The following is a 275,284-nucleotide window of genomic DNA, read 5'->3' on the forward strand; positions in this document are numbered from 1 at the left end:
TTCTGGCAAAACAGAGAGGAAGAGGTATTTCTAGTTAATATCGCAGGAATAAAAAAAAGGTTTGTTGATAATCTAGGGCGGGAAAAAGCAAAGTGGGGATAGAAGACAAAAGGGGAAAAAGTGTTTCTACCCCTTGAAGAATTTCAGGAGGTTAACACTTAGGTTGGGTAACACAGAGGTCTTCTATCCCGCCGTATTTGAGCACGCCGAAGACGTTTTAACAAAGTGCGCTTAAAGCGCCGGCTTGACCAGGGCTTTGGCTCAGCTGGCCAGGAGCTTTCCCAATCACACGTTTTACACTAAATCTACTTTTAATAAATAAATGGAACCATCTTCATACTATGTAAAATCAAAACAAAATATACAAACTATTTATAAGATTTACTGGAGGCCAAAAGAGGTCTTGCCACTTAAATGGTTCGGTTTACTAATTTGGTATCAAAACCGAACTCGTTACAGATTCCCAATTTGGTAGAGAATGAGACAAATAAAAGTGATTTCGGATCGTTGTGTCGGTGGATGGTGACTGTCCGCACCAATTTATAGAACCGTTCGGTTTTGAAATTGTGGCGATTGGGTTCCAACCACCTTATGCCAAGTAGTCAAGGACCGGCCATATGTCTTGGTTTCGTATCAATATGGGAAATTCCGAAGATAATTCTTTATTGCCGATATACAAGGCCAGGTATTTAAAGTTTAATTTATGTAGCTTCTCTGAACATAAGACTTTAGAATCCACAGGGGTGCTAGAAACAGGGCCAGCCTTAGTCTGGTGCCCCGGGGAAACGTTTTGAATCTGGCCCCTCTAATTCCAAGAAAAACCGCTGATCCGGACTGTCGCCCAACCTCCCCTCTGCAGCCTCCTCGCCCGCGAGAGCGGTACTGCTCAGAAAAAATAGTTGATTGTTTTCATTTAACGGGATGTTAAAATAATCACTTCGATTTTGTTTGATTGGGAACGAACCTCACAGTATTTGATTTGTAGACGTGAAGCTGACCGCGTGTAGGGCGTGACCCGACCGATAGCACGAATTTTCCTTAACTAACACGAAAAAGGAGCAGAAACTTGGGCATAAGCCAGAGGCGTCCCGGGTCCCGGTCCAAACAACGAAAAGCGAAACTAGCTACAATCGTCGAGATGGGCGAGTTCAGTTTGCCCGTGAGAAAAAATTAACTGCAAGAAATAAAAGGAAAAATAATTTAAAAGTCGAAGAAGTGGGATACGTGTATCGGCGAAATGAAGATTAACAATGGGGAAAAGGCGGCCAGGCACTTAGGCTAAAATTGATGTAAAATCAGTAAGAGTAGTACGCAGAGCACCGATGAGGGGCAGCAAAAAGCTCCTTTCGAGGAGGATCACGCAAGGGAGCGAATTATTAAAAAGAAAAGTGAACAGTGCCTCGATTAATAAAAAATCGGCAAAAATTCACTTGACTTGAGGTCGCACCATTTTCTCATAATCTTCCGGCTACCGACGAATTAGGGCAAATTTGAGTGTTTTGGATTTCCAGCAATTTCTTTAAGGTTAAAAATGGAGTGATCTGATTTGCTTAGTAGCTCCACTTCAGAGTAAAAAAAGAAAAAAATCACCTTCTCTCAAAAGGAACCGCACTCCAACCATCGAGGAGTAGGTACACGTATCCGGAAGATAAATGACCCAATTTTTAACGATCTCCCTGTTAAGCTGCGAAGAGCCATATTAAGTCAGCCCGAGATGTCGTCAAAAAAATGCCCCTGCGTGTGTTTTAAAACGATCCCGCTGATTTCAATGAAATCACAAATTGCTTTTATATAAACATTTAATGGATTAAAACCCGTATCGGTTTAACGTATAGACGTCAATTTCCATAATATTAAATTCAATCAAACATACATACCCGATTCACATCCGAAGAAAATAGGCCTCTATCGAATCATTATTCAAATTAAATTTTTTATTACGACCTTTATGCCTTTGGTCTAATTGGCGCGCAGATTTAAAAGGTATAATCTCGGACCAGATCGGGCAAATCAAGATAAACAGTTTTTTTATAATGAGCGAAGGGTTTCCATAAATTAATTTAGACCTTAATCATCTTAAACCAGCTTTAGAACAAATATAATGTCAGTTACTTTTCTGACTTTATTAAGATCGTCATAAATCTTGATTGCGACGTTAAACGAGATCGATATGCAGAAGTGTTGTTTCATGCAGTAGTCCTATGTTTAATCAGCTTACAACTGCCATTATCAACGATTAAAAAATATATCATACTTTGGTATGCATCTTCCATACCCTTTGCTTTATTACCACGATCTTGTGTAACCATAGAGCGACTCTGCCCATCTATAAATTATCACAACCTGTAGGCAAGCTCAATATGCTAGAACATTACTAAAGTCTAAAAGTCATGATTAGACGCTTACTTAATGCATGTACGCAGCTGTCTAATAGCTCAATATATTCATCTTTTTGCCTTCGAGAAATTATGATTTGATGGTACCTCTACTGGAGTACTTAGGCCACTGCAAATAAATGATTTTCGCGGTCGTTTGTTACGTTACTCACGGACTGACGATTAAATAAATTAGTATCTTTACACCTGCCTCCGCGAAAATTAAGATTTCTCTCATCATTAGGTGCAGATATAACGTTGTCCAAAGTACCACTCCGTACCTAGACTGCATACTAAGTGTTCTAGTACCCAATTCGTCGAGGACGGTGAGATAGTCCAGTTCTTTATTAAAAGTACTTACCCGCCGATGGGCCATTGGCCCCTATAAAACGGGCCAAGGCTTCTTGGTTTTTACTGGTACCACCTAAACCTATCCCGAGTATACGGGAATCTCGTTTCGGTACCACTATAAAAATTAACAATTAACGCCTTCGCGGTACATATTATTTATACAGAGTGAACTTCGGAAAAAGAGGCAAAGAGAAAGAAGAGCTGGAATGGTTCTGGGAAAAGATGTTAATTCCAAGAGGGCATTTTCGTATCTTCGATGTTTGGCTGCGGGAAGTGCAAGAAGCGTTTTTGTCCATCAAAGGAAGCCACTCACAATAAGTCACGAAGTCGAGAAATAAATTTGAAATATTAAAAAAAAAATACATATTTGACAAATGTTCAGAAATGTCCCTGTGTATTGAGTGTTGAGGGTTGAGACACGCTTCGCAGATGAACAAACTGTCCGGGCAGGACCTCATTCTGTCATGGATGTTTTCCTGTTCTCTAGCATTGAGCTGAGTTGTCGTCAAGTGGGAAGATTCCAGTTTCAGTGTCTTAAAGGTTTGCACCAAACAGCATACCGGGTGTCCCAACAATGTCTCAGTCCCCGTCCCACCTCCCGGCGTTTTTAACGTTTTGCCAAAATTTTATAACAAAACTTGCCAATCCAACTCCATCCTGGATCCTTTCGTAGCCAGTCAATTTCCTTTCAGATAGGATGCCATAATGAAAAACGTTTTATTCGCAGATTTTTCTGTTACCCCACAAGCATTATTACCCTTTCTAGTGGATCCCCACAATAGGCCTGATCTCCTCCTAAGATTTCCCTTTTTAAATCTCCACTTTATCCTTGCGATTAAAGAAGCCACAACGTTGATGAGCTTCATTAACAATAAATTTCGGCTAGAGACAAATTTGAATAATAATTTTCAATTAAAAAACAAAAAAAAAACAACTGAGGCAGCTCTCGAGGTGCAGCCTCATTTTTAGTCTCAATGCCGAGAGTTGAATTTCCGATTTCCTTTAGGCCGATGTGCCCCCGAATTTCAAATTGCAGAGCACCTGGTCATTAGAAGGCAAAAGACCACGTCTGACCACTATACAAACAAAATCTAAACTCGTCACCGAACGTAACATTTGCCCAATTAGCTTCTAACTAACCAGTTTAATTTACTATTTAATTGAGAACCCGGTGCAAGTCTTCAGGGTTTTAAATTGAAACTCCGTAAACGGTTCCGTGCGGTAATGTAATTTATACCTACACATATTGTGGGTTTTTGCAGCACATTTTGCTGTTTTTGAGCCGCCACAAATCCATTCCTGAACGTGTGCAATAATAAAGTATTTAAGTTGCGACTTATATACACGTTCATAATTCTCGATGATGATTGCCCGTTTGCATTGTATATGCGACAACATTGTTTTGACTGGAAGTAATTAAACATGGAAACAAAACATGATAAAAAGCCTACTAAACGTATGTTATGTACGTTTTATGGGCGGTTATTAATGGAGATAAAGCGTACGCTAAAAAAAAATGTTGACAAGTGATGAGGCTAAGGTGATTATTGTGAAAATTGGCCGAAAATGCCTCTAAGGACTACGGGGTCTCAGGAAAATCCGCGGAAGCTGTGTTTTTGACTATGATCTCACGCAAGCGCGGAAAGCTGTTGGTTACGGAAGCAGCGAAGCTACACTTGGATCTATAAGACTTTATCACACGACTCAGGGAAAACGGACAATTATCTGATAAGTAGGTCAGAAGAAACATGGAAAAAACCTTATCGCCAATTTTGGGTGTATGCGCTAATTTCTCTCCAGGTATTTTTTCAAGAAATAGCCCAATTTTTCTTTACAATCGGTAGAAAGGCTCATTATAGATCTCAGGGAGGTTTTTGATAATGCGTCAGCAAACCGTACACACCTGAACATCTCGCAATGAAGAAGAAAACCCTGTGCAAAATTAACAAAAAAAAAATAAAAAAATCAAAAATCCTTTGTAGAACGCAAGAACTCTCTTTAAAACAAATTTAATGAAGCTGCGTTGAAAATCGAAAGCAAGAGGATCGGGGAGGCATAATGTAAAAATAACGACCAGGTGCAACTCAGGAACAGTTTTGCTAGAAAATCTGCAAAAAAACTGTTATGAAAATGTTAGAATTAGGTCGTTTTCATGAACCCACTTTACTGCCAATTAAATTTTATCGCTGAAAGGCGTAATCAAGAACATAACATATTTCGTCGAGAAATACGTACAACTCTGGATGGTGCCGGGTGATTAACCGATGATTAATCGTGAAATTCGAAAACATACAATATGTTACCAAATCATTTGATATGGGGCGCGTCCTCATTGGACAGCCTTTGGACGCTGCGACGGCTGCACCAGCGGCATACCGCCGTAGCACGTGGATCCGAAAGAACAAAAAACTATATGGAATTTAATCCGATAAAATGTTTAATTCATAGATTCTTTGCCAAAACTTTGTGTATATGGGCACGTGCTCGTGTTTTTCTGAGACGTGAGTGAGTATTCTGCTGCCTTTTTCGGTTGAGACTGCCTTTTGTTGAAAAATTCTAAAGTCGCATTTGGCTTGATAGCCACCGAATGTTCATCACTTTTTGCGGAGGTCGGCCAGTAAATTAGGCAAAAATGCCAACTGCCGAGATCTGTTTGTTTTATTTACTTAAAAAGTCCTGCAACTGCAAAATTGTCGGTTCGGCCATCGCTAGATGGACGACCATCGCCAACATCAGAACCTGCCAATATTTCCTGAGAACCGCAATTAAATAGCTCCACGCCCGTATGAAAAATGAAGAAACACGTTATTGATGTTTGATACAAATAGTCAAGTTCCCTTTAAGACGACTTTTTGTGCGCGAAATAGGGAAAATGAAGATACGGGATCGAAAAACCTGCGGTTTTGTCTTCACACAGTTTTTGCCCAGAGCCGTCGGGTAATTATGCCCGACCAGATGGTTCTACTGGGAAGGCCAGAAAACAAAGAAGGAAAGCATTTTTCTTAAACAGCTTTATTAAAATATTCTTTTCGGGTTCGTTGCGGCAGAGTTTTCCTTTTTCGGAGAGTGGTCTAAAAAAAACTCCAACACTCTTGTTTTCAACTGCGCCAGATGCGGACGAAGTTACTCAATAACGCCTTAATAAAATATACCACTGTGAGAAAAAAAAGGACAATTTTTCATTTAAATGTCCCGCGCGCTGTAAGATTTTTTTTTTTTTTTAGGTTGGTAGCAATATCTGTGACGTCTGAATAAAGTTTCTGTCAATATTATCAACTGTTTTTGCGCACTTGTTTTCGTAAACATACAAAAACGGGCTTATCGACTTTCGCTATGCCCAATTTTGTCGAGCAAAAACTTTATTTATTTTTAAAAGTTTTTATTTATTAAATGCTGTTTGCGGAATGAATATTGCGCCGCTGAAACGTTGAGGACGTTACCGAGGACCTTTGGTGGCATAGCTGGGCGGCAATCAAGTGTTTCCGAAACGGTACAAAGGCTTTAAAGAAGGCCGAGAAGGAGTTCAGGACGAACAGCGGCCCCGACGGCCATCGAAGCCGCATCAAGGAAATCAAAGATTTGGCACTTCAAAATCATCAATTAAAAGGGCGAACGAAATTAGAAATAAAAGCGGAACTTCTTTCAGCGCGAGGCAAAATTTTGGTTTAAGACTTCTGGATAAAATTTGGCTTAAGATTTCTAAGGAAGTAACGAGGTTGAGTTAGGTAAGTTTCTCTTTAATTTAAATTAATTAAGTTGAAAAATGACAAAAAAGTGAAACAACAAATGCACAAATTATACTTCTCCAACGAGTATTTCACGTATCATAAAATACGGTTTTTCCATAGTATTTTAAGGACTGAACTGAACTGAGAATGTTGCCAGCGCACTCATGGCACATGCGCCGGAGTTTTACAAAAATATCTCGAGAACCATTAGAAATACTCACTTTCCTCAACTGTACCTTTTCTTTGCCAAATGGTCTAAACTTTCTAAATATATGCATTACTTTTCAACGCTCTTTCACCCCATACCAATCTGCACCAACGTTTGTGAGACACCCGTAGAGCTGATGCAGTGGATTATTCCTGATTTATTGCCATACATGATCAAGAATGTACAACGACATTGTGAAGAAAATTAGCCCACATACATACTCCTGGTAGCCGACAAGAAGAATATATAACACGACAAAATCGCGATCGGAATTCAAAACGCGTTAGAGGTTCGTGAAGAACCAAATTTGGATGTCAGCATCTCAAAAACGGCCTTAGTTAAAGATGGACAAAAAGCATAAGAGAATCCGATCGACTGTCCGAGATTTTAACGGGGCGTTCTCAAAAATAATGGGCAAATTTTATTGCCGCGGTGATGGGTTTGGGCGCAGTAAAAAGTCACAATCCGCTGCAAATTTTTTTAATATGAGTTCCGAAAAGTTATGGGAGAAGTTAACTGCGGCCATAAATGAAATTCGCCATGAGCATGTTGCGATGAATATGACTAAATCAGCTCATTATCGTGGCATCATAACTTTATTGGAGTTTTATAAAATGTAGCTGCTTTATTTACAAAGTGTCATTGAAGAAAAAGCGATAAAATTGTGTTGTTCTCTAAAAATGTATCCAAAGTAAGATCGTAAATTCAGCAGGAGCTTTCGTGATTTTTATGCCGGTTTTTGCGAGATTAAAACGCCGTTGACGCTTATTGTCAGTTCAAAAAATAAATACTCGGGGACGCAAAAGAAAAGAGTTTTCAGTGCCCACTGAGTTACCTTTATATTTCATTGGCCATTCATATCATTGTCCCATACATTTACGATTACAGGTTGATCATAGATGGGTATTTGCGCTTCTTAAGGACCTACCTTAGGGATTGCATCGATAATATCATTTGCCTCGAGCGCTTGAATAACCTTTGGTTCCAACAAGATTCACATTCCTCCATATAACGCTGTGAAAGTGGCTGATTATTTGTCTGAAATATTTCCTGGTAGAGTCATTTCGAACAATCGAAATATACATTGACCGGCACGCTCACCAGATCTTTCCCCATTAGATTATTATTTATGGGGAACTATAAAGCTGCGAAAGAACATCATCATAACTTTAAGGACCAAAATAAGAAGAAGGGACGCTTGAAGATCAGCGCAGAATTTAAGGAGATGTGTAGAACGGTGCTTGGAAATGAAGGGTGCAGCCTTCGAGCACTTCTTATCTTTTTTTATTTATTTGATTCTTCTTTTATTATTTTCGAGGTACTCCTGGCGAAAACAGCATATTCGATATTTCAACTTACGTTTAGTCGAATTTAGGTTGTTAGTGGCCTCTTAAAAATAAAATCACAAGCCTTCAAACATCCTCTATAACAGAGTGTCACGGCAAGGAAAATCAATTCAGGAATACAGCAGGAGCACCCGATTTGTTTTTAGCGTATGCTCCGTATGTAACTTCCTGTTTCCCGATACTCCCTCCGCTTTGCCCTTCAGCGCCAGGACGGATGTCCTACGTTTTCGTCAGTAAACCTCGCAAGGGTGAAGGGCGAAGCAAGGATCTCGAATACCTTTCCACGTCAGAAACACATTCAATGTACAAAACGCGATTTTTAATCGTCGATAATTAAAGAGTAAATATGCTGATTTATTCTTTGTCGTCTAAGGAAATGGTTATCCCAATATTGTCTTTATTGATATTAAATTGTAAGTCTCTAAACAATTTCTCCACTCGTTTGCATTTAATAAAATTGATATTTTGTGTAACAATTTTTAAGGCATTATTGTCACAGCTGCTTCGGACCGCTTGTCTTGCTACCAGTGCAAAAGATACGACGACGAAGAATGCGAAGCCAGGGACCTTAAACCTTGCGGAGAACCTTACGATAGATGCGCAATTCACATCACCAAACAGGGTATTATTAAATAATATTTTACAGGGAAACATTTCAAAAATTTTTAATGGGTATATCTGAGTAACAAAAAAATTCTCAAATAAAGGAACTATTGGTCGAAATCTGGAAGATCTGCAAAAGTTCAATGAAGACCATCCGATTGGCACTGGTAAATTTGTTCGGGTCATCTCGTAAATAAAAGATTTTTGGGCGTTGCATATCAATTTCTTTTTGGAACACCCTGTATATCAAAATTTGCTGAAAACCGTTTCTGTAATATGGAGGGGGAACCCAAATGACGAATAAACTAAATTTATTATCTGCTCACCCCCAGTCACTTCTTACTTAAAAACCTCAAATTACAACTCCCTACTGGTGATATCTACAGTTAAAGAATTTAAAAATCCTTTTTAGAAGTATCCTACAAATGCTATAGCGTTAATAATACAATCGGATTCCCTTGTTAAGGAAGAAAGTTTTTGAAATTGTCGCCCTGTAGGTTTAAACCATTTCCAAGGTTAGAACAAGGATATTTGTAGCCAAAGAGCTGGTCGTGAAACGCGAATGCGGGCTGGCTCCCTGCAATTTCGAAGACGAGAATATGGCCAAAGGACTCGGTATGAACTGTGACAAGACCAAGGACTCGTATTCGTGCACGTCCTGTTGCAAAATTAGCGGCTGCAACAGGAATAGCGCTGGTGCCAAAGTCGTTTTAAAAAGTCTTTTAATCGTTGCAGTAGTGATTGCTTGTGTATTGAATATGTTTAGGGACTTTATACCCCCTTATGTGCAACAAGAAAATTTCTCAAGAAATAAAATATAAGTATATAATTTTATGCATTTTATTGCCAGTTTTTGGCCACATCGATTCAGGAACACTAAACATTGCTGTTGGAACTCAATGAAACACCGCTTCATTTCACTAATACTGTATTTTTTACTTTAAATATCATTTAACATATTCCGATATAAAGTTTCCGAAATTGCACGAGATCCATAATGATACGCAGGTAGTGAAAAATACATTTAGACTATAATAAAAACGAAAACACGTCAACTACCATAAAACTAAATATTGATGCGAACAACAAAGAAAAATCAACATTTAACAATTATTTCTTTTCAAATTAAACTAAAATTTAAAACAACGTCATGCAATTCTGTAAAGGCGGTGGGTATTCTGCTGCTTGTCCCGAGGCCTGGATTTGCTGCGAGGATTGAACAGCTGCCATTGCCATTGAAACTGGAGTAGTGGAAGGATGGTATGGAACCTAAAAGCCGAGGAATACGTGCAGAAATAAGAGTTTAAAGTAATACTTCACTACGTGGGCAAATCCCTTCGTAACCGGCATTACAAGAATTTTCGCATTCTATAAATTATAACTTCAAAATTCAACTTACTGTAGTATTGTGATGGAACCTTGGATCTAACATCATGGCCGCAGCAACTGCAGCCGCAGTCGATGTAGCTGTTGAATGGTTCGATCTAGCCAACATGACGTGACTGCCATTATGACTTCCACCAGCAGAAGCGGATCTCTGGGTGTGGCTAGCTGCGGCCGCAGCTGCCGTAGTTGCCAATAGTTGATTATGGATGTTGTGGGCGTGAGTGTGGGCATGATGGAACTCCGAGGCATGTTCTGAGAAATGGTGGGGGTAGGTTGCCGCGTTAATAACTGGAATCAAATGATTTGTTCCTAGGCACTCCTCTGGAGAAAATTGACAAAATGCCGTGTTTGTTCCAACTAAACAGGTTAAGTTATTCATTACATTGGAATTTTCAGTCGTATACATTCGACCAGGAATAAAAATCAAATAGTGGTCTTGTCCGTTGGAACAAACCGAACTGATGTATGGTGAATGCACCTGTGGTTGGAGTTGTATGGTTCTGATGATGCATTATCAATTCTTGGATTTCAGGACCGGCAATCGATTGGCTAACATTGGTCGAGTTAGAGCTGGTGCTAGTCGATTGCGTGAAGTTTACGGTTGCGTTACTTATGTTGCTACCGCTCGATGTTACCGCAGGGGAACTATCTTGCGCATTCTAAAATCAGTTTATTTTGGCGCACCTAGTTGCCTGGAACAGTTGCAGTTTGCTAACTGCTCCATTTTCAAAATACAGAAGTTACAATAAGTTAACAATTATTACCCCTGAATGAGAGCAGGAAAAGCGGTTTTTTTCCAAAGAATTAAATATTTAATAAATCAAATACCTGACTTTTACTTCTAGAAGAAGACGTAGAAGTTGAAGTTGAACCATTTCTTAAAGGCCTTGCTTTATATGGAACCTGTAAAACCTGCTAATTGTAACCATATGGTTTTTGAACGATTGTAGGACACTAACACGTTTACATCATTTATCCCTAAACAACAAATATCAGAAAAGAACCTACCTTTGCCGACGCATTCTCCCCATGATGTCTCGTAAAATGCTCCTTCAGCTTATCTCTGCGTGAACTGGCGTAATCACAGCTAGAACACTTAAATGGCTTCTCTTCTAAATGAATCCTAGAAAATTTTGGGATCACCACCATATCTGGTTCACACAGTTCGAAAATACCTCTCATGCCTAACGAGGTGAGATTTCTCCATAAACCCTCTGCCACATACTGAGCAGGCATGTGGTCTTGCACCCCCAGCACTACTGGCACTGTTATGGGTTTTTGAATGAATTGCAAGCTGACTTTTTTTAGACGTTGTGTATTTACAATGCGGGTAAGAGCAACGAAAAATTTCACCTAGAAGTATTAACTATTAAGGAGAAATACTAGAGTGTCTAATAAGCTTGTTAAATGGCATTGATAAATTCCACAAGTCACAATCTAAATTCAGCTGAGAGACCACTTTAAGATGTTGAATCAACTCACCTGTGTGGATCCTTTTATGCGCCACCAAGTGACTAAGAAATTTCGTGTGATACCCACAAGAATCGCAAGTCAAATTTTTCTCGCTGGAATGGGTCAAAATGTGTGCCTCTAGATTCTGCTTGAATCTAAAAGCCTTAAAACAGTGCTCACATTTGTGAGTTTTCTCCGGAGTATGGATTTTCATATGAGAAATGTAGTTGTGTTTTTGACGACACTAAAACCAAGCAATCGGACACGAATTAGAATTAGAAATTTCAAGTTCAATACCAATACACAATATACCAATACCAGTACAAATAATTCAAATTTCAGTTCATACCTTAAAAGAACAAAATGTACACTGGTAAATCGATTCGTCCAAATGTTGGGCTCTATGCGTGATAAGTTTTGAAATTTGTTCAGTGTTAAATTCGCCTAAAAGAAACACCATTTGTACAGTTTAATTGAACTCTCGAGACTGTTGTATACTAACAATAATCACACTTAAACGGAGGGCCATTGAAATGCGTTTTCATATGGTTTAAGTAGTCTCCATGATACTGACACACAAAAGAACATATTCCGCATTTATAAGTGACATCTTTCGCGTGGCTTAGGGCTAAGTGTTGTTCTAGTAATAAACTATCGTTGATAGTGGCAAAACAAATAGGACATTTAATTCCTATTCTCTCATCACTGTCATCGTTGCTGCCTGAAAATGATTTCTATTACGCGTTGACCTTGTAATATTTGCATGTGAACCACCACCCTACATGCTCACTGTTGTTGCCAACATATTAATTTGAATGTCACCTTACACATAGAAACACGGCGTAAACTGATATTTTCTTGCCAAAATGGTGATAGGTAGAATGTGTCTACTTATTATTGCGTTTTAATTACCAAACTACGAAACAAGAGACTCTGGGTGCTATCAAGGATACCCAACCTGACTAACGTTTTATGGCAAAACTCTCCTCAGCAGCTCTACTGCTAAGGCACTACTATCAAGGCAATCTGAGCACTCCACCACAGGTTACAATTTAATGTCAGGCCTAGACACTTAGCCTCCGTCATATTCACCCAGGTGATGCATAGAAAATTTCACCCTAACAACCTAGATCTCGTTCAATCGAAAGTTATTGCGTCGAAAGCGCTCATCTCGTCACCGTCTCGTCCTACTTATCCCGAACGAGATAGGTGGGTCGTCGACGAACAGTGTAAATTTATGGATACTCACCTTCGGCATCTTCTTTCTCAGCTTCACTAAGTGAAATATGCTGCTTTTTACAAGTTAACATCTTCAAAGCTGCCATTCTCAAGTTTGGTTTCAACCCAAACAACATCAGCTTTTTTAAAATCAGTCTCTTTTGATCTCTCAGTCGAGCTTTAACTTTCACAGAACTCAACACATTTTGCGATCCATTATTTTCAGTTTTTTCTGTTATTACTATTTTTTCTGCTCTAACTGCTTCTTGCTCTTGACTCTTTGAATCAGTAAGAACCATCTAATACAAAAATGTAAACAAAAATATAAATTTCCAACTTAATTGGATTTGGATTGAAAATGACAATATTTACCTGCCCATACTTTGCCTGTAAAACTTCATACCGAGTTTTAAAACTTGATAGTGTCCAACTATTTTGGGCTAGATAATCTAAAAATTTGAATAAACAAATTTCACTTTTGGAATATAATATGCTGGTGTCAAGATGTTTAAACACTTCTGCTGGTTCTAAGTTGTTAGTATAGAAGCACCTAACAAGTTTTTCAAAGTATTTTTCCCTTCTTTCTAAGTCAGCCACAACCCACTTGGAAAGAACTGCTAGTGCTTTTTGAGTGGTTAGTATGAAATTCTACAATAATTATTAATACCTGTTACAACCCACTTAACAAAAGATAATTTATACATATACTTACTTTATTTCTAAAAAAATCCTGAAGCTCCTTGGAACTAAGCCTTCCAATCTCCTCACCATCACAAACATTATCAATATGACTAGCTATCCAATTCTCTACAATATTCCCTAAATGCTTTAACTTAAAGCGTTGAGTTAAAAAGTAAGTGAAAAGACAATTATCTAAGTTTAATTTGGTTCCTAAGAATTCTATGCAATATTCTATTATTTTGGTTAATATAAAGTGGTCTGCGAGTTTAAGAAGTTCCTCTACATTGGAATGCCTTACAGTGATTTCTCCTGTATACATGAAGCTTAAAACACTATTAAATATTTCACTATCTAAGCAGTTCACAGTAAGTTGTTCTTTAACTACTTTATGATGCTTCAATATTGAATCAAAATAGGGCGAACTACAGGCTAGGACATTGCGATGGGCTTTTAGTATCTTGTTATTTACATAAAGGGTAACATCGCAAAATCTGTTTGTCCTTTTCTGCTCATAGAGTTTATGAAACATTGAGGAAGACAATTCCGAACAGTGGAATGTCATGGATCTATTATCTTCCATAATAATCATCTGAAAATTAAGATTTTAGAAAATAATTTTAGGGTTTGGGGGTCGTGTTTGAAAGAAGAATTAAAAATTAGAAGGTGGGAGTGATTGAACTTACCCTTGTGTTTGTTTTAAGTCACTTCTACTGACCAAAATATTCCCGCGCTGCAGTGACGGGTGTGAAATTCAGGATGCAGTTGTGTATTATAAAGAAACATGTTTAATTATGGAAAGTTTTATTTCATTTTTGTACCAAATTTTAATTTTTTAAGTTATTTTAATAAATAATAAATAAACAATTTCCCAAAGACGTCAATGTCTCTACAAATGACAAAGACAACTGATATTTGCAATGTCAATCACTACTTAGGAATTTTCAAAGGGGTCAATGTACTCTAAGTAATTTTCCGAACAGTTCAGAACAACTGGGCTTTTTTAGTTTATCTTATTTAACTCACAAAGTAAAGCAGGGTTCCGTAAATTTTATTTTCAACTATAAATTATGCAAATTGTGTAGAGAAAATAAGTTTTGTGGTTCAACACTATAAAATATATGGATGTAACCTGGTAAACCTATTTGCCATATACTTTAACTACATCCCATTCTCCATAAAAATGTTTACATTACTATGGAATATCTATGAATAGAAAGAAAATCTGAACTTGTGCAACAGTCACAAATCGATTGTCCCTATTTTCCCTAAATGTTATTTGTTGTACATATGTCAGATGTCCATGTCAAATTTGATCTGACTTGTTATTGTTTGTTTACATCTTTCTGTTATTTATTAATTTGAAAACGGTTATTAATTTAATTTTAAGTAGTTAGAAATTATTGTATGAAACTCCAACTCTAATTTAGTAGAAATAAAATCATTCTTTCATTATGCATGGATGGTATAGTTTAGTAATATTGCTTATAAGTTTTCTCGTGAATTACTGTAAGTATTATCAACCTGCATTCATTGTGTTTTAGTAATAAAACATTAATATTCCATTATTTAATATATAGACATTACGTTTTGAGACAATGTTACACAACTCACAAGAATTGAACTATTATAATAGATACTTATTAAAATTTTACCTCTTTGTTTAACATCTAAGTAATTGGGGAAGTTTTCATATCGAGAATCTCTTTCTAACAGGTCTAAAGTACATTTCGTATGGTCTAGGAAATAAGCATTGATTATGATTTGACAGATCTACATCTCTATTAATCTATTCAATAAAATGGACATCAAGTGAATTAAACTTTTACATTCAATCCTTATTTCCTAAGATGTGCTTGGTATCCTTAAGCATGGGTGCATTTATACTTTAAACCGATAATAATTCTAAATTTGCTTTCCAAAAAGGTGCTTCTTTAGAATGCTATGTATGTGATAACCAAGAAGATAACAAAGGAAAATGCGTCACCACCATTCTGACCTGTGATCCAGGAGAAGATGTCTGCTTGTCTGAGATTAAATGGGGGTCTACGCCTTATTGGCAACAAGGTGAAAATCACTGTTTGAGTCAAAATTAAATAGTTAGATAGTATAGTTTTTTATTGATTTGTAATTAAGAAAAGTTATGCCTTCTCAATACATCCAATATTCCTATATTTTGGTTCAATTGAGATGGAGTAATTGGCTCACTATAATTATTTTATCCATTCATTAGGTGCTCTCAAGCAATACTACATTTCAAAGAGATGTGCAAGCAAAGATAAATGTGAAAAATATAGAAGTAGCAATATGGCTAGTTGCACACACATTTGGTATGAGGATTGGAAGTGTTCAGAATGTTGCAAAGGAGACAGATGTAATTATTATATCATTGTAAGGAATTTATATAGGCCAAAAATGGCTATGAAAGGTTTAATGTTTTGTTTATTTTAGTCGGTAGGATCCTTCGTCCACAAGTCTTCAGTTGGTGTATTGGCAGGATGTTTAATTGTTTATAAATTTCTGATATAAACACATGTAAGTATTGTGTATGTGTTATATATTCCGTCCAGTTGATATTAGATTAGATATATTTGCTTTTTTTTTAATTGTGACATTACTTTGAGGTTTTTTCTATTCTGTATAGTTTTAAGTAATTTTATATATTTGAACTGAATAGATCTGAGCTATTTTGAAAGATTGTTAAAATAAGTGTTTTAACATATACTAAAAAAAAATAATATCACAAAAATATAACAAGAATTAAAAACATTTACATTTTCTCAACACCTCCCAACCATTTCTAAAATTATTACATGTTTAAATTTTTATTAACAACAAAATTTATTATTCACATATAATGAGAAAAATAAAGAATGAAATGTAATAAATGTTAGTTCTTAAGATATAATGTCCGCTTAATTGGAGGTTCTTCCAGTAATATCATCACATAAGGCAGCTAAGGCTTGACATTCTTCTTTTTTTTGATTAAGCTCAAGCTCCAGAGATGAGGCTTTAATTTCTAACCGTTTTACTTGTGCCTGTAGTTTTGCCATTTCTTGTTTATACTTGTTTTTTTCATATTTAACTTGCTCTTGTGCTCTAAAGGAATTTTTTAGATTATTAATTTTTATTAAGAAACACCATAATTTACCCACCTTCTGATTTGCTCCATAGATTGTTCCTTCATTACTGCACATTTATTCTCTAGTGCTATAACTTGTTCCTCAGCCATTTCTATATTTTCCAGCAATACCTCTTCGTTTCGACGATATGCTGATATAACCACCTTAGCTTTTTCATATTTTCTGTTAAAAAAATTAAATTAAAACCTCCTTAATCGCAACTTATAAAAGTTTCTTACTCAAAAACATCAGAGAAAGCCATTTCAGTATTAGTAAAATGCCTCATATTTTTTTCCGACTCTTGTTTAAGCTTGTCTAATTCATAAGCTTGCAACGCGATTTGCTGCTCATATTCAGCAAGTAGTTTTCTGGAAGATTAAAATGGAAACACTCCAGGGATACTTAACAAAAGTTGTTATTTACCTGTATTTCAGTATATCACCGGATAGATTAGCTTCAGATGACAATGAGAGTAGATTATTATCTGCTTTAGGATTTTTAAGGGATTCTAATTCCTGTTGCAAAGAAATTACTTTCTTTTTTAGTTCCTCATTTTCATCAATTTCAGAACTATTTGATTCTAAAGCGATTTGGCTATTTTGTTTATTACGAAAAGTAGGGCGAACTTCAACTTTATTTTTCACCGATTTCTTAGGGGACACACTTAAGGGTTTTGCCAATTTATTTGTTATTTTTGTCGCCTCCTTAACAAGATTTTCTTGTTTTACTCCACTGGTTGAAGCTTCAGGAAGAATAGAAATATTTGATTGAGAACTTGTGCTATTTTTATCAAGAAACCTGCAGTTGTCAGAACCACTTCTCACCTGTTCATCTTCAGGATTAATTTTTGTCGATTCGGGGATTAATTCGGACATTGTATCTTCATTCAAAATGGTATTCGCAGTCTCTATCTCATTTTGACTAATATGAATCATTGTTTTAAGACTACTATCAACCTTTTTCTTATCTAATTCACAACCATCCTTTAAAGGCTGTGTTTCCTCTACTTTCACGTCCACATCAAGTAACTCTTCTGATTGATATTTGTCTTGCACAAAGTTCTTTTCAGCTGCTTCAGATCCATTAGTTTCTTTTCTGAAAATTTTCTCATTGGCCCCTATTGGTCTACTATTTATAGCTGCTTCTACTTCAGTAGATTTATGTTCCTGTTTTGTGAGAGTCTCAGATGATAAATCAGTGAGATTACCCTGTGATGCAGCGATGTTCTGGTTTGGTGTAACTTTAACTAAGTCAGTCAAATTGTTAGGGTTTTCAAGGTTTTTGGCGGCATTATTTATTGATTCTTCTACTAATTGTTCTAAAATGTCCTCTATTTGCCGGTTATTTGATTTAGATCTCTCTGTAAATTGTTTTTCTAGCCGTTCAAATTCCCGAGTGTCTTGCCTCATATAACTTAAATCATTACTTCTATTCAGTTCTTCATCTAAGATTTTATCAAGGTCGTCCAGTAACAGCTCTTCATTTTCTTCGATTATATATGAACCTGCCACCCCTTGGTCTGTCTTATGAATCTCTACTTCCTCTTTCTGGAATTGTTTTTCAATTTTTTCAAATTCTTTGGTGTCTTGTCTTTCTAGATATCTTTTATTGCTATCTATATCAGCGCAAGTTTCGACAGAATCAAGTTTAGATACCTTCACAATGTCTTCCATGCAGATGTAATTTTGTGCTTCTTCACGGTCTGCGATCTCGATCACGTTTTGCTTATTGTGTTTTTCAAAGTGATTTTTCTGCGTTTTGAACTGGTCAGTGACAGTGTTTGGCTCACTATTAGTTATACCACATTCTATAGTTGCCCCTTCTTCAACTTTCAACGTGCCTCCTATAAGAATTTGATTTTCATCAATTTTATCTTTACTTGAATCTTCTCCTTTGTCCGTTATTTTCTCAGGTTTCACCTGTATCATAGGATCTGATAAGTCTTGACCTTCTACTGTAATTCCCGGAGTTTTGAGTTCTAATCCCTCATTTTGCCGCACAGCATCTTGCTGAATTAATACTTTCTCAATATTTTCGACAGTTGCTCCTGTCTGTATAGGTTTGTCTTGCGACCCATTGATCATTGGAGTATGAGCATCAAGCTTGAGATGGTCTTTGAATGGCGCCTGATCTAAAGTCTGATGCGATTTACAGTGAATTTCGCTTAAAGGCCCAGGCTGGGCGTTATTTTTAATATCATTATCAGTGTCCTTGAAAGTTTCTGATTCTTGAATCAGTTGGCTGGACAACCCCTTCAAACTATCAACCATAATGTTTGGATCTGTAGGATTGGACTGAGGGATTTTCGATTTATGAACATCGTCTGCCTCATTAATTCCGTCAATGAAAACTGCGTCTTTGTCCGTTTGTGCATGATCAGAATTTGAGTTGTCCAGCATTGGAGTATCTACAACATAGAATATGGGACTCACTATAGTAACAGTAACTTACTAACGGGTGTGGTAACTGGTTCTTTGCCGCACGCTGATTGTGCTAGAACGACCTTCGGTAACGTGTTACTTTCAGCTCACAAGTGCGTGAGATAAAGCCAGTTTACCGCACGTTGGTAGGGAAAATTATGTTGGGGCCACCATAAAATTTACCTTTATTGCTTAAAGTAGGACCCATTTCTGAAGCATCTTCAAATGCTTCTTCGTCTTCGCTTTTGCCACCTCTGAAAGATAATGAAGTAAAATGATTTTACAAGTGTTTTATATTATCAGTTTTCACCGCTCTGTAAGTGGACACTCTATAGGGGTTGGGGGGATGATTTCTATTTTAGGTGGAGGTTCCATGGTGCGACTTGGATTCGACTGAGTGGCGTCATTCTGAAAATATGTCTGATAAAAGAGATGTCGGCGTGAAATGCAAATTGGCGTTGTGTTAGGCGTAAAGTAGTGAATTGCTTTACCTTGTTCATATACTTTTTAAAAACGTTAGTAACGAAATTCATGCTTAATCAAGTTATTTACACGGGTCAGTAAGAGAAAATGACGCAAAGCAACCAGCTAAAAATATTTTAGTTTTGAAGTATCGACACCACCAAAGATCGCGTCACCGATTGATCAAGAATCCAACTTTTGTACTGTAATAATCGGAAGTACGCGCGACTTTCACAAAGAAACTTCTGAGGCAATGTACCCACGTACGACGTAAAAACCTTCGCGGCCTTAACTGAAATTTAAAATTCAATAAGGAAAAAATATAATTTGGAAATGATCCGCGGGCTATTTATAGCGATATCGTTGATGCCCCGCATAAAATATGTGATGGGAGCAGCACTGGCGTTCTCATTAAATTCAAATGGGTTTTAAGTTCATTTGCGGTGACATGACTTAAATAGTTTCCATCTAGCTGAATTTTTGGTCATTTAATTCCAGAGATGAGCCTATCAATTATTAAATTAATGTATTCTAAAGGAAAATATTTTATTTTTATAATGCTAAGCACTGCGCATTGACCTTTTAAATGCGAGCAGTTAAACTTGGATATGAGCAATTCATATGGTTAATATAATTAATGAGGTTTGTTACTGCTACTGCTATCTAATCAAACCATTTAATGTTTTGGGATTATAATATCAATCTTGGTTATTAATCTGAAATAACTTTCAAAACCTGGATTCGTATGTCTAGATAATTTTGACGTTATAAGTGCTCCTTTGCTGTTCCACGGTGTTATGCGCGCCTGACCATTAGCATTTTGTTCTTTACGGGCGTTATATTAGGAACAAGGATGCAACGAAAAACCAATATGCATTGGTAATTATTTACTTACGCTATGATCTTTGACGTTTAATTTTGAAATTTATTTTTATTTTTTAATTTAAAAATAATTTGTCAACAAATAAACAAATTAACATTATTTTGTATTGTTTTCTTCATTATTACAAGAGTTCGTGGTCAATAAAAGCAGTAAAAGTTTCGTGAAATTGAATAGTTTTTTTATATTTAGCTGAAAAGCCGTCGTTTACGCACTTACAAGAAAAGAGTACATTATTGTTTAAATATTTAAAAGGGACTTTCCCGTATTTTTTCCTTTATGGAAGGTGTTCTCTGGAAGTGGACTAATTATTGGAATGGTAAGTCTTTGGAGAATGTTACTTTTATATAAAATATTATTTCACTTCCCTAAAAACCTCTTCTCTCCCATTGCCGAAAAGCTATCAAATTCACAACCAGAAGACTGTCATACTTCTTCACTTCATATTAAAAAAAAAAAAAGTTATTGCTACTGTGTTCTATTAAATATGGGAAAGGATTATCAGTAACACAAGAAGAAAAACTGAATCATATGCCTTCATTTGTTACATCTAAATACTATACTGAAGTTCAACCAGAAAGGTTTGTGGTTGTATTTTTATATATCTGTTGCATAATTAATTTTGGCACTGTTCTTATCATTGTCAAAAGTTAGCATTGTCATCTATATAATACCTACCAAGTATATCCATATCCAAGAATTATCCAGCGGTTTGTTGGATGTGAAATACATATTTCTCCATATTTAGGTTGGCAAACTAGATGGTTTATACTGGAGAATGGAGTGCTAAGTTATTACAAGTCTCAAGAAGAGGTTGGACAAGGATGTAAAGGATCCATGAAGGTTCAAGCCTGTGAAATTAATGGTTGGATTGGGAATATTGTTTTAGTTTTTTTATAATTTTCGGTTGATGATTTCAGTAAGTCCAATTGATCACACACGGATGGATTTAGTGATACCAGGTGAACAACATATGTATTTGAAAGCTGCAACACCTCAAGAAAGGCAACAGTGGTTAGTTGCCTTAGGAACAGCCAAGGCTTGTGTTTCTAACAGGAAACGCAAAGAAAATAGTGAGTCTATTGAGACCGAAACTAGTATGTTTTTATTTTATTTATTTATATATTTTTTTAAATAAGCTGCCTACAAAAATAGTCAAAAACATATTATCAATCATATTGAAGTCTTTTGTTTATGAAAATCAGCCATGAAATACCTGAAATGCGAGCTCTCAAAAATTATTTTAAAACGCGCTGTTTCGACTATTTTTTTTAGCAGTTTCATTGTTTGATTTAGTTATTTGCAAACATTTTTAGCAAAGGGCCCTGATACTCTTAAAACCAAGAAATCCGAATTAAAACTGTACTGTGATCTATTAATGCAGCAAGTCCACGTCATTAAAAAGTCTGCACAAGCGACAGACGGCCCCCAAATTGAGGTGTATAATTATATTTTTATGACCTATTTTCAATACTAACGTAACTCTTCTCTTAGGAAATGGACGAAGCTACCAGGCTTTTAGGAGTCACTTGTGACACTTTCATAAAAACATTAGATGAGTGCATGAAGCTGTCTGCGGTGGGAGCGTATGAGCTGCCAATAAGTAATGAAGTCATTTTGCCTGCAACTACAAAGAAGGTAATGGCGAATTTTAATATATGTTATTTAGGATTTCTTATTACTTCTTTGTAGGCTTTGAATAGGTCAAACTCAGGAAGGACTTGAAATGGTTTAAATTGTGGATAATTGTGTATATTTTAACGACGTATTTAATTACGCAAATTTTAAGACGCTCTTGTTCATCTACCAACTGTTTACTTAAGTGCGAGTATGTGTTGCGAAGTTGTGTACAGCGTCTAATGAGAAGAATTAATACTCCATAATGGCCTAGCCAAGTTGATTATTATTATTACCATAGTTGTATAGTTTTTTAGTCGTTTTGACAATATTTTCTAAACCAGCAGCTGATATGCGCTGCTGGAAATTAATTAGAGTGTAACATAGCATCATGGAGACATTTGAGGGGACAATAGTACTCTGTAAAATAATTAAAAAATGTAAATAGGCTCATGGTCAAAAACGCACCATTTTGGAATAACTTGTATGAATTCTGATGCCAAATTTAAATTGCTTTGAGCACCGACACTCCCGGAAATATACCCATGATGATATGATGCATCCTATATGTATATTAAAATCCAAATATAGAAGTATTTATTTAAAATGTGTTAATCTTATTATTTTATAATTAATAATAAATATGAAAGAACTGTTATATGAACTCCTAAAAATAATAGTACTTGAAATAGCGTTTGGTTTAACTTTCAGTTATTGGTATTGTTCCGTCCATTTACGTTAAATCTCGATAAAAAGACTTTTAAAATTGAAATGAGTACAGAGTAATCCAAACTGTTTAATTTTTAATTCATGTAATACAATTGTAACGAATTATACGTGTAAGACAAGCCAAAAACTATGTATTTGCAATTATTTGATAATTGCGGTAACCTGAAATAAACATTTGAATACAAATCACAATTCGTATTATTTCGTAGAGCGAATAAAGATGCAAACAGAGCCTCGCTATAGCAACCACGATATTGATTATTTTTCTATTTACTTTGTCGGATTTCGTGGCTTATTTGCAATATTTCATGTTTCAAACCCCAATTTCGTCTATCGCAATTTATTTTTTAATCCTTTTCTTCTCAAAGAAACTGCGAAATATGTCTTTATTTAAAACGCGACTATTTTGGAGCACGAATAGCGAAGATGATGAATATTTCGATCATAATTCGTTAATTGTGAGCAAACTGAATTCGGAACATGACTACATCATCACCGGAAGTCAGAGCGGTGTCTTGCGAATTTTCAGTCCCAATTCCGAAACCAATGAAGATGGCACTTTGGGTGGGTTCCACCCCAACGACGTTATTGTGGAGAAAATATTTGACACTCCAATTCTGCAAGTTGGTACCGGTAGATTACTTTCGTAAGTACCCAGGAACGCACCTAATTTATATTCGCTTTTAATTTTGACGCTTTTAGCGGAAATCAGTTAATTCAGTTGGTGCTCTTGCACCCAAGGGTATTGAGCGTGTACTCATTAGTCTTCAAGGCAGGTAAAACAGATCATGGTAAGGTTTTTACTTACACTCGTATCTTCCATTACTAGTTCGAAGGCACTAAAATAAATAATGGGCACAGAGCATATCAACCAAAACGGTTGTTTGTTATACTTGATCCGGTTTAGTTTTAATAAATTAAAGGCTCCAATTTTTTTTATTAATAGGCCGCAGACTATAGAGTCGGCAGCATTCGGTACGTAAATAAAGCACTAAAAATACATTTAAAAAGCTGCAACAGTTTAACTGTAACATCTACATACAGATATGAGATGTTTGAAGTGTAAGTGCAGCGTAAGTAGGAGATAAATAAGTACATATGAGGGTAGTCGCTTTTATAGATGCAATTTACATATACCACTATCGCTGAGTGCCGAAATGCACCCAGCTGTCGAGCGTATAATGAGGTCATGTTTAATTACTAATTTAAGAGTTTCATGGAATCGAAACATGCCTCGTTATCATTTATGTTTTGCAAATTTGAGGAATTTCGGAAGTTTCCAGGAAAATTTAGAGATTTTCGAGGTGCCATTTGTGGTTTAACGGAGCGATAATGATTGATTCTAAATACCCCAATTGAAGTCCTGGAGCCTTAGAGAATCGCAAAAAATAACTACTACTATTGGCGTTTAAGGGGTCTAAAATGGCTAGTTCCCCCCTCCCTCGGAAAATTTTCAAGAAAATTTGGCAGTTTTGATCCGCCGATTTTATTTTGATTTATTTATACTGATCCCGAATGCCTTAATTGAGGGGTCTCATATGACCCTCATGTAGGATCATAGAGTGCCACCAGACGATATTCCGCAGAATCAAATAGTTTTCCGAGAGGTTTACCTCCCCACATAAACGTCGAATTGCTCTATAAAATGGTTCGAGATTTGTGTGTGATCTCTATTCGGTCATTCTTATACTTCCGCGGGAACCCCTTCATTCGTCAGATCGTAAATTTCAGGAAATCAAACCTTTCTCCAACTCCTCTATGAACACAAACTGCGGGGATCCGCATACAATTTCGCCGTCGGCCCGTTCGGGGGTTCCCAACAACGAGATTTTATATGTGTGCAATCCCTGGATGGGGTTTTGAGCTTCTTTGAGCAGGAAAGCCAGGTTGCATATGTAGCTTTGCCAGATTTTTTATTACCTGGACCACTGTGTTATGTAACGAGGACTGATAGTTTCGTGGTTGTAAATTGCGATTGGAGTGTCGCGACTTACAGGTTTGTGGATAGTCACAAAATTTGCGTATATTCGGCTGAATGCCCCATTTGCAGGTATAAAATTCTGTCTGAAGCAGCGGATGAGTCCATAGACCCTATTTATGCGAAGCCTAAAATATTCTGTGAATGGGAGTTCAATCTAGGAGAATCGGTCTTAGACATAAAAGTGATCAATGATATAATTAATAAAGAAGCTCGCATTGTGGTGTTAGGGGAGAAGAACGTATTTTGCATTACCGAGAATGGAAGGCTGAAGTTCATGAACCGGCTGGGCTACAGCCCCATTTGCATCGATGCTTACATTTTGGGTAACCAAAAACTCTCCTCAAATAAACGTCGTTTCAAAACTACCCCACCCAGATCCGGGCCTGTTTACGTTGGTAGTGGCTGAAACTGGAATGCTGCTTGTATACGAAAACACCACCCTGAAGTGGTCAGCTCACATGGATTTCCTTCCAGTAGCCATCAGCAGATGCTTTTTAAAACTCATTAAGGGAGCTTTGGTGGCACTAAGCGACGAAGGCCGCCTGGAATGTTGCTACTTAGGAACTGAACCCAGCTTCTTCGTAGCCCCACCACTAAACATTCAGGAAATAGATTTCGCTAAGGCAGAGCAAGAATTGGCCTCACTGGAGAAGGTTTTGACCAGTTCCAGTAACATCGGTAGATATGTACCTTGAACTTTGCTGAAAAGTACGTTTTTTTGGTTTTCCTAGATCTATCGCAGAACAATATCGAGAAGGAGCTGGAGGTGCAGGTTCAAATTAACCGCGAGATTGAAGTTTGTACTTTGGAGCACAACATTAAAAATGCAACTAATAATTATATGAGTCAAATTAAGATCGAATTAGCGCCTCATGTGACGTTCCAGGAGGTCCAGGTAACCATTGCAGTCCAACGACCCTTGAAGGCCGTGCCGACCATCCATTTCTTTAGGTCAGTTGTGTTGTCAAAACCCTCTTACTTATTCGCTCATATCAATGACCTTCTAGTAACTTATGGGACTGCAAGACTGTATTTAGTTACGTCTTCTTAGATGAAGCTCAAGATATTCCGTCTTTGGAGATCGAGGTGAAGATATGTGTGATCAACAATTTTGGAGTGCCTCGCACAATCACTAGATTTGCGAGGCTCCCCGCTTCTTTGATTCTAGAGCCTTGCGAGCCTGAGAAAGAAAATAAGTTTAAAATTACCTTGGCGACTGACCAGCGTCCTGTAGGATTGAAGAATTTATTTCCAGGTGAAGGGGGGTTTAATGAAAGATAATTTCTGGTTTAATGAAGGGATGGAAGCTTGTTAGCACGCTTGGTGAAGGACCAAGTACATGATGTATCGTTGCAGTCCTTTGGGCTGCTGCTATCAAGGCAATTTCCGTCGCTTTCGTGTTGATTTTTCCGACCCTTAAAAAGTGATCAACGAAGAAACGCATTTACCCTTTGGTCTTTTGCTTTGGGCTTTAATCGCGCTAAGTCTTGGTCAAGGCAGTTCCACCCCCGTTACGCGTTACAATTTCCATTTCGCAGAGATTATTTTGCGAATCGGCTCATCGTGAGTAAAAATGAGTTCACATAGACCTGGGCTCCGGAGCTTCTCTGTACAAACATGCAAAGTAATGAAAGACGCTCATAGGTCCAAGGCCGCAAACGCACCGTTTTCGGTTTACAGAGTGGCAAAGCTTAATTTTAATTTTTTTTTTCATAATTTTTCAACAGTTTCTGTAATTTTTCTTTCTCTTAGAATCATTTTTGCTTCAAGAAATTTGATTAAGTATTACGAAGAGCTTCAGTTAGTTGATGACCAAGCCGAATGATTTTTTTGCCTACTTCCTTTACGTTCTTAATTTGCATCGATAGGTATTTTTGCAAATTTTCCGAAAACGGTGAAAGAGGAGAAAATACGGCGACGAGGAAAGAGGTGGCGAAGCGAAGGAGGAATTCAAATTCAGTGCTAGAATTCGCGTGCGGCGTTCCAAAAGAAGGTCCATGACATAAAATAGCACGCGGTTCCGAAAAAGCATAACGCCCAGTGTAGTTGATCACTTTGACATTTTGCGGTGGAGGGTCTTGGCGAAAACAGGTGTGCGAAATTTCAAACGTTTAACTCGAGGCTGCTCGTGGAAACCCCCAAGTATCGGACAAAACGTGAAACTTCGCCACCCTGTATATCGAAAATGATGCGTTTTTAATCGTGGGTGTGTTAAGATTTTTTGATTATTTCGGACACTATCGCTCTTCGAAATACCACCATGATGACGTGTTACGTCTTACGTAATAGAGGATTTCGGCATCAGCGAACTTGTATGGTCACCCGTGTCGTATGGGAATTCGACTAAGGAATTGGGAAGTTTTGAATAAACTGCCCTTTACTGACTTTCGCTTCTTGGCCCTAAATATGAAAAATGAAGTAAGAGAAAAAATGCACCTTACTCGTTTTTAATAATGGAAAACTTGCAAGTCGCTTTTACGTGTCCCTTCGTGATATCATAAAAATTTCAGAGGTTGTAAGGCAAACACAGACATGCCCTGAGACATGAGATGTGACGTCTGAAATTCGTATGTGCGAAATACGAGACAAAGGTACCGAGAACCGACGAAAGTTTGAAAATTTCTCTCCTACATTCATGAATGTGGAGTTCCGAGTTTTGTCGTTCAAAGCACCATTCTTTCGAAAAATGAGTTTCAGTTCCCGGTTGAATATTTATTTTTTATTTATATTTATTCATTTATTCAAATCTTTCCTTTTACAAGCAGGAGCGGTCCATCGACCTCTGCATTTTCCATTCCCTTGAAAGTTTCACGAGTGCATTCATATACGCTGAATTGGATTATTTGGCTCATTGATGAAAAAAAAGATTTATTTTCCGTGAAAAACAATTTTCAATTTTTAGCTTTTGTGCAAATTTGGACACAACGAACGCGAGAGAAATAATAAAATTACGATATGGAAATTTGCGAGCGAATCTGATTTGCGTCTATTCCATTGATTGCAATTTATTATATAGATAGATAAAGCGCGAAACTGAGCGCAAATGATCATGGAACAAAGCAGATGCGACATATTAAATAAATCTGATAAAAAGTTGCCGATTTTCTGATGAGGCGATTGCAAGACGATTCTCTGCAGACTCGTATCTCGTTGGCCTCTCCGATTGTCTGCTATACTTTACGCCTATTTACGGCCAATTTCATTCTTTATCTCTCCAAAATGATCACGTGCAACTGATGGACTAACCGCAAAGCAATTTTGCTCGCGAACTTTCATTTTACAATTTTGTTGATCACTCAATACTCATTACGTCGACTTTTGCGTATCTACTAAAAATTCCTTACTCAGACCGTTCGTTTCCATTGAAATTCCGCCGAAGGATCATTAGGCTCCTCCATTGACAGAGGCGGAGTGGATCGCATGTCCGCCGAGTCGACCCTCGCGCGTGCGTGCCCGGGAAGAACTCGCCACCACCGCTTGGCCACTACCAGGTGGCCGAACGGTTTTTTTTTTTTTTAATCATACATTCGAGTTTGTCTGTCGGAAAACACGCGTTTCTTTAACTATTCCAGAATACTCCGAGGCGGATTCAGCATCGCCACACAATGCTCTTGGCTTCAAAGGCGCATCCGGAAACTCCGGCACAGTTCTTTTAGCCAAATCGACCGAAAAATTCCGACTGCAGTCTGATTCATTAACAATATTGAGCGTTCTAGTAGAACTTCTAGCGTGTCGCTTAAGATCGTCAGCAATCGATTGCAAGATCTCCCTCGCATCCCAACTGCCCACTACCGAGATATTTAATTACGCAAATGACCATTTCGCCACTAAGCAAAAAGTGAAGGACCTGCAGGTGATGCCCACGTCGTAAATATTTCCTGAATGCGCACTTAATTCCCCATTTTCAGAGTCATTTATCCCAGCTCAATGCCCAATTTAGACTGATTCAAAAGCGGCTTATAGCGAAATATAGAGCTAAAAATCCCATTTCTTTAAAGTCTCTGGAGCTGTTGCTCAATGACACTTATGCGGATATACTTGATGTAGCCGATAAGCTCGAAAATGAAATCGAGAATTTATCTAAAGCCCAGACCAATTTGTCTTGCTCTTTGCATTTGGTAAGACAGCTTATCCACTTCTTAGATGTGGATCAGGAAGTTGTTTCGCTGGCAGACTCGACGTTTTCTTCCAAAGTTTACGATTTAGACGTTCAGGTAAGGAGAAAAACGACTTAACTTCCCGCCTACGGTTTCCCGGTTTTTCAGTCTTGGGAGGACGTCATGGACGCGTCTCTGTGCTATCTTCTGAGGGCGGTGATCCCCAAGACTGAGAAGGACAGGCTCAGAGCTCCGCATACAAGTTTCGACGAAATTAGAGATTTGTCCAAGTTTGAAAAACATTTGTCGCAAGTGCTGGAGAGAGTTCCCAAGCACGGACACCTGAAGGACTCGCCAGAGGTCGCTCTCGTGGAGAAGGGTAAGGGCGCACCCTTCCAAGAGGCGCGATTTATTAAATTTTTGGCAAATCGGGCGCGTGCAGTAATAAGGCAATTTTTAACAAATTTTAAAATTTACTCTTCGCCAACGATTTCATTGCCGGCATACGCTCATGAATTTCCATTGGACGAATGCGTATGAACGTGAGCGATAAATCGTTTACTGTTACACTGGCGTTCCCAACGTGAAAGTGTGGTTGCAACAAAATAAAAACATGAAATCAGTGTGCGCTAAGGTCTGTTAATTAACAAAAATACATGAAATAATTCACGAAGGTTCTTATACTCGTATCGCCTCATACGATAAAATGCACTTCCGAGCGTAAAATTAGGGTCACCTTGCAATTTACATTCAATTCAAGAGGTCACAGTTTATTCAAACTTTTTTCTCACCTGTAACATGATTTACCAAGTTAATGCGGTGATTTGGGCGCGGTCGCTCGAACGAAAAGTAACTTTTGGTCTTGCGATAAAATAGATTAAAAATAATTAAATTAAATCAGACGCTTTTAACCCGAACGTGGAAGTTCTCGCAAACTCCAGTACCGAGCAATTCCCCCTTCAGCAGCGATAACGGCTGGCAGTCAACGATAAATGTTCCCAATCGGGTTTTAGTTCACATTCTATGGAAGATCGTCCCACTCTTGCAACAGCATTTTGCGACACCCTGTGGAAGATTTTGGAGCCCCCACATGTCTCCGCAAGCGTCTCTATTTAATTCCAAACATTCTCGATTGGGTTCAGATCCGGCCTCTGTGCAGGCCTGACAAGTCGCGTGGTTCGAATCTCGACCAGAAGAGTGCAGGGCCGTGCATTATCACGCACGAAGGTCGTGTTCTCTCCAAGAATAACAATGAACGGTGCGACATGGTCTTTTGAAACCACCGTCGGGTAGCGGGGCGCATTCAGGTTCCTATTACGGACGAAGCCCAACTCCGTACGAACTTCAAAATAAATTCCTCCTGTCACAACCTAGCCTCCACCAAACGGTAGCAGTGCACGCTTGGGCGTATCTCTCGCTTGGTCGTCGCCAAGCCCTCACACGTCCGTCCGATCTCGAAGGACGGTTTTGTCCTACGGACTCTGCCGTGCGAGCTGAGTGTTCTCGTGCAAAATTCAACCTCCCAATCCGGAGTTTACGAGAAAGCCGATGCTCTGTAGCTCTACAGATCCGGAGCTTGGAGCGCCTAGCTCAGACTCTTCATATTGCTGAAGCGCAGGAAAAGGGACGAAATGGCAATGACAATGCGTCGTAGAATTTGCAGTGCAAGATACAGGATGAAGGGCGCTGATGACGCATTTCAGGAATTTGGTACGAGATTTTTGTTGGATCGAGACAGTTTGTGGTTTCGAAGAAACGCCACCTTGAGCTGGAAAAGTGCCCCCTGAGCTCGTCTGTGGGACTTTTGAAGAGTTTGTCGAGCGACCCCAATTTTATGCTCTCATGTGTGTGCCTTGTTTCGCGGTTCCCCAAATTTGGCTAAAAGACGCTCAGTAGGTTAAAATTTCCCCAGTTTATCCAAATATGCGACATTCCACTATAGCTATGATTCTTTATCAATTAACAATTAGAATGCGATGCCATTGAAGAAGAAGCATCGACCTCGAGCATCGAGAAGCCAATAGGCAGTCGGTACGGCGAGTTCAGCTCGAGGCTGCTTTCAGCAAGGAAAAGTCTAATAAGGAGACATCAAATTAACGAGCATCAAGAGGAAGATGGAAATTTGAAGTGATGAATTAACAGTTGATGAATTATGTAATTAATATGTTAAAATGTCTCATTAAAGAGTTTGTTGACATTGTTGAAAATAAACATAATTTTGTATCGTTTTATAAGGCAATTCACAGATTATGAAATAAAAAACCTGATGAACAAAGGATTTATGTTAGCATTCGTTTCTCCTATGGCGACTATATTGCTTTTCTCAAAGGTCAATATTGATTCATCACCATCAGCCTGAAGAGTGTTATTTTAAATAATCTTCGCCGTAAGCGTCACCTAATGCGTTCTCTTCGATTGGAATTGTGTTATGCACTTTCTTATCCTCAAAACCAGCATCTTTCATATAACTCATTATCCCAGACAACACGAACCTTTCCCAATAATATGGGGTTATCATAGGGATGATCTAGAGCAATTGGACAGGTCACCAGGCTGCCCTTTCATCTGTACGTGAGCGATTAACTGCGACCAAAGTCCCAAATTCCCGGGTGTCTGCCCTTAGCAGTGCAATTTCGATGAGTAGTCCTACGCATATATAAGTAGTTTTCAGCCCCAAAATGAACGACTATGATTTTTTCTTCAGACAGGGTGCGTGGTGCTAGAAGCTCTTAAATTCCTTCATATAGTCCAGAGTAGATGTATGGAACCTTAGTAATAAAATGAAAAGTTGTTAGTGAGCTGCCTCAATCCTGACAAATCTGCATGGTGGTGTCGACCACGTATGGAATACCGGCCGGTGTCACAACAGTTGTCAGCTTTTGTTTAGTCAAATTTCATCAGATATTAATGATGGAAGATGACTCTACTGTATTTTGCTTTCACTCGTCAAATTTTAGACTTGGTGTGAAGATATCCGAACAAGGAAGTGCAGCTGACAGAAACTGTTTGAACAAAATTACGATGTTCAAGCCCCAGTAGAAGAACGGCAACAGCAGCAACAGCGGGCAGTTTTTGTATTACACCTGTTGGGGGCTTTTAAGTTATTGGTTTTTTGTTAGTTGTTAGTTATTTGTATTTTACCCCTTAAGCTACGCCCGTGTACTGCGAAACTCGTTCTAAGAATACCATCCGGGTGCCAGGCCACATGGCCCGTCGGGCCACAACCAAGGGTGCTTTTTGGCTGGGGAATGTTCTACTAGTCGAAGGAAGTTTCTGCAGTTGTTGCAGTTCGGTGGGCCTGCAACGTTCCCAAAAAAAGCATTCGCGATATGGCCGCGTGAGGGCTCTTGGTGGTGGTGCGCCCCTGGTTGGAATTCCTCGGGTTTAGTACTTAAGGGACAATCGAAGTAATTTTTCCCTCTTGTTTATTCTCTTCGTGTTGGAGCGGCGTCGGATGTGTGATCACAATCACACCGTGTAACCCGCCCAATTAAGCACTCTCCCTCTTCGCGCTTAGACCAGTGAACTCTGTCATTGTTCAAAATAAGTGCGATTGAATACAGTCCACCTTTTGTAAATCAAATTGTCGTTTTCGTGGTTTCGTTTATCGAGGGGACCCCGTGACAACACCCAGAGTGTTAATGTTCAGCGAAATGTCCAATATTTGCTCCTCTTTTAGATCTCTTCGAACATCGAGAAATTTTTTTAAAACAGTTTTCAGCATCGATTTTTTCTGCCTGCGAACAGCCCACGGACAGTTAACGTCCAGGGCCCTTGAAGATCACAGAAACACCCAGCAGATCAACCGAAGGGATTAATTCTTATTTCCATAGCGACTGATCAGCGATTACCAGTGACTTGTCCGACCCCGGAGGTTGGAGGGAGCTTTGTTGTCGCGTAGCTAACCTTCAGTTAAACTCAGCCAAAGAAATCTCCGTATGTTATTCTATTTTGGTCACATACAGGCGAAATCTAAATTATTTGTGGTATGTGACCTAACGAACCGATAAAGTTCCTCCCGTTTTTGCACATCTTGAGCATATCTAAGCAGGTAGTATTGGAAATTCGTGTTATCGAAAAAGTTTCCATTTAATTCACATAGGTTTTTCGTTTTCAGGAAATTTCAAGTTTCATAACTAGAACATTTGCTCTGGAACAAAATCGATTTGAGATCGTGATCAGCTTGCTTAGAGTCGCACACGATTCTGAATTACATCAATTACTGATCCGGTCAGTATTGCGAAATTGCATGGATCTGGTTTTCAGATGGACTGGTCGACGTATACTTTTTCAATTAACAGGAGAAATGCCATTCTCGTTAAACGAAATCTTGTCTTTTCTCTTCTATTCCGCCTAGAGCTTCAGTTAGTAATAGCTGAAGGGAATTTGCAATAAACTAGGACACGAGCAAATCAGCATTTGCGGTGACAATAACACCGCTATCTTCGGCATTGAAAAACTGCGGTCAGCAGTTTTACCATGCTCAATCAGAGCTAAATTAGTAGTCCCTCGTTAACTGTTTTAAACAGGTTCCATGGGAGTAAAAGATGTGAGGTACTGAGGGTCCGACCACCCAGCTGCGATACGGGCACTGGGCGGACGCGAGTCATGTGATCGGTTCTGATCCGTACGTCTTCAGATCTCGATAACGCTCAACTTTTGAGGCTACTAACAGGTATACTTTTTTCTTTATCTAGAACGTTAAACATAATAATATTTTTTACTGGTAGCGCTACTGGAATTGTGTGGAAAAAATTAAAGCCCTTTTAACTAACCACGGCGGTTTCAAGTGCCGCCCCCTATTAGCTGCAAGAAAACCGACTTGCTTCGCGCGTCCGAAAACCCCCCGTATACTAAATTTCAGTGCCGTAAGTCAAAACACTGTTAAGATATGGAATGAAATAAAAAATCAAATTAAAACTTTGAGACCCTGAATTTCTACTGATATTGAGTTTCCGGATACAATTGCGCAGGATCTTAGTACTTTGATGGCATGAATCTCTCGTTGCTCTTTGTCCCGTTACTTATGGGATATCCTGTATACTGTGTGAGGAGCAAACGTAACCAGAGGACAAACGGACGGAAAATTTTTGAATTTTTGGAATGACGTTTAAGGAGCTGAGTCCTATCTTAAAATTATGGTATACGAAAACGAGTCGATTCCGTGTTATACAGGGCGTCTTATAAGTAAATTTGTAAAAGTCGTCACCGATAAAGCGTCATTATTTTTCAGGATAGCAAAAAATTCGATAAAAAAAGTCGTTTAAAATGCGTTCCTGCATCTCCGCACCAAATTCCAGGCATGTAAAATCATTTTTCGAAAATTTTTGATAAATTCGAATCGTACAACACCGCGCAAACGTTACAACAAATGGTACGTATCACGTAACTTAACACATCGGATTCATAAACAAACTAATTAGCAACAGGTTTACCAATCTTTGCTGCAATATTACTGCAACATTAAGAAGTAGTTTCGCATAAGTGAATTATTCGATTTGACCCCCTGAAAAGAAGTCCAGCATTGAAAGGGCCGGGGATGTCAGCGGCAGATTGGCTGGCCCATTTCCAGCATTCCGATTTTCCCCAAAGCTAAAATTGTTTTTTTCGAAAAATACTTTTATATTCCTGAAATTAGGCGCGAAGAGACATTCTAAAGAACCTTTTTTAGTCGGCTTTTCGGTACCTTGAAAAATAAAGACCCTTCGTTAGCCACGGTTTTTACAAATTTGTTTATGAAGCACCCTGTATAACACGTATCCAGCGTGGATACGTTTACTATTGGCACACCATAGTTTGATAACAACCAGGACTCAACTTTCAAACGTCGTCCAGAAAGTCAAACGTTTTTGGCCCGTTTGTCCTTTTCTTGCGTCTATCTTGGGACACACTGTGCGCAGAGTGCTGTCGAGACGGGTGTCCTCATATTTCAATGATATTAATTTTGCGATTGTGGCAATGGTGTGCGAAGGTTAGAAAAGGACGAAAAGAGATTGAAGAGCAAATGAGGAAATATAGGTGTGATGCATGGAGAAATAGAACGATTGGAGCATAATTTACTACATTACTCCTTCCTGCGTTATTACTCAGATCGTGAAGAGCAGGATAAAACCGTATTTGTTCAGTAAGTTTCTTAACACCCATTTTCCCAGGAAAAAGAAGGAAAATCAGTGCTGACTACATATTAAGAAAATTAAGTAATAATTAAATGTTGATATTGCATGATTAAGTATTATGGAGGAAAATCACTGATTTTCCTCCATAATTTTTGGTAGAAATTTTAAAGAAACCTAGGCAGCGCCCCCCTCCTTCGGGGGCACGGGGAAAACCAAATAAATGTCAACGACGGGACACCGGCGCGTCTCGTGTCCGGAACGGACCCGTCCCGGTGATGCGAGGCCAAAACCATCCAAACCTATATTCTTCTTTGAAAGGGCGCCGTGCCCGAGTCGCAGATGTGGGGCCGGACCTTAAGGCTTAATTTCGACGTTTCTGTGGGGGGTAACTCACAATTAAAGTCGACGATACATCAATAAATCCGTTCTCAGAGAGCGAGAGCTCTCAGTTAACATCTAATTGCCAAATGAAACGTATTCCAAACTGAAGTTCAACTTTAATAAACAGTTGTGGTGGGAATAGCTGGCTGAAACGCTTCTACAATTAAATATGTATTGTCAGTTTTAATTAGAAATTAAATTCCATGGAAATGTTGCAAGGAAGCCCGAGTGTTAATAATACTCTGGGTTTCTGTGGAAAACGTAATTGGACTGTACAATTAATAAGCCTTAAGGGCCGGTTATTTAAGCTCCTGACAACTTTGCCGACCACACGAGTCCTACTTGAAATCGGAGTGGAGCATTGGACGGTGTTTTTATCTGTCCGGAAGTTATGCCGGTGGGAAAGTTAGCGGGAGTTTGAAAAATCGGGCGTTACACAGAGATTTTGATCCTTGATCGTAAAGCGATGTTTGCTTAGTTTCGCACGCGGTTACCAAGGAGAAAGGACTTAAGTCGCTTCGCGCGTAGCTTCCCTAAGATTCCTAAATGGCACCGATGGGAGCTTGTTTTGCGAACGTTTCCAAGCGTTCTGGCAGAATCCTCGTGAAATCGCATTCAAATACATAAGGGTGGACCGTAAGCTCATTAGTCGGTTGTCTAATGAGCTTACGGAGAGGGTTCTCCGTTCTCTGTCCAGCCGGAATATTCGAAGTCTAAGCACCTTACTGATCTAAAACTTACGGCGTTAAAACTGCACATGCTCGGTGCCTTAACGGACTTTTCGCTTTCATTGGACAAAGAACATGCTTAAAGCTAAATACTGCGTGACTTTAAAGAGGGTTTTGAGGGCAAAAAATCGGAACTGCTATTAGGAGTGCGCTACATGAAACAGGTACCATTTAGGTACACGCTTCAAATCATAATTACGGCGTGAGCGATGATTATGTTATTCTGATTGATGGTAAATATACGTGTACATCTTCACGATGGACTGAGAATACGAAGTTGATATGTAGTTTCTATTAGTATAATGTGGAACGAGGCGCGATGATCGTGCCTTTTCAATATTAGAGATTTTCAAGGGTCATTTTGCGCTTTCGAGGTCGGACATTGTAAATAAGCCCACACGGTGAGAATGTGCTGAAATGTGAGGTGACAAGACACCTCTCGACGTAGAGTGCGCCCGTGAACACGTAAAGTTCGGTTCAAGTGTTAACTCTCAGACGGAAAAGCGCAGCGTCCTGCATTTTTATTTCGTTCAATACCAATACCATACGACCATACCAGAACGGGTATCTTAAAAATCCACTTTCCCTTTTGCCGTACATGGATCATACTTTTCTGTGTTACATAACCATTTCCGAGATACGAGGGGACATCGGTTTCCAACAGGCGATTTCGACACTTACACCGACGAAAGGTATCCGTTTGTGCACCTATTACTTAAGACTTTCTTTTGCTCGTTTCGCAGTTTATCATTTTTGGGGCGAAAGTAAAAAAAGTGTTTTCTTTGTTAAATCGAAGCGAACAAGATAATAGTTTCGCATCTACATGGTTTTAAACGGGTCTAGATTGCACCGCTCTAAAGGAAGGTGTCACACCTCGGACGGGGATTAGTAGTTAATTTACACCTCCTCGATGTCGAGTGCCGATTTGAATGCCGGAAACTTTGAAAAACCCGAAAAAGAGAACCCCGACGGATTTAGATCGGGCCTTCGCGGGGGCCGCAGATGTTCCCCACCTCGGCAAGTGCACCGAGACCATCCCCATTTCGCAACTTAGACCCGATTGCAATCCCAAAACGACCCAAACGAACCTTTGTGTTCTTGAACTTACCATTCAAAATCTACCATTACCAACTCGTTCCACTTAACCGCGTACCCCGGTATTCCGAACACGCCAACAATCTTGTCCCTTCTGTTCCTCCTACCATTTTTCTTCTGTCGTAATAGTACCACGCTGTAGTTGTTGCACTATTATCGCGGTGGGGTACAACGCAAGTCTGGTTCTGCCTCGCGCTGAAGAAGAGCCGAAATTAATCAGTGCCATGATTTTATCATAACGTCGGTTGCGATTGACACTATGTAGTGATAGTTCATCGAGGAGTGTTTTTAGTGTCCGAATCTGGAAGTTTTTGGTGATGGTGGAGAAGGAAGACAGTAACAATAACCATTCGATTAAGATGTCGGTGACGTCAACTAGTCAAAATGTCTTTATTAGACTGTCGATAGTGTTGGGGATGGCAGCGGCAGTCTTGACGGTGATATATCTCACACCAATGCCAGGTAATGTTGTTAATCTGAGCCGCCACGTTTCTGGTAAACCATATATTATACACAACCCAGAAGTAATTAGTGGAGCGTGATTTATGTTTGCTGGCGGACGCATGTGAGTGGCCCACTGGTCAAATCCTTTGTTCGTCCAGATGCGTTCGTCGGAAAATAAACAGGAAATTGTTTTGGTGAAGACACTGCCAGGTTTATTCAGCGACATAACCAATACGCGGTACATCAACTGGAAGAGTGTCAACGACAAACCGAAAATGAGAGGACCAGTCTAAGTCGCACTTATCGACATGCGAAGAGAATCGCCCTGACTTTTCTTTCAGCGCCCATGACTCTCTTACAAATTCTCCTTCTCCGATCTCTTCTGCATCAAAAATATGTTCCGTAAAAAAGTCCAATCTCTAACCGTTCTCCACGTATTAAAATGGAGAAACAGCCATTCTTAAAGCGCAAGAAATCCCTGTTTGCGGTGTGCGTGATGTGGAATTTTAGGAAATGTACTTTGAGGACCACGCGGGCTTCCTGCGTGCCTAAACGAAGAACGGCGGTACCCGGGGTTGTCAAGAAATCATATATCTCTTGTCTTGGAGGATGTTCGTTTAGTGGCTTCAGGGTTTATGTCGGGGTTGGGGGGGGGGGGGGGGTTCCTCTCGCTTTTCAATGACGCAAGTACAGCTGACCCGCCGATTTCCTCCCGTCCGGTGTTCACCTCCACCATCCGTGAGCACGTGTGCGTTAATTATCGGAAGATGGACTCTGCCAATTGGAACCGCTCTCACACGCTTTGACTTAAAAAAACTAATCGGCATACGAAAAACATGAACTTGATTTGATGATGCGGGTACTGTTTCTCGCGCCCAAGCGACTCTCTTACTTGAGCGGAAAATATTAGAAACTCCAGGTATGTGGCTGAGACGACCCTAATTAAATGATTAACGAACATCTAGAAATAGCTCGTTTTAATGCAATTTCTAAATTATCATTTCACATTTTAGTTCTAATTGCAGCAGAAGACGAGCAGCACTGGCATACATTTCGTCCACTTCATTACTTTCCGGATGTTAATTACTTCAAATCACGGTGGGAACGAATGAATTATGACCAAATTGGAACCGGATTTGTCTGACGTTGAAATAATACGCGATATCTCTTGAAACATACTGAGTCGATATATGGTCAGATCACTGCAGTCGACTCGACTCAACTGACGATGGGTAAAAATCGATACATCAGCCGCAAGCACGTTGGGCCTGCAGGAGAGTATCTTGGCAGCGCCATCTGCCGAGTTCTGCTTCTGAAACGTAGCGCACAGGACCGATCTATCGCTCAGAACAATGAAACTAGTCGCAAGCACGATCTGAGAAGGTTTAATTCTGTTGCGACTCTACGGCCCATTCCAGTCGTGCTTTGGGCGGCTTGCCGAGGGTGGATATGTTCGAAAAACATTTTTAATATAAACACTCCCGACGTAAGAGGTTTGCCGATCTGAGACGAAATTTGGGGCTTCGCAGAGTCTTTCGCTTAGTCATCGCTTCTAAACGTTACCCCCAATCGGGGAACTCTCCTTGGCGTCGCTGCCACCACGGCCAACAGCTATAGACGCGAAAGGGCGATTGAAATCTTATTCTCAATACGTCAGATTTCAGATTATGTTTTACGCCACGGTGAAATAATCTGGCCAGATTATCAATCTTCAGGTCTCGCAATCCGCAGATCAAGTTTCATTTACCGGTAGCTCCGAGTAGACCTGTTAATCATTCTAACCAGTGAAATCCGTATAAGCAAAAATGCATAAATCATGCCGATTACAGCGTTAAAATAATGGATAATGTTAGGATGTTTACGTGGTGTGCTCATTCCTGGCAGGGTAATCATTCCTGATGGGTAAATTACTGTGGGTTTGATGGGACAGACTTTCCAACCGAACTTCCACGCGTGGTCGCCGCGATGTTGCACGGGGAGGGAAATTTTAAAAAACTGCGCGTTCGGCCCTGGCGGTGTTGCAAAATTTCAAAATTCCCCTACTTCGTCTACACGCGTAGGCTCTGAGCCTGCGCATGTGCATTGCCGCCCGTAAATAGCGTGGAATCTTTCATGGTACGCCTCGATACTTGAAAATCTATTTTTTTTTTTAAGTTTCCAATCTACTTGTGACTTACACCGTAGAATGAATTTCTCCGCAAGTTGCTTCGCAGTGCCCTCGGTGCACTCACCGCGCCGACGCGCCAACGACGTAATGGAAAAATTTTCTCTCCACGCAGCAAAACAAAACAATCAAGCTTATGAAATTTTTCAATGAGCATTTGCATTTTTAACCGCATAACTACAGTTAAATTAATTTTATTGCTTCCCTAGAGAAAGTTCACGCAAGAGAAACGGCAGCGGCACTTGCTACATGTTACCAAGCGAAGATCATTCTGGTACATTAATAATATCGGACTTTTACCGAAAGGGAAACTGATCACGGGTTCGTTCGTGAGAAATACGAGAAAAGAGGTTAAATGTCACGATTTTTAAAAACTTCGAGAGAAACTTTTACGAGCAGTTGTCACGCCAATTAATGCTCACAATTGTCGCATTGTTTGTTAAACATGTGTAATTGCATCTTTGAGATCTTACACTTTACTTTCTCTCACGCAAAGATTTTCCTTCGCCAGATTGTTGGGTATTCAAACATGAAGATCTGCCCATAAACGCCTTTAAAGAGCCAGACAACGCAATAATAGCGTCTTTACAAAATGGCGCAATCGATTTTCTGCCTTAGCAGGAAGTGTGCTGAATTACTTAACATTTTATTGCCCATGTATAGTATCATTACCGTTTTCACTGTTTACAGAACAATACTTCAAATCCTGTGATAGACCTTGCCATGAACTAGACTGGCCCATGATATGCCGGATAAAACTCAATATCGAAATGTACCACACAGACAACCAGTAAGTTCTTGATTGTTCAATGCACCATTAAAGGCGGCTTATTAAACCCGTGGAATTAACATTCGCCATGTAAACTGCTTTTACCAACATATCGTAATTGTCCGGAAGTGAGTTTCTGGTAATTTACTTCTAGCATTTGCCAAGGATGCCGTAAGAACTCCACCCATCCACTGTCTTCGTGCAACAACATTTTTTGCCAAATGACCGAAGATAGCAATTCCAGGACCATTGTAACGGCAAACAGACAAATTCCCGGCCCTCCCATCCAAGTCTGTCAAAACGACATTTTAATCGTGGACGTGATCAACCGAATCCCTGGGAAAAGTGTCACTTTGCATTGGAGAGGGCAACCGAATCATGAGGCTCCCTTCATGGACGGGGTACCGATGGTACGTTATGTAACTGAACGATATTTGCCTTTTTTCTTTTTAATCAAAATTTGCTAATAAGGGAACTGTAAGGGATGCTACGTCTAGTCGGGTTTACTTCGGGATCAAATGGGGTTCTGTTTCTTATCATAGCGATTCCGCGCATTGAGTAACGGTAATAACTGTTCAAGTCATTTTTCCATTAAAAAATATTTCAAGTGAAAGGCAACAAGACCGACTCGTTGCGGCTTTTTGATGAGCTTGAACTCCTTTTCTTCGCCCCCTCACGGTCCGACGAAGTCCAACTTTTGTTTGGCTTTCCATTTCTGACTCGTTCCACGGGATCTACCCTTATTTACGCATACGCCCATAGCAAATTTTATCGGAGTTAGATGAGGAAAGCTGCGAAAAAAAATATTTTCCTTATTTCATTAAAAGAACTAAATTAAATCAGAGAGACAAAATAACTGAAACACCCCGTGCGTGTTTTAAACTTCAACTAATTGGCATTCAGTAAATTCGAATTTTTAATTTGGAAAAAAAGCAGCATTTTTGTTTGGTGAAACTGGGTGACCAGCCCGGCCACCTCATCTAAACCCCTGCGACTTTTTCCTTTGGGGGCACTTAAAACGTCAAGTTTGTAAGGATCCGCTGTAATAACGTAGATGGCTCGAGGGCTCGCATTGTCGGTAGCATGTAATCGATCGGACAAGACATGTGTGTTCAGGTGCGAAGATTATTCATGCAAAGACTCACGGTGTGTTTGGATAAGGACGGAAGACGTTTTGCGGAAATTATTTGAATATTAAACATAAATTAATTCCTGCAAGTAGTAATTTGTCGTTTTCCTTTTCTAATTGAATTGTGCTTTTTTCATGAAATAAGGAAAATTATTTTTTTGTCCGCATTTTTTTTTAATTTGACCTCAATAAAATTAAGTACGTTTGCGTGCGCAGATAAGCGTAAATTCCGTGAAAAAATTCAGAAATAGACGGTTGCGCTTGAAAAACAAAAATTGGACGTCGTTGGACTCTTACGGGTCAAGAAAAACAATTTAAGGTCATCAAAAAATGACAACAAATTAGCCTTGCAACCGTTACTCGACCGTTTTTCCTTTGAGAAAAAATGATTTGAAAATTTATCGTTGCTATTGTACGTGCGGACCCTGTATTGGCTCGAGCGAAGCTAATATCGAGGAACGTCATCATCGCCCAATCTTCAGCCCCACGAAACCCACAACGTCCTCAACGCTGAGAACGGCCCTTCTGTTTTGAAATTTCGAGGGAGCTTGGAGAATGTGAACTTTAAGGCCTTTTCCGTTTTAGCAAAAAAAAAAAAATACTGAAGAAGAGTACACGTCACCAACACCGCCTTTCTGCTCGTTACAGGTAACACAATGCCCGATACCCAGTCACACAACTTTCCAGTATAAATTCCGAGCTTCCCAAGCTGGCACTCACTTCTACCATGCCTACATGGATGCCGATAGGTCCAACGGACTGTTTGGGGCCCTTATAGTCAGAAAGTCTGATCGTACTGACCCCAGCAGAAAGCTTTATGACGTTGACTCCAAAGAGCACGTGATTCTCATCTCCGAATGGTCGGGTAAGAAATATTTCTCCAAATCTATCGGTCAACGCGATGTGACTTCTCGTCATGTGATTTGCATTATTCCGTCTTAAGTAATTGAATCCGATGCATTGCTGTGTCGCTTTTCATTATTAGACTCTGAAAACGTCATTTATCATACGCGCGGAAATGGGTTTTGCCGTGTGAGGCGAAGCCGAACACGGGAATTTGTCACACGCGCATGGAAAAATGCTATTTTCCGAGCCACCGGTGAAATATTGGTACCATTCAACGACAGATTCTGTATGTAAAAGAGAGTTAAAGGATTATTTTCTAAAACACGCAAAGTTTGTGGTTTTCGTTGGTGGGAAAGAATCAGAAAGACGCAAATGCCCTGCGGGGGATAAAGGGATTTTTGGTCGGTCGATGTTATAATTTGGATGACGATACGTGTTTTCAACAATGACATCTTTCTAGGAGACTTCAACCACCCCTCGCCCAGGGACAAAGACCTCTCCAAAGCTTTGCTCGTAAACGGAAAAGCTCCAAGTGAAAAAGGGTCGAGTTTAACGATGTTTAATGTCCAGCCTGGAAAGAGACACAGGTTTAGGGCGGCCTACACCAGCGGTTTATCTGGATGTCCCGTCGACCTTATGGTGGACAATCATTTATTGAAAGTAATCGAGTTGGATGGAAGTCCCACTAAGCCACACGAAGTCAGTTTAATCAGATTATCGAAGGGAGAAAGAGTGGATTTCGTCTTGAAGGCTAATCGCGCGAAAGGGGCTTATTACTTAAGCGTCAGGTAAGTGCACTAATTTACCATTTGCGTCAGTACCCGGTATAAATGTGACATTTGCGTCGGGGTCAGGTAAACGCCCCAATTCAACATTTATGGGCGTTTGGGGGCGCGTATCTTTCTTTAAGACTGATTTTTTATCTGATTCAATTAAACCCCGGATTTCCTAGATCGAGCTGCGAGGATCGCGATTTGCACGGATTAGCGGTGATTAATTACGAAGGTCCCCTAAAAGAAACGGAGAAGAAGGGGAGAAAAATGGCAAACGATCAGGATAAAAAGGATAACAGATTGAAGCGACATTTTGATACATCCCTTTGCCGGCCAGAATCGGATAAAGTTTGTTTGGCCGATGTTAAATCGTTGAACAAAATGCCCGGAGAACTGCGAAAGGAGCATGTTGATCGAAAAATCGTTTTGGAGATTGATTATAAGTATGGCGAGAAGGAAACGGATTACGGTAAGTTTCCTCGAATAGTGAAAAGAGATTTTTTTTTGTTCACTGCTTTATTTCGTCCTCCCCCTTCCCCCCCGCATAGGATTCCCCGTCTTGAGTAATCGAAGTTTTCAGCCTCCGTTTTGTAGAATTACATATACGAAACTTCGTGCCCCCGACCTGACCAGTCGACAAGCTTGGCTGAGAAACCAAAGCACAAAAACCATGTTTTAAAAACATGCACATTTCCATTATCATGGATGAATCCTTATCTTGTACATTCCGCGCGACAATTCTTTTCAGCGAGAGTTCGTCAAGCCTCGTGATACGCTCACGCGTTAATCACGCCATTTTTCAGGCGAACTTCTGGATCTTCGCAAGAAAATCTATAGAATAAACAACATCACTTTCAACTATCCCTCGTCACCACTACTGACTCAGCCCATGGACGTATCGTCTTCCGCCATCTGCAACGAGCAATCTGTACCAGAAAAATGCGAGGACAAGAACATTTGCGAATGCATCCACTTGGAGCCCATCGCCTTGGGCCAATCCGTGGAAATGGTTTTGCTGGAAAAAGGTTTGATTTCCTACCTAGTTCGTTAACATTACGATATAGGAAAGTTGCTCTCCTCGCAGCTGGCGATGTTGAACACATCTTTCACTTCCACGGCAATTACTTTTACGTGGTGGGATCTCGGCAGTTCGACAGGCCCGTGACGAAGAAAGAGGTGCTGGAATTGGACGCCAAGGGCGAGCTCGTAAAGAGAAACTTGAGGAATCCGGTTTCGAAGGACACGATTCGAGTGCCCAGATACGGGGTGGTGGTGCTGAGGTTCCTGGCCGACAATCCCGGTAAGAAGGAAAATATTTTTTGCAAAAATTAGCCGTTTTTCCCTTTTCCGATTTTTTTAGGCATCTGGATGTTGCGAGACGAAAACTCTAACGGATGGAGCAGAGGTCTGGACATGGTCCTGGAGGTGGGCGAAAGGCACGAAATGGTGGCCACGCCCTCAAACTTTCCAACATGCGGAAACTTCATCGGTCCTGATTTTTTCCTTTTGTGAGCGGGTACTTCTCGTCTGCTCTAGTGAGGAAATAAATAATGTTTTCGGCTCACATCTCGCATGTGCCCAAATTGAGACAAAGGGCAATATAATGTAACTAACCTGAACATGTTCAGACACGAGACGCAACGTCAAGTCAAAGTTTAAAAGGATTTTCGTGTTATTGAAATAGTGAGTTGGGTAATCTGGCTTGACATTCCGTGCGATACCGATCCATATCAATAATATAATAGATTTCAAAGTTTCCTCTGAGGTAATCGTCCAGTTACCCGCTCAGGAAGAGCACACGGTATTAAATGAAAACTTTGGAAAATAAGTTATTACAAGTTGGAAATGTTCAATACGGACGCAGGGAGACACCATGAAACTCTTCTACTTGGGAGTTGCGTTAAGTGTTTAGGGCCTTGAACCTCGATCGGTTGTTAATAGTAATTTTTGTGATATCTGACTGATTTGGTAACCTCTGTTTTACCTGCAAGTTCTGCCGAGTGCTTATAGGTAATTTTGCATTCCGTGCGGTGCTCAGACCCCGCCTCCGGTTAACTCGTTAATAATTTTTTTTACTCGAAACAGAAAAATACCATCTTCTAACGTTCTTTCTTCATGTTGCTTACGTCACCAATAGCGCAAAATGGCCGATTTTCGAAAATTGGAACGCGAGCGGAGTCGCATCTCGAATGAACGATCTTTCAAATCGACGTTCATTGGTACATATCGATTCAGAATCTATCGATTAATTTCTGGAGAAGAACAGCTATAAATTTGGTGAAAGGTGCAATACACGCTCAGTTAAATAACACGTAAACAATGATAAAACCTGTTTGTTAATAGAAATTTGGTTTGTTTTCAATTTTGAGCTCACAAACGGTCTTTAGTTATTTTTATTTATTTATTCTTTCGTTTTTACCAAAGACTGTGAGCACAAAATCGAAAACAAACCAATTTCCCATCAGTAAACAAGTTTATTCATTGTTTGCGTACTATTTAACTCAGTTTGTGCTGCATTTTTACCAAATTCATAGCTATTGTCCTCAAAAACGAATCGATAGATTTCGAATCGCGATACACCATTGAACCCAGCATTCAAAGACCTTTAATCCGAGACATCACTTGAGCCGCGTTCGTATTTTTTTTAATCGGCCGTTTTTCACCACCGACGGTGCAAATCACACTTAAAAAAACTGATCGAATGTCGAAAGATGGTGTTTTTTGCCCCTTTGAATGCAGTTTTTGAATTTGCAAAAAATACTGATTTGTCCGCAAGCCAACAGGGGGAGGTAATTTGGAGTCGCACGGTGCAGCCACAAGTGCAATATGGATTGCGAACCTTCTTTTAAAATGTTGTTAAATGTGTATTGTTATAGAATTTTTTTTTATAAAACGTTTGAATACTTTTTCATTGTTTTAATTTCTCCTAATTCGCCCCTCGCCAACCTCAGGCACCTTAAGGTCCTCGCGCATCTCCAAGAAACTTCTCCACGACGTTACGTAACGAGGCAGTTGGACAATATTTAATTCTGTCTCGTAAAAAAGCTACGTGGCTAATCCAAAGTAAATATATATTTAGTATCCAGCTGAGGAGATAAGTAAATGCTAAAACCACGTGTATGTGTACTTACGCCTGTCGACGTGTTTATTATTTTTTATTTTTAACCTTTCGATACGATTGTAAAATGACTAACACTCGCCTTTGCAGACATTAAGCAAATGGTTTTGTCACGGACAATGAAGAATTTATGTCGAATAAATATTAATAAAAATTTGATAATGCATCAATATATATTACGTACCTAGCTATGGGCGTTTTATTAGCGGTTTAACGCACGAGTTTTTCGCAGCGGGGCGCTGATAGCGAAGTTCTGGTCAGTAAACGAAGTATTAAGAATTCAAAAACGCGCGTATTACTTCACGACCAAAGAGAATTCCAGCCGGCGACGGCGAGGCCCCGCCGAAAGCTTGAAAATCTGAAGGCTGCAAGTCTGCCACGGCTTGCCCGGAAATTTCTAAATCCAATACAGCGCCCGAAAAAGCCATTACGCGGCCCCCTTTCCCAAAGGGAGATTTGAGGACCGCGTCCATCCCCTCAATTTGACCTAAAGTGAAAATTTAAGCATCCGTGTCGTTCGGTCAACTGCCAGCAGTTCGGTGCGGCAATGACACATTAAGTCACGAGTATCGTAAGTTTTCAAAGCGAGGGGCGGAGCCGCAACTCGGCGGCTTCACTCGCGGTTCTTCTCAATTCTAGTCGGATCCGGTCGACATGCTCTCTGCTTGGCCCTCCTTGACGTTTGCAGATCGACCTGCACCTGGTCGTTTAAGCATAAAGCCAACCGAAACTCCCTGTTCAAATCGTTTGCACTGGAACCGTTATACCCGGAGCAATAAGCGAAAAGCATGAAACATGCCCCACGAAATTGGGTGCCCCATTGGGCGGACGATAAGAATCGATGGTTGTAAGTTATTATTACTTATTCAACGGCTGGATAAGTGAGTGAGCGAGTAATGAGGCTAAACGTGACGTTGAGGTCGCAAAAGTGTTTGCCGGGCGGATGTAAGGACGAAAATTCTATACCAAATTAAAAGTAAAAATTCCACGTCGAAGAAGTCGGCCGAAAAAGTCACGTTTTCTATTGGCTAAATCCTGCTTTGATTGACGGGTAGCAAAAACTTGAACTGTTTCAGTCCAATTAGTAAACAGATGGCGCGTAAATTACTTGTAAGCGAATTGTTATTTGGAGATTCAGTTTGCGTTCAGAACTTAAGGAGAGAAAACCGCATTTGACATCTCTGGTTGCCCTCGACTCGCAACTCTTAACTCCATGTTGTGATTCATTCGTGCGAACTTCTTTAATCGAACTTACCGAAGAAGTTCCAGTTGGGATTTTGACCCGGCCGATTGGTCTGCCAGCAAGGTGAGAGCGTTTTACCAGTTCAATTACGATTTAGCTTAAATCTAAAAAAACCGCATCGTGCACGTGTGTTATCCACCTAACTTGCTTCTATTGTTCCCTGGCGCAAGGCTAGCGAGACAACTTTCCATCACCACTAATAAAAATTTCATCCAACGTTAGGAACGTGCAAAAACAAGGCCAAGGGCCGGCACATATCGATACCCTGGAAATATTGCGGAGAAGCCAATTTCCATGGAAATGGAAAAATTGGCCGACGCTCTGCTTTGATTCCACCAATTCTGCTCAAATTATTCCGTTGATAGACCCAGCAGGAGCGTGACGTGTTGGCACTGAAAAAATTATTATCAGTATGATGCAACCTGCACGGGCGAGAGAGACGTGTGTTTCTATTGGGAAACGTGCAGTTTGAATCCGATCACCAGGGACAGTCCTGCTGTTCTGCAGTGTCTAGACAGCCAAAAACACTACGTGCACCGGCATACTCTAGAAGATCGGAAAGGGAGAGGTCCAAGTGGCGCATGTGTGTGCGTGTGTGTGTCTGTGTGCGGTTTCCCCAATGAGCATTTATTGGAATTAAATTGAAGAAATCGCTTTTAATCGTTGCGAAGAAGCTAAGGTCAGTGACTCTACACGTTGCCACTCTAACCGCTTTTGCTTGGGAACTGATTGCGAATCCGCTCCCAACTTTTCTGAACTTCGAAGAATACGAATTTGGCATTAAGTCACCCCCCCGCAAACGCCCCCGCCCCCGGCCCCCCGGGGGTCCACGAACTCGGTTTAAAAATAAATCTCCAGATACATGTAAAATACCTGAGCCACGCGGCTCGGAATCTCACAAATACAGGCGGAAGAATTTGAAACCGCACGAAGGAGTTCCGTAATGAGTTTGCCCGCGGAGGGTTCTCATTTTTTTTTTTTTTTTTTCGTTTAAATCAATTATTAATTAAAATTCGTTCGAAACCTTGAGGCTATTGAACCGTCGCAAGTCCGTCTGAAGGATTTTGTTCTCTTAATTTCCCGTTGGGGTTCATCCTTCCATTTCGATACAGTTACGAATCGAGAATGACTCAATTGGCTGAGACTCCAGTTTAATTCGCATCTGATTATTGCGATTTAATAAAAATCGAAATAGAGGTCGAACTCGTTTTTGTTTTAACTTTTTTAAATTATTGTGTTCTTCAACGTTCGATCGGTCATTGCCGGACACATTTCTAAGTGCGATCGAGTTTGAACCAGTGCCTGGCGAAAATGTGCACGATCGATCTGACATCGTTGATCTTTCTCCTTATTACGCAACTCGGCTCCCGGTGGTACCTGCACTGCGCTCGGGTCAAACTGCACGATCTGTAATTTTTCAGCGCTATCATCCTGCAATGTCGGGATTACAAGACAGATAGTGAATGTGCTCACAGTACTCCACATAAAACATTTTTGCATACAATAAACATTCTATTCATGAAGCTGATGCAAGCTCTCAGCGTGATTAGGTAGGAGTGTGCTAATTTTAAGGCACCTCGTGCGAAATTTCTATTTCGTAAATCAACGATCATTTTTTTTTTTCTACATTGGGAACGCCGCTAGAACTTCAAGTTCAAGGCTTCGAGAACTCGAAGGCCCCTGCGTTGTATGATTTTCCAATGAAAAATTTGAAATATGATTATTATCGCTGAATTTGCGATTTATTTTCACGTCGGGCGAAGGTTTTTATTTTTCGCGTCCATTCGGATGTGAAAAATAGTCCCGTCGAATGCCAGAAGTTTTTCCAAGATCGAATTTAAAAATAAAAAATTCGAGCCGCAACGTTTCCATTGCACGATATGTATTTGTCAAGCGAGCCCCTGCCCAGCGAGGCTCCACGTCGGACGTAAAGGTGGTGTGCCATCGTCACTCCTTGCACAGCGTCGCTTTCCCGTTGCCCCCTTGTTCTCTGCGCAGCTGAATATTTTACCGTACGTCATTGACCACTCTTTGAAAACGTGCCAACGAAACCTGGCTCAGCCCGTATACTGGGTGCTCCGTTTAAAGGTCATTTCAAGGGCAACTTTTTTTTTTTAATGGCAACACCGTATTTTTCTACGGATCCTCGTAGATTTTCAAAAAATGAAGATATTCTACTTGAACGATTTTTTTATCAGACGTTTTGCTGCAGAGCTATCCTCGATTTTTGTCCAATTTTCGTGATAGTCAAAATCATCGCCTTTTTCCCCCTAGAAAAGTTCTGTGATGCACATTTCGTTTAAAACTCATAGAAATCCTTTTATCCAATAATAAAAAAATTTTTTCAATATTTTTTTTTAATTCGAAAAATTAATTTAAAATCCTGATTTGGGGAACTTCTTGCTGCTCGAAACACGTCTTGACTCTCACTCGAAAAGAAACGTTTGCTCCGCGCAACATCTCCCAATTCATCAACTGACACACATTTGCAATCCCCCCTTTCGTCTGTTCTGCAGTTGTCGGTACTTCTGCATAAACTTCGTTGAAAAACCCGATAAAAAAATCTGACGAGGTCAGATCAGGCGACCTAGGAGGCCAGTTCACTGGACAGTCCCGTCGATCCATCGACCTGGATACATTTCATCTAGAATCTCACGAGACGATAAAAAAAATGGGCTGGACGGTCGTCATACTGATACCACATCACTCCACCAAATCGCAAGTGGAACGTTTTTCAACAATTCCGAAATATTATTGCCCAAGAAACTGCGGTACATTTCTCCATTCAAGTTTCCTTCAATGAAAAAAGTTTCGGTTAAGTATTCTTTAATAATACCGCATCATACATTCACTGACTGTGATCTTTGATGTTCAACTTCTCCAAGCCGATGTGGGTTTACAGTACTCCAAAAATGGAGATGATCGCGATTCACTGCACCCTGATTTGTGAACGTGGGTTCGCTCAAAGACACAATGTTGGAGAAGAAATTTGCATTTTGATTTAATTGCTGCCTTAGTTGCTCATTTACAAGAATCGACTCGGCTTTCAAAATCGGTTCCATGGAGTCCCTGATGTGAAAAAGTGTGGTAAAGATGGTATTCATTCCCCTTTAAAATTCTTCGGACACTTGTCTTTGATGTTCCTGAGTCGGCAGCAATTTGACGGCAACTAACGTGGGGATCGAAGGCAACAGCTGTAAGAATTGCTGTTTGATTGCCTTCGTGTGTTGCACCTCGGGAGCGATTGCGCCTTCTTTGCTTCGAACGTTTTCGTTTCTTTGAAATTTTTAACGACACTGTGGAAAGTCGTCCAACGCGGAACCCCCATCCGGAAATCTTTCGGCATAAAGTTCCATTGCCCGACCAACACTTCTTCCAGCTTCTCCATAAATAAAAATCATTTATAATTTTTCGTCCAAGGTGTAACGATCCATTTCGATTATTGAATTTTGAAACGAAAAGAATGATTTTTGAATAATTTCACACGAAACAATTAGATTGATTGTAGAAAAGAGAATGTCGATTTTCTGTAGACCTTGTTGAACGGTAAACGTTAGCAAGAGGAAATTTAAGAAATTATTTTTTTTCATAATTTTTTTTTTAATTAGAAAGATTGTTATGAATTTTAATCAGAATTTGCATTGCAAAATTTTTTTAGGAAAAACACGCAATAATTTTTAGTGTATCGAACACTAGACAATAATCAAGGATAACTCTGCAGCGACGTGTTTAACAAAAAATTATTCAAATCTAAAGATATTCACTTTTCGAATCTCTACAGGGATCTGTAAAAAATATACAGGGTTGCCGTTTGGAAAGAAAAGTTGCCCTTGAGATGACCTTGAAGTGGCGCTTTCGCTAAAAGCCACCATCGTCACCACATGTCCCTCTCTTTGGCGGACAACTCTTATTTGAAACTCCTTTTCATGCAACTTACAATTTTCGAGCGATCTTTAATCGCAGCTTTAAATGGTACACCCCGTATAATTTAATAATACAGAAGCCAGGCGTCAGTTGATGCATGTATCAATTTCGGCAATAACCCACTCGGCATTCCAACACTCTTTAGCCCATCAGATCTTATTATAGGTCCGAAATTCCGATTGGTCAAGCAATCATGTTGAAATTTGAACTCGATATTAGCTACGCCAATATGGAACATACCGAGTGCGGCAAAAATCAAACGCACCAACATACCTACCGGTCAAAATAGGTCTACAGTGTGACCATTGGCAAAGACTTTCCCTTTTGCCTCGTGCCCAAAATTGACAGAGTGGTAAAAGCGGTTCAAAGCGCTGGTAAATTTATTTGGAAGATGATTTCCATTGAAACAATATTCTCGGCTCCTGTCGAATCGAGTTAATGGAAACGAAGATGAGGCTATGCAAGGTGTAACGTATCGTCATGGAGATGTTCCAGAGGTCGCTAGCACTCCGCAAAATGAGTCAGAGCCGCGGTGAAAAACTCACCATTGTCGGTGTACAGGGTGGCCAAAAAAATAATCAACGTCCTCCTATCTTGTGGACTGAATTAAATTGCATTCGTTCGGTATTTTAATATCTGCTAGGAAAAGCGTGCGGATGAGGTTGGAAATGTACTGGACGAAGGTATAAATGAGTTCTAATATTTATTGCTTGAAAATCCACGATCTGCGGCAAAGAAAAACTGACATGCGCCCTGATTCTAAATTTCAAGTTTAGAGGGAACCTGAAGACACGTGTTAGGCCGAGGCCACAGGGGCGATTGATAAATTGGGCCACGGAGTATCTGTTCCAAGTAGTCGGAGAATTTAAGAAAACGTTTCTCTCTAAATTAGACGGATCCTTTTTAGTTAAGAGCCAGATGTGATCACCTAAATGCAATTCGATCTTTTGTTTGAAAGGATACTCAAGTAAACTTATCATCCAGTATCATCGTGTCTGTTAGTTGCTGGTCTGAAGAGGGCCCGGCAATACGTTCTTCTATTCTTAACGTGAGTTGTTAACTGATAGCTGAGATTGAGTGCATAGAAGGAAATTAGTTGGCGACCAGCGACGCATCTCCAGGTTCGTATTGTTCACTTTTAGTGTTGCGTTCATTAACGTGTGACAAAAAAATTTTTTCAAAGTCCAGGTCCGCATTAAAAAAAATTGAAATATTCACTTGAAGAGGCCAATGAATTCGAGTGTTTTAATGATTTTTTCATCATCGAAATTCTACCGCTTAATATCGCCGTAATAGCTTGAAATTTAACAACCCGTCGTCGGCATTACGACTATTAACAATACATGTAAACGTACCCATTAATTTCTTTGCATAATAGCGGTATCGCATGGCCAAATAGCTGGTCTGGCATCGGGCACCTTTAATACGATTTGAAAGTGCAATTGTAGTGGCGAACACTAAAACGATTGCGGAAACTTTAGCGAGTCTCACTTCGATATTTTTAAATAATCATTAGCGGTCACTGAAACGTGGCCGAAACCAACGCAGCCACTTTGAATTAATTGTTAAGTTTTAAATTAAACGTCAGTGATGGAGGTTCTTCTCGTTCCGCTACTCGCATTAAGCACACCATGAGCCGGTTTCGTCGACCGTGGCGTTACCTTCATGAATTCACTAGAAAGTACAATTACGTGACAGTAAAAAGACAATTACGTGACAGTAGGAAGATAATTACGTGACAGTAGAAAGACAATTACGTGACAGTAAAAAGACAATTATGTGACAGTAGAATGACAATTACGTGACAGTAAAAAGACAATTACGTGACAGTAAAAAGACAATTATGTGACAGTAGAAAGACAATTACGTGACAGTAAAAAGACAATTACGTGGCTGTCACCAAGGCAACAAACACGCGGTTTTCTTCCATGTCACAGTCGCAAGCGGCTCTGTTGCAATGGCCAGAGGGCTGTGTACAAGGCAATTTTTGATCAATAGGTATGAACTTGGGGAATTAAGGTTGACGACGAGTGACGATTAATAGTGAAGAAAAGCAGTAGCAACTTTTAGTTTCGGAGATACCAATTTATTTGAAATTAAAATGAACGAATCTGAATTTCGTAAAATTTAATATGTAAAGTGCCTTAAGTTACGCCCGTGGCTTTATTCCTCTTATATTATTTTCCATTACCTGCTTATGGAAACCTTGTGGTAGTGCCGGAATACAATTGGAGTATTTGTTCATTTAGTCTTTGCCTGATATGGCGAAGTATAGTTAACTGCAACCAAAGTCCGAAATCTGTTTAAAGTATAAATTACCCTTAATAGTATTTTTTCAATAAATTCGTGTTATCAGTTGCAGGCCTACGATTTCTCTGTAGTATAAATAGTCTCAAGACCCCAGTGAACCAACTGAGAGTTCAGATTCATTAAAAAAATTTCTCGTCTCTCACGCAGAAGACTCTGTATCACATTTAAACTCTAATTCCTCCTCTCGTACTTTTGAAAATTGAATAAAAGTTTTGTATTGTTACTGGCATATAATTATTCGATATCGACACGATACAAAATAGCATTTCATTCATCACGTTAACTGTTCGAATTTTTTTCCGTTACGTTCAATATACAGTTCAGTTCGCTGAAATGAAATGTATCTTCAATTTTATGAAATTCAGGTTATTTCCATTTGAAACGAATTAATATTTGCGAAACTAAAACATTTTACCACGTTATTTTGCGCTATTTATTATTTTTTGTTCTCAGCTCTCATTTTCCAAGTTGATACGAGTACCGCCCCGTGCGAGTAACGCACACAGTGCTTCTGTAACGCGCCACGTGGGGTGAGAGCAATGTAATAAAGTTGCGTTGTCGTTTCGATCTCCGTTAAGTTTCTTCCACACCATTCTCTTTCATGTATTTAGACCTTTTTCTTCTATTGTCCAGGGTTTTATTCCTGAATGGTTGCGATTAGGGGCTCACTTTGTAACTTAACTAAGGGGACACTCGCGTTCCTCGACCGACACTTCGCCGCTCCGTCGCCTCGGATCCAAAGAGAGCGATCCCAGTCTCTAGAATGTCTTAAGTGCCGATTTCGGGGGCGACGAAACAGCGGCGTACTCTGACCAGAGACCTATTACCGATCCGTCATGTGGCCAGCCACATCTGGACATCATGAAGCATCCTTTGTCAGAACCGCTGTCCTTCGACCCTCTTTCCTAGTTCTAACAAAGAGAGGCTCAATTTTCTTTTACTTCATGCGGCTCTCGACCGGGGAAAGTTCCAGTAACGCTGCGGACCACATGAACTCAGCGACCACACACATGGGCGCACCATCAGGGCACCTCACTCTTTATCCCCCTCCATTCCTGTAATCTAGCCTGAATTATAGCTACTTTACAATTGACGTCCTCCCGTTTGCAGCTCGATTTGGTCGGACGGTAACAATGATACCTATTAATTTACACAGGGTGTTTGGTTTACCGATACACATCCGAAAGAGGGTGGTAACGCATTTGACCATCGCTCTCTCGAATGGTGTACTGAAAGGCGCAGACTTAATGCTCCATAAGGTATTTAATTAAAAAGGGGAAAAATTCAGAAAAAGTGCAAAGGGCAATTCAACAAATTGAACAAAAATGAGTAATTGTTATTTATGTAAATTGTACTATTTACTTACAACTAGTTATTATTGTCAAAATGGTAACCACCGTTTCTGCTCCAACACCGACATCTTCGTCTCTCTCTGCAGTGGTTGCTCCCAGCCTCGTTTCAGCCTTCGCTAATTTTGCTGCCCCATTAATTCTTTGGATGATATGGTCTCGATCGTGAATTTCCTCATCGTACACCAGTTCTTTCGCTCGTCCCCAGATGTGATAGTCAACCGGGGCGAGGTCTGGAGATCTGGCAGGCCATAGCATCGGTCCGTCTCGTCCTATTCACCTTTCAGGAAATTGATTGTTTGAAAACTTTTTTATTGCTCTCTGATAACGGGCCGGACGTCCGTCGCTTTGAAATGCGATTTGCGACGGTCAAAGAAGTTTTCGAAGGTATTTGACCGGCTCTTCCGTTTGCGTCTTTCTCTTCATTTGCTGACAAAGTCGAGGTTTGACATTAGAGAAATTCATTTTTGGAATTTTAAAGCATCACGCTTTGTCTTTCATATGCAGACACCACCGCAAGTTTGACGTCGATGAAATACATGTTCGAGTTTATGCGAAAACCGACAGAGTCGCGGCGAATGTTCCATTAAATTTTTATCGTTACTTACACGGAGGTAAACGGCGATTTTGGCAAAATTCGGAAAAATGGCGATATCCGGGAATGCGTGACGCTTGATGGAACAGTATACATGGTCGAATGCGTTCACATTCGTCCCACCTACCGCCCTCTTTCGGACGTGCCTCGGTGGACCAAACACCCTGTATATACAAAATATTGCGGCGAACCGACGAACGGACCCTACATATATTCCTTGAATCTCAATGTTCCTGCCTTTGTCAGCTACGATGCTATTAAGCTGCCGAAGGGGACACAACAAATGTCCTATGGGAACCGCTCTTCGGATAGCTCCAGGCCTCGCACCGTGGAATTTACATCGTTGCGAAGGAGTTTCGTTCGGACCTCGTTGCTCTTGAAAAACCTATTTTTAACAGGTCCACAGTGGTAAACAATCGCATTTTCTATACCATCCGATTACTAACCAAGGGTAACTAAAATTGGCTTACGCCTCGGCACGGTCAGCACAAGTTTTTTGCCAAACTTAAAAATAAACCGATTTAATTATATCGCCAGTAAGTGATCTATAAAGTAGTGTTTAGATGTTCATTAAGCCGATCAGAGTTCAATAGAAGTATGTGCAGAAACGGCAGAGGTCAATGCTAAATGCGGTAAGAACTTCTGCTAAACTCAATCATTGTGCATGGGCATTATTAAAGGACACGTCGCCAGGACTAGTTTCATTAGGGACATTTAAATAGTCCCCAGGGAATTTACAGAGGTAAATTAAGGACATTAATCATACTCAGGACAAACCAACCTTGTCACATTTATCTAAATTAAAGATCTTTTACCAGAGTTTTCCATTCTCACTAGTTGTATACCACCACGTGTTGAGCTGAATACAGGGCTGCAAAGACAATTAAAGACATTCATGGAATGAAGCAACAAAGCAGAATTTCTTTTTAGAACTTTTATCTTCTTTAGTAATAAAAGAAAACGCCACCTCAGCTTTGAGTTACCGGCTATTACGTTTAATATACCGTGACGTCAAAAGGTCTAGGATAACAGTGTAAAATTTCATTGTCGGAATACCTATCTTGTGGCGCAGTTTTCTGCATTACAGGTTCTTTGTCGTGGATTTCAGATAAAATGTCGAATAAACTAATATGGGTCGACGGTCGAGACACGGAGAAAAATGATGAAAAATCAATCGCAGACGAGGAAAAGTTCACCGAAGGCCAGAAGGTTGAAAACAGGAAATCGGTCACATATCGAATACCTGACGATCCGGAAGACCGCGGGGGATGGGGAAATAAACTGGACTTTCTCATGTCTTGCATTAGTCTATCCGTAGGGTTAGGAAACGTGTGGAGATTTCCATATTTGTGCTACAAAAATGGAGGAGGTAAGCCAGCTCCCGCCGACAATCCAATCCTGCCTCCCGCAGATTTTTTTTAATTAATTTATTTTTTTTTAATAATTTTTTTTCTAACGAAGGCTCCTTCCTGGTAACCTACTCGATAGCCATGATAGTTTGTGGGATTCCACTGTTTTTCCAAGAAGTAGCCATCGGTCAGTACTTGGGCTCGGGCGGGATGACCTTCGTCGGTCACTTGTGCCCGATCTTGAAGGGTGTGGGATTCGCCACGATGACGATAGTGTTCCTGCTGGACGTCTACTACTGCGTGATCATCGCGTGGACTTTGTTTTACATAATTAGCACTTTTGCAACAATGCCGGAGCTCCCTTGGCAGGACTGCGGTGAGTACACGCTTGCGGCTCACGAAACAAACTTGTGAGTCGTGGGAGCGCATCGGAAATATTAATTATGGTCCGTCAGTGCGCGACTACGGGCTCGTTTGCCAATTTGAAACCATAAATTATCGCTTTCGTGAGGTCGATCTGAGTGAGATTAACGACGAAATTAAACGCGTTCTCTTCGACTAAGGTCTGTACATCAAAGGCGGCATTTTTTTGGACAGATGCGTTTCTGAGAACGAACTGCGTAACGATGCGAAAAAGGCCATGAAACGTCGTTAAAGCTAAAGCGTGTCGGGGATCAAAAGAGACTTCACGTCGACGACTTGCTGCGTGTGGTCGTGGTTAAGTTGTTAGGTGCGAGACAAGCCGCATCGTGAGATTGAGGGCTTTTGGAGCCGACGTCCTCACGCGCGGAGCCTCGATTTCGCAACGAATCACCTCAAAATTCACTTGCTTCTGTGCAATCTTCGATTCGTGAATACACGCGTTTGTTAGCGTCCAGAGGGGGAAGTTTAAAAATACATTTATTAACGGAATTCCATCACGCAGCGTCACGTTGCTGGAACCAAAAGGAATAAGCTAAAAGCGCGCTTTAATTCCATCATTCATGCAGAAACTCACCTCTTGACAAAGTTATCAAGACGTCGGTTTTTCGACACTTAGTGTAGTTATTAAGTGCTTAGTATTCCATGCTCAGCTTCCCAGACACTTCCCATGAACATAAATCGGAATATCTGGTTTTTCTCGCCAGCTTCCGGGGTGTTCTAAATTTGCGAGCTTTAACGGCGTTCCAACTTGGCATTCAAGCACGCACGTTCGCCCCCATGTGGTTAAATCTTTTACCGTTTTACATACGAGTTATACGTATAGACGATGAAGTGTGTTTTTTCATTTCCTTTCAAACAATGAATAGTAATATTTATGAACTCACATCGAGCGAGTGGCCCCAGACCGAGCCCCCACGAACGTTTAACGCACATTTCGGTGACTAAATCGAAATAACGTCATCCCATTTCAGATAACTGGTGGAACACCAAAGACTGCTTCACCTCGAAAACGAACATTTCTTCGTTCAATGGCACGAAAAAGTCATCTTCGGTCGAGGAATTCTTCGAGTGAGTGAAACTAACCCGTGGGGAAACAATTGAGCTTAACGGCAAACCGATTTTCAGCCACAAAGTGCTGGGCATTTCCGGAGGCTTAGAAGAGGTGGGAGGTTTGCAATGGAACCTCTTCGTATGTTTGTGCGTAGGCTGGCTTACGGTTTACTTTATTTTAAGGAAAGGGTTGCACCAAAGCGGTAAGGTAAATTTCCCTTTCGTGATATGTTTTTTTCTCACATCCTAACACTAACAGAAAGGCCCGGTTGAATGATTCGAGCGTGAGCTCGGCCCTCATATCTAATGTCACGTTCTTCAACTGCGCCTTAACGTTCTCTATTTCGCAATCAGAATTACCGTCTCCTTAGATTATATGGTTTGCGGCTCTTTTCCCTTATGTAATCCTGCTCATAATGCTCGTAAGGGCCATTACACTCGATGGTGCATCTGATGGGCTGTATTATTACGTCACTCCCCGATGGGAAACTCTCCTCACCCCAGGACCCTGGATCGATTCGGCCTCTCAAATATTCTTCGCCTACAGTATCGGTTGTGGCGCATTACCGGCCTTGGGATCCTATAACAAATTCCATCATAACTCTTACAAGTAAGTGCAAAAAAGTCTTTTCTTTACCGTTCGTGCCCGGAGATTTGTTTTTCCAAGAAAAAGTTACGGTTAAAGCGGTAGAAACCGGGGAAATAATTCACTTATAAGTACCCGCGCCGCGCGCCCACCAGCAAACAAAGGGTTAAGGGTACATTAGATCTTTAATAGGTCTGCAGGGCTTATAAAAGATCCCCCTTTACCATCAACTATTAAAAGAGTTAAAGGAGTTTTTGATTAAAGCTATTAACTCTGAGGAAGTGTTTTCTCGGCGGAAATGCAACGAGCCCGGAAGATTTTTCCGTCTAAATTTAGGCGAAGCTGCGCAGTGCCTCAAGCTCTGTTAGCTACGTAGTGAGTTATCAGTAATAGTCGATCCGCTATTGGTTTATTGCGGGTCCAGAAGTAAGGCATAATTGTAGTCTGTCCAATCGTTAAGTGTCCCTAATTATTTTTCAAGTGACGCCATGATAACCTGCATCGTCAACACGTTCACTTCCGTACTGGCTGGCTTGGTGACCTTTTCCATACTCGGCCATCTGGCACGTGAACAAAATGTGGACGTTGGGGATGTGGTTAAAAGCGGACCCGGATTAGTGTTCCTAACTTATCCCGAAGTTGTTTTAAAGCTACCAGGGGCTCCTTTTTGGGCGGTCACATTTTTCTTCATGTTACTGGTGAGCATGCCTTTCGAAGACCATTTACTCACAGATTTTAGAGAGGTATTTTTCGGTTAATTGAATGGGAAAAATCGTAAAGTACAACTGAAAAATACTCTTGTCTTTAGGGAGAGTTCTGGGGCAAAGGCTCAGTGAGAGAAAATTTTGACAATGTTAAGTCAGTAGTTCGATTGAGGCTTTGACCATCATTCTTAAACGAACGACTTTTACGGCCTTAAACGCAAACACTTCTTTTCAGCTTTTAGGTGTGGATAGTGCCTTTTGCCTAGTGGAGTCCTTTATTACAGGGCTAGTCGATAACTGGTCCACCATTTTAAGGCCACATAGACAGACTTTTACGGCCTTTATTTGCCTGATGATGTTTCTGCTGGGAATGCCAATGGTCACTCATGTAAGTATCATGATGCCGAATGAACCGAGATACTTTCCGAGAGCTTTTACTTTAAATATTTACGCTTTTAAATTTATCGCCCCGAACACGTCGAATCTGTCGCGTCGAAGAAAAGCATGGTAAAACGCTTTAACCCATGTAATATTAACAACTTTTGCAACTTATTGTTTAACGGGACTTTCAAGGTATTATCTTCGTCCAAAAGGTTATTAACTCACTTTTCGAACGTCTCTTCCAGGGAGGAATGTACGTATTCCAATTAATGGACTACTACTCGGCGAGCGGTATGTCCCTTCTCTGGGTGTGTTTCTTCCAAACCGTGGCTATATCCTGGACCTTTGGGGTGGAAAAATTGTGCGACTGCATTGAGCAAATGATGGGTTACCGACCCAGCTGGTTTTGGAGGTGTTGTTGGAAGTATTGTGCTCCGACTGTGATCGCTGTAAGTAGGCTCAATAGCCATTCGGATTTTCATCCGAAGAGCTCTGCCTTCTGCAGATCGATAGGAAATCAATGGCTATTCGACCGTTCTAAAGACATTCGGAATGTTACGTGTGAAATTCGGGGTGTTTTAAATCCAACGATCCCTGTACGCGTGTACATGGGGCTCCCGGAAACCGCCAGAGAAACGAAGTACTTTCAGAGGGGCGCTAAGTGTCGTCTTATCAAGGTTATTTAACTTCCGATTCGTAAAAAACCTAAATTGAGGGGCACCGTAAGTCCTCTCCAAATCCTTATTCGTTTCGGAGGTGTCCATTTCAAGCGACATCCCATCTCTGACTTTTTCCGAATTCTCAATAGTGCACGTCAAACTCGAAGCACTCTGTACTTAAAATCTACATTAACCTATTACCCTTAGGTGATATTTGTGGAGCAATGCATGGAATACACGCAACTACGCTATGGGGATTACAACTACCCTTTATGGGCCAACATCCTGGGATTAGGCATCAGTTTCTCGTCCATGTTATGGATCCCCGTATACGCTATTTATTATGTGTTTACCGAACCGAATTCCGTGATTGAGGTAAATTTTTCAAACTCCTCTCCAGGTTCGAGGCGAAACTTCATAATTATTTTGTTTCCAGAATTTTAAGACTGGAATTATCCCAATAATCAAACAAAGGAAAATTTCCATTTGTGATAAAACTACGGGCCAAATGATAACTCAAAGTAAAGTTGGGTTGATAACTCCCTCTGTTTCGTTGGTTCAGACCGAGAAGATGGAAGTATAGCGTGGAGTAGAGCTTTGATAAAAAGCTACATGTTAAGGACAAAATCGTTCCTAATTGTTACTGAATCGTTTACGTTTGAGCTTGAACGTAATTTCACTCACAGTATTGATTATAATTTGCCAAAAGTTTTTGTGATAGGTACTTATTAATGCTAAATAGCAATTATGGAAATCAGTATTTTTTGCTACGAGTATGTCATGTTGTCATGTTAGCGTAGATCTGTTCGTCTGTAGGTACACACTATATATAATGTATAGTATACAGGGCGTTTCCTAAGCACGGCACATAACTTCGGGAGCGCATTCTGCGGCTAAAATGAAGGTAATTTTGTTGTACGAACTATATCCCAAAAACGCTTCGTTGCGGACATACAGGGTGCGAGAATTTCCTTAAAGAAACTACGATCTTTCGAATATTTGCCAAAGTACTTGAGACATTTTAATGGAATTTCGCAGGGTTTGAGAGTCAGCATCGGTGCAAAACAGCAAAAAAATTCATATTTTCACACAATTATTTCGTCTCTTAAGAATAATAAAAAAGAATGATAAAATTCAGCTGCAGTGTTTTTTACTGGTTTACTCGAAAACGGTGCGTCCCACGAAAAAAGTCAAGAGACCTTTTTTCTTTCAAATCGAGCACACAATTAAAAAAGGAACAAAATATTGGAAAAGAACTCTGGCGTGCCTTAAAAATATACAGCAATTATCCCGCCCGCACGCCACTGGTTACACAACAGCCACAGTTTTCAGCGTAAAATACGCACCGTTGCGAACTCTCGAACCCTGCGAATTTTCACTTTCAAAAATTGTAATTTTTTAAAACACTTTTTCGCACCCTGTACGTCCGCAACGGAGCATTTTTGAAATATAGTTCATGTAACGAAATTACCTTTATTCTAGCTGTGGAATACGCCACCGAAGCCATGTGCCGTACTTAGGAAACACCCTGTGTATGCCACTATTCGCCTACAGCTATATACTAGTTTGCTGTAGCTACGTGGATTATCTTTAAAGTAAAGTAGAAATGATAACGTTGAACACCTAAGTTTTCTTAGGAACTACATTGTTTCGACTGAATTCAACTCGAAATCATCTTAAATTGCTGTGAGCATCACTCCGATTTGGCCAATTTCGCCTCACCTCACACACTTTTAGAGTCCCTCCAGAGGCGTTCGCGTGTCACCATCGCTCATTTCTCAAAACAATGATTTGGAACTCCTTCCACGAGCAGATCGCGTTTATTCAGTTATCAAGCCGAATAACAGAAAAACGCATAAAATTGGGGCGCGGTCTCCTAAAAGTGGTAAACCCGGTATTATTTCGGGGCGTAAGCGAAATTAAAAGTAATGAGTTTTAGAGCCCGTTCATAAATGATTCAGACGAGATATAAATCCAGAGTCATTAAGTTTCCTATGTTTATTCTGGACACGATGCCGTAAATCCAGCAATAAAGGCTAAAGTCTGATGCAATAAAGGGCCTAGATAGTGATTAAAGTTACGAATTGAAATTCGGATAATGGGAGATGGTAAATGATTATTACATTCCGCCTCAGTTTCGAACCTCCTTTTTTTTAACCAAGAGCTCCGCCTTGGTGAACATATTACATAATCCAATGACGTACTGCAACAGCTTCGGCGAAAATTGAGGCCATCTAGGGATTTCTACTGGATTGCTTCTAGGAAGGTCATAAGCGCAATAAAGAATCGTTTGCTCCATAACGATTTTATCTTCAGGAGACCTTTAACGTTTCACTTTGCACTTGATTCTGTTGTGTAAAGTACAAGTGAATTATTCATATATGTGTTCGAAGGCAATTTATTCTTTATAAATTATTGATTGCTTATTGCTCAGAAGCAAGATTTCGTTCGCTAATTCTAGGATTAGGACCGTTTCGCCGCGCTTCCAGGACTGCGAGTTTGACAGGGCAGCAGGAATTTTCCGAAAAAATTTATTAAAAAAAATGGCACAAACGTCAGCCCATATCTTCGCTGTCGAGGTTGGCAATGTGGAGCTGGCTGGAACGAAATCAAAAGGTGTTTCACACAGAGATATCGGCCTAATATACCTGATAAAAATGACGTGCGAATTATAGAAGGGAAAGGGCACTTAAAGCCTAGTGCGCTCTTAAAAAAGGTTTTCTTTTCCCGTTAATAAATAAAGCCGAGGGAAGGCATAAATCTTAATTTTCCTTTTCCTATGTGCTTTCGTTGCCTCCGTTTTCTTGGGAAATAAAAGTGTGTAGGACAACGTCTGTCGCTCTGTTTTGAATTCTGTCCACTTAGCGTACGCTTTTCTCTTTCAGAAATTAAAAAAAAAAAAAAAGAAAAAAAAACAAGTCATATATTTCTCTTTGCGGGCTCGAGCAATATCATAATTTATTATTTTCCACAGGACCACAGGACTTTCAAATTTAACACATAATGAAAACCTAACCGTTAAACGCATCGAATAAACGTTACATTAAACTGCAATTAGGAGTTAATTGACTATATAACGAACTTCCGTGAGTAAACGCAACAAAACTCCTTTGTAGATTAAATAGTTAATGTAAAATGGCTTGTCAGCAATTAAATATTTTATGAACTCAATCAAAGTTTCATTATTGACATGGTAAGATATGTCGAATTGATTTCACGCAATGGAAATCGTTTTTGTAGCCATTTGGCGCGGGGCGAAGGCCGAGGTAATCGAGTGAAGACACTGGAAAGTTATAGGAAAAATACCGACTCGCTGTCGGGCAGAGCGACCAGAGGCACCTTCTGCGGGTGCGGAGGTGCCCCTGCTCCATCGGCGCCCCTTCTCGGACCAAGCATCAATAGCGAAGCCCCATTGTCTGTAATGATCAATAGTAATCGCGATCGATTATTACTTCGTATTCGTTGCACCTATTTCCGCACGAACGCTGAAAATTCCGAATTTAAGCTAGTTTCCGCGGAAAATAAACATTCGATTCGCGATTGTGCACGTCACGATCCACACGTGATGGGGAGATTTGTGCAGGGCACAAAAAGCGATTTTACTTTCACGGTTCGACAGCGGACAAGAAAAACTGGTGCAAAATTCCTGGACGCAAGTTTTCTTGAGGGGAACATTTCCGCAGCTTCGCAATGAAAGCTCAGCTTTGCGGCGTTGACGCCGCAAAGCTGCGGTTTCGTTATCGGAAGGGAGCTCGTTGTCGTAAAAATCCAGGATGGAACACCACAACGGACCGCCAATTTCGGGTCCAAACGAAAGTACCTCCAAAACTGTCTGGATGTTCGGCCTAACTGGCCGCTTCGCGTTTCAACGAACAACGCAATCTCCGCCGAGTGGCGAAACCGCGATGACCCCATTACGTAATAGACTTTGTTACGCCACTTGTGCGTCACGTATCAACAAATAACGAGTTGGTAAGTTGTACGGGCACGGTGTGCGGCCTATCATATCAAAGCGAATTGTGAAAACTTTCTGCGCCGCTTTTCAAGTCCTTCAGCCAGACACGTCGGGGCGCTTTTTGGCAAACGCGGAAACTGGCTAGAGAAGCAACAGCTGCCGCAAATATTTTACAAGACTGCGAAGGAAAAGGATGAAATCTCCGGAAAATTAGATCTGAGTTGTTGGAAAATTGCTCAAAACCGTTTCTAGACATTGTCCTCGCGAATCAGAATTCCCTGGCGTAAGCACGAAGCGCCACCATCTATGTGCACAGGTGAGTCAGTATCGACCGATTGTCATTTGTTAACATCCCCGCAACAGAATCGGGCGCTGGCGTCGCACGGCGTCTCGACGCTGTGCCTCAGTCAGCGCCCGCCGTGAGTGGAGGCTATGTCTTTGTCTCTCAGTGCTGCAGCTTACGTGATATTTAATTGGTAAGTCGATAGTTATTCGATTAGTTTGTCCAACTTCGTTGTCCTTAGAATTACTTCCTGAAACGATAAAACTTCCTTCAAAATTTACTTGAAAACTTGGCAGACTTCACGGAATAAAGCCAAAAGACTTTCGCGCGCTTTTCGAGCGCATTTGCATAAGATTACACGCCGAATCGCTTCAGTATGCGAGAAGGAGGTTCCGGGGAGTAAAGGGCTCTATCAGGACATCAGCGATCAAGAGAAATCACTTTGGCCCCGTATGTTGTTCGTTTAAGCTGAAAACGATACGAAAACCAACAGGTTTCAGGACTGCCTTGCGACAAAAACCCGAGTAAATTGGGAAATTATACAGCATTACATTTACGAGTAATTACGAGAAAAATGGGGGTTTTAAAAGGGCAGTCCTGCGACGAAATTACACCCTTAAAACCAAAGTCATTCATTAAGGGTTTAAGTAGCATCAGTTCTTTTACTAAAACATTTCGTTGCGACTAAACCGTTTGTTAAGCAAATACACATGCACGCGTGACAAAAGTAACATTACTATGACATGACATGACACGACATGCGTCCGACATGCAGGGAGGCATCTGACATCTTCGGTAACCATTTAAATATTGATATTCAATTAGCTTCAAGGCAATGAAGGGAAATGCCAATTTGAATGGGAGGGCTGAATAATTAGCGATTAAAGGTCACTTGGGAAATTTTTTTTTCCGTCGATGGATCATTAACAGACTTCTTGACCATACCAACCGTACATACTCGGGTATCGTGATACACTCAGTACATCATAGAAAATTTACTAATTACTTCTATCGAGTTATAATATTATATTTCGTCGATGAGCGATTCTGAGCACATCGTAATTGTTTGGATGCGTGCAATTGCACCCACAACAACTTGCATCTAACCAATCGTAGCACTTACGTTTAACACGTGATCGGTCTCTGTCACTTACGAAGAATTTAATTTCAAACATTGAGGCTTTCAATTACGTGGCGAAGTGCAAAATTGAGTTAGAGCAAGTGGAGTGAATTTTGAATTAAAAAAAAAGGTTTTTCTGCCGCTATATGGCAATATTTCATCTCAGTTAATAAAACTAACATGGGGCCACCATCAACCTGACCCAGACAAAAGTGATATTTAGCTTACAGAACGCTCTTGTCTTTCATCCCTCTGAAGTCCACTTAGTGAATTTGGGAAATTCCGTTAGATGCTCTGACTCGATTGGGTTTGTAGCAATGCACAAATTAAGATCTACTGGGGGAAAAGGGAGAAAGAACCGATTTGATTTCTTGAGTTATTTGCCTTCTTCAAATATCTGATTTTACGATATTGTCGACTTACATAAATTACATTGACATCGGAAAAGTTAAGTGAAGAGGCCGACGGGGCCTTTTTAAGAGAATGTGTAATGGCATATGCACTGAATGGCTTCACTGTGCAGGAAGGAGGCAACAGGGAGTAAAAGGCTTTTTCAGGACACCAGCGATCAGAGCCAATAACTTTATTCTCGCCATTGCGCGTTAAAGCTTTTCTAAGTTCGTTTAAGTTTTCAGTGCTATCCTGTGAGAAAGAGCCGTGGAAATTGGGAAATTATACAGTTTAATATTTACAAGCAATTACGATAAAATGCGGGTTTTGAGGGGAACTCTTGCGATTAAATTATACCTTTAAAGGGAGGCTGCTCGTTAAAAATTCAAGTTCCATTAATTCTTCAGGTAGTTTTTCTCTGACGATTAGACAAACAAAATTTCGGCTCGGTCCGGCTTTGTCGCTTGACCATCGTGCGAAATTGAAAACCCGAACGAACACAACGCGGAACCCACAAGTCGAAGGGACTTCTAGAAGCGCGATTTTCACCGGTTTTCCATCGGGTACAATTTGGTACGAGTACTGATCACGTTTTCATCACTTTAATTTTGACGACCGAACGAACATTTTCAAAATTTTCACGCAAAATTTCATATTCTCGCATGCGAAACGGGAAATAAATCGGGGTGGTCATCAACGCTGACCGCGGAAACGTTAGTGTATTGTTTCCAAAGTCTTCTTGACAAAAAAAAGTCACTTCCGCGCGACCGCATTTTTGTAAAAGCACGTGATGATCCGTTGGTACTGAACCGAAAATTGAGCCCGGACACGACCGTGGGACGACCACGGTACGACGTGCCTCCAAGATGGAAGGAGGCATTGGACGAGTCTAAGTGACAATATCGATGTTTAATGACGTTCAAAAGAAGGCTCGATTTAAGGCCTTCCGACATCGTCCCGTTTCGTAATGCCGAAAAACTCGTGACTTACATCCGCGTGAGGAACGAGACAGTTCGAATACTCATATGTTGGTTAGTTCAGGTTTCCGGCCATCAATAATTTTTGGGTTGGGGCTCCTCACGCTTCTTAAAAACCTCACGCCATTCGGTTATGTATCAAATTTAGATATCTTGAGGCAATTCGTACCAAAAATGGCCTGCCATCCTCTGTTTTGCGTTTTAACCGATATTGGAATGTTAGAGAACTCGCGTCCCTTTTCGCTCTAAACTAGACCCAGTGAACTCGCAGACTTGCATTAAATATTCTGACTTGATTAAATTTGCTCTAAGCTTCGCCACGAGACAGATTGAGATATGTTGATCCAACTCGAAAGAACAAAGAAACCTGAACTGATTTGATTTCCTGAAATGTTTGCCCTCTCCAAATATCCCTTTTTATATTCATCGTTTTACGAAATGAACTGATTCAAGTTTTCACACTCTAAGCGACTGAAAATAAGTGAGTTTGACCTACATTTTTAAAATTTTGCCCCGCCCCAAATTTTCGAAAATTTAAGTTTCATCAGCGCAAAGAACTAAGTCTTGCGTTAGCGTTCACAGAGGGAATAATGAACGATGTGCGAGACGTAAAGTCTTTAATCCCGCTGCCGTGACAACCTGATCCCTTATTAGAGCGCACAACATAGCAATATCGGTTAATATTAGCTGCTGATTATGTTGTTTGAATTAAATCGGAGCCTTTATATAATCATCAATTCAACTTCAAAACAAAGTACTTTTCAATAGTATTTATGTTCCAATAGACGCTATCGTTGGTAATGGATAATGGCCGCGAACAAATGACATTATATTGGCTTTTTGTGGCCATTATTCCCTTGGTAGATTTGAGCTCTTCGCTTATGAGTCGGAACATAAAAATCTCCCTTAGAGAATAGCGATTACCTTAAAAAGTTCATTTAATAACATTTGAAGCGTTCGTTGGTAGAAGTAAAATGACATAACTTTCCAAAGCAGGTAGTTTGGTGACCAGTGACTTCGTATGACCTCACAGAATGTAATCGGTGTTTGGTCATTGAAAGTTCCCTGGAATGAATTACGCCATGCGGCGAGGGAACGAAGAACTCAGTAAATGTGGATCGATAGTGCTCCGTAGTGCTTGTAACGTAAGAATTTACGTTACAATCAACGTCACTCGATAAAGAATTGCAAAGTCGAATGAGAATGTTTTGAAAAAAAACACACTTTAATATTCGTGGTGTGTAACTTTGCACCCACAAGATTTTCTTATAATTTTTCCTTCGTAATTTTTTCGAAAAGCCATTTTTAGGGCCTTTAGCATCGTTAGCGTTCGTGTCTGAGTCTAATCAAGCAGGTTATCTCTGCGATATTTAATAAAAGATTCTGCTACATTCGCTTATTAACTACTGCCATTAACTGAAAGAGGTGATTTTCAGTTTACACCTCAAGTCAAGTTGATGTCATTTTCAGGAGGTGTTTTTCCCCAGGGCAGGACCGGATTCCGCAACACAAGGCCAGATTCTCGAACGTGCGAAACGGCGTATTTCCCAGTAATGATGTGCAAATGATACGTATTTGTAGACATTCCAGATGACCGGCCAGATACAGGAGAAAATCTATTCCCAGACCTCTACGTGAAAAAAAATAGCCAATCCGGCAGTATCGTAATACTGGCAAGGGATAATTCGTCCTCGTGAAGTGCGGATTAACTGTTCCTGTTAGTTTAGGCCTTCAATTTATTTCGCCTGCTTATGAAGCACTCAAAGGATTCATAAGAAACACTTAGGCAAAGTGCAGTTTCGTGCTCTAAAAAGCACACCTATTAATGACCCTCTTAAAATGTCCATTAAGAATGTCGGGAAAGTTTTTTGCATAAATATATAGTAAAATAATGGCATGAGTGCCAACATGTTGCGGCAATTTGGTTGAAATTTACTATATTTCTTCACGGAATCCATTGCGGCGCTGTGGGAACCTGAACGAACGTCTTCATCCGCAAGGAAAAGCTAAACGAAGAGTATTGCGAGAGACTCTACGTTTAGCGATAAAGGGCACATAATGCTCTCGAAAATCACTTTTTAAGTTGATTTAATCATACTCAGTCTCATCTTAATCAGTTTAGTGTTGTGATATTTCGTGATAATCTGAAAATCCATCGGAAGAAGTACCTTTCGATTGGTCACCGAAGGGGCTAATTTGATGTTAGTGACGGCGTTCTCTAAGTGTCCCCGGTTAGTTTGGTTGATTCTAAACGACCGAAATAAAGTTTCCTTTAATATTTTATTATCGCTACGCTGAAAGCTCATCGAGGATTCTTCATTTGAGTCCTATTTTAAAACTTTCTGATTTCTCATCGTTTAAAGAATCCGTCACGATACTTAACTACCTCAACTCTTGCCGTAAAGTTATTTGGAGCTGACCTAATTCGTTAACTCGAAACAGTTATTCTCAAGTCTGCTCGAGATGTGAACTCAATTATTTCATACGGGGGTTTCCGAATTTTCTGTTTTATTCCGCGAAATTTTCTAACAACTGACAGCTACTTATGATTATAAAAAGAAGTCCAATGGGTCTACTTTCAGCATAACATTGATCCGTCTCCTTCGCCCATTCAGCTATATGTAGCTACGAATAGGACGACGATCAATCAAGTTATAAAAACACATATTAGAATTCTAGACTCTGCTTAAAATAGTTCTTTACGTGCAGAGAGCTGAAGGAGCGATATTGTGTCCGAGGGCGAAGGTCGTGGCCCGATATGAGACAGAGGCTCTATCGGCTACATCCAACAGCCTTCGACGCATAAATGATTTTTTAAATTTGTCTGCACGCGAAGGGAATGATACTCTACCTGGCCATTTGGTTAGAAACGGTTAACAAATTAACGGGCCCTATTTTTACCTTAGGGACTGTTGCCAAGAGCGACGCGCATTATCGTAATTTTGCGGTCCGTTGCAGTGAGCGTAGAACGACCTGCAATCGTAAACTCCCTGTATCCGCCACGGAAACTAAGATGTAGAAAAACAGTTTTAACCATTTGTGTGTAATAAAACTTTGAGCTTTTTCCATAAACAATCAAATAACGAATTTAGCGGGGATATTTCTCAAAGGCTCCGTAGAAAATCGATTTTACCGACGTAAGGTAGTTTCCCGTGCGCAATTTCCCTAAAAAAATGCACTTAATGTTGTACGTTAAAGTGCCTTTGAAAAATAATCTGTATATGGAGAGTATCGTGTCTCTTCCAGAACCAAATAAAATTCGCGTAAAGTGTGGGGATCCAGAAGCACGTCGCTCTAGTAAATTATTAGCTTTCCCTCTATCTCTAATTTTCTCCAGATACTAAACCGTGTACACACACAATAACTTACATAGCACGAAAGCTCGTCCTTATCCTTTAACAGGGTCCTATGATAAACATACACAATAACGCAATAACTGGTCTGGAATGAGCGGAAATTTGAATTGCAAACAAGGTATAAACTGATCTTTCTTTGTACTCTTGTGAATAATTATAATAGCTTCATGCCATATTTAAAAAGCATTAAGCCACATTTTTTTATTCGAACGCTTTCCTTTCTGGCTCAAATACTCATTAGATTCACATTAGTCACGTGAAAATGGAAACGGGGTCAATTTAGTAATGAAATGTCCACTTGCTAAAGGAGGTGAACCCTGAAATCCCAGAAAATGGAAAATATTCTTGTGGATTACGCTGAATTATTTTTAGACTTGGCTCGTCTAAACAATGCAAAGAGAAAAATTTTTATTTTCGAACAAATTTTCTGGTCACAATGGCGATTCTCATTAGCAATAACTTCGAACAAACAAAATGTGCCCGTTACAAATGCTAAATGGCGAACCCACCTGAGTTTTATCGATTTCCCCCAACCCTAAAATATTACATGATGGTAATGCGTATGGCGTAACTAAATGTGGCCCCATCACTGACGACGGAAGTAATGCGAAATGAAAAGTGATGAGCAAACTAAGAATCGAGGACCCCAATTTCACCCCATTTGGGTTAGAAATAATGTTTCAACCCTGTGTTGGAAATTCGGTACTGGGGGTGCGGTTCAGTGTGACTTATTTATATGCGAATTTGACTTTGAATATTCAGTCGTGGCGGCGATGATGAAAACCGAATGGCTGTTCGTGTGGAAATGGTAGTTTAATGGAAAACGTAGGCTCCTGCCGTTGTTATGTCCTTTATTGGTATGTTATATGGATTTATTGTACCTCTTTGCGTAGCTTCAAGCGTGAAATTCCTAGTCGTTTATACGAATATTCGTTTGTAACTGACGCACGTAGGTACAATTTTTATTATTTTGATATTGCCCTTTAATGTTAGGGATATTTCAAAAAGTCCTGCCTAGATTTGGCTCCCTCGGGAAATAATTTACGTGGCGTGTAACTCGTATTTTCGACCCTCCCCATCAGTCGACTGGAATATTCCTACTTTAGATTCGAGATATATGAACCGGAACGGCGGCACAAAATAAAGGAGGATGTTTCTGCTTTTTTTTTTCTCTCATTTATCGTCGAAAACGAAAGTGTGTTTTTCATGTGAAAGCATAAATTACTTGCAATTTGATAACGCAACATAACACATCGACTGTCCACCACAAGCTGGACTGCTCGGGAGGTGCAGTTTCGAAACGAAAATTTCCTCAACCCCCTATGCAGATCGGAACGAATGCGTGATGATGAACGGATAAGGTCCTTAGTGGGTATTCGCCGTTATCGGCACATAGCTTCAAGTTAGGTTTTCTTCGTGTTAATTTAAGTCAACACGTCGATCTGCTGCAAATTTCAAAGGAGCTTCGCATTCAGAGACCCCTAAAAATCGAAGAGCAAGATGGGTTGATTAATGCGGGCCGGTTTGTCTGAAATGGGGAAGAAGTTGGGTTTACAGTTTCGTTTATCTAACTTAGTAACATCACCTGCATTGCATGAATAGCAATTATAATTTAAATTCCATTTCCAGGAATATTCCAACCTTGGAAAGTTGATGTGATTGGCCCGAGGCTTCAGAAAATATCCAATGCAGAATAGTGTATTATACAACGAGCACGAAATGCTGCTGGTAGGGAATGGTCATTTTGCGGAAATCGTGTACGCTATTTTTTATTCAACCACGACAGCAACAAAAATCGATAGGCTATCGGTAAAATTTTTCCTCCCTACGCTATTATAAAAATCAAATCAACAAGGGTTTTTAAATTCTCTTTTTGCGACCAATTTATCCACTCCTTGATAATTTATCAACAGCACCCTCATTGATTGATTACAGGAAAAACTCTTGGAAATTCCTCGATTTGGCTGTATCGGTTCCAAAAAAGGGAAATTGGGCATTGTACGGCTTTCAAAGGCGCGTTTCTCAAATCTCACATTCATTATCATTCCATTACAAATGATCTGACAAACGTAAACAATTATCTAACAGCTTGAAAAAAAGCCGATCTACCGTCGAACCTACAGCCCCACGTTCTCGTACGTTACCATCTCCCCCGCTTTCGTGCCCCAATCGTCATTAATTTTATCAAACAATCGGCCCTTATCCAACTATAGCTTTCCATTAGTTGAAAAACCGAGCTGACTCACGCTAAATTATAATTACAGAATTGTCTAGTGTAATTGAAAATGTTACTAAATTGATGGAAAGCTGGATAAATAAACGACAGTGGTAGAAATTGGAAAAGTGTAAATGCCTGTGAGGGTTTTTATTTCTTCGAAGCTTAGAGGAAAACGGATTATTGGTGTTTACAATGTTAATGGATAATGAGCGGCACCACGTCAGCCAGGATTTTTAAGGCTTTATTTAACATTTTTTAGCGTTCCGCAGAGAAACACCCGCAGAAAATAACCGCAGATGTCAAACGTCTCACACAGTAAACCATTAGTACAAAGTAACGCCTGCGCATTAGCTTACCTTACTAATTCATACGGGGAGGCAGTGTTGCCCATTTTTCACACGTCAATTTTTAACAAGTCTAAACCATTTTTGCGTGTATATTTATTTATATTGTGATATTTTTATTAGTTTTTGAAAACACACGAATGAATAATGTGTGAAGCCGCTCCGAAAACCTCATTGTACACTCATCAAACGTAATACAACTTATTCGTCCCTCGTGACATCGAATAGTCTTACCCGTGTGAATATGGAAACTCTCGGCGTTAGCTGTATAATATGTATAATTAATTCATTGAATTAACAGGCTGTGTGTATGGATACTCTGTATTATTTAAAAGTTCTCTGGTTTTTGTTTAATTTGCTATTTTTTAGGTGTGAATTTAATTAAAACATTCATTAAGCAGCTCCTGAATGAACAGGCAACGGCAACGCAGTCACGTTTGGGCTGTAATATTAACCAGTTGCTTTTAACAAGCCGAGTGGAATTTATTTCTACCACGTCTTCATCTTTTTGTCGCACAAAGTCCCCTATTTGTCTCCTCAGCCCGATTCTTGTTCCAAAAAGGCGATGAAACAGGAATCACGGATATAGACCTGTTTGACCCCATCGTCGCGGAGAATGGGCTTATTCAGGAAGTACTTCGAAATTAGTACTCTTTTTCTAATCATTCTAATTTCCCTGAATGATACGAACCCACTTTTAATTTGAAATTTCTGCTATCAGCTCTGGAATGATAAAATTTCTCCTCTTGCTGAAATTTCAAAATGTTTTCTTTCAACTTAGCTACAAAGTCCTTTTGAGATCTATTGAAAGAAATAATATTCAACTCTCATAGAACCATTTCCCATAAATAACGAAGCATAATAGCAAAGTAGAGGTGACGTTATTGAAGATAGCAATACCGTGTTTACCTTTCGGTTATTTACGAAACTCGCAAATATATCAGACCGTTACGAGCTGGCCCGAAAAGCTAAGTAGCTATAAAGCTGTCTCTAGGTTATTTAATTTGGAAAATTTCGGTTTCGATACGACTTGTATGAGCCAAACCATTATTGCCTGGCTCTATTTCGAGCTGTCCTTTGTCGGACCGGGTTTGAATGGCAAATAGGTATTTTGCCATTTTCATTTCCTGAAAAGTCGAAAAGAGTTATTTGTTATAACTTGTAGGTAACAGTGATAATACTCGAATACAGCCTTTATTATTATACCTGCAGCCAATAAATCATTATGAAAGCTTTAGTGCACCTACACCAATACGCTTAACCTCCCCAGGATAATTAATGTTGGCATTACAGGACTTAATGTGTTATAATTTATGTAGGCGCTTGGTAAGGTAATATCGCCTATAAATCCACTATTTCGTTAAGTACATAATAAACGTAACCGACAATGGCAAAACTTTCAAGTCAATCATAATGACCCAATCATCGCCTTAATGAAGTTTCAATGCCCCCAATATAGCCTTTAAGGCATAAACCCCTTCAAGCAGGGTCTTGCATAGGTTATAACCGGGAATATGCCTTGCGGCATTATCTTGCATTCAGCGTGGAACCCCAATGTAGTGTTAACTTTAGTTCAAGTTCAGAACTTCGGTGAGGCGAAGGAAAATAGAACTTCCAGTATAGAGTTTGAGCTATAAGTAATTTCATTGATAATACCGTGTTGTGTGAAATTGTCTAATAATTCGTTTTATTGCAGATGGCACAGAGCTGGATTTCTTTTTCTGGTAAGTAGTGAAAATTTCATATTTTATTAAACACGGATTTTTCGACTATGATTTTGTTGTTATGTAATCGTAGCGATCATTATTAACTTAAAAACAAATAAGATATCGTTCTTATGTAGATTTTCAAGCGTGATTCGCTGGATAATCGCGATTTTCCCTACAATTCCCTAATGCTGATGTAGAAATTCAATTTCAATTTCAAGTAATGGAATACGTGAATTTTGCGTGCTCATCATCTAGATTTCTTTATCCCGATTCCAACAATATAAGGTTTTACATATCTATTTCTTTTAGATCTTTTTAAAATCCCAAATCGTTTTTAATTGACCTTCAAATTTGCTGAAGGTCACGTCTTGTTATTCTAATTCCTAGGAAAGAGATTTCCTAGAAGCGATGTGTCAGTCGCTCGCACACTTACCCACATTCCTTCCGCAAAACTGGTTATATTCGGTTTTCCGAAACCGGTACACATTCCAGACATTCCATTGTTTAATATTCTCCCTAAAAAAGTAATTTCTAGGAAGCAATATGTGTGAGTCGGTCGTTGCAGGTAAGACAGAGTCCGAAAATGTCGAGATGACAGCTAAACAAGGACGTCAACATGTTGAGGTACCACGAATCTTTGGAGCCAAAGTGCTAAATTCTATATCTGTCCTTGTCTCGCATTCCCAAGTCGAACCAGTCAGTGAGAGACAGGATGATAATATCGCAGCTTGCTGAGATGTCTGTTTCGTTGGTTTCATTATAACCTAAAAAAAGAGGTTGTGTTTTTCGATAAAAGTTTGTTGTTATTGCGTTATTTATAATAAAGTGTGATTAAATTAGTGGGAATTTGTGTTTGGGGGATAGTGTTTGGCTATGTTGTCTCTATTACTACATGGGGTAATGCCAGATTAATTTTATTAAAGTAAACCTGGGTTTGTGCAATTTTATACCTCTTGCTGCTTTTCCCTCGCTTTTCAAGTATTGAAATTGAACCTGAGGATTTGCCAACTGCCTTTTTTCTCAAAGCTCTCGCTATTTCCAAACACCAGCCTAAATTCCTAAAAACTTATTTCAATACCAATCTCTTTAATATCTAATTAAATACCGTTAAAAATTTTAAATAAATTTTAAAGGTGCCTTACACGTGCTGAAACTCCAAATTAAACCGGCTTTGATCCTCAGCAATTTCATGGCAATTAACTTTCAGCTAATTTACTAATTTATAACCTAAAGAGGAACCTCTAGGAAGGTGAAACGAATGAATTATAGAGCAAGAGCATTGTTCTTGTTCGATAGTTTGTAAATTGAACCTTCCTTGATTCATTTCTACGAATATCTCTTCACTCCAACTTTGCGAGTCTTCTATATCTTTAATGCTGAGTGGTGAACAAGGTTTGGAGTTAATGGAAAAATAATAATCCCCTAAGTGGCCTGTTGGAACATTACGAGACAAAGCTAGAATTAGGAATTTAACAGGACTCATGGACAGATTGTTGATAAAACAAATTGCTTTTTCATTTTGTTCTAATAACATGTCACTTATTCATAAGAAAAATGTATTTAAGCTTTCAATTAAAGAAGTGGTTTTTTTGTTGTCGATGAAGATGTGTATATAATTAGAGTCAAACCAAAGCTAGCGTTAATAATCTAAATCCTTTTTGACAATGAAACAACATTTTAATTTATAAATACATATTTTAAACAACCTAATTCCCTAAGGATGTTTAAAACCAAGTTCATTTGCTTAGGAGGATATTGAACTGTTATACATCTAATAATAATCAAAATTATTTCATTTCCATTCTGTTAAGGGGAAACACGGAATGAAAGCAAATAAATGGTTACTTTTGTCAATCTTGTATAGCTTTTAGTCTTCTTTTTAATATTTTGCACACTGAAAAACTATTTAATTTCTTTTAAATGGAAATGTTGTTCTGCAAACTTAAATTTGCTTAATTTTATTCTTTGAACCGAGTAATATTTTATTTCAAGTTTTCAAAATTCATATAAAATTTCCTGTTTACTTTTAGAGGTGGCACATTATGGAACTTGCGTTTTTTAAAAATGACTTTCAATGCGGAATAGTCTTCTGCACTAATGTACCAGACTTCAATAATTTGTCCAATCCAAAACATCATTAAGAACCTCTTCGATATTAGTCACCATCTCATGCTTACAACTAACTCCTTTATGCTGAATAATAAAACTAAATGACTTCTCTAGCCATCTCCATTATTTCAATCGCCCGTTTTACCTAAATGGTCTACATTATTGACTTTGGTGCCACAAATAATTAGATAATTTAACGTCATTTCTTTAATGTTTACTTCCCTTAATTATTCAAGTTAAACTCCCTGTGAGAATGATATTTCAAGCGACCCCATCGAAAATATTATTTCTCAATTTGGGAAAATCAGTCAACCACGTGAAGGTTTGCGGCCCAATTTGAATGTTTAAATTACCTCGAATTAAGCTATTTTTAGCTTAAACAACAATGTTGTGATGTTCTGACTGAGTACAAGTGGCAGGTATAATCGTGTTTATTTGAATGAGGTTCGGGGATAATTTTCTCTGGATGAATCTGAGGCTTTCACAAATTTATTCTATTTTATACTAACCCGGGAAGTAATTACGGCGCCATTATAATATTATGAGTATAAGCTTCGAAGAGCTGCAGGTGATTAAACACACCTGGCAGCGTTAACACTTAAAAGTGTTTGGAGTGGATGATGTTAATACCTCAAAGTGCCCAAGAGCTTGCGCAGCAGGTATTTATTTGCCTGCATTTCCATTCCAAATGAATATATCACGAAGCACCCGAGTAATAATTAGACAGCTCATTCAAATTTATAACAATTACCTTGGTAATTATTTAAACCTCGCTCTTCGTGGGCATTGTTACCCGCTACTAAGGGAGCATTTATTTTATATTAGATGGCGGCATTTTCCATGGAGAAAGGAAATAAAAGTGCTGCACTAGGCGCTTTTATGATCCCCCATGGCCTTCATTTATTCTCTGTCAAAACGTAAAGAAGGGAAGACGGGATGTGTATAGTGATAATGGATGAAAGTCTAAGATGAACTTAAGGTAGCGCTTCTATCAGTTTAGTGGTTGGAAGTAAATTGCACTTAGGTTTGTGGCTGATTTAGTGAAACTTCCTTGGAATTTACAGTAAAGTATTCATTCTTCAAAGCTTAGAGAGTTGGTTGGTATTTCACAGGTATAATTTATGTTGTCGCTCGGTTTGGTTAGGCAAGCAAAACGTATTTAGTACGACGGCCGTACCATCTCCAAAAACGAGTTTGGGCACATACGTTACCCATCGAAATCTGCAGGACACCCAAAACTGAATCCAACTTACCGAACTCAGTTTGAAGTTCGTTCCTTGAAATGTTGACGGATATCATGTGTGGAAGCTCCATTTGAATTATTAGTTTTGCGGTTAAAAAAGCTCAAACAAAACGGTGAACGAAGAGATTTTTACCAATTCCCAAGAGACACACATAAAATTCGAAATTCAGCGGTCAGCCATGCAAAGACTCTCTAAATTCAAATTTCCTGCCTTGCGGCATCCAGGGCAGACACGTGGCTACAATTATTATTCCAGCAATTTATTGTAATTTTAAACAGAATGGAACGTCAATAAAATTAATCTAGCACTGCAATTAAAAATCGTTGATACAGCAGTTGTTACCTACGAAAAAGTGCTATTCATAATTAAATCGGTTGTGGGTTGATTGGGTTTACGAGTTGCGAAGGCCCCGGCATACAGAGAACAACTACATATTAGGCCTGTAACACATAACACGTATCCCGGCTTAAGGAAGCCCCCCTTAATTCTTCTGATAATAAATATAATATCGACCCTTTTCATAGCAGAAGCCGTTTAATATCAAAAGAAAATTCGGAGTCGAAAGGCGAATCCATGTCAAAAGCAACATGAATTAGAGCAAGCGGAAAATTGGTTTAGTGAAAAAATAAATAAAAGTGAAAATTGACGTTGAGGGTTTTAACAAAAGGCTGAAAATCTATTAAACTAATAGTACAGAGGGTAGGTGTTGAATATCAAAACCTACGTCAGTCAATAATCTCTAAAGGAACTATGAATACTAATGGACATGAACTTTTGCGGAATAAATCGATTGGATTTCCACATATTCCCCTATATACCACATTGTGTTGGGGATGTCTTAACCTCCGAAAGTATTTAATATATTGCCTTGAATTCTCGCCGGTTACTCAAATTTTTGTCACGCCGAACGCATTCAAATTCAAATCAGACCCTCCCTTCAAAGAGAGCCCCAAATCGCCGCTTTGTTGGATATTCCAATATATCCATGTCTGTTATTTTTATTAAAATGAATTTGTTTTTTCCAAAGAGGCGACCCCCATTTATTGCTAATGGAGTCCAAATCCGTTCGTACATATAAATATTACATTCAGAGGATTTGATCCATCTGACGTTTACGCTGAGAAAATACGCTTAACAAAATTGTGCCGACGACCAAGTGGAAAATTGTATTAATTAATGAACGTGGGGGAAAACGTAACTTGGTAATTAATCTTGAGTTTAACTCTGGGTCTCAATAGAAACTCCCGTGTAGAATTTCTTGAGATGGGGCGAGAACGTGTAAAATTGAAGAATACGATTATACGACTTTCCGGGATGTACTCAATTTTCGGTTCAGCACACGTCTGCTCTAATATTGAGTTCCCAGTTAATCCACAATATTTTATGTAAATTAAAGTTTAATTTATAATCCAATTTTCAATACGTTCTATAGGAAGATTCCCTATTCTGTAGAGATTACAAAACGGGGTAAGCATTGCATGGTGGGGCTCGAATACGACGCTGTACGTATAATTTATATACAGAGAGATTTCAGTTTCGCCCTGTTTTTTTTTTAAAACACTAACACCATGTGTAATTCGCTCATTTCTCCATCTCGTATCCATAGCAATACGTCTCTTTTAATTTTGACAGAGCGGCAATTTTCGAACGGAAACTGATGGTTAAATGGGTTTCGTTACGTAACTAGTGACAGAATAAAAGCCGTTACCTTCATTTCACAAATCGGTTAACTAATGGGGCCAGCAGCAACACAGCAATTTTACACAACTTATGTCATTTACGTTATCTCTCGCCCCTCGTCGCTCAGATTTTCCTTACCTCACTGGTTCCAGCCTCTATCTAATCTAATCTTTATAGCTTAACACACTTCCCGATTAAACGGCGTTTTAGCCATGCACTTACTGCAACTTGTAAACTATAAACTTCATTTTTATCTTTGAAATTTAAAGCTACCATGCCAGGGACGTAAAGAAACGTAATTAACTTGGGTTTACATCAAAATGGGAGACTCTAGCGGAGTTTACATGTTTGGGGAGAAGCACTCTCTTATTTTCCAAAAAGGAAATTTGATATGTTTGGCATTAAGAGGAGTATTCTCGGATTCACCAAGAGACATTATTTAACTCGATACTGTGAGAGCTAGAAAAATTCACTACGATTTCCAATGTTCGTCCTACTGCAGCGTGTACACATTCGCCTGTTAACTCATCAGTAACTTTCATGGGAAAGGTAACTTCAATCGATTAGTTTAGGAATACCTCTTTCGGGCTTTCTGGCATTTAATTTCGTAGGCAGTTATACACTTGCGAACATAAAATCGACACGATATAGAGGATAATTAATAATTAATTCACTTCACGAAAGTCCTTCTCGTTCCCCGGTTTGTCGGCAGAGCTTTCTCTAGGTTGTTATCTTCACGCATTAGCTCTATTCTTTCCGCTCTTGTCTAATTTATCCAGCATTGTTCTGGGTTTTGGTGCATCGACCATTCGGTGTTTTTTTGGGGTTTTCAACCTCTCGCGTTTCAGCGGTGCCGCAGCAAAAAAAATTTTATATGATATAATGATGGCTCGTGGAAATTGATCAGAAATATTGGAAATGTCAAGTAAATTCGTAATTTTAATGATGTTACGATTTGTACGGAGAGATGGTGAGCATTCTTCGTAGGCTCTACGGTTTTAACCCCGGTTTGGCTCTGTGCTGATAGAGGCACCGTTGCGACTCCAGCTTTCTAAGTGATGCAAACGCCCTCGAGACGAAAGGGGAAATTGGGCGATTTTCAATAAATGATTGAGTCCGTATCTTGCTTGACGCTCCTACTTTGGATACTTCAAATACTGACCACGCTCAAGCATTCAAAACACTTAATATTCACATAGTCGCCGTGACTTTCGCTCTTCGGCCAATACCGTTTTTCGTGAAAATGCAGTCGCTGCTCACTAAACTACAAAATGTTTCCCTTTTTTAGTAAACATTTACATTAATTTTTCCCGCTTTCGATGAAAATCTGTGTGGTCATCGCAATAAATTATTCAACGGAACAATGTGAAAACTGAGACAAATGTTTGCAGTATCCGTTGCCGCTTTTCGATCTGAATGTGGCAATAAAAGGTTTCAATAGTGCAGTTAATGTCAATGTATATCTTTTTATGCTTCGACTTGTGCAAGGCATAAATCAATTGCAGATCTGCCCCATAAAATCCAAATTGGAACTCCGGCTCCATCAATGATACATAAATCCAAGAGCCCATATAGCGTACCCATTAAATTACCATAAACCAAGACCTCGTCGTCGAGCTTGTCCAGAGTTAAGTGAACACTTTCAATGTACCTGCGCTCCAGGAGTAAATGCATATCCATGATGATAAATTTTTTAGTATAATGGACCCGCATAGATAAATGCGGCCTGTTTTGAGACTGCTCGTTCCGTATTTTGCACAGGGGATGTGGCAAATGTATTCACAGTATGGGTACATTTTGAATTGTTGTGAGATGCATGTGGTGTAAGCCGTGAGGAATGACATAAATTCATATCTGTGTTGCTATTCAGGTCGCAGTTTTCAAGAGATAGCACAAAACTCAATGCCTGTTTTAGAATGTACATACTCGTTGCATATTTCAATGAAGAGCTTCTATGCACTGTTCTTAAAATGAGAAAATGAATCTGTGTAATTTGGATTCAGGTTTTGAATAGAAATTTTCAATTTCCTGCAGAGTTGAATATTTTTAGTTCAAGTAATATATTCAGAGCTTATGTAGAAACACCTGCATATGGTAGTAACGATGGAAGCACAGCAAATAAACAAATGGGATTTTCCGGATTTATGTTAATTGCGCGTAGCTGGAATTATAAAAAGAGTTTTGGTTCGATGCTGGATGTCGCGGAATGCAAATAAGGCCTGTTCCAGTTTTTCCTTTATCACCTCAATGCGCTACGAAGGGCGTCCCGAGGGAGGTGCGATATGTGAAATATTTATCGACGATATCACTTCACTAAGTTTCAACTCGACATCAATCAAATTGTTATGCTGAGACACGCAGAGCCAGTTTTCAGTGTAAATTTCCATACGGATTTCATTAATTTTATTTCAGGACTGCATAGCGAGATTGACAAAATGTGTGCTTTTAAGTGGACATGGTGGAAAAAAAATAATTCTACAGAATTTTTCCGAGTGGCGCATAACCTGATTATGAATCGCAGCATGAGCCGGCGCCACACGGAGAGAAATTAATTTCGGCAAGAAAAAGCAACGTGCACAGACGCATTTCACGTTAGATGCTGCCGCACAGCTACAATAATTTTAAATAGAGTTGCAGTCTTTTATCTCAAAGGAATGCATGCAGCCATATTTGTTTTTAATTTACTTTGATGAAGGAATAAATGATTGCGTTCCCAGAGACAACTAGGGGGCAAATTAGCTCATACACGGAATAATATACGGCGTAAGTTAGAACGGATGTAGGAAACGGCAAAAATTCGAATTACCCGTGGTTCGAATGACGTAACTTTTTGTTAACGTCACACAACGTAACAACTGAAAGTCGCGTTACGTAAAATGACAAGTCATACAAGTTTAATGCGATAAAAAAGAATGAAGATACATTCGAATGTCCGAACATACCTCTGTCTCTTTCGCACGGTCGCCTCTTGATTTCTTGACGTTTTGGTTTAATTTGACGTTTTAAACCGTTGTGTTCTTTGTCCATCTCCGGCAATACCAGTAGGCTCCTTTGAGAGCTACAATGGTGCTCGTGGTTATTTATTATCGGTGTTGTCATTATCATTGTTCACATAACAATGCCCAAGATCCAAAAGTAGTCTGTAGTGTCCCTTTTCAACCGTTTTATAAGAGAGTTGGAAAATAATGAGCCCTTGTTATCATGGAATTCAGTCGCAGAGGAAAATTGAATTTTAATATTTTCAAATTGAGTATTATAAACTCTTGCTTTATTTGGCGTGTGTCTAATGCATCGAACTTGAGTTTGTCTACTGTAAGCGGGGTATCAGCTGCGATGGAAGGCAACGCGAGGCTAAATTGCCCTAAGAAAAATTGAAGGAGAAAGAAACGAGTGATCGACATAACACGGTTCGATGTTATTTGTTATACTGGAATATTGTTAAATATACAAAAAAAATCGTAAGTAATTAATGGCCGTTTGCCCTTACGAACGAGCACAGGGAATTTATTCAGAACATTTTCTTCCTATTTGTTAATTTGTTGGTAACAAAGGTCATTCTTATTTTGACTTTTTTGTTAACCGGCACGACAATTATTTGCTCCGAATCTAATGTTAAATACCGATAACGTCGCACCGATGCCTGACAAATTCCTGCAACATAGTAATTTTGAAGAGATGCGACAGCACTGCCGATACGAAGCCCGTGACGTGCATATAAAGTTACGTCATTTGAACCGTACTGTTTGAGCCACATTAGAGTCCTTTAGGAAAAGATCGGAACCAGAATTTCCCTTCGTACACACTTCATCCCACTTTTGTAATTAATGGAGATTTGCGGTCTCAAATGTAAGCGAAGGAAAGCCTCTTAAGCTTCGCATACATTGAGCTTTATGGAAACTAATGGCATTCTGGCTGCTCCTGTCAACATAAGATCGCTCCTAACGGAGAATCGACGACAGTCCTTAATTGATAATGAAGAGGAATGTAATCTCTCAGAGATCACTTATTTAAAATGTAATGGAATCGGGCTGACAGCTGATAAGTGGATGAGGAATTCAGGGCTCTCCCGCGGTAACCCCGTATCTCCTCGGTAAAAAGCGTTCGAATTCAAAAACTTATTGCCAAGGAAAAAGAGAAAATATTTCCTAACGGAGAGGTTATTTGGAAATTAAATTTGCAGAGATGACTTGTCGACCAAGTCCACCTGTCTCAATATCAGGTGAATTTAGAAAGGTCCGAGATGTAAAATGCACGATGTTCCATGGACGAAATTGAGTAGATATGTCTATAATTGTGAATATTTAAAGAGGCAACAGAAACGCGCCAATTTTCGATTCGTGAATGGCACTGTACAACATAAAAATTTCATGCCTAATTCCAAGCCTCTTCCGGCTACAGATACAATTTATAAATTTTTAAATTGGAAGCAAGATTTGTGTCCCCTTCTTAGAGAGGTCGATTCATATTCTGTTAAAAACCAAAAGTTTCATTTGAAATACATTTTAAAACGAGAATAATGGATCCAATTAAAAAATTCTTCATTCGCGGGGATTCTAAGCTCGCATAATGCTTTGCGCGTAAGGCACACAGTCCCCGAGAGAAATTAGATTGCTCGTACTCTTCTAGTTTCCGAATTTATTTGCAAAAAACCTGGACCGTGTTTCTTGGACGTTTTGGATCGAGGTAATTTCCTACGCCCGAATCTCCCCGTACTTGAAGTTCTCAAGACGAACGAGGCAAAAACCTCAATTATTGTTATATGGAAATTAGTAAAAAAAACTCGATTCGGGGCATTTAACTTAAAAAAAAAAACTGGTGGTTGGTAATGTAAAAACAGCAAAGCGGAGCCTTCTAAAAATACACGTTAAGAACACAAAGCGTCAGTGTAATCAATATTCGTTATGTCTACCCCCAGAACTCTGTTTATCTATAGATATTATCATTCGCCTTTTAATTCGGCGTCTTTAAATATTATCTACTTGGCGTTCCAAATAATAATAAACGCTACAGGAGTCTACTAAACCATGAGAGATAGAAAATTCATTAAGCATCTTCAACAAATATAATATGGCGTCGCGGATCACAAAGCGCTCTGTAGGGATCGCGTAAATCATAAGAGACAGGAAAAGTGTTAAATTAGAAGAAAGGTGCGGTCTCTGGAACGTCACGTTTTCCCCCCAAAAAGGAATTCCGATTATTTCTGAAGATATTTGGCAAAACCCGAATTTTCGCGAATTTGTTTTATGAGTTTCCCGGCTTCGTTTGAGGAGATAAAGTGAAAATAATTTTACATTGTCGTTGCCACTTTTCCTCTTCTATTCGGCCACGCATCTAGTTGAATCTTTTATCCGACGTTTCAGCGCTTCTCGGCCATCATCAACTTTTATTCTGAATTCATTAACGTATCGAACTTCAAATTCCATAAAATTATTGGATTTACTAATTTATTATGAATTTTTTCTACATTTCAAAATGGTCAATATAAGGTAATTATTACATTATTATCTAGTTGTGTTATAATATATATAACTGGAAATTGTAAAGCCTTTGTTGGATAAATCGATAGTCAGTTTTGGACATTTTTGAATGATGTTTCCTGCAGTAGGAGGATATCTACATTTGAATTATACATCGGATTCTTCTTCGCTGAATCCTAAACAAACAAATTTTGCTTACTTATTTAATATTTATTTCTCCACACTGCATATACAGCAAAGGGGAGGGCTTTAGAGGTCATCACAACTCATACATTTCGAAATATTATTTATGGTCTTCAATGGAGTTATTGAACAGAAAGAATCTTCTTCGAGTGCCATCTCGTTTAGAACTAAAATCGTTTGGAACTCGAAGGAAAAATGTCTAGACGAAAAACTCTGTGCGGTCCACATTTTGACAAAAAGGCGAACTCGAGCAGTATATTTCGGAAACGTGTATTTTGAACTCTCGGCAAATTGCACAACCAAATTAAAACTATACGCCTTGTTTTTGATGTTCCTATGCAAACATAGTAAATTTCTGGTAAATTATGCAAATTTCAGAACTTCCTATTTCATTTTATGCATTTGCATTCTTACCAGCAGGAGAGAAATGCCTTCCTTACATGTGTGTACGTAATGAGTAATAAATTAGTAGTGCTAGCTTGTGATTGCCTAGTATTATTATGATATTTACACTGGTAAGGCCATCATATATGGCACTACTTTGTTTAGATTATGCAATATATACGTGTCGAGTATATATACGCAGGTACATGAAAATGAAGTTATATGTAATCGTTTATATTGATTTGTGCCTTTTTAGGCAACTTTTCAGCGAAACTACGTATATATTTTCCTAAAATTCGCATTTCTTTCCGTCCTCGGAACCCCACAAATATTTCTTTAAAAGGAAAAATATATTCGTTTCTCGAGGCATTAAAGAAGTACTCTTAGCTTTTCCCTCCAGGCCAGAGTTTGGGACCTATAGATTTGAGGAACGCATTAAACTCAGGAACAGATAGAGATCTAGGAGGGCGTTATTTCAAAGAGGGAGGAAGTTTTTATGCCGGCTAACTTCCTTTTTATATTATTTCTATAAAAATATTTGCAACCTTCAGTGCCGGATTTGCATTTTAGGAACCACGCTGTGGATCTTAATCGCATACTTACACGAACCTTTGTGGAAATTTTCTATTTTAATTACGGTTATAAATAACTATTGCAGCTAATATTTTTATTTTAACTAGTGTGTATTAATTCACATATGGTAAGTCGCAATAAAAAATATCCTTAAAAGCAGGCTAATGGATATTGTTCATAAGTTATTCAAAAATGTTTTCCTGCATGATACAAGGTTAAGGAAGCAAGGTGAATGATCGGTTTTATTTGGGAAATTCCCCAGACCACAAGTAGGGGAACAAAGTTTCCGAGTGTGCAAAAATGTTTCGTGAAATTGCTGGGAACTATTTTGAAGTTTCCAGCAATTTTAACATGATTCTCAAAGTGAATTCACATATTTCTCATTCCGTTTGTAGGTACCCGAACTGCACCGAAAATAGAACATTAATTCGGCACGTCATGTGCGAGCACTCTGCTTCAGAGGAGAATCACCTGCATCTGCAAGTTTTAGAAAGAAAATCTACTATCCGGCCATTTCCTTTCAAAATTCTGCAGCTTTTTGATTTACAATCGAGCCGCACGTTCATTCAATCGCGCTCTTACCTATCGTCCGGGAAACCAACCAGTACCAGACATGACCAGTGGTCAAATCACTTTTTGGCGACCTCAGTAACTTCTGGACGTACGAGCTCGTTGAGCAGACTTGAATTAATGTCGATATAAAGTGAGACATTATATTTTTGAAAAAACTTTCAAGTCGAGTTTTACTATAAAAATGTCAAGTCAAGCGTTTATGCATATGAAGTCACGTATTTCATAAAACTGCCGAACTATTTGATGAGTCTCTAGAAGGGGAGTTCAATAGGAAAACTTTCAGAGAACTATGCTGGCAAGTTAGCGCACTACGTGAAGAAGGGGTTTTACACTTTATAACTCTTTTTTGCGTTCGTTCGCTCAAACAGAAATCTGTTCATTCCCTATAAACCCGCATTCTTCTGAATCACACACATCAACATGATTACCACTCCCTGAACGGTCCAGGAAAGTTCCATCGACCAACCTTAATCTAAAATGTTAGGTGTCCTACGATCATGTAACTCAATTTAGATACAATCTGTCCGGACAGTCGTCAAAAAACCGTCGTCCTGTCCCGACTATCGGCCCCGTTTCAATAGCGATAAAACTTATCGGTTGTTGCAGAAGAACAGAGAAACTTTTAAATTGGCATGAACAGCAGGGAAATTCTGTTTAGCGAAAAATAAGTTTTAGTTATAACGAGTTAAGCTTCAAATTGCTATAGAACGAGCATTATTTTATTAAGGCCGTTGCGCAGCTCACAGAACTGTTAATAACAGATTTTCAATTACTTTCTAGAAAAAGCTTAGTTTTGGTACATGCCTGGTCACGTGTACCGCGCTCCTTAGTTAATTTTGGTATCTACGCGTATGGAGAAACTCCATTACAATTATGGACCACTTGTGGCCGTCGCAACCTCCGGCAAAGAAAGGCCGCATAAGCTGAGCCCTCGGGAGCACTATGTCAAACCTGTAAAAACTTGGGGGACGTAACTTGTGTCATATCTTGCCTTAAATACTCATCCAATAGTGCCCATAAAAATATAACGGATACCTCCCTGCTATTGGCAATTTTTTTAATAATTCCGAGAGAGAGGGAGGGAGAGAGAGAGAGAGAGAGAAAAAAGAGAAAGAGAGATGTTTTACCAAAAAAGTTGCCGATCTCGGGCATAAATTTTAATATTCGAACTCATTTTAAAAACATAAATTTGGGAAAGAAAAAACACGTTTTTTCGATGCTCGACAGAAAGTTCCTCCTCTTCTATTTGACAGCGAAGAAAACATAATACCAAAATCGCATTATTCGGGACATAACGAGGCCAGAACAACACCAAAGGAGAAACCGATACGCTAAGGAGAAATTCGGGAGTTGTAGTCGAACAAAGAAAATGGGTGGAAACTTCCGACTTTCCAGCCTTTTTGCGGGACGTGACTGGAAAGCGGAATACTTTTCAACCTCTGCCCCATAGCTATTTGATTTGATTAGCGCGTAGCCATTAATTTCAGTAATCAGGCGAGATGGCTGAATGCGTAATGTGAAATCGATTGAACGGGGCTGTATTGTGTCAAATTTATTGCCAGGGCTGCTGGACATTCGATTACTGGAACAGTGGTAGTGGGTTATGCTTGACTTTAAGGTTGACTTCCACTCTGGTAGTTTTTGCAATAGTTTCCGACGTGGTGGTGGCTATCGCAAAAAATCTCACCCCACGGCGTGGTGGTCGTTATGGCGCTCTCATACCATCTCGTTCTCCGAGATAGACGAGAGCACCATCGCGATAGGTATGAAACCTTTATCTGCATCCACATATTATTTCCCGCCACCCTTAAGTGAACGACAGTTTTAGGTTTCCGAATTTGATATCGCGGTTTTCCAATATTGCGACCTCGACAGCGGACAGGCAGGACATCTGCCTTTGGGACCGTTCCTGTACGTGCCGATTCCGAAATTCAGGTAAGCCTCGAGCAAATTACTTCATGGTTCTGTGTTCGCTGTCTTCCCTGATTTCGCTCCTTAGGTAATCTGTCTCCGTCCTCTAGGACAGCTTTGGGACGATAAAAAAAACTAAGAGATCTTAGATCTTGACCGTTATTTTACCCGCGCCCATTAACCTTAATTGCGAATAGTTCAATTTGCTATTAAATCGGGCCGAACAGCAGTTCATGGGTAGTCCCATTTTGCGAAGGATTTACTCAGCAACCCTCAAAACAAACTTGTCATATTTATCCACCCTCAGAGAGCTTTGTTAAACCAATTGCCCCGAGTCCTTTCGATTGCCGACATTTTAACCCAAAGCAAAACAAGTTTGAAAGCAAATATTTTTCCCTCAAAGAAACGTTTTCAATGTCAGACCTTAATCCCGGCAAAGTATTGTGATATTAATGAAGGTTAACTTTGATTCCCTTTGAAACCTTTGTCACACAAGCGTGGCTTGTAGGGGATTTTAGGAGAGGAATCTGAATTTGTTTGGTGAATTATTGAATGCTCTCTGCATTTTATCAAAAGGAAATAAATATGTGCACGTTAGACGTTCTGTATGATCAGCTGAAAACAAAATGTCTCGACGCAGGGTTAAGTGGGGATAAATTCTTCGGCAATTTCAAGTTCAGGGCTAAAGTGACGAGTAATGGGTGGAAATGGGTAAAATGACACGTGAAAATTCAGCTTTACTTCCCAAGCCGAGTTGGGTATTAGTTCCTGAAATAACATTTCCAAAGCAGAGTTTCGAACTAATTTCGATTCGAGGTAGACATAATCGAAACCCGAAACGCAAAAACATTTAATATTACATAATTCCCGGGAAAAAAATCGACAAAGATTCCCGAGGAAAACTCAATGTTACGAAGATCGGTTCGGTAATCGTTACAGTGCTGACCACAAATGCTTCGTTAACCCCAACGTAAGGTCAATTTTTCCGGCATAATCCGAATCCCTCCCTTCACCGCAATGATTTTTGTGCACCCTTGTTTGCTACCCGCCTAATTTGCCCGGGGCAAGCATATTGGGGGTAATAGAGCCAAATTTATGAAGATGGCTTTGTAATAGAAAAATCAATGACCGTTCCGCTATCGGAAATTTTCACCGAACATATCGTAGAGGTAATGTAAAATGACGCCATTATTGTAAGTGTTCCATCAACGTGAAGTGCGTTTACTGGCAGTTGAAGCAACGATTAAATAGTAGGTTAATAATGACGCATCATACACGGCCCATTATTTACCTAGCGAGCTAATCTGCCACAATGTAGTTATCATCACCCTTGTTTTATTTATGTTTGCCATGAAGATGAATTTCGAATAAAACGGCACGATTAACGTCATGATTCGGACCGCACTGTCTTTTCTGTTTTCGCTTTGGTTTATGCTTAAGTTTTCGGTGTTTCTACTGTAATTAAAAAATAATAATAATAAAAAAGTACATGGTTCTAGCAGGGGAGAAAATCGCGTATGCACCGGGAATGTGAAATACTTATGAGCCTCGCGTCGTAGATCCCTTAGCGGTGCGTGCTTCAGCACTGAAACTTGACGTTAATCTCATAATAATCGACTTTACAACCTTGGTGTATAATGTGCCGATAAGCTTTTAAACCGATTGTACAGGGTGTCCGTGGATCAACGCTTGATCGAAAATTAATCGACCGAAAAGTAAGGCGTTCTAGGTTGACTTATCTCCATCCAGTGTTGTTTCGTTTAGCTGCAGCTACAGGTCGTCCGAATTCTCAAAGAAATATCGTTTTATCGCAATACATAATGGCTAAACGCTGCTATTGATTTTCACTAATTTTAGAACTAAGACTCTCTACACGAAAATAGTCTCTTCTGACGTAGCCAGGATGTTTTTTTAATGTGTGCAAATATTACAAAAGGGGCGTGGTCCGTAAACGAAAGTCTCTATTTTTGTCATCCCCTGTACGAAGGACTTTAATTTTTCCTGTGCCGCGACCTGATTTCGTTCCGATACTTTCTTGTATCTCGTAACACTTTCGTCAGGCATACAGTTCCTCTACAAGAAAATTATTTACGATGCGTCGCAGGTCATCATTGCTTTTTACTCAGAAGGAAAACACGAAAAAAGCTCGAATTCTAAATAACTACCAACTTAGTTTAATTGTCATAACGAATGTTCAAAGTGTTGACCGTTTTTCTTAACACACGAATAAATTCGTTTTCATCGGTATACACAGGTTCGTTATGCATGTTTGCACTTGTCGATCTCGTCAATTCAGCTTCGCCCGTAAATAAAATTTTCTTGGGAAAGGTTTTATGCAGTATTCTGATTGTTTCAGCCAAACGGCAAAACGATGAAATTCCTCGTAAAATATCGTTAACGACATTTTTGGAAACGACCAATTCAAACCCCAAGCATCTGCAGCTCCATTTGGTATAATCTTCAATTCTGTTTAAAACTGCCTCCTCGCCCTCCGCAGTCCTAATTGTACGTTGGCGTCCTCGATTAATATTATTTGGATTGAAACTACCCATTTCCTTAGGGTGCCTTTAAATATTCACGAAAGTTTGGTAATTTGGAATTCAGAGACACACACAAAAATTCAATATTAGTTCCAGATAATGCTTGAATATTAATTCTCGAAAATAATTCAATATTAATTCTTACGGAAAATCAGAGTTATTTGCTAAAAAAAAATCGATATTGATTCCCGAAAACAAATCTCAAAACAATTGGAGCTTCGAATTGAATCCGAGTTGAAGCAGGGGCGTACACAGTTAAGAGCAGAAAAACGGAAAAAATTCAATTTTAATTACTCGAAAAAATCTCCAAAACAGCTAAAGCTTCGAATTGATTTCGACTCTGAGCACAGTCGAGATCTGAAACAGAAAAAAATTAATACTAATTCCTGAAAAGGAATCAGTACTCGTTCTCGAGGCAAAATTCTCAAAACAGTTAGAGTTCGAATCGATTTGGAATCGAGGCAGGGACGTACACGAGTGAAACCTGAAAAATAAAAAAAATTTAATGTCGCATTATGCCCGAGAAGAATTTAATATTAATTATTAAAAAAAATCAATTTTATTTGCTTAAAAAATCAAATAGTAACTCCTGAAAAAAAACTAAAACTGTTAGAGTTTCGCATCGATTTCGACTTGGAAGGTGCACAAGTTGAGACCTGAAGCACAGAAAAACAGTGTTAATTCTTCGGAAAAAAGTCCGTTTCAATTCCTGCAAAACGCAATTTTGTTTTTTGAAAAAAAATTAGTATTAATTTCTGAAGAAAGTTCTCGAGAGTTTCGAGTTAATTTCGACTCAAGGTCGAGGTGTGCGCAACTGAAATCTGCAACGCAAGAGAAAAACAATATTAATTTCTTGAAGAGGTTTTTAAAATCCGCGAAGCAGTCTTGTTACGTTATCATTCTTCGGCTACGCCGAAATACGACCTTAAAAACCCTTCAAAAGGGCGAAAATTGCAAGTAATTTCGACTTTAAACTAAAATTACAATTACGTGGCTTCCGTTGATCTGATAAAACTTGACTGTGAACTACGAGAAACAACAATCGGAACTCACCCCAGAGCGCCAAAGGTGTGAGCCAGAATTGCAAAAGCAGCATTCACTTTCACTCGCAAAATGACGATTAAACGCCGCCCACTTTCACTCACAAAATGACGATTAAACGCCGCCCACTTTTGCTCACAAAATTCCGATTAAACGCCGCCCACTTTCACTCACTAACTGAGCCAGTCAACCGGCTTACGTCACTGGTTTCTACATTAAAAAAAAACTGATTAATCCGTTTATTAGTCCAGTGCGCCATACGAACGTCTTATTGATCGTCACGCTAACGTTAAAGTGAATCATCCATGAAGAGACATCGGTACTACCTGCCTTTTGTGAAGGTACATCCGATCGGTCTCGGAAACGATACGCGATAGGAAGTAACGTGCGGTGTTTTCAGATTTAGTAAAATGGGGGAGAATTTGCCACTTTAAGGCCGCATCCAAACATATCCCGGCGGAATAAAAAGTACATTCACCATTGCCAAGAGATCTTGGTCGAAAGCGAGTTCTGAGGTTTCTCAAGAGTGGTATTAAATAATTCACGTTCATAATTCATGCATATTTAAATTAGAGATAAAGCCGCTACGAACCTCAACATTTTGCTTCTCTGTTTGAAAGATGGCGATTTCGAGAGCTAAATAATGGGCGTGAGCTGATAATTTTGATTATCTTATGAACAATAGTCATGAGAATCGCGTGGTGATCCTACAGTGACGTCGTTTCCTTCGTCAAATTGTCCAGAATCTGTAAATTTCATTGGTATATGTGACACTAATTAAATTATGTAATCAAAAGAAGGTTTGTAAAGGGGTGCATGGAGGGTTGTGGGACGCGTCGAGAGGGCAGATTTGAGATTTTTCAAGGCGGTTGCCTCGTGCTGTCCAGAGGTGTCGGTGTTCCAAGTTTGAAAAGTAGCAAAAAAGTCTTTCTCACCTCACGTAAATTAAAGATAAATCCTATTATTAAAACACGTGATTATATGTTTTTTCTGCTTGCGTTTTATCAGGATTTTTCACAAACAAGGTAAACAAAACATCCGATTTGTTATGGTTTTTTTAATTTACTAAGTCACCTTTTTCTAACCACTTTTTCACCCATTTGTTGGGCTCTTGCCTTTTCGGCGTCGGTGTCGTCCATTAACATTATCCGGATTAAAACTGCCCCTCTTCCTAAGTCGCCTTTCAACTCCAGCGAAAGCTCGATGGTCCGGAATTCTGCGATTTGGACGTTGGTTATGATGGATTCGGACCCTCGTACGTTCATTTACATCTACTGGAAGCTACTGGAAGCTGCCCCGACCGTTCCAGCGATGGAATATCGTTCCGTATTAATAGACCCAAAGACGATTTGGTTCGTGATAAGTTAAGCTACGCTCAGCCACAGCAGAGGCTGTTGGTATACCAGATGTGCGGAATGTACATTTCCTTATTGGGTGGGAAAGATACGTTTTCTTTCCCACCCAATAACCTTTCCCAGCAATAGTTGCAAGGTATCGCAAAAAAACTGTTTGCGGAGAAACTTCACGTCTGGCCAAAAGTTTATAAGAGACGGGGAAGTTTCGAAATAAAGTCAGCTTCCGGCAGAGACAGAAATAAAGCCCTTCGTACCGGGGGTTACAAAATTCAAACTCTTATTTACGGCCCATGCGCAGTTTGAAATATTTCCACTTGTGGAAAAGACTTTTCGCTCACCTCAGAATATGTCAATTTACGTAGTAATCTTCAGTTCGATGAAAATCGATAAAGGAAAATGATTTCGAAAAAACAACATTAATTTGGGGAGCCCGGCGCCTTGTAGGGGCGAAACCGAGCGACCTCGGATTGAGGTTCGGTTCGGCCAGAACGCCTCGTGTTCGATTGAGCGTTGTTCGGTCGCATCGGGACCACCCTGTATAATTGCTCCCCACGTTTTGGTGCATAGGGACAATTACCTGTGTTTGCCACGCCTTCGCAATTCGCATGCAGCGAAAAGTGCAACATTCAAAAGAGTGCTGTATTTCTCAAACGCCGTTTCATTTGCAGGGGTGTCAGACATATTTTCCAGTCTTTTTGTTACGATTTATGTTGCCGTTAAGGTCGGTGCTAAGGTGCCCTTTGCCCTAGACTGCCATCATTTGCAATTCAAATTCTATGAAACTTGAAATTAAATCGTTACGACGGGAAAAATGAAAACGTGGGCTACGTCCGACAGTTGACAATTACTGAAGAGTACAATTGATTTAGCAGAAGCAGAAAACTAAAACAATTACTCAAGTTTCCCTTAACGCTAATTGCCTGGAACGTTCCATGGACTTTTCCTGTAGATTACCGGATCTCATTCTTTTTAATTTGTGGTAATTTTAGTCGTCACGTAGATAAAGGAATGCGATTTGCAAGATTTGGATTAATGAATCGGTCAATTAGCGGTTCAAGGGAAAGCGAACTGCCCGACCAGGACGGAATCCTTCCTGGAATTTCGATAGTGACACCACCAATATTAAATTAAATGATCAGTCAGCATCAACTAGTGTAAAATAAACACAATCGTCATCTCGTGCATTAACAACGTGTATCTCTTTAGTTCTCAACCATCCACAGGAAGCCGTCCATTTAAATAACTATTCTTATTCATAAATGACCAAAATTGAATCTATATTAGGTCTAGAGATCTTCGTTTGGTGTCCGGGTATACGAGGTTGCGATGCAATTATATTTTCAAGTGTAATTTCATGGAAAATGGTATATTTTCGTCCAAGCAGAACTTTGATTTTATGAACCGTTCCCCGGTCTGATATCGTGTAAAACTTAAAGTGCTTTATGTGGAAAGGGATAGGGAGGTAATACTAAGGTAAGCTAGTTGTTTTAAAGTGGCCATTTATCATGAAGGGAAACGTGGGTGAAGGACGGCAGTCATTAAAGGGTTCATTAAAATCACATAGACCCCTGATCGATGGAACTTTGGTAACTTTACGATCATTATACTCTCCAAAACGTAAATTTCCAGGAATTGGATAATGCTTCCAGGTCTTGTGTCAAGCTCCCTCCGCGATTCTTCGGCGTATTCGGCATAAAATTTATAATTTAACGCATGATTAACGGAACCGAAGTTTCTGATCCTTGGCTCTGAAAAAGCGCCATTATTGAAGTGGTGATATCGTTAAGAAGACCGTTTTCGCGTTTCCGAAACGGGGGAATAATAGGATAACGATGACACGTACATATATGGCTCACTATTTACCGAGCGAGCTAAACGGCCACAATGTCATCATCATCCCCATTGTTGTTTTAATTGAGGTTGCCATGGAAATGGAGGTTAAATGAAACCTCCACTTTGTTTGGTTTACATCAACCCTCAGGACGTTGCAGTGTAATTTATAAATTATTTATATATTTATGTATTGCGTGACATAAAAAAGGGAACGCCCAGTGAAAACGGTTTGATTTAATTGATCGACTCCTTCATCGACGAAATCGATTGCGGCGGAGATGAGATAAATTTGTTATTTTTACCACCCCGATCATCGGACTTATTACCAAGCGAACGCGCCTGGGGCGTTGTGGGTAGAAGGGGTGTACCCCATTCCGCTCAAATCCTGGCGGCGCTCTGCAATGCCATACACATGGCCTGGAATCAGATCCCTTAAGAGGACATCGATCATCTTATTGAATCGATACCTAAACACGTCCGAGAGTGCACCAGACCGGAACATTATCAAGTCCTCCACATGTCTTTTTGCTCGCCGAATTTGTTCAATTTTTGAACGAACTGTTTGTGTTAGTTCCAGCCCCACGCATACCAAAGGTCACTTAAATCGAGCCTTATTCACGGGGTGTTCTCTTTTGTACGTACCACGCAGTGTATTTATTATGAATAAAGCGCAAAACCAGCTGCGAAGCAGACCTAGTTTTGGCAATGGAACACGTTGAAAGTTATTTACGCCCAAAGTCTCTATAGCCCAAAGCCGAACTTAAAAGCCGTATAGAGTTGTTGGTTTAAGACGCAATTGGAGGAGGAGATACGGGAGGAAAATGGAAATAACAATGCTCCTCCCTGATACATAATTCAATCAAAGTAAATTAGAAATTTGGTTGTTATGTTGCACCGAGAGTACCAAATCATGCATCGTTACAATGGCGACATACGTTTGTTGTTACGGCCTGGAAACATTCAGCCATGTTTTTGCTGTTAAGTATATGAGAAAATGTGATATTTGTTTTAAGATCACCATGTGTTTTATAACAGATTTATCATCAGTCGATCGTTCATGTTAGTTTGGTGCGGCGGTGGTTCGCGATTAGTTATGCGTGTGTGCGAATAGACAAGAGCTTTTAAGGGTGAGCGGCCATTTTACCGCTCACGTCGAGCCCACCCAGCACCTTCATACCCACATTTATCTCCCGAAATATAAATTAATTACTCAATTGGGCTCATCTTCAGCCTAAAGAAATTACTCAAGTGCGCCGCGCTATATATTTCGAGGAAGTAATGAAAACGTATATGAATACTTAAAACGCAGGGCGTCGCGTAAAAATGAGCTTTTATCCTCGATTCTACCCGTAATCCACTTGAGTATTTTTATGGCTCAATTTTATTCAGCATAATAAATTAGCCTATTTTCTGTTCGTTTTCACAAACTTTACTTACCGAGCTCGTAAAAAATCCACTTTCGGTCGTAATTTATTTCCAAAAGAAGAGTTTAAAACAGATATAAAACGTTGCTGGTTTTGTAGTCACGCTGAACTGGCCTTAGTCAACAAAGTTTTAATTAGGCTTAAAGCTCTTTAATTACCTCTATTCGTTTCAGGGCAGGTATTTGTATGTGGGCTCATTCATCGGCCATTAATTTAAACTAATTCGGCCAAACCCAAACAAAATCTTTTCGGTTCCCGAACTTTGAAATTAAATTATCGCATGCTACACTCGACTACAGGCAAATGTAGAATTTCGCCGAAGGCCCTTTTTGCCTGTCTCCGATCCAGCCCGAACTAGTGACTCACTAGTGACAACGAGAGGCGAAGTGGGTTTTTCTTTTGTTTACTGCAAGAAGGCTGGCATTGTCCCCAGCAACTCCAGAAAGGGTACGGGACGTTCCTCGAACAAGGGCGAATTTCTGGTCGTGAAAGTGGCCAAGGGAAGCGCCGGAAATAGTTGCGGAACTTCTTTGCCAGGTGGTGCAACCTCGCTAAAGCACAAAGAATGTTCGAGCACAACGTACGGGCAATGGAAATACATCACAGTTGGATAACTGCAAGAAATCCGTATAATTTTTGCATAAGAAGGAATTTTTTTTAACTTTCAAAGGGTTTCGAGAGGAGGAGGGCCGAATTTTATCTGAGAAATATTTAAATATCTCTATATCGAGTCAGAAAAGCCCTTTCTAACAAGCTGTTATGTCTTGAAATCCGCTCATGTTTCCGAGATATTTAAGCATTTCTCAGATAATATTCGGAGCGCAACTGAGCGAGAGCTTTTCAAGATAAAAAGATTTCTCATGCAAAAATTGTGTAGAATTTCTGGAGGAATTCAAATGCGATATTTTTCAATTACGGTTCCGCTGTATTTCCCTCAGCAATTTCACATTTTTTCGAAGTCCATAAATTGCGCCACTTAGCGGCAAAGTTAGGAACTTGAAATCTCTTTTCAGCATTTATCCGTGGCCGTTCTCATCATAATATTTAAATGAATCGCAAATCGTGGAACATCTTAATTAGTTGTTAGCGAACAGGCAAATAAGTTAGTTAATTAACGGAATGTATGCAATTTCAGTTCAAACAATTTAACAACCACCCTCCAACAAATACCCCAAATAAATACCGGATTCTCCCTTTTCAAATTTGCGACCATTGTTTTGGAATTTGATGCGTTAACCCTGATTAAATAAGTGTCAACATCAATGCGAAACTGTGTCCTGTTCACTTTTATCTCTGTCCTAATTAAAAAAAATAAAAAAATAAAAAAATCAGCGCGGAAATGAAAACACGCGGTGTTCGATTATTCTTATTTGTACGACACAACGCAGGCGCAAATACGGCAAAAACAAATTATTTTTTAAATAACTGCCATTTCCATTAACGCCCAATTAAAACATCCTCTAATTTAGATAGGCACACGAATCAGTGATGAGCTCTAATGACACCCTTAAGGGTTAGATTCGTTTATCCAAGCTGTTTAATGGCTTATCCAGTCGGGGCGAGGGGTTCGAATAATAATAATTTACAAGATAATAATTTGTGATACTTTGTAATCAAGATAATTGAAGATACCTTGGGATTGGGGGCATGTTGTACTAATTGGGGCCTACCGGGTATTAACAAAGTAATCAAATAATAATAGCCTAAGTTTGGAGGGTGTATGTGTAAGGTTTTGGTCTGTTTAGGCAGGGTAATGTGGCAGGGCAATGTTCACTAATCAATACTTCAGATTTTTCACAAATATATACCCCAAATGATTTTAATCGAGGATATTAAGAATATTTTGCCTTTTGACTTGACCAATCCGCAGATTTAGTTTTCCCAGCCCCCTCACCCTCGAATTTTCCAATTTGACCTCCTGGAGAATGGAAATCTTTCCATAAGTTTCTCGTTCACATTCACTCCCAGCAGCAATATTTTCGATACTCCTAACAAGAATACGTAATTATTTTTTTCCTCCCCTTAGTTGTCAGTGCCCCCCTACTCATTTGGGCAATTGTTTCGGGGACACGCGGTAAAACGAGATAGGTGATGTGAGTACGAGCGGCCTTTAACACACAAGTCATACTGAACACGAACGGCGCAGTCGAACCTGCAGCCACATCGTCAGTAACTTGACCAGCAGGATAGACCTATTTTCCAGCCCTTTTATTACTATTAACAATAACTTTATGCTCTCCTCAATAATTCGGCCCTTAGGAGTTGTTTTTATTACGGCTACCAACCGGCTCCATTGAGCAATGGAATAAAAGCGACAAATCACTTTCGTTTTTTCAGGTAGTTGTGCTGCATGAGTCGGGACGGGGGCCACACGGGGCAGTGATGGCTTAGCGCTCTCGTGGCGTAACGTCATGGCCAGGGTGTGGGCGCGGCCAGTCCGAAGCTGGACCTGGACCGTGTGCTGGTTGGTGGGACTGTGCGCTCTGGCCACGGCAGAGGTAAGTTTACAAAACGATCTCGTTTTGCCCTAACAGGTGTATGCTGCGAAGAATGCATTCCGTAATGCTCGAGCGTAAAATTTTGCGCACGGGCCGCAGGCGAGGAAAGCAATCACGCCAGTGGCGCCAGCCAGTGGGAAATAGATATTTTCGAGGAATTTACGACTCCCCAAATCTTCAGCAGGAGTAATTTCAAGTCTGCAAGTTGAAAACTGTGAGATCCATTGCTAATTTGCAGAATTAAAAAATTGCTTTGAGACCCCATTGAGCGAAACCAAGCAACTGTTGTGTAAGATACTGTCGCCTGCTCTCTGGCACCCACTTGTGCGTTTTGTTTAAAAAAACGCAAACCTGTGCGTTATTTAACGCCAATATTAGCCGAAACTACAAGTTGATAACAATATGAGTAATTTGAAAATACGCCAAGCGCAATTGAACTGCAGAGAATCGAGTTTCTCTGCAGCAATTTTTTTCCATTTAACAAAATACTCTGCAAACCCTCGGAATAACGCAACCCCACTTTCAAATTGTCCGATTGTCCGGCAAATTTGCGCATTCAGTTAGATAAAAGTAAATCCGATTTCATTTACCGAAACAAATTTGCTTGCAGGGGGAACCATGAAAGAATTTTATCGTCAAATTTACCAGAAAACTCGCTCTTATCTAAAGGTTTCGAATCGCTATGTCCCAATTGGGATTTGCTGCATTCTGGACGTAAAACTGCAATTGGCAGACATTGTAAGTGTGATTGGCAGCTTTATTTTTGAGGAAGGAAAAATACCCCGAATAAATACTTTTTAGAACATCGAGCCGAAAAGTGAGTGCTTTGAGAACTTTTAATGTGATTAGCGGTATTTCACACGGAGACACGTACGTGATAAAAGGGCAGCTTTTCGAGGCTGCGCCTTTGACGAGAGCCCCATTGTACTGCCAAACTTCGAATGCAATTTTGAACTTTGCATCAAATTAAAACTTCCCATTATGTCCGTTTAAACTTAATGGCTGCACTCTAGGATACGAACTTCTTTTCACACACATACACACACCAGGGACTGAGGTCACATGGGACTAAAGTGGCAGCAGGTATTAACTTCGAACAATAAATTTCAATAAGGCCGTCAGTAAGTTATCGATTTCGTGACCGAATCGGTTAGAAAGTGGAAGCCCCGGGTGAACCAATTTAAAGACTTCCTGCAGCGATCCTCGTCAAACTTCAGCGTCTTACAGATATATTGAACTACATTATATGATAATTTAGTCAATGTCAAACAGCAGATGGGATGTCTTTATATCTGCTTAAAGTAGCCCGGGATATAAATAAAACGGGCCAAAAGAACAGTGACTTGAGATAAAGGCCATAAAGCTTTCCATTCTTTTCAGTTTTGCTAAGCACTACAGGATGCGGGACGGTAAACAAGATCCTCCGGGATACACCATTGCAAATAAAAGATTTGTTTCGATTCCCTCCAAATTCCTTGTGTATGGAGATAAAAGAGGATAAAATTCGCTTAGTGTTTTGGTTTCGGGTCCAGAAAGATGCGGTTTAGTCCAGAACGTATGCATTATCAATAAAGAGGAGCGGAGATTGAATCCAGGAAAAGCTGGCAGAGACCTAATCCACAAATAAGGCCTTAGACACAGACGTTGGATCCTACGTGGGTTTTCGATCGTGAATTCCCCGTAGCAATATATATCACATACCTACGTATGGCATAAATCATACTGAAATCCTCTGTCAGGAATTCGTGCTATATTAGAAAGTGAGAGATTTGAATACGTGGCTTCTTAAATGCTTTCGTAAAATATTTATTTCATCGAAATAAAAACGTTCGTCTGGAAAACGCGTAAGCTGGTGATTTACGGAGTTCGGAAGCGTAATTATGGTCCCCATTAAGCTGCGCTTAATTTAATAACGATCTTAATAATAATTTTAATAATAATTTAATCAAGTGTTGGAGGGAAATTAAATAGAGCCCAAGCTTCGTGCCACGACCCAGCATAGTTTCCGTGGACCTTATCCCCCTAGTAAGCCAACAGGCTATCCACAACGTTCTGATTTTGTCGCGAACGGGCACTTCCGGCGGGTGTCTTCAAACTTTCAAAGTTTAAATGTCCCGCCTGGCCGTTCGCGGCCGCGATTGGTCAGAACTGAACAAACACAATGTCTTGACTGCAACCAATGGCGGCGTCAGGCGGTTACGTGCGGCGTTCAAAATATTGAAATTTGCAGTCGTCTTGGGCCCAAACCGTTCTAATTTCTTCTGATTTCTAATTCGAGTATTGAAAAAATTGCGGAATGACGCAGCACTATGATCTCCACGTAAAAGTTTTTCAATTGGATAATCCGTGCAGGCGCAAATGAATAAAACCCGATTTCCGATTTTAATCCTCTATGCCCAGGGATCGCGTGGACATCCGGTATGTTGAGCGCAAGGTCTCTTTTTAGTGAATTTCGCGAAGCTCTAAGAAGCGACGATATACTGGCGCGATTTCACTAATTCTTCACATTCGAGTCGTCGAATTCTGCCTTAAGAACAGCACGTTCCCCCTACATTATCAGTTCAAACCTCATGAATCATTGTTTTCGGTCGCCAACGACGTGATTTCTCCACTATCAATTGTTGCATTTATTTAATCATTCACGTCTACAAGGAAAAGTCGTTAATACCTCTATTTCCTTTACGGAAACTTGAAGCTAATTGTCACTGATTAAGGTAATTTATAGGCCCTCTGAGTGGAGTCTGGTCTACGCCTAACTACCCTCCTAGGCAAAATTTCAAATTTCGTTTCAGAGCCTTAGATAAGAGACCAATTTAATTAGCGTCGTTCAAAGAAGTCTGAATAATTCATTGTTTCGTTTTCCTGACGGAAAGAGACGGTTTCCGGAGATGGGACACGTATCAAAAATAAGAAATGAAATTTTTCCCGAGAATGCGCAATACCGCACATAGGAAAAAAAAGTCAATTAATAAAATGGGGAATTGATGAACCAACTTTCAAGCGTTTAGATTAATTGTGGCAAGAATGAAGTTATTCCCAGCATCCTCGATTTTAGTTGCTCCCAATATATTAAGGGCAAACTTAATATAACTTTCCAGACTTCCTGAGATCCCAAAGGTTGAAATATATAGCTTTTTGGGGTTGAGAAACTTTCGGTGGCGACCATGGAAAGGCCAGATTAGATGTCGCTTTGCAGACGTTTCGGTGTTTGCAATTACTACCGAGAATTATTTGTTAACCCGCATGTAACCCATTTCAAAAAGTATAATAAACCGAATAAAGCCCGATGCCGGCTGAGATATTCCATGAAAGCTTTCGCAGCTTAATCCTTTTACCTTTTTCGTAACAGCGAAACAAAAGAAATGGGGAAAAACTTAATTTGCTTTATTGGGGAGGGCTGTGTTGATTTGCGACGTCAGCGTCATTTAATGTTCTCATGTTTTCCTAAAATTACTTTTTCCTAACGAGCACTCGCCAGATCGTGCCCCGACTTTCCAGTTATCAGGCAAATTCGTATTCCGGGTATGAACACCGTCGACTTCCCCGCGACTCCCCCTTCTTGTCCCATTTCCAAGTTCTAATTGGTGGAATTCTGATTCATTTTTAGGTACCACAATCGTGTCCTGCGCGATCGGAAATAGCGCCGTGCAGCTGCCAAGTGAAAAAAAATGGCCTGGATATCCTGTGCGAGTTTACAGATCAGCAACACATCAGCGATGCCATGAGCGTCCTAAAAGGCAAATCGCTGATCATATTTTATTTGAAATTGCGGCACAACAACCTACGCAAGCTGCCCGGCTTCGTGTTCCTCGGTTTGGATATCCATCACTTGACAATCCATAACAGCAGCTTATCCGTAGTTGAGGAGGCTTCTTTGAGTTCTATAGGTGAGTTGGTCGTCAGTAATCAATAACCAGTTCAGCAACGAACAGTTCAAGCGCCGAAAATTCAATTTTTAACCCTGATGGCCAAAATGATTCAATTACCTTTACGAATTCAAAAAAACAGCGGTGCAAATGTTGCGCGTGCGCCTCTTTCCGCTAACAAAGGTCCTACAAAACCGACCGGCTTTGAATGAGACCAGTAGAATCAATCCAATATAACTTCAAACCGATGTCCATCGACATTGAGCGTCCGATCAATGTCCAGTCTTTATTTCAAAGTTGGTTTTGCGCAAATTAACCTGCAGTTTAAGTTGACGGCACATTAATAATTTGGTCCTTAATCACATTGCGGGGTATTGTCGAACATTTTCCCGATTTCCGCATTATGCAGTTGACCACAACGCACTGGTCGTCCATGGTTTGGAGCCGTAATGGCTTCATAAATAATTCCCTGATTTAGATTTCGTTATACATTATGTTTATCCATATTCATAATATTCAATAAAGGGAAAATGTTTGGGGAAGGATCAGCAGCCTATTATATCGTGATTTAGCTGCAGGCAATGTACATGGATTTTCAGTTAAAATAACAGATTTGCATATATGTAAAAAAAAAAAAATCAAACGTCACTTGTCCATGATGGTTTATGGTAGCAGAAGCTAAAAAACGCAGTTTATAACGCGTTCTGATTGCATCGTGAGTGATGAACGTATACGTCACGGAGAAATGTTTGTAAACAAGTCCTCGTAAAATTGGAAGTTATGAAAATTTATATACAGGGCGTTAATTAGGTACGTGCAGATATTTCAAGGGACGAATCTCTGACCGATTCCAATGCAAAGAGTTCCCATCAACGTATGGTCGCAACGGCCCCGTTTAAGAGATGCAGAGTGTCCAAATTTGAATTTGGTTTCCTGTGAACATTTCTGGACACAGATGAGTCGATCGGATGAAATCTAATAGATATTCTCCGAGGGTACTTTTTTGAATCGAACTAAATGTACAATAATGCCCTTAACACAAAAGCGACCTACAGTGTGGGGCAAAGAAGTTGGGGCCGATTTAAGTGCGATGAAACCCTCCGTCAGTAATCAAAAAACTAAGACAACGGTCGGGTTTTGCATCATCAAAAACTCGCGAATGTTAAATTTCGTCCGATTGGCTCATCTGTGTCCAAAAATATTCACAGGAAACCAAGTTCGAATTTAAACACTCTGTATTTCTTAAACGGAGCCGTTGCGGCCACATGTTAACAGGAGCTTTTTGTATTGGAATCGGTCAGAGATTCATTCCTCGAGATGTCTGCACGCGCCTAATTAACACCCTGTATTCGCAACAGACTCTATTGGGCACCACCAAACGCCGAATTCTGGAATAAAACGGATTTTTTTAATATTGTCATGTAATTGCCGTTCCCGGAAAAAATCGCAGGCCCTCTACTTGCTTTTCGCTTATACCAACAATTCTTGCGGGTCTAATGGTAAAAAATCAATACCTTAATAATCTTCTTTTCCTCAAAATACCCGGAGGGCTTTCCGGGCAGATGGCGGATCCGTTGTTCCATTAAAAAAATATTTCCTAGCCTTTGAGTGCAACACCCTGTGCATTGTCTTAGTCCTACTCTCGGGTAGCTACACACATGCATATTCTTAGCATAATCCGCCTCGATTATCCTAATCCCAAGATTAACTAATTTTGAGGCATTAACGTTTAATAAATAATAAATTTCTAAAACTCGTGGGAGATAACTTTCAAACAGTTCGAGTTTGGAGTGCTCGATAAATTTCATATCAAAAAGTAACAAAACCGAATATATTTGGTTAACTGTCGAGGATTAATTCACAGTCAAGGGATCATCGGATAAAGTGCGATTTTCAGTTGCGGCACTTTTTTTAAACGGCCATCCTTCAACTGTTAATTAAGCCTAACTTCGGTTTGAAAAGCGCTTTATTTCCAAATTAATCGCTAACTGACAGCGATCGCTCTCTAACTGGACGTTGGCGCACCGGCCCTAAAAGTATTTGGGAACTTTTGGGTCCGGGTTATCTCCTCCGGAATACTGAGCAAGTTGTATTTCTTCCAGTTTGAAATGATGAAGTTTTTAAATCGCTGCTCGTTTTTTTACCAAAAATCCCCCTCCAGCATTTTGCCTTGCCGACTTTGGCACGACCATTGTCCGCCAGTAACGAGTCAATTCCTACCAGATCCACTTCCTGCTTACCTTTCCTTCGATAAATCAAAAGTTTCCTCCGATGATCAGTTCGACAATTCATTTCTCTTCAGCACTTAACTAGTCGTTAACTTTTTTTATAATGTTTGCGCTCAATTTGCCGCGAAGTTGAGCCAAAGTTTCTCAATGATTTCTTTACCTCTTTGTCCAGGCTGCGTATGCTCTCTCAAAACTGCAAATTCCGGAACTTTTCAATATGTGAGTTCAACGAAATTTCCTTTTATTTTTGTTTAACTGTTGAGCTCGGAAAGTTTAGTCCTGAGTAATCAAACTCTTCCATCTTTCTTTCAGTCTATTTTCAATCTTCATAAAGGAGAGATTGATTTATAGTGAACGCAATAAAATTGAGTTTTTTCCGGAGGTTTATTAATAAATAAAATTTTAATAGAGGAAAATGCAACAAGGGGAGGTAAAGCGGCAATAGTAGTAGCCGCTAAACACTGAACCATCGTGGTTTTTCCTGGGAAAAACGTGTCCGTGCCTACGCCGGCCTACAGAGCGACTCTAAATTGCTACTTCTGCAGATGGACATTAAACCTGCCACAACTGCGTTTATTTAGCAGAATATCATCTTCTCTCGAAATTCTTATTTCTGAAATTCTGAAATGACGGGACTTAGGGAACGATTCTCTTAAGTTAGATTCAACTGCGAAAGCGACGACTGACTTAAGTTCGTCGGACTTCATCTCCTGCGCGAAGTCTGGCGGTCTAGCGGTGCGCAGCAACATTAGCAGAACCTAATTAACATTAAAATGCAATATTAATCATTTATATCAATTAAACCGCCAATTTTACATCGATTACTCTGCCGATTATTAGAGTTATTATTGATGGTTGCATGATTTATTCATGTTTTTCTACGTTTATGATATCGCCTAAAACCCAAACACATTCCCGATTTCGAATTAAACCGCCGCAGCACATTACAGTCTTTAATTAGCCTGATGGGGTTAAGTGAAAAAATGCATGCGGCAGCCCTATTAACCTAATTTCGGCTGACCATTTAGCTTGTCAAAATTACGCGAAAGAGAAATCGTTATGGAGACACACACAGAGTTTTCTCCATTAACGGTGGAAGCCCTCTTAACTTTCCATTTTTGCCCCTGTAATTATTTTCATATCAACTACGCGGATAAGGTGAGTTACTGGTAAGGATAGCCCGATCTTCTGGTGGCCTTAAATGTAGAAACATGAACATTTCGCATCCCGAAGTCGGTAATAGCTTCCTTCGTACGAATTGACGCTGACAATGCTCAATACGATACTTGAGCATCTATTTCAAGCATTAAATTTTTCCCGTGTATATACGGCAGTCTGTTATTCAGAATGTCCGATAATAATTCATATGACCCAGAAAGACGTGAGCCCTCCAAGTCGCCCTTCACTGTCATGTAAATTTAATTAAAACTAAAGCGAAAATGCCATTCTATAATCCCTGTAGACATTCCTCGTGAAAGCGGACGTAGTAATGAAAAAATGAAAGGGCTTTAAGGACATCCTTTGTTATATTTGTAGAATTTTAATTTTAATTGCTGTCAGGTTCAGACAGGGTTACGTTCGCTTTGTGCCCTCAAAGTTTTACTTGATTAATTAAGCTTCCTCTAAAAAGTTAGAAAGCTTAAAATATCAACTGGAATTAAGGATTAAAACTATAAGTTAATCTGGCGTGCTTTGTCTGTTTAGGCAAAATGCTGACCCAATTGGATGTCTCGCAGAACAGCTTGAATCAAGTGCCATCCGCAGCTTACAAGAACCTGCATCACCTGCTCATTCTCAACATGAACCACAACAAGATTAACAGTCTTCACTCTAAGGCGTTTCAAGGCTTAGACACCCTAGAGATCCTCACCTTATATGAGAACAAGATCACTAACATCGATCCCGAGGCGTTTGTTGGCCTCGAGAAGTAAGTCGACATGATTTATTTCATTTCCATCGATGGAAAAGGACTATGGTGATCCTCTCCAAGAAATTAGCGTGGCGTTTCTCAATTTGTTTGGGAATTATTCTGTTCGGGGTTTTCACGATTTGAGGCTCGCCATTATGAGCTCGGGAACGGGGAAAGATACGATCTCGTTTAAATAAGGGCGAAATTGTGTGCTTGAAAATTGGGCGTCTCGCAACAGTTTTTCCCTTGATGTATTTATGAGGATGCAAAAAGGGCGCGATAAATCTTTTAGGACAGTTTCGGACGTCCTTCACGTGCCAATGCTATTTTTATAATCCCACGATTGGTTTGTCCGGGGTCCTCATCAACTTCTTTTTTTTTTTTTTTAATACGGGCCTGGATTCTTGCGCGCGGCGGAAGAAACCAAAAAAAAATAAGTCCAGATTGTTTTTCGGATTTGGGAAAGATTTTTGGACGGAAAATTGCGCATGCCCCGTGGATCTGAGGATCCTCAGGGGCGAGCTTTTATTGGCCTTAGATATTAATTTTCAGTCCCAAATGCCTAAAATGTCTTTATTTCGGCTGGTTGCCCAAATGCTCTCTCTCGTCAATACGCCGTTCCCTTTCATTGTTTGCCTTGGATAGAGGCACTCTGCGAACAGCTTAAGGAAGAGTAAATTCCTCTTATCCCCTTTCCTAGGCGGTTCTAACTGTTTCGACGTCTTTTCGGTGTCTCCAAATTATATTCAAGTACACCATGAGTTTCACCGAACGAACTAATGTATCATACCTTGGTTGCGGCTGAGGGCCAAATTCGGCCCCGTTTGAAGTTCCTCTGGCAAAGTGCTTGATACAGGACAAGCAAACGGCTTAAATTTATCCACGCAAATTTTACTAGAAGCTAAGCTTCATCAGAAGAGCAGGAATAATATTACATTGAAGCTTTCAGACATAATTTCATTAACTAGGCTGCCTGCTCGCGTACTTTTCCAAATTTCGGTGTGAAAGGCAAGACTGGCGTGGTTTAGTTCTGAGCGTGGGTGTTAAGTCTCAGATATAGTGATTCGTTGGGGAGCACGAGATAATCCCCTAAGTAAAATTAAGGGGGGATAATTTCGCCATCCGGTTTTCTATGGAAGCAAACAAAACCCGGGCTTTGCGTGCTCGCCTCCCGCAGTAAATTTAAACTTGGATGAGTTATGGAACCTAGAAGTTCCGTAAAAATACTATCGTTTGTTACCACTAAATTGCATAATTCGTTGGAGAAAAAAAAATGCATTAAAGCGCATTTCAAAAGATTAGATGTTCAACGATTCATGAATATCTTCTTAAGGCCGTTCGTAGCACATGGTTACTGATAAGATTACGTTTGACCGTAAAAGCACCGAATTTCCCATAGAAAGTTCAGCTAGCTTCAGAGCTTTGATCTGGTCAGATCAAAGTGCAACGCCGATAGGACCCACAGAGACCTGTATTCACAATTCGGTGACTTATCAGCGTGCAAAGTAGTTACTTTCGCTGGTCCCAGCAGGTGCGCGAGGCAAAGGTCGGATGTCAAGTGCGTTTCGTCGAGTGCCTTACCGATTTCAAATGCGCCCATGCGCAGAAACGGCAGATTTTCAGGCAATCCAATCAATTTACCTCCTTATAAGTGTCGCTGAAGTTATTACTTTAAGCGGTTTGAGTATTTTCCAATAACACTTTCGACCAGAAGATCACTCATTCGTTGTCATTACGGTTTATCATCAAAGTGAATTCGAGAGTTATTGGAAAGATTAAGCACATATTTATCGAGGACTTGTGTACTTTCTGGTTCCTTTCGAGTGGAAAAGGGGTGCCGACGATACGGCAAAAATTCTAAAAGACGTAATCGTGCTCATACCGAGGGGCTGACAAGATTTTTCGCTCGTTTGTCCAGCCGAATGTAACTCGACCTCATATTTCATTTGAGCAGTCAACACCAACCAACAAACAAAATCCCTCGGGCTCAAGCGATCGTGAATTTCGTTGTTCTGTTGAGGTATCATGCGTTCGTTAGATAAAAAAGATTTCATGGAACACACTGAATTTATTCAGTAAAACTCGGTGAACTGCCCTGCACGAGCCTGAACTCGAAAATCTTTGGAGGAGACGTTATAATTCGTCTGGGAAAACTTTCCTTCGTACCTCTGAATGCACTTAACAGCATTTCGTAAAATAAAGAAATTGCGAGAGCTCGTTTCTTGCACAATAAGAATTCGTGACTGATCTTTTTTAAAGTAATTTCTTTAGTGGTGCACAGGGTGAAATGAAATAGATTTAGGAATTTGTCGTTCCAACGACATTTTAAGACTGCGGCGAATATCTTGGTCTGCATTTGACTTCGTGTTGCGCCCGGAAGCTCGGAAGCCTCGTGGATCCCCCTTCGAGCGAAGCTCTCCATCGGAATATCGTCTTTGGGAGCAACAACGATAATCCGAGTCGACATTAATTACTGAACAAACCGAAAGATAAAACTTGACGAAATAATTCTGGACGGCGAAATAATGAAGCGGCCCGTATGATAAAAAGCCGAGGGTGATCTCACGCACGCGCATGCCGGCCCTAAACGGTCGGAAATGTGTTAAAATATTAATATTTATTAATTAAAAAGGCAAAAGCCTTTGGACCTGTTCATTAATTTTTACGCCGCGGTTCCTCGAACCCCCCCCCCCCCCTTGTTGGTCGGGACGGGCGAGACCTGGAGTGTGCGTTTGCATGCCAACACCAAGGCAGCAATTAAAAAACTCATTAACGATGCTTTATTTATAAATTGTTAAAAAAAAAATCAACTTTTGCGTATCTTTACGACCTGGCGGATTATGCCGCAGGTACGAATAATTAATTACTACACGTTCCTGAGCGGAGCTAAATACCCCTCAAATGGTCCGGCTTCAACGTCCATAGCAATTTGAATGTGAAAACGGAACGATGATAAAAAGTGTCCCGTTTCTACGGTAGAAAAAACATATTTATCTTCCATGGAAACCTTGGCACTCGCGAAAGACCAACTATTAATTTTGAAAGGGACTCTGGTAGGTCCGTGCAAAATTGGCCCATGGATTTTCCAGAAGAAAGCGTGCCCATTTAACCCAATTCAGCTTAGTCCGAAAGTGGAGGGTTTTAAAAATAAGGGACGACAAAGTGAAAATTAAAAAAGGAAAAATATTACCTAATCGGCTTGTAATGGTATCTAAACAAAATGGCGCACCGGGGGGTTTTTAGGGAGGAGAAATCAGAATCCATTTACATTTTCAATTCGCAATTTGAACGGCACCGTCAGCGCTAGGTGAGCCCCGTTTAAAGGGGCGTAACTTTTTTAACATCCGCCATAAAATTTATTTATGACTGAAATTGTGTTTTTCTGTATGTTTTATGGAAAAAAAGTACGTTGGTTCAAGTCCCCACGGGCATTCCATCGTGAGATATTTGAAGTTGAAAGCTCGTTGCATCTCATGGTAAAAGTGACTTTAAAGCACGTGCGTACAGCGCAACGAAATAAATAAGAGAAAAATAGTATAATCAAATAGGAAGACGAATATTTAAAGAAGTAGTCAGATTTGGAAATTGATTGAATATTTTGCTTTTTTCCTTCCGACTGTGCGGATAAATGTGCACTTGAACTTCTTTTTCAAGATATGCAGCAAAATTTGAACTACAAATATCTCAGAGCGGAGTGCCCCTAGGGGCTTGCACTAAGATATCTTTTTCCCATAGAACTTGCAGGAAAATACAAATTTAGATAAATGAGTTTTATATCGGGCGATAAAAAAGTTATGTACCTTTAAGTAGAGTTCATCCAGCGCTGACAACGTCCTCTGCAACATATCCACCGAAAACGTAAACGGGTTTCCATTTCTGGTCCCTAAGAATCGATTTGTTCTGGAAATTGTCCGTTTTCTGGCTAAGTGAAATTAGGTTAATCGTCGTGTCTTCGCCTCAGAAATCTGCGGAGGAATTTCCTGCAGATGCAACTCCTACAGCCAATTACGGCTTTTTCGTATTTCTGACGATTCACCAAGGTTTAATCCAGTTCTCAGATTTTTACATTCAGTCTGCTATTATTTTTCCAGCCCTCAAAAGAAGTACTCGGGATAAAATATTAAGTCTGGCTTTATTGAGGTAAATTCAGGGGTGCTTCAGATTCCACTTTTTTTTTTTTTTGGGAAGTTTATTTGATATATAAAAATCTAATTTCAAGGTTATTGAGCAGTTAGGCTTAATTCGAGTCCTCAAAGCATCGTGAATTCCTCTAAAGGACACGTTGGAGTTGAACTTGCATCGTTGCAGTTTCGAATGGGGCTACTGAAAATATTTTACATTCAAAATTCTTAAGAAATCGCTAAGAGAATCAAACGCTTACCAGAAACCGACTCGCGCAGGCCGCTACTTGAATCGTAACTCCCACCATCCAATCGTGGCGAAAAAGGGATCGTAAAGTGTCTTTAGTTCTAATATCTTAAGTAACGAACGTTGTCACTAATTTGAGGCGATTTAGGGTGGCTCTATAGTTTTCCAAAGACCCTTTGAGCCTTCTACGACGAGGTCTAATTCCGACTTAGCCGATTTTAGTTCCCATTGTCTCTTAGGCCTCGAGCAGTCTTATGAGAGCTGCGAACCCGAAATTTGAATAAATATTTAAAAATATCTCACCGTCTAGGATCACTTTGATATGGAATTTTCGAATCTTCCCTTTGTCTCCTAGGAAACTAAAGAGGCTTAACTTGGGCGGCAACGGATTAACGGCTGTACCTCAACGATCTCTGGGCATACTCGATATGCTTAAGAAACTGGAGATGCAGGAAAATAGGATTACTGAAATAAACGAGGGAGACTTCGAAGGTAGGTGCTACGGGATGTTCCCTTTCTTATAGATTATGGTATGTTTTATTCAAACCATGAAAAATATCTATATTACCGTTTTTCCGCTGATACAACAACAGGGTTGCGGGCGGTCCGGGCGGTTTTTGTATGCGGTTTAGAAGCGAGGAAAAAGAGTATCGATCGGCCACGTAGATGCAAAAGTCTGGGAAAAATTACTTTTTAACTGGCTCCCACATGCCCAAACTCTATTTCAGAGAAAGTTGCTAAACTATGAACTTCAGTTAATTTCGCAGAGAATAAAGTTGGAGCGTACTCCCAGGGCTTAATAAATGATTTTTGAAGGTGGTCTAGAAGAAGTTAGTTTGTGGGTGAGTTATCAACATCAGATAAATATTATGAAATTGGTTCATTTATCAAGGGATATTCCTAAAACTTTAACATTATGATATTTTGGCGAGTGAATCAAAACTTTTAACTATTAAATCAAAATTAGGGACTGACTTTGCGTGTTTCCCGACCGTCTTACATCAGCGCTCGTATTAAGATTAATTATCGTCGACTCCTCAGCGGGTTATCATCAGAAAAATGCTCCTCGACAGATGAAAAATCGTCTGCAAGTTTTCCAAAGGGAGATATAAATGTGGGTGGTAGCGGCGAGTGAGCACAGCTCAAGCGAAGAAATTTCTGAGCTCGGAGGGCTTGCGAATCTTGAAGAGATAGAAGAACTCTGCCCTCCGGGAAGAGGGCCGAGGTTTTGAGGAGGGGGACGAGACCCGCATGTAGGGACAAATGGGGGAGCGACGGGCGGAGGGACGTTGCCGCTGGTGCTTCTTTGAAATTTCCGAATTAAATTTGATCACATCGCTATGGGAAGAAGCCCGTATTTATTGCGGGAAGTCGAGAAGGACAATATAGCAAAAGCAGTGACATTTATTTATTTTTTATTTCTCCTCGAGAGGCAACCAACTTTTAATAAGTAATTAAGGGTTATGTCTCTTTGTAGGTCTCAAGAACTTGGATTCGTTAGGCCTGGCCCACAATAAACTGCGAACGGTACCTTCTCGCGTGTTCTCTCATCTCACTTTACTGAATTCTTTGGAATTAGACGGCAACAACATCGACACGATCGATAACGACGCCTTTGCAGGCTTGGAAGGTAAGTCGAGTAAACAATGCTTTAGGTAAGTGTTTTATCGGGATCTGCTTTTGGAAAAAAATTAATTTAGCCGAGGTCTTATTACTTGTCGGCCAATCCGCTTCGTTAATTCATTAACCCCCTAAAAAGGGGAAAGTTCCCGTTCAAATATTGCCCATTTATTTAACCCTTTTTACAGCAGGATTTCCCCGGAGCTTGGCGACTTATTAAATTCGTGAAGAGAACACGTCAGCTTAAGGACAAACTTTTATTCTTTGATCGCCCTTTTGTTGCAGTACGCTTTGACCGGAAATTTTAATTCCGCATGCCCTTAATCGTTAAATTAAATTTAAGTTAGTTTATTTGAGCTTTTGGAATAATGTTTCCAAAGCTAATATTTGCCAACCTAGAGAGGCAGGCACCAAACTGATAATGAATTTTTAAACTCTCCAGTTTTAGCTCAAAATTTATGCCGTCGCTGGCTAAAAATTGACAAATGTTAATTGATTTGTTCAAACCTAATTTTAATGCTTCCTGGGCAACTGGGTCAGCGATAGCTACATGCCTGTCCCGAATTAAACGGGCGGAATAACGTCAAATATTTTAATTATCAGCCTACGTAAAGATCGTGCTTTCCAGGAGCTTCATTAAATTATTAATCACCGCCCTACTCTTAACGTAAATGCGATACATTGTGCATATATTCAATTAAAAGCGATATTAGCATAACCATAAAATTAATTAATATTCGAATTAAACTTAACCAACAGATTGTTCCACAGAAACTTCATCTGGGCTTCCAAAACCGTTTTCGCCACTTTGCCTGACTGTATCTACCAAATTTGTAAACTTGGTCACGCCTAAAGTAAATAGCGTGCACCGAAATCCACAATTTGCTCAGCATTGAGGAAATTGCCTTACGGTTGCATAAACACGTAAATTTCAGTCCTGGATCGGAATATTCTCCTGTCTGTCAACTTCTGAAGTGGATACAGATCCAGTTTCCAGGAGATATTGGTTATTCAAGAGAATGGAGGGGCGCTGTGCTTCGCTTTCACTCAATATTTGTAAATTAATATGTTAGTTCAAAACAAGCGGGATTTAAATTGATCGATCTGCCTTGCGGCCCCGGCGTTGGTACTTTTTCCAGAAGTCAATTCGATGAGATGTGACCCAGCCGGACGAGGCTCCACCATCTCGTAAGAATAGCCGGCAAGCGCCTCACATGAAACTCTCGTAGAATACAGGGCGTTTGTTAAGTACTTGTGCGGGCTTTAAAGGGCGAATTTTTGACCAATTTTATGGTAAAAAGCTCATGTGAGCATGGGTCCGCATCGACTCGGTCCGTGAGACGCGCGGCTTAAGACAAATCGTTCGGTACTTCGGTTAAGGGTTCAATAGCACGTCAATTTGACGAAGCTCTGGATACGTATCGGTGGTGGGAAACTGAAATGCTCACTTATTTTTTTGTTTAATGTTAGAGAGCCCCACATACAGGGTTGCGCTGAGATTTAAACAAGCACAGCTCTCAGCATTTGCGGCCGAAACCGGCCATTTTGCAAAAAAACGGATTTGAACTTTAGCCGAGGATGGAGGTTTGTAAATCGCTGAGAGTGTTTGAAAAGCGTATTGTTTGACGTCACGTCGGACTATCAATTGCAAATTATTAATTTTGGACGGGAATCACTTGAACTGTTGGACAGGACGAGGGGCACCGCGAGCGCGACCTCCCGGACCACCAGATTTAAACCCTATGGATGATTTTCCGTGGGACTACTTGAAGTCGCCAGTTTACGAAGCTCCGGCCCACAACTAACGAGAAAGGAGATACGGGGTATTTGTGCCGCGTGTCGTTATTAATCAGACGTCGGGTATTGTTATGTTCGAAAGAGTCCGTCGCGTCCGGTAAAAAAGGATTTCTCTTTCCATCGGGTATGTCCAGTACCGGTCTTGGGAGACGTTGAAATTGGCCGAGAGTCCAAGGCGGCGGTTTATCCCGGGGGCGGCGATTAAAAACTTCCCCCAGGACGCGAGCCCTGCCGGCGCCGGCCCCGGCTATTCCTCTCGTATGATCCAGGCACCGGAGCTGGTTCTGGTACTGAGCGGGCCTAACGGTTTTTCGAATTCGCGAAAACGCTCATTCGCACGTACTTCTCATTAACAAAAACGCAATTTCCTCTCAGATAACTGTTTCTGCCTGAAATGAGCCATTACAAACTGGGTCTCTGATGTCTAATTAAGCTCGTTCATACGGCGAAGTTCTTTTGTATGTTTTAATTGCGAGTTCGACCAACGGAGTTTAAAGCTTTTCTTGTTGCTGGCCGGTGGATTTTTTGTCGGCATTTTTTCCATCGAATCAATTAGATTACTCGTTATAGGGTGGCCTAAAAAAGGGAGCTTACGATATGTTCCACCCCGTCGTGTGAGCAAACAGACGCAAGTAAATTGGGTGAGATAGTGAGCATACGAAGAACATAACAACTCAATTTTAAATAAATGATGCTCGCTTTTGTAGGAAAGCTTTTTTCTTTCCAGGGCGCGGATTCATGTATTTTGTATATTTAGGTTGCTGAGCCCAACATATGAGAACACAGATCTAGCACAAAGGATTCCGTTTCGAGTTTCAAAACAAGCTCCGAAACTACCTATTTGCTTATGTTGAAATATGAATTACTGCCGGCAAAATGAGGTGATACTGTACGTTCCAAATTGCTTGTTGTTCACCAAATTACCTCGTATTTTGATCAAGTTGCATTCGACAGTGGCGTAAACGTAGCGAACCAGTAGTGAAACTTTCCTTGCTAACTATGGTAAATTGGGACAGCTTTAACAGTTTAATGGAGCATTTACATGAAGATTGCCTAACTCATTTGGGACACATCCAAGTTTAGTTCGTCGCCGTTTAATGAAAGCTAAACTTCTTTAATGGATTTAATATCGTTTCTTTCGCGATCCCGACGAGATCGAACCCTTTAGGGTTTCGTTCATCCGAGGGACGTGCCCTTTCGCACGAATATTTCTATAACTGCGTGATTTCTATAAATGAAGACAGGGAATCCCATGCAAGCGCTCACCAGACGATCCATCAAGGAAAATTGGTTTTGCTATAGATAAACACGAATCTGCGAGAGAGCATCTAATTTTTTGGATCGTAACCCGACGTATATCGGATACGTTATTTGCGTGCCTGCGGATCCGAGTTTTTACTAACGTGTTGTAACGTGCAGAAATCAAATATTTTAGATTAAAGCAGCATGATTTCCTAGAATGTGTGTCGTACATCTGCAGATTATGGAGAGAGGCAATAAAACAACTTCTGGAAAGTCGTTCTGAGCTCATCTCATTTAAACTTCGCGCGGGCGGGAGGCGATGGAGGTTTTGTCTGCAGTATCAAACTGAGAGGACAAGTATCGATTTTCCGCAAAGTTTTAGGGATAAGTGCTTATAAGTATTTATGCCCTCATACACCTCCTTGGCAGTATTTGAACTTTCTCCAAAGCAGTTCGTAGGGATTTAGCTCGGCAGGGGTGGAATGAGCTTGCGCAGCTTTCAAGTTCGCCCCAATAACGGAAGTAGTGAAAGCCCGCGATGCGGCACTATCCGATACAAAAAAAGCTCGCTCGTGTGGAATTATTTCTTGACATTATCTAATTTCGCCCAGAGAAATGTTGGCCGTGACGTGGAAACATACAAGAAACGAAATTTCATTGTGCCTGATGAAATTAACCACCTGGCGTCCGATAAAAGCAAATGTCTCGTAGGCGGTGCGTTTAACCGAAAGGAGCTGACAATGGTGGGAATTCGTAATTGCGTTGGTGACGCTTTTGTGCTGTTTGATTCAAGTTTATTGTCAGTTATTAGCGTCGGCAAAATGGTTTCACCTTAGTGCATACGTCGGAAATCTTGCCATTAGGCTAAGACGGCGAGTTCCTCTTTCAATCTTGCGAATGGCGCCTCGCACGCCCTCAGGTTGAAGCTGCGGTTGGCTGCTGCACCCGCGAAACAAAGAAGTCCGTCCCCGTAAACAACGTAAGTAACAACGAACAACGGGCCGGAGACGGACAAGCGGGCAACAACGCTGGTCCGAAATGACGCCGAGTGATCAAAATCAGACCATAATCGGACATAAACGCACTATCGCTCATATGTAGAGCGAATTTTTAAATTCATTTTTTTCCCATAACCACACGAACTAAAACTGAGAATAAGCACATCTGCCTTAAGATTTATCTGTTAAATGTTCTTAAGCTGCTAACAGAAAAATATTCTAAAACGCACGAGTCAAAAGAACAGCAACTAAAGCGTCTGCTATATTTTCCCCTGCAATTTTGCGTTTTATTTAGTATCCAGGAGCGCATCCGTTATTTTCAGTTACTCCCCAACGTTTGTCGTTCACAATCTCTAATAATTTTCCAATATAATCTCGAGTATTCTGAGCTTTTCCCGAGGAATCCGCCGTAGCTGTTGTTCTTTTCCCGTTAATTTCTCCGTCAAATTCGTCCCGATCGTTCTCTATGGGGTCCAGATCGAGGCTTCGAGCCGGCCAGATCATCACGTCAGCGTTATGCACCGCTAACCGCCCTTTAATTAATTTAAAGGTACACGTCGGGTCGTTGTCGTGTTCAAACGTCCTTCGAGGCTCGTATTTTCTTCTGCCTAAGGCTGCATGTCACTTCCTAGAATATTATTATAAATATATCGATCCTCATTCCCGTAAATTTTCACTAACATGCACAACCCTCCGAAGCATCTGCGCGCCATAATGCCGCCGCTGCCGCGTTTAACCCTCAATTCAGCGTGTTTCGGATTGATCCGATCGTTAATTGGTCTTGACGAAACAAATTCCGTTTGAATGGGACAATTTAAACAAACTTTCGTCTGAGAAAAGGACAGTTTTTCCAGTTTTCGTACAACCAGCTCACATGCTCTTTCGCAAAACGCAATCTAGCTTTTCTATTTTTTTTTCGAGACGAAAGACTTCTTTGCCGAATTTCTCTCGCATAAACGAACGCTTCTTAATCTTCGCTTTGTGATACTCACTGATATTGAAACACATAACTCTTGTTATATGCGACTTGCGTTCATAAAGGGATCTCGGACGGATAACATTTTAACTCTTCGGTCCGTCACTTTATCAGTATTTCGTTTTCAGCCACAGCTGGGAAGTTCATCTGAGGTTCCTGTATTTTCATAATTAGAAATTACCCTTGATACGATCGACTTGGTTAAATTTCGCTGCTTTCAAAATTTCCTCAAATTTTTCCTTTCGCCGATGTGCCAAACGAGCACCTCCTGGTATGTTGAAATGTTTTCAGTCAATACTGTGAGTAGCCAAGTCGATACCACGCAATAACACAAATATACAAATTGATCGCTCTCCACGTGAGCCTCACGAAAAACAAAATATGCAGTTTAAAAAACAAAATGTATCGAAATCGTTTGTGCATTTACAGTAATTGGACAAACAAGGAATATGTTTTATTAATTGATTTTGTTAATTGTAACACGTTGAGCCACTCGACGGTTTTACAAGCGTCAAAACAATTTTTGCTCCCTTTTTTTGCGAGATTTGCCACGATAACCCATTTCCTCCTTTCAAAAACGCAGCTTTGCAAAGCGAAACCTTTCCCTTGATGCTGCGCGGCACGGCTTCGAGGTTCGAGCTTCTATTTATCTTCGAAAGCCGAAGATACGGGGCTAATTTCGTCCGCTGCTGCCATCTGTGAACGGGTGGCCGCACGCCGCTCGACCACGCTCCTCCTAGTGACAACAAAAGTTATACTACCATGGGAGGGAGAAGCGAGGTCTGTGTATCGAATGGACCAGAGGTCGACTGAGCGTGGAACGAGGCACGAGAGATAAGGCCAGGGACCAGCGAGTGGTAGCCAAAGGCCGAAATATGTGGTTGTCTCGATCATAATTCGAGCGATTCTTGTTGCGCCCTTAGGCCGGCTGCTCCGTCTGGGGTCAGGACATTATGGGACATGAGATATCACAATGAAAAATTTTAAAATGTGAAATAATCCGAAACGTTCGTTCTACCACGGTTTCCTAAATATTTCACGTCCAAACCTCAAGCAATTTATAATCTGGAAAAATCCTTTCCGACTGCAGCAAATTTTCCAGGGAATCAAATTTGTATTCATGTAATTTAACCACTCTTGGTTAATTATCTCTATACATTTCTTGGGATAATTATTTCTAATTATTTTCTCTTCTAGCGGTATATTTTGTTCATCGGGTTTACCTACCCGCGGATTTATTGCTGCTCTGTAATTGCACCATGGAGCATAATATGTTTTGTGGATTTCAGATATATTTTCAGAGGAAAAATCAGAGAAACGGACTAGAAATTCTGCATTCGTGCATAATGACGAAGGTGACTTAAGTTAAAAATGCAACCTTATCGATGTTGCCAATATCAGCCTTTGGGCTTCAGATTCCAAAAACCGATATTTTGGATTCTTTTGTTAGTCCTTTTTTATTCCTTTAACAAACTAGTTTGTGAAAACTCCTTAGCATCTTCAACTCTATTCCAGAAAACTTGCAATATCTGCGATTGGGAGACAACAACATTCACACAATACCCACAGAGGCCCTTAAGCCACTGCACAGGTTGCGACATTTAGATTTACGAGCCAACAACATTTCTTTCATCTCCGAGGACGCTTTCTCTGGCTTTGGCGATTCAATTACGTTCCTCAACTTACAAAAAAACGAGTAAGTAATCCCAAAATCGTAAATTTGAGATATTAGATGCCCACCGAGCAAAATAGCAATGCGCGTGGTTTATAGAGCTGCATAGAGCTGCAATAAACTTTCCTATCAAAATATCCAATAAAACAAAATATCTTTGCAGCATAAGATCTTTAGTCGGAATGATTTTCGAGAATTTAAACTCCCTGGAAACGTTGAATTTGCAAAATAACAAATTGATGCACGTGGCAGAAGACGTGATGGAGCCCATTTTGGATACGTTACGGGTGGTGGATTTGATGGGTAAGTTTTGCACGCATTCGACTAATTCATGTTCCGGCTCTTCATGAGACCAACAATAAAAATAACCTGTAATGTTTCCACCGATAGTTGAAGAAATTTTATGTAACCTTTAAAGCACCAGTCGGTTCAAGGATCCAACAGCTTATCGATCTCGTCGATAACCGGTTCAGATATGAGTAACTGTCCTCGATAAATCTGGTGGTAATTTTGGAAAGAGAGAAACGTCGAATAAGAAAAAGGCCCAAATTCTGCTATTACGAAAGTGGCATTCAGATGGCCCACTTTGCCAGGATTAGAAAACCGCTCTTTATGTAACTAGTTAGGAATTGCATAGATTTATGTAACGAGTGGGATTCTGCGGGAGTGGTGCAAATTCAAATGATTTTTCCCTAGTTTGCGCATTAGGAATGGTTCCTCGATACGAAGAGAAAATATCCATGTGACAAGTTCACTGGTTACTCTGAACGATTCAAAAATGATTTTAATTAAAAATAAGCTTTTGGCATCGCGGCCAGCACTTCGAGTTCCACTACCTACCGCTGTCCCTCGGACTACTGGCCCCTCAGGCCATCACTCTACCGACTGTCCTTTTTCTTTCATTTAACGCAATTCTTTCCGATTCCTAGATAACCCATTGCTGTGCGAATGTCAACTTCAGTGGTATAAGAATTGGCTGCTGAATCTGAAAGACAAAGATGACGAAATGATGCAGAAGAAGCGCACAGTGTGCACGATGCCACACGAACACCGCGAGTATAACTTGCAGAACTTACCTTTAGATAAGATGAAATGCAAAATTAAGGCGTACGAAAACTCAGCTTACAGCAGCGCCGACACTCAGCTGAGCGTGTCCAAGACAGCGCTAGCTACCAGCTTCTTGGTCGTAGCTAGGTTTTTGCTCGTATCTAGTTAAACTATTTGATATTAGACGATAATAATAGATCTTGGTGTTTTTTGAAAAGTAGTTGTTTCCGAAATGGTGCATCGGGCAGTGGCGGGTTTGGGAGGGCGGTTTTTTCGGACAATGTGTAGAGAGGCGAGTTTTGGGAGTAGCATTTCAAGTCAACTCAAGTTCAATCTTTAACAATAACGAACCTAAATTCCATGCAAGTTTACTGATCAGTATATCGAGTTTCACCCAAAAATACCTGTCACTTCCATGACACCAAATTCAAATTACATAAAATTAGAATAGTTTACAGTGTAGCTCGAATTCCAGTGAGAACCGTAAATAGATTTATGATTTAAAGTTTTCATGTTTTGCAGATAGAGCTTTAGCGCATGTAACTGCTTAATAGTTTTTCGAAAGTCTAATGTGCTTTTTCAGGTTTTAGACAACTCTCTAAGTGTATCAGCGTCTTTAATGCTGCGTGTCTTCTGAATTTTTCTCGATCGACTTGTCAGGCTTCTTTGGGTGGCTCTAATATCGCTAGATATTTACCCATGGACCATAAAGTTGAATGTTATACGTCAGGTGTCAGAAAGTCGCCTCGCCTCTTAAACGATCTCTAGAAACTTGTAGGTCCTTACGAAGGAAGAAGAAAGTTACCTCAGATAGTTCAGGTTCGTTCAAGTTAGTTCGGGTTAGGTTCGAGTTAGTTTACAGACACGCAACAAGTTTCAAATCCTTCTGGGGTGTATAAAACTTCTCAAAGTTACTATCAATTTGGAAATGAGGAGTGAAGACGGAGGACAAAACGGAGGCAGATTAAGTAAGTAGTTTTATCGCACTATCGCGGTTACACGCAGGAGGTCGCCGTTAATGGAGATTTCCGAATTCAGCATATTATTGAGAAGTACGCAGATCGGCGATAAATGCAACGGTACTACTTTCGTACCGATTGGGATGCATTGGAAGTAATGCCAGACCTGAAATGCATTTCAGTGCGGGTCAGTTCAGCATTTTCATTAAGGGAAATTTTTACGATAAACTTACGGTAGATGATAATTTGGGAGCATGCAGGATTTCCGGTTATTTAGAGTTAACGAAGTTTCAAGGGGGTAAGCGGAACACGAAAGGCTCAATTCCAATTTTAATAATACAAAAGAAAATATGTTTGCCAGTGTAATACGCTTGAATTTCAAAGAGACTTTTATTGGTGTTCGACTCAATTTTCAATATTGCAGTTCATATATTGGGAATTAAGGTACAAAATTGTGTGATTAATGTTCATTTTTCATAATGTTGAAAGGCCGTTAGGCCATATTGAATTTCATTCGCTGTTGGAACTGGCGGAAGTACTTAAAATGGGATAAAAAGCTGCTTTTAAGCTTTTCCACTGTTTTCTAAGCAGGATTGGTGCACATGCGCATAAAAAACAAATTAAAATCGATAACCAGTATTAAAGTAATAATCCTATGAAAATAGTGTCAAACACGGACGCCCCCCTTTTTTGGCGGTGAATGTTTTTTGATGCATCTTCACTATACAATCTATCTCCTTAGCGGTATTTGTCTCCCTTGAACAGACCGAAATTGAAATATTTCGCAGAAGAACAAGATAGTGGATCTCTAAAGCGACAAATAAACACCCGAACCACTCCACCCCGAAAGGGACGGGAAAATCGGCAATTTATCCCCATAATGGAAAGATGTAGCACCAAAAATACACAAACACAATTTCTCCTAACGCGAGGTGGTTCAGATTCGTAGAGAAATCCTGGTTGCGTTCAATTTTCAAGCACAAAAACCGTAAAAGACACTTAAGAAAACGGTCGAGTTCAAGTCAGTTTAAAAACAAAGAATACATGACCACGGGTCGCTGACTAAAATTTACATTTCTTCCTTTTTCCCTAAATCGAGAAATCAGAATTTCCATGACTTACCAAGTGGGAGGGGTCTCGTAGAAGTTCGGAATCTCGGCACTTACCGCTAGGAAACTTGCCCGCATTCCTGAATAAACGTAGCTGAATATGTAGGCACCCGTTTTACGTTAGGTAAGTCCAGGTTGAATGCAAAAAAGGCAAAGAAGTTGTCAGGGAAATACGGAAAAAAATTACAGGCCCTACAGCCTTCGACTGGCAGAGCAATTAAGGCGAGTGTTTTGGACTTCGTAACATAATTAAAGTACAATAACAACATGGTAATGGGGAAAAATATAGGGGAATTAAGCCCAAATTTTGTGATTAGCGTAATTTACTGAAAATTCCTATTAGAGCCACCTTTTTATTAAGCTCTTTGATATCATAAAACTTTTCCACGTTAAAAACTGGAAGCACCGGACGTCCTTTGTAAAAGCATTTAAGTAACACCGCAAGTGATTGTGTCTCCCAAAGGAAATTCGGTCGTCTTCAACTCCAATTAATGACTAATGAGTCCAGTTTAATTAATGAATTTTGAATATCTTGAAAAATGTCTGTTGCATCACTCACAACGTTCAATGTGTCTGTTCTTGAACCCTATATTGATATATCTTAATGTTTAGCGTAACGTAGCAGTTAAATAAGTAGTTATAACCGAAATTTTGAATATTATGTATTATTAAATTTTATATTATCATTATTATTATTGTATTGTTACGAGCCTCGTTTGGTAAGCGCATCCAAACTAACTGAAAAAGGAGTCAAATGTCTTGGATCAGGCCTATACATATCAAAGGTGGAAAACCTTAAACTGAGTCATATCAGCACACGTGCCACCTGTCGAGATTTCCAAAGGTTTTGTTGGATAGAAAATTTTTGGAAATGCGGGAGAGTGCCCATATAGGTTAGTGAAAAAATATATAAATGTGAGCTTTGATATATCCATATCACCGTAGGTTTAAGGAAATTTCTTGAATTAAAAATAGTCATTGATGTAGGGGTAAAAATTAGAGTTACAAGTGATAGCCGAAATAGAAACGTTGTGTAGGAGGTAATTTCGAAAATATTTACCTGAATTATCGCCGTGCATTCCATTCAAACTAATATCATTAGTTAGTATTTAGAGAGATCAAAAGATAGTCATTATCCCACATGCCCTACACGTACCTTATCGCCATTTTTAGAAAGTAGCTGATGATGGTTGACGAGAAGAAATGGAACGGCAATGTACCCATGTTACCCACCCCTTCGAAGCAATACCTTATACGGTCATCGTGGCCGGTTTTGAACACATATCATTCTAGCATGTATATTTAACTGTATCTGTGGTAAATTTAAACATATCCATTTAAAATATTGTATTAAGTAATGCGATGCTGTTTAGGCGGCCATCTTTGGACAAATGGCGTCAGCCAGACCACTTCAAGACATATCCGGTCGAGAGACCACACCCTTCGTTGCGTTGACATGTTTAAAAGCTCAAAAGAAAAATATTTTTCTAAATTTTCTATTAGCAAACAAGGTCGTTATCGGCATGTCAACGCGACTGTGGCCTCGGCCCATCCCAGTTTTTTACTATTTTACCTAAAATATATTCGGATGTATATGGAAACGTATTTAACCGACATTCTTTCGTATATCACTATCAAAGATATAGGCAAATGGCTGTTGTGTAATGAGTGTCATATATATTTATCCAGATTAAAACTACGTATTGTTTCTGAAAATGTAATATTCTATGTGGAGTCTAATAATAAACATAGCTCTATGCTGACACTGAAGATTATGTTTTTGTGGACACCCCCAAGAGCGCCGGCGAAGAAGCGGCTGAGAAGCAACACGAAGCGCGTAGCATTGATGGTTAAGGATCGGATGCAGGTAACTGTAATATCTCGGCATGAGGAACTGTAACTTTGAATAGCCCCGGATAGATGCTGCTCGGTTAGCTACCAACCAATATTATTATGAAATTTGTTTGAATGTTTTAGTATTGTATGTGCCGTGTACGTGGGAGGTCGCTAAAATTTTCGATCTACTCTCGAGTATCTCCGCGATTTTCTGAGCACCCGAAAATTGCTCCATGCAAAGGTCTGGAGGGATTGGAAATTTTCGTTCGCAAGAACAATAAATACAAATACAAAAACATAAATTAATAAAGGAAGCCATCACGTTGGTAAACAAAAATATGCTTTAATTTTCGGTCTTGAAAAAATATAATTTGTCAGTCTTAAATCTAAATAAACACATAAGAACCTTCTCTATTTGGTGTTGAAACTTGTGGCCATGAGGAGTCCATTTCAACCGATCATCATAGCTTTGAATTCTGAAAGCAAAATAATCGAACATTGATTTATCGGCAGCATACTAAAAAAAGAAAATTTTGCCTAAAAAGGAAAATGACTCTCGGTTAATGCCTGTAGGTCTGGTATTCCCATTAATCGCATTTACTAGCAAATGATTAACAATATATTGTAATGAGAAACCAATTATCAACAACCTTCAAGTGTGCCTTTTAAGTTTATCTACAACACATACATTCACCATATTGTCTACACATCCAGGTACCCACTCGATTTGAACGAGTCTGGTTGTCTCAATATCTCGTAAAAAATATCATTGGTGAAAACCCAGTTCGTTTTTGGCCCCGCAAATGATTAAAAATAGAATTTCACCAATGTCACTATTAGCGATGGTTAATGACTCTATCATGCACGAACTCGAAAAAATCGTGTGTAAAAGTTCTCTAGGTACCTTCCCAATCAACCGTTCCAGAGTTATCAGTGTCAATTTCCTTAATCATCTCGTTCAGGTCTGAAGGAGTTAGCTTGTCATCCAACTCTTTGAGAATATCTCTCAGCAAATCCACAGTGATATAGCCAAGACCTAAAAGAAAAATCTTGTTTCGCGCTGTGACAGCAAAACAATCAATCTCCCTTACCCTCCTTGTCATATAACCGGAAAGCGTCCTTCAACTCCCTCAGAATGGCTTCGACATCCTCCTCTTCCTCTACGAGGAATCTTGCTGCAAGATGCGCGAACTCTTCAAAGCTCATTACTCCGTTGCCATCTTCATCAATTTCTTTGATGATTTTCTGTATAATATTTGCGGCATTATTATCCATCTCGGATGAGAATCGATACTTACTGCCAGCTCTTCAGGATTGAGCTGGTGCCCTAACATATCCAAGATTTGACCGATCATGTCAACTCCAATTTCTCCCTTCTTCTCCAGATCGAAAGAGTCAAAGATTTGTTTTAACACTGTGGTAAATCAACAATTAATGTAAACTAGGGCTAAAAATGATGGAAAAAGGGTTACTTTTCAGTTGGTCCTTGGCAATATCCAGGTGTTTCAGGGCTTCATAGTCGACGACTACTTCCTGAAATGCCCACAAATGCGGTATTATCGTTTTGCGGGAAGTTAGTTTTAGTACCTCTTACCTTATCCTAAAAAAAATAGAAAACGAATTGGTTAAATGTTCTCTCTTTGCAATAACAAAAATAGTTATGACAACGAGTCTTACCATTGTGGTCAAAAACGGGGAACTTTAGGAGCTAAACTTGCATGGGCAACTGCTGATAACAGCTTAACTATACAAAGATTTATAAGATCATCCACACCCACGTGATCGCTGTTGGCATCATTGATTGATAATTGATTTTTAGTTAATTTTAGATGCAGTTATAGGTCAAGGTACTACGTCAGTGGGAAACTGGCTATAAAAGTACTTGTGCCAAAGCTGCCAAAATGTCGTGAGGTATAGGGGGTGCAGCAAATGGATTTTAATGCGGAGACTTCGTTAGAACTGATGTGGATTTTTTCGAAAAGGAACGAAAGAGTCACAGACGAAGATTTTGTGAGTTAATTGAAGTAACTAAATGCAACTTACAAATATGGGCTTCGCCGGTTTCTTTTCCTGGAAAACAAAGAACATCCCTTGAAGTAAAATTCTTGCATTCGACAAATAAATTGTTTTCCTGCAGTTGGTTAAAAAAGGTTTAGTTTACTGCACGCTATGACTGACACTAAATAGTCACTATATCGCAAAGGTTCACTTACTGGACTTCCGTCAGCCATATCCCAAGACGGTGCTCCTAGTAGCTCGCTCCTAATTAACACGTTAGTAAATAAACAGGAACTTGGTGTTTGACTCAGTTTTTATCCTCTCCTATATATAGAGCGATCAAATCCATCAACACCCTGGTAATTAGGTAAGAAATTGCTGAAGGCATTTAATTTTTTGCCAAAGGCCTTGTCATCGACATTTTATCATATATTTATGTTGCTTGCAGTTGTGATAAATGTCGCCTATATCCACACTGCAGATTTGTCGGTAATCATTTGTTTTTTTAAGAAAAAATAAACGTACTGATGCTAGAATCTCTTCCTATTCCATTTACCTAACAAATAAGGTAAGTGGCACGTCTCTGCTTGAGGCTTTCGTGACCGAGTTTACTTAAAATTTAATGGAAATCCACCTGCGGAATAGTCTTCAGTCAATTTACCATAAAAACGTTTAACAACTCATATTTTTAGGAAGAAATTCCTACACCTGAACGAGCTTTCACTATTTATTTTAGTGGATGCGAAACAATAACTTATCCAAGTAGTTGCGGTAAAGTCCTATTCATTCCCCTCCTTAAATGGGTACAGTAAAGGACACTCTCGGCACGCGAGTGTACATTTGTACGTATTCCGTGTGTATTTCGAGTATTACATAAAAACCCAACAGAGTAATCATTCTTAAACGCGGACATGATCTATTGAAATCAAGATATTACGTGAATGTGTTAAACAATTTTTTAGCGAGTTGTATGCCGGAAAATATTCCTCTGAAACGTGAAAATTTTTGGCACCCTAAACCCGTTGGAAATTTGTTGTTTCAGTCCGCCTCGAATAATTAGAATAGGAATGGGAAACTCTTTTTTCCCTTATTTTAGACGGTTCGGAAGCCATACGCGACAGGAAGCGCAAAAATCCGCCTTAAAAAAAAAAAAAAAAGAAGCTTTAAGCTGTCCGCACCGCCATTCGAGGAAAATTCAGTTTAGGGGCTAACGGGGTTAAGCTCGATGCAGATCGTATGAAAATGTTTATTCCACGTGCGGATAAATCAATCACGATTTTTTTACCTTAAGTTGTTATTGTGTAACTATCATACTAATAATAAGTAAATTAACATGTTTTCTCATTAAAACCGTTATATAAACGCTTGAATGTTTTCATTGTTTCAATGTTCGGTTTTCACTGCCTTGTTTTTCTAAAAAAAATTGCATTCTTTCGCTTCGGGTAAATTATTAATAATAGAGCGCACTTTGCCCTAATCTTTCAGATAAAGTGGGCTGACAGACCTCGAAGCACGTTCGATTGAACTGCCCATTCAAGAGCATTGAAAATCTAGGATCCAAGGACTCCACGAGCGTCGGGGAGCAACAAGTTAACGACGCCAGATGCAAAACTAATCATAATTATTTGTAAACTTTATTAGCTCACTTCAGTATAATAAAACTTAAAAACTAGTTCGACCGTACCACGTAATATCTCTAGTATCAAACATATCTAATCTACTGCGATGAGCATGGGAGTAAACGGTACTGGAAGCGAGAGGAAATGTAAATATAAATGCAGCCATCGTCCGTGTGTCAACCAATCATAACTGCTTTGAACTCTGAAACACAGGCACAGTCTGATCTCCATTCATCTGCATAATTAATGGAAAAATCATTCGTACCGTCCCAATCAACGGTGCCAGATCCATCGGTGTCGATCTCGTCTATCATGCTGTCCAAGTCATCGTCCGTCAGTTTCTCGTCCAGTTCCTGCAATATTTCCCTCAGCACTTCTATGGTTATAAATCCATTTCCTTCGGAAAGCAACAGGTTAGCGCCGGTCACGACATCAAAACCTTAACGAGTACTTACCCTCTCTGTCGTACATCCTAAAAGCGCCCTTAAGCTCCGTTTGAATCGCGTCAGTGTCCTCCTCTTCTTCAATGAGGAACCTGGCGGCTAGATTTGCGAACTCTTCAAAGCTGACTTCTCCGTTGCCATCCTCATCAATTTCTTCTATGATGCCCTGACATGAGGAAAAACGCGATTTTTGGTGGCAGTAAACAACAGCGAGTTACCTCGAGCTCGTCGTTCAGGAGCTGCGTCCCCAACATATCCATTATGGTACCAATCATGTCAGTGGAGATGAATCCCTTCTTGTCCACGTCGAAGGCGTCAAAAGTGGACTTAAGCACTAAAGGGATTTAAGTTGGCTAAAAAAGGAAACAAATTGGCGAGTACTTACTGGATAGTTGCTCCTTGTCCAGGTCATCCTAAGGAGTTAAAATTAGTTAGTTATTTTTGAAATAAACTGGGAATTACACACCATATTAACCATTCCACACTCGTCGACGCTTTCCACAAAAGACATGACTTTCTGAAGAGAAAGTTTCCTCTCGTTCATTCTATTTCAGTCTATTTGGGAGCCCTGTATGCTGTATGTGTGTCTGTGTACTTCGGGAGGGGATCGATACGGGAAGTACGAAATAGATCACGCAGTCTTCGTGGTTTTATTTGCTTTAATGGCATCTCAATATTGCCAGACATTTATTTAGGGATCCCGAGAGTTCTTTAGATCCAATCTTAACATGCTAGGCAGGATCGGATTTGACCGCTCCCTTAAGCTTACTTGCCGAGTAAATAACGGCTTCACAGTAGCACTTAGATTAGTTTACTTAAGCTCGCATTTTAACTGCTAACGCAAGTGCACACTCCCGGATGTCAACTCCAGGATTATCTCCGGGAGATAAGAATTCACCCCTGTGCGGGGAGAGAAAAATTCGTAAATTTCACGTAATTTTGTTTTAAATTCGCCATTTTTCTCATACAATTAAGCTTTCGTTCAGGAAAAATCATGAAAAAAAAATTGTAAGTTGAAAGATACCACGCTAATCGAATCATGCTGGCCGTCTTAAGAACGACGCGTGAAGTCATGGTCGTGATATCATCACGATCGATATCGACCATTCGGTTTTTGCCTTTCACATGGTTCATGGTAACACTGGTTGTTATTACAATTAGGAAACGATTGGGAATATGGCTTAGAATTTACGGGAGTTCCGTATGTGAAAGGCATTCTTGTCCAGCCAACATGTACAGGGCGTCCGCGAACTACCTAGCCAGGCTTCGGGAAATGGCTCTACGCATCAAATGCTACCAAAAATGTGAGGTAGAAAATTCCGGAAAACTCTGCCCATTTCGAAGAAATTGGATTTTTTCGTTTTTGAAGGCTTGGCGGGTGTTGCATCCCCGTTCCTACTACCCCCGTAACTTCCTTGGCGCTGCAGCTACAGAAATTACAATAGTGCCGTTGGAGAGCCACTTAAATTTCCTGTTTTAAGCAATTATTGTGAGTTCATCTTGTTTGTTTATATTATTATTATTATTACCGATTTTCCATAGGCCCGACGTCAAACTTTTTTATTTCTTTCTTTTTGGTAAATATCCAACTGTGCACTCCCCGAAGAGATTCCCCATCTTATGTCATTCCGAACTTTATGAAAAACAACCATTACCTAGTGCCTTTGTACCACGGTATGGTTCCTTGGGTTTGCCCTACTTCTAAAAGAGTGTGGGAGCGGTCAGTAATTGACCACCACTTACACAGAGAAAAACCATATTTGCAAAATTCAAAAAAAATTCGAACAAAACGCTACAAGTCATAAATATCGTTCAAGATGTCCTCTTGGTTGGGACAAGCATGCACCTCCGAAGAGTGGTCCGGATGGCGCGGCCGATCTCTCATCCCTCAGCTGTTCGGAGGCAACCTGCGCGTATTATATAACTCCGTCACTGTTCGAAAAGTAAGGTTAACTCAAGAGACGGTACTACGGCACAAAGGTACTTGGTTGTGAATGCTTTCCATGACGCGCGAAACGGTGTAGGATGGGGAACCTCTTGGAGCAATGAATAGGTGAAAATTTAACAAAAAAAAATAAAAAAAAATAAAAAAGTTTTACGTTGAGAGCTCTGAGAAGTCAGCAAATGAAATAAACTCGGATCGGTCATTTAAAATGGCGAATTTAAGCGGCTTTCCAACGGTACCATTGGAATTTTCGTGGCGGCAACGCAAGGGAAGGTACGGGGGCATTTAGATTGCAAAACACGACGAGCCCTCCAAAATCAACAAATCAAGTTTCTTGGAAGTGGGCTGAGTTTTCCGAAAATTTCCCTAACATTTTTAGAGGCATTTGACGTGTAGAACCACCTCCGAAGGTTCGGCTAGGTCGTTCAGGGACGCCCCTGTAGAGTTTTGAAGGTTTTACAATGAAATACGACACAATCGGAGGTTGATTCAACGATTTCCTCTTCAACTCCGACACAAGCAAATCGAAATTTCGACGGAGAGCGCAGATAGCATTTTAGTCCTACTTATTTCGGCTCGATAAAGGCTAAACTTCTCTCGTGGCGAAAACGGAGAATTTTGTTAAATATTGATATCGATAAATGGGTTAAACCTACCTAAGGGTTGTTTTTGGGCTGCCGATCAAAATGATTTAATCAGCTACCACGGGGCCGTCTCAATTTCCCCTACGAGCTGGGTGTCCCGACCTGGACACCAACGTTATTATGTATTTTTTTTTTACTTATTATTTATTTTCCGAATGAACTTCTAGCCGGAAAAATACTATTTAAAACGAGATCGTGTCACCACGTTTTTACGAATCGATTAATTATTTTGTCTAAGCTGAACTGAGGAGGTGTAGAAGCCAAAGTCCTGTCACCACAACAAATAGAAACTGATATTGTGTTACACGAATTTCTATTTTTTCAGACAGCCGGGTTGTTCAACTTCCGCTAGAAATTAGTGGAATTTCTGAAGGTGGATGAACTGTTTGTGTCCAATACATTCTCTAATGAGAATCCTGTGTCTCTCTGGATTCAAAAAATCCGAAGTGAACTATAGACGCGATTCCTCGAATCCAGCTGCAGGTCTGAAATCCAGGAATCCTTGCCAAGTATGATTTTCGAAGCTTGGACCGTATTTCCCATTTCAATGAAAGTGGCATACGATTTGATGACTTATGCGTGGACTGTGCAGGCTGCAGTATTAATCCAACTTTCGTCCCTCCCCCGACACTTCTTCAGTTCCTCTCGCAAACGCGGGAAGAGTCAAGAAAAATATTAAAAAAAAAAAAAAGATGGAATGATAAAATTGAACTTTTCACCATCTGATAGGATCCAGGACACCTGGACACTCTCTGTGGGAGAGCCACTTTTGAGGCGATTGAACAAATTTCCACAACCGAAACTACAAAATTACCTTAAAACAACAAAATAATAACATTAAACTTAAGTGTTTTTCGCTTATTTGCATAAACACTTTCGGTGGTTCAAACGATTCGTGGCCAATAAAACCTCCGTGTGGCATTTGATCCGAGACCAAAATACAAAACACAGAAACGTTTACACCATCACATTATCGGGCGGACTTTACAGTGGTTTAAAATTTAATTCGATTTCCAGAGGCTTAATCCAGTCGAATGTGTATTCCTGGCACTGATCCAGACGCGAAAGCGGGTATAAAATTTTCCGGGCCCGGCCTACGTGAATGCTGGCTCTGCGTTTAATATCTGGTTAAATTGTTCGTATTGTTAATAGCTGGGGACAGGATCGGACTCAGACACGTTTGGAGTTGAAAGTATAATTAAAAATGCAGTTGATTCACCTGTTGCGTAATAAGCTGACGTGGAAACGTGGAAAAATTGGACGGGGCGCGATGCATTGGCGCTGATGGATGCAGGGATTGCTCGACCACGTGGAACATTGGAAATTGACATTGAGTGCTTTGCGCGTCAAAGTGCTTAATGAAAACCGCCCTACCAAGGTCATGAACTCGCGATTTTCTTCGCACAGCTTTGGCGTCAAATTGGCGATTCAGCCTGGAAAATAACGCCGCTGCAAGTGCCTTGGACACCTGCCATCGAAGGTCGTTCCAGAACATTCGAGAGTTAACGCGAACGAAATGCTAACAGGCGATATTTAAAACAAAAAGTTTTACATCGCGATTCGTGTTAACGTGGCAAATTGCATATTTCAGAATCAGCTGTGTATCGTTGCGCGAGAACGTAGGGGTCGTAGCACAAGGGGAGAAGCCCCAGAGTCCGGAATTCCAGGGGATCTCGAAAACCTCGGCTGTAGATTGTGTTCGAACCAAATACAACGATGCGCCGCGACAAGAGTCTGGACGCCACACCAACAGCACTGGAGAAGAAAGGGACGCCTGGAAATCTCCACCTGGACGCTCCAGCGGTGCCGCTTGCTAGGTATGACGTGAAGCAATGACGTTGTCTCAATTTGTAGAATTACTAAAGCGTTGAAACTGGTGTGGTCACCTCATCAACTTCGAAAAGGTATGGTGTGCGGTAAAGTCGCAGAGCTGCACGCCGCGCCTGCTCGTTACTATATCTAACCAAACTATGCTCATACTACAAACCTCGTACGCATGAGTGCGTGAAAGTGCATTAAAAAAAAATATATATATATATATATATTTAACCCGAAGTTAAAAAATCCCCCCAAAATAGACGAACGCAGTTAAGGAAATTGAGAACAATAGCCAGCCGAGCAGCGTGTGTTTGTAATCTGTGACGTCATTAAAAATCATGACCGTGATTGCGTCATTAAGATTTCGTCCCAGATGTTCTGGAGGTCCTAAGGGCACAGTTCGGATCTTGTCTTAACTTGAAGTGTCTAATACCAATTTCTTCGTTCGATTATCGTCGAACAGCCGTAAAAGCGGTCCTTAAGCCCCGCTTCCGTTCCAATCCGAATTTAACATAACGCTTAGACAATATTGATTAATTAATTTAAAATGAGAAACGAACGTGTTAGTTAAGGCCATAAAACATGGGTAAAACAAGACTCTACAAGAGTTAGCCAATGCTGAATAATGTGACATCCAGAACCACTACATCAAAGAATGTCGAATGCAGAACAGCAACGTCGATGTGCATTATTTATTACAGCAACAAATTTAATGATTTGTTGGCTTAGGTTAATTACCTATCATTTTTGATCGGTCAATTTGTTACGAAGTATCCTGCTGGCCAACATTTTAATAGGAAAGTAGCCGAAGTCAGTTTAAGCGTTTGCCAATTATTTTCCCCTACGAAATCGATTATTCTCCATCTGCCTGGGCTAGGAGATCCCACGAGTGCTAATTAACCTCAACTGAAATTGCTTTAACAAACACAAAAAATGAAACGTCCGAGGGAATAATGCGATGATTAAAACAATCGCGAGACGTTCCCGGAAGGAATGAATTAATGGAGTCCATTACCGGTGTCTTGGAATTTTCGCTCAAGGAAATTTTCAAAAATCCGCGCCTGTGGAAACACTCGAACAATTAACAGCTGGTTGGCGGAAATTAAAAAATGGTTCTGAAGTAACTGTCCGCCTTCTATTTTAAGATTCCTCACTTTTATACAGTGCCTACGTAATCTTCGAACAAGATTTTCAAATTTATGTCAGTTACGATTTGGAATAGGTAACCGCCAGATATCGCCAGGATGTCGGTATGTCTTGAACACAACTCCGGTTCCCGCTTTTTAATATGTGATTTCTTTTCCCCTTCTAGGAAGAATTGGATAAAGATCAAATTGCTCGTGAGTATTTTATAGCAATTCTAAAAAGTAAATCGTCCATTATTTCACCGATCGGAAACAAACCTCTTCGTCCGTCACCCAATGCTAGTTAGTCAAACCCACGGCAGGACGTCCGCGCTTCTTCTTTTTCAAATTGATCCGAACATTGATCGAACTAACCGGGCGATTTCCGTTTCAGTCCTGAAAAAGGCGTTCGATACCTTCGACGTCGAGAAGAAAGGAAGCATCGGCACCCAGATGGTGCGAACCATCTTCACCATGCTGGGTATCACCACCACCGAACAGATTTTGAATGAAATCATTGCCGAAGTGGATACCGACGGTAAGTCCATTCAGAATGTGAGCGGATGAGGTCTGTGAGGGATTTACTGCCTCAGGATCTGGTGAACTGGAATTTGAGGAGTTCGTAACTCTGGCTGCCAAATTCATGGTCGAAGAAGATGCAGAAGCCATGCAACATGAACTTAAGGAAGCCTTCCGTTTATACGACAAAGAAGGTAAGCGTATGTGGGCATGCTTTGGGTTCTCTGTTGCGAAGCCAGAAATTTTGAGTACGCGAGGTGTTTTTAAGTTTCCCACCACGAGGGTGAACTCAGAATAAAAATTCTTCGATCTCGCCTACCTCGAGAGAAAAAGTGACATTTTTCCTTTGAATTTCTCCCATAGATTGATGTTTACTTTTTTGAATCTTATACGGGAGATGGCAGCTCTGTCAGCGCATCGACGAATCACTCAGTTTTACAATTTCGCCTCTACGAATTTTTGAGATATTTACTCGAAATTTCGAACAGAGAACACGTTCATTTTTAGATTCGCTCCGGTCAGCAATTCCAACAATTTTGATCATTCCATCGAGACCCCATCTGATTACATTTATATGATAAATGGGGTACACGAGCGTCAAAAAGGGGGAGGCGTCCCCCTCTTGTGTGGGACGCGCGTTTGCCGTAATATTCTCATCGATTTTCACCCAACGAATGTGACTTCTGACTGCCTTCAATGTGCTCAAAATTGAGATTTCCCCCGATATCACGCTGATTGCGCCAGGCTGCATCTTTCAAGAGCGATAACGATTAACTCGCACGCGAGGTTTCATCTAAACTTAAGTCATCTGCACCTTAACGTCTTCTGGAAAACGTTCGGGAGAAACCTGGATGGGGATTAAAACGGCGGTTTTATTTGATTGTACAGGCAACGGTTACATTTCCACGAAAACCCTCAAAGAAATCCTCAAAGAGCTGGACGACAAGCTGACCAGCGACGAGTTGGACATGATAATCGCTGAAATTGATACTGATGGTTCAGGAACCGTGGATTTCGACGGTAAGTTAGGATGATTCAGTGCTTATCAAATCGTTGGGAAAAATGTTAGTTTCTGGCGCCAAAGTAAATCAAATGAATTGCAAAATAACTTGGCAGGAACGTCTAACAAGATACAGATATTTAAATTGTAGGTGCTCTTGGCAACCAGGAAACATTTAGATCTGAAGTGGTACTTAATCCGTCGGCTTTCCATTATGTAGGATCAAGTTTAAAATAAGTAGCTGTCGACGAAGCGAAAAATAAGGAAACGTTTAGTTTTCAGTGCCTTGTTGAACATTTATTAAATTAATGGAGAGCTTTTTGCACTCCACTTAAGCCCATTTGTTACTCCTCGTGATCATTATTTTAATATATTGCAAATAGCAAACCGGAGAATTGCGAATGTACTTTGCCGCTCTCTGCGCAGCAAAAACGTCAACGCTTAAAATCTTGAGAAGAATTTTAGTGAAAATGTCTATTTTCATTTCTGTTCTGTTTTTCCAGAATTTATGGAAGTAATGACGGGAGGCGATGACTAAAACTGCCACAAATAATGTAATATGGGGAGCAACCTGGCCAAAGTATTATTAAGAAAATCTTTTGTAATGAGAAGTGAAGAGAATGTTGAGGTTACTGCTTTTTTTCTATTATGTACGGTAACTGAATTTATTTTTCTTTGAATAAATATTTGCCGATTTATTAAGTTACGTGTATCAATTCAGTCCTCGTTGAATCGGTCACAGGACGTAGGTCCGAAATGAGCGCAACTCAATAACCCGTCCCTTTATGCGACTCTGCTTTTGAGCAACGGAAAGAGCACGCATTGCTCTATTCGAACTATCACTCAAGCCTTCGTCCCTCGGCAATTTAGTCCGTCGCTCAATAGGCATAAAGACACGTGTGATAACGCACGTTCATCAATTTTGAGTTGTCCGGACGTGACAATGCACCGCGATCGCACCAAACCGTCGGCCGTCCGGAAGACTGCTAGTCCGCAGGGGTCCCAGGTCTAGACCCTTGTACCGGGCGACCAGGTGAGCCTTGGTCTTAGGAGATTAAGACGGGAAATCGGTTTTCATTTTTTGCGCCTGCGTGTATGACGACAATTGAAAAACGCTTACATGGAGGTCGAAATGCTCAGGCCAATTCAAAAATTTGAACGTCCCGCGTAACCGTCCGAGGCTGGAATTGGCGAACTGGCCGGTGGTCTCTTCGTGCAACTGCTGTAGATGTTTTTGCGAACTGTGTTACGTTCTTTTGCTTCCTTTTTCATTTACTTGCTTGGCTGAGCTTTGATATGTAGGCAGTCGTTCAATTTATTCATTTTAACTGTTTTTTAAATCGTATTTAAATAAAGGGTTAAAGAGAAAGGAGAGAAAATTTATCCGACATGGGGTTTTTTCGCTCACGTTGTCGGCAACTTTCCGTTTGTTCAGCTCTGGCCTTCGCTCGGACCAATCGTGGACCGATCGGCCGGTCGCGCGGGACATTCAAACTCTTGAAATTTGAACGCTTTCTGACCCGAAACGGCTCTGATCGGAAGATCGAACAAACCGCGGGACAGCGGACAGCCTTGAGACAGCCTTGAGCATCATGGCTTCCGTGTAAATTTTTTTCAATCGGGTAATGTTCGCAGGCGCTAAAAAATTTAAACCGATTTCCCGCGTCCATCTCCCGTGTCCGGGTCTCTCTGGACATTCGCGACACTACAGAGATGTGCTACGGAGAAACATCTGGAAACGCATAATATTCCTTAATTGTTTCCATTGGGATTCACAAATACGCAGCTAATCATGGTAAAAACGGTGCTGATGACCTCATAGAAACCGAGAGTCCTCTCTGTTTCCACTATAACTTATTATGTATTGAGAAATCTAAATATCTACGCATACGAAACACTTTCAACGAGAAATATCTGTTAAACGGAGGCAGGCACGGAGACAATAGAGGGGGGCGAAAAACTTTTAAAATTGAACAGAAAATGCAAATTTCGATAGATGAACAGTCAGTAGCGCACGAATGAAAACTGCAGTTACGGTCGATTTTTCTTATCTGCGGTGAGCCAGGTGCTCGGGGCCCCCAGTTAGGTCGGTAGGTGTCTTTAGTGAGGTCAGGAAGATCTGCGTAGAAGGAATTTCCCTGCATGTGCGATATAGAATAGCTGATTTTTTCGCAAGAAAAGCATTCGTAGAAAAAGCTATTCTTTCTTTATACGTGATTTTTGCTTTGCTTAGATTATGACGTTATTTTCCCAAGTATTCTAAACTGGTTATACTAGATTTAAGACATTTTGCATTGCAGAAAACTCGTACCGATACATTAACACTAAATGTTTTTCTTGAACTCAGATACACCTTACTCGTTTTCCTACAAATCAGCATATGTAACGAGTGGGTGTTTTCCAGCTGTTAGAAACTCTGTCAACAAGATAGTACATTAAATTATCTTGTCCGTAGTATTTAGAGTGTTGACCCATTATTTTGTCGACGAAAAATTAAAAATAACCCGAATTTTCAAGACCCCCCTTGTGACGATTGTCGAAATAATACAAAAAAAAATCACCCGTAAGGCCGAGATTGCACGCGATTGGTCAAGGTGCAAAAATATGGCTTTGGGACGGACGTTGGTTCAATCTCCTTAACTTGGTATAAAATTCTTCTGTCGACCTCAAACACGCATGCGCGAAAGAAGACCCATTTAAATCAATATTCTTGCTCCTCCAGACACGCCAAAACTGGGTCTGAGGCAAATCTGAAAACACGAGTTGAAAATGTACCACTTCTTTCAGTGGGTGTCAAGGATTCAGTTTTCCATTAACGTCACAATCTTAACATATGGAAAAATGAGTGAATTTATCATTCAACTCAAAGAAAAATAAACGTTGGTAGAAAAGCAGTTGGAATAGTATGTGTAATGTTACTCCCACATTCCCTTGCTTTATGCGAAACCTGATAATAACACTAATAATAATAATAGAGGTGTCTAGTGTGTTTAATGGAAAATACCAAAAAATTGATAGACAATAAATCATAGCAGTGTGGGAGAGCTGGGTCGCCCTTGGGGAAAACGAAGTGCATTCGAATATGAATAGGTGATTACTTAAGAAATTGAAGGAATAAAAATGATCAGGATTCACGAAGGATCGCACAGTTCCAGGCTCGTAAAAAGGGGCGATGTAGGGCGACCCGCACGACTCTACAAGAGTGCAGCTGCAAGATCTGGAACCGACTTCTGTGGATGTTCCGCTCTAGTGACGTTCGGCGAGCTACGACGAACCACTCAAGATCGCCGTTCAGCTATAGAACATGGTAAACCATGACGGGCATGGATATGCCACCTGATAGAAAAAAAATCCTACGAATGTGCTCGTGGTCAAAATACGTTCCTGCATTATTTCTTAAAATTAATCGAACAGGTGCAATAGTTTTCCAACAAGAAAAAATCAGCTGGTAATGAGCTATTTTAGATTTTCAGCGACGACTGCAGACAATGCCGTTTATAATTACTGCATATATAAAATTATCCCCACATTCCTCATTTAATTAGTTCTCGAGAAGCCTTCGCAATTCAGGTACCATTCCTTAAGCAAAATCGTTAAACAATGACGGTATGTGAGCGATTTCGTAATGTTTAAATAATTACTGAAGTTTCGGTTGATCTTTGATTGCAGGACTCCGCGGAACTCTCCAAAGAGCAAATTGCACGTAAGTTGTCCAAACATTTTATTTTGACTTCCTGAAGTGTCCTGCGTTTCGTCAGTGCTGAAGAATGCCTTCGACACCTTCGACGTGGAGAAGAAAGGCAGCATCGGGGTGGTGATGATCGGAACCATACTGAGCATGCTCGGAGTTCAGACCACTGAGAAAATGCTGGCGGACATAATAGCAGAAGTCGACGAGGATGGTAAGACCTCCCAATGGCGAAAATTTAAATCTATTTCGAGGTCCTCATAAAAGCCTACTTGTAAAAATCCATCAAAATCTCCAAACTAATGCATTGTTGTTAATATAAATCAAGATGTTTACTCGGATAGATGTATCATCACTATTTTCAACTTGTGTTTTGATAACCCACGAAATTATTGTTTTCGGAAATATCAACATGAAAAACATACCTGCAGCATCAAGTGTATAATTTATGTTATTACAGATGGCTCGTCATAAACCTTTTATGTAGGCCACAGATCGGATGAAGGCAGCAATGTATTGAACTATTTATACTTTGACAGGATCTGGAGAATTGGAGTTTGAGGAATTCGTCACCTTGGCATCACGATTTATGGTGGAGGAGGATGCCGAAGCAATGCAACAGGAACTGAAGGAGGCCTTCAGGCTATACGACAAAGAAGGTGAGGGAAATTTGCGGTGTCACGGGCTGATCGGTAATCACGGCTGTTTGCACAGGAAATGGTTACATCACGACGAGCACACTCAAGGAAATTCTAAAGGAGCTGGATGACAAGCTGACATCCGAGGAACTGGATATGATCATCACTGAAATCGACACTGACGGATCTGGTACCGTGGACTATGACGGTGAGAAAAGTTTTCAAAAATATCAAGTCAAATTCGCAGACCGACGCCACTTGGTCCAAGGACTGTGACGAGTCGCTATAAGCAATGCTGAGTTTCCCTATTGTTGTCCAGAAAAGTACGGTGGGCTCATCGCTGCCAATTACTTCATAAGTTATTTCTGGACTTTTGTTACACGAGATTTTGTTCAAATCCGTACCGATGTGTGCAATTTTCAAAAATACGTAAATATAGATGCCCCCCTCGGGCCGCGAACAGAACTCCTCAGGATTTCCTTTTGCCGCGGTGTCACTGAGCATTCCTCGCGCATTTCGCGCTTAAGTGGGCGAGAAGGAAAAAACTCCAGCGAGAAATTAAAATAATGAAACGAAAATAGGCAATAGGGGACACTTTCGCACTTAAAGCTGAATGGCCAAATTTCACGGGGAAGAAAGGGCGTTTCCTGGCTGGTTAGGCAGATAGCAGATTTTATAACCTGAACCGAATTATTTCAGAATTCATGGAGGTGATGACCGGAGGAGATGATTAACGAGGGCTTAGACACTCGGTATTCTGCGATGTCCTGCAGTTACAATTTTTACACTTGCAAATATCGTATAAAGTTTTTACCTTGTAAATGAAAGCAAACTGTAGATAGGTGGCTACTGAAGCCATGTTAGATTAGGTTAGCCCTGAATGAAAATCCTGCGAGAGTTCAAATGAACCGCGTTAGGATTTACTGGTCAGTTTATGAGAAGTTATCGGCATAACTAGAATATTGCGTGGTTATTGCAAATAAGTAAAATGTAGGTGTGGCTGGTCGAGTATCAATTTGTCCCTGCAAATATGTTAATAGTGAAACATTATTTCAATAATTACCGTTAAATCTGTCTAAAAGACTGAAACATATGTAAAAACTAATAATTTTCCACGTAAAATATTGTTATATGGCACACAGATATTTTCCTTCATTAAATATTGTTTACTGGTGTATTTACAAAAATAAAGGCGTGAGTTTCAAGTTCGTTTGTATAAAATCACTTTATTAAGACCTCGGAAAAATTATGCCATTTCCAGCCCAAACAGGGCGTAACACGTGATCGCGGAGAGTTTCCAGAGGGGCAGATGTCTCTGCCATGTAATTGAAAAAAAAACAAAAAAAAAAACCGCTAATACACGGTCGAAAACGGACTATTGTCGATATGCAAGTTTTTTTTTTTTTTTCTTTTTCTTTTTTTTTTTTTTTTTTTTTTTTTTTTTTTTTTTTTTTTTTTTTTTTTTATAGAGGAGGGAAACCTTCGAAAGGTACCCGGTCTGATGTTACAGCGACCGGATTATGTGGGATTCGTCCCTGAGTGGGACGCCTACCCACTAAAATCCTCCCCTTATCACCCTGAGTCCTCCCCGCAACCGCCGTTAAGCATTACTTCAGGGGGGTGGTGGTCGATATACAAAATTGCAGATTTTCGAACTTTCGCAAGTGTCTGCAATTGCAGCAAATTGCAATCGGTCTCGAATGTGCCTCGAGTTAAGTTTTCAACATTTTTTACACCTATTTTTCAAGACCCTCCGCAACGAAACGCCAAAATCGCCCGCAGCCAAGTACCATATAGGGCGTTGTTTGCGTCACGTGTCACTTCACGCTTCGTATCTTTTTTGGAACAACTCGCGTGAATCCCGATTCCCCTTCGATCCGTCTTCGATTCTTCAGCATTTCGGTCTCTTGCAGTGGCCTGGCATATTTCATCGTTTTCGTACGAATCTCAAGGATATCTTCCGAGGCAAACTGAGCACGTAAAGGAGGTAAGGAAAAAGACACGCGGCTCAATTACCGACTACCCAAAGCAGTTGGTGGTCAGATTTCTTAAAATTGGAATGAGCATAAGCGAAATAACAGAAACACGTTTTTTCCGCCATCCTGTATATCGAAAATGGTGCGCGCGACCACGGGTCTGTTGGCATTTTTTTGACCGCCGAGCCCTACGGTTCCCTGAAATATCACCGTGATGATGTGGGACGCTCTGTATCGCCGGGGGCACCTACGGGGGCTTATCTGGTCATCGCTCAAGTCACCAAAAGAAAGCTGAAATTCCCATACATTTTCTAACTGATGCAATAAGCTTAATGTGCCAAAATGTCTCGTTCCGGACTTAATGTGACAAAAAGGTTATCACACATCTGTTACCAAATGCTTCTGTAATGCGAAATGTTTTAAATGTGAATTTTCACCTTTAAATTGCTGTTTTTGGCAAAAACAAACCGCAATCGTGGCAAATGTTAAATTGATCTTTAAAATCGTGATTCAGACGCACGTTTCGCGCCAGTTAACGAGAGAGATCCCTTGTGCGACCGTTTCTTATCGTGTTTTTGGCAATTTCATCGTTGTGAAGAATTGATCTTTGTTGATCTAGAACTCCTTTGCCATCAACTGGCGATTAGCATACGAAATCTTCTCGGTTGAGTCTCGATTCGGCCCCGGCCGATCGCTTCAAGTTATGGTCAAAAATCGATTCTCACATCGAAACTGTAATCAGAGCATATCTGTACAAATTAGTGTTACTCAAACAAACTGCCCGAGAATTAGTATGAAGTACAATGATTGATATCTTCTCAAACAAATTAAAATATCTGCTTTAAACCTACGCTTTTGAACGGTTCGAGATGCAATCTCTCCAAATAGGCGTCTCTCTTACCGCTCCTCGAGCAAAAGACAATTTACTTTAGATGTCCTATCGGAAGAAATGCGTATTCAAAAAGGACAACACCACTTTCGTGCCTGATAGTGATCAAATACCTTGCATCACCAGCGCAGCCTGTGAACCGTCATTCTAATTGCCGCTCTCGATATCGACATATCAGGACCGTGATGCAAATTCGGTTGCCCAACTTCGGTATTTACCATTATTTCATGTAAAAACATCTCATTTTCTATGCAAACGTTGACCAAACAACGTCATAATTGTCCGCGAACGGGTGTGTTCCTCAGTGGAAACCCTCAATTTGTAAATTGATCAGTGCTTTTCCAGCAACACGTAAATTTCGTGGGTTAACTGGGTATAAATTTGCTTATTAGGTATGTGAAATGTTTAGTTTATGGAGTCGCAGGTACTAATAAGTACCCTTTAGAACTGCAGTCGTGCGTGGAAATACTTTAGCATGGCGAGAGCTTTCGCTGGCACTGGTGAATAACAATTTGTCCCTAACCGGTCAAGCCATGCAGCGAACCAATAAGCTGATAAGAGGATTGTTGTCCGAGTTGCGTAATAATATGGGTGGGCAGAGTGGTTACGACTGCAAACAACATTTTCTTATCTATGAGGACAGTCCCAGAAGTAGCCGCCCCGACACATAGATGGCGCTATTTTGTCGAAAACCTGCCGATATTACAGAGACCTAACCTCAAAAAGCTCATGAATAAAATTTAAGGGTGTTGCGTTTGCTTCGGAGCCGTTTTTTGTGAAGGAGGTTTTGGGAGCACAAAAAGAATCATCGATTCGATACTTTCATTTGAAAGGTCTTGGCCCGTCCAACATCAGAGCGGTTTCAGATTCTACCCCGGGCGAATCGGGTCCTTCCTTCATAATTTTAACATGTCGGGTCAGACGCGGCCGCACGAACTAACAAAATGGGCTCGGCCATTGTCGCCCGATGACACTCCAGATGCGGCCACTTCAGACATTGCAGTGAAAATGCACAAAACTGTACTGGAAGATGGGAATTTTAAAACATACTGTCCATCGCATTTTGACCGGACAATTGGATGTGAGAAAGCTGTGCGCAAGATGTATGCGCGACCACTCGCAATTAAACAAATACAGCGTCGCGATGACGTTTCAAGGAAGTCTTTGGCAAAGGTTCGCGGCAGCAAAGCTGAGTTTTTGCGTCGATTCGGAACCATGGACGAAACTAGGGTCCATCGTTGAAACATGTTGGACGAGAAGGCAGTCAAAACGACGACACGAAGGGAAGAATCGATTGCAAGAGAGGCGGGAACCGTTCCATCTGCAGGAAAGGCGATGGCGTCAGCTCCATCTCCTTCTGTCCCCCATTCGGACTGTCTCTCCAAAGGAAAGACGACAAACGGGAAATATTATATGAATTTATTGCAACGTTTCGGCGAAGAAATTAGGAAAAAGCGACCGCATTTGGCGAAAAAGAAAGTGTCATTTCATCAAGACAAAGCACCAGGTCACACGTCCGCCATCGCGTTGGCCAAACTCAATGAATTTGGTTTCGAACTTCTTCCTCGGCCCCCCTATTTGCCAGATTCGGCCCTCTCGGATTATTTTTTATTTTCAAACTCGTAAAAATGGCTCGGTGGAAAGAGATTTGCCAGTAACGGAGAGGTGGCGTCCGAATTTGACGCCGATATCGTTAACTGCCAATCGAATAGCGTTGTCGGCACGTTTGCAGCCCTTCTGAGTTTCGAGCAAAACACCCAATTTTGATATTTCCTATGACCGCCATATTGGACTGTGGTGGCACCGAATGGGCAATAAAAGAACTGTTAAAGAGCGATGACGCTTTTACTCATTTCTTTTACGTTGGTGGGTCCAAGGGCGGCTTTTTCATGCATTATTACCGAACTTCTTTTATTATCAACGCTTTATGATTAAAGATGCACGTGCCTTCCCCTCTTCAGAGACGTTGATGGTTATGCGTACGTGCCAAAAAAAGGCCCCGGAGCCCCGATACCCTTCCTGCGCAAATCGTCAAAAATTTATGTTTCAAAGAGGTCGGAAGACGAGATTTTATGATCACAAGAGTATCCGGCGTTCCTTTGATCTGCCAAAGAAATGAGAATTTTAATGGTTTAGAACGGACAGCCTCGACCCCTTAGTCATGATTTCGCAGGTGTCGAAAGGAAACCGCTGATGTTTTCAAGAAAATATCGATGTTAATATAAAACTGACGCATCACGAATAGGTTCAACACTGGGGGAGACGAACCAGTTCAAGTCCGCAAAAACAACATTTTTTTCACTTAATTAACACCCAAATCTAGGTTATTGCTATTGCCCATTTGCGTGATTCGTGGCAACAGATGTAGGATATGGTATGTAAATTAATGGATTAGATTATTAATCGAGTCACTTTCAATGGACTTTGACCTATCATTTAACAATAAGCTCGATCGGCGTGCTCTCAAAAATTTCTAGGATCATGCTTCTGATTAATTACGTAAATATGACAGCAATCATAACTCATTAATTTAATTGAGTTTTCGTTAAAGTCGAGTCAGTTCAAGTGTCTTAAATCGTTACTAATTTAATTGGGGGTCGGCCAATCTGCGACTGGCTCTCAGAGTGTGAAGACGACTCGTCGAAGCTCATAACAACAGGTGACCAAGAAATTGGGTTCGTCTACGACAGTGTCGCACGTCGAAGACCTCGGACCAAGCGTCAAACGTCAACTCGCAAAGCGGGTGTTCGCCGAAGGAAAGTTACATTATCCACACGGTGGGATTACAAAGGTGCCCTATCTGGATAAACTGACCATCGAAATCCTGAAGCGGTCAGGATCGATAACTTGTAAGAGTGCTGCGTTCCGACAACGCAAAACTGCGTGCAAGGTTGCCTGCCCGCCGTAATCGCTGCGACTTGGAATGTTACGTCGCGTCCGGCCTATTCTCCAGACCTAGCACCGTCGGATTATCGTCGCGGTGCAAAATGCCCTTAATGGAAAAACTTCCGCGACCAATAATGGAGATGTCGCGGCAGCTTTCTGCCGGGGGGGGGGGGGGAATCACTTTTGTTTATCGCGAAATCGCCCCGGAGACGGACGAATGTTGTTGACCGATATGGACATTTAAAAAAAAATTATTTTTAGTGGGAAAAATTGCCCGTCGCTTACGCCGTGAAACGGGCAATGACGTTTTCGACTCGTCCGACGCGTAAATGGCCATTTTGTGAGGATCATAAGAAATCTTAGATGATTATCTTCCGCAAATTCGAGGAAACGCAACGTTCGTCTCAAGCCCTATTATGAGAAACGCAAAGGGGGATTATTTAAAAGACGATCCAATTGCGAGAATATCCCACTAACTTTAAGGCTCATTGCGAAACGCAGACCCGTTCAATGACAAAGTGAGTTCCTGTCTGCCTTTCATTTCTGCATCAATATTCCTATTCTTTCGATTTCGCAAACAAAGAAACCGACAAGAGTCCGAGCCTTGCCCCGACGATCTACGGGGTGTATGTGTATTCAGTGCCGTTTACCCTTCTTTAAAAATCGAACCAATCAGCATTTGGAGTAATAACTCATAGAAACAGGACGAAAACGCTCGTAATTGTGCTGGTGAATGTACGCTCGTACGTGACTCAGGCTTGTAATCGTATTAACGTCTGAGTACCTACATAACGACCGCCACAATATAAACTGAGACAAAAGCATAATTTCTCAATCATGTAGAGAAAGGCTTAACGTGAATTTATGAGGAATTGCAGGACCAGGAACTCTCTTTTAGGCAGCTCCGCTTCGGTACTATTAGTGAATTTATTAGCTGGCTCATTAATTTATAGCTAATTCCTCACGCTCTGTTTCTTTTTAAGAAGCAAGAAGATACGTATCACGATAATGAAACAATAGTTAAACAATAGGAAGCGTGTCAATGGCTTCTCCTATTTACAAACAGCCCGCGGGAAGTAATAACTAATTTTTCTGAATGAACGCGCGACCACTTGGCAACTGGTTCCTATGAATTTCTAATGCGCTCATGGGACAGGTAGAATTTACCAAAAAAAACATTACAAAAACAACCAAGCAGCTCCCAAGACCTTTAACTCGCATCAGCTTGTAGAAAGTCCATAAATCGGTCCCGTTCAATGCAAATGGAATTTCTCGAATAAATCCTTTAGGAACTCACTGCGAGAGGACAAGCGGTCAGATCATTGTGAAACCTGATGAATTATGACGCCTGATAAGCATACGCATTGGCGACTGATCATGTCTTCCGTTAAAAAATTGGGAAATCCTTCGATCTAGAATATTCTCTTTAATTAACATTCCCCTTACGATATCGGTGAAGATCACATGGTAAATACCGGTTCGGAAAGGTATTTCACCTCGAAGAAGAAATTTCAGTCTCAGCTTACAAAATAAATCTTCGCCAGTGCTTCTGATGGTCAAGTTCATTAAAAACTGCTTCGTCTAAATGGCGGCACTTAATTCATTGCATCAGATTTTGTCGTCTGCAAGTGCAAGGTCCTCTTGGTTGCACATACATGGTAATGAGAGAAGACATTCGTGGTTCCTACTAATTAATGTATTTGTATTGGTAGAAATTTTGAGTTCTCCTTCTTGCTTAGCGCCCCCGTAAATTTGGAGATAAAATCGACGGTGCAGGTCTCAGTTTGTCCGTCGCCGAAGGAGGTTAAAGACGTCAGTTCCACGTTAATCTTCTGAATCTCCTTTATGCTACAATATGAGCCTAATGGTTTCTCTTTCCTCCCATAACGTTGCGAAAGATGCAAGTTTAATTCATTAACTGTCACCATAACAGCATTTGCTCTGCCCACGACGTGATCATCATCCTCCATAACATGAACGTCGTCACCGATAGTGTGTAACTGACAGCTTAGCAAAGCGTTCGACTAAATCGGTACGTTAAGGTGGAGGTTTACTCGGCTATAGAACAGCACATTGTCGCACTGAGCCCAGTTTGCCAAACGAGGAGCCGCCATCGCTGCAGGAAAACGGCGAAAACATAACATTCGTAGGGATTGCAGTGCGGTAAAGTAGCCATAACCGTTTCGGATTTAAAATAAATTACGGATTTTTTTCGATTTTTTCGCCCTTGAAACTGACGATAATGAAGTGAGAAGTTGCTTCCTTGAATGGTTCCTGAGCTAGTACGCTTCTCTCTAGATCGCATCCTGGAAGTTGTTCCATTCATTTTGAACACGCTGTATGATTTCGCGAAGCACACGGACAAGACCATTTAAAAGCTGGTAATTTTTAATTAGCTTTTCAAACATACTAATTACTGTGCGCGGTTCCTCTCCAAGCTTCCAGGTAATTTGCATTAGCATTTGTTCTACATGATGAATAAGGGGAAGCCATCGAATATGATATGAAGAATATGATTAAGAAAAAAACCTTGTTAACTATGCAAATTAATGGCCTAATTTGGACCATAGAAAGTTAGTGATTTACATAAACGTGCAAAATTTTATGTTTGCTATACTTACACATATACAGAGCAATAAAGCTGATATAATGATAATTATCGCATGCTGAATGATTGAGTAAACCCGGAAGAAATTTTGACAGGTTTCACGTCTTGGTTCCTGGTTATCGCTCCCGGAGAGTCATCGAGGCATTGTAGCAAAATTGATGTTACGACAGACATCAACCCTTTTAGCGCGTAAACAAACCACGCCCGAAAATGAGCTTTTACGTTACGGAACACTTCCGCAAATTTGAGTGAAAAAACAACTACAAAAATTGTATGGCAATAAGAGCATGTGTGTCGCTATATTAAGTCGTTTTTGTAAGACTTTATAATCGCCAATTCCAGTGCAGTAATATTGACTATAAGCATATTAAGCACTTAATTTAACGCTCGGTGTAGAACCTTTAATTGCCCCTTTCATAAAAATAAACTTTCTTGTCTAGACCAATTGAAGGCTGACGTTTAAATTAAGTGTGTTATTGAGCCGCTTGTAACATCATTGCGCATGCCCTTCAACTTGGACGGGACGTTTTGCCGCATCCACTCCGTTTCGGCCAGGTGCTTCCTGAGTTCCTGCCTGACGGTAGTGACTGCCTCACCGGGCACCCACAGGGAAACACAAATACGCTGGCGGGGTTTTGTACTTGAGTCGAAGTACCAGGCGGGCTACCGTCATGAATAATGGGGGTCCAAAGGGTCTCTTACACGAATTACAGTAAATTTAATCACAGACTGGTTGAAATACAGGGTTGACTGGCGATTAAACTATTAACAATGATGCCCGTGTACAGATTTCTATTGCGAAGAGATGCGTTGGAAGTTGGTAAGGTTATGTATTCTAACTTGTGAAATCCAAAGAGAAGCTGCAGTTAACGCGACGAGATGAGAAACGGTTCTGATTTTGAGAGGTGGTGCTCTTTCCGGAAAAATGCAGGTCCCAGGGTCTGGTTCTTTCCCACGATTTCGTGGGAAAATCACCACTTTGATGATGCTTTGACACCATTGCCTTATCTCTAACACCCTCTGGTTGCGAGACATCCCACCCTAATTCACTTTACCTATTTCACGATCCGCGCTTCGTAAATTAGGGTGGAGGTGAGCCAGATGAATGGTAATTAGCGCGGCAGCCATGGTTTGGTATCTGATGGTATGTCGAGGCTCGGGCTCCGTTTCCCATTTATTGTTACCTATTGCCCAGATGTTAGGGGATTGCGTGAGAGCGACCTTTACGCTGGGGTTTCTCCAACACGTCCTATTCCCCAGATCTAGCACCATCGGATTACCGTGTGTTGCGGACGCTTGTAATGGAAAAACGTGCGCCACTGAGGAAGATGTAAAAATGTAAAAAAAACGCGCTCGGGTCAGGTTGCCGGAAAATAATGTAATTTTGTGAGCGCGACGTGGCCCCAAACATGGAGAAATATTATCGAACAAAGTGGATAATACTGTTGAAAATTCCACTGTGGCAGAAAACGAATCTTCCACGTGCCAGTAAGAATTCATTTAAATGTTGTGGGAAAAAAACGAACCGAATCCAATAGAACAACTTAGGCCACAAGCTATTGGCCTGCTGGAAAATTCCCAAAGGACTAAAGTCTTGAACAGCGAGAATGCATTATCAGTGCTGTCACAAGCCCCTTTCGTTCATAGAAGAAATAACCTCCAACTGACACGATTTACCACCGATTGCCAGACGAGTTGCGTGTGGCCCTTGTCCAGTCAAGATCTCCTGACATTCCTGTGTCTCCAAATGAAGCACGAACAAAAACATTCGAAATATACGTGGTGTCGCATCATAATTTCAGCAAACGAATCATGTAAGAAAGTCGTTATTTTTGGTGGAGAAATTGTGCGATTTTGTGGGCCACCCGGTGTTATCGTTGCGTGTCGCGATAAGGCAATAGAGGACGAAGGAACGAGCCGAAAACCAGTAGCGGAGGTTGGCAATTTTTCCACGGTATATCTGGCATTTAGTAGAACCGGTCAGTAAAAGTGGTGACCATGAAAAACATAAATAAACAATTCTTCTTTCACAACCTTTAACAACGCATCTTCAGCTACGATGATTTATTGTTGTCTCGATGATCCGACTTTGAAATCGAAAGTTACTTTAATCTCTGTTACGCGAAACAGAGTCCCTAGGGGTTCTCTATTATATCCCAGTTGTATTGATTAATTAAAATCTCCTACTTAAAAAAAAAAAAAAAAAAAAAAAAAAAAAATCGAGATAACTTTCTCTCATTGTAGTACACGAAGAAAAATGAGGTGATAATGAAAGCTAATTTAGTTTACTTGTTACGTGCTATAACAACTATTAACGTGTTTATATTGACCAGGTTACATAAAAACTATTAAGTAAAATGTGTGGAATCACTGATTAAGTACGAAGCGCGATGCACGCTACATGAACTGATAATGCTGCAATTACCAGGAAAGTTATGGAAACTTATTGATACACATTTGTCCGGGCAGACAAACCACGTACTGCATGATAACCGATATAAGTCCTATAATTAATTTGTTTATTGTCGGTTTAGCGTTTTTTCTATTTTTTTTTTATCAAAAATGAACTATATGTGCATGTACTTATGCATGTGTAATTACCAGACATGTGAAGTTATGTTACAATGACACGATGTTACAGCAATGTATCTTTCCATCGTACGTACATAATTACGGCATGCAAGGTGCAGTCCAAAATTTTTAAACACGGAGGAGCTACGAAACACACATGGATCGCAACCTACATGTTATGTACCTCCTTATCCTTAAACCAAGCATCCATCATACGTCTTCTCATCCCAGACAGCACGAACCTTTCCCGGTAACATGGGGTAACCATAGGGATGATTTAGAGCAATTGGACAGGTCACCAGACTGCCCTTTCATCTGTACTTGAGCGATTAGCTGCGACCAAAGTCTCAAGTCCCCGGGTTGACCCCGGGTCCCCCCCCTTAGCAGTGCAATTTAGATAAGTTGTCCTATACATATGTATGTAAGTAGTTTTCAGTCCCAAAACCAATCAATTCATTATAACTCTTCGGGCAGAGTACATAGAAGCTCTTACATTCCTCCGAACAAGAAGTCTAGAGTGAAAGTTTAGAACTTTAATAGTAAAATACAAAGTTGTTAGTGAGTTGCCTCAATCCTGACAAATCTACATCGTGGTGTCGACCACGTATGAAATGCCGGCTGGTGTCACAACCTAGAGCCTTTTCGTATCGTCCTTTGACGGCATTCGTAGAACTCCGGAACACCTGGAAATATCGCTAAGCAGCACTGGGAAGCTCGACAGCTTCGGCAAATTCCTCCGGAAGTAATAGATCTAGGAAGAGTCTTTGTGCCATAATTGCCAGAAGTCCAAATTGCCATTTGAGTTCCATTTTGCGTATCTTGCCAGCCATTACTGGAGAATGTCGCTTCCAAACCACTTCCCCCGACATAGCTTTCGGAGGATTATGATGCGGTTAAAGCTGTTTTTAATATATTCAACACCAAGCTGGAAGGACGTATAAATCATTCCTATAGAGTTAACGAACTGTGTCTTTTCTCGAAGGAAATCTCCTAAAGGCATCCGGTCTGCTGTTCTGGCCACTGGACAATGTGGCATTCGCCGAAAACTTTCAGTTTCCTTCTCCAGCAGCCCGAAACGACGCGAAACTGTCCCTGGGGGACGAATCGTCAGAGTCGGGGGGGCCGGCTGTCGATCACCTTCATGCTCGGGGTTGTTGTCCCTCCTGAGTGACACGCTCAGCACGGCTCTTTTCTCGGAAAATAGCCCTGCTACAGCGGTCCTATTTTATTTTACTTTCCGACATGAGGGACATTGAAGTTAGATTAAACGTCGGATTAGATCCGCGCAGTCTTTGCGCGCACGAGCATTGGAAAACGCAATTGTCCCGCGGTGTCCGCGGCTCCCACACTCCTGGCCCGTTTTCCCCATCCCGTGGATGTAGCTCTTGAAGCTACCGTGTCCTCCGAACGCCCGAGTTAGATCAAAGTTCGACATTTGCTCGACACCTGTAGAGGTCAGGTTGGTCCATTGTGCCTTATCCGCTGGAGGCGTCCACCGTGTTTTCCAATTCTGGACGGTCGTTCGCCTGGTCAGCCGCGTGTCCGTCCCCTTGACCCGAGACCATTCAATGTTAAACTGGTCTAATTGCGCTTGTTAGGACTGACTGATGTTGCAGAAGCGCTACTCCAATGTCCTAAAGATTATCCAGACAAGGACATCAATGAAGTAAATTTTTTTTTCATCCGATTGACGTACAGTGACCAGCAAAAGTGTTCACGCAGCTGTGACGCTGCTAAACAAAATGAAATAGCAATGTGACCAGTACATTCTAACATGATCTAATTACTTCTGATCTAAACGGCAACGTGTAAATAACTAATCTATATATTTTTTATTTTTTTGTTTACTAAATCATATTTCTTATTAGTGCTATTGCAAAATGTTTACAAACATGTCATAAAATTAGCCCGAAAAAGTATTTATACATTTGCGTCGGCACGCAAAAACAAGTCCGAACCTGCAAGGGAGGCGATCGTATCTGCGGATATTTATTGCTAAATTATACGAGCTGTTAATAGCAAGTGAATGTGAGTATTAGATCAGAAATTAAATTAAAAATTAATTGTTTCAGGCCGTAACGGTGACGAAAATTGTTAAAAATGACAATTGCTGAGAGAGAAATAAAAATCAGGTTACAGAGAGGAAATGAATCATATGGAGAAATAGGGCAAATACGTAATGGGAGTTTTGCAACGGTCCAAAGCATTATCAAAAAGTTTAAAAAGGAAAACTCCGTTCTTAATCGCAAACGAACAGGACGACCAAAAACAAAAAATAACTGTTAGAGAAGAGAGAAAAATTTCACGAAAACGCCAACAGAATCCAAGAATAAATGCTGCAAATTTGGCCGCAAGGGTTGAAGAAATGTTTTCAAAAAAAAGTAAGGTCCTGTTCAAAAGGGGCTAGAAAGAAACCTTTTATTAATGAAAAAATAAAGAGAAACGTTTAGAATTCGCAAAACAATATACAGGGTGTCCGTAAAAGGTCTGTACAAAGTCCTACCACACATTTCCGGGGTGAGGACATGATGATTTAACCTAATTCGTCCAATCCAAAAGCGGACGGTTGTCGAATTTCAGGGCGTCAAAGACCAAAAAATCGAAAAAAATTAATTACTTCGTCGGTAATGCTGCTATCTAAACGCAAATGTCGCATCGGGGGGTTTTAAAGGGTGAGAAATCGGAATTCGTTCATATTTTCGATGCACAATGTAGAGGGCGTTGTCGACGCCCGATGAACCCTCTTTGAAAGTACATAACTTTTTTATCGCCCGGTATAAAATTTATTTGTGACTAAATTTGTGTTTTCCTACGTGTTTTAAAAAGGAAAAAGGTCTCTTGGTGGAAGTCTCTACAAGCACTCTTTCTTGAGATATTTGATTTTGAAAGTTTGCCGCATCTCTAGTGCAGTAGCTATCCGTGCAGCTGAACACCTCGTGAACTATTTGAAAATGCAATTTTAACTAATAAGTAATTGTATATTTTCTCAACTGGTCGCTTTTATTAAACGTTCGAAGTGATCTTCACACAGACGGATCGGTGGAGGGAACGATGCTCCGGCAATCTGGCCGCCGCGCTCCCCTGATTCAACTCCACTTGATCACCTTTTATGGGGGAGTCGAAAGTCAACGCCCGTGAATGACGAGGGGCATTTGTGGGGACGAATTCGGAATTCAGTGGATGTTTTCAGAAACGACGAGGGACTGACGGCGAGGGTCCACTTTGACGTTTTATGCCGAATTAATCCTTGCGCGGATGTTAACGGAGATCGCTTCGAACGCTTACTAAAAGCGAACAGTTAAAAAAAACTACTCACGAAGTGCCAAACACGTTGAGCGTTTATTAAACTTATTGTTTATTGAAATTTATGCTTTTACTTCCTTGCGAGGGCTCTGCATTCACTGGCGTTCGTCGAGGATGAGCTCAGCTGGTGACCGCGTTCTTGGCGATTGTCCAGCAGTTCCAGAAATCGAAATAAGGAATTACATTTTGTTTCGTCTAACTGAGGCTCCAAATCAAACTTCACTAAGAGGTGAAAAAAAGTTGCGTAATAGACCGGAAATTTCACATTAAACAAAAATTAATCGTCTTTATGACCGAATTAAAGAAATTCTGGTGCATTTAACATTCGGCCAATTGACCACTACCCCTGATGATTAACGATCCCCGTCTAATATACCCCGGGAAGCAGGAAGACTATGCACCGAATTTCGTTGCGATCCGCATAGCCGTTTTCGACTTATTTGCAAAATTTTAGAAAAAGTCAAACTTTGACGGGCAGTATCTCCAAAAGGGGACAATTTCTTATATAAGTACATCACCATGAATCGATATATTTTGGACCAAGGAACATGTGGTTGACCCCCTCATTCTGGGACACCCTGTATATCATAATATCAGTTCTAATTAATTGCATTATGTATGGGTACTTCTGCGGCCTAATTTTACGATACATTGGCAAACATTTTGCAGCAGTACTTATAAACAATACGGTTTAGTAAAGAAAATGATTATAGATCGGTTGTTACATGTTGCCGCTTGTAGCGAAATTAATTAGATAATGTTACATTATACCGATTACGCTTTTATATCATTTTGTTCAAAGGTAAATGAATACCTTTGCTGACGGGCGTATATAATTTCATTGACATCCTTGATGTTGGATTAAAAGTTTGAATATTCGCCAGCGTTTTCTAACAACCTCCAATAACCAGCGGTTTTTACTTCCTTTCAGCTCTCACGTCTGCGTTTTTGCTATCGACTGACGCAGTTCCACAGCACCATCCACCGTAATCTAAACCAAAACCATCTGGTATATCGATAAAAAAAAAAAACAGTTACACGATCGTTAATGTTCCCTTCATTTCCTTAAAATGCATCCCGTGTGCCTCGCCCGCCCCGCGCGGCAGCCGACAGTTTGGTGGTCCCTGTAACCAGCCCCGGGAGCTCAGCTGCTGCTGAGGTTGCAAAACTTTTTCAAAATTCTGAGGTTACCGTTGCGCAACCAGAAACATTTTTTGCTCTCATGTGGAAACGTTTGTTTGGCCCAAAACCAGACGAAATGAATTAAGGTTTCGCCATCTGTCCCGGATTTAAAACGAGAATTAATATTTGACAAATAATGACCTCAAGTTGGTCATCGAAATAATAGTGTGAAACCATTCTAAATATGCCTAAAAAATTGATACCTTAAGCTGGATTTGAGAGTTCAAGCCTATTAGCGGCCAACCAGAAATGAAAGTCAAAAAACGCGTTTTTTGATAACTACATAAGTAATGTTTTTATACGAGTAAACGCCGCAATTTGCTCATATCGTTTCGGTGAAACACAGCAAAATGTAGTTTTACGACAAAATATATTTCTTAGTAAATAAGTTTTTAAGTGCTTTTCGTGCTGTAGATTAGATTCGCCCTATCAATATGTAATTTCGTTAAATTTCTAGCTTTTGAATGTATCAAGTAAAGAGCGTTTTAGAGTGCTAAATATCGATATATCGAAATTTTCTCTAACACAAACGCACTCGACAAAACAAACTTACTGGACTATCTAGTAGATCCGGACACTTACCAGTAGTTACACTTGACTAATTAGTTTCACATTTAGAAATTAATTGTTCTATTCTCTCTGGCCAGATGAGAAGTTTCAGTAAAAGTGTTCCATTTAATTTGCAAGAAATTTCGTCCATCGGCATTAAATCCATCAATTAGATTTGCTTAAAAAGGAACAGGTGTGCTTTTCGATTAGCTTAAGAGTATCATTTCAAATGCCCCGCCCAATTAAATCCGAGTTCTTATAGCGAAAAATGTGTAGGTAGCATTCTTCACTCAATCGAGAAAAACGTTGGAACGGAAGAGTTGTTTTGGGTTATTTGGAGTAATCACTAGATAGTGATCTTAATAATCATTTTACTTTCTTTATATTAATAGATTCTAATAAACATTTTCGTTACGGTTATTAAAGGTGTGTAAGAAATGGCTGAGTGGCCACGTATGGTTGAAAATTGGTCTGCAGTGCTTTGTTACGTAAGCGAAGCAATCGGGACAGGAAGTTCACATTATACCAAGTCTCGATCGTTGCTGAAAGTCCATCGTGTAACGTTCGCGAGATGGAAAGCCCGAACTTTATTTTGCAGGAAAACTTTTGGTCAACGGTTCTGGTCAGTCGGGGCGGGACCCGTAGCTGCATCATCCCGGGCAGGATTTTCTGGCGTCCGATAGCACAGTGAAGCAGGACTATCGCTCCCTACTCCGCCACTGACGCGGACCCGGATTGATCTTTTCGGGAAAATTCGCTCTTAAGTCGCCTCTTTGAGAGTGGTATCGGTGGCGTCCCTCGTGCCCTGGCTCGAATTGAATTTCCCTGGGAGCGGTCCAGTTAAAGAACCAGAAAGGCTATCCGGCTTCTCTCCTCCCCGTTCTATTTGAGATGTTTATTGTCCGTCCCTCGCCGGCTCACAAACCAAATTTTACTTATGTAAAAGTCCAGAAGCTTCAACCGACAGAAACGTCGGGCTGGTGCAACAGTAACGGCGATCTATTTCAACAAATTTTATTCGATAAGAAGATTTAGCAAAAACACGTCTGAACGATTATTCTGGATGATATCCACCATGGACTTCAATAACTGCCTCCCACTTGCTTGGTAGAAGTCGCGATTGTCGGAGGCGACTCGCGCTCCGACACCAACTCATCAAAATTGTCATGAATTTGATTCGTTTGGCAGTTTTCCAGAGACCGATCGATGTGATAGTCCAGAGGAGCTTTCGTGGGAGCATAGGGCGCACGTAGGAGAGAATCTCGTCCCTTATTGATAATGGGGTCGACGAGACGACGTCCAACACGTGGACGTGCATTATAGCAGTGGAATTCGATGTGGTTAAAGGCGGTCAAGCCGGGTCAGCTAGGAGTCGCTGTTGAATTGCCCATTGCCGTTTTTGTCCGGAATCCGCCACTTTTTTCGCTCGGCCAATGATGATCTCCCAGTGGATGATTCCGCTTCTCTCCCACCAGCCATACCACGCGACCTTCTTCACGGATAGATGCCTACGGCATTCCTTCGGGTGGATCGTCTTCACCCTTCATTCTTTCGACTTTTTTGACCGACAGCCATGAGCAGCCGCGATGAAATTATTTAGAAACGGACTTTGCTCGTTTCGTTGCAGCAAATGAGCAAAAATAAGGGCACGTTCGGCCTCGTTGGTGGCGGATCCGCAAGGGGCCCATCCAGCCCTTTTCCACACTTTTCCGAGTTTCGCGAGGCCGCATGCGCGGACGCTGAAGTCTTCAGCCGGCACTTTGCCGGACTGATTTTCGTCCTTTTCCGCGGCCATCCAAAGAGCCTGATCGTCGAGATCGGATGGTCCTACTTCCCTACCTCCATCCACGAGGATTACGTCACTCGATTTGATCTTGTTCAACCATCTGTCCATTTGCTTTCGGCCTTTTGTTCCTTCACGAAGAAGTTCGTTGAGATCGCGAAATGGCCGGCTCCCAGCCTTTGTCGAAGCGAGATTGCGGAACGTGGCGAGTATCGGAGTAATCTTCGGTTTATTGCCGAAATAGAGAAAAATGTTTTTCTGCAACGAAGCAAACAAGACGAGAATTTTTTCAAGAAAAAAACGCGTCGAAAAACGTTCTTTAATTTATCATCAATCATCAGTAATAAATCAATTTAAATCAATTATTGACTCTACTCCTTTGGTATTTAAACCACATGTGGGAACACTGCCCTGGCCCGAATACGGGGCGAATGCATTATTCACTTCATTTATTTATTGATAACATAATTATAATGTATAGCTTAATAGGTATAGGTTTATTAAACACATACTCTCCTTCAAAAACCCGTGTATAATACGCGTATTAAGTTTCTTGCTCAACGTTCATATAATGCGATTTGCGACAATTTCGTTCAATTAGATTGTAGAAATAATGAAAGTAAATTAGTATGGTAAAATGCAGGTCATTCCGTGTGTACTTTATGGACTGAAACAGTAAATTGTGAATAGTAACTTCATAATATTACCGTGCAAATAAATCACATAACCCAAAAAGGCACATTCTAATTCTTACTAATTTTATCGTGTCACGAAACGAATGCGATTTCAGTATGATGGTCGTACCACTATTGACGTCCCAACTGGCTTGCCTTACCACTTAAACGGTGTCCGAAATTTCGGTACCCTCTGCGACGCACCTTTGCATAGACGTCCGTCGGAGCGGACGATGGGAACGGAACGAAGAACGCATTAGCCGAAGGTCGCGTGATACTTAAGTAAGGGAAAAACTAGAAGACGTGCAGGGGGCTTCGTGACAGTGTGTCAAAAGCTTAGAGGGCGATTTTAAGAAAAAAAATCACACGAGTTTGTCCCGTTTTCGCGTCCCGTCCGAAATGCGGGGCGATCAGAAAACAAGTTTATTCCTAATGAGTCCGGCATCGAATATTTTTGAAGGGAGCGCCCTGCAGCCCCCGCCCGGAGGGGGAGGCACCTGAATTTTCGAGACCTTAAACAGAAATATGTTACAACAACCTGGACGAATCGGGAACCTCATTAATTTTATAGATTAATTAGTCATTATCTCGAAATCTCCTCATGTTAATTTCGGAGTACGTCTCGAGAGCGCACCAACAAGGCCCGTACCTGCACATTCTGCCAGCGCTAAAATGGCAATTAAAATATCTTTGATTGTGCAATGATCGGACACTGGTTAGTTCTAGTTAAAACTATTCAAAACCGTGTAATCTGGTCTTTTGCTGCCAACTAGATCGTTATTAATAAGCATTTTTGCTTGCTGAATAATGCTTTCTGCATGCTAGAGTCATTCTGCATGCTGCATTGATTAAGATCGAATTACGTGTCTGTTCCAGCTTCATGTTTCATCTGATGGATGATTTAACAATTAAGTGGGTATGCTATGGTGGTCTTTCTTGGCAATTCACACGAAACTGAAGGCGTTCCCGACGGCTTTTAAGTGGCTCGGAGCGCAGCAGCTGGAGGCTTTAAGCGACTTAGGCGCGCGTTTCCCTGTTGTGATTCACCGGCCGAATCACACCGCCATTTCGATCAGACAATTAATGCGACTCGCTGAGCACTTGTTGTCCTGTTAATCGATTTTCGTACAACAGATATTACGGTAATCGTATAGCGTTATTACTGTCAGTATTGCGATTCGATATTAAATTCGGATATCGAATTTGAAGCCTACGGCTATAGCAAAACAGGTTGTGGCTGATTGACTAAAAACACATTCGTAGATTAGATAATAACCCAATTATTAACTATTACGACAATTTGTTAAACGCTTATTAAAAACGTATAGTTGAGCAACGGTGCTCCGAAAATCCCAAAAGCCACGAAACTCTCTCAGTGGGGGGTTTTTGAACACAAGCCCAAACATGACTTACAAACGGGCAATGCGTGAAGCGAAATAGCTTGGACCTGTTTGATGAAACAATTGTAGACTGAACTATACACTTAATTTTGCATTTTGCTTCCATTGCGACTGTTGGGTTGAGACACTTTGCAAACTAGGCAGGTACTTATTACGTGGGCATTGCGGAATTATAATCCTTATTAGTCACGAATTGACATCCTGGCAAAACGATTTAACTATTTCTTAAGTTTGTAATAGATAATTGAGGACTTTGTTGTCCATACAAATGTTCGCTAACAAGCTCAGTTGGACAGTTTTACAAAATGTATTATTTGTCCGAGGAAGGTTCCCAGAAAGCTACGAGTTGTGGCATTAGATTTGCAGAATCTGTGGAATTTACGGTGAAAGTCGGATGGTGAAGGAGGGGGAAAGTGGTAGAGCTGCACACTCGTGATCGATTAAGTATGTACAGGGTTGATTTTTATAAGTTGATGAGTTACCACGAGTTTATTAATGAACCTAGGAAAACGTGGTTTACATAAACATTTTATATAGGGTGGGCCATGAGTAACGCCTCGGAATTCCGTGACGAAGCCAAGACGTTCTTAACCGTTTCTTCTGTGGGATGTATATACGGGCGAGCCGGGACTATACTTTAAAATTATTTTCAAAGTATACGGAGTGTCCCAAACACGTGTAATTGATCAAAGTCACATTGTTTTTAAAGGGACCCCCGCATATTATATCACGTCTGAATTCGACCATTAGAATAAAATCGAGTTTGATTAAGGCCTGCTGTGTCTAACTCCAGCCCCTTTGGAAATAATTCAGTTTTCTCAAAATGTAGGATCATTTTCAACATCCATCGCATGCTTACGGTTTTAAAACAAAATTTTGATAGAAAGCCAGCAATGGAACAAATTTCCTACTGCAAATATCGAAGGCCAGCAAACTGTACAGAGCGTTCTGAACGCGGCACCAAATTCGTACAACTTTCAACCATTAATAGCTTTTTAATTTGAGCGAGACACCCGGTATATCTCGTAGCTGCCAGATGCCAAATTCACTTATTTGACGAATGTAATTAGAGTTTCCCGCTCCTACTTATCTCTTGGTTTGGCCGCGAAGTTCCGAGGCGGCAGCCGTGGCTCGCCCTGTATATTGACGTACATTTGTCTAACGATATTAGAAAAAACAAATAAATATCAGAACTGAAAAAAGTCGATCAAAGTGAGGTTTTTTAAAACCGGATCTCCATGTATTAATGTTTGGATTCCGCCAATTTTTCCCTTTTCAAAAATATACAAGCTGTCCACTAAACGATGGCATGAATTTCAAGGGGTGATTCCTTGTGGCATTTTATGAAAAAAAATCCTGATAAACGTATGTCCTGTCTCGCTTGGTTTTCGTGATACTGGGTGTCAAAGTTTTATTTTTTCTTTCGGTTTTTCACAAATATTTTCGGTCATAAGGGCAGTGCCTCGATGAGATTGAGTATTCAGGGGTTACCCGAGACGAGACATTCAAATATGATATCGGTTTACCTCAATGTGTCGGGGCTCTCATGAAATGCTCAAATACGTGGTCCTAAGGACGTTAGGGTAAATTGAGAAAAAGAACCTTACTGCTCCCTGTATATTGCGGTAAAACCGATATCGTATTTGAACTTCTTGACTCGGAAAACCCATGAGTGCCGAATTTCATCAAGATATTGCTCTTACGTCCGAAAATGTTCCTAAAAAACCGAAAAAAAAATTAAAGATTGACACCCTGTACCGCGACGACGAAGCAAGATAGGACATACGTTTATTAAGACTCTTTTCCATAAAATGTGGCCAGGAATCACCCCTCGAATTTAATGCCATCATTTAGTAGACACCCTGTATAATGCGTCGGGATTTGCTCCGGTAGTTCTCGACGTTCAATTTAAACAAAGTGTTGAAAAAACGAGGCGCGCTGTCGGAAGCAAAAGAAAAAAATTACTTATTTATTATTTATTGTTCAATTATCATAATGATTTAAAGTAATATTTAGCGAAGAGGAAAAGCTCGAAGTTGTTCGTGTAGTTTGCGAAAATAATAGAAATGTTAATGCAGCTGGGGTTGAGTACGCTCGTTTGCATCCTGAGCTTCCTCTGCCCTCTCGAGAGTCGTTTTATTTTATTGAACGGTGCTTCCCAAGAAGGAAAAACCCTTAAGAGACAAAAACGAAAAATTATTCCAAATGAAAAATTGAACCTAAACACGTTACACTTCCAAGGTAAAAAAAAAAAAAAATCTTTCCTTTGTGTTATTCCTGACGCTGAAATAAAAACTCACATTTGGAAAAACGAAAATGCTCATCCCTGTTAGGAAGATCTCAGGTCAATGTCGTACCTCCCCGTTAATATTTCATGTGGTATCCACCAAAACAAAGTCATTGGCCCAGTGTGTTATGAAGGTGTTCTGGCTGGGGCAAGATACCTTCATAACACACCTCGCAAATAACGCACCATTAACCTCGCAAGATGATGTAGCAAATGATTCAGAAGCATTTCCTCGGATAAATACAACGACCTAATTTGACAGCAAGACGAAGCACCTCCACACGATATGGCAGAAGTAAGATATTGTTTAAACAATAGGTACGTAGTGTGGATAGGCAAATCGGAGGCCGGTTCTGTGGCCCGCAAGCGGCCCAGATCTTGGCCCGATGGATAGCTTTCGTGGGGCTATTTAACGACTGAAATTTATGAGGGTTCTAATGCAAACTTAAACGAATTGAAAGATAAAATTATTCAGTGCATACAGAATTTAAAAGAAGGAAATTCCGGTTTTATTACAAATGTAATTTTGAAACTTAACACAGATTATACGAAGTGTGTAGACAATAATGGGCACATTGAACATTTGTAAATATTTTTGTTTCTTTTTTTTTGTTGATTTGATTAGTTTCAGAAAGTACGTTTCATCATGGGTCAATATAGAGTTCATGCCCACAAACTTTTATGTTATTTTCAAGGACTTAACGCGTTTGAACCCGTCGTTCGTAGCTGCTTTTGATCTGCCTCCTATTGGACCGTAGAGGCGCTCACCGTACTCTCAATGGAAATGGACATATCGAAAACTATTGGAACAAATCTTGACATATTATATTTTTTAAAAAGGGAAAAATTGACGAAACCCCCATATGCATTGACACGTAGAGGGGCCCATTAAAAAAAAATTAATTTGATTGATTTTCTCGGATTCTGATATTGAATTATTTTTCTCTAATATCATATAAAGATAATCGTCAATGTATAAATCACTTACATGAACAATTTTTGTCCAACTTGAATAATAAACTGGAGGTAACGTAGCGAATTATGAAAGTCGACCCTCTACAAGTTTCGACTTTCGCCCTTGTGTTCGAAGAATGCGAAGTATTTCAAGAATTTATTCGCTACCAAGTCCGAAGGATTCTTTGAAACGTTGTATAATCAATGAGATGAACGAACACATGAGCAACTCCTGAGACAATTAATAGAGCTGCGGTTTTTGAGACGCTCAAACTCAAGGATTTCCATCTGTTTCTTACGCCCAAAAATCAAGCCTTGCAGCACAGCATTCTGTTGGAACGGGGCTAGAATAGAAGAGTAGCGACCCATCACCTGAAACGTTGAATCGCGAAGACCTCGCGTTAATGCGTTAAGTGGCCATTTCATATGTACGTTTCGTTGCAGGGAATCCCCTGGCTGTGTCCAAACGGTACCGATTGCCGACTTTCCGAGGGAAAAAAAGTTGTGAAAAGCTAAAACGACGATTAGGTCAACGATCTGAGTGGTAGATAGCAGGCACTTAACTAAAATAAACTCCAAGAACATCGGTAATGGCGAAAAAATCTGTCGTTACGTAAGTGTTCGTTGTTGTTAAAAAACATGCCATTAAATTAATTTCTGTTTGAGAAATTTTGCCTTTTTGCAATCTTTAATTTCCCTCGAAGCTCTTGGTATAATACGTCACGAGAAGTTCGGGCATGGACTGAGCTCTTGCGAGGCGAGAGAGCCACATACGGATGAAAGCCATAGCGCCAACGGCCAAGTTTCTCCACCCCAAATCCTCGTTAAATCTCAATGAAGGTTATAAAATTGGCGTAATAAATCAAATTCCATTTACAATAATTACTACTGTTTCGATTACTAAATAGTAATTTCTTCATAGTTTTTAGTCCGTTAAAGTTAGTCAATTCAACTAACCTTGCCCGAACGCATATTGGTCCAATTAAGATCAATCACTAAAATCGTTTTTTATCAAGGAATTTTTTAAGCATGGTTATGTTTTCTGACGCAACCACGCCTTAGTACCATTCCTGTCGGCCTAGGGTCTTTCTCTCGACCGAGGGCAAATCTCATTCTTCGATCGATTCTCGTTGGATCCAATTTCTCTGTTGGCGTTGGGACTGCGGCAAAAAAGCTTCGAGGATTTTTTTGTAATATTGTAATGTGGTCACGACGAAACAGTTCTTTAACACTTATTATAATGCGGAACAAATAACGCAGTTTGCATCATCAAATCTGTTGCGAATTGATACATTCCGGAACTCCATGGAGGCATGCACCTACGCAAAAACTCCGACTCTATTCTAGGAGAATGAGCGAAAAAATTGCAAAAGTTTAACTGAGTGCACATTTTACTAATACTTTTTAAGGCGTGTTTCACCCATAGAGAATCAATTACCAGCACGTCCACTTACCAAACTTTTTACTTACCGAAAATTTCTCAAGTAAACTGGTCTTCTGCTTCAGTAAGCAAAAAGTGCCCAGTGCAGGCAACTCAGTGTGGTTAAGCAAAACTTTTTTTTTCTGTTTACTAGGCGTCGTAGGTGCATGGCGGTCGTCACGTAGCCCTGGTCTGGGAAGTGGGAAATACAGGGTGTCCGCGAAAAAACCCCCACCCCCTCTCTGGCTTCTTAATACTTTGACACAGAAAAAAAATCTCACAAGAAGTACTCGAAGCGTCTCGTAGTTTTTCAAGATAGGCAGCAGTTTTATACAGAGTGTTTGATAGACGTGCGCCAACCCAATGGTACATTTCTTGAACAATTAAGCATTACTTTTTTTTTTATATTTAAATTCTGCGTTTTACTACCAAGTCAACGACGCGCATGCGTCACACCTCAAATCTTAAAATTTTTGGAATATTTACGAAAATTTACTCCCGGTTTATAATCGTTGTGGACCGTCTCCAGCTTAAATTTAACAGTTCATTACGCTTATAATCAATATTTTCTATGAAAAACGATCCATACTAAAGAAGAAAGATGCCAATTTTGCCAGCTTACTAACCTGAACTAACCTGAGAAAAACGCCCCAAAAGGTATTTTTCACTTTACTTATTTTCAAAACCAAAAGATATTTACTTTTCGGCCCAATTATTACTAATTAAAATTAAAATTAAATTGAAAACGAAGACAATACGGCAACATAGACTTGTTACTTTGTTTTTGTTATTACTGTACAGTGATTGCTCAAAGTTCCTCAACAATGTTCAACGCATAATCGACATCTCCTTTCCGATCTTTGTAGGCATTTCGTCGTCATATCACGGCGACCGATGTGACTCACTACATTCTTCTTGTCAACGCACCCAATCCACTGCCGTCTATCCCGTTTCTTCTGGATATCCCCACGAAAATGGGTCTAACGTGCCGAGATCGGGACTATTTGGCGGCCATCGAATCGTCTCGTTTGTTCCCGTCCATTCGTGATACTTCCGATCAAGGAAATCGCGAGAAATGCGCTGTGCAGTGCCATCTTTCCGCCAAATAAACTCATAACGCTCATCAGGGGGTGAATTTTCAACTAAATCAAAAATGTCTTCGTTCAAAAACCCATAATAACGTTGATGAGTCACGGCGTTATGGAACATAATTGGTCCGACAATTTGCATATAAGCTTCGATGCGCGGTGATGATAATTTTATCGTTGGTGATACTGCGCCGTGCGTCAAAGTTTGTTCTGCTTTGAGCTTTTACTCATTTTATTAAATTTTGATTGCGGCTGGACTAAATTTTGTCTGTTAAACATGCCAACAGTCGAAAATGTTGCCTCATCTGTCCATGAAATTTTTTAAGAGAAACTTGGACTGTCCTTTAGGCGCTTTAACTGCATAGTTAGAAAAATTTTATCTGTCCTGAATATGGATATCTGTCGATTTTTTCTTTAGCTGTAAACCTGTAAGCTTTCGTTTGACTCTTCTTTAAAATTGTATGCAGTACTCCTCTAAATAGGCTCATTAGCAAACTTCCAATGAGCAAAAGGGCACTGGGATTTTGCCTATGCTAGTTTGGAACTCTCTGACCCCTCCTTGCTTTAATTGGCCCAATTATTTTTTGATTTTTTAAAGATTTCGTTCCTTGCATTTCACTTCCAATTTTTTTTTTAATTTCTTCCTGCTTGGTGCATTCCTATTAGGACATACAAGAGCACACTCCTATCGGGTCGAAAAGTAAACACTTTTTCGGGTTTACGGAATAAGAATAATAAAAAATACTTTTCGAAGCAGTTTTGTCATATTTAAAATAAATTGATGAAATTCGGTATCTTTCTTCTGCAGTATATACCATTTTATAGAAGATATTGATTATAAATGCAATAAACTATTGAATTTGATTTTGAGACACCCATAACATTGACAAAACAAACGACAACTACCGACCACATCAACCATATCGTTTACTAACTAACCAAAATATATTGGTAGGAGTCCGCCATCGAACCATGTTGCACGGGAGTAAATCTTCATAAATTTTGCAAAAATTATGAGATTTGAGGTGTTACGTATGTATATACCGCTGACACGGTAGTAAAGCGCAAAAAAAGTAATGCTTAATCGTTAAAAAAATACAAAGTTTGGTTAGCACGCGTTTATTGAACACCCTGTATAAAACTGCCGGCTATCTTGAAAAACTACGTGGACTCTCAAGTATTTTTGTTCAAGCAATGTGTCCTATTTCAATATGTCAAGAAGCTAGAGGGGGTGGGGCCTCTCGCGTGGACACCCTGTACATATCTGCTAGTTTGTTATGGGTTCGACAGTCGACTTCATAAATTGCATGACTGTTACATTTCGTCGACTAACACCCGACAGTTTGCCGACACGAAATTGATTTCGATGAATAAAAATTGCAATTTTACAGCCAATGTGAGCTTCCGGGCGACAACTTTAACTTTTACATCAATCACGTATCAGCGACTGCACCACAGGCTCAGGTGGAGCTGAGTACTTCCCGAACGCTCATGCCGGTCCTCCCAAACGCCGCTGGCGAAGGTGAAGGAACGGCAAATGAAGAAGCTCCAGCATATCGGGTGGATGGTACGGACCTAGGAAGGAACTCCTGCTGTATGTGGAAACAAGAAAGTGAACACCCATTCTTGACAAAAGAAACGACACTGAATCCAACCGGCACCATGATGTTGAGGCTTGTAGAAACTGCAATGGAAAAGCGGTTTTCATTTAACCGTTGCCGTATGACAAAAGATGCGGCTCCAAAACTGTTGGTGGCGCGCGGCTGGGCCAGAGCAGTTGACGCCAAAACTGCGAATGGGGTGGAGCGGGTCGCGACGAATGGCTCGAAAACTGCTAATGAAAGATCAGTCTCAGGTCAGTGTTGTGGGTCACTTCGTGACTCCCACGACAAATTACACAGCGCTTGAAAAAGGTATTGCAACACGTTTGTAACTTTCATAAATCAGATATACATTTTTAAAACGCTTAAACGCGTATAATTTTATGTCAAAAATGCATTTAATACGTTGCTTTGGAAGTCCCAATTTTTCGCTCCTATCCGACTGTCTCCACTAATTTTTCACTTTCAAATGGAAAGGCACCCATCGCAGTATATCAAATAGAAGGTTGTCGGTTAAGGGATACCACGGTATGCTCGGAACTAAAATTGCATCTGCAGTTTCCGTAAGAAATAAAATTATTCGATGTAGGATAAAGTACGTCAAATAAAATGGAAATTCCCACAATAACTGCTCCAGTTGGGCTCCACTAATGACTTACCAACGACTCGGTGGTCCCTCAAACTCTTTTATGCAATTATTCAGTATTGCCTCAGTTATTAACTCTAATTTTGTCTGGATCCTAAAGCGTAAATCATCTAAATTTTATAGTCAATTTTTGTAAATGGATCTTTTTAAGTGACCCCGCAAAAAATCGAGAGACGTAAGATCTGGAGATCGCGGCGGCCATTCCGCTGCACTTTTTCCCCCGACCCATTTCCTAAGGAAAATCTCTCTAAGACACTTTCTCACAGCCACAGCATAATTTGGTGATGCCCTATCCTGTTGGAAGCAAATATTATTGGCCACTTGTCTTCCATTTTCTCGAGGGAAATTGCGTGTTTAAGTTCTGTTTTGCAATAAGTGCGTTGCTCAAGTTCCCCTCTAGAAAAAATCGACCGATGAACTGGTGGCCAATTATATACCCACCCATGCATTGAGCCTTTGCGGATGTTGCGTGTGCAGAGTCGGCATCCAATGAGGACGATCTGTAGACCAGCAGCGACAATTAAGTCGACGGATTTAAGTAAAACGTTGCCGCATCCAGGAGTAAAATTCTGGAACAGGACTTGTTATCCTGAATGCCCTTTTCTCGCATCAATGAAAAAAATTGCATTCTGCGACCAAAATCTTCAGGCACCAACTCTCGTTTCAAGGAAGCTTCACATGGATGGATTTTTTCTCATTTTAAAAGAGTTTCGCACTGATTTTGCAGATACGCCAAATCCATCGGCACGGTTTGCTGGCAGCCCATACGGGATTTCCATCGATGGATAAAAGGACGTTTAGTGCTTTGTCGCCGCCAGTTTCTGTTCCAGGTCTGACAGACTACATTTCCATCAGCAGGTCGGTCTGGACATTTCTGATGAAATGTGAGACGCACTTCTTCGTAAGTTCTTTTCCATACCCCAAGAGGATTCGAATTTCAGTGCTCTGCTTTTCGGATAAACTATCGATTTTTTTGTATCTTAACTGTGGCGGATGTCTAACGACCGATTTCCACTAGTAATGAGTTCTATGAAAATCGAAATTATTTGTATCTAAAAAATTGGTGACATCGAAGAGGACTTCGAATTCCTACGTGAAAACTCTTATTTTCTTCGATGTTGGAAATGACCCACTTTCCGCTCACATGCCACTGCACGTCATTTGTACTTCGCTTACTTCACGACAAGGCCTGAGCGGCTATCGTCGGATTAGTAAAGCGTTACTCGCGGCTTTACCTCATGAAACCGGTTTTTGTAGAATACCGATTGTATTGACATTAATTGTTACTATTAACCACCTGGATTAAAATTCAATAATCATGCTATAAAATATGTAAAAGTGTTATTTATGAGAAAATGCAGTATCATAACGTTCGAATGAATTATAGACTAATCGTAACAGATACTAATATGCCGCAGTTCGTTTAAGTAAATTTTTCTTGTTTTTCATTTTTCCCTTTCATTAACGCGCTCGTGTCGTGCGCAGCAATACATTGCGCTTCACCCCTTGAATGAACGCAAGCACCGCTCAAGGAGCGTAGTAATTTGGCTTACTTAAGTTAATACCCTCTAACAAACCATCAATCATAAACTTAGTTGCTGTGTAAGTAGCAAAGTAACTACGGACAACAATCTAACGATTTGTTATCCTTATTCCTGATTAATGCCGGTAGAACCTCAGGTCATTGTCACATTAAGTACCACCTCAAGGAGAATTGCACCTTCATTAGCCGCATGTGCATGGTGCAACAATTTTATAGTTTTTTCCCTTCTGGTGGTGTACATGTAATCCACCTACAATAATAAATGTTTTATGGCTGTGCCGTTTATTGCAACCTGACCGGATCATAAATTAGATTCGTACGGGTATACGAAATAAAGATATGAATAAGTATTATACTAGTTTGCAGTGTAGCAGGCAACTGCAGAGAGTTCTCTAAGACATTCAAAAGCGGCAAGATTTAATATTGATAACTTGCGCTGACCTGCATTATTTTAAGGCGACATATTATTGTCATGCAGCTCACTAGTCACTCCGCATGGAACGGTATTGCGCCCGAACCCAAAGCTAACCCGAACTAACCAATAGAGAAAATACTTATTAGAACCGTACGTAAATTCGCAACTCAAAAATAGCGCCAGGTGGCTGTTGAGGTGCCGGTTCCGGACGTTCCGGGTGGCTGGCGTGGCGCAAGCAGCAGAGATACGCCCAGAGCCGGCTTTGGCAAGTCCGGCGTCCGGGGCAAAATTTTCAATTACCGCTCCAAAGAAAAAAATCGCCGACCACGAACGTCCGCCGCCTCGGGCCGTCGCTCGACCTAACCCCCGTAAGGACGGTGCTGGATGCGTCCAATGGGAAAAAACCCGTATCAGTCAAGACGAGCTCTTATATACCTGGTGGCTGGTTAATAATGGCGCACCAACCTCCCGTCTCTTGGGTCTCGCTCATTTTGGGCAGGAGTTTTGTGAACTCAGCGACTTTGGAAATAATCCACGGCATTCAGATCTGGCGGTCCGGGAGGCCAGGCTTCAACCGACGGTTGAAGCGACTCTCCCTTAAGGGCCAGTCATTTTGGAAGACAGCTGCGGGCCCCTTTGCTGTCGATTCGACAGAGAAATATCGCCATCCTAGTCTTCCAGGCCAGTTCCATGGGTTAAAACTCACCGGGCTCTCATACCTCAGTTAGTTCGGTGTTGTGTGAGCTGCTGCGGCAGGAAGTGGCAGAAGTTGACGTCGAAGAAACACGACTAGATCTACATTTCATCACTGCGAAGGCATGCTTTTTGGAGTACGTACCGCCTTCCGGACACGTATGTTGTCGCACGAGTCTCTGATTTTTCCACTGTTCTCGAGGAAAAAATGTGAATAACTTGAATGATTTGACTTTGAGCGCAAAAGCCGTTTGTGTCGCTCCGCAAAAGCTCCTCCAGTTGTGCACATTCGTGTCGAAAAGGGTTCGTCGAAAAAAGGCGCACGTGGCCACTAGCAACCGGTTGCGACGAGTCGGAACCACGACATTTTTTTACCAATTTACGTATGAACATGATAGAAAAGAAAGTTTCCGCTTTTTTGGTTCTTAGATGAAATAATGTGTCTGAGATTACCAATTCCGTTGTTACAGACACAAAGCTATTTAGTTTCCCTGTTTAGTTTTTTGCGTGGTTTCATATCACTCAACAATGAAATATGATGACATGTTGCACCCATTTTTGTGTGAAAATTGGACGTTTTTGGTAGTAAACGCGGTAATAACGTCTACTTATTTCTGGTGACATAAGCATACATTATGAGCTCATGATGAGCGAAACAATCTCTGTAATTAAATAATTGTGAAACTGCGGAGCATAGAAATTTTCGGTTTCCACTGAAGCTTTCAAGTCTGGTTGATAGTTCCGTAGGTGCTCACTTCTTGTAGTGAAATTTGTTCTGACTACACCTAATTGCAAAACAATGCACCGGCATGCTTACATTATCGCATAGCGCAGTTAGCTGAAAAAATGACATAGTTCATGCTATTTGTTTATAATTTAATCTCGATTAGAGCGGTATAATTACAAAACTTGACCTTCGTCACTTTTGCTCGTGTGCCTATTCTTCGCGATTGGCAGGTACAAACATTGGAGGCAATTAAACGGGAACCTACGTGTACCATCTTACGTGGTTCGGAGCCAAGGAAATACGGTCTCCTAATTGGATTTTACGTTAAGTAGTTCATTATTCTAGTGTTAAATCTAAAATGGTTCTCAACGGACTACGCCTTCGCTAATACACCATTATCAACACCTTCTAATAGAGATCCGTGATACTGAAAATTTGCCGAGCTTTGTGGTACTGAAAGCCCCCTGACGCAGCGGAATCGAAACAGAAAACCAGTCAGGACGTGCATAATTTTACGTTATTAGAGAGCTTTTGGAGCGCCCAGTATGACACGGGTTGTACAGAATAGCGGCCGCTAATGACCGTTATGATTCAACAAGCAAAATGCACGTAAAAAGGCTTTCCTGAGGTTTCAAATCAATACCACTCTACAGGGTGGCCCCTAGGTGTGTTTCGATATTTAAGGAGCTGATTGTTCTAAGAGGAGAATGTTACATAAGCCTGTGTTCTAAAGTGAGTCGTTGCCGAGGTACTGGGTGTTGACCATCAAGAAAAATATTATAGTTTTCTTCGTATTTTCAAACTGGCACGAGATGTCTTGTCGAAACTCGGCTAAACTGGCTGTAATCTTAGACGTGCATGGGGTTGCAATGTGAAATACTTGTAGGAGAATGGGGGGTGCGTCGTGTAACACTTTCGCCTCAGAACAATCCGGAGAATCGGCTCCTTAAATATCGGAACGTCTTTGGGGCCCGCCCTGTATGACATGCATATAAGCGAGCAATATTCGCTTATGAAATAATTCTAAGTGAAAAGCAGTAAGAGCGGCACTTTCACTCTTTTTCCAATTCTAAGTGACAATGGAAGCACTTTTGTCGCTTTCCAAGGTAAATTTATCACACTTTATTCAGAAGAATAAACTTTAAGCAGAATAGACGCTATCAAAGAGTAGATACACATAGTAAGTGTTCTTGAATTAAATGGCCACGGATTCTTCTTCGGATGGTGCGTTAGCTGGACGATACATTTTCTTAAATTAAGAAAGTCAATTTCTTCGTTACAGTTTTGTCCATATTTCTATTAAGTAAATATGGTATTGAAATGGAGCTTCAACTTGCATCGAGCAATTCTTTTATTGACTCGACAAAGCCAAACTTCCTTATTAAGTAAATGGTCGTACACCACATACAAGGCAAGAAAATGCTTAAAACAGATAGGCACTACTTCAACCGATCTTTTAATTCAATTAAGCGTTCTATTGCTTTTGATGGCTGTTAAGTTAGAAGAGTACTTGCGGATTTAAACGTTCAAATTGGACGTTAACTTTTTTCTCTCTCGAAGTTCGAGACCTTAACACGACACGACAAAATTCGTCAAACGAAACGGTGACGGGCGAATTTAGCCGCGACCTCGGGAACCTGCCCCGCCGACGAGGCCCATCGGAGCCGAAACCTCGAATTATACCAAGAGGGTTTTGAGTAGTTCGAATTGGCACTGCAGGAAGGACTTAACCCACGAACCAGGCCCCGCAAACGGCAAAGTTAAATGTCAAAAAATTGACGCTTTTAAATTAATTAGTTTTTTTGGAAAATTTTCAGAGCCTCATCAATGGAGCGTCCTCACTCAGCCACGTGATTATTCTTAAGTTTTCCCGACTGGAGGTCCCGTTGGCCGAATGTTATCGCTCAATTTCACTTGAAACAAATGGATTCCATTTCATTGACCTAAGTAGTAAGTCTATGTGCTTTCAAATTGCGATTTCGCCACCTTTGGCGGCATTAAACTTCATTCTAGAATTCCGCCTTCACCTTATTTATTATTCTTCCTACCTTCGACGTTACGCACACTTGCCCATGGAACCGTAAACCTTTTATAATGCGTCATCTATATACAAGGAACACGAGATTAAACTTGTATATGTAACACGTATTATTTACCTGGCATTGTTCTATAGGTGTGTTTACCCGTGAGTGTCGTTATGTGTCAGAAATTGTTAATCTGCAATTTCTGCGAGTTTCATTCATCGTCGGAAACGATAACTGTAATTTTCCGTTTCTCCGTTACTTTTTTCACTTTTATCGACCATTTTACGTGGGAAATCGCAAGTATTCCACATTTGGTAATTCTGCAGCACGCTGCGTGGGGCGCCCGGCAGCGCTAGGGCCTGCGGTCCCGAGGCGCGACCGGGATCCGGGGGATTTCAGGAAAACAGTTTTGTAATCCCGATGTCCCCGAAAGTTTCCTCCATGCTGTCCCTCACAATTAAATATTTTATTTAGTGTTTAAGTAGTTTATCCATTAATTTTAGTTGCTTCCCAACACGTGTTACTCATAAACTTTCTTCAATTCAATCTTCGGATGTCGAATTCCGAGTATTGCGAACTTCTTCGGACAAATCCGCTATATTGGTTGTTCTTTGCTCGTGAATTCTTCTGTAAATTTCGTCCCCTATAGGGTTCGGATCGGGGCAGTTCGTCCCATCAACGGTACGTCCGGTTGACCACCTTTTAATTAATTTAGAGGAATGCTACGGGTCATCCGCGTGTCGAAACGTCCGTCGAAGGCTCATATTTTCTTTCTACTCAGGGCAGCACGTGACTTTCTATAATACTGTTATAAACACGTTGTGGCATTATATCATTAATATTTACTAATGCACCGACACCAAACTCTCCGAAGCTTTCCCAAACTGTAATATCGCCACCTCCACGTTTAACAGTAGATTTAGTAGGTTTAGCATTAGACCATTTATTAATTGGTCTTCTGACCCAACAAATTCCGCTTGACGTAAACAGTTTAAGTCAACTTTCATCTGAGAGAGGGAGAGTTTTCCATTCTTCATGTGACCAGTCCATGTACTCTTTTGCAAAACGCAATCCTTTCCATTTTCCCTTGAGATGGAAGGCTCCTCTGCCGATTTTCGCCCACACAAACCAGCACTTCCTAGTCTTCGGTTCGTGGTACTCACTGATGCTGAAACGCAAAACTTTTGTCGTATGCGACTTGAACTCTTGGACGGCGATCGACATCTTCATTATTATTTTTTTTTTTAATTATTTTCGGCCACAGTTCGACCGTTCATCCGAGGTTCCTGTATTTTTAAAGTCAGAAATCACCCTCGATATCATTGACGTGTTCGAAAATTTTTCTTTTGGCAATTTTACCCTGCCCTCCCCTACTTTCAATTTTTTCTAAGATTTTTTCTTTTAAGTGATGTAGTATCGGGATCCAATGGGACATCGAATTTCAGCACTAGAGTAGATATGGGATGGCGGTTGTGTCTACGGAAGAGGTCGCCGTTCAAGGAACAAAAGCTGTGAGCGTGCGTTTGTTAACTAAAGATGGAGGAGCAAAGGAAAGAAGAGCGAGCGGACCGACGCCTGTCTCGTCTCAGTTCGTCGTTTTCGGAACTGCCCCGGTCAGCCTCTTAACCCGGGTCCAGCTCTCTTAACTGCTACCTGTATTTTGTGGGTTTCTCACCCCCGCCTGCTCACGTCTGGGCACCAGATGCCGGGAGGATCATCACTCCAATTGTCCTATCACTACGTCTTCAAGTATGGGGACGCGGTATCGTGAAATGGAGAGAACGAATACATGAATTTAAGAAAACGTCGATGGTCAACTGAATTAGGGCCTGGTCTTGTGACCCCACATTGATGTGATAAACGAGCACCTCTCGGCATTTTAAACATTTCCAGTCAATGTTGCGAATAGCGAAGCCCGCATCGCCCGATATTATAAATAAACAAATTGATAGCTGTAAATATGGACCCTACGAAAGAAACTAACCCGAAGAACGGAGATAAACAAAGTGCTCATTTGAATGTTTTTGTTAGTTGCTCTACATATGAGCGATAGTACAAATCTATGATTCGTGCGTTGAACGCTAGGAGCTCGTGGAAACGGCACTAGTTTCTCGGTTCCAACCAACGTGAATTCAAGCTTCCTATGAGCTAATCGGCTCATAGGAACGTGCACACGTAATTAAGAAAGCCATTAACCACCGCGAAACATTCAGAATTGTAACGATTAATAAGTTTAAAGGTCACAATATCTAAATGAAATTCTTGAACTACCGGGTGTTTTTTTTTCTCAATCACTCCACCCACAACTCTTAAGGCTTGTATCAACCTCAATGTCAAAGTCCATATAAGAATTAATTTACCCCCCAAACCGATTATTACCAGCTGGAGATCTTGATCACGTTGATCACGAGTTCTAACGATGTTTGATTATACTCCATTAAAGAGTTGGTGATTATTCGAATAATCTCAAGGATAAAATTCCTTATGTTCGAAGGTGTAATGCGGTGATTATTTCGCGATCGGAACCATTTGGGTGATGCCTAGATTGCGGATGTGTTGCCAGGACCTTTGTCGATCTATGAGGTTCCTGTTATCGAATTTAATCACATGGGCGTCCGTGGTTTGGCAGCTTGATTGCGATAATTTGCGCGGCGACTAGCGCACGTGGAGTGGCGTTTCCGCTAAAATTAATGGCAAAAAGGGGAAAAAATGCTGCTCCATTTTTCATATAAAAAAAAAAAAACTAATATTATCTTAGATGTGGAGAGAGACTTTGCATCGCACAACGCAACAGGCCAATACTGGCGAAATTTTTTGGGACGCCCTATGCATTTTTACACATTGCGCCCGGTCGTTTCAGTGGGCGCTTTGGCACGAGGCGCATCCACGAGGAAAGAGAAGTATGTTGTCGAACACGAAGGATTCCACCCAAAAGGCCATTGATTGACAAGCAACACAGTTCCGCCCATTACAAGAACAGATGCGAAACTAAGCGAACCGTTTCTTACCGGATACCTTAGACCTGAACTCCACCCAATACATAGGTCAAGGGATATTCCTAATCGGTAAACTGAAAGCTTTATTACCAATAAATAATTCCGCAACATACGTACATGATCGGTAATTATATATCGGTATATCTGTACATCGGTATTTCATTATGTTGTCAATTCGTTTTATTTAATTAGAAGTGTTGTGTAAAACTCTTCTAATCCCTCCTTTGTAAGAGTTGTTATGATGAATGGCCCCATCGAAGCACTACGTGCGCTATCAAAGGTTCCTGAAACTGTGCAAGCTGTGGAACGCCGACAGGCTTACCAGATTCAGGTAAGAAATGAAGAATAGAAAGAACGATAGTAAAGGCCCATGTTTATTTTTAATTATTGCGAGTGAAAGGGTCTTTAAATTGGCTCAAACTATGTTGACCTCAAAAGAGCCCTCAAGATTATACAACTGAATCATCAATCGCCAATTTCCTCAGCAATCACTTTGGCTTCATCGACACCGACATTGTCCGGGTTCGCAGACATCACCTAGATTCCTTCATAACGACTTAATAGTAAAAAGTACCCCAGTACCAACCGACAACCTTGATACACATTGTCGAGTTCCGAGTGATATCTATCTAAAAACCTACGTGACTTAACAAATCTCATTGCAAGAAAAATAATTAGTAGACGTAACGCAACTGCCACACCAGCAGGACACACCAACCGAAAATCCCATGTGCTCGACCAGTACCGCGGTACCAGCGACCAATCACGGCACCCGGTGAAAGGCACCGGCTGTGGGTGATACGATATCTCGGTACTTGCGGCTGAGATCTAGTCACCGTTCTCCAAATACCTTATGCTTACCGGCATTCACTTAGACAAGGACGTGGTACCCATTTGGTTCTTATACGGTTTGGCACCCCAGTACTGGTTGGATTTAATTATTTATTGTTTAGTTTTGCTGATTGCTATTACCTAATATCGGTCGAAGGCTATTTGTTTTCTAGTTTTTAATTAAGCATGGTTACCTAAGTTGAAAAGTCTTGGGTCTTATATGGAGGGCATGTAAAAACTTGACTTGTCGGGTATTTACGGGTCGTTTAAAATTTTTATTTCTGACTGACGTTCTTTGCATATTTGCACGCAACCTGTACGTACAGGGTAATAAATGTGGCACTATGAGGGAAAAGTCCATTGACCATCCCGCATTGACCATGTCGCATCGTTCTGCCAACATGTTCCTCCCCCCTCGCAGGTATTCCTTTCGTCGGCCGAAGTTGATTTGTGCGTGGTCTCCAAGATGACCCATTCACTGTTGGTCCGAATGCACTGTCACCAGGCTTGATCAGCGTTTCTTCAAATTTAATGCTGAGATCAAAAAATAAAATGAATTTGTCATTTAAGCTTCCCGGGTACTACAGAATCATTGAATATTTTTTTTGTAGGTTGATAGCACTGTCTGTGACGTCTATACAAAGTTCCATGTCCATCTGTTCATTTGTTTTCGCACCACCATCGATGACCATCAAAGCCGCATCGGGGAAATCAACTATTTGGTACCCCAAAGTCGCCGGTTCAGAATTAGCGACCTTGCTAATGCCATTGGCATCGCATTTTGATCAACCCTGATCATTTCAAAACACTTTTGGCACCTCAAATTGATCGAATCTCGATTGATACCAGAAACACTCGATTCTTGGAAGAAAAGGTGTCCCGTTGAAATCTGTCACATAGCGATTTCTGACTACCAGGACGTCATGGAACATATCATTGCGGAAGGTGAGATTTGGCCCTATACCCGGAAACAACCGATCAATCGAGCGAATATCGGGCAGAAGGTGCAAAAAAGACGAAAGAACTGCGCCGAAGTCTCTCAAAAATCGAGGTCATGTTGACAGTTTTCTTCGATTATCGCGGTGTTGTTCGTTATAAGTTTCTTCCGCCAGTCCACACTGTTAACAAGGAATATTACTTGAACCTTATGGGTCGTTTATGTGAAGGTATTCGCCTCAAGAGGCCAGAATTATGAACAGACAATTCTTGGTTTTCGTGTCACGACACTGCACGGTCCCGCACCGTACGGGACGCTTTGCCAAACGCTCGATCCGTGTCGTTCCACGGCCACCGTATTCACTTGATTTAGCACCGTGGAAGTTCTAACTGTCCAACAAGTTCAAAAGACGGCTCCGGGGACACCGTTTCGCCTCGATTAATGAGATAAAAGCCGAATCGAAGGAAACCATCGCGAAAAAAGACCTCTCTGATGTTTCGAAGATTGGAAAAAACGATGCCACAAGTGCATTGTGTCCAACAGAGAGTACTTTGAAAACGATTAAATTCATTTGAAATGATAAATAAAGACACTTGATTTTATAAATAAACTCAACTTACTTTTTACTTACCGCAGTAAGTCGAGAGGAGAATAAGCTCCGTCCTCAAGAGACAGAGTCGAACGAGTGGCCCCCAGTATACAAGGTTTGTCCGGAAAGTTCGCATAAAAGTGAAACGATAAATTTATTTTACATTTAATTAGGTAATTCGGTTTTGTCCCCTTCAAAATGATCTCCCTGAGACACAATACACTTGCGCCATCTTCGTGTCCACTGCTGGGAAGCTTTTGCCTCCAGAACGCAAAGCGCGTGGGGTCGCATGCAGAGAAGTCTGGATGGAAGCTGAAGAGGGTGATGACTTTCTCGATAGGGTAATTACCGCGGATGAGTCTTGGTTTTTTTCGAATTCGATGTGGAACTCCAATCCCAAAGCAAGGAATGGGAACAGCCTGGAAGGACGAAAAAGTCGAGGAAATCGAGGCCGAATCAATCAAAGCAATGTTGATGGTTTCTTTCGATTCTCAGGAAATCATCCACCGAGAATTTGTTCCTCCAGGCCAGACTGTCAACGGAAACTCCTACACCGATGAATTCGGACGCCGCGAAGCTCGCGTGGCTCGGGCTCGACCAAATTTCACCCGAAGGAGACGGTGGATTCTCCATCACGACAACGTCCCCGCACACACTCTCCTAGTTGTGCGTGAGTTTTTGACCCCGAATTCCATTACCACGACGGAACACCCCCTTGTTCACTGGATTTGGCACTGTGTGACTCATTTTTATTTCCCAAATACACTAGGCTGCTTCGGAGGTAGCATCTAGGCGATGTGGAGGCCGTCAAAGCCGATGCAACAAGGGAGCTGAAAAACCTCAAAACTGGGGACTCCCAAAAGCTTTCCAGCAGGGCAAACGAAGATGGCGCAAGCGTGCTGCGCCTCGGGGAGTTTATTTCGAAGGGGACAAAATTGAATCACCCAATTAAATGTAAAATATATATATTTCTTTACTTTTATACGAACTTTCCGGGCAACTCTCAACACGTTTCAGAGTGATGCTATTTCCTCTTTCATTGCGAATCTGTGCGTTAACTTAATCTCAAGATTTTGTTATTTGCGCCTTGCCCAAGACCTTCGACAATGCGAGGTTTCCCGTGTTGCTGCGAACGGAGGTCTATGGTGCAAACCACGTGCCTTTTGATGCACGCCACAGGCTCCACATCAGCAGCGATGCCACGCATTGTCAAAATTGACATGTAGCAGCAATGCTACGAGCAAAGAGCGCAACGATAGAAAGCACCAAGTTAAGCCAAAACATCGACAGATTAAGCGGCAACTATGCAAAAAAATAGTGGATATTTAAATATATCTCTGTCCTTTTTTAGCATGTTGAGCTTGCGTGGCTTTCCGTTTTACGTGCGGCGACTCAATCGTTACATTTTCTGACCTTATGAGAAGTTACCAAATTTAAATCGTGCAAAGTGGGTAGCGACGCACAGATTCGGTCAAAGCTCGCTTTTGGGATATTTCCATCTGCATCAGGTAATCATGGAAGGGTGCAAAGGAGCCTAACCGTGGCAGTACTTTGCGCTGTTGGGGGCTGCGCGGGGGTCACGGATTAATCAACCTATTTATTCAAGAGCTTGCCAAAGCGAGCTTTAAGGAAATAAGTCGAAGATTGACCGTGGCGCAGAGCCTTTTTCTATGAACATTCTACAAGATATGCATAAAGCAGCGTGCGAGGCCGAAGGGAATTGATTGCACGGTTCAGGTATCATTTCAGATCCAACCACGTTGAATGTAACGTAAGTAAAATTATATTGCCGGAGACGTTGTAAAAGAGCTTTCGATCTCTTAAGGTAGCCAGTCTTAAAGCTTTAAGTGAGTCGATTTGTTCGTTTTTCTCTTCGATAACTCTGGAAGTGACGGGGAATTTTTATTAATTTATTTTTAACGCTATTCACGATTGGTCTCGGCGAGAAGGTCGCCCCGAGACAACACCACCCGAGCGACGAAACGAGATGCTAATTCGACTTTTGGCGGGTTTGGTAATAAGGTCAGGATCCCACCCTAAAACCAGACCCGTCCAGCGAGACCACAACATGTTGAGGCCAATGAATAAGCTCAAAGCGAGCATTAAGTCGGCACAAGCTCGGTTGGGAAAATGCAGAATGACACACTGCCTGAAAAAAGTAATCGGAATGTGAAATTTTATTCTAAACGTATTATAGCTCTGAGCCTATTTTCACTTTTTATTATAACAAACCGGCTAGACTTGTCGCAATTTAATGGAGGTTTGTTTGAGGAATTAGTGTGATAAATGATGCAACCAACGGCCACTTAATAACAATTTGAACCAGTCTGCCTGGTGGTTATTTAATAGAGACGTCACTATTTTCATGTGCTATTAATGCGTTATTATTTAACGTTATTTAATCGAGGTAACAACGTCAGGGATACGAACGAAAGAGTATTAATTGCACGTTCTTTCCACCGGGCCGGGCGGCCACGGGCTCCGCTTTCCTTCTCTTGGAAATGGTCTTTGCGCCACAGGTTGTTACATATTTTTCCACCGAGCGGCCATCCCATTTTCCTTGTTTTGCAACAGTTTCTACAATTATCAAATTAACAGTAATTAAAAGGCGTATTAGCATAAAGCCGCCGCCATACGTAACGTTGTTCCCAATTAAGCCAATTAACACTGAACACTTTCATCAGGTGTAAATTCGCTGGGGCATTGTCTTAGTGTATGTATGAATGTATCGACGAGAAAACGTGCGCTCAAAAAATTGTAGAAAAACCGAATTGAGGAAAGTGCCAGTCGGCCGTTGCTTAACATGCCGTGCTAAAACCATAATACAGGTGGATTACAAAGATGTTAATTTAACGCTTTAATAAAGTAACAGCTTATCAAAAATACAAGCAGGTAGTAAAAGCGAAAAATCGCTCATTGGCCATATGACTTTTTAATGAATAATATACTAATTACTCCATAATTGCTTCATTCAAAATTTATTAAAACCGTTGTTTTCTTTTCCCATTATTAAAATTTTATATCATCGTTTAAGCTTCGAATACTTTCTAACGGCTTCACGCGCCCTTTCATAATTCTAACAATTCCGCTCCGCCGTTCATGCATTTTTCTAATCTCGAGCTTTTCCGAGCTTTCGATGAGTTTCACCTCAGCGAGCTTATCGCACGATAAATAAATGAACTCGTCGTTGTCGAGCGCGGGCCGAATCGTCCGCTCATACTCTAACAATGCCCTAGTTCCAGCATCAATTAACGTAATTATCTCAAACGCAGCATTATTCGTTAATACTATGATATGTGTGCTTCTTCACATTCGGTCGTTAATGATAATGAACTTCATATGATAAACGGTGGATTCCCCGAGAGCAAACATCAATCTTTGTGCACAAGGTTTGGTGGTAATGAAATGAGAAGTCATTAGCTTTGTTTTACTTTTGTTACACTTTTACGAGCCGTAATTGATAAATTAATGATAGATCTGATTAGTTAAAGTATTTGAATGTTGCGGTTGCCCCGAGGGTAAAATGTCGAACTTACTTTCCCCCTATTTGTCATGTCTCTGCGGTTCTTTATAAGCGAGCGCAAATGAAATCGGCATTAGGTGGTCACGAGGAAGCGGTTTCAGGAAGATCGGCTCTCGCTGCCTAGGAAGCAAATTAGCAGCTTTAAAATTTGAAGTACCTCTAATTAGGCTTTCGAGAAATGCACGAGCTAAGATCGACCCCAAAGAAGCGGGAGGTACAGGGGGAGATTTTCCAGGTGGAGCGCTCCGCGGAAGTGCCACCAGCCGCCCAGGAATTTCCCCGAGAGTCAGAACACTTTCTGGTAAACAGTGTTCAGCTTTCCACTATCGATTTTCTGGCTACTGCTCTACGGCTGCAACACGATTTTCAATTCACAGCCTCGAGCAAAGGGAGGTCCTCCCTCCGCTTGAAATCGTGCACGGTAACGCCGCTCTCCATAGACTGCTTCCGTACTTCCCACCATTTCCGGAGACGTCTCCCCCACCGCCCCTTGCGCAGTTCTGTTCTTCCTCCATTTCCGATGGCGTTCCTCCAGCTTCCCTCTGAGCACTTTGACAATTCTTGGTCCTCCGTTATCCGGCTTTGAGCGAAGTTACCCAATCGTTCCTGAAAGCTCAACAATCTGGGCGGTTATCGCCGGCACGAGGCCCGGCCACCTCTCGGCAGCGCCGAAAAAGCATTTTTGAAAAGGTCCCGAAAACGGTCAGAAATTCGAGTTTTTTGACTACGTCAGAGTACCAGAATCAGCAAAAATATTTCGTAATCGTTGCGACCTCTTATTGGCGCGGGCGCCCCACTTGCAAGCCGATGAAAAATGGGGTTATTAGCATTAAGACTTATTTCAATTAGTTGGTGTGCGGTAGGTGCGACATTTGACCGCAAGCATGCAGTGTTATGCATAGTGCACGCCAAATTGCTCCCATTTAATTCACCATAAATGGGCGTTATTAATCAAAATGTGCGAAATTCCTACCTTTGTGAATGGAAAGGAGCTAACGTTGTCATTGGACGGAGATTAATGCTAACGCACTCGACATATGCTAATTCCACTTTGTGGGTACATTTTCGTATTCCTACCCACGCCGGGGAGCAATTAGACGCGATTTTTACTGCCGCCGATACTGCGCAGTCACTAAGACAAGACGGGGATGGATCAAAGTTTAAACTGAAAAAAAGTCGTGTAAGAATTCGCGCTTAATTACGGAATTTACCAAGTTTCTTTGTTATCTAAATTCTATTAAAACCATTCAATTTGGCGTTTAATCTGGTTGAAATTTTAGGTGGTTCGTGGTACGGGCAAAAAACACCTTCAATAATTTGCATAGCAGCGCTGAACCAACTAAACCACAGTACGCGCCCCAGCTCCGGGAATTTTCGGTTTGTATGAGATCGAGTTGCTGTCCGTGTCCCGGTACTGCTCGGAAGAACGTTACGATCTTCGACGCACGGCGACGTACCCGCTACCCGATTACGACCGTAAGCTGGGGCCGGCAATGTGTTGCATCAAGGCCAGAAGAGACAGAGAACCGCTAATCATTATAATTAAAATTTACACAAAACGGGTTATTGCAGACCATTATGCGTACGGGATTGAGGATGGTAATTAACACCGCCATCTAAAATCATATTTTATATTAAATTGTTTGTTTTACATATTACGTCGGTCGAATCTAATTTTAGCTAAACTGCTTCGAACTAAATAAACAATTTGTCACTTTTACTCCGACATGAAATATGTGAGCTTTGCTCTAGATACTGGCGCTCTGTCTTTGGTAGGTACATATCCCCATTGCAGACTGTGAACCGGCTGCAAGCCTAGCAATTATTGCCATTATAAATCTCGAAACGTTATGCACATTAAGTGAAATAAAATATTACGCACGTCGTCTAATTGCCCAAGACGTACTGAACGGCTTAAAGTTGAGTCCACGTCGTTTTACGAGAGTTGCCCGCGAAAAAAAATCCAGCGGTGAAAAGTCTGGCGAACCGGGAGGCCAACGTGTCCGGCCGTCGCCCGCAACGGCCCCAGCGGGAACTCGGCTCGGGCTAGTCCGAGTTGGGTCAAAGAAATTAGTTGATTCCGGTGGCGAATCGTTCCGATTTAAGTCGCCCGAAGGCGGACGGCCGATTTACAAATTTCGAATCTCAAACGGGCCACGTCAAGACACCCCTTCGTCGACTTCTTCGGCTGCGACCTTGACGGTTGGTACTCCGGTACTCTAGCACGGTTCATCGGCGCTTAACCAGATGGCGTACTTTCGCAGAAACAGCAGTCAAATAGTGGTGGAAAGGCAGGCAAAGGTTTTATAAGTCCGGGCAACATTCTCCGGTCGCGGTAGTTGACGCGCGTAAAAATTGGGCCAGCAGTGCTAAAGACTGTTCGTTTTGGGTACGCAGTCTGAGGAAGTTGCGATTATTCCGCGGAAATGTGGTCGTTCCGCAGTACCGTCCTTTCGGCGACCATCGCAATTTTAGCCGTGAGTATAGTGCCAGTTAACGCAGTTAGAGTTGGAGGAGGATCTAGCAGGAGGCCCCAGGGGAACAAGAAAGGTGAGTTGGGTGATGCCGATTTGTACCCCGCAGGATTAAGTGGATCCAAACGAAGGGGCAGTGATTCTAGTGCTCACGGGACTCCAGGCCGATTTTTCTTAATTTTCGAATCTATCACTCGCATCTTTTTAAGCTGCATTCTTCTGGCTTCAGTCTCTACTTCCAGTTCGACGGGATACCTCTTTCCAGTTCATCAATTTAGTAGGCCAACACAGTTAAAATTCCGATAATTTCTATTTCACTTACTCTCCTTGTTTACCTTTTTTATGCAATATATATAATTACCGGTAATTCAGGCGGGCTTTAAAACGTTGTGGTGGACGATTTTAGTCTCGGATTTACCGTAACGGATTAAGTAAACAATTTTATCGGAAAAACACAAGAAATGGTTTATGGTCGGTGGGCAATTTGGCAATCAAAAATGCACGCAAATGTAAATCCGAAAACGGTCACTTTTTGACGCGGAGGTTGCCGCGACTTGCCGCGACTTGCCGCGACTTGCCGCGCCGGACGGGACAACGTCCCTATCGGACCGTCTGGGAGTTAAACTTTTCGGGTGTACTAAAGAGGAAAAAAGCCGAAGCATGGGGGATCGATGAAGAGTTAAACGACCGCTGGGTATTTTGAGCTGACCAATGAAAGAACCCATTTAGGAGAAAAAAACCGTTGTATAACTAGTAACCCGCTTTCGGAAACCAGTCCTGTGGTCTCTTGACAGATTTAGCACGTTTCGTAGATACAATCGATTGGATTCAGTACTTTATATGATCAGCGGTCTTCAATCGAAAGTGAATCTAGGCTCTTTGCTGCAGCATACTTTTCTAGGTAGGAGCCGACTCACATTTACAGCCGATTAAGTCATTTCGGTCATGTCCCTTAATGACACGCGACATTTTCGAACCACTGTTCGCTGCAAACGTTGCGGATTTCAAAGCGCGCTGATTCTGCTAGAAACTTGTTCTTAATAGCCCTTATTTGCTAATTCATTCATTTGATGAAGTTCCGAGAAGTGGCTGCTTTCTAGACAGACCATTAAAATGGACATAATGAGGTTCATCGTCGAATACGCGATTGGCAGACATTGACTTCATTGTATCAGACCAGCACTCTTCCTCGTTCCAGGTAAACCGAAACTGCGGCCGGTTCGATGTTACCAGTCTTCATGTATGGATCCAAGAGATGTTTTCTTTCTTTAATGCGTTTTGTTTGGGCATTGGAAACATTTTCCGCGCTTGCGTTGTTGGAGTCTTTCCTTCTGAAGTTCGTATCCTTGCGCTCCGACCTTCTTCGCGTGTGGCCCTCCTTAGGTGTTCATTGCCTCGGTCTTCTCACTCTGATCTTCCATGGCTTTTCTTGTCCTATTTGTCCCGGGAGGCCGATCTGGCAGGTCGTCGCTTCGGCAAACCCCCAGCCGGAGACTTCCCAGTCGCCCCACTCTACGGGGTGTCACAAGTTCCCGCAAACCAGCGATCTTCCGAACCACGAGAGATGTTGGATAACAAGTTTTTTTTAATAATTAAAACGTTAAGCCTTTGATTTGACAAATCTACTTCATTCACAACTTTATATTCTACCAAATGTGCAGTTGCTTCAATTAGTAGCACGAACCACTCACATCTGTTCCTCATTTGCCGCATAACTTAGCGCTTAAATAACAATAAATAATCGGTAATAATACCCCAGGAGAACTCCCATGTGCAGGTTTCGTTAAGCATCACCTATTACACACCGTGGGACAAATAATAGCAGTAAATTGAAAATAACATAATATTTTCTCCATTATGGAGGAAAATGTGGCACTTGCAGCGGATTACTGAAGGTTGCGACAAACATCCATCTTAATGGTCTTAGGCGGATTGATGCAAGAGCGAATGTTGCTCAAGAATTGATAATTGCCATGTGCCATTCAATAATGCAGTCTGGCCGAGTCGCTATGACCCATTGTCTTCGCGAGTGCAACCGGGTCGGTATCGGAATCAAAGAACTGGCATTGTAATGTGTCTTTTCACTCGAATAAATTTTTAAACCAGCTCGGTGCAACCAATGGACTGGACCAATAATGACCTCACTCTAATTTACAATAGTGAAAGTGAGAAAGGTTGCCATCTCCTTGACATTGCGGCAAAGCTCGCTGAAAACGAAAAGTAACGTTAATCTGATACACGTTACTTCTGGCAACCCACTTCAGAGCTCAATCGCAGGCACTTGCAAAACCAACGGGGGTGTCAACATGTCCCAAATCTTTTCAATTTCCTCCTGCGACCCAATCAAAGTGAGGTTGTTCGGATTAACCTTTAAAACGCGAAAAAGATCGGAAGCTTTCACAAAACAAATAAAACTGGTTCAATGTTAACTCTCGACGAATCGGAAGATGACGATGACCGAGATGAGCTCTCGACGCGTGATTAAGAGAAATTAAAAGGGACGGGGGGGGTTCATGCAAAAAAAAAATCGACGATTTTTATTATTTTAACCAAAGTCATTGCCTTGCAAAACGGTCTGGATTCGTCATTTTAACGGTGAATGGTGACAAAGTCAGTCCGCCGTGCGGAAACTCTAATTACCACGCGAACTGGAAACATGGGCAGAAACAATTCGACGGCCTTGAAGGACATGTAATGTAGGTACTAACGGCTATGATTTCACTTTTCACATGTCACACTCTGAATGTGATAATAAAATTACGTTGAACGAAAACGGTGCCATTACAGATGCGAACCAAAACAGCAAGACGCAGAACCTTTCAGATGGGGCGGAATAGATTTACCTTTATTCCGCTGGTAGACAATGAAGCAATTGTGTTAACACCCAGAAGGCTGGACTATGTCGTAAATATCTGCAACTTGGCAATGGGTTATTCTGGCGTTTTTGCCGAAGGTGCCCCTGAAAACCGTAAGTCCCCTTGGGACATCAACGAGCGAGTGTGCGGCCAGCCTCCGCGACTAAGTGCCTCGCCTGGAGGGCGGATAGATTCGGTGGGTCAAGGAAATGTTCTGTACTCAAAGATGTTTCGTGTTCGGAATGGACTGTACTGAGGCAAAATAACCGCGGAAGAATTTGTTGATAATGCAACTTTAACGCTCAATTTCGTTCACTCGCCATCGCGTTTGATTACGACACTGCCTCTGGAAAAATCGACTTTTTTCGAAACCTGTGGAAAAGAGGCCGCCAAAACCGCTAAAGACGTAGATCCAGTTTTCTTCAGTGCCGAGACCCACGTGAATTTAAACAAGCGCTCCAGGGACCCACCGACTCTTGGGGGGGGGGGGCCTCCCAAGAGTCGCGCCATGGGGCCACGAACAAAAACGAGAACCCCAAAAAAGGCAGAACAGTTCGTTGTTTTTTTCATTGCACAGGGAATCTAGTGAGTCAGACCAGTCGTGCACGTGGAGGCAATTCGAGCCCTTAACGACGCTTTTAATGCGCTGTTATTGGGCACTCAGGAGATCCACCTTAAGCCCGCCAAGGAATACCCGAACCAAAAACTGCGGCAGTTTTAGCGGGTCGATACGGAAGTGCCTTATTATTTCTACGTACTCTTCGAACATTTATTTCGCGTCTGACGATGCCCTTCGGGCCGAAACCCAGCCAACGAGCTTAATACAATTTTGACACTTAGACTGCGAGTCTTGGCATAATTTCGCCCAAAGCTGGGGCCTCTTTAGAACAATGGATTACTTCACTGTGTTCTTTTTCGTGCGAACACGTGGGCCCAGATAATAAAAATTAATTAACGATTTACAGAGTACTTTCGGGTATATTACAATATTTCGTTTCTTTGGTGTCTTGCGCATCCACGTTGGTCAATCGGTATTCTGCCTAGTGTCACATAGACGAGAGAGAAACGAGAAACTGCGGAAAATCACTGTCTGGATATCGAGAAACTCGCTTTTGCATTACCTAGATAAAATCAAAACGAAATGTACGAGAATCGACAGAAATACCTCAATGACGACTTATCGGATGTAAATCAGAGTCGAGCTGCAAGTTTCGACATGAAGAAAGTAAATCTTGCCGAAGTGTTAGTCATCTATCCAGCTTGTTATATTATGCAAAGTTAAATTGATATCTCAGTTAATTCAAATTCAATCCTCCGCAAGAATGTATGCAAATTATGGATAAAGAAATCTCAAGTCCCTGCTGCCAGGATGTTGATGAAGGTCAGTTCGGTATCCGGTCTAAATTTATGTACAGTTTATTAAGAACGTTCCCATGCGTTCGAGTCTGTAGCAGCTTCGCATGTGCCATAAAGCTTTCCTTTAAGTCATCGCCGGTAGAACCTCTCTCGCGTTCGTTAATATGGCCGAGCAACCGCTCAAAAAATCCTCTTGCCGTTATTTACCTAAAAGAAGAAAATGCCGGTTATGTTGTTAACGTCTCATTTCATTGAGCAAGAGCTAGGTTTTTCGCCTTTATCCTCAGCATTAATGCTTCTTATAAAATTATCTAACTTTTCCCGACGACTTAAACGACTTAAAAAAAGGCGTTGTTCTCTAAAGTCGCCACAATCGGATCATGAACTGACCCATTGTTTTATCCCTTATCATTTCGTAACTGCACGGCACTATCGGTCTGGATCCTTTCACATCACCTTTATGAAACATTTTTCCAATATTATTCTTGTAATTCGATTATCGAAAACAATCGCTTTAATAGTCATGTAACCACTCGAGCAGACAATAATAAATTGTCAAATAGCTCATAAGTATTTGTATCCACTTTCCACGGTCTACTTCACCGCTAAAAGATCATTCAAAACTAATCAATCAGATCGGCATTGGTCAACATCGGGGAAGATCGTAATCAGCTTTGGTATTAAAAGACTCCCGAAGAACACCCACGAAATTCTTGATATTTATTTGGTTTGTGCTTATGCCTTAAATTGAATTTTATGGAGAGTTTTGTTAATGACATCTGTACACCTTTCCAATGGTTCAGGTCGTTTAAATTTGTACAGGCTCTTAACAATTCGAGAGGTTTTACCATTCAGTTCCATTAAAGACGCATGTTCAACATGCGTTTGACCCAACCATCTTCAGTTCTTTCCCGTGAAAGTAAAAGCTGTTATTTTTTGCCACGTGACCCCTGACAAGCTTCATTTTACGTACGAACGAGACATGTTCCATCAAACCAGACCCACCAAACTCGTCGGGCTCTTGAAAAGGAGGAAAAAGTGAAGTTGAAAAAATAGCCTTAAGGGTCCTTGTGGTGTTGTGCTAGAGGCTGTCCAGGAACATAAGTTTAAATGGAGATTGAATTTAGGGTTTTTACAAATATATCCAGCGACGTCTCCGATTTAAGTATGGAAAATTGCATTTGCTAAAGACGCGCGACATCGAGTAATTCATTCTTTGAAATTCGCAACGAGGCCTTGACATCTGGCGACATGCTGCCAATAACCCTCTCAGCATCAGCTTTCGATTGGGGCATTGTTTGGGTTTATTAGCACAAACTTTTAATTTAACAAATATTCACAAAATGAAACCGCATGGCCCCTCGCACGCCATCCTTGGTAACCGCACCGAGATTATTTTTTCAGGATTTTTCTTATTTAGCAGAGAGATCGTCATTTCTCATATTTTCCGAAACTAGAGAAAACCAGTCAGAAAGCACGCTGCTGTAAAGGTCTCCGTTTACTCTCACCCCAGCTTCCATGCCATCTTCAAAGAAAAACCCGATCGGTTCTCTTGCCCGGACCTCACGACCCACAGTCGTGCGTAGCGAAGACATCTGGTGCTCCACCTTCATTCGCAGATTCTCGTTGCCCAAAATTCTGCAATTCCGCTTATTAATGTATCCAGTGAGGCGAAACTGCACCCCATCCCATTTTGGAGGGGGGGGGGGATTTCTCGTGGTCTGCTGGTCGAGCAAAGACCAACTGAGCAAATCGATATCTCTTTCCATGATCAACAGACTTGTCTTAGTTGAATCTTCATTTTTAGATCGCTCGAAAGGATTGTGAAGATGGTGACAAATTCAACAGTTGAGCTCTTCGGCTAACTGATTTTCTGGAGCTCGCGGTGACGCTGTCACGAATGACAGCTACGTTTTCTCAGGTCTGAACAGAACGCCGTTACCCTGTTCTTTTAAAGTTTCCCACAGAACCTGTGGTCTGAGGCTTTCGGATCGACTTACGAACTGATGTTTCGATCGCAGCAAGATTAAGACGGCTCCGGACCGAACGCGCAGCGCTGATCCGGGCTTAGCCGCGTTTCACAACGCCGCGTCGAACTGCGCAGCTCGGCGCAGAGTAGCGCTGACCAGCGCAAAGCATTTTAAAGATAAAATTAATTCTACGTCTTGTTCCAGTTTGTGCGCGCGCACACTAATTCAATTAAAATCGAACAGAACACTAAACCGTACGAAACGAATGCGCACAAATGAACGTTCTTCCTCGATGTACTAACACCTGTCGGATCGCATTCGCTCTTGTTGCGAGACGGCGCAATTTGGCGCGCTCCGGCGCGGATCGCCGTTCAAACCCAACACGCCGCGTTGCGCAGACAAGACTTGGCTACCACGGCGCAGCACTGCGCATTCGATCTCTAGCCACCTTTACGTTGGAGTGTCGCGTGCAACTCATAAACGGTTTCCGTGGGAATTTCATTGTTTTTGCAGTAACTTTTTATCATTTTAATGCGCCGCTCAGTCGTTAGCTGCTCTAGGAGGAAGAACGCGTCAGCTTAACAAACAGAGCGATGATAGATGATGAAACTAATAAAACACGGCAATCGTTCGTAATGTAATGATGTAATTTTTCATAGTTAAACGGGAGATGTTAGTTGATGTGTTTGTAAAAGAAAGGTTCAATATTTATTAGAACTAATGTTTTATTGCAGCTTAGAGTTCGCCCCTCCTTTTCGGATATCCTTTATAAAAGGAAAACGGCATGCATTCAAGAATGACAATAAAAAGAATAATCGATTAAGCACTTGAGTATTTGAGCAGGTTGAGACACCAGTAGCCTGTCACATAGGAAATTACGAAATTCTAGGCCAATTTCACGTTCTTGATTGAGTATTAGGTGCATTCTTGTGGGAAATTGCTTCAAAACCGATGCTTCATTATACATCAGAAATTTATGAACGCATTGATCGCAAATACAAATACTATCAGCACTTCATCTTCATTAAATCTACTCGCATAAACTTGTACATGCTTAAGGTAGCATTAATTGATTTAAGCTCATATTAGAGACTGTTAGACGCTATTAGTCAGGTTCTTTGCATTGATATGACATAACGCATTACACAACGGGTATTAGAACGTATTTACCGCCTTCCATACATGAAATACGCTCACTTATGTAAATAATTGACCATTTATTTATCAGGTGGCTTATGTCGATCCACTTGCTGCTATTGGGGCAATACCGGCCCATTGTTGAACTTATTCGTTATTTTTACGGAAAATCTCTGGGTGGCGGTGGGTTTGGGCGAACCAAATGGCAACCTGAGGGTTTCTTATGGTTCTTCAGAGCTGCGGGCCTCCGTGCGACGAAAGGCAGGATTGCGAGGCATACACTCTATCTGTTGGAGAGATTTTTTCACTCTTTTATTTATTTCTTTAATTTAAAAAAATGCTCTTTCTGAATTAAAAAAAAAAATGGAGAAAACGATGGAAACGGCCCGTAAGTAACTAATCTCTGGTAAAATTAAGGGGACCTTACTCGCATTTCGATTCTGCCACATGAAAAGCGCAATTCAGCGAATGGATTTGTTCGTCCACACTAGAGGACCGACCAATATTCAGCGTCGATTGAAGTTAAACAGGGGTAATCAGCGGTTTGAGGAAATAATGGGCAGTCTGCAGGGTATAAAGTTGCCGCCTTATTCCCGCTCGCCATTTAAGATAGACATTATAGCTCATATCACGGACAGCAGCGGTCAGGCAGTCTCGAATTTAACAACTTTTAATGTCCAGTAATTTACCTTTTACGAACGAAGTATAGTGTTTTACTGAGTTTATAAGGTCATTTTGCCTTAAAAAGGCGTGAGTACCTCGTCCGCGGCTCGGGCCTAAACGTACGTCTCGGTGAATAACGGTTATCATAAAAAGCGAGTATATTAATGCGTTATTAATTGTCTCCGTCAGACTAATTTCTAATAGATTCATTTTTAAAGGTAATTGATTATCGAGGTACTTTCACTTCAGAACGATAATTATCGCACTTAATTCCGTTTACAGCAACCATTTCGCCACGCAACTTCTGCCGAAAAACGCGGAAAAATGGTCCGCAAAAGTTGCCGGTGCTCCCTCTGAGGGCTTTTTTTACCATTTTCTGCGCAATCGCGAAACATTTTAAGCTTTAATGCTAAAGTTCCGGTTGTTTCGGCATCGCATGCTGCCTGCTACGCACAGCAAATTTAAATTCGAACGACTTTTTTTATATATTTATATACATAAAAAAAAAATAGTAAAGAATTCTCTGGGGCAGGCGCGTCTTCGAAGCTCCAACAATCTCTTCGGGTCTTCGACGCGTTACACTTTTAATCGCGCGAGAGACAGAGACCCAGTGCTGAATACCTCATGGCATTTGTAATCAAATAGTACTATAAAAGTTAATTGTTGTGAAAGCACTGTGCCAAGATACTGAACAGGTTAACATGTGCTGATATCCTTAACTGAATTGATCATTCTGCACAACAAAACCGAATTAATTTAAAACCAGTTTTCCTTTCGTTTGCATACTTTCTTTCCTTCATTGTGCTTGAGTGATTGATAATGTATCACGATCCTTTTTCACCTTCTTCTCTTTTTGCTGGCTCTCAAGCACCGCAAAAATATCACATTTCAGTTAATTGAAACCTAATAAATTTAACATATCCACTTGACACTCATTTCCTTGAGGCTGCCAACCAACTCCACCTCTCCGAATAAACAATTTCTTCCTTCACCAAACCAAATATATGAAGCAGCCTTTTCCACTCGTTATCGTAATCGATAATTTCCTATCGCCTCATTGCCTAACCGCAAAATTGATCAGGAACATCTCTCTTGAACTTCCTTGTCGGCCATGCCTATTCTAGTTTTTCCATAGATTAGTATCTGATTTATGTAAGTTAAAGACAGTCTTTATATGGGCAAAGCCATACTATCTGGTCGAATCTATGTTAACTACCATGGGATGGTAAAGAAATGTGCACCAATTTAATGCGGAGAGTATTGCGATCAAACTGATCGAAGATTATTTGAGGATCTCAGAGGCGTAGAACGCCGTTTGGGTTCTTAAGGCTTTCGTCGAATTTCATCGGTTTATTAGAACCCAAAGTTTTCGTGGAAATTCCCACAAGCGATTTTATCCCGCGAACGGGGAGTACCCACGGTAATGTTCACGCCTCTGTCGTATTTTTGCCATTCAACTTTGGTAATCAGAATTCTCGAGTAGGTATTATATAAAGCTCAGTTTTATATAATAATTGGCCTTAGGTATATAAATATAGTAATATATTTTATTGGAATTAACCCAGATACTTTCATAATATGTAAAAGTCGATAGGTTGCATTTAATTAACGTCCTTATAGAGACACGCAGTCCATGTCAATTAGGTCTAATGGGCAGCAGAATTGATACTTAGATATAATTTATGCCATTGAAATTTGAGATTTAACTGGGATTGTTGATTCTATGCACTCAATTGTCTGATAGCATGTCTTTGGCCCAATTTAACGGCATCGGGTGTGACGAAAAGAAATGAATTTGTCAACTGCGCTAATGGACAAAGTTAACGCGCCGCTTGTGAGGTGCTAAAGGTACATGGACGCACTCCTAAAACGTCTTGGATGTACGTCGGAGAGGACGGTGCTCTTCCTCGGACTGCTGCGAGCCTCGCACCCCCCGAGCAAACTCAAGCCCGGCTCGCTTATGGGCTGCGGGTGAGAGAGGGCCTTTTGCCGAATGTTCTGCACTCAATCCGGGTTTCTCGAGCCCCCTTCTCGTCGTTTTGGATGAAATCGCCACATCTAGGCCACTTCGAAGGCTCCTTTTTGTCTAATTTCATGTGGGAAATCCGTTTCTTAAAGCTCGCAGATGCACAAAGCGATAGCGCGCTTAGTTTGTGGATCTCGGTCGGCCTTGCCCTGGTCACCTAGTGTGACAACCTGTTTCCCAGAACCGCTGGAGACTTCGATCGATGGTAGCACGATGACCACCCAATCTCCGGGCAGGCTCACGTTGGGCACACTCTTCTTTCGGCGAGGTGACAATTTCGTCCGCACCACACTCACGTGAATTTCTTGCTGGAGGCGGTGCAGTGCGTACATACAAAATCATATGTAAAACGGTACCACCCTTGTTGACAATGACGACGCGTTACTGGAAATGGCGCAGTGGTGCACTAACTGTGTCCATCAGTGTGTGGCATGCGATTTGTCTCCCGAATCGTTGCTGGGACCTTTCCCTTCGGGAAAATCGCTTCGGAAGAAAACCTCCAGCAAGGCTGGTTTGGGATGGAAATCCGATCGAGAAGCTTTTTTTCGTTTTTTCGAGTTTTGTCGCGATCGATTTCGTCTTTAGTACTTCCGTTTCTATCGATTTTCGCAAAAAATCTGTTTGTCGATTTTGTTACGGATTTGTCCCGTGATTTGGCAGGAGAGCTGACGATGATTTAATTTTTCCCCATTAGTGTATCTTAACTTGTCCTTGTTAACGTGGGTATTTATCCTATTCGTACACCTTCTGGCACGAGCAATTAGTTCCATTGAAGATCGTTCCTTGATACGCGGGTCCTGCCACCTGGTAATACCAATGAACAAAACGGAACTGTAAACATACTTTTGCATATCTGAATGTATTATTAGTGTAATTAATATTACTGGAAGGTTGTTGTTTTCACACGCGTCTATTATAGTATCAGCTTTTCCTTTCAATTTAAAAAAAAAACATTATAATAATTAACGGGCCGATTTCTCTTTTCCAAGGCCTCTCTACTTAGGGTGTCATTTCGGCTCGGCTAAGGCCGGGCTGAGGTTCCTCGACGAACCCGCCACTGAATTCTTTTAAAGCGTCCTTAAACATTTTCATCTGAAAAAAATCTGGTATGTCACTTGTAATGCATGAAACTCGGGGGAATAATGTGTATAATTTATAAATTCGCAATGGTATTAACGTGTGCAAAGCGAAGGAAATTGTTTCGGTACCCACATTCCACACTCCGACAGTAGAACGCTATGCTAATATCGTTATTAAAGCTCTATAAATAAATCGAACTTGTTCGATTGTTGTTAATAAAACAGAACGGTTCAATAATTTATCTTCAGATCAAAAACGGATACGTTGCACCCATTGTTTCTTAATGAGTAAAAATCCGATTGAATAATAATTCTATTATGCAAAAAGCGTATTAACAGTACTGCGGGAAATCGAACGGAATCTGAGCTAGAGCAGGAATTTCGACACGACAATAACTATTATTAACACATTTCGCCCCCCGCCCAAGACTTTGAGGCACGCATTCCTGGGTCCCATTGAACGACAGGAAGTCCCTCGTAGCTCCCTCTGCGGGACGCTAGGTGCAGGAAAGGTAGCCATATGCTCAGAACCAGAACCGTGACAACCCCGACCTGAAACTAACCGGAACCAGTCGAACCCCCGGGGTTCCGACTGCAAGAGGTTGCTGCGGAGAGGCGTCCCGCCGCCCCCTACTGTGATCCGTACTGGTGGATCGCCTTGGGGCCGTCACGGCACTGCGTAAACACCCTAGATCGCGATGCGACGGCAGCTTCACACCATCATAACGAACCTATCTGCGGAACCCGTTTCGTCGCATCTGGGTTGAACTTACATAAATCAGTTCTAATCTTGTTCTATCATTTTGTAACATTTAAAGAACGCAACATGTACCAGACAATGGCACATTAATAGGTCGTAGTGAGAAATGTGATACTGTACACTCTAATGGTCCTGCCCATGTTTTGCAAATCATGGTTCCGACGCCAGGAATGACACACGTGAGTTTGCAGGTCATGATCGTCACGAATCGTACCCTGCATGACCTTTTATGTCGGTGAACTATTTTTTAATTTAACTATCTCCCTAAGACAAAACTAACGCAGTTGAGCAGGTTGAACAAAGACGCCGCTGTTGAAAACCTAATTAATTCAGGCAAGGGTGCGCGAGTATCTGCATGATCGACAGAACTGCTTAGTACCTGAGGAAAAGGCACAATATATCTGAATTCTGACAATGGTACCATTGTTCGATCTAGCAGATTTCTTCGTTGTGATAGTTACATAACGTTCGATTGGTGTGCGTTTCGTCGCTAACTGAAACTACGACTAAACCGCAAAAGTTCTACAGGGAATTGACTTTCGATTACTTCCAAAATTGTTCACATGAAATTAGTACTGAATTAATTCTATTTTACGCTTTCTGCGCAAGTAACGGTATATTTCTGGGTATCGGAAGGTGTACTTATGTGATTACAACTGACCATTAAATAAAAATGATCGGCTGTAATTCTACTCGATCTCACACGAGAGGCTGTTTATTGCCCATTGCGAGTGGAGAAATACTTCCTGGGTATTTGATGAAGGAGTTTGACCAACAGTATGCGGGAATGTCGAATCCTCTTCCTAAATTTTCAGTTAAAGAGATGATTCCTTTTTGTGTGTCCGAAGTGGTTCTTAAGCACAAGTAGCTAAGTAGAACATGCACTTTCTTTGATTGGACGTTTCTTTGATAATACTTCCTTGGCAGCGATACATCGTTCCATTTAGTCTTGAAACCGTTATTCAAAGAATGCTGAAAGCAGCTAAATTGTGGGTCTCCAATCGGTAAGTGATCAGCTTGAATTGCCATAAAAATGGTTAGAGATGTCGAAGTAGTACGCGTCCTTTTTAATTATTTCATTTAATTCTTATAATTGTCCTTTGTCGATTAAGAAGCACTGTTGTCGGCATTTTCTCTCTTTCCGCGACTCACGTTTCTGAGGCACCTCAGACACCAACTAATCCATTGTTGAAACCATCAACGGAACAAAAAGCAGAATTTGTTTGCACCCTGACCACTGAGCTGGCAGGCTATCACACTAAGCAGTGCCACGAAGGAAGCCAATACTCAACTACATTTTATTACTTACGGAACTGTATGAATAGAAGTACTGGTGAACATGGTACTGACATGTACGAACTGAATATGGGTGCTAAGACCTCGGATCTTGCAACAATTAATTTAAGTGTAATTTATGAAACATTGAAGCATTCGTTTTTATACCTGTCAGATTTCATTTTCAGATGCCATTAATTACAATCACGTTTCTTGTAATTAGTAGTATTACACGCATAGGTAAATCTCGAACGATTCCGAATTGAAGAATGTTGGAATGTTGTCTTGAATGATGAAGACGCTTTCCAATGAACCTAATTTGTATGCGTGTCATATGATCTAACTGCTGGTAAAGCAATATATAACTTCAGTAATTGCTGCCACTTATTAATTAATAAGTCAATCCGTCTGAGATTTTCGACGCTGGACTTTTACATTTCATTAATCGCGGAAAGAGATTGTCCATCTATCAGGAGCCTGAAATACTCATTTTTGGGGCCCGGAAATTGAATTCCATATTGATTCGAAACGTCATTATCAAGGCGCTGTTCTCGTTTTTCTGGATAATCTGAAATCTTACTCCGATTCCGAGTTCACCCATATACTCGTCAAACGAGTTATTTTTTTTCGTCAGGAGGAATATCTTCAAAGGATTTCCAGCTTTGCATTACGGCTGGCCGGTAGTGTGAGGAGATTCACCGAAGAGCTCACTCACTACCAAAGTCGGGATGAAAGAACTGTTTGCGACTTCGGAACTGTCCCTGGGGGACATATCGTCCGGGTCGGAGGAGACTTCGAGCAGCTAGTCGACTCGTCCTCTGTCAAGGCGGCTCCGGACCGATCGCGCCGCGTTGCGCCGCTCTGTTAAAAACGTTGCCCTGCGCGACGCGGCGCGCTTAACTGCGCGATTCTGAAACAAGAGTGAACGCGATCCAGCAAGTGTCGGTACGTCGAAGAAAAACGTTCGTTCATGCGCGTTTGCTTTGGACGGTCTTTTGCATCAAGCGACTTTTGATTTTAATTAAATTAGTGCGCGCGCGCGCACCAACTGGAACGAAACGCAGAATCGATTTTTTTCCCATAAAACGTTTTACGCCATTCTGCGCTGAGCGCGGCGCATTCGGTCTGGAGCCACCTTCGGTGGACTCTACGCTCTCCTCGTCTGTTGCGTTTTTAGAACCTCTACGGTCTCTTTCCGTGTACTCCTTTTCGCCCTTCGGGGGATCGAGAGTACCTTCGTGATGGTTTCGCGATTCTCCACAGACTCGATCCGTGCCCTTTTCATTTGCTGAGCAGCGCCACTCTTCTTTCAATCGCCCCGTCTATGCTGGTCCCGTGGTATCTTGTGGTTCGGCTTTTCCTTCTAGCAAAGCAAACGGTTCTTCCGGCATTGCGTTTCTCCGGAGGTGCTGCCGTATCCATAAGTGCACGGCCGTTCTTAGTCGTATGGTGTCTCCGTCGTTTGGTCTTGACCTATCATGGTTCTTTCTGTCCTGTTTGTCTCAAGGACGGGTTGCTGATGACGCAGTAAGCCGTGCCAGGCCTCATTCGTTCTTCTGCCCTCCACGTCTGTTACCTCCGTCTCCCTCTTTCGAGGGTGATTGCTCGAACTAGTGGTAGGAGGCATCCAGGGATTATCGCGTGGAGGTGTTTGACTTCCATCAACCGAGTCGGCCTCTATCTGACTTTTCAGCTCTGTTTCCAGTGCTTGTAGGATGTGCGGCGTAAGTGGCAAGGTTGATGGGAACTAATCACTGCAGGTTCACAGTCGTGTATTCCACAACAGGTGGTTCCTTTCTAGGCTCCATAATTGCCTTGCAACTATAAATCATCACCTACTTTGCACCCAGCTTTGGTATTACCAACCACTTTTTGTTGTTGCATTGGATATGCATTGACATTTTGATAATGGTACCGCTGATTGATGTAATACCGCCTATATCAATTTTCCTGTCACCTTAGACACATGTCGGTACTTAACGATGACAATTAATATGTTTCGAACGTATTCGTTTTCTTCATGCTTTGTATTGTCCATTTAAATACACTCACATTTTTCGCTATTTGTTCCAGGTTAGTACCGTCGTGAACCCACTTCACAAACTCGGCAGGAAGGTTAACTACTGGTAAAAGCTTGTTACATTTATGTGCTTTGCATAACACACTTGAAAACATGCAAACTAGCTTGCATTTTAATCAAATATCTCTAGTACCACTTTTGCAATAATTGTAACAAAGTTTTGATCTTAAGGCGTAGGAAATATCTGCAAAATCGTTCTTGTTGCTCAACCTTATCTTATTTGCTTTAAATCAATTTCCTTATCTTTTTGCCTAACCCGCGGAAATATTTTAATGATTTTAATGTGATTTTGATTCAATGATTCGGCAAAGAACGGACATTACCTAAGACGGTTATTCTAGTCCGGGCACCTTGGCCTGCATTTAATTTTTGCCTGTTGAAAATCGTTACTGTTCGGACCCATTTTGGTTTTATCAAACGATCGTTTTTAAGCAAGTAAAGTGACTGTTACAATACGGTTAACACGCGCCAAAAGTTTTTTAAGCGATTTCATGATAGATCGGTTCATTTGAGCGATCTTGGCTTGAAATGCAAAAAAAAAGTTTCTTAACATTTTAATCGTTTCTCCTTTATTACTATAGAAATCAATTAGTTACTATCATTGTGTGCTTTGTGCTTCGAACAGTGATCATGATCAGATAAAACCGGCAACGAAAAAACGGTGTATGTTTTATGCTTGGCTTACAGGTACATGTCAATGTTTAAACAATGTTCCGACCTGTTTAAGTTACTTTCTTTCAATATTGTTAAATACGTAGAATATCAAACAGGAACGACGTGTACAGACATGCAATGGCAGAAACGTAACAAACGGATTGTAAAATATCGAAGGCAGTCGACGATGAAGGCATTATTACATTTATCTAAACAAAACATAAATAATACTATTATTATTTATGTTTTCTGTCAAGCGGCGTTTGCAATTACTCCTGCCTTTTGCATTTTAAGACTTTCACCATTCGAACGTGGATTTTTTGCAGGAAATCAACTTTTATCATAAAGCGCATGTTTACCTTATAATAACGAAACTTGGCGTAGTCCCGTTGAGGAGCAATTTTCACCGCGAAGTCCTACTGCGCAACCACCACTTCTGCCTTTCGGGTAACTATTCAAGGTAGGTTTCGTGCGAACCAACTACCGGAACCCCGACTTTGCCAAAACGGAGGACTTGAATATGAATTATGCCCCTGTAGTAATCGTTTATTAACGTATGGTTCACAGGACGCTGGGGAATGCCGTTGCGTCCGAAAGTGCGAAAAAATCCCACGAGGATAGTTTCAGAAGTGCCGCGCCTGGCGCAGAGATGGCGGTTACCTGTTAAGAATTTCCTCGTGTTACAAAGGTCCGATCTTGAAATATTTACGTTTAATGTTAATTTCTTTTCGTTTCGAAGCAGGTTTTAACGAGCGCCCATTAAAATCTACGTAAACATGGGAAAAATCGGTCACCGATACGTGGTCCAATACTTTCGTTTGAAAGGTCTTAGTCCGTCTAGCATCAGAGCGCAGTTAGATTCTGGTTTGGGGGCATCCGGTCGTCCAAACATAGGCCCGGAAGTGGGATGCCAATAACACCCTGTATCGAAAATTGCTCGCATTTCTTTTGCAGCTCCTGTAAACTATTAAACTTACTCTTAGGGTGGCTGCACCCGCACGATGCCTTCGGAAGAACAAACTGGGGCCTGACGCAAAGAGAGCTAGCGCCTTGCAAATGCTCGTGCCCAATTTGAACTAAACATCTTCAAAGCTCTGTGGGACCCGTAAAGCAAGGATCGAGTCTTTTTTTAATCGAATTTGTCCTAAATTTCCCGAACGTTTACATGCAACACCCTGGATATGCTGAGTGTAACTCGTAGAGATGTTTCAGAGGGCGACAGTGCTCTGCGAAAAGGGCGAAAGGGCGGCTATACAGCTGTGGCCAGAAACGCACCAACTTCGACATGCTGGGCGGCAAAGTTCTCAAATTTTTTCTGGTATGTGTTGCGTCCTTCTCTCGTGTATTTTGAAAATTTCCTTTAAGTCTCCCCACGGCAAAATGTCAAAATCGTCGGTGGCGGTATGCAGAGTGTCACGTTCTCTTGGGTCACGTACCGTTTTCCGCTTTGTATCTCGTTTTGGTATGCTCCGTGTGAATTCTGCTGCACAATTCAAATTCCGTTTCTTTAGCTTTTTGGTCTTCCGCAGCGTCTTGGTATCTTTCGCCGCCTTCGTGCAAACCTCAAAAATGCCCGCCGATGCAAATTAAGAACGTGAAGAGAGTAATAAAAAAAAAAATGACGCAGCTCGATTATCAGCTATTCGAACCAATTGCTTTTTCGCTCCTTTTTTCAGTAATTTTTTATTACTATTTTGCTGAGGACTATCGCCGCCTGAAATATCTCCGTGATTATATGTTACGTCCTGTATAGCTCTTTCGCTTTCGTTGTCTGTACAGCGCATGTAATCCGAAAACTTTCTTCACAAAGCGCAATTATCGCTGTTGATAGCGATGGCCGCTAAGACGGACTTTTTACGCCCGTGCAAACGCTGAAAAACAAGTGGGTCTTAAGAAAAAATCCTTTTTCTCTCCGTTTTATTTTGAGATAATCAAAACTCTCTCTTCCTGCCAAACTAAAAGGAAAAACAAAAAAAAAAAAAACGAGACATTGAACTGATCAGGATGTTTCAATTAAGACAATTAACTCCCATTCCGACATCCTTAAAGAACCACCGGCTGCGGAATAAATCACCAATGGGAAAAAACGACATTACCGAGGACTTTCACAATTTTATGCGCGAAATTGATTGAGAATATGCTTAATAAGATAGGTACCAGTATTCTTTCATTTTTTTCTTAGTCATAACCGTAAACGGGTATTACTCAATTACCCACAAGAAAGTGCTGCGGACGCCATAGAACCTGAGGGTCATTTGGAAAGCCTGGTGCCTATCTCATCTTGAGGGCTCAAGATCGTTATGCCTAAAAAATTGCAGTGGTTAGCACCTTCTCTTGGGATAAGCGCAATTCAGGCAATAATAGACAATGAATTTCCATGATTTTTAGGTCGATCCTCGCTCGAACATGTGCTAAATCAACCGACAGCTGTTTAATGTACTAGTGATTCTTCGAAAACCATTAAATAGAAAATTTTCACCAGCTGATGACAAATCTGAGGAGACATATGCCTTGTTTCGAGTACAAAATGAAACCCGACAACAGCATGGGTTTGTTAATTAATTAGCCATCATAGTTTCTACTCGAAATTTCATCTATTAAAATCAGTCCAGTGAAGCTGAAAGTAATAAGTTTTTATCTGGTTTCACCTAAATTTTCGCCAAACAAGAACGTTTTGTACATACACAAGGAGGTGTTAAGCATTCGTTCCAGTTCTGCAACTCATACCGTAACATGAAAGCGATTTTTTTTCTCATTAGTTTTATTGCATTTTTTCTTTGTATTGTTGCGGTACTATTAAAATTACCAAGGACAAAGTGAATGGCGTTACGATGTCTAGTTTTTCCTCACAGGCGTGACTAAAAAATCGTTTACGTTATGGAGTATAATGTGGGCCCGATTAATACCGCATTTGAAATCTATAGTTGATGCGTGATTTGGTTATAATAAACCGCAATTTATTCGCAGATTAGCCACCTTTTAATCTTGCGAGTTATACGAAACTTGGCCCTGAAAACCTTCATTTCTACTTCACTGACCCGACCAGGATACCTAAACATTGCTCTACCTGCGCGCTGAAAGACTTAATGGGTAATGATAATGGACGCGCCTCAAAGCCTTTTTTTCCTCGCATTCCTGTACGAGAAATTTGAACCGACCAACATTACCATTAAACTTTTTTTAATGCCCACACGACGGAAATGATTAGTTTTTCGCTAAATCGTTTCACGGTTTGTTAGGACTGTTTCACTGTCCTTTTAACTTTGCCTCTCAGTGGAAATTCTCGGACGATGATCGGGTCATGCGAGCAGGCAGCTCGCCTTGGGACAAAAAAGGCTCGGCGAAGAGAAATCGTTACGTTCGGTGATTACTGTGTTAAGGGTAGTACCTAAACAACCTCTTTGAGTGCGCGGTAAGATAAGGTTCGAATGAGTACCTGCTACGCCCCGAAAAACACATATACCTCCATAGAGTTTTTGAATTCGCATATAATTTCCTTGCAGTAGAACTGAGAATAGGAGGCGCATAGAGGAAGTAAATACGAAATAAAAATATTTCTAGCGATTTACTGCCTCTACGAGTACATCACTCTTCGGGAGAATTTGGGCTCATCGGGCCAATAAAACGATTACTTGCGGAGCAAGCGTGGAGTGTTAGATCGACGTCATGTTTGCTTGACAGAATTGACCATGGCCCAGGCTTTTAACGTCTGGCCCCACCAGGAAGGTACTACCAGGAAGTCGGACTAATCTTCCTTAACCTTGAGAACGATTCGATTGCTACCGAAACGCCATCAAACGGGTTCGTTCTTCGGCGAAAGTAAAATATTCGCCCCTGGGCGCTGTTTTTAACAACTACGCATTTTTTAGAACTGTCCATCACCACCTTTACGTTTTCCCCTAGCTAGCGACTTCTTAAGACGTTTCGTTGCGTTTTACTCAACAACTTCATCGTCTGATTAAGCATTGCGAATTCAAGGAAGCGAAGAGTCGATTATTGGTCATCGCCGGTCAATAACAACGGGGACCGAGTGGAAATTTCGATTGACAGATCGGCTTGGCGCGGCCCCCCCCTAAAACCAGCGAACTATCGTAATTGGGCCTAAAGAAGATTACACAATCCTAATGAGATCTTCGCATTCAGGTCCTTGATACTTCGAGCGTTTTATTATTTTCCTAATAATTAAATTGTTATAGTGTAACATCATTAGCAACAGCCAATTTGACATAACAATGTTGCTAATACTTAATTTAATGAAGCTAAGAGGATCGCAATTGTCGGTTTCTTACAATCGGGACTTCCTTTTCATGGGTCCGTAGCATTCTGGTCGTTAAGCCCGCGAAACGCTAAAAAGTATACAATGCGACTTCGCTTAGTGTAAACGGGTGAGAACAATAGCGTTGTACGAGGACAGGTCCAGAGGTACCCGACCTGACACATAGATGGCGACTTTTTTGTTAAAAACTTGTCGATATTACGAAGACCTAACCTTAAAAAAATTTACGCCTAAAGCTGATTCTGTGAACGTGGGAAAAAAAATTGGTCATCGATACGTGATTCAGTGCTTTGATTTGAAAGGTCTTAGTCCATGCAATAGTAGAGCGGAGTTTGATTCTGTTCTGGAGGAATCTGGTCTTTCGTTAAGAACTGTGACAGATTGCGTCAAACACGTTCGTACGAGCTGTCGAAACGAACTCCGCAATGGTCGGCCCGGCGACACTCCAGATCTGGCCCCTCTAGATATTGTGGTGAAAATCCACAAAATCGTCCTGCAACATCGGCATTTTAAAAAGTACTGTCCATCACATTTTGACCGGACGACTGGGTGTGAGAAAGCTGTGCGGAAGACGGGTGCGCCATTTCTCGCAAGTGAACAAAAACAGCGCAATAACAATGCTTCGAGAGAGTGTTTGACAAGGGTTCGCAACAACAAAGCTGAGTTTTTGCGTCGATTCGTAACCACGGATGAAAGATGCGTTCATCATTTCACACCTGAGATGAAAGAGCAGTCAAAACAATGGACTCAAAGGAGAGAATAGGCTCCAAAGGAGGCGAAAACCGTTCCGTTTCCAGGAAAGGGAATGGCGTCACTTCTATCTCCCTCGTCCGCCTCCCTTTCAGATTATCTCCCTAAAGGAAAAACAACAAACGGGAAATATTACACGAACTTGTCGTGGCGTTTGAGCGAAGAAATTAGGAAAAATCGACCGCATTTGGCGAAAAAGAAAGTGCTATTTCATCAAGGCAACGCCCCAGTCCACATTTTCGTCATCGCAATGGCCAAAACTAATCGACTTTCCTCGGCCTCCCTATTAGCCAGATTCAGCCCCTTCAGATTATTTTGCATTTTCACAATAGAAAAAATGGCTCGGTGGAAAGAGTTTTGCCAGTAACGAACACGTGGAGTCCGACGTTGATGTCTATTTTGAAACATTCCAGGCTTCCAGCTATGAACGGGACATAGAAGGAAAAAGTGTGTCAGTCTCATAGGAAACTATGCCAAGAAATAATGTAATATTTCTCAATTTTCTTTTTCGAAAGTGTTAGGTCGGGTACTTCCGGGACTATCGTACCTAAAAACTGCTTTGGGGTCGGCAGAGGAGGGGCTATGTCGCAGCCGTTCCTGCGAGAGGCAAAACTCTGTTAAAACTGAAATTTTCCGGGAGGGCCCAAGTCCTCGTGGGGTGTAGCGTCGAGTGTGGAGATGGACGACAAGCGATAAAATAATGCAAGAAAGAGCATGAGTTTGGACGGAAGTCTCCTCGATAGCTAGCAAGATGTGACTGTTTCCATTACTTGCAATTGTACCATAATTAATATTTCGTTAATTTATTACAAAATATCAGTACTACAATAAAGGTCTGTAATTGAGTTCTAATTTGGCCCGATTTCTTCGGTCTTAATGACCGATTGTTCAATAAAAATCTCAAGAGGTATAGTTCTTTGGTAATCTTGAGCATATTTTTCGTACCCGTGCTCCGCCGAAGTACCTGCTGGTAAACTTGTGTGATACCAACGTTCAAATGATTGTTGTACACTTGCACATGCAGTGGGTGTAGTTCGGCGTATTATTCCTAATTTTCTTACATCGAATGTCGACACTTGTCGAGACTGCAAAGAACCAGCTCGACACACTTTTCTAGTAAATTCCCATAAGGGAATTATCCGAGGGACCTTGCATTGTTTTCGCCTTGTCGTTGGTCCTAAAAAAATGTTGCACAAAATGTACGCAAGAACCACTTTGTGGCATAAACCGCAGATAAGGAGCCATCAATTATCCTCTAGAAGATGTAATTTTCGAATAGGCCATTCTTCGCCGCTTCCCAATCGGATTAGGTTTGCCGGCATCAAACGGTTTTTTTGTGAGAACATTAGCAGCTGTATTTCTCATGAGATTCAGCCACCTGTCGCAGATGTTATTAGAACGAGTTCGACAACGTTTCTTACATGCCTAGGCAAAAAATCGCTCAATAGTGCATTGAATGGTAGTTATTTAACGAACAACAGCATTCAGCGCCGGCGATTAACAATCGAGACATTTTAACAATAACAGAAATCCATGTTATTGATTCCTCATTGATATACGTGTTGGTTGCGACAACTTTCCGTTGATCGAAAACGTTAATTCAAAACGAAATCCTTTGCAAATCGTCGATAGTGATCGCGTAGCAAGAACACTGCATGCCACGAGTGGCTGGTCGCCCACAACGAATTTGGGGAATATTCCAAAGTCGTGCGTTAAAGTCGGCCATTAACGAACGATTGCGCGCAAGCTAGGGGAACGTGTTAATACGCGGTCCGCGAAAAAGTATCGACAGAAATTACCTCATTTAATATTATTCAGGATTGTTTTGAATGTTTAGTTACTTTCACATTCTTTTTCAGCCCGCCTTAGCGCACCGCACCAGCTTACGTTCGCGAAAGTCGAATTGACCACCCCAACGATAATCGTCAAACTTCGAATCTCATAATAATCGATTCGTACAGGGTGTCCCAGAAGCAAAAACAATGACTCACGAAGAAATTTGATCGCAATATCGATACTTAATGGGTTTTTAATAACACAGCGAGTACTACTGAGAATCAAAGGTCATGAGGTGGCCTTTCGCCTTCATCGTACATGCAAATGTAATGTGTTTCTTGTATCAGATGCTGATCCATTTCGATAAATTACCTATTCCGCTACGTTACTGTCCAATTTGGGTCCAGTACTGGACATGCCCATAAACTTGCGTGTTAAAAGGTTAGAGGTTGAAACGTGCAGTAGAGTTGATACTAAAAAATGGAAAGTTATTTCGAATGTAATGCAAAATAGGCCCGAAAACAGGCTGCATATACAAATTCTGGCCATTCCGGGGGTCGTAGTGCGTGAAGTAATTTTTCTTTACGATTCCACTTTTATTACGCATGCATCTTAATTGGCGATTACGGTACGCCGCAGAGTGTGTAAAACAGACCTTACGACGGTTGCTACAATAAAAATAGAAATTTCAATTCCGGGACGGCTAAATTCTTTGACAAATTCGTAACATTCCTTGACGCCCAAGGGTGTCAATCTGCTGTAATGTTGGTGCCCTTGGAATACAAAATATCGTAACGCACGTAAGAACCATTAAAGTCCCGGAGTCTTGCGCAGCACGGCCTTCGCATGCACTTGCGCTATAAAGTGCTATTTTATCGCGCAGGCATCAGAACGGTTCATTATGATGCGTGAAATACGAAGAGGCTTCACGTGCCATAACGGCCCGAATCCATCGCCCTTTAGTCCGGGCCTTGTAATGGAATGTTATCCACCTATTACTGAAACACGCGATTAGTTTCTATATTTTGCATAATGAGAATGCGCCTTGTAAACCTCGCGTTACACAGGAATTCGCAGCTTATTGGAGCACAGATTTAATTTCATCAACGGAAATTCAAAGCAGTAATTATTAATCAGTCTTGAATCGTTTTTCAATCACAATCCGTATTGGGAAACGCAGGATGGAAACTTAAACGAAGTCTCAGAAATTGGCACCGATTCTTGCAATTTAAATTGCGAATCGGCACAAGGCACAACCTCGAGGGATTCCCCGCGTTTTTCTCGACCGCCCTGTATCATGCGCGTCAACGAATTCCGTGCACCTGTTACAATCGGCGACTAATACAATTTAAAAACATTGATCTGTAAACATGACTAAGTACACTTTAAATAATTACTCAACGTTGATAGACGTTTTCGTGTAATGGATGTAACTAGAACCAGATTCCGAGCTTCGACCGTAACGCCTGAAGGGAATCAGATTAAATCTTTTCAAGCGAAAGTCAGATCCATTAAGAATGAATATCAATTGAACCATCACGGGCCTTGAAGATGTGCTGGGATTTTTGACGGAGGAAAACAACACTCTGTATTATGTTAGCTGCGATTTAGAAAGCAAAAAATAAGGCATAAGTTGTAATAATGATACATAATGCGCAACCGAAGAAAGCGGCACGGTTTGGACAAAGAAACGTATGAGTTTCAGTGTTATGCGCGTGTAGTTTTTGATTCATAATCGTTCACAATTTTCTTAGTCGGCTGTACAGGGTGTCATTGAATAGCTGCCCGATATTTCAAGTAGTTTCTGTCCTGACTCGCAGCCTTCAAGGTGCGAGGTGTCAAAGTTGAAAAGGCGAATTACATCTTCTTCGCATTCGTGTTCCGATCTCTCCCAGGTGATTTTACGAAATTTCACATCCGAGGTTTTTTCGACACTAGAAGTTCACATCACGGACTTCTAGGAGATCTTCCAGAAGGCCATTGCAGAGATTTCGTTCTGTTTGGACTAAAAACCAAACGCATTTAATTTTCTAACTATCTCCTAGTTCCCGTGCACGAAGAGTAAGACGGTAAGCCATCTTAGCCCTTCTGGATAATCAGCATGCGTAATCGGGTTTGGATGCGTTTTTCTCGGAAACCGTCGCTTCTAGCGATGGCAACAAGCTGCGCTTCTTTGAAATTAAAAAAAAAAAAAAAAAAACAGATTTTCCTACTCGAAAGTGACGTACAGTGTGGCACAAACAAGTTGCAGTTGCGGTCGTGTGCCCGCTAGAAGATGCAACTAAATCGTTGATAAATTCGAATTCCTCAACCCGAAAAACCCCCGGACACCAAGTTTTGGAAACTTTGCTGAAAGAGATCGAAATATATCAAAGAATGAATAAATAATGAACTTTTTCAACTCATCGTATCTCGGAAACTAACCGAGCTCGCGCAGAATTTTCCATTTTAAAACTACTTGAAAAATCACCCTGTGAAACACCGGACACTTACTAACTAACACCCCGTGTGACGCAATTTGCTTGAATAGCTCGTATGCACGGTGACTCAGTAACTCACGGTTCCGCAATGAGGAGTTATCATGCAGATTTCGGTCGTTGAACTCTCAACTATAGATAGCTAATCGAGCTTTTCCTTTGTAGCTGACCAGCAGGCCTCAGCATCATGGAACAGCTGGGACGTAGACTCAAATTTCTTCACTGCCCAACAGGACATACTTCAGACACATCCGACCAGAGGTGGAGGACCAGTCGGTTACAGGTCCGGCCTTAACGGAGGTTTGAAGCACAAGCATGAGGATTTCAGGTAATAATAGGCGTATGAGCATATGAGTCTTCGATATCAATTAACCTACGCGAATTTCCTCTCGGGAGATATGGAGGGAGGCGAATTTTCTGGGAGACGTGCGGTAATTTGGCAGTTTAAATAGTTTTTCTTGTTGATATTGCTGAAGATTTAAGCAGGTGCGGACGTCGCAGATGTTACAGAGAGACGGAGCCTAGTTTCGGCTCTACATGGAATTCACAATGATTTTTTGTAGCAATTGTAGGAGTCAGTCTGATGCTTATTCCACTAGCTATTTCTGAGATACAAGGATGATCGTAGAAGGGCCCGACCTGACACTTGAAGCAAAAAAATTGGAAAATATTACATTAGTTCTCATCTCCTTTGAGATTGACATTCTTTTCACAGCAATGTTCCATACCTAGTTTAGAATAAGAAGCTTCGAACGTCTCAAAATAGGCATCAAGCTCGGACTCCACCTCCTCATTACTGGCAAATCCACCGAGCCATTTGGGTGAAGTTCGGAAATAGAAAAAAATCTGAGGGGGCTAAATCTGGCCAATAGGGGGGCTGAGGGAAAAGTTCCATGATTGATTTTGGCCATCGCGATGACAGAAGCGTGAACTGGTGAAACAAGACTTGCTTTTTCGCCAGGTCTGTTCGTTTTTTCTAATTTTTTTCTCCCAAAAGCTGCGATAAATTTGTATAATATTCCCCGTTTATTTATTATTTTTCCTTCAGGAAGATAATCAACAAAAATTATCCCATGTAGATCCTAAAAAACTGACGCTGTCACCTTCTCTGCCGATCGAACGGTTTTCGCTCTCTTTGGAGCCGAATCTCCCCTTTAAGTCCATTGTTTTCTCATCACTCTCAGCTTAACAATCCTTTCGCCAATTCAATTATTTGCTCAACACGTGATTTACAATAGTTTTTTTAAATGCCTATCTTCAGTTAGAGCTCTGTGATTGTTCACCGCAACATCTGGAGCGGTCAAGTCTGGAGTGTCATCGGGTCGACCGCCGCGAAGTTGGTTTTGGCAGCTAGTGGTACGTTTAAACTTCGTCACCCAACATTCTGCAGTTGTTAACGCAGGACCAGACTGCTCCGGACGGGAATGTAACTCCGCTTTGATCGATCAAGACCTTTAAAATGAAATCATTGATGCACCTATCGATGACCAATTTTGTCCATGTTCCCCAAATCTCTAAAAGCGTTCGGGACAAACGGCTCAGAAGCAAACGCAAATCAAACTTTTTTCAAAAGCTTTTTAAGGTTAGGTTTTTGTAATATCGGCAAATTTTTAACCAAAAAGTCGGGACTTCTAGGACCATCCTCGTACCAGTTGTTGTTTAATTGTAATTGATTGGATGACGAGGCCAGAAAACTTTTTTACAACATTAACGCTTCGGCATTTTTCTTCCAGGACGTCCCCCACTTCGGAACTGAGAAGGAACCCCAGTCTTTCTGCACCAGAAGATTGTGCCAGGGCCTGCAGAGAGGGCGAGCCCCCTAGAATATGCTACTACCATTTCACCCTGGAGCACTACACCGTTCTTGGAGCGTAAGCACCCAGTTCTCACCTCTCAATCCCGAATCGCTTTGCCACTCGCAATCGCCCCCCTCGTAATTACCTTTTGGCCTGTGGCCGGGACCAATCAGCGAAATCTTTTCATTCAAACTGGCTGCAAGGTCTGAAATTGCACTTTTTGCAATACGCCCAAGATCAGATAACCCCAAACAATGTATATTATAGCTACTGAGAATTAATATTGCAAATTCCCAGGAGTTCAAAGACATCGCTGCTGCTGATAAATCTTCGTACGCCCAGGTATCTATTTAGTGGAGTAATTTAACCGAGTCCGATCAGGGAAAGGTAGCAGATTAATGGGCTTTATTGGGGCGATTAGAATGAAATATAACAGCAAAATGGCTTTTGCGGAACGAGCCACAGAATATCAATCAAAATAGCGGATCTGGGAGAAAGCGCGCCCAAAATCCGATTTGAAATACTCACGATTCGGGGCGATAGCGGGCGGGAACCGCTGCGGTTCAATAATAACCGTTTGTTATTAATTTTTAAATCGCATGTTACAATAATTGGTGTGTGGGGGGGGGGGTTCCCTAGTTTCTCAAGCGGCAACGTTACGAATGGAAAATTTTCAATTAATCCAAATCCCCATGGCCTAACCTGAACTAACCTGAACTAACCTGAACTAACCTGAGTACGTCTTTCAGGGCTTGTCAGGTGTGTACACCGAACGCCACCAACCACCTCGCTGCAACATGTCAATGTATCCTCGCCGATGGGGTGGAAAGGGGAATGCTAGCGGTCAACCGAATGCTGCCCGGACCCAGCATCCAAGTAAGTTGTTATGCTGATCTTAACATCAGAAACAGCAAAACAAAGCTAAAGGCGTTAACCGAAAAGTCGTCACATCCGGAAAAAATTTAACCACTTTAGGTTTGTGAAGGTGATAAAGTGGTCATTGATGTGGAAAATCATATAGAAGGCAACGAAATCACCATCCATTGGCACGGGGTATGGCAGCGGGGAACCCAATACTACGATGGGGTGCCTTTTGTCACTCAGTGTCCCATACAGGAAGGAAATGCTTTCAGGTAACGCATTCAGTTCGATCGAACTTAATTAAGCGCTTTGTTTCTGTAAAATACCAGGAAAACTTGAGGATATACCCATATGATTCGCGCCCATTGCAGTTGGAACGCTAATGACTTTGAAGTCACCTTGCTAATTGTGTGATTAATTATTCGATGCATTGATGCAGTAGGGAAAAAGTCAGTTTAACACCGTGTAAAATTAACGTTAAATCGTGTGACAAGCAATAAATTGCTAGATATTGGAAATCTAAAAGCCGCCGCTTCCACGAGAAATACACGTATTCAGGATGTGTTATGCGCACGTAGGTCGATAAAGGAAAAGCAGCGACGCCAGCTAAATTTAAATAAAAGCGAATTTCTTTTTTATGTAAAATTTTGTCAAAATTTGCCTATAAATGCCATTTTTTTAAAGAAAACTTTGAGAATAATAATGCACTCCGCTACATATACAGGGTGTTTCATAAACTTGCCGACAAACTTCCACGGCATGCGGAGCTCATAGGAACAAATACTTAGGGCAAATAAAGCTTGGTCTAAAGTGGCTTCGTGTCCAAGATACAGAGTGTTCAATTTTTTTTTTTTTTTTTTTTTTTTTGAAAATGGTTTGGGATAGGACATGAAATTTGGGACACGCCATGGCGGAATAAATGTGCACGTTCTGGAGTAGGACGGACACTTCCACCTACACTAGAGGCGTCGGTGTGGCCATTCAGCGAGACGTTTTTAAGGAAAAAAATGGCGCGCCACTGACTTTCTTTAATACGAATATGTATATTATTTAATATTCCATGAATTCTTAATTTAAAAAAAAGACTTTTTGGTGTCTCGTTGCTCAAGTAACCGTTTTCAAAACAAAAAAAATTATTCCTCATTTTTGTGGTTTCCCAAAAACCGATATAGATTTCCAAGCACGGAATTTTTTAAAATTCTCTAACAAAAATTAATTTAATTTCCTTCTAATGAAGGCGAAGGACACGAACACAATTTTTTTGTCTAATCAGGCATGTCCGCTAATTAACGAATTTGACTAGAAAAAATAAAAGAGTCGCAGTGACAAAATATGCTACAGTATAGCGCTTCATGTAAATACGAATGAATCAATGGAAAATGGATAGAAAATAAATGATAAATATTTATGCACATTTATTTCGCCATAGCGGCTCCCTAGTTGCGCTTCCCTATTCCAGATAGTTAGTGAAATTTTCAAAAATATTCGAAAAATTAAAGTAAATACTCGACATCTTGGAAACGAAGCAATTTCGAACCTCACTTTATGCCATCTAAATATCTGGTTCTATGAGCGCTACATACCCTGAGAATTTGTCAGTATGTTCGTGAAAAACCCTGTATATCAGGTTCAAGTGGGTGAAGAACATCCCGAACGTGTTGTTTTGCGTAATCGCAACAACTTCGTCGGATGGTTAAAATCCCAAATGGTACAGAGACGTACTCTATCTTCTGTAGCGAGATGCCATCAGACGTGATGAGCTTGCTCTCGATAGAGCATTGAAAATGTTACCTCTCCTACCGTGCTTAATTGTCACTTGCGTTCATGCATTTACGTGCGCAAATTACTGAGCGCGAGAAAGATTTTTTTTCCCGCGCTTGTTCTGTATTTGCCGATCACAAACGAGTTTTGCATTCCTACTGCTTGCCGCACGGGGTGGCGGTGCGACCACAATTGCGTGCGCTAGAACTTTGGCGCACCCGTTAGGAAAATAACTAGTTTCAAACTCTTCATATACACACACACAATACACTGCAAGTACGTAACCTGAGATTTTAGGAGACGAAGTGGTTTACTCGCTTATCGAGCTTCCCAGCAGATGAAATATTTCTCCAGAGTCCATCCCATTTCACATTCCTTTATTCGATTTCTAGGTACCAATGGATTGCTGGCAATGCCGGCACTCACTTCTGGCATGCCCATACCGGTCTCCAAAAACTGGATGGTGTGTACGGTAGTCTCGTAATCAGACAACCCCCCAACAGGGACCCCAACAGTCACTTATACGACTTCGACTTGACCACTCACGTGATCCTCCTCTCCGATTGGATGCACGAGGGCGCTGCTGAGCGATTCCCTGGAAGACTCGCCGTCAACACCGGTAACGACACTCCTCCTGAAGGCTTCTACTATTCCGCTAAATTTCGAATAAACTTAAAGGACAAGACCCCGAAAACGTCTTAATCAACGGTAAAGGCCAATTCCGCGACCCCAACACTGGTTTCATGACCAATACCCCCTTGGAAACTTTCACCATGACTCCGGGGAAGAGATACAGATTCCGCATGATCAACTCTTTGGCTTCGGTCTGCCCTGCGCAGCTGACCTTCCAAGGGCATACTTTAACTTTGATTGCCACCGATGGGGAACCCGTACATCCAGTTAATGTGAACACCATTATATCTTTCTCTGGTAAGTGAATGCTCTTAATCGAAAAGATTAACAGGACTTTTATCTTAATTCTTGATAATGAAACGATGAAGGTTCACATTAACACATCTAATAGTTTTCCCTGACTAATGGTAGGCGGGGCTGCGGTTTATTTATTACGTGGTCTTTATCAGTGAAAAATAACTTTTTTGCCGCAGCGCTCAAGGTGATATTGCATTATGAAATTAATTCACGATCATTAATTAACACAGAATAATAATTAAATATCCGCTTAAGTTTCGAATGCTCGCCGTTTACGCAGCAGCTAGGTACCTGATGCGCCGAACACCAAACAGCTTTCATCGGAAACGGCCATTCCGCGAAAGTGTGCAGACTGATGACCGTCACCTTCTCGAATTTTTTTTTTTTTTTTGATCGAGGGTTGCTTGCCCTCCGCGTGTCCAGCGACGATAACCGCGGACCCTTACGCGCCGCCTTCAGGGCGCCAGCCCACAGTTCGGGGCTGCAATTTCTTCCGTCGCAAACTCCAAGCTTTTTCGGGACACGTGAAAAATCAAGATAGTTTTCACTTCGCGCCCTTAAAGTCATCCATTATTCGCGGGCCCTTGAAATCGACACGAAAAAGCGCAATCGGATGGAATTTCCTGAATGCTCACAACAAAGCCCGACCGAAATCACCCCAACCTTGACCGATTAATCTCACCCCGTACGTTTTCATCCTTATTCTCCCTCAGGTGAAAGGTACGACTTCGTAATCAACGCTGACCAACCTGTGGGAGCGTACTGGATTCAGTTCAGGGGACTGGGAGAGTGCGGTATCAGAAGAGTACAACAGCTAGCTGTGCTGAGGTACTACAAAGGCCCTTACACACCTTTCACACAAGCCCCCACTTACGACTTCGGCATTCCGCAGGGTGTGGTAAGTATTATGTAAATAAGTAAGTTTGCTTCGGTGAAATGGACGTAGGAATCCAGATTGGTGTGTAAGCAGGATAGCTCCTGTATTGATAGGCCTACGGGAAATATCCTGCTGGACTAGATTACCCGTGGCAATGGTAATTTAGGTAATTTTAGCTTCGGGGTGATATAAAAAAATAACTGTAATTTATGTAAATAGTGTTAATTACCGACACCTACGAGAGTTGTAGAGTTTTTACTGCATTTGTTGTGCTTTGTTTTAGAATAACTTAATCGTTGAAGTGAAGGTAAATAATGGTATAGCACACGCTTTCGTTGCAAAAGCCACGAATATATCACGTTATTAAAACCCGTGTACAGAAAATTATGGCTTACTGCATATATGTAAATATAGCAGGCATTATTATTAACTTATCATTCTAAACCTAGCTAATTGCCCTGAAAAAAGAACAAATCTTAGGTGATTTATACCAACCGATATACCGACATAAGGTTATCGCCTAATCGAGTTTCAATATTCATACGCCTCGTGTGTAATGTTAATAATTAGGAAACAGTGTATCTCTAAAAACAATTCATTTACGTATCGTGTAAATACTTGTAAATTTTGTAAATAGCGAATTGCTCCTTGAAATGCAGGTAATGAATCCCCTGGACGCCATTTGCAACGTAACTAGAGCTGACGCGGTGTGCGTTAACCAGCTGAAAAACGCACGAGAAGTGGACAGGGCCCTTCTGGTCGAGAAACCTAACGTGAAGATCTTCCTGCCCTTCAGATTCCACGTTTATACCCCCCAGGATTTGTTCAACCCCAACACCTACAACCGGCACTTGGGTAAGACAATTCCGTACGTTAAAAGTGCGTAGAATAATAGCGCCTAAAGCCAGGAACTACACGCTAATTGGCTGACTTGTTCATTGCGCATAAGTTACTTTCACAGATCGCATGCCTGAATTAATTTCCCCGGGACGATTAAACAAAAATATCTACGAAATCTGATCTGCACCTGGTCGGAATTTCCGAACATGTCCCAACCGTAACCGAATCGGTTATTTGTCAACCTCGCTGATTATGATTATTAGAGTGTCCGAGCACTTTCATCGACGTAAAAAGTCGATCATTTTCATAGAGGTGGTAAATTTCATCCATTAAGTCAGCCATGGCGGAGTTTCCAAGTCTACTCTAGGCATCGGTATGTTTCACGTAACGTGCCCATGTCTAATTTCAACATTCGTTGAAATATTGGCGCAATGTGGCAATTAGCTTGCTAGATCGCCTGACTTAACCCCTATGGACTTTTTGTGGGGTGATCTGAAACGCGGAGCGACAATAAGAGCGTGCGGTTCAATGCAAACTTATTTCAAACTATTTTAACGCGACAAATAAAGCAATAGAAAATTTAACGCACTATGGGTTGACGTCGTAATAAAATATGAATTACAACTAACGAGAAGCAGAAAAACATAATTAAAAATGTTGTAATAAAGCAGCAGACTGCAATAGCAAAGTATAAAACTGAAGGAACAGATTTCAATAACAACAATAACAACAGCAAATGTCCTTTTTTAACTATTTTTATTTTGGCAAAAGTCAGTGGCGCATCCTCTTTTCCCTTGAAAATATTGAAAAGTACGTTTACCTGCCTCATATGGAACCCTCTATACATATGTGTTACGTCACACACATCTATAACGAATTTATGCGAAAATTTTGGTCTTCTGGACATAATCACGTGCATAAATTCAATGTTTAATGCAAGATAAATTGCAAGGAGGTAAACCCGTCAATTGTGCCCAATGGTCAATCGGGCAGAATTGGTTGGCTGCCGGCTAGTGGTCAATTGGTCGTAATATGACAAGATACAACTCCATCATGTGATATCTGCTTTGAGTTGGCAATAAGGAATGTCTGTAATGAGTTTATGGTGCTCCACCCGAGCTCATAGTATGATACTGTGAGTTCCTCAGCATGCGAATAAAAATTAGTGGTAGGATCGTTGGAAATATGCGGTCGCAGCAGCGGCACATCAGTTTTTCCTAATTTTTTTTTTTTATTAAAAATTTTTAGCTTAAAAAACTGCCAATTGCTCCAATGAGAGCCTCGAGAAATTAGTAATAATCGTGACTACCGGATATGGATGCAAAGTGTCTTGCTCTGAAGCCTTCAGATCAAAGCCTCAGCTAAATATTCATAAATTTAGGCTTCCGAAAAATCTTTACAAGTTTTATGATGCTCCATCTTGGACGACGTGCATCACCGCCGAATCGAGCGCGAGAGTCGAATGGAATAAATTCAATTTCTGCAAAGATCGCTAGAACGGCCGGCACGATTACATGATCTTGCTCCATTAGACTTCTTCTTATAGGGGGTATATATGTGAAGAGTGCGGCGTAGCACGCGATATAGCTGATCAAACATTCATTAACGTTACATAACATTTTTATTCACGATTAAAACACTGCTGAGAGATTCGAGGCGGACATTTTGAACAACTCGCAGCGGTCTGAAATCGACTCGTTTTGGTATTCTACTGCATTATCGATAACGAAATGGCATTGGTCGTTTAGTTTTTAGCCTGTTGTACGAAGTTTCGAACCATAACAGTTCCGAATAAGCAACAAAAAGACCTTTCCGATGAGGTGCCGAAACCCGTCCTTCCAACTCAGAATTTTTGGGTATTTCAACTGCCACGCGGAGGGTGTTGAATTTAGGGGTGGAACGTCCGCGTTGCAGGACGTAGCCGCGGGACCTAGAATTGACCTGTTTCGGTATACCACATACGTCGGAACGTGCAGACGTTGAATTTGTTCCATTAATGTGGTCCAGGCTGGGTTATGCCTCGCAAGTCCGTTTCTTCGCCTAACGCTTGTTGTAGTGTTTTGCAAAGATACCTATCGGAACACACCTTCCACAAATTAGTGGAATTAATGGAATCATTATTCGATTCATATCGCCGCAGTTATTTCCATAATAAAACAATTATTGTAACAAATAGTTTTACTTTCCTTGCTGGCTTGCCGGAATTTACATGATATAGGAATTACTTACCCTGCAAGTTCTTGTAAGAGACACGGTAAGGCATTATTAATTATGCCGCATTACTCTAAACTATTACAGTAGCCACTGTTTTTTTTCGAGTTAATTGACATTTCTGTATGATTTATCTGCAGTAGGAAGGAAAGTTTTGAAAGGTGCAAAAAACCTCCGATTATTTAAAAGTAGTTTTACCGCTGTGGTATATCATTAAAACATAAATCTTAATTGCTTAAATCACAACACACGCGCATTTAAATTGCTAATCGCATAACGCAGGCGAGGTACAAGGCAGTATGATCAATATTTCCAGTTGCTCCAAATGGTGACCACGTGATCAGTCTGATCGACGAGATCTCGCACATGAGTCCTCCAGCTCCCCTCCTATCTCAATACGACGAAATCGATCCGGAACAGTTCTGCAACGGCGATAACAGACCCCCGAACTGTGGGCCCAATTGCATGTGCACGCATAAAATCGATATTCCACTGAATGCAATCGTAGAAGTGGTGCTGGTCGATGAAGGTGAGTTGAATCAGAAGATTGAAGACGTACGGTGAGATATTCCAGTGGAATCTCTCGCTGATTCAGTGCTTTCATTTACGTTCGCCTTTGCTCAGGTGGAAATTGGCGGATTTCTAGTGTGCCCCTCTCCGCCCGGGCACAAACTGCATGGGTAGTTTCCCCCCGCCGGGTGGATGGCACTTTGGGAGGGAGTTCAAAATGGCGCCTCAGAGGTGCAATAAAGTCTCTTATGTCTCTTTACGCATATCTTGTTGGAAGTTCCCAGGAAGGGGGATTAAAATTTGCTTTAACGGACTTTTGAATCTAATGCGATTTTGGTCGTGCACGTGTCCCCGGTGCTGGTTTAAATTCGTGCGTTCATTCCGTTTGAATTGATGCGATTGTAAACAAAGTAATAACAAAAAAAACACATTCCACGCTGGAAAGTATTTTTTGCCCGTCTCCAGCCGCAGCTGAGCTCGGCGCTATGCACATCTGTTCGCAGTACCTTGCTCTCGGCAGCAAAAAAACACTTTCCACCTGAATGCATAGGCCGCTTGCTGTGAAAAAAAAACTATTTCATGGAGTTCCAACGAACCTACACGACTTTTTCCACCTCTAGTGCAACAACCAAATTTGTCCCACCCCTTTCATCTTCACGGGTACGCTTTCAATGTTGTGGGTATCGGTCGATCTCCCGACCAAAATGTGAAGAAAATCAACTTAAAGCACGCTCTGGATTTGGACCGAAGAGGACTGCTGAGCAGGCATTTCGATCTTCCTCCTGGAAAAGATACCATTGCCGTGCCGAATAATGGATACGTGATCTTTAGGTAAGTAATCGTTGCTAGTTTCATTTTTTACCTCGTACGTTCGGCAACGAGCCGTGTGATTTTCGCCAGTGGTAATCCGAAAGTGAAACTCGCGGAAGTTGTGCTACGAGGGCTGTCTAGAAAACTAAGTATCTTGTTGAAGCCGATGCACGAACGCCCTAAATTCATCTCTACCCGGACACCCTATATACTTTTAGGAATTTATCGAGGCGATATATTTTTTAATGGATACGAGAACAGAGCTTTTCGATTCGTGACTGCGTGTCCCATTTGGGGACGTTTCCGGGAGATAAGTTCCGTCCAACGCCATACATAACCGACGAAAATGAATGCGATCTCCCCACAGATGCTGCACTTGGGCACCTCAACTTGTAAATTTTAATAAATTATCCTTAATTTCAGATTTAGAGCAGACAATCCAGGCTTCTGGCTGTTCCACTGCCACTTCCTGTTCCACATAGTAATCGGTATGAATCTCATTCTCCAAGTGGGCACACTTGCAGATTTACCCCCAGTACCCCCCAACTTCCCTACGTGCGGAGATCACAAACCTCCCATCCTTCTAGACACAAATGTTGTATAAAGACTTGATAGTGTTTCTTCTAAAAGAGCACAGTTGGTTAACGTTGGTGGAAATTAGCGACGCCCTTGCTCAAACTAAATTTTTAGACAATTTTAGGGATTTTTGGTGGGTGTTTTCCAGCAATGTTTTTCGAGATTCAGTTCCACGAGCCCGATTTTCACCAACTGAAATCTCTAGCAGTAAAGTTACCAAATTGCGCATTTATTATTTATTGAAAGGATCCACGTAGCTTCATCACAAAGGTAGTAGTGTTGTAATCGGTCTTGCCATTTGAGACTTCTCTTGGTAATTTGGTGCAGAAAGGAAAAGACCTTGTAGTTTAGTTTCTAATGCCCTTAATATTTATCTGTATATATACCAAAATGGTCATCACCGCCATATTATATTTAATTTTAAGTGTTCTACCTCCTTCATAAATGTTATGCTTTGAGACTAACATTGGTGCTCTTTCCCAAACTTTCGTCGAGATTGTCCAATGCAGGTAGTCAATTACGATCATCCCACTGTGTAAATTAGATTTTTCATCGCAAATTTCATGTTCTGGGCTTAAAGTGAGATTGAACCATTTGCGTTGTGTAAGTGTAAATTTTAAGTTTTAGTGTTTGTCCTTATCGATGTAAAAAATGTAAAGACAAGTATGCATATAGCGAATAACTATACCCACAGTATTGAAGGTGTTACCGTTTATGTAGTAGGTAAAAAAATGCTTCGGGTTGCGCTTATCTGTAACTAGTCCATCACAACGGCCTTAAGCGACCCTTTAAACTAAGAGCTAGATTTTTAGTAGAATTTTTATTGAACCGATGTAAATTATGAACAGTTGTATAAAATAAATCCAGGTCTATTTATGTAAATATACGCTTTGGTTTTGGTTTTTTATTTGTGAGTTGTTGAGAAGAAAGTCATTGACTGTCCTGTACATACCTTGTATAGAGAGGGATAGAGGGGCCTAGTGGTCAGAGCCTGTATAAAAAATAAAACTGAAAATAAATGAATGTGGTTGAAGGCTGCTGGTTCTTTAATGTGGCAGACTCAATGGGGTGCGCTAGTTTTCGCTGTATATTTGCATTGGATGTTGTTGTATGTGCACAGAGCCCCAAAGGTAGGTATTTAAATTTTCATATTATTTTACCCGCATTGTTCGGTGGTGCAGTCCGGACCACTTCGGTTAACGAAATAATTACAAAAAAACATTACGCCCCAAGATTGTGACGTGCAAAATTGCTTCGCGAACGTGCGTAACTGCGAAACGGTTAAATTGAGGCGAAATTGCACGGAGTCCGGAAACATGCCGTTTCAAAATTTGAAAAATTCTAAAATACTAAAAAAATGGCTCTTCTCATTTCGATCATTAAATCTTCCTTCGCAACACGTCGATGTCAGTAGGCAGATTTATAAATGTTTAACAAATAATCAAAATCTAATGGGGTTAGATCGGGTGAAGCTACCGGCCAAAGTACGCCTTCCCCTCATCTTGGCGTTATGCGGCGCGGCACCTCCTCAAAATAAAAATAAAAAAAACTTTGAAACGGCATCTCGTTGTTGAAATTCATAAGCGGACACCCTGTATGTGGAGCTAAAATCTGTAGATTTAATTAAACGTTCAGTTGCCAAAGAAATTATATCTTTACGAGACTAAGTTGTCAATCATCACTCTTTAATCGCACAGCTGCCGTGTGCTTTTGGCGAAACGTGTATAAATAGCTTCTTGACTTAGTCTGCTTGGTGAACTGGAGCAATCCTAAGCAAAAATCACTAAACCTCAACAGACAAATTTGCCAGGTTTTGAATCCCTTGGACGCCGTTTGCCATAAACGCAGAGAAGACGCCGTTTGCGTCAGCCATCTAAGAAACGCTAAACAAGTGGATGAGGCTTTGCTCCAGGAAAGACCAGACGTCAAAATTTTCCTACCGTTTAGGTTCTTCTTTTGGAAGCCTAACGACTTGTTCAAGCCAAACACTTACAATAAATTCTTGGGTAAGTTCCTCGTTTGCCTCCATCGATAGCTACAGTCCTCACTACAAACCCTCTCTAGCTGCCCCCGGTGGCGACCACGTAATCAGCTTAATCGACGAAATCTCCTTTATGTTCCCACCGTCACCTCCGCTATCTCAAATCGACGACATTCCCCAAGACCTGTTTTGTAATGGCGACAATAGGCCTCCTAACTGCGGTCCTAACTGTGAGTGCGTTCACCAAGTCGACATTCCACTGAACGCCATCGTGGAGGTGGTTCTGGTCGATGAAGGTATGTGAGTCCGCGATCTCCGAAAACCCCCCAAAACGGTTCCGGGTCCTTCGTTTCAGTTCAATCTCCAAATCTCAGCCATCCCTTCCACTTGCACGGCTACTCGTTCAACGTGGTGGGCATGGGAAGATCTCCAGACCAAAATGTGAAAAAGATCAATTTGAAGCATGCCTTGGACTTGGATAGAAGGGGTCTTCTGCACAGGGAATTTAACTTGCCTCCCAGCAAAGACACTCTAGCTGTGCCAAATAACGGATATGTAATATTTAGGTTTAGGGCCGACAATCCAGGTAAAATACCCCCCTTCCCACACTAAGTAGCCCTTTTAACGGATTGAGTACTTCGTTATCAGGATACTGGCTATTCCACTGCCACTTCCTGTTCCACATAGTCATAGGGATGGATCTAGTATTCCACGTGGGGACCCAGTCAGATCTGCCGCCTGTTCCGCCCAGTTTTCCGAAATGCGGAAATCACTTGCCGCCCATAACTTTCCATTGAGGGGCGCGGGTCTTTCAGGGGCAGTTTTCAGTTGTGCCTTCGTGGGTGGTGCATCTCGGGAGATTGGATAATTTTTTTAAATAAGTAAGACTTAAACAGGGTACACAGTGATGAAAGAGATTACTGTAGCTAAGTAAGGAAATTACTATTTTTCACAAGATAATGCTTGTGTTATCGGGAAGATGTATACGTAATGTTTCCAAAATATGTCTACCTCAAACGTTTCCCCTTTATGCATGTAATAATGGGACCTTTTTGCATGGATTTTCTTGATTTTCCTGACTACACTCATTCATAATACAGAACTGTGTGAAGTTTTTTTTTCAGTCACTGCAAGTTAATATTCTGTTCATTAGCATTATTATGAGGGCCAGTATGTCCGCTATTATACTGCACGTACTAAATGTACTGATCCTCATAACCTCTAAGAAAACTGTATATATTAGCAAATAATCTAGCCATAAGTAGTGTAAAGTAGCATAAAAGATACGAGATGAAGTAAAGACATTAGAGATTGTTGAGAGACGTTAATGGGTTTTTACATGGCAAAATTGTGGATAAATCTTCTATAACAATATTGGGTGATGCATTTGTTCTCAATAAAGTTTTTTGTTACTTGAGGGTTTTATTTCACATTCACATTGACAAAAGTCGTAAACAAAAATAGCGACTAAATTCCGACGCTTTTCCTTGTAGGCCCAGCATTCACCCGAATTTTCCTTTGGAAGTGCCAAACCAAGTACTCGCCAAAAAACACCGTACCCGAAACTACGCACCCACCGGCCCACAGCCCAAAGCTGTAGTTCAGGTCTCTCAACAAAATCACCTTGCTCCTGATTCTATATTTGTGAAAAGTTTTCAGGATCAGCAGGTGCTTCTGTATCCGAATTTTCTGCTGCATCCACCCATTAGCTACTCCGCGCTGGATGATCTTGCTCAGCTGCTCATGGATCGGGTGTCCTTTGGTGTAGACTAATTGGATCGGGAAGCCGAAAATCGCATTTTTGGACAGGTGGAGCATTATCTCGTTATCTCTAACGTACAGAAGGGGAATGATGTGCATAGACATAATTTCCAAGCCCCCGATCGCGATAGAACTTTGATACTTGGCCACGTTATCAACGCACATCATGTAATTGTTGCATTTGTGAACAACCCCCCAATTAATCAGTTGTTGCTGTGAGGGCGAAGTGAAGTAAAGTTTCATGTCTCCCATGGAGTATATCGGAAGCTTCGACGCAGCTACTTCCTCTATAGTATTAATTCCCTTGGATTTGAGCGTCGTCACAGACATAAGTATTAGAACGTTTTTAAACACTGTGGAAAGTATCGTGAAAAATAGCAACCAGGCAGCAAACAGAACCCGCAAGGGGGTTTGGTCAGTCTTCATGAGACCTACAGGGACGCCCATTAGTATCTGAGCATAAACCAGGACACTCTGAAGGACGTAAATGTTATAAAACTTTTTAGTCACCAGCGAGGAAGTACATATCGCTATTGACAGAAAAAACCAAAAAGTGTTGGGAAACAGTGGGAACACTCTCTTCCACAGATGCACGTCCAGAGGCTTCGGAGATATAAACACCATCTGGTCGTACAAGTATGCAGGTGAAATTTCAAATTTACCAATGTCGTCCTCCAATGGCATTACGTGACCTCCAAATATGTCCCGTTTGCGTTCCCGAATTTTCCGCTTCTCCCTCCGGTAAGGAATCGTAGTGTTCTGAAACACGCGTGTTCCTCCAAGACTTCGCTGAGAGTTCAAGTACTTACCTCAAAATGCACATACTCGACTACAATATGAGTCTTCAAGACGGATTTGATATACTTCAACATAAGCTCCTCCAGTCCGGTGCCATTTCCGACCACGTATGGAGGGGTCACTCTGAGTATGGCAGAAAAAGTAGTGTTTCTCCAATATTTAGGTTTAGACATCAACAAGTTGATTTTAGGCTTTAGATGCAGCTCGTCGCACGAACCGTACTTGTGAGGTTGCAGGTAGGGGTCGCGCAGATTTTCGTACTTGTAGGGGTGATACGTGTGTATGTCCCTTTTAGCGTCCACGAGCAGAATTTTCTCTATGTACTTTTCAGCGAATAACGCAAAGTCCACATTCGCCACGGATGAAATTCTCGCAATAAAGAAGCTACTTGGATTACAAATGCGGTTCGATTCTAAATTTCTCAGCAGGTTACTTATATTCACTTTCTGGAAGTCCAGGATGTATGCGTCAACTTCTGGACACCGCCTGAAGCATTTCACCGTCCCTCGGTTGCTCACTCTCACCAAAGGGGCTCTCTTGTACAAAAATCCTTCAAAATTGGTCAAAACCACTTGATGGTTGTCGGGAAGCAGCATTCCGGCTAGTTGATTTATGCATCGAATTGTGATCTTGCTCGAGCTTTCCTGCGGCTGGAGCAGCAAATCGCATCTATGGTACATCAGAAAGGCCAACGCAGACACGTAGATCAACGGGAAAGCCATGGTAGCACTGGCAGTTTTGATCAGAAATGTTAAATCAAATGTTTGTTTAACAACGTGTTAACGTGTTATGTGGACATAATATAATCGGTTTAATGCATCTGGTAACGACGATGATATTTGTTTGTTGTGTTCTTACTAATGTTGGTGATGTAGTTGATGAGTAGTGTTCGTAGGAACGTGACTAGTACATCGATTCAATTAGTGATGATTAGGAAATTGTCGTCGGAGTTACAAAACGTAATAAACTGGTAGAACGAAAAATTGATGGATAAACGTAATGAAAACTGTTTTACTAATGACCTGAGATAATGTATGTGTTACCGAAAAGACATATTTGATTTAAAGATAAATTGGATACATTTCTGGAAGAGAGAATTCGATGAACAAATTGATCAAAATGACCGGGGAAAATTACGTTTTTAGGCAGTAGTAATAACAACGTGACCGACGCCTTGCATGTATACGAAACAATGGAATGACCTTAAATATCTATGGCAGGGGTAAAGAGGCCATTAGGTCAGCACTAACTGGACGCTTGATTGACAAAAGTGCTGACCAGACACAAACCCTCCGCAGGAGTTCTCTGGACTCCCGATCCCTAGCAAATGGATACCGCACTCCTTCAGCTGTTCCGTGCCCTAAACCGATGATTTATCTGCTCTGAACTAATGACGACCATTATTAGATAGTAGGTATATCGAACAGGAAAATTCCCAATAAACAGTCGACTCTAAAATAACATCCCCTTGACGTGATGCATTAAGCCCACGTGAACATTAGCCTGGTTACATTTTTCAATAGTTAAAGAAAACGTTTTAGGAATGAGTGAGCCATTACTTCGCATTAGCATCCGATTTGTCATCGTTACGACTCATAAAATGTCTTTCGTATTCTTTGAATTGTGCATGGTAACTGCATTTTATTGTTCCACTTGCTACTGCAAACTAAGCTTGAACCATGAACAATCCAACACGCAGATGCATTTGGACTCTTTGTACAATTTATTGGGACAGTTGTTGGATGTCTACGAAAATCCCGTGATCTTAACGAATTTTCAATATGGGAATCAGGAGAAGCCGAAAATTAGAATTTCTAACACTGCGACGGCGATCAAGTGTTTCTCGTTTTGCCCTAAAATTCACGCGTATATTCTTGACTCGCGTAAGCTTCAAATTGAGCACCTTATCAAGATCCTGAAAACAGACCGTTCTCTTTTAAATTTCAAAACTGGTTATTTTCTAGTACTCATTAACAACATAGCAAATTTCGGTTTTTCTATTTTGTTGAAGCAATACATATCCAAGGTCTTAGTCATGGACAATGGGGGACGGGTATTCTTCTACTGGCCATACAAATACGGGAACGTGCACAATCCGGACTTTCGAGCATATCGAATTGACCACTGGAATAAGGAACGAAGACCGGAACTCAACTCACGTTATTTGGAACCACATCGTAACTGGGAAAACACTACTGTAAATGTTCTTTTGCGAATAACTGCCCCCTATGTCACAGGCAAAGGGACTGGAATTGAAGAGATATTCTTGAAGCTTTTACAGGAGAGATTGAAATTCAAGCTCAATACTACCTATCTTAACTTCGGGGTAAGGCACAGTGTCAACTTCCTCACTTCGCGAAAACTTGCTGTTTCAGGCCACGACAGTGCCCTATTTGCAACAAAAAGAAGAACTGGAAACCTATAACGTGGACATATTTGGAGGGCAAGTTACAGCCATTTCGCAGGACGTATATTCCTTTGATATCAGCCCTTGCTATCTGCACGATGATATGCGGTTTGTATGTCCAAAACCCACCAGCACATCAAATTGGGAGAGAGTTTTGCAAATTTTCCCATGTACCTTTTGGAGATTTTTTGCTCTTTCTGTGATTATCTCAACAACATTTACCAGGCTATTTTGCAATACTACATTCAAGCACAAGGCCGAATCGCTTCTTAAAATGGCGCTAGGGTATCCTATAAACTTCCACCAAGGCGCCGATAACACACCGAACAAGATCATTTTCATCTCTTGGATTCTCTTCTTCATGGTGGTTTCTAGTATTTTTAGAAACGTCTTAATACTCATAAGCGAAACTAGCCAAAATACGGATGTCCTCGACACTTTAGATGACATAATCAAGTCGAAACTGCCGATCTATTCAAACCTACCTTTAAAGTCGTTTCCAGTACAAACATGTGAAAACTACGCAACCTGCATTAAGAATGTAGCCACCTATCAGAACTCTGTGGCAATTGGATCAAATAACATTCTAAAACTCTACATGACGCCGAAGTTCTTCATCAAAGATCGGGAGGTCACAATCTACGTTTCTAAAGAAGTAATATTCTCATTTCAAGTGCAACTGCTCTTCCCCAGGGGACATCCAATGTTTGAGCAATGCAGTAGGATAATTCAGCTTAGCATCTCCAACGGCTGGTTTGTGAACCAGCTTGAATTAGTTAAACATGAGTTAGATCTGAAAACGTACCAAAAATACAAAATAAAGAGTAATAAGTTGAGCCTGAAAAACTTGGAATATGTGTTCACGTTGTGGGCCGGTGGGGTAATGCTGTCAGTGGTGATTTTCGGAATGGAATGCGTAATTTTTTACCGGAAGAGGCGTTGATTAAAAAAAGTGCATCACAATGCCGTCGTTTGTAATCTTAACTTCTTTATGTTTAAAGGCTGCGCCACCTATAACTCATGCGCAGTACTACCTACTAAATATGGGCAAATTTAATCCATAGCACAATATCCAGTTTGGATGTTAACGCTTAGATGGCGGTACAAAATGGAACACACATTCCTTTTCGGGAATCTACCTCATTGATATGTAGATAACGCCATGTTAAAACGTTCTTGATAAAATGGTGAAAGCACCTGCCGCTCGCACAAGACGAGAGTCAAAGCCGCAAGACACTCGGTAGTATCAGAAAATGCGCCCACCATTCTGATCGTGGGGTTCCCCATCCCTGGACTAACATTGTTATTATTCCGGGCATGAGTTGTGCACAATCATACAAATTTGATCACAAAAAAACGGTGGCAGAGACGAACAAATGGAAAATGATCATTTGCCCCAATTTTAGGGATATTTCGGTCCACCGTGCCCGTGCAATAGAGCATTGGTGTGTGAAGATCGAAACTCAAATCAGACAACTTCGATTTTTAGGCCTGAACTTCACACGCAAATTTTTAACTAACTTTTTTCGAGAAGTTTTCTTCTCCGTCACTGGCACGGCGAACGCAAACTTTCGTATCAATCAAAAAGTTTCTGTTACTCCAATCTCAGGAATATTTGGCTTTCAGCGCAAACTCACGCTGGGTCGTTCGTATACAGTGTGTTAAAATTCGAATCTAAATTTGGCCTCCGATCCACTGAAATTAGAACGGTGGAGTTGGGTAGGTGCTAATTGCTCACTGACTTTACGCCAATAAACAAATAGGGCGGAAAAAAATTGTGAACATTCCTAAAAGATGTATTTACCTTTTTCAGGTTTTTGCACCACACGAATGTAAAAAATCAATGTCGCCTTGAGCTGAGGTGGAATTTTTTCTAGTAAATATCTTTAAGAGAGATAAATATGTTAATACTCCAGCTGGGGAAAGAAATGTTGAACGCGTTCTCAGGCGGTAAAAGCTGATGAACGTAGTTGAAATAAAAATGGATTATTGAAGAATGTTAGAGTCTCTGTTCCCAGTGTATGTTGTCTCACGAAATTAGGACCAGTCGCACAATTTACACATTTTTAAGGCCTGCCACAAAACTTCTAAAATAAGAACCGCACTGGCCAATAGCAACCCAAAACCCCATAGGCCGAACACAAATCCAAACTTGTTCATACCAATCTTCTTAACTTCGAAAACAAGAGGATTAGTGGCCCGTTTGATTTTAATCCGCATTTCCACGTAAATATGGTCAATCCAGCCAGTTTCTGTCAATCGAATTAAAATATCATTGATTTGGTGGTACAAAGGATATCCCTTTGATAAAATTAAATGCACGTTTACGGGCTTGATGATATCTTTGGTCACCTTGACGAGGACTTCTCCATAACTCGTTATGTAAAACTTTGGGATCCAGTTGTACCAAACTATAGTTCGTGGTGCAATGGTTACGTAATATTTTTCAAAGGCCGTTCGGTTTACACAGGCCAGCACTGAAGGGCAGTATTCGACATCTTTGAAGTCCAGTGGGTATTCTTCGTGGCTCTGAATGTCTACGTACAGATCGGAAAGATCGATATACGAGCCCATCTTGAAATTCTTTTTTAAGATGTCGTTCAAAAATTTCAGGTCAGGGTCTCGCTTTGCTGTTCCCAGGATGAGCAAGAACGAGTTTTTGAAAAACGTGGAAACTATCAAAAATGCCAATATCCACGCGGAAAAGAGCACCCTGAAGAGTTTCTTATTTTTGAACAGGTTCCTTGGCACGGAGTTCTCGAATAGCACCTGGAAAACTACGAAAAAAAGCTGATGTAAGGGAACGGCACTTTCTACAATGTGAACGATGAAAATCCAGACCGAAGTTACGACCAACAAGAATATCCACAGTTCAACAGAAAAGATCACCGAAGTCCTTTTCCAATGGTTCATTCTCGGGGGCGATGGGTAGACCCAGACAAGAGAGTCGTAGAAAAGGGGAAAGGTCACCTCGAAGCGTCTTACAGCATCTTCGGTTAGGCTGTTATACCCCATGAGGATATCAGCATGTTGGTGCTCCAGCAGATTCGTCCCTTCGATGCTGAGATGATTGTCTGCCGTAAAGATACTCTGAAACAACACTATTTTCATTGTATTCCCTGCCTTTCCTCTCTCTTGCCATATTTTTGTCATCGAGGTGTCGTAATATGTCCACGTAATTGGTCTTCAGTCCTAAGGTCTCCGCAACAACCCTCATAAATTTGTTTTCCAAGCCATTATATTTCCGGGTGGTGTAAGGTTCCAACACCCGGTTGCAAACCTGGAGAGTTGTATTTCTCCATCGTCTTGGCATCTGATAAGTGGGCGCCTTGAAGGTGCTTAAACAGCTTCCAAGGGCCACTGGCGTTACCTCTGGATCGTCCACACTTTCGTGCCTATAAGGTCGATAGGAGAACACAGAAAAGTTCTTGTTCACTGCGTATACTTTCTCCACATAATGTTTTCCAAATATTTCGAAAACCTCCTTACTAACTGTATCCCCAAATATAATGTAGGTTGCTGAGGGGTTGAAAGACCGCCTTTGAACGTCCCATAACAGGAATGTTTCTGAATTGAACACTTCCTCATTGATCATTATAACGTCAAATTTAATTTCGGAAAAGCGAGATTGCAACTCTTCAGTGAGTTTATTTAGCTTGAAAACGGGCACATTTACGTGGAATTCGAAATTTGTCATAACCGACCCGGTCCTCCCTAAACTCTCCCATAAATGCTGAAAACATTGCATTGTTGAAGCATTGACGATGAGCAACAATTTTGTAAAGATATCAAGACTTAACAGACCACTTTGGAGCTTCATTCTTCACGTAAGTCTGGAAAATTATAAAACGAAGTTGTTTAAAAAAAAGAATTATGTTTAACCCTTTCCGAGAGGTGTTTGCTCATTTTCTAGGCTACAAAATAGGTGCACCGAACCGATGTTATCAAAACATTATTATATCGCTTTAAGAGGGTTTATGGGGCATCGAAAAAATTTAAGTTGAGATTATAATTTGACGCAAAGCAACATTGTCGTTACTTTTACGAAATCTATTTCAAATCTAATTACCTAAACCCGACTTTCATAACTAATTCATAAGCGGATAAACATTTATCCGTTTATTATATCGGGCAACATTTAAACACCTGCTAATGAGAGGCTCATGTTAGCCTGTTAAGGATAACTATACTCTCTGTACATAAGAACATTAGGTCGAAAATGGGAAAATGGAACAGTGGGAATTAATCATGGAACTGTGGTGTAACAGACGAAAAACTCTGGAAGTGAGGAATAGCGACTGCTGGAGGAAAAATAGGTAGAAAGCTGTTGAGTGTTCGAATTTCAAATTCAAACAATCAAAAGTAAAACGGAGGTCTGAAGAGAGAAGAGAACTCTCATCCTCACCACCTCCGTTACCTCATATTTCTCTGCTACTTCAATAGTTTTATTTTCTATTATTTTTTATAATAAAAATTAATTATTATTCTTGCACGATATTTTAGCTACTCTTCTTATATTAAAAACATTTTTTAATCGACAAATACATATTTCTTTATTAACTATTAGCACATTATCAATACATCATCATAACAATTCACGTAAGTTCTTTATTTGGCTATATTTTCTATGTTATACTCAATTTGCAAAAACCATCATCAATCACGGACCCACCACGAACTCCTCATCGAAACAAACCTAAAATTCAGTTAACGTCACAAGACCCAAAGATAACGCGCATGCGCTCGTGTGAAAAACAATCTACCTAACACGTGTGATGGTGGTAACTTTCCGTACATGTTGGATAAATAACTAATACATGCCTAATAGGTTTTATATTTTTCAAACGTGAAATCCCCCCAAAATGCCGCAGTTCGCTGATCTAAAGATACATAATTAATTGCTGACATAGCTTTATGGAAGTATAGGCAAACCATTAAGGCCACATCAACAACTAACAAGATATCTTTGTTCCTGATTGATTCCCACCGACGAATCCATCATATTCCTTCCGAATGTTCGATCTAGTCACAATTTCTGATACAATGCGACTATGAACAAACATCCGTAGAAAATATGAAACATTTACTGATGAACCCAAAATGAACCACTTGTACACTGCATCACGATCGAAAGGGCCCGCTGAAAAGGCCTCCATAAGGAAGTAACTAAAGGCTGTGATATGTCTATCTAAACAACAAATCACACCAGTAGTTCCTTCCCCATAGCGGCCATCATTGTAGATTTTCCATAACGGTCTACCTCGGTAATCTAACCAGGTGAAATATTGGAACGACTATCACAGGGCTAGATCACCAAAGATAAGACAGCTATGACACTGTCAAAGGTGCAAGTTTTCTTGGAAAATGATGTTGCTCTAAAATTTTGGGCGTGAGATAATTCCGTACTACTGAAAAAACGACAACACAGTGGTCGCGAAAGTATCTCCCGCCAAAATCTGAACATTTCACTGCTATAAAGCTAAGAAAAAACACAACACTACCCTTAATAAGAAATAAAAGGAACATGTGACACGTAATTGCTCGGTAGAACGCCAAAATCTAAAACCTTCCAAACTGCAGAATGGTCGAGTGCAAACTAAACTGCTGGACCATGCACAAACACTTTTCTAATAAAATCCCTAGGTACAGGGTCTGGCCTTTAAAATGCAAAAAAAGGAAACCCAGGTAGCAAAATTCGTAGTTGCCAAGGGTAATAAGTGCACTGAAATTTTAAATTACCCCCGTTGGAAGGACACTGCAAGCGGTAGGTTCTTAGAAATGTCTCCGAAGCAGGTAAATTTATGGAGGACAATATGCCGCCACCAGAGAAAGTAGGTATTGGTATCGGCAACTTTATTGTTTAGGGTCTGTGGGTGTTATTGCTAGAAACTGCGAAGGGTCCAGGCACCATTAAAGTCGGTTAAAACCCTTATCTGAAACCTTGAAGAAAGCACGGATTATGTTTAGTTAGGGATAAGGCTAGGAGAAATTTTGCACAGAGGATGATTCAAATACCTTAAAAAGCATGCATAGTTACCAATGTGATATCGCAATGGTAAATACACGGCGTCTTGGCTTGTACTACTGAAACTTCAATATTTGAAAAAATTAATTGTTTACTGTAATAAAGTTTAATTAAAAAAAAAAAAGAAAAAAGAAAACAAATTTATGAACTGTTCTGAAAAGGCTGCGGATATTTTAGTGAAATTATGTACATAGATGTAGACAATGATGGAAAGGGTACACGCTGCAATTTAAAAAAGCAGCCGAAGGTCGTTGCTTATTATATAGACTTCTCTGCCACTCGGCCATAAATATCGTTATACTAGAAAATTTGCGACTTATTCACCTTCCAAAACACGTAACACGAAACAAAAATATAAATTTACTCTATATACCCTCGCTCCCGTGTCATGAACATCGCTCTGTCAGTAAATTTGCAACTTTTCACCTTCTGAAACAAATAACTATTAAATTATCCTTACCTGTTTTTGTTAAATCTGTTAGTGTTCATAGGTAAGAAACATATGTCTTTACTTTAGTACGTACTGTATTTTTCTGATCATACTGTAATTAATTAAGTAGAAAAACTCAACGAGAAATATAGACTTTTGTAACTAACTTGCAACTTTAAAAATTAAAATTTTGACTTCGGCACGACAAACAACTAGATTTCAATCTAAAGTCTTATCTAGTTTTGAACCAAAAAAATTTTTCTAACTAACGTTTGACATTCTCTACAATTAAATAAAAATATTTAAAAAATTCGACCGAATAATCTGACTTTTATTAACAAGTTTAATCAACTTTTATAACCTTTACACAGCTCTACAGGTACAAACTGGAAGAGAACACTATATCTCTCTTAATAATCTTAATGGCGATATTAAATTTCTCTTCCAAATCTATATTGCCGATAGTTTTAGAGGCCTGTATCATTTGCCGCAGCAACTCTTCTAATCGCCTCATACAACGCACAATAGAACCTTCGAAAACTTCCGTCATTTGACATAATTCAGCGAAAGATGCGCCGTTACTCCATGCAAACACTATGTCCATTAAATGCGGCTTAAATTGTCCCACGTACTGATCTTCGTCTACGGGTAATCGCGCTTCGTTGCTCACTTTCGCTATTCTTCGTGCCAAGTCCTAATGAAAACAATGAATCTAGGTCAGAACTCAGAAGTTTTTTAACGGAAATTATAGCAGATTGGCAGGAAGAATAAGATTCATTGGGCAATATTATTGATTCAAAGAAACTGAATAAACTTGAAGCTATAATTCAGATCACGTAATTCTAAGCACAACGAAATGAAACAAACTTATATACCCTTAAATAATCATTATGTCAAAGCCATCAGGATATACTTACAAATCTGTAGTCACCACAAATTAATTTACAAGAAAAACAAATTACAGACAAAATCTGCTCTGACCAGTACGTCGAAAAAGCGTCGAGTTTGTGACTTTTTCAAGTATAAAACATTAAGGAATTCAAATACGATTGATATCTTTTTTTTAATTGCACATTATCTTGTATTTATTTACGTTAATGGATACCCACAACCATTGGCGTCGATGGTTCAGTATTTTAACACGCTCGGTCAAGAGCAAAACTTTTAAATTAATATAGTAGAAAAACATTCAAATGCAGTTTTCATATTAGGGTAGCTTTCGTACAAACCGAACAATGTATGCTGAAGATTTTATACCGATGAAGCCTTTCAGCATGTTGTTTTTAGTTGTAGCATATTTCTTACTAACACCAGAGTCATTTAATAGAATCCATAATGAAAAAATTGTAACTCAAGAACTCTCTGGTTTTATTTGGGTGAATTTCTGTTGTTACTGAAGATTATTTTTACTTACATGAAATATATTTATGGAACAACTGTTTCAGAATATACTCGGAGATTTTTAGCACAAAGTTTCCTATTCTAATATTGCCATCAAATATCGAAGCCTAGCAATGCTCCACCACAAATATGTTTGAAATTAAAACAGTAAGATTTTCTCACTCATAACACAGAATATGAAGATCTGAGTTTGCACCCATTTGTCAGGAAGATGAAAAAAGTTTCTAAAAACACCCAACATATAGAATTGTATGATCCAATTCAAACCGATTCTGTGAATATCGTATAAAATTTACATCGGATCAAAAAAGCTCACATAAAAATATTTACTAAATTCCATGTTTCATTCTACTTAAAAATCATTTAAATTTGAACATACCAATTATGGGATTGTATTATCAATTCGCGTTGAAAAGGAACGGTCTGAAATATTTTAATTTTAATTCCTTCGACATTGATTCACTCCACGATACTTCAAAAAGGATTTTGGATTTAAATGTGGAATCCGATTATATACGTAAGGGGATTAATCTCTTATTCAATCACAAAAACGAATCCAATCGCCTAATATACGGGTACTCTGATGTTTAAAGTAATTTACTATTACAAGAACAAAACAATCGTTTTTCTCTCTACCGTTAAAAAATCTAATATTGACAACTAAAATGCTTATTAAAAACTATATTTGAATGTTTTCTGTCATTAATTATTACTGGGGACAATTTATCGAGTATAGGACAGGTACATAAAACCGCCTTAGAGTTGATACACTCGCAATGTTTCAACTTATAGTCCTTTTAGCTTAAAACCGAAATTTGACAAGTTACCAATTATAACAAAAATAATCGACAGGAAATTGTCTGTAAAATTAGTAACCTATATTTGAAAGCGAATTTTCACCGACTACGATTTGGGAGATTGATTTGTGTATTGTTTATCATACATCCGATAAATTGTCACTGGATGCAAACGCAAAATTTAACCCATACAATTATCACATTACGTACCTGCATTTGCCTCAAAGGTCCAGATAACTCCTCTGTAAGTCTTGCAGTCTCGTTGACCCGTTCGTCGCAGACAAAACAACTCAGCAAAGCGCAGACCTGCTGAGGTGTCAAATTACCAAAAAGACCATTAAACAACATTTCGGTAATAAGTAATTCGTCGGCGCTGCAATAGAATCCAGAAGATCTCGATAGAATCACTATCTAGCGAAACAACTCGAATATCACCTGCTCAACTCGCAAGCTACCCTGCCTTTAAGCTGAATAACGTCGCTATTTGTGCAATAACCCAATCGCCGTAATACTCTTTTTCTGCACTTTAATTCGTCCAATTGCAATACTGACTTAGCGTCCAGTAATTTCTTTTTGGTTTCGGTCAACTCCTTGTCAATTAAAAGTTTTTTCTCGTATTTCTCGTACTCGGTCTCCAAAACATCACTTCGATGGAGAGGGTGTTCATATAACCTAATAATCACAATACATGGTAGAAAGGTGGTAAGTAAAACAGTACTCTGAAATTTTTTATCGAGGACGTACACGCCGCAAAAAAAGTATCGCTTCACTCCTAGGAATTACAAAGATATAAAAAAATCCTTCCCTAGTTTGGCCACTTGTCAAGTTTGGTGTTTTCATCAATACATTGTCAGGAATACCATTAATTACAAAAGACATTGCACTCGGTCTTTTCTTACTATTCTTCAGTATAAAAAACCACTGATGATGCTATACTTGTTCTTAAGGCGTGTAATTTGTAAGTATTATCTTCAATCTCGAACTCACTTTTTTTCTAACATTTCTATTTTCTTCACGACCTCGAGAAACTCGGGTTCATTGATCTTCATGTCTTCAATTGGATTTAATAAAGGAAGTTCTTCTGGAAATCGTTTTTTTACTTCTTTTATTGATTTGAACATTCCCTTTCTCGCATCTTTCGAACGCAAGTCAGGAGGACATAATAGTCGGACTTGAGATATATGAGTAACGAATTTTGAATCAACGCACACAATTTCGGTTTCGCCTTTCTAAAACAATAAAAACAATTTAAACTAATGATTTTCAGTACATTGAATATACATTCGCTTCATCTTATAGGTACTTTTATAACCATTCCGCCAAGCGTTGCATGTGCCGATCACGCAAATATCATGGTTTTAATTCAAATTTAATCATAACAACGACTGCTGTATTTCCCGGCACACACCAATTGATTAGCATTACGCAATTATAATTCTTTCTTATGTTTCTCCGCTGTAAAATTGCTTACCTGTCCATCAGCACACGGTTTCGGAATAATATTACTATTCTCTCCTTCTTCAGGGTTTACATTTAGCAAAATATCCAGTATAACTTTAGTTACAGCTTTCGTTTTAACCTTTCCACCTTTTTTAGTATTCTGTATTTCTTGAGTTTTCTTGAAGTTTACTACTGCTCCCCAATCGTACTCGGCCTCTTGTGTCTTAATCTAAAACAGACTCAAATTATATAAAAAGGTTTTGAGTTATACTGCAAAAGAAATTATTACCTTAACTAATCGTCCCGGTTGCATATATGGAATCAAATATTGTGGTTTTGTAAGATACGTCCGAAACGTGACCGCTAAATCATCCAATTCCTGTCTAACAGCATAATAAGAAGCCACTTGATCTTCTTTTGTAATATCAAAAGCATTGAACTCGTTTAACTTCTTAATATAATCTAAAAATCGTAAAAATTTAAAAATCTAAAAAGTCTCTGCAGTTACTTCACTTACTTTCATGTAGTATGGGGATATTAGTTTGATTTTGAAATTGGTAAAATGATCTTTCCAGCATAAATTCAGGATTAATTTCCTCAACTCTTAATAGGTTTAGGACCATATTGTACGTTAAATGAAAGGCCGAATTTATAGGGTCCGGCAAGCCCTTTACGATCTCTCTACCGGCAGCCGGGGGCACCTTTTCGTCAACCATTAAAATTACTATACCCTTGTCATCTAAACCTCTCCTACCGGCTCTGCCGGACATTTGAATGTATTCTCCAGATGTAATCTAAAGTTTGAGGACTTGAATAGCTATTAAAGTTTTGAAAAAGAAACTTACCCATCTACGCTCACGACCATCAAACTTTCTCATACCAGTGAAAAGAACTGTCCTTGCAGGCATATTTAACCCCATGGCAAAGGTTTCTGTCGCAAATAAGGCTTTGATCAACCCTTCCCCAAACATGATTTCAATAGTTTCTTTTAAAATTGGAAGTAAGCCTCCATGATGTATACCAATTCCCCTTTTAAGCAATGGAAGAATATTGTCTACTTGAGGCAAATGTCTGTCTTCTTCAGAAAGAACGTCCATTGCATTGTTAAAGACCTCATCAACTAATTGTTTTTCAGCAGCTGGAATTTACAATTTACAACGGTGATTACAGAGTTTAACCCAGAGAATGTAAACTTTACATGTGTTGAAATCCAGTTTGGTCATTTGCATAGCATATAATTCACATTCTTTCTTACTGAAACTGAAAACGATAACGGGAGCAAAATTTCTCTCCATAACCATCTTGACAACTTTAAAAATATCCGACTGACTCGGATCTTTGCCGGCTATGCCCCCCCGGCGTCCTTTTTGATCGCCCTTTGCAGCATCACCTGCTTGCAGTACTGCCATTGCCGCGTTAAAACTATCGTCTTTGAAAACACCCTTATGAAAATATAAAACTCTAGAAAAATTGACTTAAAATCCTACTAAATCTCTTACCGATTCATCTACAACCATATGAATTCCACTACCCCCTGCAGGATATATAAAATGTTGTAGAGGTGTAGGCCTATAATCTGTGTAAACTACATGACAAGGCTGTTGATGCAGATGAGCCACCCATTCGGCAAATTGTCTCGCGTTAGGAATGGTGGCCGATAAGAATACAAAATGAACATTATGGGGCAACAAAATTAAAGTTTCTTCCCAAACTACCCCTCTTTCCTTGTCTCGCATATAGTGGATTTCGTCAAACACCACCCAACCCACTTCGCGCATTATTTCCGATCCTCGGTACAGCATATTTCGCAAAATCTACGTTTAATATTGACACAATAGTACTAGAACTAGTTTAGATATAAGAACAACAAACCTCAGTAGTCATTATAAGGCATGAGGCACTGGGATTGATGGTAACATCGCCAGTTACCAAGCCAACGTCTTTAAATTCCTCTAAAAACTCTCGATACTTTTGATTTGATAAAGCTTTAATGGGAGTAGTGTAGATCACTCTCTGCTTATTCTTCAGTGATTTGGCCACAGCATACCTAAGGGTTTCAAATTGAATAAACCTAAGTGTAATTAATAAAACTCTAAAGTACAGGATGTCTCATATTTTTATCAGGTCCAAAGTTCAGAATTTTTTAATATACGGTCGTAAATCGAGTTAACCATCTAAATGACATAAATAAAAGAGATTCTTAAACCTTCATCTAATATTTACATTGCTACCTTATTGCAATTTTTGAAATCACTAATTAATATCCTTAAGCAACTTTAAAGGTCCCGGGTAGGGTGACCTAAAATACTTATGTGATGAAGCACATTTATACCCAGTTTATTTGTGCACCAAATGCTACATTCAATCCTATATACAATAGTGATGTTATCTTACTTTTGATAAATATGTTACACCTCCGGTTTTTCCGTGTGGTTCTGAAATGTTTTGAATATATATATATTTAAGTTGACTTCAGATTAGATTCTTTCCACATCTATCCAGAAATAGGAAATAAGTGGCAGTTACTGATTAAAAAAAAAAAAATCTAGGAGCAAAATTCTTAAAGTTTTACCCCCTAAAAAGCTTTTGAAAAAACTGTTACCTATCATTCGACTCATACTTACTCTGCAATTACAGTTTTGCCTGCTGATGTGTGAGCTGACACCAATACTGACTGGTTATTGTCAACACACAAAATTGACTCTTTTTGAAATGGATCTAATGTGAATGGATATACTTTGGCTGGATCTCCTTCTCGTGGCTGTAAGGAGGCATACTTTTGACCAGGAGGATATGCCACTTCATGAGTACATGAGTCAAGATTGTCAATACTATGAACTACTATTCTGTTCCTGAGTTCATCAAAACTATAGAAAAAATTTTAGTCTTATAGTCATTATTGATATATTGGTATTATAAGTAAGTTGAAAGCAGAGAACTATTGCATTACAATACTTGCTTCACTGACATTGAATGGAAAGGAATAAAAATAAAATTTGTTTGTGCAAGTTTCTTCTATACACAATATGCTGCTAGCAAAAGTAGTATATTATCAAATAGATGAAAATAGAATTTTATGTCACTGAGGGTGCAGTTTAAGAATCTATAATTTTCTTACATGTAATTATATGAGGGTTTATAGTGAATTATAAAATCATAATAATATACATATAAGCGCAAGGACCTTCAAAATTTAATACATTCAATATATCATAGCATAAAATCCATTTCCTCCTCGACATCAAGTGACATTCACACTCAAAAGAGCAAATCAACTACTTGAATGCATAGAAAGCAGGCCCTCTCTTCAGTGGGAACACACTAGTTATTTTTCATTCTACTCAATTTTAAGCTTTGCTTGAGCCAAGTTTGGGTATCACTATAGAACGCATGGAACTCAAACATAAATCGAAGCTATATAGTTGTTGCCTGGAATGGGTTAAAAGAAACACTGTTGTAGAACTAGATTCTTGTGCATATCAGATGGCAGTTGCATGGTTAAAACAACCTAAAGGTGAGTACCTGTTGCTTGATAACTGAGTTGTTATTAAACAACAAAAATTTGCTTTTTAATATTTGAAAAGAACATAAAAATTGGGACCAATTTTGAGCAGAAACTAATTAATGAGGTACTGCTATTAATTATAATGAAAGATTGCTGAAAATTAGGCACAGCTCACATCCAAGATTACCTAACACCTAAAGGGTCAGTATTTTAGAAAAATAACTTACTTGATATCACCCACGTTAACATCGTCTACTCTGACCCTTTTAACAGCCACTTCCTCGTCCTCCTCATGCTCTCTTTTCACATTTTTTATGCTGACCTCTGGAATTCTAAGGGAAAAACCACCATATTAATTTGCAGGTTATGAACCGTCACACGAACCTTCTGCTAGATTCCTGGGTTCCTGTTAATTTCTCATCGTCCTGCTCGGTATTTCCCTCGGCATTTTCGTCGAAACAATCAAAAAGATCGTCAATAGACTCAGCCATAATTCTGAACACGAATTTAAGGGTTTTTCAATATTTTAACTTTAACTCGAAAAAAGCTTCACGCGGCAACAGGATATCTTGGTTTCTTTTCGCAAAAAACAAAAGAATTTCCGTTGGTCCGAGGTTCGAGTGAGATCGGGTCATCTCGGCACAATGGAAAACGTCATACGTCGTTGATTAATATGTATATTGGTGGCCTGAATAATTGCGGAATATGTGTTTTCCTTCTTTAAAGGGTATAACTAAACAAGGATAGACTCAGCTCGTCCATATTTCGACAAATTTTGAATGACACCAACACTAAAGATGTCATACGTCAAATTTTGTCGTCAAAAACATCAATCATAACTATCATTTATTAGTCATTATTATTTGATTAGTCCCTAAATAATAAAATAAAAATAATGAAGAGAAAAACGCAAAAACCATTGTTAAAAACGAATAGCGCGATAAGTAGCTAGAAGTAATTTCGCATAATTAGTCGGAATAACATTCTGATTCAAAATATTAGTGAGAAACTCCCAGGGAACCCCGGATTTTTGTAAAGAAATAAAGTAAGGTAGGGCATTAATTTCATTTAATCTCTTTGTTATAAAGTCTGTATATATTGAGGTGGATAAATAATTGAAGTTATTCAATATTATACGCCGTAATATCGTAAATAAATATTTAACCAAATCTAATAATCAGTAGCACGGCTTTCTGCCTGATGTATCCACTGATATCAATCTATGTGACCTGTGCAAGACTGCAGCTAATGCTGTTAATAGTAGGAGGCAAGTTGATGTCAAAATTACTGAATGTAAAAAGATTTATAGTATATTTTTTCTTCCTAAAGTGTTAATTAGTATATATATAATAGTTCAAATAAGAAAGTGATATTAATTATGTTTTTCATATAAATTATTAATTTCACTAACTTCACAATTTTTTCCTAGAATTATCAAATAACATTGGCAAAAACAAAGTGAAACCATGGAAGGGGTGGCAGATTTGCATATAGCTACCAACATAGAAGACTTAAAACATCTAGCACAACCCGAGGGCCTTGAAGGCTTTAGAAATGTTAAAGCCATTGAAAAGGCGTTTAGGAGTTTATACAATGAAATCCTAAAAGAAAATGTCAACCAAGAAAAATGTTACATTTATTGTTATCGTTTCTTGTTGAGTTTTCAAACGATGTGCCGGCTTGGAGATAGCAAGTTTTATAACACACTGTATTCATCTGAAGTAGCTAAAGTAAAAGAAAAGTTAGAAGAACTGGAACAGGCCTTAAAGAAGCGTTATGCCATCGATGCATTTCAAGAACATAAGAAGCTAGGTATAAAAGATAAACTAACCGAAATTGTTACGCCAGGCATCTCCAACAAGGAAGAACGCCTATTTGATGGTGAATTTATATCAGTAAAACAATTATTTAATACTATACAAGATGATGCCAATGTTTTGATAATTGATATTAGGCCAGAAGAGGAGTATTCAGAATCAAAAGTTAAATTTGAAAAAGTTATAAATATTCCAGAAAATTTGCTGGTTCCTGGATTGTCAGCCAACGTTTTAGGTCAGAAATTAATAGATGACACCCAAAAGATTTGGGAGAAAAGAGATAGCTTTGATGCTCTAATATTTGTCGATTGGAACTCCAGCCCTGATAATATTACATCTTCCAAGCTAATGTATCTTAAAGAAGCAATTGTTGAATGGGATTGCTTAAAACACTATAAGCAACATCCAGTGATTATAAATGGTGGTTTCAAAGAATTTTTAGATAGCTACCCTGGTTCAGTCACAAACGTTCATGTAAATTTCATAAGAAACAATGAAGACATAGATGAACTATTGGAACTTGATAGCATTTTTTACCCAGAACCTGATCAAAATGTATCGATCATGCCACTTAAGCAGTTCACCATCGAAGAATTGGAGGAATCAACTAAAATAGAAGAATCTGCAGTAGAGGAATATGATGATAATTGTGACATTCAAGTTGAAGATACTCCTGCTGTAACAACTTCAGAAGTAGAAACTAAACCTTTGTCTCCTAAGGGGGAAGGGGTGAGTTTAGATAAGCCAATAGATGCTGTTAAAGAAGAATCAACTGAGGAGATCAAACTTAGAATTGAGGAAAAACGCATACGGCTCTTACAAGAAGCGAGGAATCACAAGAATAAGCGTATTCGAAGAGACATTAAAGAAAATATTTTTGTGGACAACAATAAAGGTGAAAGACCTAGAGAAGAGATTAAGAGGATACCGCCACCAATCAGGAGAGACACCAAACCAAAAAAGGTAGTATTGTTCATTTATAGAAGCATAAAATTAAATGTGTTATCATTTCATTTGTCTTTTTTCGACAATCATTTAAGTAATTCCTTCGTTTTTAAGTTTTTGGCATAATCAACCTTAAAAATACGTTATCTTTTCCAGGATGAGTTTACTTTTGGAGGTTGGTGCGGTCTAGTCAATATAAAAAACACCTGCTACATGAACACGATTCTCCAATGCCTGAAGTGTATTCCAATCGTCAGTTCTTTCTTGCATTCGAATTACAATAAATTCATCATGAGACGCCCGCCTCAAATTATGAACGAATTTGGTACTGCCATCCAGGCTCTTTGTGATGGTACGGAATCAAATAGAAAAGTATTCAGACCCAGTGCATTTTACGATACAGTGTGTAAATTGGACCAAATCTATAAAAAAGGAAATCACGAGGATTGTATGGAGTTTTTCCTTTTTCTTTTCAATCACCTAAATGACGATTGTTCTTATGATATTAAAACAAAAGGAGTTATGACTGAGCGGGAAAAGGCCTGGTATAGTCAGCTACAAGGCCGCACGTCTCTGTGGGTGGACTTGTTTTATCATCAGTTTAGATGCACCAAAATCTGTCAATCTTGTCACTTAAAAGCAGATTCGTATGAAACAGACAATACGCTAATGCTTCCAGTTCCGTATCGGCCCGGTCTGACAATGGTCCACTTGAGAGATTTGATTAATGAATATCAAGAAGATAATCAAATTTTGGATTATAAGTGTTCAAAATGTCAGAATCTCGGTGTACTAAACACCAAAGAAGTGGCCGTTGCTCCGGAAATATTAGTGATCGTTCTTAAAAGATACTATCAAGATGAATATCAGGAATCTAGGAAGAACAATGTTTGTGTCGACTTTGATTTTAATTTCACTTTTGGAAAAAATTCTTATACTTTATACTCAGTGGCTGAACATCGCGGAACTATGGAACATGGGCACTATTTTGCGCATGGGATTTTGAATGATTCGATTTGGGTAGAATTCAACGATGAACGGACTTCTCGATATAATGGTGACTGGGATAATATAAGAGGATCTGTATGTGCCTTCTTTTATTGCAAATCTAAAGGTTAAATTCATTCTAAAAGTGATTGCGACAACTTCAAGACTTGCAGCTGTTACAGAGAGTTACACGGATGGGGTAATATGCATTTAATTATAAACATTTATTTTTAAGTATATGTCTGAAGAAAACTACAAGTTAGATAGTTACAGGTGCTTACTGATGTTGCTGTGCGAATCGGAATGATTTATTTTTATTCGATTTATTTTAATATAATACTGTCAGTCTGTGATCTATTATATGCAGTAGTTTTATTTGCACTCGAACTGTTCTTCATACTTTATGTTCTTGAAATAATGAAAATTAATTTTTCTTTTATTAGTGCCTGCTAAGGACGAATTGCCTTAGGGAGAGGATGAAATTCCTTACTGCACTCATTTGTAGATACAAATGCAGTGCCAATATATCAAGCTCGTAATAACTTTACCATCAATATATTTTTCAAGAAAATTAATTGGATGCTCGTTTTTTGAGCTGTTCCATTGCAATCTGGTTATCTTAAAAGATACGGACACATTGGAAACGAAGATCTGGATTATATTTGAACCAACCAATGGATTGTTTTTGGTTATCAAAGACAGGAGGTTTTCTCCAATTTAACCTAATTTGTATCTCCTACGCTTTCCGAGATGTCAATATAGGGACCCAAGCATGTGTAGGTAGGCATATGCAATAAAACCAGAATTGTATTTAAAATTTTCTCTTTAATAAAAAATAGTTAAAAATCTACATAACAACCTAATTTCGTTAGATTCATTCAGCTATAACAATATAATAATTTCTAATCGGAATTTCTAGATATTTATTTTAAAATAGGTAAAAATGGTGACGGACAAAATTTAGTTTGTGTCTGAGTTTAGATGATTCGTTATTTTAGATTTACTACATGCTGCTATTAAGGCCAAATTATGAATGTGTTGTTAACAGTAACTGGACGCTAATTTCCATAGAGATTCCATTTTGGCCACCTTCTTTGCATTTATGAAGACTGTGTTGAAGGTACAGTAACGAGAACGATAACAACTCGGTTCTTAATCGTTAAATAGCAGATCATCCCAACTTCCCAAAAGAATAAATTCTACGTGAGTAGTACAAATTCCCATCGTCAATACTACGTAACTCTTGAACAAGTGGTATGTTTTATATTATTTGTATGTCTTCAAGTAACTGTTAACAGAATCTCGAAGTACGCCATTTTACGGCGTATAAAATAAAGTGTTAAACACATTTTAAACAATAAACTTGTAATTTGGACAATAAAAATATTTATGACAATACAGTAATGATATAGCAAAAGTCGATTTATGATTCCGCATGACAAAGCTGAAGCGTCGCTATGCAATTGCAGCATTGAAGTTTGTTTAAATTCTTATTAGGTACCTATCTGCAATTCAAGTACCCAGTAGGTATCATGTAAACGAATGAAAAATTTGAAAGGCACCGCGACTTCTATATGGATAATTAAGTATCTTTTAGCTATCACTAAACTTTTTAACAGACAATATACACACATTACCCATTATACAACAATATTTGATATTGCTTATTAATGAATATAAAAAATTGAGCAATGGTCTTATTCTCTATATCCAAATGTTTTGGCTTTAAATCGATACACCTACACCTATAACCCCCATTTTATAAGGATTCCATAATAGTGTTTTAACGTTCTTAACAACTAGAGTAAGTATTACTAGACTAGAACCTTTTGTTCGAAGACGGAAGTTTGGGTCTTTTATACTGGCATTAAAACCATCGCTATAAAACAATAATGGTTTAACTTAAAAAAAAACATCAAACATATAACTATTTTAATAATTTTGACATGGTATGTTAAATTACTCAGACAAAGGACTTTACGACGGAAATATATTGCGCCGAACTGGCGCATGACTTGATCCATTACCAATCATTCGCGGGTCCCAAAGACTTGTTATTACTAATACACATTCCGTATCGAATCCCTTTCCAGTTATACAGATCAATACACATTTTATACAAGAATTTATTGCATATAATTCAATTCATTGAGAATCGTTCGGTCTAGTGCAAGTTCGGTTTTCATCTCATAATACAAAGTTTCAAGATTCTAAAGTAATATTTGTTACCAAATGTATTTGAATTCTGACGCCGTATTATAAGCTATCGAATTGGCCATAAATCTACATCCAATTTATTTAGACGCATAGCTGTGACTGCTTTAAATTGCAATAATTCTCACATAATGCAAGGTTACTGATAAGTCTGACAAGCGCACTTGAGATTTCTGAGAAGATCCTGCATAAATTCAGGAAGTTTAGTATAAGGGGATATCTAACCCCACAATTTTACTTCGGCTCTTCTATGTATTTTTTTATGAAAAATATCTCATCCTTGGGTCAGCAGGTGGAGTATCTGATCTCTTCAGAAGCCTTCGCCAGACTTATCACCGGCCCTGTACGCGGTATGCTAACTTTTGTGGACCTTGCAGAATTACTCAATGACGCCACAAATATATGCTAGACTAGTCATATTACTGATGCTATACGTAGATATCACACGTTGCTGATTTGGGAAGTATCAACTACTGAACCTACTCAAGAATAGGTATTATAATTACAAGAGCTCGACTCAATCTCGGCAAATGATATTGCACGTTTACGAATGACATTTCTGTATATCGCAGGTACTAATATGGATTCCCTAGTTAGCTTATAAACCACCCATATGATTTAGTCATCTTTTCTATCACTAAGCGACAGGTCATTGGCTTTTTAATCGCTGATGTAGCTGAGCGGCTCCGTTTACACCACTAACGTAGTAATCACTCGCATCTTTGACGACACCGTTGGATTTGGAGGCACTGTTCACAGCCCCGTTTTGCTTCGGAGAGACGCCGTTGAAGTCGTTGACGAGGGACTCTTGCTTCGGTTTACTAGATGCGGTCTTTTTGCCTCCTCTGTAGGACTTTTGGTAGAAGTCTTTGAACAGGAAAAAGAAGAGGACTGCATGAGAGCCGATCCACCATGCGAACACTTTCGGGTAGTTACAGTCGATGAAGAGCAACTGGAATGCGTGCACCATAATGGCCACGAATTGAATCTGAAACATCATATAATACTTGTGGTTTGTAGTCAAGGTCTCGATGGTTTTTTACGTGATACAGGAACCATCATGAGTAGAAACACAATAAACAAACATAATCATAGATGTACGTGAGATTTATGTTAACATAACTGCATCTTCGAATTAAGAAACTAGGAGGTGAAATGGTTTTGACTTCCCAATGGCGAAAGATGTTCTAATCAGCAGAAGCTCAAATACTCAGAACTTGAGAAGTTGAGGTGACTAACAGAAAATTGTTGAATTCGCATTTGACATCATCTGAATCTGAGAAAAGTTCTGGGAAGGTCGTAGGAAACAGCCGTTTGTGGAGACTGACAAGTATTAGGTACTCTATCCGGAAAAATTAATTCCAACTGGGGTTTTTCTCGTTACTAGTACTCTCAAGAAAAATTTATTGCATAAAAGAAGTTTGAGTAGCAAAATTGAAACGTTTAAATCCTTTAGATACCCCCATTTAAATTTAGAATCAGTGTAACATCTTACAGCTTTGTGCAATTTAAAACATGATTGTCTATGCCTTACCATTTGGAGCGTGGTGAGGTACTTCTTCCACCATAAATATTTTTGTACTTGAGGTCCGAGGGCAGTGAGGAAGTAATAGAAATACATGACGATATGAACGAATGTGTTCAACAGACCGAAGAATGTACTATGACCACCTAAAAGCAGGAAATGTAACTTACAATCTGAAACTCACAAAAAAAAGACGATGTTCACTAATGATCGTGATTGTGTGAACTGAAACGAGGATTGTGCGTGATCGTTTTGGTACCTACAAACAGCTCGTAAATTTTTAAAGAGAACTAAATAACGTTGCATGCGTATTCTTAATAGAAATCATGTTCAATGTTTACGTTTAAGCATAATGATGCTAAATGGGATTTTTTCCCGTGCCTGCGGTATAAGCTTTATGAATGTACATAATCCTTGAAACCCGTAATGAGGATATGACTTGGGCCAAAAAAATTTAAGTTACGGCGAAACACATCTGTAAAAGCACCTACATACAGGGTCCGTCATATATTAGGAATAATGGCAATAACTTTTAAAATAATTTTCCTGTAAAAAAAATGTTTCACGTAAAATTGACAAAGCTAATTTGATGTCGCTTTTTGATGACTTTGAACTTCCCTTTTTTCCCATATCAATCAAACGAAGTCCAATTATATTCCAAATGTGACCTCATGTTTCTGACTTGTTCCACGGACTCTACGCTTATTTGCCCATACAGACATATCAAGCTTCGGTGTTAGATAAGAAAAATTTCGAAAAAAACCTATTTTCCTAATTTTATTTAAAAAAAAAACAATTAAATTCTATTAGAAAAGAAAAATAACAAATTACTGCTTACAAGATTTAATGTTCACAGCATTCGCTCAAAATGTCTTCTATCGTTATCCAAACGCAGTGCTCTTTTTTATGTAAATGATCTTGTCACTTGAACATACGTGTCTTACCTGATCGATCGCATTACACCGACTATAGGAGCACTCAACGTTATTTCACCGATCCTTACAAATTTGATTTTTCAAATGGCCCCAAAGGGAAAAGTTACACGGATTTAAATCAGGTAGCCGAGCTGGCTACTTTACTTCGCCAAAACAAAAAACTGGCACTACTCTCGTTTAAGCCGAGAATTGGAATTTTCAGAATGCTATTTACTTGATGTTTAAGACACACAGGGCGGTTTTATTGTTTTGTTATATTTGATTGACTTTAATTTTTTTTAAATAAAGTTTTGCCATTACTCCATGCATATGATGGATTCTGTACATCGAAAGTTATAGAATGTGACCCGAAATGGAACAAAAATCACCTGAAGAACATTTTCAATGTCCCCTAATCGCTTAAGGACACTTACCGGGACAATATTTCACTCCGAACCACACGGACATTGGCATTATTCCGTGATGGATGACATGCAGTGTAGTGACGTGATCGAATTTCTTCCTTAGGACGAAAAATAGCTGCAACAAATGATATTGTCTTTAGGGTGATTCGTAGGGCAACATGTACTTCAACTTACTGTATCCACGAACTCTGTGAACTTTGAAAAAAAGTACCACCACGAAGCATGCACCATCTAAAAAAGGATAAAGCTGGACGCGATTTTTTTAATTTTGAAGCAGACTTACTCGTATTGTACTAGGCTTGTTTGAGTAATCTACTGGCTGGCACTTTAGGCTGTATTCACCGGTAAACCACCCACCCATACCAATCTGAAAAGGGAACGATGCCAGTATCTGCGATAATCAGACGCAAAAGGGGTACCTACTTACTTGATAGAATAAGAATATGCTAAATATGACTTGGAAAAAGTTGTAGAAAATTAGGATGTTTTTCAGTTGGAATGGCTTTCGGTTTTCCATCAATTTGGGTCCTAGGAACTGCAAAATCAAGACATGTCGTTAGGTCTCCATTAAGATCGGCCTTAAAACTGCGTTAGTAATTAAATTACAATCAAATACATTAATTGGCGGGAAGGGCCCATTAAGTACTGGTTCTTCGGAAATTTCCCGGGAAGTACTAAACATTTTCCACGGCTAATTAGATGTTCCGATCGCTCATGAATGCAACAATAACATCTCATTAGTATATATTGTGTTTACAAAATACTGCTACTATTATTAGGTACTGTCTGATGAATATTTAAGTAAATCACCTACTACGGTTTACGTGCGACCGGCATTATTAGAATAACAACAGGTAAGGCACTTCATAGTATTACGTCTAATAATTCTTATTAGTTTCTTTGCAGTAAATTGTACAGATGAACATTCACCGAGGTACATGTTCATGCGGGTCCAGGGTGTCCGTTCCTGCGACTCAACCATGGAGCGTTCGGTACCAGTAAGAGGTAGGAGGTCGTTTAAATTAATAACATGTATTAATAACGAATTCTTTTACTCCTTCCTAAAGACTGAACGCAGTGAATTTTCACTTCATCAAACCAACCGCTGGAGAAGTTTGGGGATTGCTGTGGTGATGGCGACTTTTAGGGGAAACGAGGGAGATTGTTGTTGACAGCGGCGCGCGATGAGATGCGCGCTGAAGATTTAAGATGGATCAGACGTTACCTTAAGGTACGTATCATTGATTTGTTGCTGCGATCAGTGGATACGTCCTTCTTAAACTAAAATCCAATGATTTCTTTACGAAAGCAACCTTGCAGTGAATCCATGGACCCTTTTTGGTAAATGTTCACTTAAAAAAATTCCTATTTCCCTGGCGACTTACCTTTGCAATATAAACGTATGAAAGACATAATCCTAATGTGTACAATGGATTTGAAACCAAAGGCCAGTCGACAGTTCTCGGATCTGCAATGGAAATTAATTTAAAACTAATTACTATCCAAAACGGGAGAGCGTCTGCAAATCGACAGGAAACTCTTTAGCTTAACACGCGTATTATGAAAAGAAATACCTGGCTTCAGACTGAAAAGTCCACTACTGGCATTATAACTGGCGGCAGTCATGTTGTATATATCTGAAAAAGGAAAAATCAAAATCATTCCCGCGTCCTCCCAAAAGACGATCAATTTTCAAATTAAGCAGAACCTTGAAAATATTCACTCATGTAAAATTGAAAATAGTTCTTATTAATTATCTTCAGCGCCAAAGATTATTTAATTTAATTGGGGAGTCCATTGAATCCCATCTCGTGTCGGTATACCACCTTAAGTACCTTAACTAATGTGTTCTCTACTTTGATTTCGGCCTTGTGTTCTTGTAGCAGCCTACGGTTAGGTGCAAAGGCCTGCAGTTAGAGCTGCTTTTACCGGCCCTATTGAATTTAAGAAAACAAAGTGGAGATTACGAAAAAAAAAACAATCCACCTTAAGCAATCACACTGGCCTCGCAACCTTCAAGTTCTTCAGAATCACTCACGACGACGTGTTACTGACCTAGCGCCTCATGGTCAGTTGGGTCAAAATGATAAGTACCAAGTACCATTAGCCGCATCGTTATATTTGCCGGTATGTTAAGGATTTGCATGCATATTAAGATTTACATACAATATGAGAATGAGTATTACCATTTAAACTCTTGTCGTGGTAACAACAAGAATGTTATTAGGCGTAAATGTACTTTAAATTGAAATGAGTAGCGGCCATTCTTTTACTAATGGGATTTTCCAACTTTACGAGGAATTTTACCGGACGATTAATATTAAAGGGACATAAACTAGTTATTCTTGATCAGATACACAGAGTGTAATTTTCGTACATGTAATGCGTCTCACAAAAAGGAAAATAAATGCCACATTTTTATCGTTAGGTAACGTTAGCCGAAACAATGAAAATGTTAGATTGAAGTTGGTAATCACACTTAATGGTGTCATTACCATGTTATCACCATAGCAGCGCCGTAACACGTATCGACACCGTAATATGGTTTTTATTGACACAACCAGTGGCCTTACCAACTAAGGATATGAATGGTTTTATAGATTTGTGTACTGTCGCGTTTCGATCTAAGGCCAAATTTGGTTTTTAATATTATGAAAGCAACTACCTAGGGGTTCTTGGGAAGGTTCTTGAGAAATAATAATCGTTTTCTTTTAATGGGGCATCGCATCGTTTTCTATGGATATTATATATTTGCTGCGCTACCATCTTGACGTGGTACCACGGACAGGGATTATGGCATGTCCTGAACAATTCATAGGACTTTTTAGGAAAATAATAAAAACACATAACGTTTTTGAAACGGTAAAAATCGAATTTACGCAAGACTCAGTAAATTTTCCCGAAATTTCCCGACTTTCAAAAAAATTTATACTCTATTGCGTTTCAATGCCGACCGCGGTTCATATCTGAACTTTGAGATTTTATAATAAATTTCGAAGGGATCTAGGTAAACTCAATTCATTTGAACTTTATGACCTGTACCAAGTTGTTTCAGAAATGTGCAAAAATTTAGATTTAAACTGGAAAACGAAGCGAAATGCGGAAAAACGTTAAGGGACAGAAAAGCTTAACTTTTAGTTGGTTTACTTGGAACAATTACGAAAATTTTCCGTTCAGTCCGCCGAACCAATCCCGTCCAATTTCAATTTTGTACTTTGAAAAGATCCAATAAATAAATAAAGTTATTAAATTTAAGTCTAAATGATGCGAAATAGTTTCAAGGAAATGTGGAAACCATGCCACACTCATACCATATAAACCTATCAAATAATTATTGATAACCGTGTTTGTGCTACTCATCATAACCATTATCAAGCAATGGAATTCCATAATGGTTTTTTTTGAAACCGGATCGGTAAATTTCAGTTAAAAATAATTATGACCCTAGGGTCTGAGACTTTAAATTAAAATAATGCCTTGGACGCTAATGTCCATATGGTCTTTTAGAAGTATGGGAACGGTCAAATGTTCAATATATTGCTACGAGTACAAGGAGCGACTAAAGTAAGAATGAACATTGCCAAACTTCCTACAAGGATGTCAAGTGTAACGCCCTATTCAATGATGGCAGTATTCGAAAAATTTTTCACATAAATGAGGAAATAACAGCTTTGCCGCAATGTTCCCAGTTCAAAAAGAGTGTCGAAATGAAACTCTTTCGATATCATTTTGGGAATTTATCTCTGATTAAACCTGTACGACAATGCTCACTTATGGAACTTGTAAGTTAATATACCATTTTGGATTCTGTCGGCCGTTCTGAATATTTTCAATGAAGAACGTCAATATTTTCGTTATAGTGGCCCCCAATATCTTGAAATTTGCACAGTTCAACAATGCGTGGCTAATTAAGGATTCGATATAGAAGAACCATCGCAAACCCTCACTTCAAAGGTCTCTATTGAATGCCCTCGATTTTTGAGCTTTGAAAAGATGCCGAAAATTACCAAATTTTGAAAATTCCTGAAGTAACGTCATTTGGCAGTTATTCGAAAACCAAGACGGTCCAAACCACTTTCCTGCGCAGATAGTAATATAAAATGAACTATGACTGTCTCGAAAACCACCGGACAGAAGTGTGGTTTGCAAAAGACGTAGACCGACCCGCAGATTCAAATAACGCAACAACATCTTGGGTCTTTTGTGAAATGGGAGAATCCTGGCCTCCAGGGGAGAAAGATTGCGTTGGGCAACGTTGGAATTTTCGTCGTTCTAGTGGGCGTTACGTCTAACTCCCCTGCGGGAAATTTGCAAATTTATGCTTTTCTGGAATTATTGACCGTATCCATGCCTTGGAAAAACACTGTACCAATGTAATTTTTCAATTCGCGCCTTACACCAGATTGCAACACAGAAAAAATCTAATTACGCTCACTTCGTCACAGTCTAGACTCGAACGAAAATTGTTGATCGTATTTATGGCACCTCATTTTCAAACTGACTTAATACACATAGAAAACTAACCGCAACCTCTAAAAAACCACTACCTCATCACCTGCCACGACCCTGTCCTAGAATTAACACAATTTTGCGAAAATGGCCGTTATGTAATTCAGCCGAGCCAAAACTTATTGAGTCATGATTTCTATCATCCTCTGTATATTCGTACTACGTTTGATACCTACAATGTGTTATGTGGAAGTATGTCACTTGCTGACATTGAGCTACTGAAAGAATTTTGATTAGATCTATTGAGACATCGATGGGTTTGTGTCTATTGTTAGACCGTTCAACTGCCTTCTATAGAGATCTAATGCATTATTCAAATTAACGATTAATTAATTTCGCGGTATCTGGATTAGCAATGCATTAAAGCGCAAATTGCGCCTGGTCAATATATTTGTTTAACAACAAACATTGTAATGGTGGCCGTTGATGATGGGAAAGTTCGGAGTTGCAACGGTTTCAGCAGTCAAAGTCACTAACTTATTAAAAATTAATGGTTTATGTGCGTTAATGACAAATTTGGCTTGAGGTCAATTAACGTGCAGTCCGAATCCAACATTCCTTTCTAGAAGCACATTGGCCTTCATCGTGTAAGAAATTCGCGTTAGAGCCACGCTACGGGTTCGAAAATGGATGAATCAACCCACTTGAAAATTTATCAAATTGATATAATAGTCAAGGTAAATGATGAAGTGGTACCCACATTGCACACTTACGCAGGGTCAAGTAAAATCTAAGGTCAATTTTGTTTAAAACAAACGTTCGACTGTCTACTTTGGTACTTTATCCTGCCCGAGTGAATAGCATGTTTCAGAACTAGGGCGAAATTTTTATGCAGGTCTTGGTCAACGCACAATGCCAAAAATTAGATTTATGATCGGTAAAATTGTCTGAGGACAATAGTGCTGTTCAACCGATGTCAGGTACTGAAATATCTCATTAGAATTAATTATTGGCGATACGGATTAGAAGGTTACAAGTCGTGCGAAAGAACCATATTTTAATAACGTTCCATTTGTTCACATAAGACCCGCCAACGAGGGTAGCCCCAGAAGTGCCGGATCTGACACGTAGATGGCGATTTTTTCGTTAAAAACTTACCGCTGTTACGAAGACCTAACCTTTGAAAGCTTATGGCTAAAGCTTGAGGGGGCTACGACGATTTGGGCTTTGTTTTGGAGCCGTTTTTAGCGAACGTTTTTGGAGGTTTTGTGGACCCTGGAAAAACTACCGATCGATGCGCGATTCGGTACTTTCATTTGAAACGTGTTTCGAGGGAGCGTTTGGCAAAGTTTCGCAGCAATAAAGGCGAGTTTTCGCGCTGATTCATAACCACGAACGAAATACGGATCCGTCATTTCACGGCTTCGACGGGAGAGCAGCTGAGACAATGGACCCAGAGGGGAAAACCGGCTCAGAAGGACGCGAAAACCGTTTCGTCTGCAAGAAATAAGTTTGTGGCGTCGGTTTTTTTGAACAACTTTAATTGACCGTCCCCCTAAAGGAAAAACAATGAACGGAGAATATCATACGAGTTTATTGCAGCGTTTGAGCGACGACATCAGGAAAAAGCGATCGCACGTGGCGATAAAGAAAAGTCGCGTTTTATCAAGACAAGGCATCAGTCCACATTTCCGTCATCGCGATGGCCCGCAATCAATCAACTTGGTTTCGAACCATTTCCTCGGCCCCCCTATTTGCCAGATTCAGCCTCCTCGGATTATTTTCTATTTCCAAACTTGACACAACGACTCGGTGGAAAGAGATTTGCCAACAATGAAGAGGTGGAGCTCGAGGCTGACGCCTATTTCGAAACACTCGAAGGTTCTTAAGGTAAACAGGGCATAGAACATCGCTGGGAAAAGAAAGTCAATCTCAAAGGAGATGAGAAATAATGGAATATTTTCTAATTTTTTTCCTTAAGTGGTAGGTCGCATACTTCTGGGACTATCCTCGTAACACGATATAGACTGGAAATTGCCGAGATAATGATTAAGTGCGTCTGAACCTCGCGAAAATATTGAAACTTACACTTATCGCTGCTATTGCCGATTCCAGAGATACCCCCGGTCGATAGCCCCATTTGAGTGTCAGCCTGCAGATTTTTAATATCTAGAATAGCTTTAGCCTGCAAGCTCATGGGAGCACGTTTGCTCACAGTCCATGGACGTTCCGTTTCTGTTCAAAAAACGAGTAATACCTTCCACGATTCTGCCGCTCGACAATCGTATCCCAGAAGGAAAAATTACCTAGATTTTCTGAGTTGTTATTTATTACGTCAATAAATTTAGTTTAGATTAGATTAGATTAGTCACCGGAACTCATGCTCTTCGGCATCTATTTTTCCACGTTTTTTTATCATTCCATTTTTTCCCCATTTTTTCTTTTATATTAATTCTTCCCTGTTCATTCAGTGTTATTTTATCTAGTTCGTTGCGAATTGGTCCTGTATCGTTCCCTGCATCTTTGGTAAATCCAATTTTATTAGCATCGATGCTGCGAACGTTACGAGGTTGGGAAGTTCGCTTTGAAACTAGTAAAAATTCATTTACAATTTTCTCTCGTCACCTCATCCTACGGAGTAAAAATTTGTTTTAATGTCCGGCAGTCATGGCTCATATGGTCTTCATAACCGCGGATTGCGAAAAACCGCAAACAGAGAACTTCTATTCATTAAAGCGAATATCCGTAATAAGCAGAGACATTAATCATTTTTAACAGACAATACGTTGCCACTAACTCCTTAAACGTCTGCAGGATTTAGTCTGACATGACAATAACACGACGGGCGGGGCTGGACGACTCCGTGTTCCCGACCGCATGAACAAAACCCGGGCTGGAACTCTATTACCCTGTGTCGTACCATCCCCAGTAATCATCTAATGTTACGTCACATCAAGAGAAGTGTTATATGTGCGTAGTCCGCCTTAATTCATAAATGTAACGAATGATACAGGCAATGAGTTCATTTTTAGCTGCATTTGTAAAAAATCGTCGAAGTTGTTGAAACGTATCAAACCATGAACATAGTTTTTCATGTACTCTTATGATTTGGCAACGGTGCAGTGCGAGCCATTAACAATTTCGTATCTAATAGACCGAGTTTTGTTCATCGTTTCCTCTCACCAGCTACCTCCGTGATCGTAATTATATTTGAAAATTTGGTTTTTTTGAAAACTGTCGATATTCGGCCTTCCCAGCTTCCACTATGGCAAAGGATGGAAACTTGATGGTCCTCCTTGGCTTTTTGGTCAAAAGTTAGAAAGGTCCATTGTCAATGAGAAATATTTTTTGAAAGCAGATATTTGGTATTTAAACAAATTAAGTTCACCTCCTCATGAGGACCAGGCTTAAGTCGGCATACCCGGCTATTTGCCCCCCATAAATTAATCTTTTTTTTAAGAAAAGAGAAGATTACGTTTGCGAATGATATATGATCGGCAAGATAAGAACCGACGTCGTCTCGTAGAGCCTGGTTTACAGGTTCCCATCCAGCCTAAAAGTGAAAATATCAACGTATTCATTATACTGACTTTGCTGACAGAGAACGGCCCAAAGCTGCCTGCTCTATCTACGCAGTTTCACGTCAGATTTTACCATATCCTTGGAGCAAAATTTCTGTCAGATTTAAATTGAATATTCTGAAGCATGAACTTTCCTCTATCACTCGCGACTCGCAATTGCACAACACACTGACTCGCCCGGGAAAAACTCCATTAAAAAATATCTCAATTGACCGCGTACCAGAAATGAAACAAAAGTTCTGCATTTGGAATATTTATCCATTGGAGAATATTGGAAATTTTCCTCAAAATCCACTATGGACTTAAATTAAACGTAAATAAATGGGCGCAGCCGCCCTTTTGTCTCGTTGTGATTAGAATGTGTTTCCCGTTGAAGTACTTCTCTAAATTATTCTTTTGCTGAATTATTGTGGATTTTGTCATTGGAAATGAAATTAGGACTGCTTCTGTAGAAACGTTCAGGGAAATGCAACGACTGCCTCCTCTACCGAAGAGGCTGCTCTCCGGTAAGATTACTAACTTAACTGAAGTCGCCTTAATTTCGTTAGCTCGTGTGAGCGGTGCAAAATTCACAGTTATGATACTGAAACTGAAGCTAAACGTTTCGTCTAACACTCCGGTAATTGTTATTTTTCAGCAGGTCCGTGCACGAAAGGCACGAATCAGAAAGCAGCTTTTAGAGCCCTTTGTCCCGGGGCGACTTAAGTATTTTTCAAAAATGACTTCTCGACGTAAATATTTGAAAGCGGTTTTTCATTAGTTTCCTATCAGGCTGATGCAAAAACATTAATTTTCAATTTAAAGCTGAAAAACTTTCGAAAACTGATGATGAAGCAGAAAATAACTACCGAATTAATGATCCTCACTCCGTTCCATTCCATTCCATACATCATAATTTTTTTAGCTTATCGTCCATTGACGTTGTGACATTCCGATCGTTTCTGGACGTATCTGGATAAAATCGAAATTGAAAAAAGTCCTTGTTTTGGCTGCTGTTATTTGAGGAACCCGAAATAATTGGCATTCTTTCGTCCTTAACGTTTTTTCCAGTAAAACGCCCCGATCTCGATTGCGAGGCAAGAACCTGAGCTTTTTAAATTTGATTTTGGACCTTTGTGTTACTCAACTTACAGAGCGGACGCTCGGTTCCCACTTCCACCCCCACAAGAAACAGCCCGAATGATGAATATCAAGTAGAAGTTTTGCTGAAGGAGAGCGGAAATGTCGCCGAAAATAGGTCGGTACCCACGTATACTTACGCTATTTGGTAATTTAGCAAGAAAGTCCCCGTCACAGTGAGGCACTTGCCAACGTCCCCCGTTTTGAATTTTCAAACATCGAAGATCGTTTCAACTAGCAATGGAACCCAAATTATCCATTACCACGGAAGGGAATTCACCGATTCTAATTTCTTGAGGTCTATTTGCGCCCTCAAAGTTTTGCCATTCGACTTGTTTGTCAAACCTAAGGATTATTGACCTCGAAAGGCTTAAAGCTGGTTTCAAAATGGCTCTCCAAGACATCATGGGGATCACCCTCTAAACCCCATAAAACTGATTTTTCGTCATTAGGAATGGCATAACGCATTTTTAAGACATTCTTTTACCTGAATACTCCCCCCTTAAAGCGACCTCAAAAACTATTTTTTTAATGCTGATGAATCAAGCCGAAAAAGAAGTTGCTAATAGGAAATTTCTACGGTCCGCGCGCAGCAGCGACTTTTTATCGGCCGACAGATTGTTGCGTTCCTGAATTGGCCTAAAGACAGATGTGAGTGCGCACATTCACCGATTTTACATCGGCCGGTGAGTGCACGCACAAGATTGCTCACACTGCTTCCGACTAGACCATCGGCCGACGAATACTCGCTAGTCTGTGGGGACCCATAATGATTAATTACTTATTGAATCATAAATCAATAAATATTTAAATTGGTGTCACATAAATAAAACTGGGAGCTATAAACTGATGAAATCGGTAACTTTAGCGTCAGTGTTTATGTTTAGCTTACCAAATCTAAACAGATAATATGACATACTTATAGTGACTGAGATTCGTCATGAATCGCGGTTTACTACAGACTTATCGCCAAATTCCTTCACAAAATGGCTGTTTTAAATGTTGCGTCTGATATACCAGACTGTTTAAACAAACCGCTGAAGGTTGCTCTTTCTCGGATTTTCTTCATGATTACACCTCTATGTTTACCGCGACCTTCAAAGTCGTGTGGTCAAGCGCAGAGCCTGCAATGATGCAAGTTCGGGAGCATTAAGAATTAGAAATCTGAACATCCAATAATCGCCAAAGGGCCACTTTTCCCCTTGATGACTGTTAAGCCGTAAGGTGGAAATCAGATAATTACTTATATTGAAGAATAACCTCGAGCATTTCAAAATGGCGGCGATTACGCGTCGATCTCCGCGAACCCTTCTCGGGTGAGATAAAAAGTTTTCGAAAGTTTAAAAGCAGAAGTGAAGGTGGATTAAGCAACATTATTTAAAAATAAAAAGATAAAGGTGCTCCGGTAGCTATCGGTGAGCTGACGAGAATCAGCAACTTCGCAACCAAGTGGCAAACCACACGCCTACAGGTGGTCTATGACATTCATGATACTTCTCGCACCTGATTCGAATACATCAGTGCGATTTGCGCACGAATAACTTTGTTTTGGGTCGTAATTATTTTTTCGCCATGTGTGAGTCAAGATATATATAAATTCTAAACACAATATAAATATCTCTGTACAAATGTAAGTGGTCTCTTGCGGCAGGTACAGCACTGAGGCAAAATAAGCAAATCTGACATATTTATTATCTTCAGCAATGATGATAACACACGCTGGACAATGGCATACCGAAGGTAAACAGCACTTACCCATATTACAAATATTTTCCCAGCCGTACACTTGTGTAGCATCTACGTGAATTACATACACAACCATACACCTCGAAGCATGTGGTGTGTTATCATCTGTTTACCTTTGTACCTTATCGCACGACCTCGTCCCAAAAGATAATTAATGTCGTTAAGCCCTATTAGCAACTACTTTGTCTCATTATGCAACTTAGGTGGACACCGTCTGTCACCATAACTGTCGGGTGATTTATTGCAATGTTTTCAATCCTGAACATCAACCAGGATCGCTGAGTTTAAACGTATCGTGGTTTCAAAAAGTGTGCCACTTCATGTGGTGGTGGTGAGTTTGAAGCTCAAAAATGTTAGGAGGAAGCAGTAAAGCTTCTTGGAAAATTCTTCATCCGGGCATATGGCTCTTCTCGTTTGAGATATTCTTTGGCTGAGAGGGAAAAGAGGCAGTTTCGAAATAAGTCCCTAGATTCACGTTTAGTTTAATCCCGCCTAACCAAGCTTATGCATAAGAACAATTTGATTCAGAAATTTTGCCCCTCTTAGATTTTCAGTTCGCTGATTTCTGCCGCGGCTACTCGGGCATTCAAAGCAGACCTTCATCTTCGGGTTTTGCGCGCCACTGGACAACGCTCCACGACCAAACCGTAACAATTTTTTTTCGCAAAATTTGACACTGTTGCGCAGATACAAATGCAAAAAATATTTTACGTAATAAATTTTACCGTGCAGCTCTACAATCTAAAAAAAACACTCGCACAAGCAAACAAAACGAGGAAAAGGGGGAACGAATAAATAAATAAATAAAAGGAACCAAAAATTGTTTGTGAGCACGAAATCGAAAACAAACCAATTTCCTGCCAACATACAAATTTTTTCCTTTCTTTACTTACTACTTAACCGAGTTTGCATTTTTTTAACCAAATTTATGTGTTTCCCTCAAAAACTAGTCGGCGAATTTTAAATCGAAACACACCATGTGATGCAGTTTTCAAAGACCTTTAATTTGAGGTGTCACATGACCTACGTTTCAATTTTAAAGGGTTGACCTTTTTGCGCCACCAGGAACGCAGGGAACATCAAAGAAAGGAATGGAACGTGAAGAGGTAGCATTTTTTTGCTTTATTTAAAGCTGCTTTTAAATTTAAAAAAATGTTAACGGAGATGAATGCAATTCAAAACCGCACGGTATAATAACGGAACTACCACTTCCTCGGGTTACAAATAAAACCGCCGAATTCTAGTGTTTGAGTGTTGTGAGCTCGTTGAGCACGCCTTGACCAGTGCGAATTTGGAAAGCAAATTTATTGTTAAATTCACGTTCTTTCTTATTGGGTAAAAACGTGACGTATTGCTTCGGAAAGTTCTATAGATCCTGTCGAATTCTGACCTTCGGAAAAAAACGTTAAGAAAGTAATTTAATGCCGATTTCGTGGTATGATTCCACCACTCGCTCCGGGTCAAAACTGTTCGACGTCCTCCAACATATTCACGGTGAGAATTCTATTGGATAAGAAATTCCAGGTTACTTCCACGAGGTGGACACGAGTTTTCCTTCCATTGACCGTATCCACCATACTATTCCTCACAGCTGAATTGAGGGCATTTTCTACATCTACAAGAATCGCGGCACAGACCTCCCCATTTCTATTCCGACAAGCTTCGGCTTTAATTACACCCGCAACGTCTTGCGCCATTGTAAAAGCATCAAGGGTGGATTTTTTCTTCCAAAATTCACACTGCATCGAACCGCACATAGATTTGTGCTTCGTCCAGTGTGTTTTGATTAGGACTTCCAGTAGTTTTCTCATCGTGCTTACCAGCCCTATGGGTTTTTACGCTATCTACAAGCCGCCCTCCTTTCGTCTGTTGTTCTGAGATGATCGCTCCATCAACTTTCAAAATTTTTGCTACGATTTTCACCAAGCAAAGATTGAAAACTCTGCTCAGATATCCGAAGTTTTTCGCAGCTTCCGATCTAAGAAGGTCCGGTCTTGGAGCTTTCCTGCCTGTTGATCAAGCAATAGCTATTTCCACTTTTACAGCGGTAATGTCACTAATCTGGTCTTCCTTTGGGTAAATACGAGGGCGATCGACGTCTTCTTTCTGAGGGAACAATTTCATCCCTTGTTTCTGCATTATTTCTTTGATTGGTATCTTGTTAAGTACTGTGCAGAGTTCCTTTAACGCAATCTCGTGATTTTCCCAAAGTATCTTCGTTGGGATCGTTGCACATTTTCCATTTCTTGATCTGTTGATTTAGCTGATCGATAGTTTTTTTTTTCAGTTGTCGTTTCAATTCGGATCTTATCAACTGTTCAACACGAGGCCTGATGCCATCGGCGCTATCCAGTCCTTAAAGCACCTGGTCGGGCGTCTTCAGAAGATCCACCCCGTAAGAGAAGAAGGAAACAGGTATCATTCTCTATCATACGAATCTTTATTATTTCTTTGAAGTATAGGGCTCTCTTTATTAAGGATCTATAGTTTTTTGACGTGTTCAGTTAGAGCAAAACGGTTTTCATGTCTTCGGTAGTTCGATTTTTTTTTTTGTTTGGGAAGCCTTAATTCGTTCTTCCTTGAGCATATGCTGCGCGAAGAGCTTAATACGTCCTAAAATATATGCCACCAGATAGCAAATGCAAATTTTTTAAAGCAATAAGTGGCGCACAAGTTACTTTATTGATATTTTTTACTACCTACAGTTAATTATATGCAAATTTAAGCTCATTATGGAGAACCGATTCACACATTTATTTAACTTGAACGTAACCTTCCGACGTATGGAATTTTCCTTCAAACTATGGACGCCGAAGTCCGCATAGTAATTTTGGGCAAAAAATGAGAGTGGTTAAACACAAACTTGTAATGAGCTTGATGTTTATTCAGTTAGCAGGTTAAGTAAATTTAGCTTCTTCCTACGATTTTGTCGGCTAAAATTTCGAAGTCCCTGGCAATCGCTGGTGTCATCATCAATTTTTGATTTTTGAAAATATTTTTTCGACATTTTTCCCAGGGAACGCGCCACGTTAGTCTTAGTGTAAAAATCAATGAAAACGAGTTTTGGGCGCCTCGCTGCGCGCCAATTTCCACATTCTCCCTTTTGAAAAATCATAGGGAAGAGATGAATTTGAATCCGGTGATGCGACTACCTGGCAAAATTATGGTACTCGGCCGTCGTAATCCCATTTGTGCGATAACAGTTTTTGATTTTGGTATGGACTGAACAGACAAGTACCCACATCGAAACTTTGGCAAAACGGACATGACTTCGAACGTCTTCAGTGCGCCAATCTAATCCTGAACATTTATACCTTTTCCTCAATTACTTAGATCGACATTTTTTTCCGTTACTCAGATTAAAGTAAAAAGTGAAATAAACGTACCCGTCATTGCGCCGAATCAACTCCCAGCGAGAGCCCTTACGCTGCTGTGAAACACCGAACACAGTTCCTGTTGTTTGTAAGTAATATGTGGAAACAGTAAGACGGTACCGGCAAAACAGTATTGGCAAACCCCGGTACTACCCAATCAGCGGCGTGCTAGTACTGTGTTCGCGAAGGACTGACAATCTTTTACCCGTACGCCAAAACGATATGTCGATCCCCACTTTTTCGTTCGACGTCATTGTGTTCAAAAATACGAACAATATTAAACTTTGTTCTTGTTTAGAGATAATGAACCTTCCACTTAATTTTCCTACAAAGTTTATCGTCAGTTCCGCCAATTTGTTTTGTCATTGACGGCCTTAATTGCTTCGCCTATTACAGTTTGCATATTGGTAATTTTTCCCTTCTCGATTTTATCAGTGTTTTTAAAAGCCACCAGACTTTCTTTAGACGAACGCTCAACTCCCAATGAAAAACTCTCTTTTTTCATGCCCCAATCAAATTGGTTAATCGTTACATACGTTTAAAACACTAATAGAAGCACTTCATCAAGTACAATATATGTTCCATGTCAACGCCAATTGATTATTTTTAACATGCGGGTTAATTCGGATAGATGTTCCTGTTAATTACGTTTCTCGCTACCATTTTAATGTGGGGTTTCACTGAACGCTAACAATTCGAGCGGGGTCCCCTTCCCGATGCATTCTTCCACATAAGTCGGATGGATCTTTGCCAGAAAATTTAATATTAATATTTCGATTTGGCCGTAGGTTTGCATGTGAATGTGCTTGACCTTAACCATATCAAGCCCATGTATACGTAATCGCATAGGCCTGTCGAATCCTCCGTGGGGCCCATAAAATGAAACTCGACTCTATATCTGATTTGCGGATGTCACGCCACTATTCCCAACCACACGATAATTTATTCACAGGCCTCCCTTTGTTCTAGTTTTTCTATTTTTGTACTATTCCCAATAGAATGCAGAGTAAGTCATAAGAACGAATAATGGCGTGCACCTGAATAGTCTCAGTGCGACCAGACTTATGTACCTACTTCCTTTTTCGGTTAAAAGTACCTACTAAAACCTGTACTTGGCAGCTCATAGCAGTATTGGCCCCTCGAATGTTATTCGAAGCCATTATATTTAATACGAGTTTAAGCTTTGAAGCTTTGAATAGAACGGCAATATCAATTTCCTCTTGCCCTAGACGATTTCCGATGAAACTATCTATTATTATAAAGGCAATAATAGACACTTCAGTAACACTCGCCTTCGCCATTGAAAATTCACACACTGGCTTATAAATAGCGCTATGACAAATTGTTAAGAGTAAATTTATAATGTTCCTGGGAAATTTATCTGCAACTAATTCGCAAATTTGAATTTTATCTATGATTTGCAGCTGCCGGGATAGCAGCTCTTGCTCCACTTTTAAAATTTATTTCAAGCATTTTCATAAACTTTTTTTAGCCCTTTAGGATCACTTAGATGCAATTTTCCATGTTTGCACTTGCACGAAGTCCAGTTCGGTCCATTCGGCCGTCTCAGTTGCATTTCGCAACTTTTTCATGATTTACGGCGATCCCCGGGTATCTGGCAGATTTGGCACGGTCACGGAAGTTTCTCTGCGTAAATTTATGTTAAGCGATCGATTTGACCGATTTATGTCGATTTTCCATTGATTTTATAATTAACCGTCTTCCATAAAAACAAAAAAAAATATATATATATAATTGCGTTCGATATAAACCTATTTCCTAGTGAAATTTGATTAACATCATCCCGTTATGTTAATTTGATAACTGTCCGATGTAAATGTGGACACACACTTACATTATCACACGCGCCAAAGTTTCACGGCTGTCCTAATTTGCTTCACTAAATTGCTTTTAAAAAACTTATCATTTTAACATACCCGGTTACGTCGGGCTTTTTCTTAGAATTAATGCTTGAGGAATTATGTAATGGCACCCTCACGTTGGGCCACCTACTAACTTACCCCTCGGGGGTAAGTTTCTGATGAAATTTTTGCACACCAGCACGACTCGGAAACACCTTGAAATGTCTCGAAATACCTCCGATGTAACTCAAAATACTTTAGAAATATATCAAAATATTTTGAACACACATCGAAACAGCGATCTCTGAAATATCTCGCAACACCTGAGGCGTGTGCAAGGCGGCACTTTTTTCAATTCTAATTTTGTTCGCTTTTGCTATACAGGGCGTTGTTGAGAAATTTTCCCGTCAACGGCGATTTTTACCATCGAGACGATTTGCGTTTCTTAACAGAACACCCTGTACAAGGTGCCTCACCCAGGTGCGCCCCTTGCTGCTATCCCTGTGTCAAACGGTGAACTACGAAAGTGCCGCTTCTGGAGACTCTTAACGTGCTGTAAACGGCATTGCCGCATTGTTTTTGGCTTCCAACATTTTATGATATTATGTAAGATCGGTTTCAATCGAAAACGTTTCGAAGTCCGATCAAAAAATATATATTTTTTTGTTTCTTACTCTTTGCAACATAAAATCGTGATCATCCCAAAGCAACGTGTCAGCTTCAAGATTTCAACACTAACTCAATTTCCTTCAATGCGGTTCTAGCATCGTTAATTGATATTTGAGAAGCAATTCAGACAGTTTCCTGGTTATTCAAATGAAAAAGTTCACTTGAATCATGTTGCCCAACTAACAACAAAGCTTTTAAATAGTCTCTTATGGATAAAAAGAATGCTACGAAATGTGCGACAAAAGCGCCAGGTCCGTATTAAAAAAAAATGATTTGAGTTACGAAGTTAGTGATGATGATCAATAACGGGAGCGCCACGTGTCATCTTGGAATGTTTGCGCGAGTTTTGAAGAGGGAAAAAATAATACACAGATATGTATTGAGCGTTTTTTGAACTGACTGTATTTTTCTTTGATGTTTTCTATTTGACGTGTTGGCCAACTGGACACTTTTCACACGAAATCTTGAAAACGAAAAAACTGGCAACATGGCTAAGGCATACTAAAACTTGCCAAAAATTGTAAATTTTTTTTCTTTAACTGATTTTGTACCCCTCACCGCTTCGGAGAAGGCAGCAGTGGACACACCTAAATAATGTGTTCTGTATAGTATACTGTTAGATGCATAGGATCGTCTCGTCCACAGCTTTAAAAAAAACATACATCGTTTATGTGATTTCTTGTGATTAACACACACGAAATGGAACAAAAACCAGTGGTAGTGCTTTTAAATTCACCTTCTGAAAATTCGATGTGTGGCAGATTTCACTTTTTTGAAAAGTAAAAAGTGTGCAATGTAAATATACCCATCGTACTAATTATCGTCATGCACTCAACGTTAGGCATTATGATTAATGGAAATCATACTCTACGAATCAACGAGACTAGCTGAACAATACTACACAGAATCGTAATAGTGTCGAATAAAATGTTAATGCCTTCCGACAATAATGAATGATTTCGAATCTCCGCCCACTAATACATGGTCGGTAAGCATTAATAGATATCCTAGTATAGGAGCAGCAACTACTTACGTAATTCTATAAATATAAATTAAGTATATCGAAGATCACAGCCAAAATCACCAGAAGACCGATCGAATTCCATTAAAACATTTCGCAAACATACACTAAAAAGGCCTGAAAATCTCAAAAACCGTAAAGAACGAAGGGACAAACTAGTTTTACGGCTTACGGCCCCGAACACCGGTTAATCCGAACCTAATAAATTTAAGAATAAACTGTCACGTGACAGGGTAGCCGCATGCTTGAGAAGAAAAGTATCGATTCGTCAATTGCGCAATGGTTGTAATCGTGGTTATTGCGCCGTGGTGTCGAGTCGAAATTTGTTTCCTCTTCGATTACCTGGGAGAGTTTTCGCGTCCGAAGACTGGAGCTCGTTTGCTCCGCTCGTCAATTTTAGACAACTACAGGGTGTCGGGAACTTCCGAGAGAGCGTTGGGATCTCGAGGAGGACGATCGGTTAAATCGTACCGAACTTGCCCAATCACCTCCGCAATCAACTGTCATTTTGAAATCGAGAAAATCCTCAATTAGTTCTTCAGATAATCAGAAATACAGCGTCGTTTTTTCGGGAAAATTCATTGTGGCCCTACTCGAATAGATATTTAAAAAATAATACTTCTAAAATTCTGTCTTTTTTTGACATCTCGGGAACCACTAAGAGTTTCTTAAGCCTTCAATTGATTAAGGAGACAATGGTGCAAGTCTGGACCGGGTCTATGTCGCACAGTTTCCGAAATACCGATGGTCTCCCGGTAGTTGGAAACTCCCCTAGAACAGAACGAGGATACACGATGGAAATGGAAGATAAAAGTTTATATCACGTTTCGCCTACTTTCTCCATGTTTGGAACTAACTGTCTCCCGATAAGTTCCTCCGTTTTATCATTTGTTCCGGACATTATCTCCGAAACTAATAAACTATACCCGACAAAAGAAGAATCTATATTATGGAAATAACGGAGCATGACCGATACCTATAAACCTTACCGATTTTCGGCATGGCAATGGAAATATTTCGGTTGAAGAGTAAAGAACAGTTTGTGTGTATTCTTGCTTGTAGCATGGTAATTATAGAGAATGTTCCCCTCACATGTTGCACTGTCTATATCAGAAACGCAATCATCAGTAAATATAGCGGTACATTATTGTTTGCTCTCAATAATCGCACAGTTAATGATTTGATTATTGCCTTGGAGACCACTCGTATGCTTAACATTGTTAGAATCATGTGTTGAAACAGACCAAAAAACTCGTCTTGAGTCGTTTTGTATTAGTGCCCTGCCGATCTCGTTCTTACACCTCGAATTATGGTGAAATCATTTCTAAATTACCTGATGTAAAAACTTTTCTGAACAAAATACAACACGCTCGTTGAAAAAGTGGGGGTGGCACATCTTTCCCTCTTTATTAAGAATTCGTATTTAGGGAACGTGGCCGATTTTCATGAATCAAAAGCAAAATCATCCTGTTACTCATCAAAAGAATATTACTGTACATAACTGTAAAAATTAGACTTAGTAGGTATATTAACTGCATACATACTCACTTGGCGTGATTTAACGGTTCAATCATTAAATTAACAACAATAATTATACCTGATAACTTAGTTTATTCCGTTAAAATCAAACATTTCACTAATACCTATTAAGGCATGTTTTCTTCTTTCGAATTTGATTATTTTTTCATTATGAATCATTCCCAAGGTGTACACGTGAAGGAAGACATGAACACTCGATAATCACCAATATCTACGTACCTATGCACTTAATAAGCCAGGATCATGAAAAAGCCTCGCACTCGCAATGGGCGGTAAACCGTAAAGGCCGTACTACAAAAAATCGGATATTGCCAATATATAATATACCAATTTATACAAGACCTGAGTACATAATTTGAATTGATTTTTTTCTTAATTTTAAGCAGCAAGCTGTAATAAGTCGATGTAGCAACCAGTTACAATAGTCCATTTAGATCGGTCCTATTTTTTAGACGGAAAACCGTCATGTATCAACACCCTTATGACGTCATTTTGTAGCGAGACATGCCTCGTGCGCCGACGTAGTCGACGCACGTACGACGCGTAAGGTAACAGTGACGTCATTTCCTCCGATGTCCCCACGGATCGGAGCCTAATTTGCCACAAAGGACCGATAAGACTGGAAAAAAACACTAATTCTATTCTGTCTATTCTAGATCGGTGATGGCCGCTTGCTGATAGCAAATGTCCGCACGTGCTGCAATTTTAAGGCGGGTTGCTGTTAAAAGCACAAATCCTAGATCTTCCCGTTTCTGAGTTGCAAGGTGATAACCAGTTCAAAAATATAACAATTTGCTTTTTTTAGTTTATGGATTCTCAAAACCAAGAAATTTTCCCTTGAACATGAATGTTTTAAGTAAATTCGTGTGCTCAAAAAAAAAAAAAATCGAAAATAATTCGTGTTGTTGTAAATTGCAATTTTCTAAGTAACGTGCAATTATCGACGTGTGCAAATGTGTGAGTAGGGCCACGTAAGGAAAATAGTTCCTGCGCAAATGCTTGAATTTAATGCTCTAAGATGCAGACCTACTGAGCCAAGGGACGGCGAGTCAAATTTCCGTCGGCTTAATTTTTGGACTATTTGACTTCGATTTACAAAAATCTAGAAACTAATGACGCCTGTAAAAAAGGCTATCGGCAATTAAACTATTTATTTGTATTTGTTCAGTATGTCATACTCATGTTCAACTACACTAAAAAAACAACCACTTTGACGTCTTTCTACGACATAATGTAAATGTGTAATTATCAACTTAATGACACAGTTATTCAAAACATTAATGTAATAGATGTGTACTTGTCTGGTTTGCTGTAACTAGATTACTTCTAAAATAATGGATAATTAGAAATAAATTTTGTAGGTACATAAGTACAAAAAATGTACTACAAAATAGTATTTTAGAACGCATATGGAGAGCAAAAGTTCCAACCTGCGGTTCCTCAGACTTGAAACAAAAATTTGCGACAATGTTGGGAACCGCTGGTTTTTGCTTCAAGATTAAGTTATTTTCGCGCTCTTTTCGCTCCGTGGCTGTACCCCGCGGAGTTGAATTTGAATGAGAGAGGAGCACGAGCGTAATTCACATATTATACATACATATGTATAATAATATATTAATTAATATAATAAATATATTGCCGAGATACAGCCGCTGTCCAACGAAAACCGCACAGGCTGTATTTACAATTATACATATATTACGCATACTATAGGTCTCTTTTTCAAACCCTCCACTGAATAGGTATTTCATGCGACCAGTGGCATCAAGTCCCCACCAAAATCAAAATGTGAGCTTCTATGTTTGCGACATTAATAGAAACGTCTTTACTTACTCATTTGGTACGTTTGTTTTCACGCTGAAATTACACATTCAAATCCCAGATGCCATTAATAAGTTTTAGTCTAAGTGTTGTCTTACGAGACACTCCACGTATCATTTGGCGGAATTAATTAATCACGCAATTTGTCAAATTACTTAGTAATTCATCTTGGATGGCATACATTCCAGACTGTATGGCTCCAGAGGGAAAGAGCCTCTCGGGGTTTCAGCGGGTCGCCCTCCCTCGATTTTGAAAGCAAAAAATCTGTTGCGCGTATTGTGGAAGTAGGAACATGGGTGAAACACATGGAGGTAAAAGAACTTCATAATACAAGGCTTTCCGCTTTTCAGAAACCTTTAATAAATCTCTTAATTATATGTTGATGCCAAGATAATTATCATACTCAACAAAAAATGGTTTTTGAATAAATTTTACATTTTAGATCTGGCGTCCGTGCTCGTTTTGGAACTTTGCTTAAGCCACTCGAACGATTAATATGTCTTATCCTGTCGAATGATCTATCGAGGTGTCCCTCGGCGTCCAAAAACACAACTAATTGAAAATAAAAGAGATGCCCTCCTCCATGTCGAGTCGTTTTGTCCGTTTATTGGCTCGCATGAACGGTACACTCGAGGGCCAACTGGTTGTCATCCCAAATGGATCAGGCTACCATTACCCGTCATGCTCTCTCGAAGCTCATTTAATTAAGTTTTCACTAAAGTTGCCAGCTTCAGCTTTGGTTCCATCAGCTTCTCGCCGGTTGTGTCATACAAGTTGCGAAAAAACACCGAGTGTAAGAAAAGCGCGAGTTCGCCATCATTCTCTTTGGGTCACTCTGACATGAAAGTGCGTCATCCCGAACGTTTCGAGATGTTTTTGGTTTATGTTAAAGTCTCGCAATTTTGAAGCAGATTATGAATTTCCTCACGCTTTGGGTTCTTCTGAAGCCCCTCTAGTCCAGTTTTTGCTCAAACATTAACTTTTTTCTCTTAAAACCATAATTACAAAAAATGCTTGGACACTCTCGAAATGGTGCAAAATTTATGTTCAGTTTGGTGTAGCTGCTCTTCGTTCTGTCGCAAAAACCTTTTGGAAACATTCCTCACTGCATAAAAACGAAAAAAAAAAAAAAAAGAAGAAACAAACTTGGATATTGCTCGTTAAATAGGGCGAACCATTTTTCAGCGTTCTGATAGGTACACTAAAATAGAATTAAAAGAAAATCCTTGTTTATGGACCAAAAATTAATAGATAAATCACCACTTAAATCTAAACGAAAATTGCTTTAAATGCGCGTGACTTGACAACGCAAAAACACATTGAAGCGCAGCTAAGGCTTGATTCAAGCGGCACTTCGTAAGACGCCATTGAGCCTCAAATCGTCCTCTGATTTGAACGCGAGGGGCCTTACAGAGCGTTCTAAAACGTTCACATTTTTCCAAATTTTTGTTTTATTCGACGTTGAATTCACGTCAGAAACCCATGAAACGCATAATAAAGGAAAACTTCGACGGTCATCGATATACAGGGTCTTTAAACGTTTAAAAAAACCGCTGGAAATTAAAAAAATATATATTTTCCGAAAAATATATTCGAAGCAGCAGCTACATGATGCAGGAAAATTTAACGATTTAAAATAAATTTGGGTTTTTCGAAGAGTTTTGGAATAAAAGCGATCTATGGTCATTTCCGCAAGAAACTTCTTGCAGTTTTGCCTCATCAAGGGTTTTTCGTGCAAAAAATTTCTCCAGTAATATGTTTAGTTCACAATTAAAGTAAATTGCATTTTTTTATAATAAACTGTATATATTACGCAGATTTTATTTGTTTACAATTATAATATTTTTTTAATACTCCCTACTGCTTACTTCACCTTATATGTACATATTAAAAAAAAACACATACAGCATGTCCATGTAACAGACTCTTGGACTCCTACGAGTATATTTGCGATTTCATAATGAAATATCAATCATGGGGATATACATTAGGCCAACGTACGTAAATTTTAAAATTAGAGACAATCTTACAGGGCGTCCCAAGAAATTAAAAATAAACATGACTGAAACCATGGGAACGAATGCAGGTTTTCGTGAAAAAAAATATACTTCCATCAATGTTTAAGATAAATGTGACATTCTTTTACATCAAAATGATGAAAATTGAATTTTCCTTCGTTCTGATTCATGAAAATCGCACCATCTTGTTTGAAAAACTCAAGAATACTGAAGCTGGCAAGGTGAGAATCAAAGTCGTTATTGCGAACACCCTGCGCGTGGTTTTGGTTAAATGAGCCTTCGTGCCTGCTAAGGTGATCTGACGTCAACATCCATCCTAAAATTCTCCAAAGTTAGCTTCAGCTAACTGCGATTTTAATATTTTTTTATCAGGCACTACGAAATTCTGAAATTTCCTTTGAAACGCCACAGGCTTGGGGCACTCTGTCCCAAGAAATCTAGGAATCAACACAGGACGAAGAGAAGATTTTAACGCGGGAATAACAACGCAGGTAATCCCATTTAAAAAAAATGACACTTTACGACTCCCCGCTTTTTCGAGACTCCCTTTGGGGCTGTAAGTGATTTTAAAACTTACTTTTACTAGCCTCACGTACATTCGTATAATTGATCTTTAAAATGAAATCGCAACTAAGCTCGTGGAAGTCCGAGGAGCTCTTAAATGGACACACGGTCAAATATCGGCTTACCTTCCGTGTTTTCGAATTATAACGGCCTTCGTCAATTAAGATTCTAAAAATTATGCAAATACAGCTCATTTTAGCGATTTAAATCTTTTGCTACAAAATAACCTGTATCATGCTTTTTGA

General features: G+C 40.3%; 18 protein-coding genes and 2 long non-coding RNA genes across 39 annotated transcripts; 12 read left to right on the top strand and 8 right to left on the bottom strand.

Annotated features, from left to right (window-relative positions):
- Positions 1 to 8,029: 8,029 nt before the first annotated feature.
- On the top strand, positions 8,030 to 9,440 carry LOC136347761 (uncharacterized). 2 transcript variants are annotated; one of them, XM_066298037.1, is made up of 3 exons: positions 8,030 to 8,421; positions 8,508 to 8,630; positions 9,149 to 9,440. In XM_066298037.1, exons 1-3 carry the CDS (start codon positions 8,355 to 8,357, stop codon positions 9,430 to 9,432), a joined length of 474 nt encoding a protein of 157 aa, XP_066154134.1. In that variant the 5' UTR covers positions 8,030 to 8,354; the 3' UTR covers positions 9,433 to 9,440. The 2 variants fall into 2 exon arrangements, with proteins under 2 accessions (XP_066154134.1, XP_066154133.1); XM_066298036.1 differs by having other exon boundaries at positions 8,052 to 8,421; positions 8,493 to 8,630.
- An 82-nt stretch (positions 9,441 to 9,522) lies between these two features.
- LOC136347760 (uncharacterized) lies at positions 9,523 to 14,237 on the bottom strand. Of its 2 annotated transcripts, none has more exons than XM_066298034.1 (13): positions 14,032 to 14,237; positions 13,380 to 13,937; positions 13,040 to 13,315; positions 12,699 to 12,966; positions 11,952 to 12,170; positions 11,799 to 11,893; positions 11,480 to 11,693; positions 11,173 to 11,350; positions 11,006 to 11,120; positions 10,826 to 10,900; positions 10,476 to 10,656; positions 10,011 to 10,285; positions 9,523 to 9,880 (listed from the first exon to the last, which is right to left on the bottom strand). In XM_066298034.1, the coding sequence occupies exons 2-13, from the start codon at positions 13,935 to 13,937 to the stop codon at positions 9,749 to 9,751; spliced, it is 2,586 nt and encodes an 861-aa protein (XP_066154131.1). In that variant the 5' UTR covers positions 14,032 to 14,237; the 3' UTR covers positions 9,523 to 9,748. The 2 variants fall into 2 exon arrangements, with proteins under 2 accessions (XP_066154131.1, XP_066154130.1); XM_066298033.1 differs by having other exon boundaries at positions 10,826 to 10,909.
- Positions 14,238 to 14,663: 426 nt separating this feature from the next.
- Positions 14,664 to 16,114, top strand: cold (coiled). The gene is made up of 4 exons (XM_066298008.1): positions 14,664 to 14,854; positions 15,272 to 15,412; positions 15,579 to 15,736; positions 15,797 to 16,114. Exons 1-4 carry the CDS (start codon positions 14,800 to 14,802, stop codon positions 15,872 to 15,874), a joined length of 432 nt encoding a protein of 143 aa, XP_066154105.1. The 5' UTR covers positions 14,664 to 14,799; the 3' UTR covers positions 15,875 to 16,114.
- On the bottom strand, positions 15,886 to 23,528 carry LOC136347742 (putative leucine-rich repeat-containing protein DDB_G0290503). 4 transcript variants are annotated; one of them, XM_066298002.1, is made up of 8 exons: positions 23,384 to 23,528; positions 20,908 to 21,080; positions 19,198 to 19,295; positions 19,071 to 19,141; positions 16,891 to 18,874; positions 16,707 to 16,835; positions 16,501 to 16,650; positions 15,886 to 16,444 (listed from the first exon to the last, which is right to left on the bottom strand). In XM_066298002.1, exons 2-8 carry the CDS (start codon positions 20,959 to 20,961, stop codon positions 16,261 to 16,263), a joined length of 2,670 nt encoding a protein of 889 aa, XP_066154099.1. In that variant the 5' UTR covers positions 20,962 to 21,080; positions 23,384 to 23,528; the 3' UTR covers positions 15,886 to 16,260. The 4 variants fall into 4 exon arrangements, with proteins under 4 accessions (XP_066154099.1, XP_066154101.1, XP_066154102.1 ...); XM_066298004.1 differs by lacking the exons at positions 20,908 to 21,080; positions 23,384 to 23,528 and adding exons at positions 19,379 to 19,475; positions 19,526 to 19,789; XM_066298005.1 differs by lacking the exon at positions 20,908 to 21,080 and having other exon boundaries at positions 23,384 to 23,516.
- LOC136347743 (pleckstrin homology domain-containing family A member 3-like) lies at positions 20,181 to 22,761 on the top strand. Of its 2 annotated transcripts, none has more exons than XM_066298007.1 (6): positions 20,181 to 20,548; positions 20,978 to 21,094; positions 21,150 to 21,302; positions 21,546 to 21,667; positions 21,724 to 21,867; positions 21,922 to 22,761. In XM_066298007.1, exons 1-6 carry the CDS (start codon positions 20,509 to 20,511, stop codon positions 21,952 to 21,954), a joined length of 609 nt encoding a protein of 202 aa, XP_066154104.1. In that variant the 5' UTR covers positions 20,181 to 20,508; the 3' UTR covers positions 21,955 to 22,761. The 2 variants fall into 2 exon arrangements, with proteins under 2 accessions (XP_066154104.1, XP_066154103.1); XM_066298006.1 differs by having other exon boundaries at positions 20,182 to 20,548; positions 21,150 to 21,326.
- On the top strand, positions 22,865 to 30,981 carry BBS9 (Bardet-Biedl syndrome 9). The gene is made up of 11 exons (XM_066298001.1): positions 22,865 to 23,221; positions 23,278 to 23,366; positions 24,307 to 24,571; positions 24,626 to 24,879; positions 24,932 to 25,234; positions 25,288 to 25,507; positions 25,564 to 25,811; positions 28,129 to 28,409; positions 28,465 to 28,770; positions 28,822 to 29,032; positions 30,624 to 30,981. Exons 1-11 carry the CDS (start codon positions 22,884 to 22,886, stop codon positions 30,782 to 30,784), a joined length of 2,676 nt encoding a protein of 891 aa, XP_066154098.1. The 5' UTR covers positions 22,865 to 22,883; the 3' UTR covers positions 30,785 to 30,981.
- Positions 30,982 to 37,112: 6,131 nt separating this feature from the next.
- Positions 37,113 to 45,353, top strand: LOC136347800 (uncharacterized). Its single transcript, XM_066298104.1, has 9 exons — positions 37,113 to 37,435; positions 40,272 to 40,371; positions 40,505 to 40,760; positions 42,128 to 42,344; positions 42,786 to 43,113; positions 43,278 to 43,567; positions 43,902 to 44,123; positions 44,183 to 44,398; positions 44,459 to 45,353. Exons 1-9 carry the CDS (start codon positions 37,291 to 37,293, stop codon positions 44,608 to 44,610), a joined length of 1,926 nt encoding a protein of 641 aa, XP_066154201.1. The 5' UTR covers positions 37,113 to 37,290; the 3' UTR covers positions 44,611 to 45,353.
- A 2,014-nt stretch (positions 45,354 to 47,367) lies between these two features.
- LOC136347769 (sodium- and chloride-dependent GABA transporter 1-like) lies at positions 47,368 to 63,965 on the top strand. Of its 5 annotated transcripts, none has more exons than XM_066298050.1 (11): positions 47,368 to 47,522; positions 56,746 to 57,006; positions 57,099 to 57,362; positions 58,381 to 58,477; positions 58,535 to 58,667; positions 58,831 to 59,069; positions 59,527 to 59,743; positions 59,985 to 60,137; positions 60,376 to 60,579; positions 60,997 to 61,164; positions 61,226 to 63,965. In XM_066298050.1, exons 2-11 carry the CDS (start codon positions 56,751 to 56,753, stop codon positions 61,370 to 61,372), a joined length of 1,878 nt encoding a protein of 625 aa, XP_066154147.1. In that variant the 5' UTR covers positions 47,368 to 47,522; positions 56,746 to 56,750; the 3' UTR covers positions 61,373 to 63,965. The 5 variants fall into 5 exon arrangements, with proteins under 5 accessions (XP_066154147.1, XP_066154148.1, XP_066154149.1 ...); XM_066298051.1 differs by lacking the exon at positions 47,368 to 47,522 and adding an exon at positions 47,925 to 48,138; XM_066298052.1 differs by lacking the exon at positions 47,368 to 47,522 and adding an exon at positions 56,098 to 56,379.
- Positions 63,966 to 65,045: 1,080 nt separating this feature from the next.
- LOC136347809 (leucine-rich repeat-containing protein 15-like) lies at positions 65,046 to 125,527 on the top strand. 5 transcript variants are annotated; one of them, XM_066298118.1, is made up of 10 exons: positions 65,046 to 65,060; positions 75,129 to 75,156; positions 99,806 to 99,966; positions 103,574 to 103,853; positions 107,765 to 107,987; positions 112,693 to 112,829; positions 113,815 to 113,967; positions 120,486 to 120,666; positions 120,806 to 120,945; positions 121,572 to 125,527. In XM_066298118.1, the coding sequence occupies exons 3-10, from the start codon at positions 99,880 to 99,882 to the stop codon at positions 121,856 to 121,858; spliced, it is 1,488 nt and encodes a 495-aa protein (XP_066154215.1). In that variant the 5' UTR covers positions 65,046 to 65,060; positions 75,129 to 75,156; positions 99,806 to 99,879; the 3' UTR covers positions 121,859 to 125,527. The 5 variants fall into 5 exon arrangements, with proteins under 5 accessions (XP_066154215.1, XP_066154213.1, XP_066154218.1 ...); XM_066298116.1 differs by lacking the exon at positions 65,046 to 65,060 and adding an exon at positions 65,098 to 65,220; XM_066298121.1 differs by lacking the exons at positions 65,046 to 65,060; positions 75,129 to 75,156 and adding an exon at positions 65,101 to 65,220.
- Positions 125,528 to 125,916: 389 nt separating this feature from the next.
- LOC136347814 (troponin C, isoallergen Bla g 6.0101-like) lies at positions 125,917 to 127,193 on the bottom strand. Its single transcript, XM_066298128.1, has 5 exons — positions 127,066 to 127,193; positions 126,892 to 127,007; positions 126,685 to 126,838; positions 126,498 to 126,629; positions 125,917 to 126,069 (listed from the first exon to the last, which is right to left on the bottom strand). Coding segments are annotated over exons 1-5 (429 nt in total). The 5' UTR covers positions 127,067 to 127,193; the 3' UTR covers positions 125,917 to 126,043.
- Positions 127,194 to 127,203: 10 nt separating this feature from the next.
- On the bottom strand, positions 127,204 to 127,890 carry LOC136347816 (uncharacterized). Its single transcript, XR_010733539.1, has 3 exons — positions 127,807 to 127,890; positions 127,637 to 127,663; positions 127,204 to 127,552 (listed from the first exon to the last, which is right to left on the bottom strand). It is a non-coding gene; the product is annotated as an uncharacterized lncRNA (long non-coding RNA).
- Positions 127,891 to 129,008: 1,118 nt separating this feature from the next.
- LOC136347755 (troponin C, isoallergen Bla g 6.0101-like) lies at positions 129,009 to 130,421 on the bottom strand. Of its 2 annotated transcripts, none has more exons than XM_066298028.1 (6): positions 130,129 to 130,421; positions 130,039 to 130,066; positions 129,872 to 129,987; positions 129,666 to 129,819; positions 129,476 to 129,607; positions 129,009 to 129,412 (listed from the first exon to the last, which is right to left on the bottom strand). In XM_066298028.1, the coding sequence occupies exons 1-6, from the start codon at positions 130,195 to 130,197 to the stop codon at positions 129,387 to 129,389; spliced, it is 525 nt and encodes a 174-aa protein (XP_066154125.1). In that variant the 5' UTR covers positions 130,198 to 130,421; the 3' UTR covers positions 129,009 to 129,386. The 2 variants fall into 2 exon arrangements, with proteins under 2 accessions (XP_066154125.1, XP_066154123.1); XM_066298026.1 differs by having other exon boundaries at positions 130,120 to 130,385.
- A 4,765-nt stretch (positions 130,422 to 135,186) lies between these two features.
- LOC136347756 (troponin C, isoallergen Bla g 6.0201-like) lies at positions 135,187 to 137,405 on the top strand. Its single transcript, XM_066298029.1, has 6 exons — positions 135,187 to 135,310; positions 135,373 to 135,400; positions 135,579 to 135,722; positions 135,778 to 135,897; positions 136,592 to 136,723; positions 137,207 to 137,405. The coding sequence occupies exons 1-6, from the start codon at positions 135,305 to 135,307 to the stop codon at positions 137,239 to 137,241; spliced, it is 465 nt and encodes a 154-aa protein (XP_066154126.1). The 5' UTR covers positions 135,187 to 135,304; the 3' UTR covers positions 137,242 to 137,405.
- A 2,818-nt stretch (positions 137,406 to 140,223) lies between these two features.
- On the top strand, positions 140,224 to 142,234 carry LOC136347798 (troponin C-like). Its single transcript, XM_066298099.1, has 6 exons — positions 140,224 to 140,309; positions 140,373 to 140,406; positions 140,462 to 140,605; positions 140,931 to 141,050; positions 141,106 to 141,237; positions 141,729 to 142,234. The coding sequence occupies exons 1-6, from the start codon at positions 140,304 to 140,306 to the stop codon at positions 141,761 to 141,763; spliced, it is 471 nt and encodes a 156-aa protein (XP_066154196.1). The 5' UTR covers positions 140,224 to 140,303; the 3' UTR covers positions 141,764 to 142,234.
- A 10,188-nt stretch (positions 142,235 to 152,422) lies between these two features.
- Positions 152,423 to 155,323, top strand: LOC136347752 (uncharacterized). The gene is made up of 2 exons (XR_010733534.1): positions 152,423 to 153,767; positions 153,828 to 155,323. It is a non-coding gene; the product is annotated as an uncharacterized lncRNA (long non-coding RNA).
- A 30,101-nt stretch (positions 155,324 to 185,424) lies between these two features.
- stw (straw) lies at positions 185,425 to 225,297 on the top strand. 3 transcript variants are annotated; one of them, XM_066297967.1, is made up of 12 exons: positions 185,425 to 185,674; positions 210,898 to 211,060; positions 212,466 to 212,603; positions 213,278 to 213,404; positions 213,504 to 213,661; positions 215,543 to 215,769; positions 215,829 to 216,080; positions 216,794 to 216,978; positions 223,715 to 223,910; positions 223,969 to 224,181; positions 224,241 to 224,471; positions 224,534 to 225,297. In XM_066297967.1, the coding sequence occupies exons 1-12, from the start codon at positions 185,551 to 185,553 to the stop codon at positions 224,680 to 224,682; spliced, it is 2,163 nt and encodes a 720-aa protein (XP_066154064.1). In that variant the 5' UTR covers positions 185,425 to 185,550; the 3' UTR covers positions 224,683 to 225,297. The 3 variants fall into 3 exon arrangements, with proteins under 3 accessions (XP_066154064.1, XP_066154065.1, XP_066154063.1); XM_066297968.1 differs by lacking the exons at positions 223,715 to 223,910; positions 223,969 to 224,181 and adding exons at positions 217,617 to 217,812; positions 220,325 to 220,537 and having other exon boundaries at positions 185,426 to 185,674; XM_066297966.1 differs by lacking the exons at positions 223,715 to 223,910; positions 223,969 to 224,181; positions 224,241 to 224,471; positions 224,534 to 225,297 and adding exons at positions 217,617 to 217,812; positions 220,325 to 220,537; positions 221,139 to 221,349; positions 221,752 to 222,937 and having other exon boundaries at positions 185,430 to 185,674.
- LOC136347723 (uncharacterized) lies at positions 225,280 to 227,235 on the bottom strand. The gene is made up of 2 exons (XM_066297969.1): positions 226,456 to 227,235; positions 225,280 to 226,405 (listed from the first exon to the last, which is right to left on the bottom strand). Exons 1-2 carry the CDS (start codon positions 227,164 to 227,166, stop codon positions 225,353 to 225,355), a joined length of 1,764 nt encoding a protein of 587 aa, XP_066154066.1. The 5' UTR covers positions 227,167 to 227,235; the 3' UTR covers positions 225,280 to 225,352.
- An 8,148-nt stretch (positions 227,236 to 235,383) lies between these two features.
- Positions 235,384 to 243,047, bottom strand: Mtr4 (exosome RNA helicase Mtr4). The gene is made up of 14 exons (XM_066298055.1): positions 242,834 to 243,047; positions 242,677 to 242,781; positions 241,569 to 241,811; positions 240,817 to 240,991; positions 240,444 to 240,758; positions 240,143 to 240,386; positions 239,790 to 240,082; positions 239,462 to 239,738; positions 239,234 to 239,406; positions 238,976 to 239,173; positions 238,492 to 238,733; positions 237,940 to 238,176; positions 237,715 to 237,877; positions 235,384 to 236,000 (listed from the first exon to the last, which is right to left on the bottom strand). Exons 1-14 carry the CDS (start codon positions 242,938 to 242,940, stop codon positions 235,680 to 235,682), a joined length of 3,093 nt encoding a protein of 1,030 aa, XP_066154152.1. The 5' UTR covers positions 242,941 to 243,047; the 3' UTR covers positions 235,384 to 235,679.
- Positions 243,048 to 243,290: 243 nt separating this feature from the next.
- LOC136348010 (uncharacterized) lies at positions 243,291 to 246,558 on the top strand. 3 transcript variants are annotated; one of them, XM_066298502.1, is made up of 4 exons: positions 243,291 to 243,499; positions 243,631 to 243,716; positions 243,879 to 245,229; positions 245,368 to 246,558. In XM_066298502.1, exons 3-4 carry the CDS (start codon positions 243,916 to 243,918, stop codon positions 246,328 to 246,330), a joined length of 2,277 nt encoding a protein of 758 aa, XP_066154599.1. In that variant the 5' UTR covers positions 243,291 to 243,499; positions 243,631 to 243,716; positions 243,879 to 243,915; the 3' UTR covers positions 246,331 to 246,558. The 3 variants fall into 3 exon arrangements, with proteins under 3 accessions (XP_066154599.1, XP_066154600.1, XP_066154598.1); XM_066298503.1 differs by having other exon boundaries at positions 243,634 to 243,709; XM_066298501.1 differs by lacking the exon at positions 243,631 to 243,716.
- Positions 246,559 to 247,003: 445 nt separating this feature from the next.
- Positions 247,004 to 265,747, bottom strand: LOC136348011 (very long chain fatty acid elongase AAEL008004-like). The gene is made up of 9 exons (XM_066298504.1): positions 265,558 to 265,747; positions 252,851 to 252,913; positions 252,662 to 252,744; positions 251,704 to 251,811; positions 251,560 to 251,643; positions 251,451 to 251,507; positions 251,286 to 251,391; positions 249,947 to 250,083; positions 247,004 to 249,400 (listed from the first exon to the last, which is right to left on the bottom strand). The coding sequence occupies exons 1-9, from the start codon at positions 265,562 to 265,564 to the stop codon at positions 249,062 to 249,064; spliced, it is 984 nt and encodes a 327-aa protein (XP_066154601.1). The 5' UTR covers positions 265,565 to 265,747; the 3' UTR covers positions 247,004 to 249,061.
- Positions 265,748 to 275,284: the final 9,537 nt, after the last annotated feature.

This window comes from Euwallacea fornicatus, chromosome 30 (genome assembly GCF_040115645.1).
Source record: "Euwallacea fornicatus isolate EFF26 chromosome 30, ASM4011564v1, whole genome shotgun sequence".
Classification (NCBI taxonomy): Eukaryota; Metazoa; Arthropoda; class Insecta; order Coleoptera; family Curculionidae; genus Euwallacea; species Euwallacea fornicatus.

What these genes read in the sequence shown, in the direction of transcription:
- LOC136347761 (XM_066298036.1), top strand. Translation starts at nt 8,355, where the DNA reads ATGCTGATTTATTCTTTGTCGTCTAAGGAAATGGTTATCCCAATATTG. An exon ending in GTCTTTATTGATATTAAATT is followed by an intron (nt 8,422 to 8,492) that starts GTAAGTCTCTAA and finishes ACAATTTTTAAG; the next exon opens with GCATTATTGTCACAGCTGCT. An exon ending in AATTCACATCACCAAACAGG is followed by an intron (nt 8,631 to 9,148) that starts GTATTATTAAAT and finishes GGATATTTGTAG; the next exon opens with CCAAAGAGCTGGTCGTGAAA.
- LOC136347760 (XM_066298033.1), bottom strand. Translation starts at nt 13,937, where the DNA reads ATGATTATTATGGAAGATAATAGATCCATGACATTCCACTGTTCGGAA. An exon ending in GCATAAAAGGATCCACACAG is followed by an intron (nt 11,351 to 11,479) that starts GTGAGTTGATTC and finishes TAATACTTCTAG; the next exon opens with GTGAAATTTTTCGTTGCTCT. An exon ending in GGGAGAATGCGTCGGCAAAG is followed by an intron (nt 10,910 to 11,005) that starts GTAGGTTCTTTT and finishes TACAATTAGCAG; the next exon opens with GTTTTACAGGTTCCATATAA.
- cold (XM_066298008.1), top strand. Translation starts at nt 14,800, where the DNA reads ATGCATGGATGGTATAGTTTAGTAATATTGCTTATAAGTTTTCTCGTG. An exon ending in AAGTTTTCTCGTGAATTACT is followed by an intron (nt 14,855 to 15,271) that starts GTAAGTATTATC and finishes CTTTCCAAAAAG; the next exon opens with GTGCTTCTTTAGAATGCTAT. An exon ending in GATGTAATTATTATATCATT is followed by an intron (nt 15,737 to 15,796) that starts GTAAGGAATTTA and finishes TGTTTATTTTAG; the next exon opens with TCGGTAGGATCCTTCGTCCA.
- LOC136347743 (XM_066298006.1), top strand. Translation starts at nt 20,509, where the DNA reads ATGGAAGGTGTTCTCTGGAAGTGGACTAATTATTGGAATG. An exon ending in TCAAGCCTGTGAAATTAATG is followed by an intron (nt 21,095 to 21,149) that starts GTTGGATTGGGA and finishes TGATGATTTCAG; the next exon opens with TAAGTCCAATTGATCACACA. An exon ending in CAGACGGCCCCCAAATTGAG is followed by an intron (nt 21,668 to 21,723) that starts GTGTATAATTAT and finishes CTCTTCTCTTAG; the next exon opens with GAAATGGACGAAGCTACCAG.
- LOC136347742 (XM_066298002.1), bottom strand. Translation starts at nt 20,961, where the DNA reads ATGTATTTCACATCCAACAAACCGCTGGATAATTCTTGGATATGGATA. An exon ending in GCTTTCTCTGATGTTTTTGA is followed by an intron (nt 16,651 to 16,706) that starts GTAAGAAACTTT and finishes TTTTTTTAACAG; the next exon opens with AAAATATGAAAAAGCTAAGG. An exon ending in TCTATGGAGCAAATCAGAAG is followed by an intron (nt 16,445 to 16,500) that starts GTGGGTAAATTA and finishes AAATTCCTTTAG; the next exon opens with AGCACAAGAGCAAGTTAAAT.
- BBS9 (XM_066298001.1), top strand. Translation starts at nt 22,884, where the DNA reads ATGTTTCAAACCCCAATTTCGTCTATCGCAATTTATTTTTTAATCCTT. An exon ending in TGGAGTGTCGCGACTTACAG is followed by an intron (nt 24,572 to 24,625) that starts GTTTGTGGATAG and finishes CCCCATTTGCAG; the next exon opens with GTATAAAATTCTGTCTGAAG. An exon ending in CCGACCATCCATTTCTTTAG is followed by an intron (nt 25,508 to 25,563) that starts GTCAGTTGTGTT and finishes ATGACCTTCTAG; the next exon opens with TAACTTATGGGACTGCAAGA.
- LOC136347800 (XM_066298104.1), top strand. Translation starts at nt 37,291, where the DNA reads ATGGTGGAGAAGGAAGACAGTAACAATAACCATTCGATTAAGATGTCG. An exon ending in GCTTATTACTTAAGCGTCAG is followed by an intron (nt 43,114 to 43,277) that starts GTAAGTGCACTA and finishes CGGATTTCCTAG; the next exon opens with ATCGAGCTGCGAGGATCGCG. An exon ending in CGAGAAGGAAACGGATTACG is followed by an intron (nt 43,568 to 43,901) that starts GTAAGTTTCCTC and finishes GCCATTTTTCAG; the next exon opens with GCGAACTTCTGGATCTTCGC.
- LOC136347769 (XM_066298050.1), top strand. Translation starts at nt 56,751, where the DNA reads ATGTCGAATAAACTAATATGGGTCGACGGTCGAGACACGGAGAAAAAT. An exon ending in GTGCTACAAAAATGGAGGAG is followed by an intron (nt 57,007 to 57,098) that starts GTAAGCCAGCTC and finishes TTTCTAACGAAG; the next exon opens with GCTCCTTCCTGGTAACCTAC. An exon ending in CATTTTTCTTCATGTTACTG is followed by an intron (nt 59,744 to 59,984) that starts GTGAGCATGCCT and finishes ACTTCTTTTCAG; the next exon opens with CTTTTAGGTGTGGATAGTGC.
- LOC136347809 (XM_066298118.1), top strand. Translation starts at nt 99,880, where the DNA reads ATGGCCAGGGTGTGGGCGCGGCCAGTCCGAAGCTGGACCTGGACCGTG. An exon ending in GGCTTCTTTGAGTTCTATAG is followed by an intron (nt 103,854 to 107,764) that starts GTGAGTTGGTCG and finishes TTGTCTGTTTAG; the next exon opens with GCAAAATGCTGACCCAATTG. An exon ending in ACGGGTGGTGGATTTGATGG is followed by an intron (nt 120,946 to 121,571) that starts GTAAGTTTTGCA and finishes TCCGATTCCTAG; the next exon opens with ATAACCCATTGCTGTGCGAA.
- LOC136347814 (XM_066298128.1), bottom strand. An exon ending in TCAATCCTGAAGAGCTGGCA is followed by an intron (nt 126,839 to 126,891) that starts GTAAGTATCGAT and finishes AATATTATACAG; the next exon opens with AAAATCATCAAAGAAATTGA. An exon ending in CCGGTTATATGACAAGGAGG is followed by an intron (nt 126,630 to 126,684) that starts GTAAGGGAGATT and finishes TTTTTCTTTTAG; the next exon opens with GTCTTGGCTATATCACTGTG.
- LOC136347755 (XM_066298026.1), bottom strand. Translation starts at nt 130,197, where the DNA reads ATGAACGAGAGGAAACTTTCTCTTCAGAAAGTCATGTCTTTTGTGGAA. An exon ending in TCCTGAACGACGAGCTCGAG is followed by an intron (nt 129,820 to 129,871) that starts GTAACTCGCTGT and finishes TCCTCATGTCAG; the next exon opens with GGCATCATAGAAGAAATTGA. An exon ending in TGGCACCGTTGATTGGGACG is followed by an intron (nt 129,413 to 129,475) that starts GTACGAATGATT and finishes CCTGTGTTTCAG; the next exon opens with AGTTCAAAGCAGTTATGATT.
- LOC136347756 (XM_066298029.1), top strand. An exon ending in CCGTTTATACGACAAAGAAG is followed by an intron (nt 135,898 to 136,591) that starts GTAAGCGTATGT and finishes TTGATTGTACAG; the next exon opens with GCAACGGTTACATTTCCACG. An exon ending in AGGAACCGTGGATTTCGACG is followed by an intron (nt 136,724 to 137,206) that starts GTAAGTTAGGAT and finishes CTGTTTTTCCAG; the next exon opens with AATTTATGGAAGTAATGACG.
- LOC136347798 (XM_066298099.1), top strand. An exon ending in AGCAGAAGTCGACGAGGATG is followed by an intron (nt 140,606 to 140,930) that starts GTAAGACCTCCC and finishes ATACTTTGACAG; the next exon opens with GATCTGGAGAATTGGAGTTT. An exon ending in TGGTACCGTGGACTATGACG is followed by an intron (nt 141,238 to 141,728) that starts GTGAGAAAAGTT and finishes GAATTATTTCAG; the next exon opens with AATTCATGGAGGTGATGACC.
- stw (XM_066297966.1), top strand. Translation starts at nt 185,551, where the DNA reads ATGTGGTCGTTCCGCAGTACCGTCCTTTCGGCGACCATCGCAATTTTA. An exon ending in GCCCCAGGGGAACAAGAAAG is followed by an intron (nt 185,675 to 210,897) that starts GTGAGTTGGGTG and finishes TTTCCTTTGTAG; the next exon opens with CTGACCAGCAGGCCTCAGCA. An exon ending in CACTACACCGTTCTTGGAGC is followed by an intron (nt 212,604 to 213,277) that starts GTAAGCACCCAG and finishes TACGTCTTTCAG; the next exon opens with GGCTTGTCAGGTGTGTACAC.
- LOC136347723 (XM_066297969.1), bottom strand. Translation starts at nt 227,166, where the DNA reads ATGGCTTTCCCGTTGATCTACGTGTCTGCGTTGGCCTTTCTGATGTAC. An exon ending in TCGAGTATGTGCATTTTGAG is followed by an intron (nt 226,406 to 226,455) that starts GTAAGTACTTGA and finishes CGCGTGTTTCAG; the next exon opens with AACACTACGATTCCTTACCG.
- Mtr4 (XM_066298055.1), bottom strand. Translation starts at nt 242,940, where the DNA reads ATGGCTGAGTCTATTGACGATCTTTTTGATTGTTTCGACGAAAATGCC. An exon ending in GGCAAAACTGTAATTGCAGA is followed by an intron (nt 240,992 to 241,568) that starts GTAAGTATGAGT and finishes TGAAACCCTTAG; the next exon opens with GTATGCTGTGGCCAAATCAC. An exon ending in GACCTTTGAGGCAAATGCAG is followed by an intron (nt 236,001 to 237,714) that starts GTACGTAATGTG and finishes TGTTTTCATTAG; the next exon opens with GACTTGGCACGAAGAATAGC.
- LOC136348010 (XM_066298502.1), top strand. Translation starts at nt 243,916, where the DNA reads ATGGAAGGGGTGGCAGATTTGCATATAGCTACCAACATAGAAGACTTA. An exon ending in GAGACACCAAACCAAAAAAG is followed by an intron (nt 245,230 to 245,367) that starts GTAGTATTGTTC and finishes TATCTTTTCCAG; the next exon opens with GATGAGTTTACTTTTGGAGG.
- LOC136348011 (XM_066298504.1), bottom strand. An exon ending in ACTTTTCAGTCTGAAGCCAG is followed by an intron (nt 252,745 to 252,850) that starts GTATTTCTTTTC and finishes TTTCCATTGCAG; the next exon opens with ATCCGAGAACTGTCGACTGG. An exon ending in GCATATTCTTATTCTATCAA is followed by an intron (nt 251,644 to 251,703) that starts GTAAGTAGGTAC and finishes TTCCCTTTTCAG; the next exon opens with ATTGGTATGGGTGGGTGGTT.